Source organism: Oxyura jamaicensis, chromosome 20 (genome assembly GCF_011077185.1).
Source record: "Oxyura jamaicensis isolate SHBP4307 breed ruddy duck chromosome 20, BPBGC_Ojam_1.0, whole genome shotgun sequence".
Classification (NCBI taxonomy): Eukaryota; Metazoa; Chordata; class Aves; order Anseriformes; family Anatidae; genus Oxyura; species Oxyura jamaicensis.
In genome coordinates this window covers 5,494,560-5,772,325 of record NC_048912.1, presented here as the reverse complement: position 1 = coordinate 5,772,325, position 277,766 = coordinate 5,494,560, and the positions used below count along the sequence as shown (strand labels likewise).

The 277,766-nt window shown below is 50.7% G+C and overlaps 12 protein-coding genes across 18 annotated transcripts in view; 7 read left to right on the top strand and 5 right to left on the bottom strand.

Annotated features, from left to right (window-relative positions):
• Nucleotides 1-1,380, top strand: part of LOC118176727 (P2Y purinoceptor 1-like) — a 4,875-nt gene extending 3,495 nt beyond the window's left edge. The window contains exon 1 of the mRNA XM_035343911.1: nt 1-1,380. This exon is cut by the window's left edge and continues 3,495 nt beyond it. Coding sequence (XP_035199802.1) covers nt 1-43 — 43 coding nt within the window. The 3' untranslated portion in view covers nt 44-1,380.
• Nucleotides 1,381-8,657: 7,277 nt separating this feature from the next.
• On the top strand, nt 8,658-13,472 carry KCNK15 (potassium two pore domain channel subfamily K member 15). The gene is made up of 2 exons (XM_035343910.1): nt 8,658-9,007; nt 11,534-13,472. The coding sequence occupies exons 1-2, from the start codon at nt 8,725-8,727 to the stop codon at nt 12,448-12,450; spliced, it is 1,200 nt and encodes a 399-aa protein (XP_035199801.1). The 5' UTR covers nt 8,658-8,724; the 3' UTR covers nt 12,451-13,472.
• A 4,427-nt stretch (nt 13,473-17,899) lies between these two features.
• RIMS4 (regulating synaptic membrane exocytosis 4) lies at nt 17,900-70,466 on the bottom strand. Its single transcript, XM_035343912.1, has 6 exons — nt 70,127-70,466; nt 37,571-37,712; nt 26,231-26,343; nt 25,489-25,590; nt 25,082-25,221; nt 17,900-22,553 (listed from the first exon to the last, which is right to left on the bottom strand). The coding sequence occupies exons 1-6, from the start codon at nt 70,221-70,223 to the stop codon at nt 22,335-22,337; spliced, it is 813 nt and encodes a 270-aa protein (XP_035199803.1). The 5' UTR covers nt 70,224-70,466; the 3' UTR covers nt 17,900-22,334.
• A 28,465-nt stretch (nt 70,467-98,931) lies between these two features.
• Nucleotides 98,932-111,991, top strand: YWHAB (tyrosine 3-monooxygenase/tryptophan 5-monooxygenase activation protein beta). Its single transcript, XM_035343909.1, has 6 exons — nt 98,932-99,088; nt 105,771-106,071; nt 107,082-107,205; nt 108,120-108,283; nt 109,534-109,629; nt 110,108-111,991. Exons 2-6 carry the CDS (start codon nt 105,778-105,780, stop codon nt 110,162-110,164), a joined length of 735 nt encoding a protein of 244 aa, XP_035199800.1. The 5' UTR covers nt 98,932-99,088; nt 105,771-105,777; the 3' UTR covers nt 110,165-111,991.
• Nucleotides 111,992-114,292: 2,301 nt separating this feature from the next.
• On the top strand, nt 114,293-124,438 carry PABPC1L (poly(A) binding protein cytoplasmic 1 like). 3 transcript variants are annotated; one of them, XM_035344246.1, is made up of 16 exons: nt 114,293-114,430; nt 114,842-115,056; nt 115,783-115,976; nt 116,384-116,499; nt 117,204-117,343; nt 118,097-118,191; nt 118,467-118,604; nt 119,057-119,152; nt 119,768-120,034; nt 120,559-120,649; nt 120,929-121,054; nt 121,554-121,690; nt 121,996-122,089; nt 122,477-122,607; nt 123,403-123,492; nt 124,084-124,438. In XM_035344246.1, exons 2-15 carry the CDS (start codon nt 114,864-114,866, stop codon nt 123,484-123,486), a joined length of 1,902 nt encoding a protein of 633 aa, XP_035200137.1. In that variant the 5' UTR covers nt 114,293-114,430; nt 114,842-114,863; the 3' UTR covers nt 123,487-123,492; nt 124,084-124,438. The 3 variants fall into 3 exon arrangements, 2 of the variants coding, with proteins under 2 accessions (XP_035200137.1, XP_035200138.1); XR_004755596.1 differs by lacking the exons at nt 114,293-114,430; nt 120,559-120,649; nt 121,996-122,089; ... (1 more) ...; nt 123,403-123,492; nt 124,084-124,438 and having other exon boundaries at nt 114,864-115,056; nt 121,554-121,689; XM_035344247.1 differs by lacking the exons at nt 120,559-120,649; nt 120,929-121,054; nt 121,554-121,690; ... (2 more) ...; nt 123,403-123,492; nt 124,084-124,438 and having other exon boundaries at nt 119,826-119,982.
• A 2,586-nt stretch (nt 124,439-127,024) lies between these two features.
• Nucleotides 127,025-131,444, bottom strand: TOMM34 (translocase of outer mitochondrial membrane 34). Its single transcript, XM_035343771.1, has 7 exons — nt 131,232-131,444; nt 131,031-131,130; nt 130,338-130,490; nt 129,509-129,669; nt 129,097-129,241; nt 128,376-128,502; nt 127,025-128,067 (listed from the first exon to the last, which is right to left on the bottom strand). The coding sequence occupies exons 1-7, from the start codon at nt 131,350-131,352 to the stop codon at nt 127,969-127,971; spliced, it is 906 nt and encodes a 301-aa protein (XP_035199662.1). The 5' UTR covers nt 131,353-131,444; the 3' UTR covers nt 127,025-127,968.
• Nucleotides 131,410-177,286, top strand: STK4 (serine/threonine kinase 4). Of its 3 annotated transcripts, XM_035343768.1 has the most exons (12): nt 131,410-131,544; nt 133,343-133,423; nt 134,264-134,392; nt 136,320-136,434; nt 137,006-137,170; nt 137,574-137,741; nt 138,288-138,425; nt 139,030-139,158; nt 139,588-139,641; nt 141,504-141,690; nt 153,805-153,962; nt 173,939-177,286. In XM_035343768.1, the coding sequence occupies exons 1-12, from the start codon at nt 131,513-131,515 to the stop codon at nt 174,095-174,097; spliced, it is 1,515 nt and encodes a 504-aa protein (XP_035199659.1). In that variant the 5' UTR covers nt 131,410-131,512; the 3' UTR covers nt 174,098-177,286. The 3 variants fall into 3 exon arrangements, with proteins under 3 accessions (XP_035199659.1, XP_035199660.1, XP_035199661.1); XM_035343769.1 differs by lacking the exon at nt 139,588-139,641; XM_035343770.1 differs by lacking the exons at nt 131,410-131,544; nt 133,343-133,423 and adding an exon at nt 134,503-134,583.
• A 5,404-nt stretch (nt 177,287-182,690) lies between these two features.
• KCNS1 (potassium voltage-gated channel modifier subfamily S member 1) lies at nt 182,691-193,149 on the bottom strand. 3 transcript variants are annotated; one of them, XM_035344137.1, is made up of 3 exons: nt 192,464-193,149; nt 186,808-187,799; nt 182,691-183,424 (listed from the first exon to the last, which is right to left on the bottom strand). In XM_035344137.1, exons 2-3 carry the CDS (start codon nt 187,771-187,773, stop codon nt 182,969-182,971), a joined length of 1,422 nt encoding a protein of 473 aa, XP_035200028.1. In that variant the 5' UTR covers nt 187,774-187,799; nt 192,464-193,149; the 3' UTR covers nt 182,691-182,968. The 3 variants fall into 3 exon arrangements, with proteins under 3 accessions (XP_035200028.1, XP_035200027.1, XP_035200029.1); XM_035344136.1 differs by lacking the exon at nt 192,464-193,149 and adding an exon at nt 192,013-192,150; XM_035344138.1 differs by lacking the exon at nt 192,464-193,149 and adding an exon at nt 191,082-191,168.
• Nucleotides 193,150-201,611: 8,462 nt separating this feature from the next.
• LOC118176736 (caltrin-like protein 2) lies at nt 201,612-202,980 on the bottom strand. Its single transcript, XM_035343927.1, has 4 exons — nt 202,734-202,980; nt 202,194-202,480; nt 201,909-202,070; nt 201,612-201,764 (listed from the first exon to the last, which is right to left on the bottom strand). The coding sequence occupies exons 2-4, from the start codon at nt 202,255-202,257 to the stop codon at nt 201,760-201,762; spliced, it is 231 nt and encodes a 76-aa protein (XP_035199818.1). The 5' UTR covers nt 202,258-202,480; nt 202,734-202,980; the 3' UTR covers nt 201,612-201,759.
• Nucleotides 202,981-204,544: 1,564 nt separating this feature from the next.
• On the bottom strand, nt 204,545-220,476 carry MATN4 (matrilin 4). The gene is made up of 11 exons (XM_035343922.1): nt 220,342-220,476; nt 210,559-210,645; nt 208,987-209,556; nt 208,355-208,477; nt 207,991-208,113; nt 207,627-207,749; nt 207,424-207,546; nt 206,626-207,039; nt 206,130-206,282; nt 205,649-205,753; nt 204,545-205,326 (listed from the first exon to the last, which is right to left on the bottom strand). Exons 2-11 carry the CDS (start codon nt 210,632-210,634, stop codon nt 205,268-205,270), a joined length of 1,869 nt encoding a protein of 622 aa, XP_035199813.1. The 5' UTR covers nt 210,635-210,645; nt 220,342-220,476; the 3' UTR covers nt 204,545-205,267.
• Nucleotides 212,360-229,610, top strand: LOC118176734 (recombining binding protein suppressor of hairless-like protein). Its single transcript, XM_035343923.1, has 12 exons — nt 212,360-213,183; nt 220,319-220,385; nt 224,250-224,375; nt 225,541-225,611; nt 225,838-225,953; nt 226,732-226,906; nt 227,349-227,486; nt 227,674-227,783; nt 227,981-228,121; nt 228,430-228,585; nt 228,764-228,867; nt 229,337-229,610. Exons 1-12 carry the CDS (start codon nt 213,162-213,164, stop codon nt 229,608-229,610), a joined length of 1,500 nt encoding a protein of 499 aa, XP_035199814.1. The 5' UTR covers nt 212,360-213,161.
• A 12,778-nt stretch (nt 229,611-242,388) lies between these two features.
• Nucleotides 242,389-267,578, top strand: AHCY (adenosylhomocysteinase). The gene is made up of 10 exons (XM_035343926.1): nt 242,389-242,536; nt 244,228-244,418; nt 247,252-247,327; nt 249,953-250,105; nt 255,096-255,208; nt 256,109-256,316; nt 257,152-257,239; nt 258,110-258,227; nt 263,357-263,551; nt 266,580-267,578. Exons 1-10 carry the CDS (start codon nt 242,509-242,511, stop codon nt 266,709-266,711), a joined length of 1,302 nt encoding a protein of 433 aa, XP_035199817.1. The 5' UTR covers nt 242,389-242,508; the 3' UTR covers nt 266,712-267,578.
• The last annotated feature ends 10,188 nt before the right edge of the window (nt 267,579-277,766 follow it).

Here is a 277,766-nt window from a genome sequence, read left to right as displayed (position 1 = left end):
GAGCAACATCTCTGGTGAGCAGGAGGCTTCTGATGAGCTCTGAGGCACCCAGCACAACTCCTTGCCCAAAAGATGTGCTGCATTGGCTTGTGCTTGGCTCCTGCTTGGTATCAGCCCCTTGTCCCCACCACTGCACCTGACCAGCTCCAACCTGGTGCCAGGGATGGACAGGACCACAGGCATCAGACACCGAAGCGGGGTCAGGTTTTAGAGCAAAGCTACCAAACCCAGCCGCTTTGCCTACAACATGCCAGGAACAAAATAGGTGCTGCCTTTACCTCATTCCTGAAATATTTCTCAGCCCTGCCTCCAATGCAGCAGTCCGAGGGGTGTTCACAGCCCTTAGCTGCTCTTCGGGCTTCTCACCAAGTGAGAGATGGGGACGAGCAATGCTCACCCCGCAGCACCCTCAAGCTGCCAGACTCGTGGGGGGACGTGGGCTGGGGACGGGCTCCCTCCCTCACCCAAGGAGAGGGAGGTGGTAATTGACTACCGGCACTGCAGGGCTGCTGAGAGGGGAAGTGCTTTGGAAAAGGAAATATTCATAAAAATAACTGGGTTTAAACGTATGACTAAACCGTGCCAGCTGCTGGGCTAGCTGTTCTGGGTGATTGAGCTGCTTCAGGATCTGTTATCCTCCGCTGCCCACCTTCTTCACGGACAAAAAAAAAAAAAAAAAGTATTTCAGCATTACTCATTCTCTTCTGGAACACCATATAGGAGGCAACAACAAATTGGCATTTAAAAGTTTCCAAAGGTTGTTTTTTTTTTTTTTTTCCCTTATTGTTCTTTGCAAGGCAAATGACAGCAGCAGCCCGAACCCAGGGCTCGGCAGGCAGCTCCCCGGAGAGCGCCGAACCCCGCAGGTGGGCGGCTGCAGCTCGCTCTCCCATCCAGCCCCACGAGGATGTTTAAAATTAGCTGTGTCTGCTGCAAATTAGATGCGCAAATGCCAGCCGAAGAGAGGCTCGGAGACTTCTGAAGGTAAGGGTGGCTAGGGAGAGCAGGACATGCACCAGTGCCTGCGGGTGGCTGTGGGGATGAACTTAGGCTCCTGAGCAGTTCTCCCTTCTGCTCTCCGTGTTCCCCACCATGAACAGCTGAAATGTTCCAGTCCTTGTGAAATGGAGACTGCAGACCTTCAGTCCCGCAAGGCGTTTTGCAGCAGCAGCTTTTTGCACCCCTGCTGAAGGAAGGGGGGCTGTGAGTTAGAAGCTGGGTGCTGGGAAAGCACCAGCCCATGGGCGCTGCGCGTCGGAGCGAAGTCTTACCAGCCGGCAGCTGCTCACAGCCACACCTCGCCGCTCTGCGCAGGAAGCCGTGGCTGGCTTTCAGCAGAGTTAATACGCCTAGTGTGCAAATAAACACTTCGTGCTTTCAGTCGTGAGTTGTCTGACTTCTGTTAGAGCCTTACGGGAACACAGGAGCCAGCCATCCTGTGGGCAGGAGCAGCGGGGAGCTCCCCAGGCTCTGCAGAGGGGAGCTGCTGGGAGCACCCAGCGAGGCTGCAGGCAGCTGGCAGAGAGGCCCCCAGAGCCTACTCTGGGTCTGCCGGGGCCCAGCACAGCCCCCAAGCTTTCATCTCCTGCCTTACCCTCAGGAAAGGAAAAGGCAAAGCTCTCACGTGAGCTGATCTTTTGTCTCTGCAGTGGGTGCTTGGGGCTTTAGGACCAGGGCCGGCCTCTGCTGCTCGCACGCCCCCAGGATCTGTGTTCCTCCAGAGCTCTGACCTCTTTTACTCCTTTCCTGAAAAGGAATAAAATCCCCTCCCACCCAGCTCCCTTCTCCAGCATCCCCCATGTCACAGTTAAGGATGATTTAAAGATCTGCATCCCAAGATGCTCTCCGAGCCCCAGGGACCGATGCAGCCCCAGCACATCTCATTTTTCTCCGTCCCACATCTGTCAAACCACCAAAAGCCATTAAGGACCTGCACACTGGGATGACATCTCTGGGATTTCGTGGTACCTTGTGCTTCACAGCCCTCTCAATCCTCAGCCAGCACTGCTCTCCACACAAACTGCAAAAACCACTCTCCACAAGCACAGCCAAGCTCCTGCCCTTTATTAGCTGCATGTAATTAAGCACAACCACTAGCACATGAGCCTGGCTCTCACAGCTGGGTGACGGGGAGCAAAGCAGCCCCGCTTCCTCCAGCCCTCGCTCCCTGGCAAGGATCAGCTGCTGTCCCACAGGGGACATCTCGGTGCCTGGGCACCTCTGGGGACCTGCCGGCCCCTCCAAGCCACCCGGTGTGGTGGCACTGTCCCTTGGGTGACCAGTGAGGGGACAGAGACAACAGGGAGCTGCTGTGCTCCTCCTTCCCCTCGTCCTCCCCTTGTTCTGAGGGGGCTGGTGGCATTTTGGCGGGGCTGTGCCCCAGGGCTCATGTGGCACAGGGGGGCAGTGCCCCCAGAGCAGCCACCCCCGAGTGCCCTCCTGCCCAGCCCCAGCCCGGTGAAGCAGAGCAATGAGCCACCAGAATCAGAGCCATCAGAGATTTTTATCCATTTTCCCCAGGTCAGGCTCAACCAACAACCCAACGTGGTGGGAATTCTGCTGGCATTAATGGCATCGGGATCAGGCCCAGAAATTTGGCAGCACTTCTTATTTCATTAAATAAACCTCTCTTCGCTGAGGGTTTGTTGCAAGCACGGTTGAGATTTGTTATGTTAAAGATAATTCTGAGCCAACAGCCCAGGAAAGCCATTCAGGCAAAATTAACAGGCACGAGCACAGATGCACAGATGCACAAGCCCTTTATTTCCCTAGAATGCAAAGCTGTTTGGCTTGGCATGCAGAACCCCATACAAGAAGAACACATCACTGCCATTGACAGCTAGATGCAGAGGACTCAGCTCCGCTTAAACCTTCATTTTTACTTTGCACAGATTTTTTAGGAGTCTGAAGCCTGAAAGGAGGATTTGCCCCCGCTGGTGTTTGCAGCATGTGAGATACGGCTGAAATGTATGGGTGGGGTGGATGGGAAGAGGGATGGAGAAACCCAGAGCCCCGGCACCCGGAGATGCAGCCCCAGACTCAGCGCGAGGGGCTCAGCTCTTCAGCAGAACGGTCTCATTGCGCAGCTGCCTTTGGCTCGGGGCGCGCAGACGCGGCAGGTTAGCTCAGGTACCGAGGGCATCGATTGCACTTGGAAAGGAACAGCAGATGCAGTTACTGCAGGTGACCCGGGCAAGAAATGGTAAATATACGTGGGGTTGGGTGCTGCTGGTGAACATTTCAGTAAAGGAGAAAATCTGAGTCTGTGCTGCAGTGTTTTGGCATCTGGGAGACCAACAGCTTGTAAGAAGAGCAAAGCGTATAAATAGAACAACATTTAGCGTGCCTGTGTGAGGCCACCAGCCTAATATTACTCCTGCGGTGCCTGGGTTATAAATAGGTGCTGCGGGTAGGACCTGCGCGGGGCAGGAGCCCGGAGAGGCACCGACCTGCAGCTCGGCAGCAGCCGCAGCACACATTTGTATGGGTGTTACAGAGCAACTGCGGCTGCACCAGGCCTGGAGGGCTCGGCGAGCTCAGGCTCGGCAGGGATGTGCTGGTTTTTAGAGCATCCCTCTAAATATCCCTCCTCCGAGCCTGCCCTCAGCCCCCAGCGCAGGGGTGCTGGTGCAGGAGGGGATCTGCCGGGGTCGGCACCTCTTCCCCTCCTGGCTGGCTCCTTTTCAGAGCTCCTCGTCTCTGGGCTCGCTGTCAGTGGCTCCGGTTAGTCCCCCGGGGAGCAAAGCCGGCAGCACGGCAGCACAGCACAGGCTGGGAGATTCTCGTTTGCTTTCCCATGCCACGGGGTGAGGATGGGAGGGTCACTGGTGGGCCGAGCAGCAGGCTGTCTGTGAACATAGGGCAATGCTCCCTTGTGAAGGCACGGCACGGGAAGGAGTGCAGGGCTTGTCATGCTGCAGATCATGGCACGGGGGTGGCTCACAGACAGCAATTCCCGTGTGCTTGCCAAGCCAGAAACCCCAAATCCCCCTGCCCTGAGTCTGTCACTGCTAGGAGGTGCCGTGGGGTATCCCAGGCGAGCATCACCGCCCGAGGCTCAAAGGAGGCACCTGAAAGTTACCCAGCTGCTCCTCCTCCCAGGGGAAGCTCAGGCTGCTCCTCCTGCTCATCACAGGTGGTGTGCCCGGCTCCCCAGAAGCTGGGTGTTCGTTTGATTCCCTGTGGCTGACTCACGGGGCGCTGGTGCCTGGAGTTGCTCTTGCTGTGCCCCAGGGACCCGGCTCAGCCTCCGAGCAGTGCCGGGAAGCAAGGGCCAGGGCTGGGGCAGGCACAGGGGACCCTTTGCATTTGCAGTTCAGGGCAGATGCCTCTCATCTCCCCAATTAAGCCTCCCAGAGAGGAAGCAAACCGCATCCAAACACACCAGTGCCTGCTGCATTCCAGCCGGTCTGGGGGAGGCAGACAGCTCCGTGCCGCTCAGTCCCTGAGCTCTGGCTTCAGACAGCAGCAGAGGAAAGGGAGCGCTCATTGTGAATAATCAGCGCACTTTTCCCCAGTTGAGGTGGGGATATTTGCAATGCTCGCATATTTGTGATGCGTTCCCAGAGCCTCTGCCCCCCGGCTCGCAGCGGGGAAGGCGTTTATATATAGCACCGTGACGCTGCGCGTGGTGGGAGCGGGATCAGGCCCTGTTCTGCCTTCAGCCAAGGCTCTGACGTGGCTGTGGTCCTGTGGTGAGCCCGATGCCACGGCTGCTTGTCCCCAGAGTCACCGTGCAGGACACTGAGGTGGGCAGCCCTCACTGAGCCTCTGCCCCTCGTCCTGAGACCAGCCCCGACGCGCTGGGACACTCGCCCAAACCTGGGGCTGCTCTGCTCCAGCAGCCTCTTGAAAAGTATTTCCACTAGTTAGCAAGCAGGGATTTAATTATCGTATCTTGGTTTTATTATTGAAGCCGAGGTGCTCAAGGTAAATAAATGAACCAATTAAAGTGGCCGAGATCAAAACCCCGCTGCAGCAGCGCAGCACCTCTCCGGCTGGGTGCCGGCCAGGCATTTATGGCAGGTACTTTGTGCCTGGCCGACGCTCAGCTGACAGCTTTCCAGGCACATAAAAAACTTATTAGGCTGAAAATAGAGTTTGTGGTCACAAACTGACAAGAGCACCGTCAGCGTTTGCAGCCCAGCTCCGCTCCTTGCCCAGGCTCCAGCTGTGGCAGGGCGCAGGGGTGGGGGCACGGGGCCGTTCTGGTGCCCTAGCACCCATTTTGGGCAGGCAGGGAAATGGGGCAGGGCTCTGCCACGGGCTGTGGGGTGCCAGGGCGTCAGAAGGAGGCACGGCCGAGGTTTGGCAGGGCTGGGAGCTGGCAAGGAGGCTGAAGACAGCCACACATGGGGCTGTGCCCACCCGCACCTGCCCTGGGGTTTGCAACCTGCGAGCCCCATCCGTGGCGACCACGCGGAGGCAATCTGCGTTGGTGAGCGGTTTATGTTGTGATTCTATACCCAGCACTTCATTAATTTACTGCCTGAACTTCCAGCAAAATGCCTGCAGCCACCCAGGCTTCACAGAGTCAGGGGGAGAGGCAGCGGGGAGATCCCAGAGCCCAGGGAAAGCCAGGAGGATCCTGAGAGATGCTCGGGCACCCGGGCGTGCTGGGACTCCCACCCTCAGCTACAGCAGGGGCAAACCTCTGGAACCAAATGGGGGGAGCCTTGATTAGCCCAGAGCATGGCCTGCAGGAGAGAGGCGGGCTAGCTCTGGCTAGCAGGAGGGGGTTGTGCAGGAAGATCAATGCAGTCACGGGGCAGAAGTCTCTGTGTCTGCAGAAGAGGGCACCGCTGGCACCTGGTGTGGAGAGGGGATTGCTGCTGTGCCCAGCTCCCCGTGCCACACGCCTGGGACCGCTGGGCAGTTCCTGGAGCTCCAGGCTGCTGCAGCTGGTGTGGGCACTCGTATGTCAGTATCTAATCCTTTTTAGAAATGAACTAATCCATTGCTTTAAAAATATCCTGCGGCGTTGCGAGGCTATAATCTCAGTACTAAATGGCATTAAAGCCGGAAGAGCTGATGCATTTACTAAGGAAAAAGAAAACATCTATTTGTTCTCTTCCAACAACCAAAGAAGCGGAGCATGCCACGGTGCTCTCTGAGCCACTTGGCTACCTGGAGCACCCCGTGGCTGAGCGCGGAGAGGTGCTAGCCCCCTGCCTGCAGCCCTCCCTGACACCCAAGGGTGGCACGCAGCGCGAGGGCAGGCGGTGTGTTGGGGACCCCGAGCTGCTGGGCCCGGCCAGCACCGAGCGAGGGGCGCAGCGTGGGTGCGCACAGCAGCTGGAGCACGGCTGGAGCGGTGCGCCCACCTCTCACATACATCAGACGGCAGCGAGGAGAGATTGCTGAGATGTTTCAGAACGCAAAGATACTGCCGGGTGTCGTCTGCAGGTACCTCCAGAAAGGAACGGGGAAGCAGCTGCCTGCAGGGAGCTACGGCCCCACGCCCCTCTGCCACGGGAAGGAGCAGAAGGCAGGGACTCAGACCCCAGCTTCGGCTTTGCCTTTAGCCTTTGGCAAAGAGGAGCACGGCACGGCTGGGCACGGCGCTGTGTGCTGCCTGAACTTCTGCCCAGGTGTGGTGGGGGAAGCAGGACCTCCGGGAGCCCTCCAAACAGCCTCCACTGCTGGGCTGTATTTAGCCTCTTTCCTCTGAGCCTGCTGAGCAGCTTTGCCTGTTTCAATCCATTAAAACTAGGAAAGCTTTTTAATAAATTCCTTGCCAGCCACGAATTATTAGATGTGAGCCAATTAGGCACATTAATTAGGCCCTGTTTAAGCACAGATGAGGTCTGGCTTTGTTTGCACGCAGGGCTGTCCGGACGAGGAGCACCCATCCCGCTCACAGGCACTGACAGCGGCAGCACACCACGCAGCTGCTGCTCCATTTCCAGAGCTCTCACCTTCCCTCTGCCTCCCCGTGCAGTAAAAATGAGGCATTTGATCTCATAACGCAACTTCTCCCTGGAAATCGATGATAAAGGACATTATCCTGCCTGGTCTGACCCTGCCGATGCCACCTGAACTTCCCCAGGCACAGCAAAGGCTGTGGGAAGCCAAAGGTTGAACGGAGCGAGCTTCACAGTGGGGAAACACGAAGCAGTTCCAGACTGGGTTTGGTCCTGGGGGTTCTTGTTAGGAGGCTGACCCTGCCCTCGCTCCTTCTGAGCTGATGGAGCCTGTGCACGTGGACACAGCGAACCCCAAAGGAGAAACCGGTGATGTCCTTCAGCTGCTGCTAACGAACTACACAGGCTGCTTGTGCCCATCTTCTCCCGTGGCTGGAGAGCATCTCCCCGTGTTTTGCACGCTTGGACCTGCCCTGGCACCTTGCTCCAGCAGCTGCATGGAGCAGCTGGCTTTGGTAGCATCTTAATGCTCCAAGTACCTGGGGAGCCCAGAACTGGACCTGCGGGGCGCTGGGGCCCCAGAATCACCCCTAAGAGAGAGATGTGATCACTGTGAGATCTGCTTCCTCCTCCAGGAACCAGCAGGAGCACCGCTGTGCCCTTCCTTCAGGGCAGGATGTCATGGATGTTGTTGCTGACCAGTGGAAAAAATTACCAGCAGCACGAGGAGCGTGTCTTCCCAGATGGCCCTGACAGTGCCCGAGGTTTGGAGACTCAACAGCACCCCAGGGCCCATTGGCAGGGCTGCAGGCAAGGCCAAGGAGAACCCAGACGAGGCACGTTCCTCCAGCGGAGGCCTTGCCGTGTGATTTAGGGGCTGTGAGTGCTGCGGTGGCACACAGCGATCCTCCCACAGCTTGCGGACACCAGCGCCTGTAGTTTTTGTTTGGGAACAACTTTCACTAATGGTGCTGGCACCGAGGTGCCACGAGGAAATGGGAAGGAGCCCAGGGTGGAAAGGAGTTTGAGGCCACAGCAGGGCAGGCACCGTGTCCCCGGTGCTGGCTGTGGACCTGCAGAGGTCAGGGCTTGGGGGGCTGCAGGAGCAGCGAGGGGCGTCCTGCCCCAGGGGGCCGTCAGCTGTCCCTGCGGCACTTCTGCCTGATGTCCCCTTCCCCGCCCCAAACCCCTCCACGCCAGGACTGCCACAACCTCCCAGGTGATCTGTTCTGGCATTTCCCCACCCGCACGGTTAGGAAGGTTTCGCTGTGTCCGACTCAAGCCTCCTGTGTGCAATTACAGCCCAAATCGTCCTGTCCTCTCCGGACCGAGGGGTGGGGTGGGTGCACCGGGGTGGGGGGGGGACGGGACGTAATCCTGCGGTGGGTCTGCTCGCCTGCTTCGCCTGTTCCGATTGAGAGGAGGGGAGTTTGTTTCTTGAAGCAGACACCGTCCAACCAGCGAAGCATCCTATTTTTAAAAAGGCAGCAGAAGGCTTACATAAAGCCTCGGGAAGACAGAGACGACAAAGCGGGGCCTCCGCTTCGCGGGCTCCATCTCCTCCCGCAGCCAATTCTGCTGGAGAGCCGAGGGGGGGTCCTGAGCACCCCCAGCACCACTGCGCGCCCCCAGCACCCCCCGGCCGGGCAAGGGGGCGGGCAGGGGGCACCCCGAGGTGCCGCTGGGGGCGCGCAAGGCGGCGGCGGGCGCGCAGGGGGCGCGCAGGGGGCGCGCAGGGGGCGCGCAGGGGGCGGTGCGCGGGCGCTGCGCGGGGGCGCGGCGGCGGGGCCCGGGGACGGGGAGGGGGGGACGGGGAAAGGGGGGGACCCACGGCGGGGCCATGCGGAGCCCGGGCTGAGCCATGAAGCGGCAGAACCTGCGCACGGCCGCGCTCATCCTCTGCATCTTCTCCTACCTGCTGGTGGGCGCCGCCGTCTTCGATGCGCTGGAGTCGGAGGCGGAGAGCGGCCGCAAGCGGCTGCTGGAGCAGAAGCGCGGGGAGCTGCGGAGGAAGTACCGCTTCTCCGCCGACGATTACCGGGAGCTGGAGCGGCTGGTGCTGCAGGCCGAGCCCCACCGAGCCGGCAGGCAGTGGAAGTTCGCCGGCTCCTTCTACTTCGCCATCACGGTCATCACCACCATCGGTGAGCGCCGGAGCGCGGGGTGCCCCCCTCTCCAGCCGGCCCCGCATCCCCTCCGGGTCCTCCCCCTCCAGCCAGCCCCTGCTCCGGGTGCCCCAGGTCGGGGGCTCTGCCTGGCTGGCACAGAGGGGGGGGGTCCCAGCCGCCCCCCCCCCCCGCGGTGGGGGAGGCCCCAGCCCGAGGGCGCAGCGGGGGCAGGAGCCGTGGGGTGCGATGTGCCCCCGGTCCCGGGGCTGCAGAAGTTGGGTGGGTGCAAGGGTGGGAGCCACGCTGGGCCCCCGGAAGGGTTGCAGGCAGAGAGGTGGGCTGGGGAGCCGGGCAGGACGGTCTGGGTCCTCCAAACTCTGGCTGTGGGGCTGTGCAAGAGCTGCTCCAGGGAGCCCCAGCAGCTCCGCAGGCGTGGGCACCCACAGGGGATGGGGGTGAGTTGGGTTGGGTTGGGATGGGGGGAATGATGGAGTTGCATGGAGCTCCCAGGTAGACAAGCTTAACTAGAACCCAGATGTGGTTTGCCTGCTATCTCAGGATGAAATGACACTAAATTCAACGAGGATTGCCTTCACTCTGAGGTTAGCCACATCGGTGTTTAGCAGCATTTAATTAAGCCACTTCTATTATCCATGCACCCCGAGCATCCCCCAAGGGCAGGCAGGTGTGGGACCCCTGCTCAGGTCATTCCTCAGGCTGGGAGCTCAACCAGCAGACCCTCGGGGGCAGGAGCCCTGAGGCCAAATCCTGCCCTCGCACAGCCAGCAGCTAACAGCAGGTCCTCGTCTGCAGGCTGGGGCTCAGCCTCGCAGCGGGGCCACACACATCTGGGAGCTGAACCCGCTGTGTTTCAGGGCATGGGCAAACGAGGAGTGGTGTTATGAGGGGAGGAGAGCCGGCAGGTGCCCCAGAGCCCTGCCTGGGGGCTCTGTGTGCCTGCCCGAGGAGGGACAGGGCTTTGGGGACACGCTGGGGACACACACGGCACCCAACAGGAGTGTGCTGAGGGCACAGCGAGTGTCAGCCCCAGCAGGAGGGCAGGATGAACAGTTATAAAAACCCCACGACAGGTTGTAGCTTCGTTTGCATGATTTCTCTGTTGCCAGTGACAAACAATTGGGAAGCGTGTTACACGCCCCGTGCAATAAATAATTTCAGCCCAGGTGCCATATTTTAAAAGCCTGGTGTGTCAGCTCCCTCTCCACCGGGCTGCGCTCTGAATCTCAGCTTTAGCATCAATGTAGCTGTGTTTACTCTTTCTAATTCCTTTTGTCATTTTGAAAGCATCAGTCATACGCTCTTTCAGGAGCCTCTCAGGGCACAACAGCTGTTTTTCCACTCACCGCTCTCCTGGATCGTTGTATTTACCTCCTCATTGCTCTCATTGTGCTACCTCGTAGCCTAGGACCTGATAATTGTGGCTCAGTTATTAGGCTGGGATCTGAATACTATTTTTTTTTTTCCCTTTGCCACTGCAGTCTCATTCCTGCTCTGTATTCCGAGAGATGTGCCATGCAGGAACTAAGTCGATCATTTGTGATTGCATGGGTTTGTACACAGACCCAGCAATTAGAGACCGGTCGCTCCCTGCCGCTCTGGCATTTGTGGCTCAGAGCGTGGCCGAGGATATCTCTGTCCTCCGCCCCCAGCCCTACCGACTGCAGGAGTTTCCTGGAGTGGGAGGTGCACGGAGAGCCTGGGACGAAGCGTTTGTCATCCTCTGCTCTTCCCATCACTGCGTGCTAACGCTTTCCCTAAAAGTCCTGGAAATCCACTGGCAGCAGAGACGGGTGAAGCCAAGTCACAGCCTCGAACAAAAGTCAAAAGAGCACACTTTCTCCCCATTTCTTCCAGAAAAAATCCCTCGGGTACCTGGAAAAAAAAAAAAAAAAAAAGAAAAAAAAGAAAACCCACAAATAGCTGTTTGCCAAAGGCCAGGCAGCAGCACGGGAAGGATCCCTCTCCGCGAGCTGCTCGCTGGTGCTGCTCTGCAGGCACCTTCAGAGAGGTGCCTCCAGCCCCGGTGGTTTCTCATGGAAACCCAGCAGCAAGCTTTGGACGCCTCCTCCGATCCCCCCGGACAGCGCGGTGCTGCCGGGCTCCTCGCAGCGCGGTGCTCACTCATCCCGTTAGGTCAGGGTAGAATGAAGCGAGGCGGGCGCGGGATCAGCGGGGGTCGGGGGGATCGTGGCAAATAGCTCATGATGGCTCAGGGCGTAACTGCGCGCGTCCTCGAGTCCCAGCGCTCAAACTTGCAGCATGGTGGGGAAATTAAATCCCGGGGGGTGTTTGAGAAGGGAGGGGGAGGCTCCCCGCTCGTCCCTGGGGCTGCCATGGGGTAAAGGCTTTGGTGCTGCCCTCCTCCCAGAGGTCCTGCAGCACTCCAGGTCCTAGCACGTTCCTTGTGATGCTGGGGAGCTCTTTGTGATTCTTTTTCTGTTCCCCCCCCCTTTTCCCCCTGCTCCCTCAGCAGAGGCAGCTGGTGGTCCCAGGGGAGCCCCCACCAGGGCCTGACGCCTGCCTGTCCCCTTCCCTCCGCAGGCTACGGGCACGCTGCCCCGGGCACGGACGCCGGCAAAGTTTTCTGCATGTTCTACGCGATCCTGGGCATCCCCCTGACCCTCGTCATGTTCCAGAGCCTGGGCGAGCGCATGAACACCCTCGTGCGGCTTCTGCTCAAGAAGGTGAAGAAGTGCCTGGGCATGAGGACAACCAACGTCTCCATGGAAAACATGGTCCTGGTCGGCTTTCTGTCCTGCATGGGCACGCTGTGCATCGGGGCGGCGGCCTTCTCTTACTTCGAGGGCTGGACCTTCTTCCACGCCTACTATTACTGCTTCATAACCTTGACCACCATCGGCTTCGGAGACTTCGTGGCCCTGCAGAAGAACGAGGCGCTGCAAAAGAAGCCCCCGTACGTGGCTTTCAGCTTCATGTACATCCTGGTGGGCCTGACGGTCATCGGCGCCTTCCTCAACCTGGTGGTGCTGCGCTTCCTCACCATGAACTCGGAGGACGAGCGGCGGGACGCCGAGGAGAGGGCCTCGCTGCGCAGGGCCCGCAACAACCTCCACCCGCCGCCCGGCGAGGCCGGCCGGAGCAGCAAGGGCATTTTTCTCCCGGCGGAGGAGCGGACGAGCCAGCTGAACCTGATCCCGCTGGTCCAGGAGGACGCGGAGAGGCGGCGGCGGCGGCGCTCGGCCAACTCCTCGGCCAAGGTGCCCTCCTTCTGCACCTGCCTGTGCTACCGAGCCCCGCTGTGCGGCAGCCCCGCGCCCTCCCACCCCGAGACCCTGAGCTGCCACACCAACCCTGTCTACTACAACTCCATCTCCTACAAAATCGACGAGGTGTCCCTGAGCACGCGGGGCCAGACCGGCTCCTCCCCGGCGAGCACGTTGTCATCCGGCAGCCCCCGGTGCCGGCAGCGCCCGCGGCCACGGAGGAAATCCATCTAGGAGCGCGCTGGGGCCCTGCTGTGGCAGACGATTAACTGAGGCCTCAGCCCCCTCCTGGCGCCCTTGTCTCTCCTCTCCCCTCGCAGCTGGCAGCCTGAGGCCGGGAGATAAACGATCCTTCCTGCAGGGGAGCGGGCGGGGAATCGCACACCCTGTTTTCTTTGCTCTTCCCTCCCAAGTAGGCTCAAGCGTTTGGGTCTGGCAAGAGGCCCCGCGACGTTAAACCAGCAGGCTGTAGGTTTGCTTTCCCACCTCCCTGCTCCCAGAATGAAGTTATTGCTGTCTTCTTCCTCCTCCTCCTCCTCCCCCACCCAGCCCAGCGTCACAGGCTGCGTTAGGCTCGCTGTGAGCACGTGGATGAAGCCCGTGTGGGTGAGCCCTGCAGGGCCAGGGGTCTCCTGCAAGCTGCCCTCAGCCCCAGGCGAGGCGGTGCCACGCAGCGGGCTGGTGGCTGGGGTGGGAGCAGGGGTGGGCTGCAGCCCTCCCTCCGGCTCAGCACTTGGGGACAGATGGCTCCGTGTGGATGGAGAGCCTCAAGGTGAGCCCCACGTGCTCTCCTGCTTGCCCGCCCGCTGCCAGGGGGGCTGCTGGGGGGGGAGCAGCGTCCTGCTTGTGGGAACAGCTCGGGCAGGAGATGCTGCAGGCTGTGTGAAGGGCTCGGCCCCAGGGAGCACCTCCCCAAACACAGGCAGCCACCTGCAAAGGGTTTGGCCCTAATTAGATCATTAGCAAAACTCCCCAATGGGGAGGCTGCTTCCAGCTGGTGCTTCCGTGCCCACCCTGCCTCATCTGCAGGAGCAGGACTGGGCTCTGCAGTGGGAGCAGCTCCATTTCAATCCCCCCCTCCCCAATAAAGAGACATTTTCACTTTTACTTCCACCTAAACCCCCCTCCGATGTGGTTTTCTTCTGTTTTGCTGCTGGTGGGGAAGGTGTGCAGGGCACCAGCGTTGGGAAGGCTCCCGGGCAGGCTTTGCTCTCTCCTCCCTTTGTTCTGGGAAGTTTAATAAAAGGTGAATCCAGCTGGTGGTGGTCAAATAATTGTCAGGAGTGGGACCAGGTGTGCCTGAGCCCAGAGCCTGGTTCCCTCATTCCACCACGTTTATGTGCAGGGACATCCCTGCGGATGTTTGTGGGGGTATTTGGGCACCTGAGGGAGATGGGGGCCGTGTGGCTGTCCCAGGCTGGGGCTCCTCACCCACCGCGGGGTGGTGGCTTTGCCCCTGCACAGGGACACCCCAGGCTCCTCCACCCCCTCCCGGGTGGTGACCCTCACGTTCCCAACGTTTCCGAGTGCTCAGGCTCCCCTGCGATCGCCCCAGAGGTGCGCAGGCTGGTGACATCTGGGACGTTCTTGTTCCTGGCTCTGAACGGCTCGTGTTGGAGCTCTGCGTCAGGAGACCCAAGCAGGCAACACCAGGACGGGCAGGAGCGCCGCCTGCCCGAGCAGCTGGCAGGAGAGCAGGGCAGCGAAATGCCCGGTGACAGCCAGCCCTGCTGGAGCTGGAGGTGGGAGAGAAACACAACGCAGAGGCTGAGCCAGGCTCTCCCTCTCCCTGGGGATCAGGGCAGACCTGTGTGCTCAGCGGCTCCGTGCCCGTGAGCTGCAGACCCCACTGCAGGACGATGCAAAGGGAAAGGCCGTCGGGGCGCTGGGGGTCACGGGATGATGGTTGCACCATGGAGCTCGTCTCGTGCCGTGCACGGAGCTGGTGATGAGCTGCGAGCGCAGAAAGCAGGGCTCCTGCTCGCTTTTACCGCTGCCTTCACGCAGCCTGAGCTGCCAGGCTGTGCTGGGAAGGTCACCCGTTGCTTAGTGACTGCCTGGGCCCATCCTGCTTTTGGAAGCTGGAGATGGTCTGAGGGTGGGAGATGCCACTCAAATCCCCCTGTGCCAGGCTGGAGGATTCCTCCTCCTCCTCCTCCTCCTCCTCCTCCCTCTCCTCCTCCTTCTCCTTGTCCTCAGGGCAGGCAGGGCCCTGTGGCTGCAGCACGCGGGTGGCTGGGAGCTGCCCTGCCCCTAAGTCCTGCCCCTGCTGACCCACAGAGGGATGTGAAGGCATGAGAAAACCTTTAGGAAATTCTCAGGAAACTGGGACTCTGCAGTCCTTCACGGTTCCCATGGGAAAGGGGTTGGTGTCGGTCCCCTGGGGGGCCCTGTGTGTCCAAGCAGTGCCCGCAGGCCCTCCCATCCCACAGGCTCACAGCTCAGGCCCCCCATTTCCAGGCGGCACCTGCACTTCCCCAGGGGTCCCCAGGCTCCCCTGAGCCCACATGGCTCACAGAGCTGACGTTGGGGGTTAAAGACAACCCTGGTGGCAGCAGAGGGCAGAGACACTCCATGAAACACCTCCGACACACCGCAGGAAAAAAAAAAAGGTTTTTATTGTCACCATTATCAACGTTTTCATTAGCTTAACACTGAATTGTAAATCACTCGATCATTACATATTGTCTGGATAAAACCTACAGACAGGAAAAAAGTACAGCAGAACCCTCTCCGGCCACAGGCACAGCACGCCGCTCGGGGGCTGCGCCCAACGCTTCCACCCAAGGCAGCCCACGCACCTCGCAAGCCACCGGGCATGGGAGACGTGGGGCAAGCAGGCTGCCCGGCTCCATCGCCTGTGTTCCTCCAGCCCCATGAGATCGGATCTCAGCAGACAGCGTTAAAAAACCTCCAAAAGGTTTTGGAGTGGGTTACAGAGCCCCCAGAGAGCGATCAGCCACCCCTGGTCCTACAGAAAGGCAAAAGGAAGAGGCAGCAACCGCTCAGCGCCCTGTAAGCGATGGGTTTGTGGAGCACTTAACGAAGCACAAAGGTTGGGTGGGCCCCGTGGAAGCAGCCCCGGCCCCGAGCAGAGGCCAGCTCTGCAGCAGCACCCCGGGCTCCCCATGGGACGGCCGGCTCGGCTGCGGGCAGCCTCGTCCCCACGGGCTGGAGTAAGGCTGAGAGGGGTGGGGGGAGCCACGGGGGGCAGCGGGGGCAGCACAAATCAGAGGGCGGCTCCTGCCCGTCCCTGCTTTCTCCTGGCCACCTGCATGTCATGGCATGTGTTTGACCCCCAGCTCCAAACAAGCACGGCACGGAAGGACCCCCCCGGTCTGAAATGCCACAAAATGCAGCCGGGACATGGATCCCAGGCGGGTGGCAGGCCACGGCAGTGCTGTGGCAGGGGTCTCAGGGGGAGGTGCTGCGCCCCCAGCACGTCCTTCCCACCTGAAGCAGGGAGCAGCCCGCGGGAGGAGGCAAGCCCAGCACGGTGAGGCTGAGGGAACGCACTGTGGATTCGCTCTTCCTGGCTCCAAATAAACCCCAAAGCAGCTCGAGGTCCAGGGGATGGAATCACAAAGCAGAGACCAGAGAGCAGCGCTGGGTAAGGAACCACTGCCCCAGAAAAAAACCTGCTGCAAGATTTAAAAGACCCGGGCTGTGTTTAGGGGGCCCTGGAGCCCTCAGGGGGCAGCTACCCGAGCTTGTGGTGCCCAGGTAACTTAAAAACAAGCCACTGGAAAAGCACGTGGGCTTCTGCAGCAGGTGTGCCTCGATTCCTCCCTCTTCTGCCCACGTCCCTGCTCTGCAGAGCTCGCTGCTGCCCCTGGGCTGTGTCCTTCCTGCAAGGCAAAGCCCTCTTCTTCCCCAGCCAGGGGTCTCAAGCCCAAGCGAGGTGCCCAGCGTGCTGCATAAACACAAAGGCTGCCTTCACGCTGGCCCAGCAGCGCGGGGTTTAACAAGGCTTTGGTTGCTTGCCTCTGGAAGGTCATGAAGGGAAAAGCGTTCGGTCTCAGCCTCTGTTTGCTGGTGCTCTGTAAAGGGCTGGTGCTGGCTCCGTCTCAGTTTCAGCTGCTAAAGTGCAAAGGACCAAATGCTACACAAGGAACTGTCCCCTGATCCTCTGCCCCACCGAGGGCAGCAGGGTGCTGGCACCGCTGGAGGCGCCTGGCGGAGCCTGATGCTGCCGCGGGGTGAGCAGCGGGGGCTTGGCATGGACTCGGGGCCGCCTGGACAGCGAGAGGAGTCTGGGAGCAGGAGGTTAAGACTTGTTAGCCTCATTTAGAGAATACCGAACTGCTGGCAAATTCCCAGGGGAACTACCACACTCCCTGACTCGTGCTGGGATGCATTTGGCAGCCGGGAAGCCCCCAGAGCCAGGTGGGGCGCAGCAGTGCTGAGCACAGCTCGGGGGCTCTGCCACGCAGGGGTCACAGGCACCCCGCAGGCAGGGGCAGCCTTGGCTGCACACACGTGGGGACACCCCTAGAACACGCTTTGGGCGTGCACTGAGGTACACGTGGAAAGGATTTCAAAGATCGACCTCTTTTCTAAATGTTTGGCTCAAATTGGGGAGCTGCAATTTGGCTTTAGGTGCTTGCCCCAGGTCTCCGTGTGTCCCTTTGCATTACTAAAGGTGCTTTAAGGTCTGCTTGTTTTCCTGGGCTACTGCTGGCACTTTGCATTTACCCGGCTCTTTTTGTTCTCCAAGCACAGACAACTGCGGATTATTCCATCACTCCCCCGGGCTTCCAGCATCACTGGGGCACTGACCGCTGTCTGCAGGGCTGGCCACCCTCAGCACGAGGCGGGGATTTTTCCTACGGGAAACGCTGCGAGGAACCCACAGGCAATGGGCTGGGATGCTGGTTTGAAGCTCTTTTATTTTATGCACTTCATCAGTGATAGAGCTGCCTTAAAATCCAATATCCTGATCCTGCCACTTTGGAAAAATCTCTAGACGAGCCCAGCGTTATCTGAAGACTGGCACAGAACAGCCTGCTCCCGTCTGCGAAGGTGCAACCTTTCTCTGCCTTGGGTGGAATTTTCTAACGGAATGGACAAATACCATCCATGAAATGGACAAAACAACCCACGAAGCCTTTAAAGAAGAGCAGCTCAATCTGCTGCTCCGAAAAAAACTCCCGTTAGCTTGCCCCTGCCATCCCGAGGAAAACAGGCAGCTACGGGGCAGAGCTGTGTGGCCCCAGAGTGCAAAGGCTTTTTTTGCTTAATCAGGGCTACAGTGGCAGTGGGAACCATTCTCATTGAGTTACAAATACTAAATAGCCTAAGAAAAACAGGGTGCTTGAAACAGTCATCGAGTTCATATCGAAAGGGGTTTTTTTTAACTCTGTGGTATGAAGTCACCTACAGCTGCTTCGTTCTTCACCTAGGAGAGATTTCATGTCGATGGGCACACATACGCACAGCGAAGTCTACATGATGGGTACTTCTCACAAGGCAACAGCCCAATCTTCCTTTTTACAACCAAAGTTCACACGGATCTTTTTCAAAAGAGATGGAATTAAGATTGAAGACAATTATAAACTGTATCAACAATATGTACTACAGCCTGCAAGTCACAATCTGTGCACACCAAATGGAATAGATTATTGCTTGTTAGCCTATTAGACTTTCTTTATAAAAAGATTTTTATACAGAGTACAGGATTATGACAAAACTAGCTAAGTTGTTTTCATCTTGAAAATACAACATCAATTTCTTTTTTCAACAAAGGCTGGAATAGTAGCTGAGATTTAATGAACAGTGACAAATATTTACTAATAATTTTATGGTCACTTTGAACAGAATTTCCTATAGGACTCTTTTCTGGTGTTTATTTACATATGCCTCTTTTCTTTTGGAAAAAAAAGTTGATAAAATAGAACAAGGAACGCAGAAACCAAAAGAATGAGTAAACTCCATACCGAGAACATTAAACAGCTTTGAAAACACTAAATGATGCTATCCGTTAAAAAACATACATCATTTGGTCTTTAAAGAAAAATATTTTTCCTGCTTTAAAATATTACTAACAGCATGTAATAAACTAACTTAAAATGAGTTTCATAAAAAAGTTGTCTTGCTGTCTAAACATTGCTAAACATGCTTAGGTTGAGATTCTGTTAACTGCCTCAACACCTTAAAAACAGCTCCTCTACAGGAACTTGTGATATTCTGCCTCCAGAAGACCTGCAATTTAGAACAGTACATTGATAAAGGATCCAGTAGCTAGAAACATTAAATATATATCATCGTTCAAAGCAAAGAAATCTGCAATATTTGTTTAAATAATCCATGGCCACGTGCATGGCGGAGCAGCGACGTCCCCCGGCCCCTATCCTGCCGTGGCCGTGCGGAGGCGGACGCCTGCACGCAGTGCAAAGGAGGCACAGCAGCCTGCCCACGTGGGTCTGGCCGCAGGATGAGGACCCATGGATTTAATTGCAGAACGAGGACCTCGTGTTGTCTCTGTGGCATCCCAGCTGCGTTGGGGCAAAGGGAAAGCGACACCAGGAGAATATCGCATGTGTACCTGAACAAACCTGGGCTAACTGCGGTCACGGCTGCTTTCTGCTCAGACCACAAGGCGCAGGGGGGGACACTGGGGAGAGATCACTGCTCTCTGAAATGCTCTCAGCGTCAGGATTTCCTCATTTTCCATAGTAACAGGAACGCAGGAAACATTTACGGATCAGCTCTCATTTTTTTTTCTGCAAGCAACCTTCCTGTTACTAGTAAAATGCAGTATTTCGTGCACAAGGATCAGGGAACCAACCTGGAGCTGGGCAGATATTCATCTCTCCTCAGCCTCATCCCTCATCACCATTCACAGACCAAAAATATTCTCATGTTTAATTTTTTTTTGGTTGGTTGGTTGTTTTTTTTAAGTCTCCTGCTCTCCCTCTCTCCCCCCCTCCCTGGTTATAATTAACAGCTAGACTCAGACACAGGAGAAAAACTCAGTCAGGACTTCGAAAGGGGACCAGAGTTTAGTTTTCAGCTGCTCACCATCCTAGCAAGCTGCTACCTTTTACACAAGCACACTGATAATCACAACTGTCACATTACACCACCTTAGACAGAAACTGGCAAGTCCAATTTGAGGGGGAAAAAAGCTTCGGTTTTATGACAGGGAGTTATCCCAAGCCTGAAACTTGCCTTGGATGCTACACTGGGGGTCTTTAAACTGATGGATAACTAGAAGACCTTGGTCAGCTCAGGAATCATGGGCACAAGTGAAGCACGAATTTAGGCTGGGCAGTACTGTGCAACTTTACTGACCCCAAACTCTGCGCCCCAGGGGCACTCTGAAAAGGGCTCCCGTGAGTCTGTTGGTTTACAAAGGGCTGTTGGTTTTGTTGAGTCTGTTTGGTTTATCTCTGGACTTGCCAGTTCACATGACTGTGCTGTGCATGGTAGCCAGGGACTGTAACCTTCACTTACTGTGGAGTAACAGGACTTGGAAGTGACTCGAAACAAAAGCGAGAATCGCTGGACTACGATCAACCACGGAAAAAATGCAGGAGAAAGCAGTCCAGAGCAGACTGCTAAAACTGCCTCCGAACTCAGAACCTGAGATGTTAATCAAAACAACACGAGTGGAAGCGTAACTTTGTTTTACCCTGACAGTGAACTTTCAGCATGATTAAAAACATACGGAAGATAGTCCTCGATGTGGAGTAGTCCTATTCGAACGAAACCAATCGTCTTTGAGCTTGCAGAGCCTTCAGAGGGATGACATACAGAGACACGTAGGAACTGAGCTTTTCAACGGAGTCATTAAAGAAAGTCTTTTTTTTGGCATATATAGTCTCCTACTCCCCATGAAAGACTGCAAAAATGTTGCATTCACCTCACTGGACCCAGGAAAAACGTGGATAACTAGCTGTTACTGGTAAATAATGTCCAAACGACTGCCAATATGAAGTTTTTGGCACTCCTTAAGACAGAAGCCCTCAGTTACCAGGTTTGGAATGTACCCGGAGCTCCCCACGGTCCTTTTAAAGACATAGTTATTAAAAGATCCAGTGCTACAAACCACTAAATCTACCTAATCTATTCTAGTTCATACACATATTGTACAATATTGCCTAGTACTCACTACATACCAAGAGGAAAGGATGCTGACTTAAATTACAGTAAATGTGCTTTTTCTTTTTAAAATAAGAGAGCCACGACATAGTTTGATCAGCATGCAACAAACTTTCTTCATCTAATATATAGAAATTGTCTAATACGATTAGAAAAAATAATTAGTGAGAGGCCAGAGACATATTTGATCAAGGAAATTAAGAGATTTATCTGAAATGCTGAGGCTTTTGCCACTTAAGACTCAAAAACCTATTAATTCTATGTCCCTTCTCCTCCTTCCCTCTCCTTTATATTTGTATAATTTTTACAGACATTAAGGTAAGGCCTATTAATTTTGCATCTATCCTGTAATTTACCTCAAAATAATTTAAAATGCCATAGACAAGCTTGGACCAAAAGCAACTGCTTTTACCATCCACTCTACACTCATGCTTCTATTCTAACCAAGCCAAGGTCCGCATGCAGAAATAAATGTTCAGTATTCCTCGACGACAGGCCAAGAATCTGCTCCCTCCTGAACACGACATGGGACCTTCACTATTAAATCACAAAGTCAAACATCTCCCAAAGCTCATTTTGAGACCGCAGCCTCATTAAGACTACGAGAAAATCTAGCCAGAAAGGGCCTTTTAACAGGAAATCGTTGGAGATTCTCCGTTATTTTGGCTACTCAGTGTTTTCAAATACACGTTTTTACTTGTCTGAAGGATCTAGCATGCCTTACTCCAGCATGTGACTGCTGACGACAGCTGCCGTAACTCAGCAGCTCAGAGAATGTGCTTTACTGGGTTCACCTACGAGACTTTTACAGCTAGCGTTGCACTTAAATTAACAGAATATACATGCTGTGACCACCGGGTCTCCAGACTCCTCACCCACTGCCGCTCCATACTCTGGGGACAGCATCTCCTCTCTCAGGACACTTGGCAATGCCCGTGTATTACTGAGACTGCCTACAGCGCCTTTCTTTCCTCAAGGAAGATCGTGTGCCCCCCAGCACCTTCTCGTCAGATGACAACCTGAGGTTTCTTTCTTCTGCACCCCCAGAAATCTCCTTCTCCTCTCCCGTGGCAGAACAAAACAGTCCTGATTCAGGTCAGTCAATAGCACAACAGGAAGGGCAGCATCTCCAGCAGGTATGTACCAGCACAAAGGAGATGAAAGAAAAGCAGGAGAGAGAAGACATTGTGGCTGAAGGATGCACAGCAACAAGGGAGTCAGTATAAAACCTATCTCAAGCAGCACGTCTGACGTTCGGCTCCCACTTCTAGTGCTTTTTTACTGAGCAAAATTGCAGTTAATTAAACTGCTAAACTCGAACTCAGTTCAAACTGTCTGGTCTAAGTAGGCGCTTATTCTCCCACCAAGTATGCTTCATCAGCAGTGGTAGACAAGTAACGCGGCAAAGACACTTGCTGGTAATTTGGCACAGTTTGAAAACACAGCAACGACAGCGTTACAGTTAACGTGATTCACTGACGTGGAATTGGTACTTAAGGGCTGCAGGTTTCTTTCCTTTTCTTTCTTTGAAGAAGAAAGATCTCAGAGAAAAAAAAAACTAATGCTTCCTCTCAAACTTTCTGCTCCTGCTCTTTTTAGGTTAGAAATTGGCCTCTGAATTTTTCAGGTACTATGAGAAAGAACCTAAGAAATTTGTAAGATGCACAGTTAAGCAAAATACCTTCCTTACTCCCCCCATACTCTTCCAAATGCTGCAACTTTCCAGGGTTAATACTGATCTGAAACAAGGGTCCAAGAATGACAGCGAGAGAAGTGAAACAAGAGGTGTATGTCTAATTTGACAACTAGGACTCATGCCCCATGGCACCTCCTCCTCGGACGGAGAGGGTACAGCGCCCTCCCCCTCGTCTTCTGTCTAAGGTCACTGGTTTATCCTCCTCTTCCAGCTCCACGAGAACTGATTGAACATGCATTGCGCTTGAGGTCAGAGTTCCAGCAAACAAAACCTTGACAGCATGTTTAAAAAACAAAAGCAGTTCCCCCTTCCTTACTCACTAAGACCTGTCACAGCAGGGTCCCACTGTGCTCTCCAGGGAAAGCTGCGAGGACTGACGCAGCAGCGGGCCTGTAGTGGGATCTACCATCGAGGAGGTTGGGAAGAGCTTGTACCAGCCAATTGCTAAAGTTGACAAATCCAGTTCTTCCAGGAGGACCCTGGCGACTCCCATGAAGTGCTTGCGCTCCATGCGTCCGTAGTTCCCCCAGACTATCACCTGAGAAACAAGAGGGGGGAAGCACAATTAATCCTCAGACTTGCACACCTGCTTGGGAAGCAGCAATCTGATCAATCCCTCTGTGCATTCTGTTTATCCAACCTCCTTGGGCTTTACTAGACTCTGGGAAGAGCAGAAAGTTTTACACTACCACAGGAATACACAACCACACGCTATGCTGTTGGTGACAAGAAGCTCTGGCTGATGGTTTTCCAGCTGATGGTTTTAAGCACAGCTTTACAAATCTGAGCGTTGTTACCAGACTTTTTTTTTCCCCCGTGAAAAAGAGGTGAATGCACGTGTGGATGAAACACTCTTCTTCTAACTGCTGGACAGGGCAAGTGTGTGCACAACGTGGGAAAAGGGAAGGAAGGGCTCCTGGTCTGGAAAATAACCTGACAAGAACCAAGTGGGGCAATAGCTTGGGCCAAGAGCCAACAGTTTGAGGAAAAGTCTGTGCCTTAACATCCGCACTCAGGCCTCATGGTGCGTGGCAGATGGCCACGAGACACGGTTACTCACCTGGAGAAAGGGCAGGAGCCGAGCACTGGCAAGTGGGACTGGTGACGTAAAGGGCACACATGGGGCGGCATGCGGGGAGAGCAGAACAGACTGCCGAGAAAGGCTCGGAGACGCAGAGGAAGGTCTAATGAGAGAGCTGGCAGCCGAGCAGGGAAAGCTGAATCACACTTACGACACGATGGAGACCAGTGGGTGGCACAGATGTAGTGAGGGTCATGGGCTTAGGCATGCTGGAGGGCTGCATGTGGCCGAGTGGCCCTATGTGGCTCAAGACAAAGGTGACGAGTGACTCCAGAGCGAGTTCATGTTCTGAAGACGAGAGGATGAGGACGATGGGTTATGATGGTGGCTAGTGATCTCTGGCTAATCCTGACAGCTTCTTTCCCTAGGCTCTGAATAACCAGAACATTAGAGTTTTCTGTAAAACGAGGCAGGAGAGACATCGAATGCCAATGTTTATGCCAGCACGGGATGGAGCAAAGCACCGCAGAAAGCTGGGTTGGTGGCACAGCGACTGTCAGAGCGCCAGGCTCCTAATTTTATTCTCTTTAAGTTCCAACAAGACATTGCAAGTTGCAATGAAACATTGCAACCAGCCTTTAAGACAAACTGAAAACCACAAATGGAGCAGGGCACGGAACAGCAGAGCTGCAAAGAGGCAGGCACAACTCCAACCCTCTTTGCAGCAGGGCTGCCCTTCTGCACCAGGGCTGCTGCCAAGGCAAGGACATGGCCAGGATACTGCGTGAGAGGCTCACAGAGGACCATATACTGACATTTAGTGCCTGCTTCTGGGTTTCTGCTGTGCCTCAGCCCGCTGGAAGGCAGCAGTCTTTCTGACCAAGTGGCAAAGCAGGGCAGAGGCATTTCTCACTGTCCTATTACAAAGGTCTATTGATAAAATAAGATGAAGGCAAAGACTCATGAGAACCCTCTCTGCCATGGTTAAGTGGTGGAAGGTAAAATGGTGGCGTGGGACAGACAGCATTGGATAACCCAGGGGACCTTTTCCAGGAGCAGCTGGGCTCTGCCAGCTCATGGTACCCCGAGCTGACCACAGATGCTCCTTGGAAACCCCATCTGGAAAATGCTGTCACATCTCTGAAATGAAGACTAATGTTACACTTCACACCCAACTTCCCATCCTTGTTGAGGATAAAATCCATAGTTCTTAACACCTTCAACCCCTTTCATGAGCTAACTTTTAGGTACTTCAGGCTGCCTGCCTTGCTTCCACCTTCTGTGGCTGTGATCCACAGAACTCGGGGTGAAGGCCCACATGGCAGCAAGGCTGCAGGAAGGAAACCCAGACCAAGCCAGGCCCTACCACAATTCAGTCAAAAACATGCACTCTGCCTGAAACAGGGGAAAATGCTTCTGATCAAGGTTAATGAAGACAAGTTCACTAAGGAGAAGGATCCTGAGATCAGCTGGCAATTCATATGCCAGCAGAGGTTAGCAACAGAAACTCACAGGTTAATTACATCAGTATTTCCAGTGGATTTTAGCCAGGGTTTATTGGATGGGAATGGTTTAGGTATGAATTATCAATGGCATTCACTCTTTGCCCCGGAAACATACGTACAGGATTGAAAACATGAGTATGGCAGAGAATGTATGGCAGGAAAAGGACAGAGGTAGAAATAGGTAGGATACGTGACTGGGTGATGGCCAAAGCAGAGCTCTGAATGCAGATAAACACAGAAGAAACCTGTGCTGCAAGGTTGTTCAGCATCTATGGATACTGCCTATCTCCTAACTGGAAAACAAACCAAAAACCTTTTCCTGGTAAGCATTCATGTTACCTGGCAGGGTATCAAATAATAAACAGTTTGAGCAAGAAAAAAAGGTTCTTCTTTTTGTTAACTTCAGACAGAGTGCATGTAGTTCCATGAAAGCCTTAGCTTTTTCTCATCTATGTTATTTATCCAGATTATTTGCCAGACTTAGTATATTCCAGCACAGGTGGGAGAGAAAGAGACAGACCTGAAACCCACTCCTCTTACCTGTAATACTTTGCCCTGGGGGCTCTCAGGAAACAGTAACACCTGATTGTACAAAGGGTCTAAAGATTTGCGGGCCACTTTTGTCTTCTTTTTCGCAATGCACACGCCGTTCTCTAACAGGTAGGCTTTGATGTAAGCAGCTGAAAAAAAAACCACAAATATGGTCAAATACGAAAAAACCTTCACGCTGACTTTAGACAAGACAGAGTGCCACGTCTCTGTCTCTTTTATTCCCAAAGAAGGCATGTACCGCAGTGAAAAGATTTGCCCAGCCAGCCTTATTCTCAATACAACAAAAATACTGCTTATTGCCACAGAAGCCAAGCAGAATCAATTTTTTTCCTTTTTGCAAGCATGGCAGGAGGCTGGAGCTCAGTGAGCTGCTTTAGGAGGTCAAGGCATAGTACCTGGCAGTGTTTTGGAGCCGGGTTTCGGTGTCAGTCCTCGGGCCTGAATGATATCCACTTCTAGCTGCCCGTTTCGCTCCTGCAAGCCAATTTCCACATCCCCTAAACCAAAATGTCAGAATAGACAGAACACTTTCAAAACAATATGTTTGTGGGCTAATAAAACATGAACAATCTGTCTATCATGCCCACTGTGAGCTGTAACAAACTGTAGGCCCTAAGGGCCTGCTCTCCTCCTGCTTTACTCCGCAGAAGCTCTGCAGTGATTCAAACCCACATTTCCCAAAGCAATCTCTAATTTCAGCCCTTTAACACGGCTTTGGTGACTCAGTCTCACACTCCTCAGTGGCAGCTAGCCTCCATTCCCAGACCGGAACACCCAGAGTTGCAGGCTGCTTTGGAAAACGCAATGATGGCGTACCGTAAGAAAACCTTTATAGAGCCTGATGGGCCTTAGGGAGCGAACAGAAAGATGCACAGGGTGCATTTTCAGGATTTTAGCTGCGTTTTCCTTAGTCTGTGCCTTTCAGCTCTGTTAGAGGAAAGCATAAAGCTGGTGCTCCCCTGCTAACGCTGTACTAGCAGCGATCAGCAAAACCTCGCAGCCAAGCTTTCTTGATTTAACGCAGAAACAGAGCGGAGGAGTGGTAGAGCAGCAGCTGCTGGACGCGTTATTAGGTGGCTGTAGGAGTGGTCTGGTCGAGATTCAATTTAAGCCACGTAAGATCTTTGTGTTCCTTACCCATCGAGGTGGTGGCCAAGGTCTGACGCCCAACAAACTGTGCAGGGCCCATGCTCCCCAGGAAGTCACTAAACTGCCCAGCAGACGCCAGATGGACTCCACTGAAATTCAAGCTGCAAAATAAATGGATTTTGGCAAGTGGTTAATTTGCATTTTAAAGCAACCCGGTAACTAAAGAGCCTGATTTAATATATCCTTGAAATGAATGGCATCTGCAGAAGCCTTTTCACCCTGCGGTGATTTCAAAGGCAGTTTTGTTACATGGGATCCATTTAAAATCCTTTTCCTTGTGGAGGAAAAAAAGAAAGAGCGGTGATGGCTGCAGTCACCAGTCGGCTGATGCTTATCTCTAATGAATTGTCCACGAGGGAAAATCTCTGCCCTCCCAGACTCACGTGCAGCCTGTCACCTCTTGCAGGCAGCATTACCATCTGAGCAGCTTCCTGGCGTGGTTTATGGGATCTCTCCCGGCAGCTCTCCATTCCCAACCTTCACTGTTGGGAAGGAAGTAACACAGCTGGAGTGGTCGTCGGAGGGGAGTCAGGGGTGCTGACCTCAGTCCCCCTGGGACGGCATTCCCTGTTTCTCTCTGACACACAGAGCAATGCATCTATTTCTTGACCAGAGCCCCATTTCCCGCCACCCAACGCCAGAATCACACCCACCGCGTGGTTTTCACACCCGCTTCCACAACCAGCCCGTGACACAGCCGCTGAAACGCACGCCGGGAGGTTTGTGCCGGGGTTCCCCCCGCTGCAGCGCCGGGTTTGCGCGCTGCCCCCCGGGGAAGGTGCTGCAGAGGGAAGCCACGCAAAGTGCAGCCCCCGGCACTTCTCCAAACGCCCCTGGAGGGGGGCATTACCCACGCAGTGACACAGCTCGCTGCTTCGGGAATTAATTCCTTCGAAATGAACGTGCGAGGAGGGCCACATGTTCCCTCCAGCTTACCCTGGCAATGAAGTCGGGGAGAAGCCCTGCCTCCGGGGCGGGCCGGGCGCCACGGGCTCACAAAGATCCATTGAATCCCCCCTGCAAGCCAGTTGTGCTTAAAAGACATTTTAAAAAAACAACACCTTTTTTTAAACCCCATTCATCCAGAAGAGCGGTAATTTCAGGTTGAGATTTCAGCTCTCATTAGCTACTCGCAGCCCCGGTCTCAGCCTGCTGGGGATATTTATTTACTCCCCCGAGGAAGGCGGCACACAAAGCTCAGCACCTGCCCTCCAGCTCCTTACCACCTTGTGCAGAAAGGACGAGGGCGCCTTGGCATCGCACAGACAGCCTTGGGATGGGCTCTGAGTGGGGGCAGACTTCCCCAAAGCCTCTCTCGATTCAGCGCCTCTTCACCCTGCATGCACTGCATGCACGAACACCCCAGGTGACATTTTGAGGCACAACAGAAACAGCAGGATTTATAATTGGCACTAATTGCGGAGAATATCTAAGCCTGTTCTCAGTGTCACCAACTCCTCGGAGGCACAGGGTGCGTCCCCAGTGCCACCGCCCGTCCTGCAGGGACTCTCTCCCCATGGGTTCAGGGTCCCTGTCCCATCGCCTGGATCTCCCCATCCCCAGCGGGGCAGCCCCCAGGAGCAGCACCCCGAGCACAAGGCACAGAACAGAGCTCTTGGACCTGTCGTGCACTGGGGACAGATGTGTGCACACACACGGGGTTGATGAATCTGCAGGGACAGGGAAACACGACGGGGAAAACAGGGGCAGGGGGAGCGGGCAGCCAGGCAGGCTGTGCAAGGCCGGTTATTTGCCCATACAAGGAGGGAACGAGGGAGCTCTGCCACATGGGAGACCAGCGAGGCTCCTGGAGCAAGTTGAGCCGTCCACAGAGGGTCAAAAAAGGATGAAAAGCTGTGCTTGGAGAACCTAAAATAGCTCGAGAAACGGGAGATCTAACAGAGAAAGATATGATTCAGCAGGAGATGAACGCACTATCAGCCAGAAGGTAAATGTTTGCTTTATTCTCTTCAACTCGTGGAAGATAAATGGGCAAAACTTCGGTCTCACTCCCACCCCGGGGAGTACGTGACCTGAACGAGCGCGTAAATAACAAGCAGGCGAGACACCTCGCAGCCGCTCAGGGAAATGCTCACCGCCGTGCTCGAAGCAGATGCTTGGTCTCATTAACAAGACGCCCAGGGTTAGGATAACGGAGGAGTCCAGGAGCAAAGCCTAGAGCTGCCGGAGTCCAAAGCGAGCTCAGACTCGGGGCTCTGCGAGATCCCAGTCCCGAGGGCAGGGCTGCGAGGCGAAACCTGGCCAGGGACCGTGGTGGGAACAGCTGCGAGAAGCCCACCCACAGAAACCCAATGCTGCGTACTGCGGGAGAGCAAGGAGAGGCCTTTCTGCCCCCTGAGGACTCCAAATACGTCACCAAACGCACCCCATGGGGCCGTTTCCCATTACCTCCAGGGCAGAGATTTGCTGCTGATGCCAGTATTTGGGCAGGATGGCACAGGGTCCCGCACACCAGCACACCCCTCCTTGCCACAAAACCAGAGCACCTCTTACCGGGGCAGCAGATGCTGCAGCTCCATCAACCGTGTTCCAGCGCAGAGGAAAACAGCAGGAGCACATGAAAAGCCAGGTTAAAAAAATACAAAGCACCAGAAAGAACAAGAGCTGCTGGGCTGGGGGTGAACAACAGCAACTGGAATCATTCACAGCAAGACCAACGTCGCTGTTATCTCCGCACAGGCACAGGTCGGAGGGCTTGGGACTACCTCGAAACGATGCCCACTTTTATTGAATTAATTCCTCAATAGCTCGCACCGTGAGCTGGTGGGACTGCTGGTTACATTGCTCAGAGGCTGGGCTTTTGCAGCGCTGCTCTATCAGGCTTCAGAAACACCAGCTCTGCATCAGGCGGCCTGGCTTTTAGCGATTCTTGGACAGCTGTTTGGGTATGGCCAATAAACCTGGAATGGAAACAATTTCTGTCCGGAAAAATCATAAACCATCTCCACGAAAGCTATTGCTTCCCCCTGGGGAGGGGAGGGGAGAGGAAAACACAACTGCAGCAATTTAGCATGCACATGAAGAGCAAACAGCGGGAGCCACACGCTCAATTTAGGGTGCTCAAATCCCGCTCGGTGAGCTCCGTGCACCAGCGAGGAGCTGGAAGAACAAAGTGAGGGGGGCCGTGTACGGCGTGGTCTGGGGTCTGTGGGACAGACCCTCCCCGTCCACTCACCTGCTTTTTGTATGGCTGAAGCAGGGAGGAAGAGAGCTCCTCTACTGTGGCCCTGGAAAGCCCTTCGGCACCCACGCAGGTCCCAGCCCTGACCGCTTCCTCTGCTCACTGCTGGGGTGGACGCGGTGCTCCTCGGCATTCCCCTCTCCCTCCCTTGGATGGGGCCATCACCCCCCTTGCACGAGGAGCTGCTGGCCCCGACAGGCCTTCCACATTTCTGTTCCACCACCCAGGAGAGAGAGCACGGGGCTCTTTTGGTCCCATCACTTAAAGCACGCCCCGGCACACCTCACCCTTCCTTCCTCCGAAACGCTCCACCTTAAGGGCAGAAAATGCTACTATAACCTGGTTATCACCAATAAATGATGTCTTTTCTATTTCAGTGTGAAGAGAAGCGCCAAAAATAGCTGCAGGAATAAAGAGGGAGCATTTTGCAGCTGACTTGCAAATAGCAACTGTCATAGCAAGGCCCTGGGGAGCTGGGCTGCTGCTACAGAACCCAACAGCAGCGCGCCGAAAAAGATTAACAGGTGGCACTTGTCAGCCTGCTGTCTAAAGGGCAGAAATCCTCCACCCAGCGAGCGCAGCCCAGCCTTTTGGACAGGAAAGAAATTAATCGCCTCTTCTTTGGCCCTCTGCTTTCACTAATCGTGATTCATGGGCGCTGCTTTGCCCCAGCTGAATGAGAACGATTTTAATGAAGTTAAGGATTAGGGGGTTTGCTGTGGGATGGCTTTTAAGTAAATGCGATTCTGTTACTGGCCAGAAGGCACAGGGAAGAAAAGGACACCTCCGGGGTGCCAAGGACAAGCATGGGACATCGTGCTTGAGCACCTGCAGGAAGGTGAGGAGGCAAACCAGAGGCAGTAGCAAAACAGCTCAGGGTGCTGTTGATCCCGGGGTCTCCGAGCCCTTTCTGTGCTGAGCAGCATCAGCAGAAAATTGCAGTAACATTAATTTTGTTTGCATGGGTACCAGCTGCACCCCCAAGGCTCAGCACCAGCTGCAAAACCCATTTGGGATGCGTGGATAAAAGCCATTTGCAAAGACCAAACCACCCCTGGAACATGAGCCAGCTACTGTGGGTGCCTCCACACCACGCTGACGGCATCACAGCACCTGCAGCGTGGACACACCTCGGGACAGCAGGGGACAATCGCGGTCCTTGCAGTCATTCGGACACCCACGAGAGGGAGACAAGATCCCACAGCACCGCCTGCAAGGCTCCAGCTGCAAGGCAGAGCTGGGAGCCCAGCCCTGCCCGCTCCAGGCAGCCGCAAGCAGTGCCCGCACACAACCCCTGCCAAACGCACCTTGAATAATTCTCATTCCCGACCTCATGAAAAAGGGGACTGCATGAACAGTTCGTCTCTTCTGTGACACGTGTGTGTGTAAAGCAAAATTGTGTTCGTGGAGTATTAGGAAGCGTGTGTTCAGACTGGAGCTGAAATTGCCTAGTTGGTTTTTTCTGCCCATTTTTAACACAGCAGCGATAATTTGCCCATCATTTGGGAAACCTGCACAGCGGTCTCTGCAGACTGCGCTGCTGTGATGCACGCTGCAGGTCAGGGCACATGAAGTCTGTCCTCCTTAGTGTGACTGAGCAGTGGCTTAAGGGCTCTTTGCCAGCTGCTTGCTTCTCTTTGAAGGCAGCAGCATTCCCTGGCCTGCACTTACAGCTCACATGGAGATCATCCCGCAGCTGGGTCCGTCACAGCAAGGCTGCTCTTCTTCACATCCATTCAGATGGGAACTGGCTATCCTAAATTGCGTGTAAACGGATCAGGATTTGACTGACTAGAAGGACAGTGCTCGTTTCAATAGAAAGCAGTGCAAGGAGGGCTCAGAGTACCTGTGGTTCCTCTCCTCCCGCATCCGTGGCTGTGCTCAGCCTCCTCCTCACCCCCACCCATTGTTCGCTGCACATCAGCATGCACAGCATGCATCGGCACAGACACGTTCGGGGAAAATGTATCATTAATTTCTTCCCTTGTCCATGTGGGGTTTGTCTGACCTCTTTTCTAAACCTATTTTTAAATCGCTTCTGGGATGCTGTATGCCAGGTGCCACCATTATTCTGCTGCAAAGGTCTGCACAGCCAGCTTGTCAAGACCTTGCAGAACTCGTATGAAATAGGATAGGAAAGCACCTGCAGTGGTCACCCAGTCCACAGCCAGGCCTCAAGACCAGAGCAGCTTCATGCACATCATTCCTGAGCGCCACTTGCCTCACCTCGTCCAAAAGTCTCTCCCTGGACAATCTGTCCCTGGGCTTTGCTTTGCTTTATCCTTCCCAATCTCTTTCCAGGCAGTCCTCAACACCATTTTTTGAGCTGTCAGTCAGAAGCTGGCCTATTTCCTTCCTTTTGCCCCCGATACAACACTCTGCAATTCTCTTACGAGACCTTGGGCCTGCTCTCAGCTGCCCCAACCTGTGACGGCCGCGTGCCGGCTGCTGCGTCGGTGCCGAAGGAAGGCAGAGCGAGGAGTCCAGCTCCCCTCGCAGGACGGGTGCAAAGCCCTTCTGTCACGGAGCTCCGGCACGAACAGGGCTGTTCCGAGGTGATTTTGTGTCCCCCCCCTTGGCCCCAGCCCCCATTACCATCTCTCAGTACAGCTGCGCATCCCGACTCCTGCGGCGCTGCACCTCTGTGGGTTCAGCACCGCGGGTCCTCGTGAAGCCTGCAGCCTCACCACAGCCACCCCCGGCGCCCCCAGAGAACAGCTATTTTCAGAAGACAACATTTTGTCTTCTCCTTTTTGTGATGTATTCGTGCTGTCCACACAGCCGCCTGCTTGCCATCAGCGCGAGCCTTTAGAAGCGATACGCTCCTAAAAGGGGAGCTCCATCCACCACGTCTAGTACGTACGTGGAATTTGTTTGGGCATTGCTGGGGTTCAGAGAGCATTATTTTCTTCTCGTAAATAATTTCTAAAAGACTTTTTTTCATCCTCTGAGTGCAGAAAGGGGTAAGTAATAAGCAGGTTGTCTGAGCACAGCCATGCAGCTAAATATGCGGCAGGGGTTTGAGTGGCGTGGCCGGATTAACCCATTTGCTCTATATCCAGTGTCTCCTGCAGGAGGAAGTTGTTCTGCCTTTAAAAACTGGGGCAGCAAGATGTACTTCATCCAGAAGAAAGGGGAAAAAAAGTCTCCTCTGAGAATGATAATATATTCAATAGTTATTTTATCTGAGCAGAAAGAAAAAGACATCAGAAGTCCCATTTCAGAGAGCGGGAGCGCGCTGCCTCACAACCGCACTCATCCATATTGTATGTTAAGCTCTTTTAAATTGCATCTAACACACACAAAAGCGAAGTTGATATCTATCAGCTACGGAGGAAGGCAGAACTGGTTAATTTCACCTCATTGCCCCTACCTTTAAAATATTCACAGTGCGTATCGGGCATTATTAATGCAATATACATCTGACTGGAGTGTCGTGGGACTGGGCACACAGCGCCGTGCCTTGTCAAAGTTGATGCGAATGCTGCAGGTGCCTTCACGTTGGCAGAGAAAGGCTTTTGTGAACACCTGTCCCCGCAGTACCTAAAATCAAGCTAGCAGCACCAACTGCACATCTCCTCCCTGCCAGGCAGCGTTGCCGTCTCTGCCTCCCAACAAGCTCCGCTCTCTCTTGGCCACTCCGCTTCCTGCAGCATTTTTAGCACCGTGACGTCTCATGTGCTGTAACACACTGTACTCCCTTTGGGTATGGTTCCTTCTGCTGCATGAATTCTGCCACCTAAGCTGTGCTATAAAAAATAGGCAGGGAATTATGTACAAAGACCTCCCCCATTCCCTTCCCCACCTCGCCAGGCGAGCTCCGGTTTTACAGACCACAACTTCTCAGGCACACTGAATAAAAGCTCCCTGCCGTCAGGGAGCAATTTTGCCTGCTCCTCAAGAGGTTCCTGCAGGTGGGATTCACTGCAGCGAGTCCTGGAAGTACAGCTTCCAAGGCTGCGTCCTCTCCAAGCCACGCTGGTTAAGCTGAACAGCACAGAAAGGTCTGCTGCTGGGGAAGCGGCTGGCTAATTTCTTGGTGTGCTACAGGAACAATTCTCCTTGCCTTCCCTGGTTTCCATCGAGACCCCCGGGCCTTGATTTCTTGCAGCCTGAGCTGTGTTAACAACACGAATCTTTTTTTTTTTTTTTTTTTTCTTTTAAAAGACTCAGATAGAAGGAGAGCCCTAGAGGTGATTTTTCATAAAAGAGTCTAGAGGTCCCTTGGCTGCGGATGCCAAAGAAGAGGCACTCACTGAACAGCTATACAGGACGAGTCTTTTGGACGGTGTTTTTAGGAATGAAGGCTTGTAATTTCTGAACACTGATGGTACCACAGCAGGTCTCTGGGTGGTGAAGGAATTTTACTCCCCACCACAGCAGCACCAGGAAAAGGAGGCAGGGTACAGCTAACAGGAGGCCTCCTTGCTGGACACGCAGGCTCATCTCAGAAATTGCAGGAACACATCTCCAAGAGCTTGCTAGGCATCACCTGCTGGGCTTTTCTAAGGTAAACGTCACCTTTGCTCTCTGCTTCCATCATCTCAGCAGTAGCCAGCAAGAACAAAAACCCTGTCAAGTAGCACACACTGGGGACCGGGGCAGCCAGCAGGCTTTTGTTCCAGGTCCCTTTTTGTCTTTCTGCTCCATTTTCAATAAGAAAAGAGGTTGGCAGGAGCAAGGTACGCCTAAGTCCAGAATCTGCTGCTTGCTGAATGTCGCACGCGGTTTTGTGCAGCTGCGACAAAACTCAGCCAAAACAAAACACAGGTTGTGAGAGAGCCAGGACGGAGCTGGAGCCCTGCTGAACCCCAGGGGTTTATCTGGGAGTTACTCCTGTGTGCTGAATGTTACCGCTGGGTAATCTTGGAGTTGTCCTGGGAGTGGCTACACGGGGTAGCTGTCCTCTCACGCAGGCTGTCATGTACGTACTCAGAAGGAAATACCGCGGTAGGGATTTGTAGCCAGAACTAAGACTGGTCTGGGTGAATTACGAATGGAAACCTCTCTGCGTGGGATTTACAAAGGCTGAAGAAAAGTTAGACCCTGAGGGGAAACATCACCCCATAATATGAAGCAAGTCCTAGAAAGTGTTTAAAAAGCAGTCCAAGAACCAGTTCGTTGTGCAGAACAACCAGGAAGGCGCAGTGAGGGTTTGGCAGATGGTGTCCCTGGTGCTTCCCCCCCGCAGCACCCAACCAAGCCTGGCAGAGCACCCAGGTGCACGAGGCTTGGCACCTGCACGTGGGGGTGAGAGAGCTGGTGAGAGAAGCCTACAAGGCTGAACGGCTGAGAACAGTTTGGTATAAAACAAATACCACCTTTCTCTTCTGTACGGTCACATAGAGAGTTTTATTACATTAACTTCCTATACTGGTGCACAACTACTGCGCAGCATAAAAGCTGTGTAATAAGGTTGGGAAAAAAAAATAAATGGAGCAGTGTGTGACATTGTCAGCACTTACTGACACTTTGTGTGAGTTTAAATTCTGGGAGACTCATCCGTCAGACCAGCTAATCTTCCGTATACTTCAGCCTTTGGGTAAGACCCCAAAATGAGTATTTTCTTGAAGGAGGGCCTAGCGGATCTGAGAAGTACATCCCTGTATAATAAGCCTTCCATAAAATGATCCAGATTTCAGGCACTCTGGTACTCACACTACAAGCAGAGCTGCTCAGAATCATGCAATACATAAAAATCTTCAATCGTGGTTCTTTGCACTTGAGCTGAGCAGCTGCAGCCAGCCAAAGCCAGCTCCTTGCAGGAAACACGAAAGCAGTCCATCAGCATCACTTTTCAAGAGTACGTTTGTATGAGAGCAGGTATTTAAGGCCTTCTGCAGCAAAATGTTACTTAAATGTTCTCTGTGCCACCTTTGGGAGTTGTCCTTTTAGTCCTTAAATCAAAGAGGATTATGAAACCGTACCGAACTTTGGGAACAAGCCCCTTTGGAAGATGATGTTTTAACCCCATTTTCTTCCCGTGTTCACGTACCAAGGAGGTGAATGGGTAAGAACTAGGGCAACCTCGCGCTGCTGAAAACCAGGTTTTTGACAGACACTGCCAACAACTGTCTGACCGAGGACTACCCGCACCAGTCAGAAACCCAGCAGTAAAAAGAAAATAAACTTGCCACAGTTAATGGAGTCATATGAATCCTCACTTTGCCTCCCTGGGAACACAGCTACAGCAAACAAGAAAAACCAACAGAAATCTGATTTAGCTGAATAAATTTCTGCCCCTCGAAGCTATTCCCCAAATACTTCCTTTCTTTGCAATGGGAAAAGAAAGCAGAGAAACTCTCCTGCCACCATGTTTCAAGAGAATAGAGCCCTCTTCGCTCTTTGTACTCCCAGCCCCGTTTGCTTATCACTGGTGGTTCAGGCAGATAACTGCAACTCCCGCGGGCCCTCCAGAAGAGATCAATTATCCCACCTAGGAACAAAGAGTCCAGGAACCACTTACCGCACTCTTTAGAGAAGTGGGAGCAGAAACTGTCCCATCCCTGGCAGAAGGGCCAGTGAGGACGTTCTGGCCACGTTTGAGGCTCAAATACCAACCATTAGACTTGTTCTAATAAAGACATCTGGACTGCAAGACAGGATTCGGACTTCTTTGTTGCCCTGGTAGCTCCACGCAGCTTGCCTTCAGGGTAAAACAGCACTTGTACGGGTGCAATATTTTGTTGGCAGAAATATTCCCTCTCCGGGAAAGACCAATCAAAGCAGCCAGCATATGCAAGGACAGGACACAGAGAATTGTACCCCCTTCCCAGGAGGATAAGCTATGTAAATATAAAAAGAAAAATATGCTACTCTGCACAAAAGCAGATTCTTGCCCTGCACTGCCAAGGGACTGAACTTAATCACTAATCCTCCAAATCTCGTAGCAGAGGCAGAACTCCAAGGCACAGGACTGTGGTGGTGTAGAAGGAATATTTCCCTGGAGACAAGGGCTCACAGAAGAGATAAGGTACATCACAGCTCCAGAGTGACAAGATTGCTATCGCAGCCTGTGCCTCATTACTATTTCCAACCTTCAGCACAGATCTATGATGCCTTTCCAGGATTAGCCTACTTCCAAAGCTAAAGAAAGTCTCTCTTAATTTACAGCCCGTTACTTATTTAACACCAGAATTGCATTAATTATTCAAGGGAGCCTCTGGACTACCCTGGTATTTTAGCAGCATGGTGTACCTGGAATACCACACGGGACTAGGGAGAGCATGCAGTGAGAAGCCGAGTGTGGTGCATAAACAGGACTCATTTTAGGTATACAAGCATTTCGGTCTCGCACCTAGAAGCATGGAATTTGATTATATATATATAGTGACTGCCCCTTTTTAAATACTGTTGTGTTTTCTCGTGTTTTTATTTTTTTTAGCCTCTCCAGAGATCCCATGAATGGCCATCTTAATAAAATTACGATAATCTCCATCTACGGCTTCAAACAATGGAAATAGAGAAAGGAGGACTGAAGACAAGTCAGTCCTTGAAGTTATGGACAATGGATCCAGTGCTTTGCATTCAGTTATGGGGCCTAAATGCAATAAAAGGTGTTATAACCCCTCTTGGGGTCAAAAACCAGTTCTAAAATACATTTTTGTTCAGGACGCTAACTCAGATGAAACAGAAAATAAAGTTTGTTAATAAAACCTTCTAACTACGGTTTCTAAATATGTACTTTGATATCAGAATCCTTATTTCGCTCCTTGCATCATTTTCATCACCCTAGCGCATTTTTTTTTAATTTTTTGTTTCCCGAAGCAAAAGGCTATTCTGAAACAGGAGACAGCCGCTGTGCAACACGACTGCCGGCTTATAATTCATTGCCTGTAATGGGCCTCCGCTATCCACCCTGAATTATTCTTCTAAAAGCAAAGCTGTTAAAAGTAATGGGTATCTGCTTCAGCTCAGAATAATGAGGACACTAAAAAAGTATATAAACAGCTGAAGTATGTGCCAGCTACGCAGGAAGAGAGACCTGCTGTAACTGAACGGGCAGTACACCTGCAGCAGAGACGAGGCTGACAAACACATCATCTATCACGCCAGAGGAAAATTAATAGGTGTAAGAAGAACAGAGCATCCCCCAAGCGATTATCCAGACGCTTTCGGTGACTTACTTTCCCTCTGATCCGTAGCTGTTCATGCTGTCCTCGATGGACTCGTGGCTGGCTTGACGGACGGTCCGGCTGGGCATTTCCACAGCCAGCCCCGTTTCTGTGCTCCTTTGGATGGCTCCTTTGAGTCTCCGGCCGTCCCCATCTAGGAACAAAAGGGGAGAAGAGGCAGTCAGCTATTGTTCTCCCAGCCTTTTGCAACAGCAGAGTCAAGGAGAAGCAGGGAAGGTCTTTCAGAAGGCCGGCCCGGCAAGCTGGCAGCCAGGCAGCACTTTGCTCTCACGCTGCGTTTTGTTACTCAGCCCCGCTTCAGCAACAGCTCCCAGCCGTCTCTGGAGCCAACCCAGAGACCCAGCAAGCCAGGGCCCAGCAGATCCTCCAAACATACACACCACCCTACCTACTTCAGGCATTTGTACCAATTAATTATGCATCGAGCGCAGGTGCACACAGGCATGCAAGCTGACTCTGTGCATAACGCTACCCAATTCCTGATGGCAAACAACAATAACCACGGGCAGACCGAGGCGTACCGCTTGACCAAGCCTGGAAACGTTCCTTAAACCCCATGTCAACACCTCTGATTGCGGGGAGCAGCACCGAGCCACAGCCCGTGGTCAGCACCAAAGGACCAGCAGGGGAGGATAAGGCCAGGCAGCACCAGGAGCACGGCAAGGGCAGGGAAATAGCTGGGGACAGCCAAAATATCCCCTGATGCCGGCACCCGGAATGGCACCAGCAGTGGAAAACCCTGCAGAGAGGCCTATTCCCCTTTGCACACTCCTTGGGGCAGAGCAAAGGGAATTAAGTAGGCTCTCTTCCCTCCTGGGTGCAACCTTCAGAGGCTGAGCCCTCTGAAATTAACAGTTGCTATTTCCATCCTCCTTCCCCAGCAGTCTGTTCCTCAGAACAAGCCACGTTATGTAATGAGCATGTAATGAATACCATTACTATTAATTGCTTTAGCTGGTGCTAGGAAGCTCCAAATTTCATCCCACATACAGCACTCATCCTGAAACACATCATCTGCACGTCTTCTGAACAAAGCTGAGCATCTAAACCCTTTTAAAGGTGCCTATCTGTTAAATCCGGATTCGGGCCACAAACCTCCCGATTATTTGTATTAATTTACTTCTGGTTACACGGCAGCAGCCTCCCTGATGGCACCGAGGAGAGAGCGCAGTGCTGCCAAGTCACACGGCTCGCAGAAATCCGCCGGTCTTCGAGTTCCGCCCAGCAGAAGAAATGGGCCAGCTCTCCAAATATTAAAGAAATCGGGTCTTTCCCTCCTACTTGAGAGAAATATGCGGATAACCGTACGAACCTCGAAAGTATGCAGAACGCTTCTTTGTGTAGCGAGCCGCTTGACTTAAAAATACTTTTCTTTGGGGCTCGGTGTAACAGGCACGTTTCGAATCACCAAAACAGCAGAATCCTTCCGACTCCACTTCTCAGATTTTAATTGCAATGAAATGCAAAGACAGAAATTCTCCTATAAACTCAGCCAGAAGTCCCTTTTCCTCCGGTATCCCGAGGTTTCCGACCGGGTAACCATGTCGGCCCCTGGGCTCTGCACCAGCAGCTGTCCCACATATGGTGCAGCATGTAGACGTGCGTCCCTGTGGGCTGAGAACCGGAATACACGTGTTGGGAGCTAACGTTAACTACAGCTGGTATTGTTCGGGTGCCTGGAGCAACGTATGAAGCACATCGTATAAATCAGGAAGAGCCACAAACGTAAACCGGGTATTTTTTAAGTGCTTTCAAAATCCAAACCTTCGGGCAAGAACATTAGTAAAGGCATCAGTAAAAGCAAAGCCTCATAGGCCTTACCTATTTCCCCAACCACTGCAGCACAGTTGCCTTTGATGCACCTTCTACAAGCCTTGTACGGTTTGCCTGGAGCCTCTGATGAGGTTTCTAGGTTCCTTGCAGAGAGCACCCCCAGCCCTGCGGACAGACCTGATGGTCCGTTTCACTTCTGCCTCTCACGGACCTCCCCAGAGAGCCCTTCAGGCACCTCGTCCATCTGCTCCCAGCCCTCCGCCACGTGCGCACTCCCAGCACGCTCCTTCTGCTCACCGTGTCGGTGAGTTATTACCAGAGCCCGGGTGGGCAAGCAGAGCCAAGGCAACAAATTGACAAATACGTAGAAAACAAAGGGAAAACGTCCAGTAGCCCAGCTATACAACATCTGCTTAAAAAATAACAACAGCAGCAGCAAACTCCTCTAGATTGTTTCTCCAATCTAATTAGCCATGCCTGGAGACATGCATGCTTACAGGATTAGATGAGACATCCACATCTGGGAACAAGACAGAGGCATTGGAGCAAGGCAAGGAGCTCGCGGCTTTGCATCACCCAGAGCCGGAGGCTGGGGCACGGCCACCTGCTGCTGGCCATGGGGGACCAGGAGGGAGGGCAGGCAGATTGCCTCCTGCTTTGGGAAGTGGGACCAGGAGGGAGGGCAGGCAGACTGCCTCCTGCCTCGGGAGACAGGCGATTCCAAACGCCTCTCACTTGCTCTTCCAGGCCCTCTGCAAGTGGGTGGATTTCCAGTATTCCAGATCGCATTCACCGCTATGACATGTAGATGTTCTTACTTAAAAGGAAAAGGGGGGGGGGGAAAAGGGATTATGATAATGGGGAAACTCTGGGAAGCCAGCCAGGGGCAGGTCAGAGGCAAAGGATGAGCTGTGACCGCAGTGACAAGTCCTTCATCCCTCCCTCCTTTCCAGGAGCACACATCAATGGCTGCACCCAACAAACCATCCCCAGTTACTCCACACAAAGGTTTCTCCAGCCTTGTTCCCCTTCACCTTTTTGCCAGAAGCTTCCCTTGAGCAGAAGGGGAGGAACGTGACTTGCCAAAAAGGCAAGCTCCTGTACCACTGCCGCCCGAGACCCGCGGGAGCACCACAGATGCCAGCAGAGATGGGATAGAGGTTCCTGAGCTGCTTAAACCTCTCCTGAAACCCCACCTTTGGCAAGCACATGACAAAAGTTTATGTTCCTTTAACTCCCTCAGCTGGGAGAGAAGACCAGGATTAGAAGTAACACCTGGAAAGAGTCAGCACAAATCAGCATTGCTTGCCTGCAGACCGAAAACATTTTGCAAGCTACAGTCTGCTCTTAGCAGCCCCTGGGCAACGTGGAGCATCGTGCAGGGGCTGGACCTCCTCCCTTAGAACCCGAAGCCTTCAACTCCTTTGCAGACCAAGAACATAAATGATCAGCCCCCTGTGAGCGCTGCCTGGCAAACCCATTTGTCTCAGTTGTTAAGCGCTACCTGGAACAAGTGAGAGTGGTATTGACGTTTCCTGCAGCATCTCCGGATTTATTCCCTGCAGCTCCTCCAATCAAGCAGTAAACCACGAAGGTTAAGCAGCTGATGGAGCCCGCAGCACAACACGCCGCTGAAGAGCAGAGTCAGGCTCGGAACGACCTTGGGAAGAAACGTTTTGCCCCAATTCCCAAGCTGAGGGCACGCAGCACCTCGTGGATGCCGAGGACCAGGAGGGACCAGCAGACGCTCCGACAAGCCTTCTGCGTTGACGGCAGCTCGGACCCTGCTAGTGCACGCTCTGCTCAGCCAAACAACTTACGTTTAGCTAAAGAATATCTTCTAAAAATGTATCCGCTCCGGACTGGAAGACAGAGAGATGGGGAATCTGCCATTTGCCTGTGCAGTTTATTTCACTGCTTAACATTTAAAGAAGTGACTGAAGTTTGCCTGGCTTTGGCTTTTCGCCATCAGGTTTTTCATGTCCTTCTGCACCACGAGGGCTGCTTTGTGCTCTCGCTGAAAGGCTCTGCTGCAGCGTAGTTGTCACCTCTCAATCTCCTCTGACAAGTTAAGCACACTGAGCTCTTTGTGTTCCCCATGCTCTGGCATTTTTTATCTCTTGCCCTTGAATCATTTTAATGACCTTCCCAGGTTTTAAACACCCTGTTGAGAACAAGCGCATCGGAATTGGAGACTGCATTTTATTGCAAAGAATAAAATAAAATAAATAAAGCACAAAGGTAGAATTCAGCTTGTGCTCTCGTCTTCACTGCGTCTCCTTGCACCTCCCAAGACCCCAGTAAGCTCTTGGTAGGGCACCACGCCTCACTGATGCTGTGCAGTCCCTGCCTGTCCCGCTGGTATGGCCTGGCACAATATTGACGTGTAAGAAAAAAAACACCACAATTTAATGGAGGCATCTTAGGAAACAGTCCGGGCAGCTCTATCCAACTCTCCCACCCTCCATACTATTTACTACCCTGCTATGTGCTCGTCACCTGTGAATTTGGTAAGATTTAAATCCACATTTGCTCCACACCAAATGAAAACGCTGAATGGCAGCACACCTTCGCAACAGCCCCTCGTCTTAGAGCTTTCCTTGCCGAGTGCTTTTTGAGAAGTGAAGCAAGTTTTTAATCGATTTGTCACCATCGCGTTTTTTAGGGTCATGTTGTTCTAGGTCAAACCCTTTGCATATGCATCACATTTACCCAGATACCTGCTTCCACTAAAACAGGCACTATAAAGTCTGACAAGACCCACTTTCCCCAAATCCTTCTTGGCTGGTATTAATTATATTCGCACCATTTTGTTCTGTAGTAATTAAACCTCATTATCATGATTCCCTTAATTCTGTCTCGGAGCAGCGCCAGACCAAGAAGCAGAAGCTTCCTCCAGACAAGCCAGCAGTGGATGAAGAGGGGCAAGGCGACCGCGCTGGTACCCTGCGCAGAGCTCAGCACCCCTCGGGGCATCCTCCTCCTTAAATACTTTGTCATCCGTCAGCTGCACCGCGAGGCATCCCTTCACGAGGACGATGTGGATACTACGGCTGAACTGACTGCCCCCACGCTGCATTTGCCTTAATCTTGGGGCTGGGAAGTAAAAAAATAAAGCAAACCAGCGGCATCCTCCTGCTCTCCCCCAAGGAAACAGCCGCCGTCTCTCCTGCTCTCCCCCATCAGCCTGCCACCCGACTCGTTAAAGCTCTTTCTGCTGCTGGCAGGTCTCTGTGCTCGGAGAACAGCGAGTCTTGAAAATCTACGCGAGTTCTGCGACAGCTCGTTACGAGGTCGCGGTTATGCAATTAGCGCTATCGCGCAGGATTGCACCGCGATGGGAGGCTGCGGAGCTGATGTTGGCGGCACAGCGCGCCCCTCGCGCTGCTATCCTCACGTCACCCTCCAGCACCTCCTGCTGCTCCATCCCACCACCACCCAAGTGCTCGGTATCTTCCTTCTCTTTCCCAGTTTGTTTTTAATTTTCTCCGTTCGCTCGGCTTGCCGAATGCTACCGCCACAAAAAGCATGATGGATGCGGTACAGGCCCTCCCACGCTTCAGAATTAATTGGTATTGATTTAACCCTTAGATCACGAATTGACTGAATTTCAACTCGATCAGCCTTGCTCCTAAATTAACCGGCTGCTTCCAAGCCCAGAACATGCTGGCACCCAAAGCACATGGCCAGCAGCACCAGTGAGGCCACCCAGTACACCCGAAGCGTCCAGCAGAGCAGCCCGGGCAGCTTTTTTCCTTCCCAAACTTGGAGTACGAGGGGGAAAATCAGGAAGGGAAATCACTTGGATGCTTATTTTCCAGTTGGATTTGCTCCTGCTGCAAAGCTCAGGACAAAACAAGCCTGTTTCTTTTCAGGAAAGACCAGTCCAAGCCCGAGCAAAGAGGTGGCATTTGTATTGTGTTCTCACAGCAGGCAGGCAGCGCGCATTGACGTGCGTCCGTGCATGCTGTGGGATATTGACCTGGCCATGCTCAGCTCTCTGGCTGCACACCTGGGTTCCTCCACAAGTGAATTATCTGCCTGGCTCCAAACTGAGGCCCAGGTACAAAGCAGCACTTGTACAGCGTGGAGAATTGACAGCCCCAGCAGGGAAACGGAGAAAAACCCACCCGGCTGAGCCGACGCACTCTTTGGAGCACGTTGTAAAGTGAGTAGAAGCAGAGACGAGCAGCAGAGATCTGCAGGGATGAGGGAGGAGAACAAGACAGCTCCGTGTGCCTGCTGTCAGCATCCGTCCAGGGGTACCAGGGCGGGACAGGACCCGGCAGCCTGCAGAGATGTTCCCCGAGCTGCACAGCAGATGATGCTGAACCTGCCTGCACAACCACGGTCTTGCAAGTCCTTTCATTTTCCACTGCCTCTGACTTCACTCCCGAGGTCAAAGCCAAAGAGCTGATTCTGGCTTTCTTCTCCATGAAGGTCTGCCTCAGAGAAGCGATCGGGCAAGTCCCTCTGGGGCTGAAAATGAACAAGGAAAGCACCGATCGCCCACCCGGAGGACATCACCTGCTGAGATGAGGAAGAAGGATCCCCGAGTCCAACAGCCGGGCTCTGGCACTCCTTTGGGCATAACGAAAAAGACGCGGGGGCATCTCCCGGTGGGCATCCTGGGAGGTTCTGCTGAAGCACTGACCACTGCACCCACTTTTTATTTTCCAATACTCGATTGAGAAAGAGCCGACACGCTCACATTTCCCCTTCAAACTCGGTCACTGCATTGTTGTCCCTAATGGGTTTAAAAATACGAGATTTCTTCCTGTTTGGTCAGATGCTGAATCCCTAAAGACATGTGCGAAGATTTGCATGCTGTGAATCAATTCTGTGACTAATAAAAGAACGGCATTGTACAGAATCAGAAAGAAAAAAGCAGAGTCTTCCCACAGCCGTGCTCGAGCATCCAGCACCTGCGGCAGCCTGGCACACGCCGAGCCGAGGGCTGCGTTGGGCATCGGCGGCCCTTTTACATCGGTAGCTGTGTTTGGAGAGCGCCACGCTGTTCTCCTAAGGGGATGCTATTGCTGAGGAAAAAATATATAAGTACATTGCAGAATGCAGTTTAACAAGATGAACTCAATCTCATCATGCCTGGCGAGCTCCAACATCCTGCCAAGTATTCCCAAAGTCGACGTCGTAATGGAGTGTGAATTATGAGCACCTAAAGAGAGGCAGCTTGTGCCGTGCTCCGGAACATGCCAGGCTATCATCACAGCCTGAATAATCCACCAGAAACGACAGAAAATGGCTGGGGATAAACAGGGGCACTAATCAGGCTGTTTGCTTCATTCCCCTCGTCCTAGTTCCAGCCACTGATAAAATTACACCCTTTCTTTCCAAATTAAACAGAAAATCTTCCGTGGGATGGGAAAAATATTTTAACACGTTGATTCTTCATCTGTGCAGATTAAGTGCATCCACATGGCTGTAGCGGGACAGTCATCCTTCCTTATCTCGTCCTGGTGGCTAGCCCGGCCTTTCCTCGCCCACATGGACAGGCAGCGATTGCACCCGTGCCCCGAGAGGTACAAATCAAACCAACCCTCCCCAAACCCCTTGTTTTTTCCTCTTCCTCCTCAGCACTGAGGCGACCGGGATCACTCAGAGGGTCATTTTTATTAGGTAGCTGGTAGGAGGCACCCCGCAGCAGCCCCAGAGGCTTCCTTTCCTTACCCACTGGGATGCCAGGAGGGAGCTTCCCCCGGCTCACGGAGGAGTATCACGGAGCTGAGCGGGGTACGGGAGCTCTGCAAGTCCGCGTACAGCAACAGTCCTATTTTTGAAGCCCAACCGAGCTTAATTTAGGTAGGCCGAAGCTAACTTTCTTCCTCTTCCTTCCTATAAAAGCTAAAATTAGCGCAGATCCAACGCTCCCCTGCGCAGCCCGTCCTTCCCTCCACCCACCCCAGCCCCGGGAGAGGAGCGCTTTGCCTTCATCCCCCTCCCAGTGTGAGCAGGGGAAGCTCCAAAACCCACACGTCTGTTTCCAGGCTTGCCTGCAGCTCCCAGCCACCCCGCAGCCCGGCCCAGACCCCAGCTCCTCAGCCACCGCTAGAGCAGCACGCGTTCTCTCCTCCAGGCTGCCCCAGCTGCGGTTTGCTGTCGCCCCGCCGGTACCCGCACGTCTCCACCGCCGCGCTGGGGGGAGCCCCGGTAAATCACTGCTTTGCTGCCCATCTTCCCGAGACCCGCTTTTGAATCTTAAACCAGGAAAATGTCGTATTTTTTCTGCTCCTTCTGAGGTTAAACGCAAACAGTTTCCACGATACTACGTGTGATTATTTGACCTTTTTGATAACTCAGCTGTATAACAGAATCGAATGCCCAACAGCCTCCGTTAAAAATGTCTGAGTTCTGCAATTTTCAACAAATCACACGTCAGCACAGGAAAAAAAATCGCAAATCTTCCTACCTACGAAAGAGACAAAGCTAAGAAACCCAAAGGTGAGCCTATATACTGCACTGCCAACGACTTCTAAAGAGATTTTTGGCTATGATACAAAAGGGCATAAGCTTTTCCCCACTGAAAAAAAAGTTACAGCACCACAGCACTATAAAAAATTGATCGTTTCTCTCAGAGCATTTCATGGGAACTGCTTTGCTGCGAGACTTCTCAGAATTCTTTCCATGTGCCTCTTTTTTTTCCCTGTTTGCAGGAGCAGAATCCGAACAGCTTCGTCTGATGGCTGGTTCTGCATTTTTATTTTTGTAAGAAACTGGAAGGCGCTGCCCCCTGCTCTTCCCCCCATCTGCCACGCTTTGCAGGAAGGAGCGGTGAACCGCAACGGCTGCACGCACACACAGCGTTCACTGCTGCGAGGATTCCTCAACAGCCTCCCAGCAAGCCCAAATCCCTCCCCGGCGGCCGGCCCAGCTCTCTAGGGACAGGCAGGCGCGGGACTGCTGACGCTGCAGCGACCGTCCTGGGCAGAGCCGCGTCTCGCAGGCACGGCCCGGGCGTTTCTCCATCTTCTTTTCTGTCTGAGCGAGGATGGATTCGCTCAAACAAAAATAAAGCCTTGCTATGGTATCTGTAATGCAATAAACGACGTATATACACACTGCAGAGCAACGGGGGGAGGCAATCTTGGCACTTCTTGGATTTTGGGGGCCCGAGGGTCCCTCGGAGTTTAACCACCCCTCCTTGGCACCTGCCTGTCCTGGCTGGAAAGCCCCGGGGGGCTGGTACCCAAGTACACCCCCAGCCCAGGAAGGTTGGGCTGGCAGGCTCTCGGAACAGGTACATTGGGCACAGCCACGGGCTATTAGTAACAACAAGTAACACAAACTATCTTAACACTGCATGGCAATATTTACTCCCCATTAAGCCGGGGGAAATGTCAGGCACAGCTTTAACGATGACGAGTGTTTCAAAGCACAACCTTCTCGCTTCAAAACCCCAAACTTTGCAAGGTACGAAGATCTGGGCATTGGGAAAACATGAAAAGCCAAAAGGTGAGCGGCAAGTTCATTTGCCAGGGCCATCCCTGAGCCTTCCTGTTGTTATTCCACAGGAAAGACCAGAGGTGGAGCCTCTGCGTGTCCTTGGGAGTCCTCCAGCAGACCAACATCAGTTAGAGAGGCCAGGTCAGGATTTCTGGTTAATTACAAGGGAGTTGAACCAGAGCACCCTGTCCTAATTCTGCCATCCATCTTAAACTATTAATAACTCTGAGGACATTGTTTAAGTCCAGGATCTGAAATATGAATGAGCCTGAGCTGCAGAGAACCTCTCAGTTTAGAAGAGGATCACAAAAATGAGGTGACTTCTCAAAAATAAAGCAGCTAGAAGGCGACACTGTAAGAAAACGACGGCAGAAGATGAAGGAGCTGCCCTGCCTGTGCTTCCCTAAAGCAGGCAGCTTTGCAAGAAGCTCTTCTGCCCTTCCTGAGCCCCCTGAGCCTGCCTGCTCACTAGTCACACCTCTAGGAAGAGCCCACCGACCTGCTCCTCACTGCAAAAAGGCAAGGTGAAACACCTCACAGCCTGCTCGTGAGCTGTGCTCTCCTGTTGTGGATGAGGACTCTGAGGTCATGAGCACCCCGGAGCACCCCAAACTTCTCAGAGAAGCTAACACACGTTTCGATGTGGGGGATTCATAATGCTCACCTCCAGCGTCTTGTTTTCACTCAGACCTTCCCTTCTGGGGCACTAATTCAGGTCTTTCTCCCCACCCGTAGCTCTCTTTTCAGAGCATTCGTAGGGTCTGCGTATCTCCTAGCTGCCCAAACTCAGCTGAAATGGAAAGCCTGTGCCGCAGTTAAAGGAGTGACCAAGAGAGAGGAGACGGTGAGGACAGGGCTCTGGCTTCAGCACTGAAGAAATAATTGCCTCTCAAATTCACAGCTAGGGCAGGTAAAGTTTAGTTTTCGTTCAGACAAAATTCAGGGGGAAAAGCTGAGAAGCTCTTACATGAAATCTTATTCACGAGATTTTTCCCTTCTCTCCTGTCCCAGTGAAGCTCTTTTAAGAGCAAGCTGCCTTGTCAAAACCACGTGTGAGAGCACAAAGAGCGAGCATTGGTCTTGGCACAATAAATGAGTCATGCAGTCTTTTGTTCATTTGTTACAAACAATTAAAAACGCAGCCACGTTTCTTTAACAGGCACGAAGCCACAGAGCCCCAGAGTCATTCATAAACTAGACTCATGGTGCAGAATCGCACTTAGAATAGCATTTGATTTGTGTTTAGCTTGGGTTGTAATTACTTCATCATATTTTCCTTAAGGAAATGAATGATCAAATTCACAAGGAGCTGACTTTAATTATACACACTGCTTAATAACTTGCGTCCATTTGGAAGCAATTATTTGATCCACTGTAGACGCAGAGAGAGGGAGAAGATGGCCTGGCTTCCAGAAGAGCCGAACAATCCAGGCATTCGGCTCCTCATTTCAGTTCCACCGGATGACACAACCATCTGGGTCAGACTTCAGCAGAGGTGCTTTCATGGAATACCTGCGGCAAACCTGCTCTTGCAGACGGAGCCACTCTGCTCACTCGGGTTGTCTCACTCGGTCGTGTTTCAGGAGCAAGGATTACTCTAACACAGCTCGAGCGCCCAGTGGGGGCAGGTAGAGCTCCCTGCCCTTCGTGTCCGTGATTTCTGGCTGCTGGAAGGGAGGGTCAGGCCTCCTGTGCCTGGAGGTGGGACAGGACCGGCCATCACATTTTAAGCTACTGCTGCAACGTAAGTGATTCGTGGTTGATTACAGGTCAAAGTGGTCAAAACACCGGGTCACATCACATGGGAAACAGCCCTGTCAATCACACCTCGATGGGTGTCTTCATCTGGTGACATGGGAACACGTCAAGCACTGAAAAACACCATCCAGGACCGAAAGCTGGGACACGGAAATGTCACTAGCAAGCTCCTAACCAAAAAATAACAGAGAAACAGTCAAGCTAAATGTTTCACAGCCCAGCCCCTACAGAGGTGCAGAAGGACCCCCATCCAGGCGATGCGCTCTCCCACAGACATGGCAGGCGCGTAACCGCCTCCTACATCTGTCTCCTGCGTGCACAACAGAGCACTCAGTATAAAAAAATAACAACTCGTAGGGTTTGAGTTACCCAAGGACACGTACATGGCAGCAAGTTCACCAAAAGCCCACGATTTGTGCCAAATATTTCTAAAGGCATTTTGTAGAAGGAGCAGGGATGAACGAAACCTTTTCGAGCACCTTGCTGGTTTCTCTCCCTTGACCTGGGGAGCAGAAATGAGAAGAGATGACCAAGTCCACAGCGTCAGCTCTGCACACAACACTGCCCACCCGAGAAGATCAGGCGTTGCACAGCAATATGCATCTCTGTTTGGTGGGAGGGAACGTTTTAATGTAAAGAAAAAGCCTTTGGTGGGAACTTCTTCAGCAGGCGGCTCCCGGCCACGCACAGCGAGGACACGGAGGTCAGCAGAGGACACTGCGCACTACCCTTGCTAGCAAAGCACCTGTGTCACAGCCTGCTGACTTCTGAGACCTGCATTTCACTCACACGCTTATTTCAACTACTGTGAAACCGAACCTCAAGCACATCAGAAAATGGGCTTCGGAGAGAGACCCCAGGTCCCAGCCCGTGCAGTCCCTGACCACGAGTGAGAATTTCGGAGCGAGCTCGGAGCGGAGCAGCATCGTCCTCTCCTCTCTCTCCTCTCCTCCCTCTCCTGCCACCGGTTCAGCGCTCGGTTTCCCTGGCAACAAAAAAGAGCATCACCACAGCCTTCTCCCTCGCAAACGGCATACGAAAATGTGTCATTTTTTTTTTTCTGCTGGTGTCTTTTATCACTAGGGAATACGCCTGAACTCAGAACTCACCACTCAGCAAAGATGGAAATAGATCTCCATTATTTCTATTTAAAATTTAAGTATCTTCGGAGCCTTTAAGCTTGTCCAGAGATAGGTAGCGAGTAAGGGATTTTAATTCATTAAGTTAAAAAAAAAACACCTTGCTGAAGTTCACCTTTAAAGATAAATTATACAATCTGACGAGTTTGGGGAAAAAACGCAGCTCATAAATTTAAAATCTGTATTGTAGATTCTGTTAATATTCTCTTTTGAAAAGCATTAGAAATGAAGATTACAAATTTAATAATGTAACACAGGGGAGGAATTATCCTCCTCCCCACTTAAAAAGGCAATTTGTTCTTGCCTATAAATTGACTTTCTATTACTGTCATTAAAGCAGCGTAATGGGCTAAAATTGAAGGCTGCCCCACCGCAGCCCTGTGGCAGCCCACGGCCCAGAACCTCTCATCCCAATGATTTAGGGCATCGGGACGAGTGAGGGGCAGCAGACTCTGCTCGCTGCCGAGCGCCGTCTCCTCGCCACGGGACATCGCAGCACTGCTGGGTATTAACAAGGGACCGAAGAGCAACTGGACTAAACTAATAGGGGGAATAAAAATCAGGAGCAGAGGAAGATGTGGGCTGTGGGTGGAGGCTGGGCCTGTGCCCTGAATCACAGAATCATTAAGGTTGGAAGAGACCTCCAAGATCATCTGGCCCAACCACCCCCTACCACCACCATCCCCCACTAAGCCACGTCCCCAAGCACCACGTCCAGCCTTCCTGGAGCACCCCCCGGAACAGTGACTCCACCACCTCCCTGGGCAACCTGTCCCAATGCCTGACTGCTCTTCCTGAGAAGAAATGTCTCCTCATTTCCAACCTGAACCTCCCCTGGCACAACTTGAGGCCGTTCCCTCTGGTCCTATCACTGGTTACCAGTCCCCATCCGTGCCCAGCCCACCGGGACCCTTTTCCCCTGCGGAGCACCCGCTCCTCACCCCTCAGCATGCTGAGCCTGCCTGGACCATCAGGGATGCTGCAATGCCTGCACGAGGGCTTACCGAGCAGCACCAGGATTACAACCTGTGTTCAGTGGTTTCCTCAAACAGGCAGCTCCGTGCAAACAGCTTCATTGAAAGGATGTTAAAAACACACTGTCGTGTCTTTGCTGTCCTGTGTCCCACGGCCCTTCTCTGTCTGTAAGATACTGATGGGTTATGACACATCTCAATAATAAAAGAAACCTCTTTGCCACTTCTTAGCATCAGCACCACCCCTCCCTTCAGCCTCGTACTGGTACTGTACCTACCCAGCTGCACATTCTTTCTGTCACTTGATCTAACAAAATGAAAAACAAAAACCTGTTTCACCCATACTTCACCCAGCAGGCAGCTGGAAAGCTTGCTCACATCTTCGTTAATTCTAGAAGAAATCTGAGCAAGTAGCACTGGGGGATGAGCTTACAGCAGCTGCTGACGGTTCCTGTCATTTCTGTTCATGAATTGCAAGGAGTCTTAACAGGAAAGAAGCTGGGGCTTGGTCAAGACTGCCGCAGAGTAACGATGGCCAGCACGCCCAGAAGGGGCTGTCAGCAGGCAGGCTGGCGTGCCAGGCCAGCACAGGGCCTGCTAAGGGATGGCCCTGACCAGATGCGCCCTCTGCTCTGTGGCAGGTCGGGTCTCAGCCTGCTGGATGGCTCTCGCTGCGTGCAGTCAGCAGGATTTGCTTAAAACCTCCCCATTTACCCAAATGCTAATTCGAAGAAGCCCAGCTGTTGGAATAACAGCAGAAGACGAACACGAAGGGGACCTGTGACAACCAAGAACCCATCTGCGAGCCTGACACACGCACAGCAGCACCGTGCAGTGTCCCCCAAACCCTGGTTTCCGTCCCCCTGCTGCAGCAGTTACTGGTCGTACGCGTGCTGCCGGTTGGAGGTCCGTGCCTTGTCCTTGGCCTACTTTGGAGAAAGGCATTGTATTTCACATCTGCTCCAGCTACCCACTTCAGAGTAAGCTATAAGGCAGTTGGGTTTGAAGCAAATCAAAATTTCAGCTCTCTGGATCCGTAAGTGACTGTGGTGCATCCTCCTGGCACCCTGCGAGTCACATTCCTTCTCAGTGTCCTGTTGTAAAACCCTTCTCAGAAATTCCATTTTGCACAGCACGACTTGGCCCTTTGAAAGTTATGCAAAATTTGACTTTTTCACATACTTTCTACTAGAGATATGTGACTTTCTCCACTGCATTTTACTGCTATATAAAACAGCTTTCCGTTCCATCGGTCCCAATCCTTTGCACAGCTGCCTAATGAATTCAGAGTGTGACATTTTGTTTTTCACACCGAGGTACACGAGAAGCTGTAAACCATCGCTGCGAGATAGATGAACTGGAAAGCACAGGAGGCAGCGAGCCCTTCCCACCAGCCAGCCCCAGCGCCCTCAGCAGCACCCCCCGTACAAGTCGCGGCGTGTACCCAACCACCCAACAAACTTCACTGAGCAAACCAACGTCAGCTTCGTGGAGCTTATACAAGCTTCTACAAATAATAGTGTTTCACAAACCCCAAAGAAATTCTTAGTTCTGATACTCCGTTTCCTACCCCTACCTGGCTCCTTGGACGCTTTGGTGGCGAAGCAGTTCCAGGATGGCAGTGGACGTGAATCCTAGAAAGACTTTCCAGAGCACTGCAAAAACTCCTCTGATGTCACCCACATGGGAGGCTACAAACTGGCACCGGGATTTGTCAGCGCTTTGTTTTGATCTTTTGGCAAACAAATCCACCCTCTGAAATGTTTGCAGGAAGCAAAGATAAAAAGCAGTACTGAATAAAGTGCAAAGAAGTTTGAAGGGCTTATTTTTACTAAGTAATCAATACCTCCTGGCAGCCTTTCTCCAGCTCTAATACCAGCGAGGACAGTAACCCTTGGCAGTTTTTGTTCACCGCTCTACAAACATTATCTAATTAAGCATCACAATCTACTCCTGGGAAGGAAAAAGAGAAAAGGAAAGCACGAGCTGAAGTTCTTCTACAACAGGAGAAGGTAAAAAGAGGATGAGTGTTGGAAGAGATAGACAGCGAGTGCCAAAACGAGGCTAGAGCTGAGGAGCTCCAGTGTTTGCATGCCCATTCTACTAACCACATCGTCCCTCCGGGACCAACTACAGGGAAAGGAGATACTGTTCACACAAAACGTGCTCACATTTGCAATCTGTGCTCAGCACAACCCTTGGTTTTACTTTGCTGCGATACAGCATTAGGACGGCTGCCCAAGCCAACGCATTAATAAATCAAAGTGACAATAAGGCAGTTGGAGGGAGATAAATTATTGAGCTCAAAGCAATTTAATGCTTAAAGACTAAACTGCAGAAGATGGGAGCTGCTGAACATGGAGTCTGATTTTCCTCGGGACAGCTCTACTGATATGCTTAGGCTGCAAGTCCGGTGAAAATCTGGAAGAGGAAACACTGCATGTTACCTCGTCATTAAAACATGGCAAGTGATGACACAGTTTCATCTAAGCAGCAGTATCTCTGCAATCAGAGTCCTTCCATACGGCTGTATCCCACCTCCACTCCGCCGAAGCCAAGAGGCGGCTGATGGGGAGCTGACAGTAACCTATTTACAGATCTCTTCTCCATCTGAACCCCATTTATATGACTAGCACTGTGTAAGAGCCTTCTGAGATCTCTTCCATGCAGGATGGTCCCTGGGATCTTGTCTTCTCCTTTCACAGGTGGCTGCTCCCAGTAACTCCTACTGCATCCAGGAGAGAAGTGAACTCTTCTAAATCCTACCTGCCCTAACCAAACACATCCTGCACGGCCTGTTAGACTACAATGGAAAGATGTTCCTATTGAAAGCACTATAAATAAAACAGCAGTTGCATTAAACTAAATTAATTCACACACACACACCCCTTTGTGTTTAACAAACGCAGAACCACATTCAAGGATCCCAATTAGAAAGCAAATGGGTAACATAAATCCGTTTCTCATGCAGCCCCTCGTCCCACAGGGACAGAATGCTTCATATTGACGCATTTTATACAGATGGTTTTGTCTTCGAAGAGCAACAGATTCTTAATATACACCTTTAATGCCAACTTTACCAACAAGATGAAAGTCACTGCAGACATTTTGTCGAGAGCTGATTATTTACAGCCGTTACAGCCTATTTACACCTCACAGCCCAGGCCTCTGACTTGGGGGAAGGTGTCTACAGCCACCAGATTTGTGGGATTCCTCGCTAGGGTCAACGAGAAGGGCTCACAGCCATCTCCCTAAAATCTCCTCCCCTTCAGGAAGCTTTGTGCCGGCTGCCTGCATGCAAAAAGCCGTAAGAAACTTGTAACAATTGTATTTCACCAGTTATGGCCAACGCTGTTGTCATAAAAAAGCAGAAAGAGGAAAAATGTTACACTTGACAGTAATGAGATTTTGCTTAAAAAAAAGAAGAAAACCATAGAAACGGTTTCCGCCAATGCTGTGCATCTTCCCGGTGAGGAACAGGGAGCAGATGCCCTACATAGCTTCCTGCCTTCCAAGAAGCACCTGCACCAAAACCCAACGGTTAAAGACTATGATCAGCAATTTTTCTTCACGATAGCCAAAACCGTGTGCTCAGCCCTCTCCGTTGCTTTCAAAGCTTCCCTACCTTGCAGCTCTACTTTAATGTTCTTAATGGAAAAATTAGGTCAGCTACAAATCTCTGGTCAGCATCTCGATATTACGGGTTGGCACTCCGAACTGCTGTTGGCTGTTAGAGGTTCGATACAAATCTTGACCTTTAAAACCTAACGATACAGCTTCGGGCCTCCAGCCGTTCTCAGATCTGTTCTTCTGTGTCTTAAAGAAAACAGTTTGAAGGGAAAGACGTCAGCAAGGACCCTAAAACAGTAGAGAGGTGAGAGAGACAGGTGCTACAGCAAAAAAAGAACATCCATATTTTGCTCAACAGTGTATTTGCTAAATATACTCAGGAGTTCGGTGCCTCCTTGAAAATCAGGATTAAGAAATAATGACAAAAAAGAGAGAGAAAATCCAGCCCCAGACAGGAGGTACGTTCAGACGTGACAAAGGCAGCATGAGGACAGAGTTAGAGCGAGGTACTCCAAGTTCCCTCCAGTCACCCCAAGAAACTCCTAGGTGCTCATCTAACCACCGTGGAAGCTGCACCTCCTCCAGGCTCTGTCTGCACACACAGAGCAGTTTTTTAGCACGCACAAACAGTTCTGGTAGAGGCGGACTTCCTTTAATCCCACAGAAAGCCACCAGCTGTCTCCGTGACTCCCCGCAGTTTCGGTATGACCACCTGTACCAAGGCTCACAACAGGAGCAAACCCTCGCGGCGTTTCAGTGGGTGCCTGACGCTTTGGTGGTGATCTGCAATATTAGAGGTGGAAGATGGATTGCAGGTCATCGACTCAGCCAGGAAAGGGCCCCGGGGTGCTTACCTCAACCTAAGGCAACGTCTAAGACCTAAGCCGTGTCTAAGCCCAGAGTCAGCGTGTGTCGATACAAATCCACTTCTGGAGTCTTCAGAACAAAATATTTCCTATTACTTTGGGGCAGCCATTACAGAGTCACAATATTTAGTCAACCTTTTACTTCTACAGTCATTAATCATGCACCATTTAACTACTGGTTTGTCATTTACTCTCCTAATCCTTTTCAAATCCTTCTGCTTATTTCCACATCTTTTTCCCATCTCGTTCTGTGCGCCTTGCTAATTACACTCCTTCGCTGTCACAGGCTGCTTCAGCACAGACACGGTGAGCCCGAGGTGGTTCGATCGCTTGCTGGGTTGTGCGTCCAATGGAGATTTGCCACTGCGACGTTTAGAACAAAACGTCACGGGAACATCACCAAATATGCTCAGCTCTCTGGACAGCTACTCAGCACTCTGTGGGAGGAAGCGTGAGGGGCCATTTGGTGTTGTGCTCGAAGACGATGTTTCTAACCCTGCGAGGGACAATGAGAAAATTGCCTATGGTTTCCACCTTTTTTTAATACATAACTTTGTTCCCCTGCTTTTCAAAGAGCTGTGGGTTTGCCGTTTCGTTGTGTCCCGAGGCAGCCACCCCTGCTGGTCTCGGGCGACTCGCAGCCTCTAAAGGAGGGCAGAGGAGGCCAGCCTACAAGTCGGAGGCCAGCAAAAGCCAGGACGCATCCAAGTGACAGGTGTCAAATATGGGTGGTAGACCAATGAGACAGGCATCGCCTTCAAATTTAAACCCAACTGAATTATTCGTAGTGAGAAGGAAGAGAAGAGGCAAGGCGATGTATATAATAGACAGAAGGAACCGAGGGAAGTGGATGACTGACTGCCGTGAGGAGCAGCGGACTGGTTTTCAGAGGTACCCCGAGTTTAAAAGGACTACCCAAAATGTATGGCTCCACAGATTTACTCCCAGCACCACATAGGGAGGGGAGGCTGCAGGTCCCAGCAAGAGGCTGACCCTGTAACTCGACATCCACATGCCCTCTGGACTCTCAGTTTTCATTTCACTTCTAGAGCGAGTCTTGACCTTCCCTGCCAGTGATGCAAACGTTAAGACAGCGCATACGGAACGTGGAAAGGCTGCAGAGTAACGGCTTCATTCAGCCCGGGACAGCTAACGAAGGCTGGTGAGGATCGGTTACACGCCACCATCGCTGGCTAACTCAGCATCTCCAAAAAAAGATGGGAGGAAGCGCTCAGCACTCCCACCTCCCCCGGAAAATCTCGGAGGTGGCTAGCAGCCCACACCGCGGAAAACGCGTGGAGCTCAAAGGGGAGCTGAACTCAAACAGCTTCGCTCAGCTTGCAGAGCATCGTTGAGACACAGCTTTCAGAACAACACTTCCAGCTGAAACCCAAGTGTTTAACTACAACCCATGACGGCTTACTGACTGCCGCCCAAAACAACGGCCTGCCCGTTCAGGGGGTTGTTGGATAGCTTCCACTTGCCAAGAAAAACGCTGTGGCCACAACCGCCAAGCATACTCGCGTGTAACCCTGCTAGATCAGCAGCTTGGAATTAATTTAGGAGCGTGGATCAGTCCTCCAAGATTTTTTTGCCATCAGTAAGACCTACTGAAGGTGCTAAAGAGGAATTATTATGCATAACACCTGCAAGAACTTGCTGTAAACACATTTGGCAGTACCGGGAGGTTCCTTTATGGCATAATCCATTTTTATATACACCTAATATTTTCAGGTTTTCAAACGATTGTCAGTGTGTTTGTAGAGGCTGTTAATGAAACGCATTGCTAAATGCAGTTACGATTCTGTGGCTATTAATATAACGTGACATCAGTTATGTCAGCTTCCGAGTGAATCACAGTCGCAAACTTGTAGGTGTTCGATAGCTGGTTGTCAAGTTGAAATAGAACATTGTTAAATATAATCCAAGTCTGTCCTAGTTTTTCAGCTCTTTTCCTCTTTGTGCGCTGCAGCCTTAGTGGACTGAACACCTGCAGTTCTGAAGAGATAAGCACAGGAAAATTAAGGGAAAAAAACACATCGACTATTAGACCACTTAGATCAGCAAGTTTTAAAACGCTTGCTTTTGACTGCAATTTCATCTCAAATCTGAGAACTGTAAGAGCTTACGAGAACACGCCAACGAATCTTTTACAATGCCTAAACCTTGCAAGATGCACTCATATCAAGATGTTCAGCTTTCTTTTTTTTTTTCCTTACAAACTGAAATAAAAGGCTGAGAGTCTTTGCTATCATAGATATTTAGCGTTAGAGCAGACAAAATCCAGCTTTCAAACCCTTTACTGAGGCAAAATACTGCTCGAATCGACGTTACTGACACCTGCAGAACACTTTTGTATCGCTCAGCCCGTTCATAAGAACTTTCGTAACGGAACAGACAGAAGCCTGGGAAATTATTCGGGAGCATTTTGATCAATTAAACGTTTTCAGCCCTCCGTGATGTCACCCCTCCAGGATTCACTTCCCCCTGCACCGCCTGCCTCCCAGACACTTCTTGTGCGGTTCATATCCCTGTACAGCTGATCTCTGGAAGCCCAGCCTTTGGACGCCAAGGGCAGGTGCTGAGGGAAATGAACAGTTTTAGAGATTTCAGGAAATTAAGCACAATTGTGGCCCCAAAGAAGACTTCCTGATTTTCCAGTTGGTCTGTCCGACGAGCTCGCTGCCTCTCTGCAGCAGATGGTTGCAGCGAACAGACTGTGAGAACGGTGTCAAGTACCCAACGAAAAGGACCGTGGATAATTTGCCTGGTATTATTCCTACAGCAGCAAGGCAAACTTTATCTCAACCAACCATACAACGTTTTACGGGTCTCTCTAGTATGTAAACTGGGCGGCGCTGAGTCAAAAATAGAAAACAGTGGAATTGGACCAACACGATGCCATGTTAGGGGCACCTGGCTTGGGCTGGGTCTTGGGAAAACTGAGTTCAGGATTTAAAATTTAAAAAAAAAGGCTGTTGTCCCAGAGCAGTGAGGGTGTTTCTCCAGACACAGAGCAGACAGGTCACAAGAACAGATTTACTTGTGATGCCAACCAGAAGTTAGAAATTCAGTGGAAACAGGTGAAAAACAAGTTTATAGAAAGACAGCTCCAGTCTCTGGCATTGCTCAAGCAGAGGAAGCCCTGTGCCAAACAGGAGAGCTGAGAATTGCTATTGTGGAACAGTCCAGAAGAGGGTCCTGGGGAACAGACATGATCAAAAGCCAAGCTCTTCCCTTATTTTCAGCCGGTGCTTTCTCCAGTCTTCCATTCATCCTCGCATTCCCTTCAATGAAGTCCTTCAGACCAGCTGGTGAAGCCACAAGCCTGAGTTTTATCACACACGACCCCTTTACGCTACAGCGCCACGTGAGAGATGGGCTTGCCGTTTGATCATCCACACCCTACGCCCTTCAGGAAGACAAACCCGCAGTTAAGTGACCCTCTTTACCCATGCCATTTTCAGAAGCAGCACATGCACGATAATAAAACCAAGGCCACCGCACTGCTCTTCCAGGGAATCGAGCTGGAGTGGAAAATATCAGTGGTGGAATGGCCGTGGGCTGCCATACAGGAACTATCTTCAGCTTGCTCCTTGCCAAGTCTCCAGCTTATCAATAAAACACTGAGAACAGCTTTCTCCATGGCAAGGGAAAGGAGCCAACAAACATGTGTTGTCTGCACAGCGCAGAAATCCACGATGCTAATTTTGGAAAACATCACCTGGTGGAAACGTGTAAATACAGAAAGAAAAGGGGAAAAAACAGATGGGGAATGCTGAGAACCCTAGCGGGACGCTGTTACTGCAGAAGCAGCGGCAGGAACTGAAGCATTTATAGGCAGGCCCAGGCCGTGGGGACTCTACCCAAAGACCTGAGGCTGCTGTCCAAAGGCAGCCCATGGCCAGCAGCGCCTGGAGCAGCCGGTGGATCTCACGCAGGATCGGAGGGCAGGAGGCTGCCGAAGGGATCGGGCCCACACGTGTGGCCAGGTTTTTCTCCCCACTGAGCAATCTCGGAGCCCCCAACAAGGAGCCGAAGGTAGGATCAGCTGCCTGGGGTGCCGGGAGCGAGGCAGATCTTGCAGCGAGCTGCCGACGGCACGGAGAGCGCTGCTTCTCCGGTGCTGCGGAAAGCAAGGGCAGATGCCTTCAAGGTGAATTAGGTGGGAATCGCCACGTGGAAAGCAGGAATCCCTGCCTCATTCACCACACCCAGAAGGGCAGGGAGGGCATCTCTTCCACCCGCAGCCCCACCCCTCCAGCAGCCGCTCGCAGATCCCGTAGCTCAGTGCCGCGGCGCTCCCGACGGCCCCAGATGGAGGAGGAAGGCACAGCGATGCCAGCACGCACCGACACCGCCGTACAGGAGCGGGTGTCATGGGATGCTAACGTTACCATGGAAATGTCCTCGTACCGCGTAACATTTTGACACTGTCTGTTTTCCAAGAGGCAGCGAGGATGTGGCAGCCTGCAAAGCCCGCACGAAGGGGCTGTCAGAGCTTTGCCACGGGTGTCCCTGCAGCCGGCAGCCCCTTCGGAGTGCCCGGGCATTGGATTTTGACCAACCTGGCAGCTCCGCTTTCAAAGCACGAGGAAGCTTGTAACAGAAGCGGCTCCATAAATCACTCTGGTTTAATGCGCACCGTCTGCCAGGCTGGGTGCTGGCCTCCACGCCCGCTTTGGGCATTTCTTGCCCTGGTTTCCAGGCCAGTGTTTTCAGTGCCCCTCCATCAGCTTGTTCCGACCCCAACGAGTGTGCTCCTCCGCTCGCTGGCTCAGACTCGAGGCGGCAGAGCTTCAGCCTCACGCTTGCAGGACTGCTGCTGATCTTCACAACGGCTGGAGGCAGACACGGCCCTAAACCCCATTCCTTTTCAATAAAAACCAGAGACCAAAACTCGCAGGCATTTCTGCCCAACTTTCCATATTGAACATTTAAAACAAGCGCACACTCTGGTTGTCAAAACCATGATCCTTGGCAGAAAGCTCGTTTTTACCTTGAGCTACAAGAAGTAATACGACCTAGCCTGTTCCATCTAATTACATCGAAACAAAAATCCCAAATCCAGAGGGGATGCATCTGTGGGCTGTGATTCACAACGGCAGATGTACAGGGATCAGCCAGACCAGGTTCACAAGCGCGTGCTTCCTGACAGCCCGGGACCAAAACCACCACTGAGCAAAGGGGAAACGTAGCAGGGGGCTACGACAGCCGTTCGTCCTGGTCGTGGGGCTTCTGTCTTGGTGAGGAGGGGAGCAGAGGACAACTGTCAAACCTCAGAAGTTAGAGCGAATCGCTACCTACCTTCACCATCGGGTTAATTTTAAAAACCCTGTGAAGGTGAAAGGGCCCTGCAGAACTGCTGCAGGGCCACTGCCCCGATGCCACGGGCCAGCAGTGAGACCTCGTGTGGGCTACCAGGGCTTCGGGCAGCGGGACGGCGGCACGTGCTGGACATCAGAGAGCTGCTGGGTCGTACTTGCCATGATGTGGCTCTCCAGGAACGAACCAGCTACAACAGCTGGAAGTCTGACAAGCACAAAAAAAGAGGAAAACCCTTCCCCCCTTCCCATTTATTTTCCTGACAACGTGATTAAAAACAAAATGCGGATATAAAGCAGCAATATTTAAATTTGGAATCAATTTTCCTTTTTACTAGTGCTGGGATGCCATGCATCAAATACGAGAAAGGAAAGGTAAATAGTAGAAATAAAAGTAAAAAAAACAGCCACCCACACAATCCTTCCAAGATGCTGAGAAGTGCTAAATGAGGAGCTGGATTTCCAACAAAAAAAAAAAAAGAAAAACGTTAATCTTCTTAGACATCTTGGCTGCAACACAATTAACATGTTTCCCATCCCCGTGGCAGGACACATTTCCTGCTCGCTGTAAATACACGCGGCATCGGTGGGCAGCTGCCGGGAGTCCCGCACCCCTGGAGGCGGGTCTGACCCCACAGACACCGAGCTCTTACACCTACGAGGACGGTGAGATCCAGAGAGGGACAAAATCACACGAGCCATGGGGAGGGGGACTGCAGCCTCTGAAATCCGACCTGCCGCTGAGCGACACCTCACAGCCCCAAGAGGTTTGCAGGGATGGTGCAGTTCACCTGTGGATCCTCACTTACAGGTCTCTGCTTCTCAGGCTGCCAAAACCATCCGAAAAATGGCACGGTGCGCCCAGAGCCGGGGGGACAAAGCTCCCTGTTACAGCCACGCACCCACCCCCAAATCCCACAACATCCCCGCAGCACGGCTCTGGCTGAACGACGGATACGGAATTTGGGCTGGTACCGGTGGGATAAAACAGGTCACCCCACAAACCAGTAAGAGGAGACCCAAAGGCAGAAAGAAATGAAATGCACAAAGGCCAAAGAGGGAAGAAGCAGCCAGGCAGCAGTCCTGCAAAGAACAACCTGGAAAGTGGCACGGATCACATCCGAAACGTGAGTCAGGAGGAGGGGCGCTCCTGCAAATGCTGTGTGTTTTTAGGAACGTCGCACCCAAAGCGTGGGAGATGGCTGTTCCTCTCTGCTAGCAGCCGGCCAGAGCTCAGCCAGAGCACTGTCCACGATGCTCCTCGAGCAAGAGCCTGCACACAGCAACGGGGGCAGCGCGGTGCTGGGCAACTGCTCTGCGCAAAGAATTAAATCAGGCTTGTTCAGTGCAAAACGCAAAAGGCTGAAAAAGGAGGGAGAGGGATGAGAGCGAGCGACTGTGGCGATGACGGTCACCTCCTGACGTCGGGCTATCAGCGCGGGGAAGAGGAGTGAAGTGTTCCTCTAAAGCCAGAAGCCATCGACTGCTTCCCACGTCACTGGGAGCAAGGTAACAGTAAGGTGCTTAATTTCCATGCAGATTTAGGTTGAATTTTTAGGGAAAACTGTCCTTCTAATTAGAAATCTCAGCAGGAAGATGACAGTGAGCTGGGGTGCTGACAAGTGACTTCTCAAGGACACCTCCCACCCCTACGTTTCTCGGAGTAAGGACACGCAGACATTAGCAAGAACTCCTCTTAGTCATAAACCAGTTGTAACAGAAATGTGAGATTCACCTCTGTACACGCTGTACTCTCCAAATCGTTGAGCACTTGAACATTTTAAGTGGCTTCTGCAAGATTGTGCGAGTTCTTTGTGTGTTGGAAGAAGGTGACACAACGCTAATGGCATGAAGCTGGAACCCATTAACTGCCACGGGGATTTAACTGGGGCTAGATTTGCTTAAAAAGCGGGGCTGCGGAGCTCTGCTGTATTCCTATGCGAAGTTCAGCTGGCTCAGGGCTTCCCAGTCCTTTTATGCATGCTGCTTTGCAAAAGCAAAGCTAAAGATACAGCTTAAAAGCTGATCCAAGGCAACCATAGTTCGGTAGCAAGAGCAGAGCGTGCCTCGTTTGTGCGTGCCGTCAGCAGGTGATTAAAGCACCGGCACCTGCTGAGGCCTCGCTTGCGTTGCACCGTCCCTGTCCTGACACATCCCCACACAGTGCCGCTTTCACAGCCTCTTCCAGAAACCAAAACCAAACCTCAGAGGAGCATTCCTGGGGTACGTGGATATTCAGATCGCGCCGAGCAGCTCTGCAGAGGAGCAGAAATCCTTGCTCCAACACGCCGGCCGTGCTTCGAGGCAGGTGGCTGCGGGAACGAGCAGGAGCAGGGAAGACGGGAGGCCTGAGAAGCCCGCGTAAGGCAGGTCTCGCTGCCCCACTAACCGCGTCAGCAACTTACAGACCATTCCCTAAATTAGAACACTCATGGTTCTAATCTAACCGAGGCACTCAAATACGAGCAGATAGGGCTTCAAAAACTAATGGCACAGATAAATTATTTCTCAAAACAGCTACTCCAATCAAACGTAATTATTCCCCCACACGAAGCAGGTTCCTACATTCTGTCAAACAGAAACGCTGAAGCGAAGCACTTACAGCACTTCCCAGCTTGTTCTGATGTAGGAACCCGATGGAGTAAAGACTATTTTCTTTAGCCTGGAGAACGGAGTGCTTTTGAATTAATAAATGTTGCATTAGAATTAATTTCACATGAAATAGAAGCAGGAAGGAAACAGTTTCTCCCAGACAGAAAGCTTTCCAGGGACACACTTCTCTATTTGCAGAAAATTGACAGCAAAACAAGGGTAAGAGATATGCTTCCCCTGTGGCTGGCGGAGATCACACAGAAGCAGCCCTCCACAACTCCTGCACACGCGGCTGGCGAGCACCAACATCCTCGCAGCGTCCGAAAGGAGATGTACGTCCAGCCAGGCGCAGTCACCTTCGAGGGAAGCAGCGCTCTGCCTTCCGCGACTGCAAGTGCTACGGGGACAGCTCGGTGACGCCACCAGGAGCCCCGTGATCTCACCCACATCCCCTCTCACCTGTAAATCCACAACGGGATGGCCAATAAGGAAATGTGCATGGAGCACAAGGCACAGTGCCGGAGATCCTGTGTAAGGCTTTGCTGGCTGCAGAGCCCGAGGGCAGCAGCACCAGCCGGCCTCATGTCCCTGCTGCACGCACAAGGGCCGTGCTCCTGGGGGCTGAGCAGCACGGGGCCAAAGGGAGAGAGCTGCTTGTCCAGGCACAGATGTGTCCTCGGGCACCCAATGCACTCTGCGGGAAGCCTGCGGGAGTTCTGTGGGTAGAGGGAAAATGAGGAAAAGGTTTCAAGTCCCTCGTCCTCGAGCTGACTCTTTCACAGGGCTCTCACACCCTTCTGGTCTCAAAGACAAACAATGCCTGTGTACCTGCAGCCCTCCACGTGCACACCGGTCACACAGCGGGCAGCAGATCCACAGGACCAAGAGTTCAGTGAACAGTGTCTTTAGTGCACAGGAGGTGCAGGAACAGCACAACCCGGCAAGCTCCGAGGTCTGCGGTGCAGGTCAGTCACCACATGTATGATCCGGATTAAGTCCCAGCAGGGTGCGAGACCACCAAGCTCTGCAGGCATTAGCCACGGCACCTCTGCTGTTGGTTCACTCCATACACCTTCCTCTGATGGGAGACTGATTTGCCAGCAGCTCCTCTAAAATCATTCTGATTTTTTAGTTTTAATCCCTTTGTAAAACAAAGGTCTGCTTACCTGGAGCCAGAACGTGCCCAGCTGGGAGAAGGGCGCTCCTCACAACCAACAGGACAACCTGCGGCCAAGGTACAGCCCAAGGAGAGGGAAACGCCATGGCTTTCACTGCCTCCTGCACAGGAGAGCCAGCGAGGTTCGTAGCAGGGACCAGGCCACAAGCAAATTCCCTCCACGCCCAGTTATTCCAAGGCTGATTCGAATTTGTCCTACAGCATCCCCTGGGTGACGCACTGCCAGATGAGCCCCAGATTTTAGGTTTCTGCACGGTTTTGGGGATGAAATATCATCTCATTTGTAAAACGTTAATAGGAAAAATACTTAACATCCCTGCTGTGCAAATCATTTTCCTTACCCTCTGTACGTTCTCTGTGTGAATGTGGTTACCTACCTAACAAACATCAGAAGTGTTTTTGGGGTACCCTGTAAACCTCTTAACTTCTTTTGGATGAAGCAAAAGCAGACCACGAGGACTTAACAATTTCAATACATCATATTTTTAAAAAAGAGTAATGCTTGAATCATCATTTTCTTTAAACATCACGAGCACCCCAGTCCAGTACAGTGCTGCCATTGAGAAATATCCATGGCAACTCGAAAACCTACATAGGGGATCTCGCTATTTAATAACTTTGTGGCTCTTTAATGTTTAAAATTATAGAGAAGCTAAATGTTTAAAATCAGAGAATTCCAACAGATACAACCCAGACAAAAGGGTTTTCTAAACTAACCTACAAGCCCACAACTAGCCCGTTGTTCCAGCCCAATACTAAATGTTTATCTACCCACTGAATTAATATTTCACATAGCTGCTCTTCAAAGCAATTGATCGCAGCGCAGCGCATCTGCCAGTACTCGATAGCATGTGAAAGCAGCAGCCGAGGCTGAATTTTAGCTCGAGCTCAACTCTCTTCTGAACAAGCAGCTGACATGAGAAGGCTTACTGTCAGTATCTAGGAGACATTTTGACTTTGGAAACCATTTTCTCTCTGCCAGACTTGGCTCCAGGCACGATCTCATTCTTCCGTCTCGCGGCCGTGGTCCACCAAGCTGGGCGGGCACCGTGCTGGGGCGCTGACCTGCTGGACTCCGACGTGTCCTTCGCAGCTGCACCACGGCTTCTGCTGGTTCCTCATCAAAGCCTCTCGCTCTCTGTGCTTTCATGGGTATATGATCCCTGTGCAGATGCTCAGGGACGTCTGGACTTCAGGGCAGCTGTATCTGCAACACGACCCGTGGTCATAAGCTCCCAAACATCCAAACCTGTCTCTCTGTTGGGGAACGCCTTAGATGCCTGCTACCAGGGCGAGCAGGTTTCCTTCCCAAGGAAGGCAGGACTCAGGATGGAAGAGAAGGGAGCTGGTGCATGCCTGCCTCTCACTGTCAGTCCCAGCACAGCTGGAGCAGTGGAACACTCAGGCAGGAGCAGTGCTCCTGGATCCAGAGATTCACACACAGTATCTTAAGGAACCCCAAGGTCCAGCTCTGAGAGCACTCGGGATGACAATGCCACTCCTCACAGAGACAGCATGGAATGTGCCAGCTCCACAGACTTCAGAGCAAGCTACTCTTCACTTTTTAGCCCTTCCCTACCTGTGTCTCTTGAGGCGCAGTCCGTGTCCTTTGCAGTGCACAGGATCCTGTCTGGAAGCTCCCCCCTCCCCAGAGCCAAGGACTGCTCCTGGATTCCCACCAGGCCCCCCTTACACCGACTGCCCCCACCACACCACCACCTCCCCTCTCCTGCCCAAAGCCCGCAGGGTTTTGCACGTACAGCTCCAAGTCACTGCTGTTCCTCTCTACCAAATCCTCACTTTCTGCTTTGCTTCAGCAATTTTCCCCAAACTCCACAGCCCACAGGTGGAACACGCAGGCTCTCCGCAGTGCCGGCACGCAGCGGGTTCAGCAGAACATCCCCACTGACCTTAAGGATCCTCCTCGGTCCCGGACTGTGCCAAGACCTCTCGTGGTGGATTTCCAGCACCTCACCACACTATTCAGGGTTTCGACTGCAACCTGCCCCCAGAGCTCGCGAGCTGTCTACCAGGCAGGTTCCCACAGCCATGGTAAATTCTAACAGCCTATTTTTAACCCACGTGCAGTTGCCACTTGGCACTTCAGGCCCTTCTGACGTGTTGCCACCAGCACAGTGAATTGCTGATTCCAGCCAGGAGCAAGAAAAAGAGTGAGGCGCATCCTTCATACAACCAAGATTTGTGCTCAAACAATTAGACATGTGCATGGGTTTAAGGCTTGCATTTCTAGAACAGCGTGCAGAGTGCAATCACAGTCACGTTTAACATGTCGGTGATGGATGGCAGGCAGAGCACGTCAGGAGAGGGGAGAGGGCCCCAGGATGGCAGGCAGTCCCTCAAAGCCCAGCAGGGCAGAGGAATAATCCCCAGGACAAGCGCAACCAAGGCAAACAAACCTGCTTTGTACAGACAGGCCTGTAAATGTTTGGACATTTACGCTTATTTTAAAAAAAAAAAAAACAAAAAAAAACCTTCTTTTTAGTCTTCTACTCCATAAAGGAAAAAGTAGCAGAGTTCAGGACAGGCATTTGCATACGTTAAACCAACACCTAAGCAGATAATAACCGCAGTTTCAGAATCCTTAACTTCCGCTGGCATTGACGGGGACCTTCGTGGAGCAAAGACAGCAGCACTCGGCCAGCAGGAAGTACAGCAACATTACCATGCCGAGATCAAAAGAGTTATTAACCTGGAGTCCTTACGCTGTTGAGTGCGGACAGTAATTTCTGTTATTTCAAAGCCCCACTGCAGCTTACCAGTGAACAGAGCTCCGTGTTTGCTCAGAGTATCCTCTTTGTGTAAGCAGCTGAGGAATGAACAGGGTATTACAACATAGGAGAGCAAATTTCAGTGCCACTCCACATCCATCTCTTTGGAGAGACAGCCACGTGATTTCATTTGCCATGGCACACATCTGAGGCTCCATCACCCCCTCCCTATGGGATGATTAGCTCTGGACACATTCAAAAAATCCACTTTCTCACTCCAGGTCCTTCACCGCCATCATTGTCCTGCGTATACTCACTCGCCTCCTGCCTCTGTGCACTGTGATATAAGCAGCAGCACCTGCATCCACTTCCCTGCTGAGAAATCAGTTTTCTCACATCATCACTGGTTTTGTGGCAAGCAGAAGAGAAGATGAGAACAGCCGTCTCATCTACTGCCTGAAAGATGGACAGTACTGAACAAAAGGGCCAATACGGAAAAGGAAATGTTACAAGTAAATGCATTTTTCAAAAGCAGATCCATTTTTTTTTTTTCCAAAAGAAAAAGTGGAACATCCTAGAAACCACAGATGTTACCAGCATTGGCCCAACCTGGCTAGCTGTTTCCATGTCACCGTACCTCTCAGCACGGGCTCTCCTGAAAAATTTCCTTCTAATCCCTTTAATCTGACCCACCTGAAATAACTCAAATGAAACAACTCAAAAATTGTCCTTCTTTGTAGATTTGAGTTCTCATTAGTTCTCAAGCACCTCTTTTCAGAAGGGGTGGTGTGGCCATCCATCAACTCCTCGTCTTTTTCCGTAGGATGAGTGTTCTCCTAAAGACGTGCCTCTCAGCTTCAGACAAAATGGATGATGTGTCTGTTTGAAATAAGATTGTTTACTTCGCCAATGCTCGTGGGATCAATTCATTTATTTTTTTTGCTGCCATCTCCTGTGGAGAACATCTTGCCAAATGCAACATTCACCTCCCTGAATAAGCCATCAAGATTTTTTTTTTTTTTTGACAGAAATCGCATTGCAACCCAAACCGGTCAGAATCTCACTCTATGCACGGGTACGAAAATTACAGAATCTTGTCCGGCACAATTTCATCATTTCTTTCATCCTTTCCCTTTCATGACATTTACTTCCTTGAAAAAAAAAAAAGACAGGCTTCTGGTTTTAACACACACCAAAATACAAAGCAGCACACATTCATTCGTGCTGGTTGCTCATACGTGTCTGAATACACATTCAGAGGCACAAAATACAGGAACAGCGCTGCAACATCCCCAGCGTGCTGCACGTCACCCCAAACAGCTTTACTGATGAGGCTACCTCAGGCAGGCAAGATCCTCTAATAAGCTGCTGGAGAACGAGGTCTTAATTGTAGATTTATTTAATTCAGGGGCGAGCACTTGTGCTGTGTAAAGAGAGCCTATTAACATTCATGCATGAGCATTCAGTCAGTGTGAGTAGATAAATACAATTGTGTGCAAAACCATTTTTCTAAGCGCTGGAACAGGAAGTATTCGCTTAAAGCGTCACCCAGCACAGAGCAAAGGGGGCTGGACAGCACGGAACGAAACGCTGCTCAGGGCTTCGCGTCGGGTGCTTGTACTCCAGCATGTCTCACCATCAGTCATTTCTGAAGCAACAGCGCCAGGACTTCCCAAAGCTCCCGTTACCTTCATGCATGCTCCCCAGCATTCAAACCAAATATGAAGTGAAAATAAATCAAGAGCAAAATGTAGAGGATAACATTAAAATAAACATATATCCACTGGAGGATACAATCTTCTGCCTGCTGCCTGGCATCCTTGCATGATGCTGATGACAATCACAAGTTAATCACACAGATGATGAATTTATTCTTACGTCAATTCCTTTAGAAACAACAATGTTAAAGGTGCAGCAGTGCTGATTTGCCCGTGTATTCCTGCTGGCATCTGCACATCCTGGGATGAGCTACCAGACAAAGGAGCACGCCGGCATTTTGAGGGATGCAACCATGACAGCCCATGTTAAAACACGCCTTAGTTACCAACTTTCATTATTTGCTGCTCAGATTCATGTATGGGTTTGGTCTCTGGCACAGCATGTACTGTGAAAAACATCATTCATTTATGAGTGAGCTGCTGGGGATGGATAAAGTGCTCATATCCACTGCATCCACTGCCTTGTGTCCTCTCTACTCACGCAAGCTGCTATGCTGCCCTCCACTCCCAGCACCTTCTCCAGCACCCAGTGCCCTTCCTTTCCCATTCAATCCAATTTCTTTCCTGCTTTTCCTTACCCAACAGCCCTCTTTTGGAAGCTCGGTCTCATTTTCTGGACACTGCCAACTCCGTGAGGTCAGAAACATCTTTACAAGGCAGGCAAAAATCACTGCACCCGCTCTGAAAGGCTTTTGTACTTATTTTGTGATCTACTTCACTCTCGTTTAAATGGATTTATTCCCCCACTCCCCAGCCCTGAAAGCAGCACGGCGCGTTGTGCTGAGGACCCCTCAGAACAACCAGCCTGCGAGCCAGCTGCGCGCAGCCCCGCGGCACAGCGGTGCGATGTCCGGCAGCAAACCCACCTCCTCCTGCGTGCCATCCCCACCGCTCCGCGCAGGAGGCAGCCAGCACCGGGCGGCCGACGCTGAAGCCGCTCTTTGGCGATTTTACCCTGATTTCGATACCGCTCAGAAGAGAGAGCACGTTTCATCGCCACGAAACACCTTCCCTCCTAACCTCTGCGGGCACACGCTCCCCAGCGCGTACCGGTGGGCATCCCAACGCCAGGCACGCCATGGGCGCTGGACCACCTCCGGGCAGCCGTTCCTTGTGATGATGTGGACCACAAAAGGGGAACACAGACGGGGACCACTGGCACCCCGAGCCCTCAGCTCGGGCCACGGCGAGCACCAGTACCCCACAGTCCCCAGCTCTCCTGCCAGCCCCCACCACAGCCCCCGGCAGCACTGCCACCCCTCGCTACCTGCTTCCAGCACACCGGTGGCCGGGCAGACACCATCCCCTCGCCCACCACACCGTCCCCTCGCCCACCTCAGCCCCCTCCCCAGCCCCTTCAGGGTCTTTCCCCCGCACCCCATCCTCCCACAGCGGCTCCCCCCATCCTCACTGCACCCCCATCTACCCACCCGGCCCCAACCCCACATCACTCCCTCTCCCCCTACCCGCGTCCTCCTCGTCGAAGCTGTTCATGCAGGGGAAATAAATGGCCAGGGCCTCGAAGGAGGCGGAGAGGCTGAGGCGGCTCTGCGACCGCTCCATGAAGAGCCCGGAGCCGGGGGCGCCGCCGGGGGCTTCCCCCGCCGCCGCCGCCGCCGCCGGTGGCTTGGCCAGCTTGGCCGCGCCATTCTTCACTCGGAGCACGGCCCGCGGCGTTTTGGCTGCGGCAGGGGCCTCGGCGAGGCGGTGCGGAGCGGTGCGGAGCCGAGCGGTGCGGAGCGAAGCCGAGCGGTGCGGAGCCACCTGCTGCCGCCCGGCGCTGTCGGCGCCGCCCCGCTCCGGGGCCGCGGCCCCGCCTCACGCCCGGCACCGGCGCCGCCAATGGCGGCCCTGAGGGGAGGGAAGGGAGGGAAGGAAAGGGAATGGCGGGGCCGAGCCGGGCCCGCCGCCCTCCGGCCGGGCTCGTGCCGCAGCCCCCGGCCCCTCTGGTTCGTGAGGGGAGCCCTGGGACCAGCCTCGCCCCAGCGCCGTAAAGGGGGTGCCTCCATTATGGTCTGGTGCCGGCACCCCCAGAGGGAAAAATGAACACAGAAGTTAAGACTTTGAGGGGATTTTTCTCAAAAAGGTGGTCCCAAAGGTGGTCGTCACGCTGAGCCCTCCGGCCTCTGGCTGCACTGTAGATGTTTCTGGTTGTATTGAACGACATTTGTTGGCAGGTTGTGTGAGGCACCGTGTGGGGATGGAGGGGCTGAACGACACCAGGATCTGCCCCATTCCCAGCTCCATGTCATAAACGGCTCGGGGAGCCATTTCACTGTGCTTTGCAGAGGTTGAGAACATGGAGCAGGCAGATTGCTCCCAGGAGCTCTGTGCTGGGGAGCTAACAGCCATGAGAAGACCTGGGGACGATGGCAGGTCCCACAACAGAGGTGGATACACCTCGCTCTTAGCGTGTTCCGCATTAAGGCAGAATGACATTGGTGGCTCCTGCAGACTAAAGACCCAGCAGCAACAGGAAAATCCATACCTTTTTCTTCTGAAACATTTATTTTTAGAAATAATTGTTTCAGAATAAACCTTCTAAGAAGAGGTTTCACTCATTACCTATCTGAGAAGGCCTTCTGTGGCTGTGGAAGTCTGTACCCAGCCCGGCCGTGGTGGCATTTAATGCCATGCATTGAACTTCCTCGCCTTTCTTCCTCCCTCATCCCAGGGGCATTGTCATTGCCATTCATCAGCAAAAGTCTTCTTTCCCCCAGATACTTCTCTTCAGACACCAGTAAATAAATAATCAAGGCAAAAAAAAAAGCACAATTTGGAAGTACCCGAGTTACCAGGCAGACCTTGCTTAGCATTTACACTGTTTCTGCGACACACCATTTGATAGATGCTGCTGGGAATTTGGGGCACCACAGCAACAGAGTGAATTTCAGATCATTCCCAAAGGCTGGCTGCTCGGATTCCTCTGCTGGCAAGCCTCGTGAGGAATTACCGGTGCCGGTTCAGATGTGCCAGCTGAACACCGCTTGCTCTCAAGTACCACAGACATCGCGGCATCGCCTGTGCCCCTTCTGGGGAAGGGAACCTGCCATATCGTGGCTTATTCACTGCAGCAAGGCCTCAGATGGAGAAATGGAATATGTTTGCTGACTGTGGCGCGGTGTCCCCAGCGAGGATGCTGTCATCTGGTGGCACAAAGGAAGATGTTCTCACACGCTTGCTCGGTCCACCCATCACCATAACAAGAGGCCGTCCCACAGCAAACAGCGTGGCAGGCCTGGTCTTACAAGAGGCACACCGGAGCCCTACATCTCCATGCAGGAAAAAGCAGGGAGAATGCTGCTCTAAGTTGAGTGCTGTAGAACAAAAGCCTGCATTCAAAAAAATACTTCTAAGCGCCAGAACCCAGCTGCAGAAAACCAGCAGATGACCGGGAAGGACACCCTGGGATCAGTTATGCCTAGCGTTTGGTTCAGCCCCACTTAAGCTCTAAGGCTGTAATAGAGCTAAAGACCTCATACTTGCAAATATTGCTTTTCTTTTTTATTTCCATGCACAGTAAGAAACATAAGAATTATAGCCCATAATAACACCTGTACTTTTCTCTCAAGCAGCTAATAAATAAGCCCATGAACAGTCTTGCATCTACTGAAAACCCTCCCAGAGCTGCAAAGTGTTTGTGGCTGCCAGAGCAGGGCTGCTGCCTGGGGAAGGGAGCCAGGAGCCCCCAGCCCAGGGCAGGAACAACCTCACCGACCAGGCTCAGTCCCCACACCATGGGTAGCAGGGTGGCAATGGCATTGGGTTCTAACAATACATCAGCTCCAAAGTCAACCAAAGAAAGCCAACCACCAGCTCAAGAAAAGATCTGGGGAAAGCTCACCTCCAACATAGAGGAACCCCAGGTTAAATGGAGTGCCTGGTGGGGGTACCAAGTAAGGCTCATCAGGGTAATTAAAGGTAAATATGGGTAATAAGAGTAAATAAGGGTAATTAAGGCACTCTCTGGCTTTGACATCCTCAGTTTTTTTTTTTACTGGTGATCCATTCAGAATAGCAAAGGTCTTGTGAGTATCAGAAGCCAAACTGAGTTTGCAAGGTTTACTGAGAGAAAATATATTTCTTAATCCAAAAACTAATCAAAGTTTGTTCTGAAGTAACATTTATTCCTTCATCAGACCTTGGCTGGGCAGGCAGTAAAGCGGCAGGAACAGAATGAACTTACTGCAGACAACGATGACTCCAGGTCTGAGTTCTGAAAGGCAGAAACATCAGTGAGGAATGTATTACCATATGGTTAGGAGAGATTTCAATAGCACCAATCAAGGCATTACCACCGCTATCGGGACAAATCCAAGTGCATTAAAGCTGTTAGACAGCTCCTGTCTACCAGTCCTGGCAGCGCATTCGATCCGAGGAGCAAGGGACATCTGTGAATCAAAATCTGCTTCCAGGTTCCCAGGCGCAGGAGCTACCTAGAAGTGCTGAGAGCTGCTTTCTATTTGTTCAAAGCAAGGGAGGAAAATTTTATAGAAGGAATAGCAATTTAGTCTTGACTTTATGCTGTGGTCACCTCAATGCCTCGTTTCACTGCATTTTGAAAGCACAGTGATGGCAGAGGTACCAGTGCCTAATGGACGGAGCATAGGCCAGTGGTTTGGATGACTGATCTCTGTTCTCACGGCTGCCAAGTGCTTTCCAATGCTTTTTTCTGTCCTTTTCTTTCTTCAACTGCACACTGGGACTGACGTGCTTTGAGATCTACGTATCAGGCACTGAGGTGGAACATCTCCATCATCCAGATCACAGTTGTGCACCTTTCTCTGCTCTCCATCCCCCTGCCAGCCTCGTCTCCCTCTCCAGGCACAGTCTGAACCCCTTGTGCCTGTGCAGCTTCTCAGCGCCACTTCCTCCAAACCCCTGTGCGAGCTCTGCCCTTTACCTTAGTTAGGTCTCCTCAATACTCCTTTTGTGTGCTTTTTCCAGGCTCACACCTCTCTCTTTTACCATACCTGTGGTACCAGCTGTGCTCCAGTCCTTTCCTGCAACCTTCCACTACAGAGGGTTTTGAGCCGCGTGCCCTCAGCATCCTCCCTTACCTTTGGCGTCATCTACCTCACATTTCCCTGCTACAACATTTTGCCTCTCATGGCAGGGGCCTGCCTAATTTGTGTACTGCAGGGCACCTTGATTTCTGGCTGGGCCAAAGCTTCCTAAACCAAAAACCTCTGCCTTAAAGTAAGATGAAATGTGTTGACAGCTGGAATTCAGATGGACAGTTAGAGCTGCAACGCCCCCCAGATGCCTGGAGGAAACAGTTTGCTTTGGCTGCTTTTTTAAGGGAAATAAGCAGTCAAACTGGAAAGCGTTAGTCTGTAAGTGTTCTTCATTGGTCGGTGTGGACAGAATGATCCTTGGGAGAAACAGAGAAGCGAGGAAAAGCCAGGAGGAAGACTCCTGCGATGCTGTAAATAAGCTGAGAGTCAACTGAGAACAAATAAACTCAAAGATTTACTACCTCCAGAGTAGCCCGTCTGTGTCTGCACTAGTGGAAGTGGTTAATTGATTGTTTTCCCAGTGGAGCAGGCTCTGACTGATTGAACCATGGAAAGCTCTGATAGATTTTTCCTGCTTTCTCTTTCTCTTCCAACTAGTCACATAGCTTATATTTTTGTCTTAGGTGTCTGGGTCAGCCTGGGAGATTATTTTTCATGTGCTGGGGTGAGAGGAAATGCTGCCTTGTCCCCCTTGTGCTCCGTTACTGTTCTGCATATGCCTGTTTGGAAACAAAAGCAAGCTCCCTGCTTTGTTTATGGGGCTTCCTCTGCCACGTGTGCTCACTGCTTGCTCCAAAGGGTTCCTGTTCTGGGAGCTCAAATGCGGTGGAGAGACAAACCCACTAGTGAGAACACGTCACGTGCATAAATCTACTCAGGACAAACAGCCCTAAGAGTAAGGAGGGCAGGGGTCCTCCCTGCCTCGTCCTGCCCTTTCCTTTCCCAGGGCAAAGCCATTGCTGGTTCTTGGGCAGTGTGTAGTTGGTGGTATGCAAAGGGCTCTGGCTCCCAAAAGCAGATGCAAAATGGATCACCCTGCTCTCTGGGGCTCTGACTGCTTCCCTCACCTGGTGTGAGCTCCTCCTGGTTTTCCTGAGCAGCCTGGAGGGCAGGAGAGGAGATGGTGCGGAGTGTGGATACACAGAAACGGTGAATAAACCCAGCAGAACGGCCTGGTATTGCCACCTCCTGTCTGGTGGCATTGCATCAACGGGGGATGACGCTGAGAGATACTGACTCACGGCCAATTACACCGAGTACCAACCACAGTTTCGCTGGATTTGGTTATTGTACGTTTGTATAACAATTCTCATTTTAACTTATTTGCTATTCCTTATTATTTGTGCTGAGAGAATACTGAAGACTGATGCCCTGAAGAGCCAGGCACAGTATAAATACACGGTGAAAGACTTTTTCTTCCCCAGGTGCTCGCTGTCTACATAGTCTAGACAAAAAACAGAAGGCAGTATATTTTTTCTTATATGGTGCAGGGTATAAAGCACAGGAGTTTTACTTGGTTTGCCCAAGACCACAAGGAAAAGCTCTGCTGGAGCAGGGAATTGAATGCAGATTTCCTGCTTTGATCTCAAGCCTACCTTCATCTTTTCACTAATATAAATGTTCTGATTTTCTGGCCTCAGCAAAATTACGTTGTCCATGGGAAATTCTGCACATTGCCAAAGCAGCCAGACAGGCTTTTATAGCATCCTTTGCTGGCTGGGATCCAGGCGAGCCGAGAGTGCTCTGGTTTCATGATAGCCCATCGACATCCCTGCCTTGCTGTGGCATAGCAAACGCAGCCGGGAGGAACTAGCCAGCGCAGCACGCTGTATGCACGGAGCAGTTCAAAATGCTCCAGGGGTTGAGCCCTTCTCTCAACCCCCAGCCCCATCTAGAAGCAGATTTGTTTACAGTCTTGCTGTTCTTCCACCCTTCTCCCCTAATATCCTGCCTTAGTCATCTCTCTCTCTTTAGCTATCAAAACGAAGCCCACAGAGGTGCTAAACCACTGGTGAGACAGAGCTGGGAGGCTGAGTAATGCGACGCTGAGCCATCAGCCTTAGGTCCCACGTTCCCTCTCCTTGCTATCCCTGTCTCTTCTCACATTTGTCGAGCCAGCCTTCTCCCAGGGGTTAAGAAAGCTCGAGGCTTCACACCGGATTCTGCACTGTTTTTACTGCTGGCACCTGCTAAATCCAGACGGCTTCAGCATGTCCAGTGGCTTCCACCCCTTCGGAGCAGGAGTGTGTGACCAGGGTGGCTACTGCCGTGGGATATCATTGAGCTGACCATCTTCTGCTTCACCGTGCCTTGCCAAATGTTGTTTGGTGGCTTTGTTTGGTTGTTGTTTTGTCTGTCTGTTTGTTTTGTTTTGTTTAGGCAGCAAGGACGGGGAAAGAGACGTTAAATCAGGCTGCTCTGAACAGCTCACTGTGGGCCCAGGCTGATGAAGTGCACGTAGTCGTCATCTGCAGGCACACGCTGTCTGTTGCAACATTCAGCAACAAGCAAAAGGAAAGAAGAAATATCTGCATGGAGAAAATACTGCTAGGAGCAGGCACTTGCTTATCCGCTGCCCAGATTTATCACAAACACAAGGGGCTGTGCTATTCCCCAGCTCTCCAGGCTCAGAAATGCTAGGCACAGTGAGGAGAAGCTTGACAGAGCTGGGAAAAAGAGAATAGGAGATCAAAAGCAAGAAGACCAAAAATGCTGAGCTGCAAGAGGCACAAAGGGAGAAGGAAAGGACTGGAGAGTTTAACTAGTCAAAAGAAGTTTTGCAGCCATGGCAAAGTTCAAGACAGCTGGAGAGAAGTGGGCTTGGGGCACATCCTATGGCAAGGAGCAAACCTGGAACACCAAGTAGGAGCGGACATACTTGAACAGCCCATCTAGCTCCTTTCAAAAGCTTCGTAAGAGGAAAACCAAGCTGGACACCAGATCAAGAATCCTAAGTGCCCGTGTATTAAAATAGCAGTTGACTGGCCACAAATAAGAGACCTGCTCAGGCAGGTGGCTGTCTGTCCTGCATGCGTGTCAAAACAAAGAGGCTGCTTCTGAAAACCTGAGCCCCGGTGTCCGCGCTGCACAAAGCACCCTACAGAGCAGACATTTTGTGGAAAATATCGTGAGAGTTTGGGAGAGGGGGGGTAGCAGATTGTGGCTGAATGAAAGCAAGGAATTGTGCAGACAAGCTGCTTCCTTCCCTCCCTTCATTCATACCCGCTCCTGGCTTTGGCATTGTCACAAGTGGAGGCGATGCTGGGAATGACAGGTGGAATTTAGTGCATTTGAATTTTAATCAGCAATTATTGTAAAACACAATAATGCTTCAACTGGTGGGTAATTTAGCTCCAATTCCAAAAATATAGACTCATCCACTCTGGCTGTAAATTTCCAACCTCTTTCCTCCAAGCAAACTAGCATATAGAAATGTATGAGTGATAACCAAGCAAAGGAATGATGGCTGGAGAATTAAGATGGCTCAGAGCTATGAAGACAAATTGCATAGCAGTAGTATGGCACCCATCCCAAGTCATGCTTAGAAAGATTCAGGTTTCAGTTCTCTCACTGGCTTTAAAGGACTGCGACTGCACCGCTCTCCCCTGTGCACACACGTAGGCAGATGTTTCTGTGTGTGGCAGGTGAATACATGTTCAAATCCAGCTGATATAGCAAAATGCAGTGCCAAGACTGCGAAGCTCTTCTACATCTGCAACTAGTGTGCTGGTCTGAAGGAAAACAGAAAGCTTCTCAGCTTTCCACTATTAGCTCCTGATTCTGAAGGTGTGAACCTGAGTTTTTGGCTTAGGTTTGGTAGCTCTCAGCACAGAACTCCTCCAGCCACCACAGCAAGCGTCCCATAGCGGGGCCAGCCCATGCCCTGGGCATCCCGAAGCACCGAGCCAGCTTGAAGTGGCTTGGCTAGCAGCAGCCCCCTGGCCAGGAGGCCAGCAAACCCAGCCGATGAGGCCACAGGAGCTCTGTGCAGCGGCACACGGACAGCTTCTCCACGCTCCCCGGGGGCTAGCTGGGAGCTGATTTGCTTGGGTAGCTCTGCGGTCTGCAGCATAAACACACTTAAAGTAGGTTCCTTTAAGGAGCTCAGAGGATGGTAATTTAATTTAGATTTAATGAGCTGGGTCCTTTGGTTGCTGGAACATAGAACCACGCGGACGAAATGCTCCTCGCTGCATCATGCCGCAGCTCGGCATTTCTGCTCCCTCCGCGGGGGCTGCACGCTGGGCATCGCTGGCACGGCTGAAGTCGTCGGCTGTGGGGCTGCCACGCACCCGTTCCCAGCCTGGTTTGGGTAATAGAGTTTTCAAATGAGACTGCTGAGTCTGTAATAAGAAGAGGACAGAAATAATCCTGCGTGTGACTTCCCACAGATGGGCTTTAGTACTTGGAAAAGTTGTAGCAAATGGATTTGCTCCGGGCTTTGGATAGACAGTGACAGATTTATAGAATGAGAGGTGGTGCAGCATAGCAGTCCCTGCAAAGCTGCATTTGGAAGGCGAAGTCGCTGCAAACACTTGAGGACAGCTCACTGCAAATGTCACCATCTTGCTCCGGCACCTGTGCTGAGGCTGGACTCGGCGAGCAGCCAAGGAGGGCTCTGTGTCCTGCAGCGCGTGGCAGCTGGGCGAGACCCTGGAAGCCAACGAGGAAAGGCAAAAATGCTTTTTCTTCACCTCGAAAGCCAGCAACAGTTTGGCAAAATGGGGTTGCGCTTTCATGGTGCTGCCTTAAAGGCTGCTTTCGCCCTTTTTCTTCTTTTGCTTTGCCTTTTCCCTTCCTCCTTCCTTCAGGCTGTGATAACTGCTCCAAAATGATGAAAAGGACTCACTTGTCTGTAGGTACCGACGGGGCTAAATTTGTTACACATTATGCACATTTTTCACGACGCAGCATTTTTTGCTGAAGTTGATAGGAACGATGTTGCATAAGAACCCCTTAGCAGACTGTTTATAGCAGACTGTACAAGACAAATATCTCAGAGCTGTGACTCAAACTATGTAACTACAACCCCAAGGTCAGACTAACCAACTGATAGCACAAGTGTCATCGTAATGCCCTAAAACATTGCATCACCTTGAAAATAAGCAGAGATCTCAATACCGGGCGGGAGCCTTCACTGGCAAGCTCACATTTAGCTTCACAACTCTCTTTTCTCTTCTGACATAACCTGTCCTAAAACCAAAAACCATGTGCCGTACCTTTCGAAGCGCCTCGTCTCTGTGTGCCATCAGCAGACTGCTTCTCCAGGTGCTCCAACTCCTTCCTTAGGTCTCTAACCACAGGAAACTACAGGAGGGGATTCGAGGGGCTGGGAAGAGCGTGTACCTTCCGAAGGTTTAAATTTAAAGGAGCATAATATAGAGCACACTGCAAGCGTGTCTTGGGGATTTATTTTTGTGTTGATTGCTTTAGTGGTTTCAGAGCTATTGTATGTCTTACCATCTGTCTGTGAAGATACGTTGGTTCCGGGTACTACCAGTAAAAACACAGATAATGTTTCCATGTTTTTACCGAGCCCATATTTTGCACAAAGTACTTGAATGTATCACTCCACTTCTGATCTCGCCAATCTCATTTTTATTCCCCTCTTCACATTTAATTTCAATATTTTTTTTACATTTGCACGCTCATCACATCATTCCCCCTTTGTCAATCTTCTTGAGTGCAGCTCTGTCAACGTTACTAATGCAATTCCTGCTGGGTTGCACACTTCTTGCTAGGCAGAAATCTTCAAGTTCATCCAAATTGCTCCCAGTCTTCAAAAGATGAGGCCCACTCCTTCGAATACTCGGTGGAAGTACCGTGAAAACGGTTTACCGGATTTGTTAATTTTGCTGCCAAAAGGACTCCCTCACTCCCAAGCTCAATTATTAAGGACTTGATCGTTATTGTCTGAAAACCTGTCTCGGTGGTTGTTTTTCTTTTCATCCCATTGTCACAGGCCGGCACCGTGTTCAATTTCCTTGTCTCTGGTGGAAAACATCTTCAGTTTGCTTTTGACAAAATGGAGTTGCAGCAGTGATTCAGAATTGCTGAAAAACTGTTTTAATAAAATAGCACGCTTGTCATCTGAGAGAAAATACGGCTTCAATGTATCTTAGAGGTCGGTAAATCTGCTGCTGGCTGGCTGTGGAGATAACTACCTTGTCTTACAAGGCCCAGGAATCGCTTGCAGTTTATTTCAATAGCACTGTGGAGGATGGAGAAATATGGAAAGGAGGTAACGCCACTGACTGTGTAGCAGCACATAAGGCACCACTGGGAACTGGACGGACCCTAAGCACCCATTAGGGACGTTCAGATTTAGGTTTTTCCTCAGTGCTACAAACACCTCACTTGTTTCTTTCCCTCCTGCCTATCTAAAATGCACTTCAAAGGAGGCAGTCATTTTGTTTGTCCAGCGGCATCTGCCCAAGCCCTGCTCTGCGCGGGTAACAGGCTCCCCAGCATTTGCTCCAGCTCCGTGGGAGCTCCAGTGGCTCCAGCCCGCTGCCATTTTTCCCGGACAAATCACCCGATCAAACTCGTGTGTGTCATGAGCATAAATGTCCGCTCCGATGGCCATTGGAGCAGTTGCTTATTTTTGCCTTTCGTGGCTAAATGCACTTGGTGCTGGGTCCCTGGATGCTCCGGGGGCGATGCTGCCCCACGCGCCCCTCTCTCAGACCCGGCTGATGGCCCTGCAGGCACCAGCCCAGCTTCGCCGTGCTCCTGCTGCCAGCGTACATCCAGGAGTGAAATGCTGACGCTCCAAGAGAGGAGACGTTCGGGTAACTGGAGGCCAGGTTTAAGCACCGATCCCCTAAAAGTCTCCTGTTGCAGCAGAACTGGCACACCCCGCACGCGTGGGGAGCCGAAGGGGGTGCTCGGAGCAGCACAGCAAAATCTGGAAGCTGGACCCATCTCCAAAAGACTTTGATTTCTTAATTTACTTTCTGCTTGATTTATCTATTTTCTGAAACAATTTCAGCAGTGGAAAGCCTTTTCAGAATAGCATAGGAAGGTTTTCTTTCTCCCAAAAACGCTGAAACACGATGTTTCGATGCTGCCAGACCTTTTTGTTTGGTTGGTTCCTTTCAAAACAAAATTCCAGAGAAATGCAGTCAGTTTTGTGAAAGTGCTGTGATTAGGATGGCTCCGTGTGTCCTGGCTTAAATATTTTTTCTGCCTCTCTCTAATTTTGGAAGAGCGGGGGGAAGGCAGAGCAGATGTCACCCAGTGTGTTGGAGGACCGGAGATCTGGCTCCCAGCGAGCAAACAGCCTTCAGAAGGGTGGGAACATGGAGCGGGGGCTTCGGTGGCTCGGGGAAGGGCACGGTAATGAAGACAAAGAGTCACGGAGGCTGTTCTCCTGCCGAGCTCTGGTACCGGCCCCTGTTTCTGCCTCTCCCAGTGACCTCAGGCAGATGTTCGTGGCCCAGTGATGTACCTGCAAGAGAGGGAACAATGGAGTGCCCCCTCTGATCTCATCTGCTCAGACTTTGAGCTTTTTAGGGCCGTGGCAGCCTTATGCACTGTTATTTTGGACAGCATCTTGGCCAATGCAGCCCTCTTCCAGGCTGTGGGCTCTCTGCTCTGTGCAAAGCGAGGACAGTAATTGGACCCGTGTGTTTGTGCTAAGGCAGGCGGCAGCAGGAGAATTGCAATGCAGATTCCAGCATCCTGCAGACACAAGAAGAAATCCAGGCTTTGCAAAGTCAAATAGAAGCAGTTTCATCCTCCTGGGAGCTGCAAAATAGGTTAGGATGCCAAAAATAACCTGCTACTAGTTATAGATGCTCCAGCTCCTTCACCGAGACACGAAAACTTAAGCAGGGTTTGCTACAAGACACTTGTTCCTTCTCCAGTGTCACCGTGACCTTCTGCAGTTTCCCCCCCCAGATCTACCCGAATTACAGACCAGCCCGTCCTGTCGCCCACTGCTTTATTCTGCCTCCTGTGCTGCGCAGGGCTCGTGCTGCAGAGCTTTCTGAGGGAGCCTCTCCCCGTTTTGGAGATGGCTGGGTTTCTTCGGCTGCCTGCCCATGCCTGCTCTCCCCCCCGAGCGAGCAGAAGCGTTCATCCAAGCAGTGAGTTGGGAACAGACCGGGTGAATGCTTCCCCCCGCGCCCCCCCCCAGCAAACTCATTTGCATGGAAACCTTGTTCCGAGCAGCGTGCTCGTTTTGTCAGGAAATGGAGATGGATGCAGGCTTCCAGATTTCAGAAACGCCTCAGTGAAGGAGGAGCTTCCCGCGGGGGTCTCGCTGCTCCTGTCCATTTGTACCGGCACGCGCAGACCCAGCTGACCCGGGGTGTTTCAGCTTTCACACCGCACCCCCGGAGCAGCAAACCAAGCCCAGCTTGGGCTTGGCACCCCAAGGAGAGTCGCGGCCTGAGGATTTTTCTGAGGGAGATTGTCTAAACCACAAATAAAGCTGATAAATTCCTAGTCTTCTGCTGGAGAAAGGGAAAACAGAGAGGCAATCTGAGTGGCCTCACCCTGCGGGTCATCCAAGTGCCCGCGTGTCTTGGTGCTGCGGGTGCTGGGGTGAAGCTGGGGCCACCCACGGGTGCTTCTTCCAAGCCCAGCTCCTCTCACCCTGTGCCCAGCCCTGGCAGCAGCAGCCTCTTGGGCTGAAAGCCCTGACACGTGTCCCTCTGTCCCTGGACGTGTCCCTGTCCCTGTGCAGGAGCCCCTGCCCCATGAGCACGCGCCCGACGTGCAGGGCTGGCGATGACGCCCCCGTCCTGCACTGCTGGGCAGGGGTGGGAGGGGAGGCAGCAAAGAGGGTCACTGGAACAAAGGGAGATAAACAAAGGATAATCTGTCAGGCAACAATTCATCATTTAAAGCCAAAGCAAAGAAACAATTTCCCAGCGAGCCCAGCACTGAGCAGATGGGCTGAACCACTCCGTCAGCAAGCAGGTGTCCCGGGGCTCAGAAAACCCATCCATCCGTGGCCGCGGGGCGATTATCCTGCATGGCTCCGGTATTTCCAAGCGTGGACGGCCAAATCCCTCGCTGCTGCCGCCGCCTTTATTGATTTATTCATTTCGTGTAACATTTGCAGACAGGACCAGCGACATCTCGGGAGGACGCCTGCAGTGGTACAGCCGCTGCCTGAGGAACAGATGCTTTCCCGGCAAATCATTTCCATTTGGGAGACCTCACGTCAAAAGAGCAAACCTGGGTCATTCACGAGTTGTCTGAATGGGGAAGAAGCCAGAGAAGGGACTAGAGGGAGGTCGGGACTGCGGGAGAAGGAGCTGGCCCCGGGCAGACGGCTCTGTGCCGGGATGTCACAGAGGTTCAGCAGCTGCATGGCCACGCGCTGCCAGCATGAAGGCATCTTTCCCTCCCTCCTCCACAGAGGGGTTTCAGGCAGGTCGGTGCCGGAGGGCAGCCTTCAGGGCCCAGAAACCTTGGTGATGAGGAGAGCTCGGGCTGCCCAGAGGCTGCTGCCGTCACCCCAGCCCTCGCTCTGCCGTCAGATGCCTCCGACAAACTTTGCTGTCAGTCAGGAGCCTTTCAGCAAACAGAAGCGCTGACAGCTTGCAAGGCACACAGCGCTCCTCGCCCAGCGTGCTTCTCTTCGTTCCTTTTTTAAGCACGCAGATTGAAATTTTAAATTGCTGCTCCACTAATGGCCTCTGGAGCGAACGAACCTTCCCGCGGCCTCCAGCAGGCACAGATCAGCAGCAGGGAGGGCAGGGGCACAGCGCAGGCGGTGCTGCTGCTGAGGCTGGCTGTGAGCAGGGCTGATACCCTCTTCTTCTCCATCCTGAGCTGTGCTGGATCCCAGGACGTGTAATATTTGCTTGAACATGTCAGCAAATCCCCCCTGTGCTACAGGAGGTCACCTTCCCTAATCTTCGATGTCCAGTTGCATAACTGAGATAGTGAACAAATAGCTTAAATTTAATCTTTCGTCCCTTCCATCTCAAGCATGGAGAATCAATTCCTGGGCAAGCACAGCTTCAGCATGGGGCTGGGAACACACACTGGTCACATCAACTTCCAAAAAAGCCCCCGAAAACACCAAGAGAAATAAACATCAGGGGTTTTACTGCCCGTTCCTGCACCCCACCCTGTCCAACACCCCTCTAAGCCAGGGCTTTCGATGCCTTCAGCAGGGGATGTGCAGCAGAGGCTGGCCCCGCAGCTTCCTGGAGCTCTGGCAGCTTCCTTCAGATCAAGCAGGACAAGTAACAGTCTTTTCCATCTCACCGGGGTAAATCAAAAGCCAAACACACCAGCCAGCTCTTGTCTCAGGATGGAGTCAGCTCCTTTCTCCCTGCCACAGCTTCTCCCCGTCCCTGCAGGGATGCGGATGTGCTCTCAGTGCCTGTCCTCAGCCAAACCCTGCGGCAGGTGGGAAATGCTCGGCCTCTGGCACCCGCGGGGTCCTGCCTGTTTGCCTCCCTCCGCTTCCAGCAGCTGTCTCACGGGGGTGGGGAGGGATGAGCAGCACCCAGCACCTTGTGGTTTGTAGCGGGCCCTTCCATGGAGCTTCCCCCCGAGCCCCTTGGTGTCTCTGGGTGCCGCTCAGCCCTTTGCAAGCAGACACAAGCAGACCCATGCTGCTTGCAGCTCATTTTAGGCACCAAAATCAATGGCTAGGATTCATCCAGGTTGGCCCCTTGCCTGCTGCTTAAAAACGTAGATTTTAATGTCTGCAAAGTGCTTAGACTGCCTCAAAAAGCAGAAATGCCCCGGAAATGTTGAGCCTGGCTTCTGCCAGCCGAGGGGAGGCTCCATCAGGAGCCCGCTCCTCGTGTGGCTGGGTGAGGAGCTGAGCTCAGCCAGAGCAAGGTCTGGGTGCAAGTGGCAGGAAAATTGCTCCATGACCTCAAATCAGCGGTGCCTGGAGGCAAGAAGAGCAGGAGGGGAGGGCAACAGCAGCTGGGCGGGGAGGAGCAGCCCTCTGCCCCTGGAGGCAGCCGGGGAGCAGGGGCTGCTCCCACCCCTGGAGCATCTTCTGCACATGAATTAAAAGCGTTAACCTCAAATCTCCTAATTTACCCCGACTTTTTCTCTTTAAGAGTATTCATGGTGGGAGCCATCTGGACCGGAGCGTTTATTAGCTTAGAATAATTCAGCCGCTCTGCTAATCCCATCCCATTGCCCAGGGTCCCCCCCAGGTGCCTCGCGGGGCAGCCCGGGGCAGGGCAGCGCTGCCCTCACGCTCCGGCCCCGTCCCCGGCCGAGGCTGCCCCGCGCCTGCAGCCCCCCGGGGCCAGCTGGGGCTCTGCAGCTCTGCTCCTGCTGGAGGAGTGGGAAATTCCTAACGTGGAGCTGTGCACGTGATGTGTTTTTGAAGCCGTGCACCTTTACACATCCACACGCACACATGACGGGTTAGGACCGTGTTCAGATCTCTTTAGCATCCCCAGCTGTCTTAGCACAAAGCCCGAGGGTGCCAAATCCCATGGGAACCCCACTGGCAAGAGAGGATTGTGGCGGGTCCCTGCCACCTCCCAGCAGCCAGCACAGCCGTGACAGCGCTAAGGGGACACAAAGCTCCCCGTCCCCTGGCAGGGGCAGAGCTTGGCAGTTCCCAAAGGCTCGGCCACCCCACATCAGGAGCCCTCCCCGGCCCCCAGGAGCCGAGCAAGCAGGGCTGCCCCTCAGCCCCAGCCGTGGCTCGCTGCCCCAGCACCGGCCCTGCCGCAAAGCCAAAACCGAGCCCTCATTCGCCTCCCTGATTAAATTGCCCTCTATCGAGGGAAACCAATTTGCCGGCAAATTTCCTTCTGCTCAGCGAGTAGCACCGCGTGCTCCGCAGCCTGGTGCCTGCAGGGACAGCCGGGACGGGACCCCCAGCCCCGGGGGGCCGCACGCTGCTCCCCGCAGCCCTGGTCCTGCTCCCACCGCCCGCGCGGGCATGGCGAGTGCCTCACCCCCTCCTCTCCTCCACCAGAGAAAGTGCAGGGACCACATGAATGAGATCATCCGCTCTGCAATTACTCACGCTGAATTAATCACCCAGCACCGCAGCGGGAGCGAGCCGGGGTCGCTGGGGGCTGAGCGGGGAGCGGTGGGAGGGGAGCCCGGCCACCGGGGATGGGAGGGAAGGGGCTCGCTGCTCCCCCCCTGCTGCAGAGCTGTAGGGCCTGGTGGTCTGTTCAGGAGTTGTGTGCAGAGCCCGGGGGCACAGCGGTGCTCAGGGCAGGTTTTCCATCCCGTGGGGGTTCAGGGAGGTGGCCCGATGCTGCGTCCCTGCAGCGTTGGTGCTGCAGTTAGGGGAAGCAGCGTGGTACTGAGCTGCTCTGCTCGGGGAGAAGCCCTGTCCAGGCTGCTCAGCCAGCTCTCCGCACAGCTGTGATTAAGTTACGGCTCATAGAGGAGCGCGGATGCCAGAAAACATCAAATTGCTTCCTCCTGTCACCATCAATTAGAAGTCCTCGTCCTGCTTTCTCCAAGCAGAAGCCAGCCCTGCTCTCACTGCTCTGCTGCTGGCCGCGTCTCCGTGCCAGCGGGTCCCAGGGGCACCGTGTGTGCTGGGGTGCAGGCACCTCCTGCTGCCCCCCCGGGGCACAGAGCAGGACAGGGGTGGCACCAGAGCTGCAGCTGAACGCGGGGAGAGGGGACCCGGGGTGGCCTCCCCACCTGGAGGGCGAGTCCTGGGCCTTGGCCCACGGGGTGCTGGTGGCAGCTGCCAACAGCGAGCGGCAGGTGAGCGTCTGAGGGAGGATTTCTGACAAAGCTGCAGCTGCTGGCTAGTGCTGACCTCGCGCTGTACGTCCTCAACACATTTTGGGGGGCTTTGTGCTAGCTGTAAATCCGTGTGGTCCCAGGATGGACAGGGCTGGCTTGGTACAAGCCCACGTTATGCGTTCAGCATCACTCGTGCTTTTTGGAGCTGCGCTGGGTACCAGGACGAGCGGCCCCCACCTGGCACCTTCCCTCCTGCTGTAGGGCCGGGATCCAACCCGGCTGCTCCAGGACACATTCTGCTGGCCTGACAGAAAGAGGCCTCAGCCCAAACCAGCCTGCGGTGGCAGGGGACAGCCACGGGTGACAAGGAGGCACCTGCCCAGCAGGATGTTACCCCGCGCTGCTGCAAAGCCATCGTCCACGTCCCGCTGCTGCTGCAGCCATCCGGCGCCAGGCAGAGCGGGAGGGGATGGGGTTTGGTCCCTTGGGGTCTGACAGAGCAGCGAGTTTGGTCCCCAGAGTGAACGTTTCTGTGGTGGGTCATTGCTGAGGTCAGTTCCAAACAGAGGTGCTTGGATGCTCGGCCCCGTGCATCCCAGCGTGAGCGCATGCAGAAAGGGGGGTTCCCAGTGAGGGGTGCGTGTACATGCTCGGGGCTCCCTTTGGCTTCTAGGAATACGGGGGAAATCAGGTATTTTTCTCTCCTTTTGATGCTTTTCAGAAAATTGCTTGCCTTAATGCAATGCTTGTATGTGAGCTTTAAGTAGTCAGCAGCTCAGAGAGGATCCAAATCCATTTTTTTGCTCATGTTTTGCCTGTTCCAGAGAAGCCGCAACATTTTTCTGGATTTTTGCCCATCATAAAACCAAGATCCTGTCCCAGACCAGCCATAATAAGGTATGGCTGAAAATATAGAGACTTAATAAAAACTTATGCAGTAATTTGGCTCTTAATCCCAAGCACAATCTCTCCCCTCAAATAATTGCAGTCCCCGCGAGATTAAATTCTCTCTACATATTGTTTGTGAGTCTGATACCTTCTATCAAGCTCAGAAGGGTTTTATCTTCTTAAGTCATGGCTCTGTAATTGTACATCTGATTCCGTCTGTGATGCAAGGAGCTCCCAAGGAAGCTTTTGCAAAGATTCCTCCACGTCTGACAGCCTTGTGTGACACGGGTGTGCAGTTTGAGCGCCGTGCAGTGCACGCGGTGCACGAGGCCGATCATTTCTGAAGTGTTCTTTGAGCTGTGCTCTTGTTCTCATTTTACCACTTAGCAGCAGGTCCCAGAAAAACCAGGACATCTGCAAACTGTTCTCTAAATGAAAAGAAGGGGGATCTGTTCCTCAGGCCTAAAAGCTTAGGGTAAAGCAGAAACAGCCGTCCTCCCTCCGCCCCTGTTGCCCCAGGGCTTCACTTTCTTCCAGTAATTAGCAAAATCCCAATTCACCATGGAGAGCTGAAAGAGAGCTGGTGCAGTGCCAGGGGATGTGCAGCAATCCCCTGCTCCCTGTGTCCCCCCAGGAAGGGACGAGTCCTCGTCCCTCTCCACCAGCCTGGACCGCAGCCCCTCGGGGCATCGCGTCCCTCCGGACCGGTGCTGCGGTGCTCTGTGCCTGCAGGAAATGCCCCCCGCAGCCAGCACGGCATGGAAATGGCTGTCGGAGAAGCCCTGCAGGTGAAGCTCCGTCCTAATTCCTTGTCTAGAGCAGGAGATTTTGTCCAGGTCAGGAAGAGATGCTCTAACGTGGGCTCTTCTCAAAGCCGCTGCTGGAGAGCAGCGAGTGCTGAGCAATAGCGCAGAGTAAAGCCCCCAGCTTTACTGCACTTCGCTTGGAGGAGGAGGAGCGGTCACCGCAAAGCACCAGCTAGCTTGTGTTGGCCCAGCCGAAGCTCTCCAAAATGCCACTGCCCCCTGGCTTGCTGGAAAAACGCCCTGAAAACTGTGCGGCTGCAACAGGCAGGTTGTGCCTGCGCCCTGCTCACTCAGCACAACGTCACCGCCGGGTTATATTTAAGTCCTCGGCTTGAATATCATTGTCGTAACCTCCCCTGCAATCTGCCTGGGCAGTGTCATAATTAATAGTGCCCTTGCTCGGGCTACGGGAGGAACATGTGAGAGCTCAGCGAGCTATAAATCACGACAGAGTTTCCATCTGGCCCAGCGTCTATTTATACCTCAGCAGCCCCAATTAACTTTCAAAGTTGGGGCTGGTGGTTAAGTAAAAAAATGGTTCTTGGAGAGCGATGGGACACACGGCGATAGGAGAGGGCCCGGCGGGACAGGGAGGCTCTGGGCTGAGGTCGGTGCCTGGGTCCCAACACGTCCCCGATGCCAGCAGAGCTCCCGTGTCTCAGCCAGACACATCAGCTCCACTGGGACAAGGGGGTTTTCGACAGGTTCAGGAGCACCGAGCAGAAAGAGCTCCTGGAAAGCACCTCGGGGTGGCACGGCCAGGCCCTGCGGGGTGAAGGTGTCTGCTGAGAGGAAGCCTGGTCCACTGCGCGGCTCTCACTTTGCTGTTGGTCACAGCGGGGCAGGCCCAGGAGGGTGATGCTTGGGGTGCTTCTAGGTCTGAGCCCCCTTCACATACCTGCTGCTTTATCCAACATCAAGCTGCCGTCAGGAGAGACTGGGGCACTGAAGCCCTGCACAAGCCAGCAAAGGCAGCCCGGCACAAGCCCCAGAGTGGCATATCCTCCTCCTGTGCACAGGAGGAGCACAAGTCCTCGTCAGGAGGGCTTGGGGCAGTGTGACACAGCCCTCAGCAAGGACTCCAGCACCACCTCCCTCAGAAAGAAGACATTCCTCTAAGTTTAGAGACCAGCAGCGCCACTTTCCTGACGCACACAGCAGCCCAACATCCAGCCGACAGCTGCCAGCCATCGAGTTAGAGGGCACAGCCTGACTCCGCGGCTGGCAGCCCTGGAGAAGCCAAATTCAGCAGGTTTCAGGGCAGAGGAGAAAAGCTACAGGCAGCGTAACTCGCCCTGCATTGCAAGAGTGTCCTGTGAAGCTCACCTGGCCCTTGGGCAGGAAGGAGTCAGTTTTGTCACCAGGCTTGAGGTCACCTCCCAGCCTCTTTAGGAGCCCTGGGGCTCCGTGCTTTCTGCTTGGTAGTGCGCACAAATGCAATATGGTAGGAGCCTCACCAGCTGAACTTGATCCCAGTTTGCAGAAGGTCAGGCAAGGGCCAATCCTGCACCTGCCAGCTCCTCCTGTCCGGCTTCTGCTGCCTGCAGCACGGCCCCAGAGGTGCTGGAGTTGCCCCAGCGCTACCAGGCTGCAGCTGACTACTGTAACACACCAGAGCACACGAGCTGCATCTTAAAGCCTCGCTTTTCTTGCGTGGAAGGAGCCCTCAAAGTCAGCATTCCGTAAGAATCATTCCTTCTTGCAGGCTCTGAATTTGAGCTGGGTGGGAAACCAGTGCCCGGTAGCTTGGGGATGGTGAAAGAAGCCTGGCAGAGGCGCGCAGCACTGACAGCCCGACGCAGCCTCTCCCAGCCTCCAGCCCCAGCCTCCCAGGCGATGGCAGAATTGTGCTCCAAGAGCAAGACCCGCCTGGGGCTGCTATTTCCTCACCCAGATCCCAAGGGGCTTCCTCCTCCCAGTGTTCGCAGACTGTGCTGGCTGCCAGCATTGATGCGCCCGGGGCTGCGTGGGGATGCTGTCCTGTCCCGGGCCCGGCCACCTCCACCTTTTGCATGGCCCTGCAGCAGGGAGGGAGCAATGTGCGTTTATTTCTGGCCGTGCTGCAAATTAAGGACAGGCTGGGTCCTGCGGGTGTTCCCCGGGGGGTGCCTGGGCCTGGGGGATGCTCCGGGTGCCGTGCTTGCAGCGACGCTGTGCTCAGGACCCCGTGTGGGGCCTCTGGTCACCGACCTCCCCCCCCCATCGAGCTCTGCTTTGCCGAGCAGCCCCGCAGCAGGGTGGCAGATGGTGTGCGTGCCATGGCGAGGCAGCGCCGCGTCACCGGCTCCCCGAGACGCTTTGCCAGGCTTCCCGGCAGCAGCATCCCACTGCTGGGAGCTCAGCCTGCTGGCAGAAGCCGCCCTCTGTCTCTGACGAGTGCTCCTCTGTCGCTGGCACCGAGCGCTGTGCCTTTGCCTCCTTGCTGTGCGGTGGGGACGAGCCACGCAGCTGAACCAGGAGAGCTTGTCCCTGCCCGTCTGGGCCACCTCCATCTGCTGCATCATGCCTAGCTGGCACCGCGCGCTCTCTGCGCCAAGGAGTATTTTATTTTCGTGGTTCTGGAAGAAAAGCGGCACAAGCGATCCGTAACTGGGGGCAGACCTGACCAATGGTGATGATCATGGTGGCATCACAGCTTCCGATTTCTCTCATCATACAGATACACGTGCAGAGGAGACCGCGGAGGTACGGCCATATAAAAGAGAAGCGGGCATCAAAGGAAGACATTACGAAGGATGATGAGAACCGTCCTTTGAAGACCAGGGCCACCCGGCAGCCTGGGCTCTCTGAGCTCACCTGCTCAAACAGACCGCCCTGCCCCGTGTCCCACTGCCATCTGCTCACACCATCGGGGCAGCTGCAGCGTGAATTTGGCACTGCCAGGCTTCGGGGCTGTGCTTGCCAACACACTGCCCCCATCTGTCACCGTTATTGCCCATGCCCAGGCCATGCCACCCACTGCTGCGCTCTCCGTGCCCGTCCTGCTGTGCCAAGGCGGAGGCTTGGCTGCTGTCCTGCCCGCCACGGGGCTCCCCTGGGGCCAAGGTGTGACACAGCATCTCCATGGGGTCGACGTGCTTTGTTAGTGCTGCAAAAATTCCTGTCTGGTGGCTCCTGCAGAAAAACTGCAGAGCCCCCCGCTCCCCTCCCCGCTGCTTGTAGAGGTATCAGGGCACCCCTCCGAAGCCTGTGCCTGCCCTGCTGGGTGCTGAGCGCTCTGTCACCAGCTGAAAGGTTCCAGCACTGCCTGGGAAAAAGGCTTTGGTCCTCCACTGGTAGCTCTGGCTGCAGAAATGAGCTCTGAGCACTCTTTCATGGGACTACATAAGAGTCACATTTAAGACCTGGGCCTATCTGCAGCACAGGCTCGGAGTTGTCAGAGATGCAAATGATGGGATCTGATCAAATCCATTTCCCGGGGGGACAGGATACAGTGCCCTGACAGTGGTGTGGATCGGCCTCTATTCCTACTTAGAGGACATTGCATTAAGATTTCATGAGACCCCACACTGTTAAAAATGGTGCTGAGCTCATTTCCCTCACTGGGCAGTGATTGATCTCACGGGCTTCATGAAACGACGAAGCTAAAAATGTCACCCAGTGCCACCGGGGTGTAAGGAAGGTGCTAGGAACAGGAGAAGGGTGTGATGGATTTTCCTAACAAGGAAGGCATTATGAAGCAGCTTCCTCCTGATGTTCTCATTAGCCCTCTCTCATTCATCCTCAGGGCCTGCCAAGCACAAATGGCAGCACCCAGCTTGCACCAGAACAGGAGCAGGTGCCCCCATGCAGCCCTTCTGCCTCCAAACCCCGTTTCTATCTCACCCTGCTTAGTGCCTGACATATTCCAGAGGAGGGAAGCAAGAGTTCAGAGCACTGCAAGAACCCTGTGCTACCACATCCAGCCTTATCTCCCGAAACTCTTCTTATCTTCTGACTGGAATGGTGGGAGGAGGCAAGTGGTGGCACCGCAGTGGCTAAGACACAAGCCTGTCTCCCTGCTCATCCAGCAGTGCAGTGCGTGGCTTACACAAATAATGTCCCAGATTAATTTGCCTTCTTTTCTGTCTGTGAGGAGGTTGCAGGCTCCTCTACTTCGTTCTTTCTTTGAATCTAATCAAGATGTCTTTTTTTCTGGAGTCCTTACTCCCAGGAACGAATGCCAACAATTTTGCTTTGTTGCTTAGTTGTGACTGATGGTGAATCACACGAAATTGCTCCTGTTCCCTTACGGGATATGTTGGCTGGTGCCCGGTACGTGTTCTTGTGTTATGGCTCAGGCAGAGAAGAAATAGCAGCCGAATGGCAAGTGAGCCCAGGAGAGCGAACAGAGGAGGTGTCACCAGGTCAGTCACTGGACTGCAGCCTTCCAAGTGTGGAGGCTGAGGGAGGCCTGTGGCTGTCGGGATGATGGAAGGTGCATATTTCTAAAATCTCTGGTGGGAAGGACCAGGAAAGCTTGAAACATGTTATGTTTCTTTCCTGTTCTTAACTTCCTCCTGTGTCACATCCACAAAACCTTCTGAACATGACAAAGCAATGAAGGCAGAAGCAGCGTGCACAAAGCAGCGGATATATCTCCATTTCTGGCGCTACAGCCACAGACAGCTCCGTTCCTTGATACACTCAGATTTGCAAAATGCTTATGAATGCATTTATGGTGGCTTTGTTATCCATTCACATCTCAGACTCACCCAGCTTGGGGAGCCATCCCCTGCTATTTTCGTTTCAGCACTTCTTTGCCACTGTTGCTTCTTTATTAAGGGCTTTTTTGCCTTCCAAGGCGGCTGGCATTAACATGGGTAATTAGATAATGTTCTGGCAATCCAAAGGTAAATGCATTAACACTTTCCCATATACAGTCCTGGCCTTTGGCTGATCTGTGAGTATTCAATAAATGAATCAGGTCTGAAATAAAGTTGTTTTGCAGAGACAGGCAGATCTTTAATATGAATAGGGAAGTCTCAGCAGGGTTTTTCAAGACAGCCTCAGGATGTTATGGGCTCCATGCCTTATTCCTGCAGGATTCACCTTGGACAAAAATGTAAAAGAGTCAAAAACAAATTAATGTTCCTAATGTACTTTGCCCAGAGAGGTTGTGCAGTCTCCTTCTCTGGAGATACTCAAACCCCACCTGGATGCCATCTTGCGCAACGTGCTCTAGGTGGTACTGCTTGGCAGGGGGGTCAGACTGGGTGATCTGCAGAGGTCCCTTCTAACCTCAGCCATTCTGTGGTTCTGTGATTCTGTGATAATGTGATTCTGTGATTCTGTGTTTTTTTGAACCTGGAAAGTCTCAGACCAGCTATAACACCTGTCCAGAGATCTGGTGATGGTTGGTGGCTTTCTGGGAATCTGAGCAGAAAACCAGCGATGTCTTCTCTTCACCTGTCAATGCAACAAAAAAAGAGTGGCCATTCCTTTTCATCCCTCAAGATTCTTTATTAACTTTGGGAAAGAGTATATCGCAACCAAGGGGAATGCCAGGCTTCCAGGAGAAATCATACAGCTCCGAAAGGGGAGGTCTTTCCACATTTTATGTTTGTGTTTGCATTGCTCAGAAAAAAGTTACCTGGGGAATAGCTGAAAGCACAGCCCGTGTCCCAACCACCTCCACGCAGCAGCCTCTGGGCAGCCTGGTGGGTGTCTCCCACAGCGCATCCAGGACTGCAGACACAGACTAACAGCACAATAAACTCCTGGCTCTCTTGTGTTGTCTCTCTCTGCTGGGTTTTAATTTTCTGTCTGTACAAACATGAGAAAGACAGTCGGTTTTCTATGATTTTTACCTGGGAATGTGTCAGCATGATCCTGCTGAAGAAACTCTGTTGGACAATCATCAGCCCTGCTCTCCTCCTGCCTATGATGTTAAGCTTCATTAGAAAGTGGGTGTCAAAGATGATTTATTTGGAGACTTTCTCATGAAGTCAAAGGGCAATTTGTTTCTTAAAAAGCACAAGTGAATCTGCAAAACTCTGTCCGGCACAGAAGACAAACCCCAGGCTACCTCAGTTGTCCCACTGTTCCTCTCACCAAGAAGCTGCATGAAGAAACTTTTGGTCACAGCATCCTTCCATCTGTGCCTGGGATAAAAATAGGGTCTGTGTTTGGAAATCGTACCCTGGTTTCCAAATGCTTGTCACTAGATACAACTCAATGCTAAAGGGAATCTTGGTTTTGGATTCTCTTTCTTGCTTTGCCAGATCTGACTGCCTTCCAGTTCAGCAGAGAGATTACATTTTGCTTTGTGAATACCCAGACACAAGCTCAGATTTCCCTGCAAGGCTCTACCTGCTTTGCAAAGAAGTAGATCAGTGCTAGTAATGTACTGAATTTGGTTCCTGAAATTTCATGCAGATCGGTGTGATGCAATGTCCTTAGCGTGCCCTTGGGAGTGATGCTACCTTCATGATAACAAAACAGTTCTTTAATATGGAAATAGCAGGTGGCAGGAGGAAAAACAGACTTTAATTTTCAGAGAAACCGACGGAACAATTCCAAGAAAAGTGGAGTCGTGGAGCTAGGCTGGAATAGTTTGCAGTTTTAATCTGCAAAAATATTCTACTTTTGCCATGATGGATGTGAGAGTGGGTGTCACCCCACGCCCTCTGCCTGTATCAGTTTAATCAGCACACCTCATATACAAGAGCTTCCTTCCTGATAGCACTGGAGTATAAACACGAATTGGAAAGAAATCTTGTCTAGGTTGTTGGGGAAAGCTCTAGAAAGCCCATCCTAGAGCTGCCTGCTGAACTTCTGGGATGGGAAAGCAATCATGAGCAATGAATGTATGAAATAATCCTCAGTGCCAGTCTCAGACAAACCTGCCCTTGCAGCTCTCAGTGCTGTGACTTATTAATCCTTTTATCAGCCCTGTGCCATCCTCAGAGCTATTTCCCAGCTCTGACCGTTAGTAGCCATTTCCTTGGAAGCTCCTGTGGATTGTTAAACTGGTAATGGTCTAGTGGCAGGTGTTTATTAAGGAAAAGACACCTTGAACCGCAAGCCAGAATAAAGATCAAAAATCCAGTTGGAGACATGCTGCTTCAGAGCTCTCACCATGACTTCACTGAGAATAATTAAGTTTCTGAGAGTCATTTGCATGGGGAGGTGGAGGAACAGTCACCTCTTCTTCTACAGTTGATACATCAAACAACAGAACCAAAGATTTTGGGCAGCAATGGGAGGAGGGAAATCACTGTCCTATTTAGAAGGGGATGAAGTTCCACCCTATGCTGTAAATTCTTTTTTGAAAGTCAGGGTTAGCACAGGATGAAAGCTAAACAATCCATGCACTTATTAACATTATAAAGAACCTCTTCAGAGCTCTAGGCAGCTAATGTTGTTCTTTAAGCTTCAGGTTTTTAGGTCTCCAGACAGTCCGTGTTTAAAAAGAGCACAACAAACATCAAAAGCCCAGGGTGGGCTTTGACGTATGGCCCGAGCCAGACACACGGAGCCACAAGAAGAGCTGCCATCCCACAGAGACGTCAAGCTGCCATCCTGCAGCGATGTCCAGCTCCCCTGTGCTCCACCAAAGGAGCTCCACCATGCCATGAGCTAGGGGGAAGTTTCTTTCATGTGGGCCATGGGGAGCCCTGGCTTGTCCGAGTTGGTCCCATCAGACCCCAAAGGTTGGTCCCATCAGACCCCACAGGTTGGTCTCATCAGACTCCAAAGGTTGGTCCCATCAGGCCCCAAAGGTTGGTCTCATCATGCCTTAGAAGTTGGTCTCATCAGGCCCAAAGGGGCCTTCTCCTGCCAAGGGGAGACTTCTCCTTGGGGTGAAACACCATCCAAACTCGAGCAGACCTGGCCCTGACCACAACATGGAGTTATGGTCTCTCCTAGCTGCTTTTCTAACAGAACCCACACCTCAGAGGCAGCTGGAGGAGGACTGATGGTGAGCAGGCCGGAGCCCTGGGCAGACAGGCCTGGGGCCTGACGTTGGCCTGGGAGGTGCACACCGCATATGGGTGGAAACACTGAGAGAGGAAAAACATGAGAAATCAAGAACTGGAACAGTATTTGTACTTCTTAAAGATCAGAGTTTCCTATCAAATGAACACTTGCCTTTCAGTCTCAAAACATCAAGACATCTGCCTCTTTTTAGGGCTTGTCAGAAGCAGCTAATAAATACAGACCAGGGCTGGGACATTACTTCTCCGGCCCTCTCCTATCCTGCTTGGAAGCTGGGTTTCTTTGAGCTGGCAGCTTTGAAGAGTTTGCTATTTGTTCCTTGGCTTGATATATTTTTAGCCATTACCTGGCATCAGATGTGCACAGCAACTCTACAGGTCTCAACAGCTACAAAATTTACAGCGATATATTCTGTTCCATTTATGTTTGTTTTCTGCACTGCCACTACTCAAGAGCAGAACATAAATTACCTGAGTTTAATTCATGACCTAGAGTTCAGAGCACTTCCCCAGAAATAGCATTCTCTGTTTGGGACACTACTGCCAAGATTGCATTCCTGGAGCTGAATTCCTATCCCGTCCAAGACATTTATTCTACCCATATTTCCCATCATACTATTTTCTACTATTTAGGTCATTTATATTTTCTTGCTCTCACAGTCACTTGCTGTATGTTGCTCTGTCCCTTTGCAATTATGCTCTTACCTATGTTCTGTAAAGTCACCTTCAGACCTTCAAACAACTTCAAATTAAAATGGCCATTTTGACCTCAGTCCAAATTGTATTTAATAGAAATCTGTACTAAACCACTTGCATTCCTTGGACAGAAGGAAGAACTGAAAGATGCCCAAAGAAAGTATTATTTAGTCTAATATTTAACTAGCAGGGACCATGAGAAAAACCTTCTGCTCTTTGCTTTAAATGTCACTTTAATTAAAGTTAATGACAATGCTAATATTAATTCTATCCTATGCAAGATGTTTATCCCTGATCCCAGTTTAGGTTCAGTCCACTCAGAGGTACCAGTATCTTCTGTAAATTTAATTCCAACTAATCTAATTCCAGTTTTAACTTTGTCACAGCTGGTCGCAATGTCACAAGCAGTTTATTTACAGAGAGAAAATGTAAGACAGACATGAAATGTAGAAATTCTTCCACTGGGCCTTTTTTCTTTCCTATTGCAGAAGTATTCATCTGAAAAGACACTGGTTGTCATCCCTTTCTGTCTTCAGTGTTGCTTCCTTACTAGGTTCCTTTCTTATCTCCACCATATACAGCTCCAAGCATCCCTACAACCAGAGCTGACAAATGATGAAATTCTTAATGTACCACCTGGGCTTCTGCTGGGCATCCTTTCACCAGCTTGAAGAGCGAAGCCATGGCAGATGCCATAAACCAGTATGCTGATACCACTCGGGATTCATCCCTTAGTACATTATTTAGTGATCTGTGAGATCCAGCTGTGGAACAACAGAAACGTGCAGACTGTAGATAGAGAACATAAAGAGACAGAGAAGACAGAGCAGAAGACAGAGAAAAAAAAGAGTAACAGAAGAATCAAGAAATAAACTATATTTAATAGATCGCAATTATATTTTGAGTATTTTGAGAATTTTTTATTCCGTGACAGACTGATGGGCAGCCACGGATTCCTACGCTGCAGGGACTACGATCATGCAGTGCCATCACCTGTTTGCTTCTGGTAGCTACATCAGCTGAGATCTACTGCTTCCAAAATGACAGAAAAAAAAATACAAAAACGGAGTAATTTATCAAGATTTTATTTCTGAACGAAAGCTCTCAGTTCACGCCATGACCCCCTCCTCTACTGCAGTGGGTCCCGGTCGGCTGTCTCTTTTTCTATAGCAGGATCCTGGAGCACATCCACAGGATGAGCTGCCAGGGCCATGTACGATGGTCGTGTTCCCCTGAGACATGCTTCTTCTGGGGACATGTTGAGCACGTTCATGGACCAAGCGTGTCCCGCAGATAACGGCCGTCATTTCACCAAGTTTTGGAGCTCTTCTCCCAGCTCTCCCAGCACCTCCACAGCTCAGCAAGAGCGCTGGGAGCAGCCCAGAGTGCAAACCAAGGAGATGGGGGCCTGTTGAGAAGAGCGGGGGAGGAGAAACAAGAGAAAGATGGTAATAACTGCTCCAGCTGAATCAGTGCTCGTGGCTGAAGATAAAGCATGGGCGCCGGCTGATTTTCCTCCCGACTCTCCAAAGTCACTGACCTTTGGACTGAGGCAAAGCAGGAAACTGCAGAAGTCCTCCCATTGCCAACAAGTCTGGCAGCAGCTTTGACAGGAATGGGATTTTGTCTGAAGGAGAAAATTGGATGCCAAGATCCTGTAATTGAAGGGATTTTTGCTTTTCAGCCCTGGTAACAAAGCTTTGACAGGCAGTGCTGCTAGAAACTTGTGACTCAGGGGGGTCACGTCATTTCGTGTCCCACGGGATTACAGCATTGTAAAAGTGAGCGATTTTCCTCAGACTCTTCATGGAGACCAAGCCAGGCTTTCCCTCAGGCCCCCCAAAACGCTCCCTCTCCACCCCCCAGTAAATGCCACTCATTACACAAAACACCCTAATTGCACAACACTCAGCCAGCAGATAAGGATCTTGTTTATTTGGGGGGGGTTTGGTGGGCTCTTGGTTTTGCTGGTGACTGAAGCCGTGCAGTTTGAACCGGCGGGACGCCAGCACCAAGGAGGCGGCCCGCCGCCCCCCCCGCCCCCCCCCCCCCCCCCCCCCCATTTCCCGCCCCGCTCCCTCAGCGCGGGCGCCCCGCCCCCACCCCCCTCTGCGCGCCGCCGCCACCCCGCGGGCACGCGCCCGAGCACGCGCCCCCCTCCTCCGTTCCCCTCCCCGCGCGCGGGCGCGCGCCAACAGCCCCTCCCCTCCCCACCACCACCCCTGTTGCTATAGCAACCGAGAGCCGGCTCGCGCCCGGCGGCGGCTGCCCAATGGGGAGGCGGCTCTCCCCGCAACTCCCGCCCCCCGGCGCCGGAAGGGGCGTGGCCTCGGGGCCGGAAGCGGGCCCGCAGCGCCGCAGGGTGTGTGTGTGTGTGCGTGCGTGCGCTCCCGCCGCTCCGCCCGCCGGGATCCAGGCCGCGGTGCCGCCGCCCCCGCCAGGTGAGGCTCCACGGGCGCCCCCCGCGCCCTCCGCAGCCCCCCTCCGGGCGAGCAGCGCCTCCGTGGGCCCGCGGGAGGCCGGGGCCGGGCGGGGGAGGCCGCTGCAGGCCGCGGCGGGAGGGCCCCGCGGGGTGCGGGGCGGCTCCGGGCCGCTTTTCGCGCCCCCCTCCCCCCCATCGGGCCGGGCCCCGCAGCGGTGGCGGGGGGGGCGGTGTAACGGTGTGCCCCTGCCGCTGCGGGGCCCGGGAGGGGCCGCCGCCGCCGCCTCCTCCTCTCCAGCCGCCGGCACGGCCCGGCCCCGCCCGCCTGAGCCGCCCGTGAGGCGAGGCCGGCCGCTCACACCTGTGCGGGGCCCAGGCCCGCCCTGCGCCATCTCCCGCCGGGCGATGGAGTGCTCGGCTCGGCTCTGCCCGGCCGTGGTGAGGGGAGAGAGCCGGCCTCCTCCGAGGAGCGATTCTGAGCCCTCCTCCTTCTCCTCCCGACGGCTCCTGCCTTACTGAACCCTGCCCAGGCTCTGCCACGGGGCCCTTCTCGCGGCTTTCCCAAAATCGGGAGCGACCCACACCCATCGGGCCCATTCCGCCCCTGGGGTGGTGCTGTTTCTATGGCAGGTCGTGTGAGCTCGCTCATGTAGGAGCAGAGGTGATTTCAGAATGTTTTAGAAAGAAACAAAATAATGGTATTTTCCAATTTTAACTCTTCGTGTCCATTTGGAAATAGAGATGAGTTTAGGGAGGACTGCAAAGGGAAAGAAGGCTGCTTCAAGCCAGTCCCAATGTATAAGAAGGCTGGGTAGTAACCCAGAGCAAACAACCCTAGTCTTTGTTTAAGGTATGTATAATTGGATATTAATTGGGCTGATCACATTTTGAGGGCATACAGTCACTCTGTTAATACATGGGACCAAAAATGTGTCTACTGCAACCATTGCAGTATAAATCGATTGCTTAAATTCCTTGTTAACAGTTAAAACAACTTCTATGGTAGTAGAAAAACAAAGTGCGTGTTGTGCAGCATTGTAAAATAATAAAATCCCTACATAAAAAATGAATTTGAGAACCTTTTGGGAGGTTTTGTAGCATCAGTGGTTGGAATGCTTGTTTTCGCACATGCGCCACCACAGGCCCTTAGTCAGAAGTTTGCTTTTGTTTTAAAATAATAGGGAGATGTAAACTGCTCTAGAAGAGAAAAAAGAAACAATTTAATACCTCTTTCATTGGCTCTGTTTCTGCAGTCCTTCAATATCAACGCAATACTTTGTTTATCGAATCAGTACCAGTGAAGTGGTAGACTCGTTGCACAGATGGGCCTAGTGCAGTTTTCTCAACCTCATTATGTCAGTACCGCATGTTCTGATCTCTGCTATTTTGATGTTGAGTCTTTTTTTTTGTAAGCAGGCCTCTGCCAGTATGCAGCTTTTTGTGCTGTATGCGAATAAACTCGGATGAGGAGGAGTTAAGAAAATAATTATTTGAATAACGAGGTAAAAAGCTAGTACTCCGATCCTCCTGGTGCCCTGATGCATCCCAGCGAGGCCAGGCCTTCCAGTAGCGTGTCCTTTCTATGGCCACACGTTTTGCCCCACCCTGCAATATAAATATTCTCAGTTTATTGCTAACAAAAGTGCTTTACCTGTGATACGTATGCATTAGTTTGGCATGAATTTTGTGCCTGGAGGAAGATTTTTTGGGGGTAACTCACTATTTCCACCTGGACTCTAGTCAAAAACAATTACTCTGGTTGGAACAAAGGAACAAAAAGGTGTTAGCGTGTGAGGATATTGTACTATGGAACCGCGTGCCTGTCTCCACCTGCAGCTTTCCTGTACCAAGTGCCAGTGCAGTGCTTGTCAGCCTGAAGTTCCTCATTTAGAAGGCATTAAGAAGAGCAAGAATACTGTCACTAAATTTAACTTGTCCATACAATATCAGTGCCCCTACGTGCTCTTGTTACCTCTGATGGAAAATCTGCAGTTCTCTACAGAGATTGGAAGCCTTGCGTGTAATTTTTCCAAAGTGGTATTGGTCAGTTTTAGGAAACAACAATTAATGATGGTTACATACTTTATTGACTGTTAATTTTATCTTAATGTTTGTGTAAAGATTTGCCCTGAAGGCCAGGGCATATGTTGAATCAGATGCAGAGGAGGCTGAAGTTATGTGCTACACAAGGTCAGTGAGTGTCAGAACTGCGAAGTCACTTTTTTTGCCCTGGTCAAGGTAGCGGTATATTGTACTGAGCTCGTTATACCCAAGCTTGTGATAGTTGCAAAGCACTTCAGTGGTCGGACAGAGCAGACATGTCCATTTTGTGATCAGTGACTTAACAATGCGAGGTTACCTTTGGAGGAACCGGAGTAGAGAGACAAAGCTGATGAAGTGAAATGCCTGATGCTAAGCTAAAGAAAGGAAGGTTCCTTGCAGTCCATTAAGGAGCCAGCTCCTTTCTTGTAAGGAATATTTATTGGGAGTGATGCCTACTGGACAGCGAGTATCAGCAATGTCACACAGTTCTGCCAGCGTTGTAGCTCCAGCGTCAGCATGTGTGTACCTGAAGCATGGAGAAGGTTTTGCCATTTGTTTCAGAAATACTGTCCCCAAAGCATTTAGTCTAGGTAATTATTGAAGTGTAAATTGAGACACCACTTTCCTCACGTGAATACTTAATTTTGGAATGAATTGCCCATCCAGAAATCTCTGAGGAATGTTCACATGTTGTGGGGATTGAATTCCAAGTTTTGTACCAAACTTCTGCTTCTCATGGTAGAATTTGAACGGACCTACAAAGATGGTGACTGAGAATTGGTTGTGTCACGCTTCACCAAATCTGGTTTTACGTCCTTCTTTCGTAGCAAGGCAGCCTGTTAACCTGCGTCTCTACGTGGCTCATTAGCGGCTGATATGTCAAGCTAGTAATTGCACTGCTTTCTCACCGGGTTTTAATGAAGTGGAAGCGTTTGTTTGACAGCTTCTAATGCTTGCTATAAAGAGAAGAAAATATGCAGAAATCAATAACTTAATTAGCATCAGAAGAATAGGTCATGGAGAGCAGCAGACTTCAGGCCACCGTAGGCTTATTAGTATTGTCCTGTCAGTTCGATATGTTATATAAGCCAGATTTTTTTCACTGTCAGTTTTCATCTGGTTTCTACAGACTTTAAACACGGTTACTTCTGATCTGTTGTGGCTTTGTCCTAAACAGTTCATTGAGCCTGGAAACAATAAAGGCTGTGGAGCAGATGTGTAACTGCTGGGTAGCAAGATGAGCACCTGAGCACTTGCGGCCTCCTGAAGAACACTACCTACGTGTTTTGCTCCTCAGCTGTTGCTGAGCTGTAAACCTCCAGTTCTGTGCATCCATCCTCTCTTGAGATCTCTGTGGGCATACAGCCTCTGGGTGCCGTTTCCAGGTCGGTCACACCTTCGTTCTGCAGCTGCTTCTGAAAGTAGCCAGGCAGTCAAACTGATGTCTGACAGGCTCTGACCTCCACCTTTGGTGCTTTATGATTGTATCAGATCTCACCTACGCAGCCTTTTATTTTTGGAGGTGAGAAGTAAGCAGTTGTAACCTTCTTGTATCTGCACACGTACGATTGATTATGCATTTGTAATAGGGATTGGAAGACGTTAGGCTGTACTGGGGAGAGAGTTACTGTTTTTATCTCCTATTTAGAGCGTGGGGAACTGCAGTGCTCCAGATTTGTGGCTGCTGGTACTGTGGGCTGCAGGCTAGTGGTTGGCATTCCTTATTGTAAATAGTGTCCAGCCACTGCTTTGTGGAAGGCCACTGAGTTGTGGTTTGACAGATTCTGAAGAGGGCAGCCTTATGAATTTTACATGTATTAACGCATCTGAGAATCTTCTGCTTAGAACGGGCAACTTCGGGGACTCCTCCGTGGCTGTGATCTGCACGTCCTCGCTCCTTCTCCATCTCCCCTCTTTCCCCCTTGCCAACATGGCATGGCTTCAGTAGTGCTAGACTAGATCGTTCCTGTCGGCCTTCTGTTTGTCACCTTTGTGTGTTTTGCTCCTAGCTGCAGGTAGCCTTTGTTAGATGGCTTCTGTTTGTGGCCTAGGACTATTTTTAGCTCTAGGCTTTGCTTGTTTCAGACTGTGGCACACTCATCCATTGTTAGAGCGTGGCTTTCATCTCCTTTATGGGAGGAACCAGTTATAACTGATAGTTGCTTCTTTGCCTTTTCAAACATCACTCCTTTCCTTGTATCTTTTTTTCCTTCTGGCAAACACTTCCCTCTTTTGGAGCTCAAGCCAGCATAGCTCTGCAAAGCTCTTCTCCAGGCTTCTAACAAGGTAAGCGATGGAGAATAAAATGAAGGTTTTAACAGAGTTCCTTTATGCAGCACTTTGTGAGTGAAATAAAGGTAGGCTTACTGCCGGATTGCAGACGTCTTGGCGTGGGCGATGTTTTCCTTGTTGTATTTAAGTTCTGTCAAATCCATTTTTTGGAATAGTACCTTCTAGTTTCATGGCAAAACTACTAACAAACAGTACAGATATTAAGATAAGCAGTGCAAGCCCCTGCATAGTGAATTCTTAATTTGTCAGACATAAACCAGTGAAGTTCTGAGGAGCTCCATCTTCAGTAATCAGTATAAGTTACATTTAAGATGTGCATAAATTTCTTGTTTGAAAAACAACATTCTAATGCTTTGTGCTGATGTTTTGGCTGTACAGCTGATGATACGTTAAGCTGGTTTTTGGAGCTCTTTTATCCACTAGCTCTTTGTCCTTGTAGTTCTGTCTGGTTTCCTTAACATGTCCTTATACGAACCCATTGACTGCCATGAACTGACTTGCATCCATGGATAAATATGTCAGCGAGCTTGATAAAACAAACTACGCCATTTCAAAACTAAACTGTAGGCTGTTTGTAAACAGAATTCTGCATGGATAACTTGAGAATGCATTAGAACAGTATTGGCAAAACGCAGATCAAAGATGATACTGACCTTTCATTGGCAAAATGTAAACTGTTGGAGTTACTTGTCTCTGGGCTTCAACAAACAGGCTGCTTCTACAAAATAATCACTTTCCCTGGGAGGAAGAGAAGACTGCAGTTGAACTGCTTCTACTAAGCCGTGCAGACAGTGAGGAAATTAGAACTGCTTTGGAACTGTTTTGTTTAGGTGACCTGTTACTTAAAGTTGGCTCTTGTGGCATGAAAAGCGTTCTTCAGGTGTACTGTGTTGGTGGGTAAGTAAATGCCATTACTTCCCATAGAAGTAATTCTGTCTTCAGACAATCTAAATTTAGTGCTGAATCTAGGGAGTGGTTGACAACTGGATGCAGCAGTTACAAATGTAGTGGGTTCTCTCGCTGGTAAATGTTAGTCTTTTACATACGTATATATGTACCAGTGTAGTGTTGTTTCAAATAGAGCTGTAGTCTCTTGCCTAATTAACACAAGCGTATGAAAGCTAAATGTAAACTTAGTGTTCTCATTTAGCTTTTCTTGTCCTTTTAGACTTGTTTTTAGGCTGTTTAGGTCTCAGGCTGAGAGCTTCTGATCTAGACAGTGAGTCCTGATTGGACTTCAGGGAGTAAGAGAGGAACATTATTGCTCGGTACTAACACGAATGACGATTCTGGGTCTGTCTGAAAATGCAGATCTGCCTACCTGGAGAAATTTTACTGATGAATCTGGGACACCTGAGAGTTTGAGGTATTGAGGTATCCACTTCTTTTTTTGATGAAAGCAAGGAGACTTGTTTAAGTTTTCCCATGAACCTGGGCCTAGGTGATGGCCACTGAACTAACAACATTATATTCCAAGTTGATTAATGTTGGCATTGTCCTGTAGAAGCAAGCAACACTCAGTCTGCCTCCCAGACACATTCTTTACCAACTTCATTTTTCATTGCTCAAGTTCTTCAGTGGCATAGCGGCCATGTGATGTGTTTTTCTTGGCTTCATATAATAACTGTGTTATCAGAGACGATAAACAAGTTATTTCCATACAAGCAATTGGTTTTGCACTAGTGACTCGTGTGGGCCACATCCCATTGAGTCTTTGTGAATGTCAGTGTTATTTAAAAGCTCTTGGAAACCGAAGACTGCAGCCACTCTAGGTGTGTAGAATTGTCTATTAAATATACATTGAAGAATATATTTAAAAAAATCTAGCAGGACAGTATAAATCTGTTTTCCAGGGCTGCCCGTAGGTGCCCCTGTACTGGGTATGGCTTACTTAACCCCACAGAAATAGCTCCTGCAGTGTGCAGACAAGCGTTGTTGTGGGGAGGATCTGCCCAGTCGTTCAATACTCTTAATCAGTTGCTGTTGAAGACTAATGCAGTAAAAAAAAAAAGAGCCCTGCTGGTTTCTGCATTAGAACATGAATTGTCTTCCTGGCTGAGCTATGGCCTGTATGGGAACAGGGAGAGGTTTACACGGGTAGCATATTGCTGTACTTGAACTAATGATGACGTTGATTTTTCTGCACTATGAAGGATAATGCTTATGAGCCTTCAGGGTTGAGATTATGTATCGTTTCTAAAATGTGCAAATTACTGTCAAAAGAGTATTTTTTAAAAAACCTTCATATTTATTCCAGTTGGTAAACTTCCTACCTGTTACCACCTGTGAGTTGTGCTTCACCCCTCAACGTTAACTTTCACTGTGTAGACAATCAAATATCTGTTTTTATTCCCCACTAATTACAGGACAGTCATGGATAAAAGTGAGTTGGTACAGAAAGCCAAACTGGCCGAACAGGCCGAGCGTTACGATGACATGGCTGCTGCTATGAAGGCTGTCACCGAGCAGGGGCACGAACTGTCCAACGAAGAAAGGAATCTACTCTCAGTTGCCTACAAGAATGTGGTTGGTGCCCGTCGCTCGTCCTGGCGTGTGATTTCCAGCATCGAACAGAAAACAGAGAGGAATGAGAAGAAACAGCAGATGGGAAGAGAATATCGTGAGAAAATTGAGGCTGAATTGCAGGATATCTGCAATGATGTTCTGGTAATAATCAAACAGCAAAAATAACAGTAACTAGTACTGCAGCGTTCTTCAGGGAGGCTTAAAGAATCTTACTCAGGTTGTAGATACTGCAGCACTGTAGCAGGGAAATATTTTTGCATAACTACACATTTAAGTCCAGTTCTATGTCCTAGATTGTCTAGTTTAAGGAATTCATTAGTTTATTGTTACAAATGAACACTTTTTAAAAAAATAGAAGGATGTCGACAAGGCAATGCTGAAGACCTCTAACTGCTGACTAGTGATCACCATGAAAACAAATTCAGACCTGCTGGGGAACTAGCATAAGTCCTGCTAAAAAGCCGACTGTTTCTGTAAATTCTTTTATCAATGAATGCTGACATCATGAAGCTTGTGTACTGCCTTTCTGGGGGAAGTATAAGGTCTGTATTTTTTCCCCCAAGTTAGTTTTGCTGTTTTCCCCACTTAGATAAGAGGGATGCGTTTTATTGGTGCTCACCTTGTTAAAGATCTGTTCTTGGGAACAGTTGCTGTCAGTACTCTCAGCCTTTGCATCCCTTTCTGAAGGTACATGTGCTGACTGTGCCACTCTTCAGCTTTTTAGCTGGAGCTGCAGATAGAATCAGTTTGTTACGGATAGTTTCACTGCTCTGTATAGAATTCAAGTTCATGGCAGGAAAAGTGCCTAGATTTGTGCTGATGTTGAGCTGCTGCCCTTTGTTAGCTTGCCTGTGGATGTAGGTTTGCCTCAGTATATTTCAAGGGAGTATTTGCAGTCCTAAGCTCTGATGGCCATTAGATTCTGCAGGAGTCAATTGTCAACAGCCCCACTGTAGCAAGTTTTCTGCTTTTCAGGGACTAGGATAGGAGTCATCTTTTTTTTTCCTGAGTTTAGGGAACATCAATATGACTAATGCATGAGTGTGCATAAGTCACTGTTAATGTTTTAACTGTTCATGTTTACCATTGTAATGAGGGCTGTTTCAGACGCTATTTGTATGACATGGGAAAAAAAGTGTTTCCTTTCTCAGGAACTCCTGGATAAATACCTTATTGTCAACGCCACGCAGCCAGAAAGCAAGGTCTTCTATTTGAAAATGAAAGGCGATTACTACAGATACCTCTCAGAGGTGGCGTCTGGGGACAATAAGCAAAGTAGGTGGAGGTGAAATTTCTCATTCTGCTGGGGGCTGGGCAGAATAAAGTAAGAAAAATACTTGGGTCCTTTTCTCCTAACCTGAAATATTTCTTTCTTCAATAGTACTCAGTAGTGTTGAAGATGAGTGCAGTGCGAGTCACTTAGAGAAACAGACTTCACTGAAATTTATAGAAGTGATTGACAGATGTTCATCAAGTCAGATTCTGTTTGCAGCCACAACCTCAGTGGCAGATTTCTAAGCACATTTCACAATGTAAAATCCTTTTCCTGGAGTATGGAGGAAGAGAACGTTGTTTCTTATGGAAAAAGCTTTGTTGCTATCATCTTGTTTAAACTATGAATTTAGCTCACAAGTCTTCATTATTTGCAAGCTTTCTGCATGCAGATATGGGATATTGGTTTACTGAGTGATAAACCAATTAATCCTGAAGTGTTAAAGCAACATCCTGAATTTTTGGTGTTTGATCTGGTTGGTAACTTGCAACCTTAATAAGCTCCAGAATGATGTCAAACTGGTCATTTTTCCACTGGTCATTAGCCAGGGAAGGGACTGTTGTCTTTGTTTTAAAACCTCAAACTGAAATACAGAATTCATGGCCTACCTGCTAAAAGTTTCTTTCTCCACGAGTGTTTAAATTGGAAGTTTAGATACCTCTTTTTCCCCACATGATGGTGTCTGGATTTATTAGAACTTAACTTCTGTAGCTCAAACCTTTATCTGAACAAATATTTCTGCCTTAATAGTTCAGCAAGTGGTAGGCTTTTACCTCTTAAATCGTTGAAAAGCTTCCATGTTTGTAATTATATGTCTATCTAGTGGTGTGATAGTCTAGACAAAGAATATAATAGCTTCCCCCATGAAATACGGTGAGGTACTGTACATGAATACGATTGCAATTGCTTCTTGCAGCAACGGTAGCAAACTCTCAGCAAGCTTACCAGGAGGCATTTGAAATTAGCAAGAAAGAGATGCAACCAACGCACCCCATTCGACTTGGTCTGGCTCTCAATTTCTCTGTCTTCTATTATGAGATACTCAATTCTCCTGAAAAAGCCTGTAATCTGGCAAAGACGGTAAGCAGACTCCTCACGTTACCAGTTCTTATGGGGGCTAAGGAGGTAATGACATGGTTACAGCAGTATTTTGCAAATTGTTACACTTTCTCATATGAAATTCTTTAAAAACGCTGTCATCTTTAAACTGTAGTCATTTTAGTGTATTGTCAGGTAAGTTAGGTAAGGCTAAGCTATAAGCTAGTCCAATTAAGGCAATTTGCTAAGGTGGTTGATCTAGGGAAAAGGGAGACCAAGTACCTCTTCCAATGTCCATATAATTATCTTAGATTGCTCGTGTCAAGTTTGAAAACACTTTTAAAGTGAAATATTTGTTTTTTACATTTGAACACTTTGCAAATACGTGTTGTCTTTTTGAGTTAGGCTATAGCATAGCTCACTGCAACTGTGTGTGCCTCTCCAGAGACCAAATGGAACTTGTATGATGCCAGATAGCTAGTCATTTGGTTTTAGCCTTCTCCCTAAATCTGGATTGGAACCTTCTGAATGGAGGTTTTTTACATTTTAAAAATTTTCTGGTAGTAACTTTAATATGGCATTAGCTGCATTTGTGTTACTTATATGCACATTAACAATATTTTGTAACAAGTAGTGATGTTTTCCTTAGCAAAATACTGCTGCTATTCCTGTTTTTAGCTTATATGCTTACATCTGTTTGAAACCTGAATGAGACAGGACGCTTACTCATGGCTCTCAGCTCTGACCTGCATCATGTGCTTTCATGTGTAACGGATGGGCAGTGTGGCGTTATTAATCTCTATTAAAATGTACCTGATTCCCTGTGCTCTTTTGAAAAGAAATACAAAACAACGAAACCAAAGAATTCTACTCCACTCTCAAAAAAAAAAAACCCACCAACTTGTTTGTGGTTTGTGTGTATAACGTACATCAACTTAATGGTGGTACCTTTCTCTTTTACTGGCACTTTAAACCACTGAGGCCTTCTTTAATGAAGGTATTGCTGTTAAGTGTTCCTCTTAGACCTGACTGTGAGCTGTGTGAATTACTCTTCAGTATGGCAGTGTGTGCGCTTGCCTCTTCAGTACTTGCTATTGGCGTGGCGGTAGAGTGGCCTTAATCCGGCCCCTTTGCTTTTCCCACGGGTCATCTAGTGATCCTGTGTTTACTTTGGTTTACTTTTCTTCCCTTGGTGAAAAAAGAAAAATAACTGGAAGCTTTTGTCACAAAGCTTTTATGGCAAATTTATAAGATCTGTGTAAACAGAGTAAAAGTTTCTTGTGTGTTTCTAGGCATTTGATGAGGCGATAGCAGAGCTGGACACGCTGAATGAAGAGTCTTACAAAGACAGTACTCTCATCATGCAGCTGCTTAGGGACAACCTCACTGTAAGTATTACAGGGCAAACTGCTGCATTCTGTGCTGGTACTTCTTCAGGCTGCTGGACTCCACTAAGGAGGACTCAGCACCTGAAGCTTTATGTAGATCTGTGCCATTAAAATTGCCATTTCTGAAGCATTAACTGCATGTCTTAACTGCACTGCTTCTTGTAACCAGACCAGTTAGACTTGCTGGTTTAGATCAGATCACTTGTTAACTGCTGTAACAAACTCAGGCTTTTTGTAACACAAAGCGCAGTATGTGTGTTCTCAACAGTCAGGTTGTGTTCAGCTTGCAGACTGTTTGCTTTTTACTTGTAATCCTTTACCTGTTTTCTAGTTCATTCTTTTTACTGTTAAGTTCAATTCCCTGTTACTCTTAGCTGAGAAAATTGCATAGCTACTGCTAATTACACTGTCTTCCCTTTCCTGACAGTTGTAATTAACCGTGTGCTTTCAGCATAAACGTGTTTCTATTTTCTTACAGCTATGGACGTCGGAAAACCAGGGAGATGAAGGGGATGCTGGGGAGGGAGAGAACTAATGGCTGTCATGCTTCACTATATGTTCAATGTCACCCTGTATCCTACACATATATCCCTTTGTGCGACAAGCAAAAAGAATAGTACATCGACTTTCACAACCTCAACGTAGCAAAAACTGTCTGTGGGGTAAAAACGGTTGGTTGGTGTTTTGTGTACTTAAAATGGAGGTCGGTTATTATAATGGCATTCCGAATTTTCCTATTATGAACATTTACAGTTATGATTACCGTGTTTATATTTTTAACTGAACACTGTGATTATGGGTTTTGTGATTGCAATTGACTTTACAAAACTCTTATTGGTAGAAGAGTAGACATCAATTATGTAACAATGGCAAGCATAATCTGGCACCAAAATAGTCGAAGTACAATTCTGTTGTAAAGTTGTACAGAAAGTTATAGAGATTCTATTGTGACACTGGGGCATGGAAGGAAAACAATCCAATGTATGGCATTCCAGTTAGTAACACACTGCTATGAGTTAGTTTAACAGGCACACTTTGTAGACATTTTTAACCAAGTCTGAGGCACCGCTTTCAGTCAAAAGCTCACTTTGTCAATCCTGTCTTTCTGGGGATTGGGTTTGTTTTGGGGAAGAGGGTAACGGGGGAGTTAGCAGCTTGATTTCCAAACTCTTTACACTGGCAGATAACTGGGATTTGACTTCTAAAAGTGGTTTCATGCCCATACAACATGCATGACTAAGCCCCTTCCCACAGCAATAACGTACCTAATTATACCTTAGATATTCTTCAGTAGTGAGAATTCTTGGTTCGCTACCATGGACTTGCAATAGGAGAAGATTCAATTTTTTGAATGGCCTTATTAGTTTGGATGATACCATGAAGCGATCTGCCACTTTAGCATTACTTTACTCTTGGGTGAATTGAAAACTCCATGGTATTCCCATTTCGATTTTATCTTGAAAGCCTTTTAAGTAGTCCACTGAGCCGTCTTTAAGTTTGCTTTATAGAAATTTTCTCCCATCGGACTCTATTCATCCTCGACCCTTTCACCCGCTTAAATTCCATTAAAACAATTTGGGTTCCCACATGTACATCATCCTTTCGTTGGGGGTGATGTCAGGATGGTAGGCGAGACCTGAGTCTGCTAGAGGACAGGTTTCTGTCTTGAATGTTTGAGAGCTGCCAGTGCTCTTGCGGTCTTCAGCTCATCTGCCATTTTTTTTGGTAATACCAAGATCTGGCTCAAATATTCAGGTTTTCCCACTTACTGTACTGGAATGCAGACCTTACACACTTGCAATGCTTGTAATATTTGAGCTCCCAATGTCCTCACCTAGTTATGTTTCAGACATGTCCCATTGAATAAAACCTAATAAGAGTTGCGTGAATAATGCAGTGGAAAAGATTAGGAATCACCTATCAGTCTCGCGGTATCATCCCCCTGCCTTCACATTCCACTTAGGTATAGGATCCATCTGTTTGTCTGTCCATCCGTCTGCTGGAGAGAGAATTTCATGCACTGATTTTAAAACTCCCCTCTACTAGCTGAACAAATTGTGCAGTTAATACTTGGCGCTTGATAATTGCAGTAGTGAATGTGGAACCGAGCCTGTCTGTATATCTGGTAGCTCTTTTCGCTTTGTTTTTACTGACCAGTATTCTGCCTAAAGTTTGCTTCTGTGACGGTTATATTGCCTAGCACACACGTGGTTGTGAGAATAGTATAGCAAAAAGAAAAACCTGGTTATTGATGTACTAGATTTGTGTATGTCTTTTAAACAGTTCTAGTTTCACCTTACACAAAATAATCAGGAAAGTGTAAAAGAATTCAAAAGTGAATAATAAAAAAATTTTATCAGTTGTTTGTGTCTGTTGTCTTTCCATCCTTGTGGCAAAAATACTTGGTACCAGAATCACCACTTCACAGAATCATTAAGGTTGGAAAAGGTCTTCCAGATCACCCAGTCTAACCGTCCCCCTGCTACAACTGTCACCCACGAAACCATGTCCCAAAGTGCCATGTCCAACCTTTCCTTGAAAACCCCCAGGGATGGTGATGCCACCACTTCCTTCAATTAAACCTTCAATTAAACAATCTTGAATTGTGTGAGTTGATTCATGGTTTCCAAAGGGTACTAATACGTAATTGCTCGTTCCTTTGCAGAGAGTGTTCCCCCTCACGCTCCCACATTTGTAGTAGAGAACGCCACTTCTCTTCATTTTTGTTGAGGTCACATTTGTATTGTCACTGCAGGACTTAAAAGAAATGCAGCTATAAATATCTATCTAATTTGCCATGAGTCACTGCATATTGTATGGGTGAGCACACTGTACATGAGAAAAGTCTGCTACGGCACTTGCTGCTGCAGTTGGCCAATTCTGTTTAAAGCTTTTTCCCTTAGGGAAACTTTTAAATGCATACTTCTGAACGCAGGGTTAGCTTTCCAGCTGGGCCTCCAACAATCATCTGCTTGTGTACCGGGCTGCACTGGTGAATAACCTGCATATGCTCTAGTTAACTCGCTGTTCTCAGCTGGTGGTGTACGAAAGCAGCAGTACTGCGAGTGCAAATGCACACTGGAGCTGTCTTCCTGGAAGCGGTGCTTGAAGAACTGACAAGCAATAGTCGGGCTGGTTGATACCAGTCACCCTAAGGGTGCTGAGGAGGTTGGTTGCGGACCAAGCAAATGTCCTGACTGCTTCAAAACCCCATTTCACTTGAGTGGGGAGATGGTACAGCAGTGTGCTCTGTGAATAATGCCGCTCAGATTCTTTTGTTTGATCACTGCAAACGCATTAGGCCAAAACAAAATGAGCTGCTGATCAAGCACTAATCTGTCCTATGCCCTGCTTTTAAATGATTCACTCTCTGTTTTTATCTGTACTTACTACTGCTTTGCCACTTTCTTCAGTTTTTGTAGTCATATCTGCTCTTGCAGAATTTTGTGGTGTTTGCAAACTCTCAATCTGACTCACGCTAATGCCATTGTCAGCTCCTAAAAGGAAAAATCCTGGGGCTTGCTAGCTGCTGGAAGGGCGCTGGTCTTGCACTGGTTCTTTCAGATAACATCTCCTACTCTTACTTTCTTGTTTAGGGGTAATAATCTCAGGCAGACTGGTCTCCAGTGATGATGAGTTAGAGGGTATTTTTCAAATAATTATATATTTTGGGAAAGGTTGGCCCAGGCACTGTAGGAGTCTGGGCGTACTCTGCACGTTTGCACTGATGCAGTTGGTGCTGCTGTTCCCTCGTTCCTGGCACTGCTGATCTGACCCTGGGTGAGGCGGTTCAGTGTGGGACACCACCAGAAGACGTTTCAGTGAAGTTCTGTCCCGACTTGTGCCGTGGCTGCCCCTTCTGGGTGCTAAAGGAAAGCAGGGCATGGGATGGAGCCAGGCAAGTGTGGTCAGATCAGTTTGGGACCGCAGGGCTGTGCGATGTGTGCTGGCTGGGGGCTGGCTGAGAGGAAGGCTGCTGAGCCGTGCTGGAGCATTCTGCAGCAGCAGAAGAATTGCCATTTGTCCTGAAATCCACCAGAGCTGTTCAGCTGGAGTCAGCATGAGACGCTTGCCCTGCTGCACTAATTGCCCTCCTCGAAATGCGGCGGCAGAGGCAGTGTGGCCGCAAGGCCCGAGCCCGGCAGAAGCGTGGATGGAGATGAGATGCTTGTGCGTGTTGGGCAGGCTGCTGGCCGAGCTGCCTTGGCTCTACCCTGGGCTCATTCATCTGCTTCTTCACCCCTCCTTCCAGCTGTGCTGGGGGTCGTTTGGTGACGGCCTTCGCCTCAGGAGCAGTCCCGAGCCGTGACAGGGCCCCGAGCCGTGACAGCCCCGTGCCATGGCGCAGCTGGGCTCTGACCTCTGGGGGCGAGGGGGCGCGGGGTGCTGAGGGGCGCTGAGGGGTGTCTGAGGGCGAGGGACTCCTGCCGAGCCGGGCCCGTGTCTCCTGGGCGTCTCGTCCCCGTATTTCGTACCCCTCGGCTGTGGGATGAGTTTGGGACTGCCCCTTCAGGGAACTACCCGCGGGGGCCTGGCACGGACCCGCGGCCCGATGGCAGCGGGCGGCTGGAGCCGCACCGCCCGGCTGCCCCCGGGGGCGGTGCCGCGGGCCGGGCCGAGCCGAACCGAACCGAGCCGGGCAGGGCCGGGCCGGGCCGGGCGGAGCCGGCGGAGGGCGGGGAAGGCCCCGGGGAGGGCCCCGGCCCCGGCCCGCCCCCGGCGCCGCCGCGGGAAGAGGCGGGGGCTGGCAGCAGCCGCAGCGGGAGCGGCGCTGCGAGCGGAGCCGCCGGAGCTGCTCGGTGTGAGTGAGGGGATGGGGGGGGCCCACAGCCCCGCACGGCCCCTCCGTGCACGCGGGGATCGTCCCTCGCCTCCCCGGGCTTCTCCCCCAGCTCCCTTCGCGGCCCCGGCCCCTCTCAGCCCGCCGTGCATTCCCCCCCCCCCCCCCTGCCCCTCCCCCCCCCCCCCCCGGGGCGTTTTAATAAGGCCCGGGGGGTTTGGGGCTTTCAGGTAGGAGCCTCGGAGGCGTGTTTCCAGCTGGAAGCTGTGCTTTTCGGGGGGATCCTGAGTGCTGGCTGCTGTCTCCTCACACAGCTCGGTACCCCGCTGTGTTCTGCTCTGGGGGCTTCTCATCTCGTGGAGGTCCCTCCTGGGGAAGGACTGCTCTGACCCAGACCCACGCTCTGTGTCTCAAATCCGTCTCCCTTCACAGCTGAGCTTTGCAGTTGAACACCATGAACGCCAGCGGCCCCGGCTACCCGTTAGCCTCTCTGTACGTGGGGGACCTCCACCCAGACGTGACCGAAGCCATGCTCTACGAGAAGTTCTCGCCCGCCGGGCCCATCATGTCCATCCGAGTCTGCCGGGACGTTGCCACGCGCCGATCGCTGGGCTATGCCTACATAAACTTCCAGCAGCCGGCGGATGGTGAGCCCCGTGCGGGGTGGTCCCGAGGGGCTGCCTTACGCCTTTGGGGTGGTGCGAGAGGAGCGGGGCCAGCGGTTGTCTGAGGGGATGTGTCAGCTGCTAGGGCTGCTGATACCCTGCTGAGGATGGGTTCTGGTTGCAGTTAACCCCGGTCTGTGCTCTCTTTTCCTGTGGCTGGGTGGCGGCCCATCTCGGGGACTGGGGGGTGATGCAGCAGCAGGGCTTGAGGTTTGTACACGGGGAGAGGAAGGGGACTTGCAAGAGCCTCCTCCCTCTGAGCTCATGGGGAAGGGCGCTGAAACCCCCTTCTGCCCTGCCAGCTCATGCCAAGGAGAAGCCATGTCCCCTTTGTGATGTCCCTGCTGGCAGGCAGGGCCTTCTCACCCCGCTGACTGCAGCAATACAGCACTGAGTGGCAGAATTACCCACAAGGAGACTTATTTTGGAGGGAGGCAGCAGCGATGGGAAGGTGTTGGGTTAGTTGCCCTGGAGACCAGAGTCATTACCCAGTAAATGACTTGGGCATCTGCCAAACTCGAGCTTGCTGCGAGATTAATGTGCTGCTGCCAGGTGCTTCTGGAATGTGCTGAGGCCTCCTGCCTCGTTTGGCTTAACGAGGTGCCCAGCAGTGTCCCCAATTCCTGTGCCCGTCCTGTGTGCTGTAGGACGGGGAAGGAGGTCCATCTCTGTGACCGTTCTCTCCCTCTGTGCTCACCTCTTTGCCAGCTGAGCGAGCCCTGGACACCATGAATTTCGAGGTGATCAAAGGCCGGCCCATCCGAATCATGTGGTCCCAGCGAGACCCCGGGCTCAGGAAGTCAGGGGTCGGAAATGTATTTATCAAGAACCTGGATGACTCCATTGATAACAAAGCCCTGTACGACACGTTCTCGGCCTTTGGGAACATCCTGTCCTGCAAGGTGTGTGTCTGCGGCTGTGCTGCGGCGGAGGGGGCTTGCCCAAGTTCTTGGCAGTGCATTCCCATCAGCTGAAACTCACTTCCCTGCTTCTCTTCCAAAATTTCTTTTGAATTCCTACCCTTTGCCTTCATGGAAGCCACAAGCCACCGCGTTTCCCCTGGGGACAGGGTGCTTTTCCTCCCTGCACCCACCCCTCTCTTTTCCTCGTGGTCCCTGACCTGCAACCTGTGAGCACCTGAACACCGCGCTGCTGCGGGAGTGGGGTGGCAGGGGAGCGAGGGTAACGCCCCTGAGAAGGGAGGGTGGGTTTCCCTGAGACTTAACTCATGTGCAAGTTGGGAGAAAACTACCATCTGTGGTTTTTACTTTTCTCTTTAAATTTATTTCTCCTTGCCCTGCTGTTGTAGGTGGTCTGTGATGAAAACGGATCCCGTGGCTATGGCTTTGTTCACTTTGAGACTCAGGAGGCAGCAACTCGGGCCATCGAGACCATGAACGGGATGCTGCTCAACGACCGCAAGGTGTAAGCGCAGGAGGAGGAGCGTCCCTGGGCCTGCCGTGGCACTCTTCCCTCAGCTTGGTGCATGCTTCTGAGCAAACACGTGCCCTGCTCAGGCTGCTGCCTCCTGCCCTGGGTGTCTCCTCCCTTCCCTTCCCAGCTGAGCGTTACAGCTCTGCTTTCCGGAGCTGTGAGTCATCTGTGGCCCGTGCTGATGGAAGCGTGATCGTGGTTTTGAGTCGTTCCTGGTGGTGGGGAAGGAACCTGACCCAGGGCTGTGTTTTCCTGCCGAGGCAGTGCAATGAATGCCCACAAAGCAGGGCTGGTCCTTGATCGCCGCTATCAGGGTCAGATAATCTGGGGCAGGAAGAGGTTTGGTTGTTCTCCAGCCCTCTGACATTGCATCACCTCAGATCTTGTGAGCTGCTTCCGTACATCCCTTTCTTGTGGAGGCAAGCAGCTTCCTGAAGGGCTTGGTGATAACTTCAGAGAAAGAGCTGAAATGTGGTCATCCTCTTTTTTTTTTGGGGGGGGGGGGGGGACGGGACACCCCTGGCTGTGCCCAGGACGGGGCTGCAGCCTGTAGCAGTGCTCCCTCTGCTTCAGTGGGTGACCCAAGCAGCGCCTGAAGCGCAAGGGTCTCTCCTGGCCCCTACCAAGACAGGTGCCTCTGTTTTCCCCCTGCAGAGCATGTGGGGAGTTCATGGGCCTCTGCTTGCTTCCTGCAGGTTTGTTGGCCACTTCAAATCCCGCAAAGAGCGCGACGCAGAGTTTGGGGCTAGGGCGACGGAGTTCACCAACGTCTACATCAAGAACTTCGGGGATGACATGGATGATGACAGACTGCGGGAAATATTCTCCAAGTTTGGTGAGTGTGGTTGTTGAAGCCAAATGTCCGAATGTCTGGTAAAATGGAGTTGGGGCAACTGTAAAGAAAATGGGGAGAATGCTTGGCTGGAATACAGAGCCCTTCTCTTGTTGTGATCACACCATGTGGCCACAGGACTGCAGTGACGTAAGCTGTCGGGATGCCACGTGCGTTTTCCTGTAATGGCAGAGGATACCGTTAGGTGTTCTCTTCTTTTGGGGCCACTTCCTTCCTTCCAAATTAAAGTTTTGTGGATTTGCAGGTTTTGAATTTTGTTTATTTTTGAAGTTGTATTGAAAGCAGCATGCTGACTGGGTATAGGAGCCCCAGAAATAGGAGATGTTAAGGCTGGATTTAAAGCACAAGTGGCTTTCCCAGTTCCTCCTGTTACTGGAGGACGCCTCTTGCACCAGGGCTGAGTACAGTCCACGAGTTAGCACAGCAGTGTCTGTGCTCAGCTAATCTCAGTGCCCTTCAGGTGAACCCAATGTGTGCATCCATTTATGAAGGGAGATGAGAACTTCTGGCCACAGAACCCAAAAAGCCAGTGGCAATGTGAGCAGCATCCTGGGTGGGAGGGGTTGTGCTGGCCGCCCCGCAGCCTCCATTTCCCATGTGGCAGCAGGGATCCAGCAGCTCCTCCTGCCACTTGACTGATCTCCTCACTGCACTGGTGCCTCGTGGTGGCTTTGCTTGCTCCTGTGCCCTGGGTGGGCACCCTTTTTCAGAACAATTTCTCCTTCCCTCTTGCAGGAAAGACTCTGAGCGTCAAAGTCATGATGGACAGCTCCGGCCGCTCGAAGGGCTTTGGGTTTGTGAACTTTGAGAAGCACGAAGAAGCCCAGAAGGCAAGCAGCAAATCACTGGGGCGAGGCAGTGGGCAGCTCGACTGCCTGTCGACTGTCCCAGCCGGTCACCTCCCCTGTCCTTGAGTGGGAACCTGCTGTCCCTGCAGGCCTGGGTACCAGCGTGGGTACCTGGAAGGGCAGCACCCGCGAGGGCCAGCCCTTGCTGGGGGCTCTGAGAGCAACGCCCCTGCCCTGCGCTTGCCTGGGGAGGTCTCTGCTCGTGGTGGGGCTGGGCGGGGGTCTGCGGTGCTCAGAGCCGTGCTCTCTGCTGGCAGGCCGTGGCCGACATGAACGGCAAGGAGATCAACGGGCGGGTGGTGTACGTGGGCCGGGCACAGAAGCGGCTGGAGCGGCAGAGCGAGCTGAAACGGAAATTTGAGCAGATCAAGCAGGAGCGAGTGAGCAGGTACCAGGTAAGGGGCAGGAGGACCCACACCATGGATGTGTCCTTCTGTGATACAAGTACCCACGCGGGGCTCTGGTCACCATCCTTAATGTCCAGGGAAGCAGTATCAGCAAAGAGGAGAGAGAGTTAAACCCAGGGTAGTGTTGGCAGGGGAACAAACTGGCCTGCTTTTTTCCAGAAATAAAATACTAGTCTGGGAATTAGGAGGTTTCCTGAGCTCTTGGAGCAACTTCATAGCAGTGACCTGAGCCCCGCTTTGCTGGGGGCATCTCCCCTGTGAGCACAGCACACGCACAGCCCTGGCTCCTCTTCATGTCACTGATCTCACTGGAGTATTTTTGGTTGTCCCACCTCCTGGCTAAGCTGCTGACGAAACGTCAGCTTTAAAAGCTGCTCTAAGTCTGGGGAGCCCGCTGTACCTTCTGGAGGAGGCCAAGCCGCTTTTCTGCCCGTTTGCAGGGGGTCAACCTGTACGTGAAGAACCTGGACGATGGGATAGACGACGAGCGGCTGAGGAAGGAGTTCTCTCCCTACGGCACCATCACCAGTGCAAAGGTGAGGGGCCAGGGCTGGGCTGGCCGGCGCGTTCAGCCCTTGGAAAGGGGTCAGGACAGTCGTCCTGTTGAGCTAGAGCTCCCTGCTGATGGCTTGTATCTCAAGCCAAGCGTGAAGGATGTGGCACTTGTGTCCAACACTTACTGATTCAGCAAGTACTTTGTAGCCTTGCTGAGTTTTCCCAGCCCAGCTAAGTGCAGGATGTGGCACTTGAAAAGAGGATCCTTCTCAATGCCGCACGGTTGCTCACGTGGTTCTGCACTAACGTGACAACATGCAACCCTCACTTGCTCATGAGCAAGCAGCAGATGCAAGAGCATCTCTGGGTCCTGCAGGGCTTGGCGCAGACCCCAGGGAAGGTCACAGGTCGCAGATCTCGGGCTGGCCCAGACTGACCTTGGTGCTCAGCAAACCTTTGGGTTTCATCCCATTGTGTCCTCCCCTCCCCTGGGGTAATTCACCCTTGTGAGTGCAGCCCAGCCGCGGGAGCACCCCGTGCTGACTTGTCCCACCTGGGGTGTGGGTGCTGGGGGGGGGGGGGGGCGACCGTGCTGTGCCTTGCGGGTGGCCGTGCTGATGTGTGGACTTAGCTGTGTTGTTCTAATCCAATTTTAGGTGATGACAGAGGGTGGCCACAGCAAAGGGTTTGGCTTTGTATGTTTTTCCTCTCCAGAAGAGGCTACCAAGGCCGTGACCGAAATGAACGGGCGGATCGTCAGCACTAAGCCTCTCTACGTTGCCCTCGCACAAAGGAAAGAGGAGCGGAAAGCAATTCTCACCAACCAGTACATGCAGCGATTAGCTACCATGAGGGCCCTGCCCGGCCCTCTCCTTGGCTCCTTCCAGCCCCCCCCGGGGTACTTCCTACCCCCCATCCCTCAGGTGAGTCCCTGCTCCCGTCCTGCAGTGACAGCCTTGCCTGGGGACCCGAATTTGCCGTGTGCTGGGGGAGGCGGGTGGTCAGGTCCAGGAGCACGTCTCCGTTTTGTGCCGAGCTGTGTGTGTGCCGGCTGCTGGTGGTGCCCAGCTGCCGAGTCTGCAGCAGGGCGTGTGGAAAAGCTGGCTTGAGGCGCTCCAGCTATGGGCTGGAAATTTGGTGGATCACCAAGGAGAAGTTTGGTGTGAAGGTTCAAGTGTGGAGAAAGAGCCCAGTAATGAAATGAGGGGAGGGAGAAGGGTTAGAGGCGTGCAAAAGCCTGTGGGGAGGAGATAAGTGGATGTGCTGGAGGAAACGTAGTTGTCAGGACTGGAAGCAGATCTTTAAGATCTTTAAAAATGCTTTGGCGTGCCACAGAGCGTGGTTCTGGCTCAGCTGTCTGTGGTGGCTGCTGAGATGCTGCTCTGGGCTGATCTGATGTGGCTCAGCTCCCGGGTCACCTTGGATATAACGTGTTCTCCCTCCGTAGCCACAAACCAGAGCTACTTTCTACAGCCCCAGCCCAGTTGTCCCCGTCCGCCCCGCCACTCGCTGGAGTGCGCAGCCCTCCCGGCCTCCCCGTGAGTGCGTCCGTCTGTCCCCACGGGTGCTCGGGGCCAGCTGGGCCGCACTGGGGACCGAGGGCTCTCTAAAAACACAACAAAATGTAAAAACATGCAGCCACGGGGAGTCAGTGCTTGGGAAAGCAGGCAGTGCCTTGGTGCGGGGCTCACTGGTGACAGGCACTGGGGCTCAGGTTGCCCATGGAGGCTTTTCCCAGCCACGGCCCCTTCCCAGCATCTCTTCCACGTTTATTTCTACCCGGCGGCCTCGCTAATCGTGCTCCATCTCTCCAGCAGCGTATCCTTCAGCCACCCCCATCCTGAGAGCTGCCGTGCAGCCCCGGCGCCTGCTGTCCAACATCAGCACCATGAGACAGGCGTCCACCCAAGTGCCTCGCGTGTCCCCCCAGGCCCAGAGAGTGGGTGAGTGCGGGGGGACCCGGCTCAGGCCCCGCCGTGCTGGGTGTGCAGGGATAGTGCGACTGCTCATGGGGGAGTTTAGGTGGTGATGGGGCTGGGGCGGTGTCCCCAGTAAATTCTGGGGAACGTTGTGGTGTTTGGGTGAAGGGATAGGTCTGTGATACCAGACTGGTTGTGTTGGGCACTGCTCCTTGCATCTGTTCTTTAAAGGTGGTGATACAGCTGTGGCTCAGTGCTCAGAGGTTCTCACCTGCTGCTGAGGCTGACTCTAGACAAACCCGCTCGTGTCCAGGCTGCTTGGAGCTGTGGCGTGGCAGGGGGGTCTCTAGGGGGATGAGGTGTGGGTGCCTTGGCCAGCTCCTGCCCTCTGCCCAGCCCAGTGGGTGGGAGGGCAGCACCCATCCTGGGGACGCTGCCTTTGTCCTGGGGGCTGTTTGAGCCTGTGGCGGGGTTCAGCTGGGTTTGGGTGTGTTTTTAACCATCTCTTCCCTCCCTCTTGCAGCCAACATAGGGACGCAGACGGTCAGTGCCCGGGTGCCCTCCTCGCCCACCCTGCCGCGGGGCGCCCCGCAGTACAAGTACTCGCCGGCCGTGAGGAACATCCAGCCGCTGGGCAGCGTGCCTCCCGGGGCCCCGCAGGTAGCGCCCGCCTGCACCGTGGGCGTGCTCCTTGTGGGATCCCCGCGGCTCTGGTTGTAACTGGTGTGATGGGTTCCTTTCCTGGGGCTGCGGATCTGGGTTCTGCAGCAATGTGGAGGCGATGCCTGGCTCTGGTTTTCCTAAAAGCTGGCGTTGGGGTACAAGTAGGCAGTGCCAGAGCTTGCAGCAGCAGCTCTGAAGGGTGAAACGCCCTGCCGTGCCCAGGGACCAGCACCGTACTGCACACCGGTGAACTTGTGCATTGCTTCCAGCCTGATTGCTGCTCTCTGCGTTGCTTTATCCAGGTGGGAGAACCCGCTGTGCACGTCCAGGGGCAGGAGCCGCTGACAGCATCCATGCTTGCAGCAGCCCCTCCTCAGGAGCAGAAGCAGATGATAGGTGGGTGATCCTGCTGCCTGACCGTGGGGCTCTGAGCGCGGGCAGGCAGGCTTAAATGCACCAGAGAACACCTAGCTGCAAGGGGAGTGCCTTTGTTGGATTGCTCTGATAATATGCTGCCTTAAAAAAAAAAAAAAAGGAGGAAGGATATGGCAGAGCTCCATGGTGCCTGTGCTGCCCACCTCCTGCAGCTGGTGCCCACTTCACCTGGCAGCTCCCCTCCATGTGCCAAAACCCTCCCTGCTGAAGGGAGGGGTGGGAGCAGAGTAATTTGGGTAGGGGAGAGGGGAGCACAGGGCTGGGAGGGCGAGGGGGCTTGCACTGGGTTTGAAACGACCAGAGTTCTTGCATAGTGCTCACTGATGTCCTCCCCGGTGCTTGGAGCAGGTGAGCGCCTCTACCCGCTGATCCACGCGATGCACGCCTCGCTGGCTGGCAAGATCACGGGGATGCTGCTGGAGATCGACAACTCGGAGCTGCTGCTCCTCCTGGAGTCCCCCGACTCCCTGCACTCCAAGGTAGGAGGCACTCGGTGCCCAAACACACCGTGTCCCAAGGGCAGAGTATGTGCTGCTGCAAACACTAAACGAGGGAAGGTGGCTGCGGCCCAGAACATGGGCCAAGGACTTAATATCTGTAGAAAGATAAAGTAGTTGCCTCTGTTCAGTGAGAGACAGACAGACGGGGCCCCAGGCTGATTGCGTCTGCCTGCCTTCAGCAAGAAGAGCTCAGAGCAACTCTCTGGAAGCATGGCCAAGCCCTTGAGGTGGTTTGGGGGTGGATAGGAAGCAAGAAGGGGAGAAGGCAGGGTGAGCATTGCTCTCCAGAATGAAATAGGGAAATGGTATTTACTTAGTTTTGTTTTTAATCCCAGTGAATGTTTAGCTTTTGGTTCCCATAAAAACAGTCACAAGGAATCAACTGCATTGCCTTGTTGTTGCCTGGGGGCAGGATTCACTTTCCCTGCTCTTCTGGCACTCTTTTGGAGGAGCCTGGGCTCTGCTGGGTGCTGCTGGGCAGCCTTGCCTGTGGAGAAGCTCAAGTTCACTCTGGCCTCTTGTGACTCCTACAGAAAAGGAGAAATGCCCCAGCACTTCCTTAGGGAGGAGGCAGCAGTGGTCTGTGGGCTGATCCACGTTCTAGCAGAAGCAGCAGGCTTAGGTTTATTATTACTGTTTTTATTAATCCCCTCACCCTCTAGAAGTGGGGCTTGTGTGGGAGATGCACTGAGACCTGGAGCACTGCAGTTCCTGCGCAGTGCACTCCCGTGTCAAAGCAACTCCTCCCTTCCCCAACTTGTGCTCCCTGCACAGATCGAGGAAGCTGTGGCTGTTCTCCAGGCGCACCAGGCCACTGAGACATCGCACAAGGGCGGCGCGGCGGCGTTCCTGCAGTGAGCCCAGGTACGCGCTGGGGTGGCTGCAGGAGCTGGCATGTGCTCAAGGTCTGTGGCTTATGACTGAAGCTGGGGGTTGTGTTTCTTCTGCAGACCAAGTGAGGCTGTATATACCGTGATGCTCCACTTCAAATCATGTGATTTATCCTCCATTTTCCAGACTTAAATGTACTGCAACAACGTAGTTGTGTGGTCCTTTCCTTGCCCCCTTCCCCTTGTGTTCATGAGGGCAACACCTGTGCTGCCAGGAAGGAGCAGAGGGAAGGACCTTGCTTTTCTGCCCTCCCGGGGGGACTGGCACAACCTCTCCTAGGACTTCTGCGCTGGTGCTGCAGAACCTTGTCAGCAGATAAGATTTAAAAATGTTGGTGCTCCTACATGGGATAGATCAGGAGAGCCAGCCCTGCTGCTGAGTGTGGGACAGACTCATCAGCAAGCAATTCCCCCTTTGCATATGATGATTTTTTTTGACTTGTCATCACAAGGAAATGCCGAGTTAATCCAAGTTCAGAGATGACCTGTGAATTCTTGTCTGGATCAAATTGTTCTTCTAGCGGCTGAAAAATGCATGTGTGTGTTCTTTGTTTTTTCTAACTAGGATTGGGAGCGAGTCCTGAGAACATTGCCTTGGCAGAACAACAGCAGCCACCTCGCCGTGCTTCTGGAATTATGGCCATAGAGTGACACTGGTCTGTCTTCAATGCCCCATCCCGTTTTCTTGTGTGTATTGTAAACCTTGCTGCTTCCTCCCTGCACCTGTATAAAAGTTCCAAAGTTAATTCTCTTCTCTTCTGAAAGTGTCTTGTGAAATGTAGTGTGGAACCCAGCCCGGTTCAGTTGCCCAGGAAATGCCAAGTGCAGATGAATCATCCTTTTAGAGAACTCACTGGGTTCTGTAGTTTTATTTGTTACTGTAGCTGACACTAATAAAGAACTGATGCTTCCACCCCCCACAGCATGGGTTAGTTTCCTTTGCAGAAAGGCAGCAAATAATGTGTCTGTTTCATGCAGGTGGAGGGACAGACTCAAGCCAAGCTGTTGTCATTAGTGCCTGAAGCTTGTGGTGTTGGCAGGGTGGTAGTCCTGAGAGCTGGCTCAGGGATAGGAATTGCTGTGTAGGATCAAACGAACAAATTGCTGACCAACAGCTCTCCTGATCCTTCTGCTCTCAAAGGGTGACTAAGTAAATTTCACACCATCCACTTAAATTCTTATCCTTTCTAGCTAGCCCTTTTCTTTTAAAAGGCTTCATCCTCTTGCAGTTCTCTTTCAGAGCTTATATGCCTGCAGAGTCCTGGGACTGAGTACCTTCTGCTGGTCACCACGCCCCACGTGGGGCTCTGGAGCACAAGACCCAGCTTGAGATACTGTGACCAAAATCTGTAAATCACAAGCTGTGTCTCCCATGGGTTTTCCTGACCAGTCTCAAAGAGTCGCTTATGGGCCTGAAAACACTGATAATTGCACCGTGCCCCGGGGGATGCTCTGCTCGTGGGCATCGAGGCCTGTTATTGCTGTTTGCTGCCCTCTCAGCCTCTCCTGGAGCATGCCGCAGTTGCTGCAGTCATCCTGGCCTTAATGCTTCGCTCGTCCTATTTAGGAATGGAATTCCATTCCCTGAAAGCTCCTTGATGCTGTCAATGTATTGACCTTATTTGACTGCTTTCCGTAGTCTATAGGAGCACACCTCCATCAGCACAAGCTACCTGCTTTCTATCCAATGTGTGTGCTTGGGCTTGCTTCTGTGCTGTATCATACCCCGACTTCAGCTCGTTCCTGATTCATCCCTCCTACCTCTTGTTTTCCTTCCAGCATTTTAATAGCACTTACATATTTGCTCTTCCACGGTGTATGTTCTGCTCAGCTGGGATTCTTTCCTGGGGCTTTTCTTCATTCCTGCTCTGATCTCCTTAAGTATTTCTCTTTGTTACAGAGGATGCCCCCCAGCCTGAACCGTGCACTACTTAAACATCTCACTGATAAGTCTACAAAGGACTAAATCTATTTAATGCGCAGGAGGAAAAAAAAATGCAAATTGCATATCAGTTATGCATATAAGGAGCTGGGACAGAATTGTACAAGGTAAAATTAATTCTGTTGCCTAATTTGAGTCTGAAATAGTTGTTCAGGTGCAACGGATCAGTTGAGATGTGCCTGTGCCACCACTGACAGTGCTGGATGCCTTGGCTCAGGAACACTGCTGTAAAGCTAGGGGGAATTCAGAGTGGGGGGCGCAGGAAGAGGCAGAGTACGGGACAGCCTAAAAGGATATGATCAAAAAACAGGGTTTTTAAAACCTTTAAGTGAAAAGGTAAACTTGCCACTTGGATCCCTGTGTAGTGAGACAAGGACAATACTGAAAAGTTTTCAGAGTGGTTCTCTGAGCTCCTCTGGGGAGTCTGAGGCGTTAACAAGTTGATGCAGGAGCAACAATGCCCATGCGAGTCCAGCTTGGGATAGTTGCTGTTGCCTTTTGAAAAGGGCGGATGGAGGCGTGCCTCTGACGGGCACTCCCCAGCTGCCGGTGTGGATAGCAGTGCCTTCGTGTGCCTGGGGAGCAGCGTGTGCAGATAGCAGCACCCTTCCTGGAACAGAAGGGGACACGGGCAGAAGTGACCCTGGGCTTGAAGCGTGGTGTCTTGTTGCTGTGCTTGATCTGTGTCCGTCTGGTGGCGTTGCACTTCAGTGGGGAAAGCCTTAGATAAGGTGGGGGGAAAAAAGTATTCCTGTGCTTAGAGGGGGAAGAGAGAGTGAGTGCTGCTGCTTGGACCTACTGTAATGAAGTGTAGTTGAACAGGGCAGGCATCTGCCAGTCCTGATAACAGCACGGCTGTTAAAAGGAGAGCTCTTTAGTTAAGAGCAGACAGTTCCTCCTGTATTCTGAGACCTTCCTCTGCTTATCAGTGCACTGCTGGCCTGTGCTGCCCCACCCTGAAATCCATCACGCTTAGCTTGCTAATAGCCTGGGGAAATGGTGGTTGCAGGATCGATGAGCTGCGGTGTTTAGGAGTGGAGCAAACGAAGCAAGTCGTGCCCCTGGGGGAGGTGTTGTTTTATACCCTGGTGCATTACAGCTGATGGTGTACAGGCCCGGGACCTACAAAGAGCTACTTAGCATTAAGCTAAGATACGTCTTTGTCTTATGTGAGGGTAACAGGGTAAGTGATGCCTGCCTTCTAAATTCAGTTCAGTGGAGCACCTGCCTGCAGCACTAATGGCTGGGAGAGATAAGGTGGGGGAAAAAAAAGGTACTCAAACCCAGACTTAAAGGCTAGCTTCTGTCTTTCAGTCTCTATTGTAAGCAGCTGGTTCAGATCAATTGTTCACCATCATGACTGCTGGTAAAAACACTACACCCCTGAACAAGGTGTAAGACTGAGCAATGGCTGGAGGGAGCCTGCTGGCTGGCAGCTGACTTCCAAAGCAAGGCAGTTAGGGCAGTGCTTGGATTCCTCTGACAAGTGGAGGCAGAATGAAGCAAGGCAGTAAGGAAGTGTTCCAGATTCCCTACACCTTCCATCCCATAAAAAACACACATCTAGAGTGAAAATAAACATGGCTTTAATGTGAACAGTCATTGTAACAGTTCATAGAATAACTCCAACCCTCTCTATCTACCGTTTTAAGTCAGTGCCATCAATACCATAAGAAAAAAAGTATAAACATGCATTGAAATAGTAAGCCAGGCCTCAGCTCTGATATGACTGCATACCCTAGTCCCTGTAACACCCTGTAGCAACTGCTCCAGAAGGCACAGACAAGCTAAAGTTTAAAACAAACCAACCAAAAAACAAAACAAGGCTGTAAAATGCCTGAGCACCTGTAGTCTCACAGAAGTAGTGCACTGTGTAACAAGGCAGGTTTAACTTAACTGGTGGTTTTCTTCTCTGTGCAGAATAATTAAATACAAAAGAAAGCTGCTGCTGTAAACACCTGCCTGGTCACACTAAGTAGCAAAAACTCAGCTGAGGGTCAGCAGGCATCACTAGGAGAGGGAACATGCTCAACCCTGTGCAAGTAACCGTGACTTGGGTCTAAGAGGGGTATGCAGTGCTCAGGCAATTGCAGCAGTCTGTCAGCAACCCTAGTTAAGTAATAGCAGCACAAATGCAGCAAAACTGTCACCTGAATAAGGACTAACAAAAACACCTCAGTTTATAGCTCTTCAGCAAGAGCAGCCGCTTCACATGCAGAGTCCCTGAGGCCAGTAGTTCCAGGCACCTTGACTTCAGCCAGGGAAGCTGACCTATAAGCCTCTCCCATAGTGGCATTAAATCTTCTAATGATCTTTGAGCCATATAATCAAGCTTGATACAGATTGTGTATCTTAACATTCATTATGCTGGCACAGAACCTATTACATCTCAGCAGCAGTTGAAGGTAGATTTCAATACCCATCCTGCATTAAGGTTGGTCCCTGCAACAACCTCAGAAGGAAAAAAGCTTTATTCTGCAGTAGAAAAAGCTTTCCTTGTTGGTTATCCTAGGCTCTCTTCAGTTCTTGCAGTAATTTCAGTGCAGCTGTGTTCTTTGGTTCAATTTTCAACAAGCTGTTGATGTCAGCAATACTTGATTTGTAATCCTAGAAGAAGAATTTTTAAGTGTTAGTGCACTGAAATACATTTTCAATGCCTAAGGCCCCTGTAGGAAAACTATCGCTTGGTACTAGTGGAACAATACAACTCAGCATAACATCTATCTGCTTCCAGCATTTCAAGAAACAGGACCCAATGCTGAGAAACTCACAAGATCCAAACAGTAAATACTAAGGTAAAGGACAATGCCTTTCAACTCCACACAAGTCTCCACTATCTGATGGCAGACATCCAGCGCTGAATGCTCTATAGGGCATTAACATAATGTAAAGCTGGTCAAAAACTCCTGACTTACCTTCAGTTCTTTAAGTGCTTGAGCACGTCTGTAGAATGCCTTGATGTTTTTAGGATCTAATCTCAGAGCTGCTGTGCAGTCCTGTACTGCTTCCTTATGTTGCTTCAGGGTCAGGTAACAGAGAGCTCTGCCATACAAATACTGGGTTAGAGACCTTTATCTAAAAGCAGCATCTGCTGCTGCAACGCACATAGATCTTAGTTAACCCCAGCACAGCACAATCTCTATCCTGACACATTACTTTTGCAGCTCAACACTTGTTTCAGTTAAAAGGGCAAAAAGTAGTTTTCCAGTCTGCAAAGAAGAGGATTTTTACAGCAATAAATAGAGCAGCCTGCGCTTCAAGGGTGGAGGTTTGTAGCTACACCAGTCTAGAACATGCCATGCTTGTCTTGGAAGTACTCTGAGTATAGCAGCGTTTGTGATTCACGGGGCAGTAGACACTACTCAGAATAACACAGTCCTGGCAGACAAGCATTAAAGGGAGAACCCCCCTGGCAGCCCTAAGCTGAGTGTCTCCAGGCTTTTTGCAGCATCTGATCAAAGAACATTATACCATCTATTTGGAAGACTGCACTAGGGGGAACATGTGTGGGTGTTCTGTTGGTGTGGTTTTTATTCAGTTGTCTGGGAGCAAACATCAGGCAGCTTTGTCAGATGAAGTACCATGGTGGCTTCTATAAAGGGCCAAAAAGTACTTGGGCAAAGAGCCGAGGAGTACCTGTTGGTGTAAGCTGCGCATTCCTGGTTGAGCTTTAAGCTCTCAGTGTACTTCTCAATTGCCTTTTTATGGTTTCCTTTCTTTACGAGTTCATTTCCTTCTTCCTTCAGAGTTCGAGCTCTCTCTACACCAGCAGCAATCTGGTCTGGAAACGGTGTGAAAGAATACAGAATGCTATTAAACTGATAAGATCAGAGCAGCCGCTCAGAAAGCACATAGCCCCTCTACACATAGAGGCAAGACAGACAGATCAAAGGATCCAGCATCAACCAAGCAGGCTGTGGCAGAACCAGCAACCAAGGCCAGGTTTCTGCAGACCTCAGCCTGGAGACGCACCAAGCAGGGGTGGCAGCCACCTTGCCATCACCCTGCTGAGCTGAAGGGCTGTGCACGGCCAGGGACGTGCTCTCACCTGGGTGTCCCTGCGGTGTGCTCCCAGGGGGTGCATCTGCGGCGGGGGCTGCTGCAGAAGGAGCGCTCCATCTCTTCTGGGCAGAGATAGGAACCGTGGGAATTGGTGGGAGCTTCTCACGCCAGTTCAAACCATCCTTCTCCTGCAGGGCTTTAGTCATTCTGGAAGAGATGGCTGGCAGTTGCTCTGTCTGTTGGCTGAATGGGCCACTCTCACGAGCCAGCAGGGTCACTTTTATAACCTGGCTCGTACCAAGGACAGCATCTCTCCGCTAACTCTGTGACATGCATCTAAACTAAGCTCCTTCTACAGACGGGGAATTAACGAAAGGAACATCTTGATAGTAGGGCCGAAAATACCATAGGATGAGGGCTGTGGCTGTCAGTGTTCGGCTGGGCAAGAGATGCATGGGTTATTCCTCAGCCTGGCAAATAACAAAGTGAATCAGAATTTTCTCCAGGAAGAGAAAATGCCCACGGCAGCCTGTAATCCCTGTCAGCATAGGGAGGCTTATAGGACAGGATGCTGCAACTTGTAAGATTATTATTTCTTTAAAATGGGTACTAGACTAAGCAGAAAATTCCAGGGGAAACATTCCCAGCCCTCAACAATGTACCAGCAGCTTGGAAGGAGCTACGGGCGTTAGCACACAGGAAGCATGACGAAGCCTGCCCTTCGCACAAAGCATCAGGGCCTCGGTTGTTTCATTAAAGCGCTCAGGACGCAGCTTGCTCCTGGCATCGCTGCAGACCCGGAGCAGGGCTGCCAGCAGCCGCTGACCGAGCTGCTCTGCTCCCGAGCCTTCCCTCCAGGGAGTGCTCGGCATTACCTGTTGACACCATCGTGTGCTGACTGTATGGAGCAGTCGATCTGCAGCACGGTCTTGTAGTCGACGTAGGCCAGCTGGTAGCTCTCCAGAGCCTCGTAAGCTGCCGCCCGTCTCAGGAGGGGTTTGATGCCAAACGGGACCAGCTTGAGCGCGCTGTGAGGGGTCAGAAGGTGACAGCCTGTGAGCCCCCCGGCACCCAGCAGAAGTCCCTGGATAGCTTCCTACGAGGCATTTAATAGGCCTGGTCTAGGAAATACTGGGCGGCGGGATCAAAGTCTTTGTGTGCACTTCAAGCGATACGGTACCGTGGGAAGAGACCCTGCGGCAGCGAGCTTTTCTGTCTCGTTTCCTACCCTAATGAACTGGCTGGCGCAAGGGAAAAGAAGGGAATTCCCTCCTCCAGGCTGGCAACCAGAAACATAGACCTGCTTTGGGGGCTACTCCTAAAACTTAACACCTGTAAATCAAAGGCGAGCGGTACTTTTTCTGCTCCGGAGTGGTGCAGAAGCGCTCTAAGGTCACCAAGATTTACCGGAGAGGTGTGGTTTCAGTGGGCACTGCTCTGCTGCAGCGCCCGGGGGGTCCAGCGCCCCGAGTGAAAAACCCCTGGGGTGAACCCCCCCCGAGTGAAACCCTCCTAGGGTGAAGCCCCCCTGAGCGAACCCCCCCGGGGTGCGGTTCCCCCCGGCTCACCCGCAGCAGTCGGCGATGCAGAGGCGGCAGGCGCCCTCCTTCAGGTGGCAGGCGGCGCGGTTGGCGAGCAGCACGCTCCTCTCCTCGGCGGCGGCCTCCCCTGCGCGGCACACCGGAGGGGCTCAGGCGCCGTCCCGACCCCCGCCCGGTCCCCCCGTCTTCCCCCCCGGTCCCCCTTCCCCAGCCCGGTCCGCTCCTCACCCGCGTCCTCCAGCAGCGCCAGCGCCCGGCCGTACAGCTCGGCGGCCGGCCCGTACTGCCCGCGGCGGAACTCCTCGTTACCGGCGCGGCGCAGGGCGCTGGCGCTGTCCCCCGCCGCCATCCCGGGGGCGAAACCGGGACCGGCACCGGGAGAAGGGCTCGGGGAAGCGGGGTCGGGGCCGGGCTCTCCCCGGAGCCTTCCGGCGGCGGAGCGGAAGGGGCGGCGGGCTGCTATGGAGGCGTGAGGGAGGCGGTGAGGGAGCGGCCGGCCCCGCGGCGCCATGGACGGGGTGCAGCTGCGGAACCCGCGCCGGTAAGGGCTGGCACGGGGGAACGGGGCTTCGGCGGGAGGCTCCTCGGCCCCACCGGGCACGGGGGACGGGGGGAGCGAGGGGAGCACCGGGGGTGCCGCGCCTCAGGCGCTGCCAGCCCCGGGACGCCGCGGGGTGGGCTCGCTCCTGAGGTCCGGCAGGAGCGGGGCGGTTTGCCGTCAGCGTGGTGATTGGGCTTTTTAATTAGGCATCGAAACCTTTCCTTTTCCTCCCCCCGAAATAATTTAGGCCTTGTTTCAACCTCAGCGAGAGGAACCCGCCGTTTGTACCGCTGCTCCTCGGGCGCCTTGTGCCTGGCGCCTGGGGTGGTCACTCACATTTTTTCCCTCGTTGCCCCTTCCCGCACCCTCCTCCCTCCCGTTCCCCAAGGACAACGTTCCCTTGGTAAGCGCTTATCTCAGCGGGGAAGCCGCTGGCTGCTCTCGGCATTTCGCCACTTCCTGGCTCTGCTTCTGCTCGTTTCCCCCGCCTCAGGAAGCCATTCTTCGTGTGCGGGGCTCCGCGCCTCGGCCCCGGCTTCGTACGGAAACGGAGCAACCAGGGCCCAAGCAGCAGCTTTTCGTCCTGGTTATGAAGAAACTGGGGGGAAAAAATACATATTTAGCGTCAAAATTAGTACGACTATGCCTGGAGTGGCGGTCCTTAACAGCAGCAGTAAGAGCTTTCTGCAGCTGCAGGCAACCAGACGTATTTCATGGTAAATGTTGGTTGCTGCAAGGCTTGTGAGTTCTGAACACACTGACATGAACAAGGTTCTGGGCTTTGGAGAGTTGTGAGAGCTGGTTTGGGCTAGGTTTCTTTGGCAGGTGTCAGTTTTTCTGGTAGTTTGTGTGAAAACCTTGCGTGTGGGCTATTGGGTACTGTTTATATGTCAGTAAAAGAGTTTGTTTTCAGAACTTTTCATGTATTTTTAGTGTGTATACGTATTACATTTATAATATCTCTTAGAAATACAAACATAGTGTTTAGCTGCTTTAGGAAGTTTCTTGCTGAACAGCTCTGCGGTGTGGTAGATGTGCGCTGGAACAAGCGTGGTCGGTTTTCTCATTGCTTTCCCTAGGGAATCTCCCTGGGAGTCGTACCGGGGTGGGGGTTGGCAAGTGAAGGATCCCAGCACCTAGCAGTAAAATTACCTCAATACCTACAAGGTATTTCAGCAGACCCTTAGCAATGCATTTGAGAGGAACAGACCGAGCAGCATTAAGATCCTCAAAGTCAGATAAGTTTCCTTCCCCTCCCCAGTTTTTTTGCCTTTCTCCCCAGTAGCATTTTCCGAATATATGTCCAGGCTCAAAGCCAGTATCTGAACTAATGTCCTTAAAAATGGACAAGTGAGGTCAGTATTGCCTGCATCTTCCCAGTAGATGTATTCCATACGTACTGTAAGACCGCAAAGAAGACTGTTCCCTTTTGCACAGCCTTAGTACTTACCTTCCATGCAAGATTTTGACCATTAGCAGCATGTTCAATAGCTACAAGAGACTGCAGTGCTGTGTTGGGGTTGACCACCAGCATGTAGATCCTGAGATGCATTCCACAAAGAGCAACTGTAGATCTGTGTGCCTGAACAAATTCTGGTCTCTGTAATTCCCAGTCCTCTTTTGCGATTAGATAATGATAATATTTGTTCTTCTAATTGTGTGACATAAACTTATTTGATAATCAACTTTATGCTAGCCTTCCAGACACCTAAATGGCATTATTTATTCTTTTGTTTCAGCATAGCCCCCATTTGCAATAAAATTAAATGTAGTAATTTCTCTATTCTTACATACACAGGCAGCTGAAGAAGTTAGATGAAGACAGTTTAACCAAGCAACCTGAAGAAGTATTTGATGTGTTGGAGAAGCTTGGAGAAGGGTACGTGCTCTATTACAGTGGGCCCAAAGTACATTTCTCAAAGGACAGATGTGTGTAACGGATACGTGTTCGGTGGTCTTTGATTTTTCACTTTGCCATGATCCTGTTACTGCAAAAGTATGCAGTAGTGTAACGACTGCATTTGGTTAGTAACAGCATAAATAATCTGTTTGCCAGGATTAAGATGTCTTAATTAAACCAAGCAGTAGCTTATGATTCAGCACTAGGCAGTCCAGGTGTTGCTGAAAAATGGCAAACTGGAGTTGATAGGGCTTTGCGGGAACTCGGGAGGTGTTGTAGTAGTTCATCCCTGGTACTTCGTGTGGAAGATCTGGGTGGTGGGAAGGAAACTGTTTCATTGTGCCACTTGCTCAGGCAGAGCAGTTTGAGAACACTCAGTAAGTGATGTGTTTGCCACCTTAAGGAGTTCTTTTGAAAAACTGAGTCGGAATTCTGCCTGGCTGCTGTAAGCAAAGAAGCTGGAAATAAGACAAATTATATCTGATGAGAGTGAGCAGAGCTCTCTGACCAGAGCTGTCGTTCTCATTGTTTCTCAGCAAGTACCGTATGCTGGAGAAAGACCTGATGTTTTTGTTGGATTTGTGTAGAAGGCCCTTCCAAAGCTCTGGGCGCACAGTGATGGTTGGCTCCTTTCTGACCGTCTCAGCACGCTGTTATACGTATAGTGTTTACAAGCTTGTAGACTGATTATTTAAATTAATGTAAAAATATTTGTAGCAGGAGGTATAATTTTTCCCCCAAAGTGCACTCTTACAAAAAGCATAACATTTGCATTTTTTGAATGTTGTTGTATTCATTGTTTACTATTTTGTCTCACAGCTCCTATGGCAGTGTGTTCAAAGCTATTCATAAAGAAACGGGTCAAGTAGTTGCAATTAAACAAGTTCCTGTGGAATCTGACCTGCAAGAGATTATAAAGGAAATATCCATAATGCAGCAATGTGACAGGTAAATGTATTCTGTGAAACCTATCATCAGTGTGCAAAGAAAAGTATTGCCTGTGATCTGGCATTTAATCACATAAAAGCGATGATGTTGCCTTAAATGTTTTTTAAAAGGCTGGACTTGTACGGTCAAGTTACCTCGTATCAGCTGAGTCATGTTAACCCACCATTTGGGTAGTGTTAATTCAAGCAAAGGTAAGACAACGAAAATGAAGCTTGCAGTGCGAGAGCATTAAGCTAACTAAGTTAAATAACCTTGCGCTTGCTGCCAGCAACGAGCGAGGCGCGTGAGCAGTCACTGCAGTTGTCCCGATGCGCTGTAACTCGTTGAACAGTGGTAACTTGATTGTGGGTTAGAGCAGCGGTTCCCGTGTCCGAGGGGTAATGAGTTGCACACAAGTTTTGGTGTGGACATAGAAACTGTTAGGAGAGTTTGGGTTTGCTTTTTTCTTTTAATGTTCTTTTTTTTTAAGAGGCATGTGGATGAGAGCCACTAATGCATGACTGCTCTTGCATGTGCATCGTCTACATGCTGTCATCTGCTTAAGTGGCAGAATTGTCCTTCACGGGGCCACTTTCTGCCCGTGCGGGTTATAGTGCGTTACAAGCTGTCTGCTCACGTTAGCATGCTCAGAATACCTGATGGGCTGGCGTTTGGCTCTCTGGGTTGTTTTTGCATGTTTCTTGTGGGAATGATGTTATATGAGCTTAGCCAGACAAGACCAGGAGGTGCAGAAGACCCCCTCCCCTGTCAAAGTGTATCCAAGTCTGAGAGTTTAAAATATACAGATTTTAGAAATGCTATTTTGATAGACTTCAGGCTTAGAAAACCATTTAAAAAACTGGCATTAGCAACATAAAGTTATGGTCCCAGGCACTCTACTGCATTTCACTCTCACTGTCTTCAAATGAAGATGACTGGTGGCAGCTAACAAAATGAAACTTTTAAATAATTTGTTCTTGAAAAGTCTTACTGTGTAACCTGGAAAGCATTAATCCCCTTAAGTCTCCTTAAAAAGAAATTAAATATTAACATTGTAAGTCCTAAAATGAGATTTTACAGTTATGAACAGCAGAGGGAGCGAATCAATGGAACATCAGATTTTTGTGCAATCATTAAGGGACACTGACCTCTTGATTTTGGTAGTCTTGCATTTCCTCATTAGAAAATATTTGGCAGGGAATAGATTAAGTGCAATTTTATTCTTTATTTTTTATCCCACAAAATCAGAAAGGTTCTTTCTGTGAGTTTTTAGCCTCGCCTTTCCCAAAGGGCAGGTGGTCATCTGACTGTAGTGTACTTCATTAGGTTGTTTGCTTTTTGGGCAGTCTGATAACGGACTGTATGAGGGAGTTTTAAGTTGTACAGGATTCCTAAAATACATCACGTTCCTGAACTAAATTGTAGAGATGAGAAGGTGTATGTGGTAATGGGGGAATATGCCTCTTAAGGAGCCCCATAGCTATTTTCTAGCAAACGTCTGACCTTGTTTAATGCTTCCATTTGATTGCAAATGCTCTGCAGCAGCTTTACCAGGGACTGCCTTGGTCCATTTCTCATTCCCTTGGTGCCCTGCCTTCTTGCCCACCATGGTACTGACCTTGTATTAATCCAGTTCTGGGAGCTAAACAATGCTAGTCCTTCCTTATTTCTGTAGGACTCATTTTCAGACATTTTAACTCCCTGAATCAACTTTTTGGCAGGTTGGTTGAGCACCACTGCTGGGAAGAGGCCTGGCAGGGCTGCAGTAGCCCTGTGAAAGTTCAGACTGTTTTAGAACGCTTTTGGTCAGGGTTTCAGTGGCACTTTGACTCTGAATTTTTAAAGCCTGCTTAGGGAGTCAGCAGTGTGTTTTGTTTTTGCTTAATCGCTTGTGCTGATCATCAGTATTTGACCCTTTGGTTTCTTCTCCCTTTTTCACATTTTGTAGTCCTCATGTGGTGAAGTATTACGGCAGCTATTTTAAGAACACAGACCTGTGGATAGTCATGGAATACTGCGGTGCCGGATCCGTGTCTGATATTATTCGATTACGAAACAAAACTGTACGTACTTTCTCCTTTGAATGCTATGAACGGGAAACATGGGTGTCCCGCAGCTCGAGGAAGCTAAGTAGTGCGTGCATTGCCTTTTGGGCATAACTCTCATGAGGTGTTCAGTGCCTGACACAGCCAGGGCTGCCGCCTGAGATGCAGGCCCATTGTTCCCCTGAAAATGAGGAAGCTGGTTATATTAATCAAGTTTTGGTTATTTGGATAAAGTAATCAGTTATCAGAGCTTTTGTTAAGATGTTACCTTGACTTTCCTGAAAACCCAGACTGATTCTGAGTAGCACACTCTACTTTGCCTTACTTTTGGCTATTGCGGGGTAAGAATTCCTAGTTGTGAGAGGGTTGTGGTATGTATGTATATGTGTGCTGGTTGTAAACTAACTCAACTACGTAATGCTGAAGGCTGCTAACTGAAAACGTATGGACTTTTCCATTAGTCAGTATGGCAGCCTTTAATGAAGGCAATTAAATGCCAATTAGTAAACCTCAGGGAAATAAAGACTGAAACAGCAATGTGTTCTATCTCAGCAGCTGATAGGTTGATAGTAACTCTTCTTTTCTTTAGCTCACAGAGGAGGAAATTGCTACAATAGTGCAGTCAACACTGAAAGGACTGGAGTACCTGCATTTTATGAGGAAAATACACAGGGACATCAAAGCTGGAAATATATTGCTAAATACAGAGGGGCATGCTAAACTTGCAGATTTTGGAGTGGCAGGACAGCTTACAGTAAGTAAAACTGAGATGACTGAGTACGCTTCACTTTATCTTTTTAAACTACATATAAGTATTATGTGCTTGTGGGGACTTAAAGATGTTCTAAACTGCTTTCTAGAACTTTGCATCAACATAATGGGACACTAGAACAGCAGGAGATGACAGCAGGGCTTCTGCTGGAAGCTGCTGTACCTAAGTAATGGTTTGTGATAACGTTTGCTGTTTGCCTCAGTTCATGTCTAACTCCTGTAAGCATGCTTCAATTTCCCTTTGCGCTCCTCCATATCCCAGTCTTGCTTAATCTAGTAATACATGTGCGTGCAAGTGACATTAATTAGCATGATAATTCATTAGTGAATGCTTGTGGCTGATACAATTGCCGTTGTCTGGATCTTTATCTTACTCTTCTTCTCAGGATACCATGGCAAAACGGAACACAGTTATAGGGACCCCGTTTTGGATGGCTCCAGAAGTGATCCAAGAAATTGGGTATAATTGTGTTGCAGACATCTGGTCTCTAGGAATCACTGCGATAGAAATGGCTGAAGGCAAACCACCATATGCAGACATTCATCCTATGAGGGTGAGGCCTTTGAAAATGTGCTGCTCTTTGGAAATGATTTGCTATTACAGCTGGCTGAACAAAATGCCAGCATGCCATCTTGCTTTTAATTTACAGAAAATGATTTATTTTCTGTTAGTTGTTTGTGCTGTAGATTAAATGAAAAACAGTTCTTTGAGAGGGAGAACCTGCGTGGAAAGGAAAATCTTGATCCTATTCGGTCAAGACATAGCTGCAACTCCCTACGTTGAGTGTGAAGAAAAATATTTTCAGCTATATATTCTCCAGCGTGATTTTTTTTGCATGCAAGCACAATTTTTGAAGACTTAAAAATGGCAGATTCATGCCTCTTGAGGCATATAATGGCTCAGACAGAAGTGTAAGCACCTAGCAAGAAAAGTTTGACTTGTTGCTTCGTGTCCCCTCTGAGCAAATTTATGTATAATATTGGTATAAACTCTGCAGAAGCAGCAAACTTGAAGCATCAGTCATTCTTTCGCACCTGTGTATATTTATGTGTATTTATGCTAGGAGGGTTTAAACTTTGGAATATTCTTGGGTTTACAGGCAATTTTCATGATTCCTACCAATCCGCCTCCAACATTCCGGAAACCAGAGATCTGGTCAGACAATTTCACGGACTTTGTGAAACAGTGTCTTGTCAAGAGCCCTGAGCAGCGTGCCACTGCAACACAGCTTCTGCAGGTCTGTCTGCCTTTCCTTGCAAGAACATAAATCCTAGAGAAGGCTGCTCGTGTAGGCAGCGCTGTGCCTGTTGAGATACTGGTCTCGTTTCTTGGGTGATCCTGTGCACTACAGATTTCATTAATGTCTGATTAACTTTACAGCCAACTTCAACTTTTCAGTTCTTCCCCAAGAACCGGTCTGATTTCAGCTTCCTATCTTTCTGGAGGGTTTGTTTTGCCTTCAAATCCTCATCAGCACTTCCAAGTGACCGTCTCTTAAAACACTAAAAAGGAGAGGCCCAAAAAAATGTTATTGCTCAGAATGGTATAGGCATGGCCATCTATGAAAGGGGCTGTATACAGCTAAGCTGTTAAGGAATCAGTAGGGTTTGTGGGAGGGGAATGAGCCCAACGTTTCCCAGCAGTAAGTGCCTTTAGAGAAAGATCTCGTTTGGGTGGGAGGCCTCCCTCTTGTGTTACACAGGAATATCTGTTTTTTTTTAATTTCATTTATTAAGGTATTGAGTTAAACCTTAATTTTGATTGGAAGTGGGCAGTTGTAGCAGTATCTGTTATATGTTGGTTCAGGTGCAGTGCTTACTAACTTTTAATATGTCTTGCAGCACCCGTTTGTTAAAAGTGCCAAAGGAGTGTCAATTCTGCGAGATTTGATTAATGAAGCAATGGATATCAAGCTAAAACGTCAAGAGGCGCAACAGCGTGAACTAGATCAAGAAGATGAAGAAAATTCAGTGAGTATTTAGTAGCAACAGTACTCAAACTCTCAGTCCTTGCATAATGCGTAACTGCTTTTTTTTTCAGTATTTTGTTCAATTGCCCATGGATTTGATTTAGTTCTTGAATTTTCTACTTTACGACTACTTAACCTGATGCTTGAACCCTGCTCAATCTTTGCATTCGAGTGGGACAGTCAGCATGTCCCACCAAATATTTACCTTAATTAGCTCAAAGCGTAGCTAAAGACTTGCGATTGACTATGATTACAAAGTAGCACATGCAAGACTTTAATACAGGTTCCTAATTGGATAATATTCTTTATGAAGTAATGAGAATTTTTCATTGTGGATTGAGGTCTTAGACTGCTCTCCTTGTATAAAATAGTATCTGTGATGCACTATGCTCTGAGTATGTTATGTTGTTTTACTATTGTTGTGCTTTAGAACCCCCCTTATAGAAACTGTCTACTACACAAGAACAACCGACAGAAATATGAGGTGAGGGCATGACAAGTGTTGAGGGAATTGCTGTGAATTTACGTCCTGGGTGCCTTGGTTCAATGGTTACAGCATGTGAATATGGAAAGCATGTTGAAAGCTTTTTTTTTTTTTTTTTTTTTTTTGAGCCTCTGCTTGCTTCAATCTGGATAAATGAAATGGGCAACAGAAGGCATTGTATGGCACAGTCCTTTTCAGATGTTGGACACGAATAGCATGTTGCACAGTAAAACACAGATCTAATACGTTGTTCATCTGGTTTTCCAGTTTAGGGCTGCATATTTCTTCAGTGTGGAAGTAATTTTACTGGTTGCCTTGCCATGATGTTGGCTATAAGAGTGTTGTCCCTACCCTCTCCCCTTTGTTTCTGACTGATCTGGGGTCTCGTTGCTGAGAGATGGTGTCTCTATAGTGGAGCTGAGTGGTCTCTGTCAGGGTGTGTGTGTTTTCCTGAAGCTTCTGTATTCTGTGTCTGCTAGCAGAGAAGTGTTCTCAAGCACTTCCCAAGTGCTATGGAAATTTCTGCTGTTGTTCTGTTAAATGATGTGTAGCAAAGGAATTTAATGCTTCCTCTCACCCACTCATCTCCACATAAAATATACTTTTCCTCCATTAAGATCTTGTGTAGTTTTTTCCTCCTCTAGCTATTCGTTTTGAGATTGGGAAGTTAATTATATAGGCATGCTCGACAGAGCAAAGAAAAGGCGTACAACACCGGAGTGTGGAAGGGTGTACTTCTTTCTGATAATGACATTGAGAAGGAATATTACGGCTTCTTGGGCTAGACCTGAGTATTTCCTCTAACACTAATTCAGACCAGTAAGGCCATGGTCACATAGATTAAAGAACCACGTACTTTGTACTTACAACAAAGCATTTGCTTTTTAATATTTTGCTCCAAGGTGAGCTGCCTAGAAACATCTTACGAGATCTAAGAAGTAGCACTGCTCTAAACCTAGAAGGCGACTTCTGTTGCTGTTGTGGGATACCAGGTGCACATTTCCAGGAAACTAAATAGATTGTAGTAATTCTGACCTCACTCTTCATGAAATTCTAGTCATAATTGATACCGAGGGACACAGCCTAGTGAAACTACTTGCTCTCGCCAATGTAGGTATCTTCAAAGAAACTGTTCTACCAGAATTTATTTCTGAAGTTTGTGTTTTCTTAAAGGTTCTGCCTCCTGAGCTTTGACAGCATTAGTTCAAATTTCTACGATATCAATTATCTGTTAAATAGAAGAACAAGAAACAACTTTTATCTGAAAAAAAAAAAAGACTGGACTTGGATAATTTATTTCATTTAAAGATTTGCAAATTTGTTTCAGTTTTCTTCAGTGTTTCTGAATTTTATAGGAATAAAACTACGCAAATGTTGGAGACAGAGTTCTGAAATATAGGGTAATAACTTTTCTTTGGTGAGTCACGTGCGGTACAGACTTAGATCTCTTGCAGTCAAATAACTCCTAATTTGGTGAACTATATCACTTGAGATAGGGGTTTTAGGTCAACTGATATAACTGGCAGCATGAATAGAAACATAAATGACTGAGTATTGTAGTTTGCTTAGGGACAGGTCACCAGGTCAGGAATGAGAAGATACTAGTTGTATTGAGAGGTTTCTGCTGATAGTTTACGTGCTCTCTTATTTATCCGGCTGGCAGAAGAGTATGAAGAATTTTCATTAGCTGTTCGGAGAAAACAGGCAGAGCTCTACGTGTGTAAACCAAAATGTCACTGTTTTCTGTGTATATTTGTCAAAATCTCTGAGTTAGTGAGATTTGCCAGTATCCTTGAATACAGCCACTCTTCACAGGATGTGACCACCATCAATAAAGATGTATTTATGACATCTTTGTACAGGAGGAAGATGAAACTGATTCAGGTACTATGGTGAGGGCGAGCGGAGATGAAACCAGTACCATAAGAGCTGTCGGCACGCTGGGTGATGGAGCCAATACGATGATAGAACATGATGGCACCTTGGAATCCCAGCTGGGCACAATGGTCGTAAATGCAGAAGAGGAAGAAGAGGAGGGCACCATGAAAAGTAAGAACACATCTTTAACTTCTACAAAATTACTGGGTAAAGGGCTTCACTTAGGAAATGACAGATATCTTACACATTTCAAACACAGCAAGGCATGCAGTGGGAAGAGCCACCATCTCTAGACTTTGTGCTTTTTTAGTGTTGCTAAGCACAGGTTCGGTAAGGACAACCAAATAAGCTGTGTGGCTGTTCTGAGACACTCAGGTTGAAATACATTTCACCCTAAAATAGCAAAGTTTACTGAAACTACAAGCCCTATTGTAGGAAGTAATATTTAACGTGATGTGCCTTTGATTGCTGATAGTCTGTGCAAGACCTAAGAGCATGACTTGGTAAAAGGTTGAAAATATTTCTTGGATTAATGAGATGATGATGAGAATCTCCTTGGAAAAGCATGAGTAGAAGAAAAAAATCTTGTCTCAATTATGAATTCTCACAGAGATCTGTTCCTGCAGAATTGGTAATCTCAACAGTATCAAGGCAGAGGTAGTCATAGATGACTCAGCTGGCCAGCATGGATGTTTGTTCAAGGACTTGGGAAACTGCTGAAACTTGCCTATTGTCATAGGCAAGGCATATTGCTTTGGCTCTTGAGCTATTTCCAAAGGCTTCTTTAGCTATCTGATTTTTAAGCTTTAGCTATTGTGGAAGAAGAAAAAATTCTCAGCAAGAGTGTGGGAAAAGTCTTTTTATTATGAAATCTTGCATTGAAACCGTTTTCCATGCGGGGGCCCTCTAGAGCTTGTGGAAGGATCCTGCTTTCCACTAGCAGTCAGTGAAATTTTAGTGGAACCTGTTTAAAGAATTGTGCGAACTTGCGCAAACACTGATTCAGCCCTGTAGAAATGTCTTAGAAATGGAGGTGTCAGCCCATGTAGCAACTTGTGGCAACAAAGACAACGGAGTAATGCCATCAGGTTTTGTGGAATAACTCTAGCAGGAGGCAGGTGGATACTTAGAGTAACTTAATAGGTCACCCAAAGAGAGTGGGATGTGTTACCAGCCTTCAATCAAATGAAGTTGCTGTTTCTTTACACACAGAAACAGTTTGTGCTGTTCCATGTCCTGATTCGTAACGACAGAGGTATTATCGTCAGTGGTGCCCCTGTACCGGCTGTCAAAGCCGGGTAAGCGAGGCACCACGTGGATTTATCTCCCTCTGTTTAATGGGTGTTTGTCTACTCCCTGTCTTCGTGCGATTGTAGTGCTTGTAGCTCAAAAGCTCTGCTTCTCTCTACAGCATTTTGAGGAGACGCCTCTGATAGTCTTTTTTACAAGGAGATACTCTCATTTTGAGCAGAACCAGTTACGAAGACGTTGCAGTTATGTAGTGCAGCAATGATGATGCTTACGTAGTGTAGCATCTAGCCTCAGGAGGGAGCTCCAGAACAAGCTCTAAGAAATCCAGGGCTGGGACTACAAAGTTGAGTTTTTCTTTTAACCCCCTTAGACTTTAAACTTCAGCCTTCTTTAAAACGCTGTAATTCAACTACTCCTGTGTGCCAGTGTTCAAAGCCAGGCGTGCCGTGGTGGTGCTTGAGCAGCTCCGCCTTCTGGAGGAGGCTTTTTGAGATCCCAGGAGCAAGTGATGCCTGACATTGGTGCCACGTTCCTGGTGAGAGGTTCTGCACCGCAGTGTGCAGTGAAACCCAGCTGCGCTCAGCACTGAGCTGTGCTTTTATAACTTGTAACTCGATTACAAAAAATGAGGCGTTAATGAAAGTGATTGTACCAAATTAAAACGTAACTTTTTTTGTAACACCTTATTCTGCTTCTTCCGCAGCAGCATAACGCTAAAATACTTGCTCCCACACAGAGAGGTTCTGTGATTGTTTCTTGGACAGTGTCTTTGAGCAGCTTACAAATGCCCTCTGTGTGAATTGCCTTTAGCTCCATCTGTCAGACAGTTCCACGTTCGTTCTTGCTTAACAAGCAGTTAAATTGATTTAACTGCAAAGCTCATCCGCCTTCTGCAGAGCTCTCTGGAGCAAGTTTTTGTAATCCTCAACATAAAAGTTATGGTGGTGTTCGGAAGCTGCTGACTTTGAAGAAGCTTCATTGTTTCATATTTTTAAAGAAGTCTGTGTTTCACTTGGCAGCTTGTGTTATGACTCACAATAAAACCTGTTTTAAGTCAATAAAGAAGTACAGATTTTTCTTGTGTGGTATTAGTAGGAGAATTTAGCTTTCTGAGGTGTCTAGGGCTGTTTAATGGCAAGCTTCTGAGCTGGTGATTTAGCTCTTCCACCTAATTTAAGTAAGTAAATCCATGTGTTCAACAGTTTGCTTTCACTTTATTTTTGTAATGTAAAAAATACTTATGAGGCATTGAAATGTGTTGCTTTAGATAGGATTGTCTTAGAAATCTCAAAGTTTTCATAGCCCTGAAAGTGATTCTTGCTTAAATCAGCTCATGCCTTTTCAGGCCCAGAGGAAACCCTCGTATTTCACATTGTAGGGGGAAGTTTTGTTAGCTTTGTAGTCAGAGCCGTAATTCTGTTTGCTTAAATTCTTCCATTTACTTGGCTTTTCTCTGGACACTCAATATAAATATTCAGGCTGCATTAAAAATGTCACTATGACATTGTGCTGTGCGTTTTGAAAGCACTCCAGTGATCGCCTGAAACTGCAGATAGTAAATTGTGCCGTGACACGTTTTACTTACAGATTGGTAGCTAACAGATTACTTACAGATTGCGGTTCAGCTCTTCCCTGAAAACTTTGGAAGTAGCTGAAGGACTGTAGATGAACAAACACTTGTGGCAGCAGACATTTCCATTGTGGTCAGGAGCTGGAATTACTTTTGAGCTGTGAATATGTCTGCAATCATCTTTTTTAATTATTCTGTGTGAGAATATATAGTGTTTATAGTGCTAGTAAATACTGCTGCATATATGTATTAATACATACATATTTTACTCTTCTTGCTCTTCCAGCTTTATTTGCTGTAGGTCTTTAGACAGTGGAAACTTGGCATGAGTTTGTCTTCTCAATTTAAAGAGTGGAACATAATTTTATGATAAAGCCGATAAGCACATTGCCTTCCTTGGACTGTAACACGATCAGATCCAATTGAAATAGGATCTAGCTTGTCTAGTACTCGAATCTGCCCTATTTTCTACGTTAAAGTTTCTCTTCCTTTTTCAAGCCTGAAATAACACTGCAGAATGTAGAACTGTCAGCAGCGATGGGAGCCGGGCTGTCTGTTTCCTGGGTTGAGATGAATGAGGGATTAGGAGAGGGTGGAAGATTTGTGGGTGTGGGGTTTTGTATTAATGTGGCACACGTTCTGTCGAGCATCTGGTGCGGAGAGAGACCAGAAGCTCTGGTGGCACTGTCGCCTTGATAATGCAATGTGCAGGTGAAAATTCTTAATTGAATTTTCTATGTTGGACATTCACAAACTAAATTCTTAGAATAAAGTTAGGGGTGGTCTTGGTTTTGGTATGCTTTTACCATCTTCACGCTGGTAAGCTTGGTTGTTGGCTCATTTTTAAAAGATATTTTTCTTTTCAAGAGGAGATTGGATTTCATTGAAAGTCAAATGAGCTGAGATGCAGACTTGGCCATTTCCTATTAGAAGATTCAGAATAAGCTTGTTAGTCTTGGAGTGTTTGTGAGGCACACAGCGGAGGATAATTGAACTTAAACTAGAGCAGTGTCACTGACAAGGTTCTAGAAACTTTTTTTCCCCCTAGTATTAAGCTGTAGTTTTTCATGTAAAGCAGTAACTTGAACAGGAGAACAAATATGGATGGCAGAAGGTTTGTGATTGCATCAATATTATAATTGAATAAAATATGGCTGGTATGTAGCTGAGGTAGCTATAGGTGGTTTAATGTCAGAGATCGTGTTACCCAAATTGATAATGCGGGTATTGGAGAGAACAGCTCCACATTTTATCAAAGGCATCGGATGTGTTTTGCCTCCATTTTTCCCTTGTCGAAATAGCAGCTTCTTATCCTTAGCATTATTAATGTCCAGTGGTACAGTTTTGTACTTAAAATAAATGGGTCCATTTAGGTGTAATTGAACCATAAAACATTCTTCGTGTTATGCATTTAAATAACGCACTGTTTATAGAAACACCTACATTGACTGAATTCTCCTCTGACTGTAAGAAGCATTATACTGCCACTCTTGAGTTGTGGAGAATATGAATCTCAGAGATAACTCTCCCATCTGTGCTATTCTTTTTTTTAAAATTTTTTTTTTTTACTTTTATCTTAAAAGGAGGCTTGCTGGCAAGCTTTACATAAACAGCAGCTACCCTGGTTTGTTCAGGAATATCGAGTTTTGTGGACATAAGGACAGTATTTTTGATCAATGGGAGGAATTGTATGTACTGTCGTCGTTGTTGTTGTTGTTGCCTTTTTTTTCCCCCTTCACTTGAGTAGTGGTAGCCTACTGGACTTCTGTGTGGTGTCTTCTTAGCATTTAGAACAGCGGTTACGTGCAAACCAAAGCACAAAGGAGGGTTAACTCTGGGATCTAAGCTGGATGCTTGTCCACCTTCAGTTGCCATGAGTATTTGCCAGAGCTCTAAGATGAAGCTAATGGTCTGTTCATATTTATATTTTCAGAGACACTGAAATGGGAGAAAGAGATGTATGTGGTATGTGTTTAACAGAGCTATTTTTGCTGTTCCTTACAGCTTATTATAAGGCACTCCTGTGTTGTGGGGGGGGGGGGGGGTTAGGAAGCAGAGAGGATTTTTTCTTGAGCAAGATGACAAGTATGACTAACGGAGGGAGTGCTGAATAGCATCCAGGAGGCAATATGTTTCAGGAGACTCAACCAGGAGATGGGGTAGCAGTGTGGCTGTCCCATGTGCACAGATATTTGCGCATACGGGCAGACTGTGGCCTACCTGTCTCTTCTGAGAATCAAGTGGCTTCCTACTGGATCAAAATAAAGCACAGAGAAAGCTGATCAGGAAATAATCCTGATCCGGAAATAATCCCTCTATAAATTGTTAAATTTCTTAATTGCAGAAGTTTAAAACCAAATTCATTTCACCAGCAGTCCTTCGAGCTTCAGGGGAAAAAAAATCATTGCCATGTTGCTTTCTGTTCTCTCTAGACAGGCAAATGAGTTTGCAGGTCATGAATAGAGGGGGTGTGAGCAAATGCTTACTTGGTTATATGCCCTTTGGGGAGGAGCCTGAGCTGGTGCCCACAGCATGCAGGACCTGACGAGTGCAGCCCCATCACTGAGGTTGGTTCTCATTGCAATTCACCAGAACCTGAGCCAGATGATGCAGGATATGAAACGTTCGCTTCTTGCTTTGTGCACCTTCACGTCTCGCAGCCTGTGTCGCGTAATGTAGTTAGTTGCTGGACTAAATTAGCAGCTCAAGCAAATGAGGTGAAAGACAGGTGTCCTGAAAGTCTGTGATGGAGGAAGATACCTGCTATAAAGTCATAATCTTTTTTGAATTTTTATGGAGGAGAAACATTAGATCTCCAGAACGAGGCAATCTGGTCTTTAACGGCTTTCACTACTGTGAGGATTTCCTCCTCTTTCAGAACAGGTCCTCAATTATACAGACCACAGCTTTGGATGAGTGCTGGTGCTCTTCCTTCGATGTCTCTGATGCCTTGTGCTCATTAAAAGAGGATTAGTTAGGATACCCAGCATTGATTTTGGTGGTCGTTTAGGAGCTCCCTCTTAATAGCAGGACCCATCAGGCATGTTCTGCTTTGATTTAATTTGAGATAGGCTGTAATTATGGGAAGACTCGTCCTCATAATCTTCAATATGTACCAAGTGTTATGTGGTCTGCTTTTAATGTGAGGAAATCTCAGCTTCTGTTGCCATGAGTTGAATTCATTAATGATGGGAGCGCTTTTTGCTCTGGTTGAATAAATTGGCATCTCTCTGCTCTGCTGTATCAAATGACTCAGTCCTGTTCATACTGTACAAATTATGCTGTCCAGCTGTTAAAGTTCATCTGTGATCTCAGAGAAGTAGCCTGAAGCAAATAAAACCACGGTTCCATTTGAAATTTTAATATTGATGAAGTGTTGCACATAATAACCAGGCACTGCTTTGTGCATCCTAAATACGTGAGCAATTGGAGTCTTAAAGTTACGTAATTCAAATTAAAGCAAAAGAGGGGAACTTAACAAACATTATGGGGGACTAAGCCTGTTACATGACAAGTCAGTGGAAGATCTCTGCTTATTTAAACCCCCAAAATGAAGGATGAAAATAGATACAAATCTATTAAAAAAAAGGCAAGGAGGGGTGCGTGAGTAGAGACTAATGTTTTGAACACCTGAGAGCTGAGCGCTCTCAAGAACGAGTGCATGTACACAAGCTACCAATAAACTTTAGACCGAAGGTGAGAGGGTTTATGGCTCTAATGGAACAGCAAGCCTCTCGACAGCAAGGACAAAACAAAAGGGTTGCTTTACGATAGCTCGTGATCCCTCAGTGAAAGGGACTCTATAATTTTGTATATGACAGCAGAAACTGCTTCTCCCAGGGGACTTTCTCTGGTCTTACGTCTGACAAAAGGCAGCGATGGTTGTGCTTGCTGTAGAGCTAATGTGAGTGCTCACCGTGTCTCTGCAGAGCTTGGTTTGGAGCTCCCGCTCACAGGGTGCATCTCCCTGAGCTTTGCTCAGGGCATTCATAATTCTTTCCTAGCACAAGTGAGTCGATTTTTAAAAATGTGATCTTGTTGCTCCTGACATCCTCTTAAAATGCAGGTATCTTCCAAAGCCGAGGACAGTTGTCTTTCTAAAGATTGCAGCTTCCTGGAATCGACAAATGTGTATTCTTGTATCAAGTATCTGATCTTTTAATTTGATATTGCTAGTGTAGTAATTCATCACTTCATGGTTGTTGATTTAAATTACCTTCTTCATAGATGAATGTTCCCCTTACCCAATCTGGTACGGCTGCTGGTTCTTAAAATCTCCTGCTAGATGCAGCCGTAGTTCAAAACACGTTTGTAGTGGGATCTGACTGCTCCCAGTCACCGGCGTAGCTCCAATTCCTGTGAGAGAAGGGAGGAAATCTCTCACCGTGGCTTCAAGAAGAGGTATTTTAAATAACACTGTATTAAATTAAGTGACTCGAGTAAGGAGCACACACAACGTGCTCCTGAGGTTATGTTTCTTTCTTGTGACGGGCTCTGTGATGCTAGAGCTCACCCTGGCTCGATGATAGCAATCTCTTTGAAGAGGAAAAATAACAAAACAAGGATTCTTCTGCTGTCAAGTTGAGTAGAGAAGAATAATCTTAGAAAAGCAGAAATTATAGTTTCATTACTCAGCAAGCTCCTTCAGTTAGACAGAGAGGCTGTGCAAGTTCCACTTCCCTTTTGAAGGTTTCCTTTGAAGTTCATGAGCTTCTGAAAATTTTCAGTCGTGAGATCTAATTTGACAAAATCAACCAAATGAGTGCTTTGATTTCTGGGACTAGATGATACCGAATGATTTGGTTTCAGTGACATTCTTTACTGGTGGAAGAGAAAGCTAAATCTTGTGCTGGTGTAACTGGCTGTGCTGTTTATCATCCCCCTTTCTCTGCAGCATCATAGGGAAGTATAAATGCCTTGAAGGCTCTCCACGCCTCCTTTGTCCTCTCTTGCTCAGTGTAAGGAGGTCTCTGTGCTGCAGTCAGCCTCTAAGACTGGTCTCAGCCATTCCCTTGAGCATTCAGGTGACTTTTTTGGGAGGGAGGACATTTGTTGTAGTTTTTTCACACTCCTTAAAACTTGTCCTAGCTGTAGCCTGGCAAAGGAGAGGATCAGGTATGCCGAGGCCACGGGCTGTTTGCTGATGCTGCCTTGCTGGCTTCTTGCAGTGCCCAGCATGATCTTTTGGCTTGTCTGGGCTCTTCGTTGGTTAAGGACTGTCCCAGTGTGTGTGGTGCATGTGGCTGGACGTGCCTCTGCAGTACTGAAAGGGCAGTTACTGAAATCAGTAGTAAACTGAGCATGGCGCTCCTTTAAAATTGTGTCACAATACAAGGAGATATTTGTGGTTCACCATTTATTTGGGCCCACCAGTTTTGTGTCTTTGCCATTTTACCCATAACGATGTTGCCATTTTTCTTAGAGTTTTCTGAACATGACTTCACACCAGGCATCGCTTGGGCGCTCTCTGCAGAGGGTTTGTTCTTTACGGGAAGGCCAAAGTACGAGTGGCCCTGCGAGCGCCTGCCGCTGTGTGCGGCTAGCCCAGACCTGCAGTTCTGCAGTCAGCTGGACCAGCTCCAGCAGAGCCGTGGTGTTCCATTTGTGTAATTAATATAGCTGCTAAAAGATGACTGCACATCTCCGTGGTAGGCCATTAACAGCTTCAGAGAGCTCTCGTGGCTCAACCCTATAAGCAAGTCTGAGGGTTCTCCACGCGTTCGTTTTGGAACCTTTTCTTGTCACTGCAGGGTGACCTTCTAATGAAAGGCTTATCTCTGCCACAGCTGTGATCTCACTTTCTGTCAGATATTTGTATTTTAGTCTAACCCGATAAACCTGGGAACTTAAACGCTTTTTGGCACAGAGCTGCTTAGTGCAGTGTCATCTCAGCAGCACCTGATTCTGCAAATAGCACTGATCGATTTTTGTCTTCGGCTGCCTGTTATCCAAATCTTAAAGATATAGCGGTGTGATTCTTGTGTTGAATTAATAGCAGATCATCTTCGGAAAGATGACGCTGCTTTAAGTGCCAAGACTGACAAAAAGAAACCCAGTCGTGCTGGGATGATAATTGATTTCGGGTAATGCGTTTCCGTCTCTGGGAGCGTTTCTGTCAGTCTCGCTGTATATGCACTCCAGCTGAGATCAGAACAGCAGCTAAAATTTCAGATATTTTGATCTGTATTCGAGATCTTTTCCATTGTGTATTCTCTTTTTCCGTTGTTTGTCAGTAACTTTTTTTTTTTTTTTTAATGTACCTTTAGATGTGGATGTCTATGAACTTGCTAAAATCAGTGGCCAAAATTGAATGTAGATTACAGCATGTGCTCGAAAGGCCAACGGTGACTGGATATGGCTTTTGGTAATTTGGTCACGCTGCAATAGGTTGTTCAATAGATGACATTTACAAGTATTGCAGCTGTTGGTAAAATACAAAATGTGGGGAAAACGAGCATGATTAAGTGAGACAATTACTCTCTGGTACAAGTGAACAGTCTTAAAGAAAATGAGTTAGCCACTGTCATCTGTGTGAAGCATTTGCTTTCAGATTCTCCTGTGCAAACAATTGTTTTCAAAACATACAGCGCAAGCTTAATTTAAGTGGCTTTTTATCTAGGAAGCCAGGATTCAATTTGAGACCTAAGCTAGCTCTCAGCGAGCTGTGTATAGATTAGACTAGGTAGGTAGGAATTCATTTATTTTTACAAAGTTTGTCAGTGTTAAACATTGCCATGATTGGCCATAACATGAACAACTTATCCCCATCTTCAAACAGGCTGGACTGCAACAGAATGCAAGTGGTGCATTTACTTCATTCTAAATAAATGTTTTATCACTTAGCTGTAATTGGATTGCTATTGTATTTCAGTAATTATTCCCAATAGCAAATCTGTTTTCCCCTTCACAGATATTTCTGCGTGACTGACCGACTGACCTTCACGCAGTCTGTCTGAAGATGTCTTTCTTGAACTAATTCTGTATTAGCTCATGTTTTGGTATGGTTTTTTTTTTTTTTTTTTTTTTTTTAAGGAACTACTGCCAGGGGTAGAATAATTTGTCTTTGCTCCTGCTTTTTATGGTGCAAAAGATTAAGCATCTTGGCTTATGCTGGACCTCTCTGCCAAGAGTTGTCGCAGTTAGCAGAAATTTGTCCCCTTTAACATGTAGAAAAATAACTTCCTCAGTTATCTAATAGCTGACTGAGGAATTTGTGCACTTGTCTGAGGATCAGACATAGTCTGCCTGTGAAGTTCTGCATCACTGGATGGCGATTTTATGTTCAAGAATAATATTCTGTGATTAAATCTTAATGGGCTTCCAGAGTAGCTATTTTATTTTATTTTTTCAAGGGGAAGGCACTGCTGAGTGTCTTAGAATCCAAGAATCCTCTTTGTGATCACCTTTTGTGCACACCCTGGGGGGAGAGTCTGTGCGTCAGGCAGACCTAGCGAACCACTCAGGACCGCTCTGTTTTCCCTGTGTATGTCCACAGCTCTAAACTTGCGGTTGTCTGCCTGGCGGACAGGTCATTTTTATTTCAACTGTATGGCATTCAACCGGGAACTTATTTCACAGCCCAGAGTGAGGTGCATGTTTGGTGATGTGGATGCCACGTTTGGTTAACACTAGTCCTAGAGTAACTGTTGGGTGAAAAGTGTTGTGTGGGTGCTAGTTCCCTATCCTATTTCTGAAAACAGTGGTTTCTGCATTGGCCAAATACATGTTTTAAGTGTGGTGGACCTACTCCACTGTCTAGAGAACCATATTTTATGGGAACAAAACCATTTCACTAGGTATTGTCACAGTGTTCGCTTCGATTACGCTGACAGGTTTTTGCGAGGCATTTTATTACAAAGAGCAGCACAGTGGCATTAACTTATAAGTAGTCTTTAACTGCATTTGCAGCTGTTGTGGTCTTGTGGTGCACCACTGTTAAAACATATTTTCTGTGCAAGCCTGCCTTTTCGTTCAGATTGAGACCACGAGATGCTCACTGCAGCTCGCAGCCTGGTTTTAGGTGAGCGTAGTCTGGGCAGTGTTTGATGCTGTGCCAGCTGAGCTAGTAAAGAAATCCCCCTGTGGAAATGCTAAAGGTCCTTCAGTCTCGATTCTCTGTGATCTTAAATGCTGTCTTCTCTTCCCGGACTGGCTTTTATCCTGTCCCTGCCAGGAAATCAGCATCATCCCCCCTCACCTCGTGCTGCTTTGTGCCCTACGGCCGAGGCCGGCGCCCGCTCCTGGCACCCCCCGGGCCCACACAACAGGGAGGCGCCGCCATCTCTGAACATAGGGCCGGGCCTTTCTGCCTGCAGCCGTGGAAGCCCATTCACGTGATTCGTGTGGTGTAGCGGCACTTAAATGACACGAGCAGGGATTCGGGTGGCGTGAAGGCTGAAGGAAGATGGGAAGAGTTAGTGCTGGTATCCATAATCCCACCAACTGCGCAACGTACCCGCTCACCCTGCAGGACTCGTAGTTTTACTGCTCGTTGCTCTTGGTGGGCTGGCAGTGTTCTTCCCTTTGTTGCACTCCTGCTTGTTCTAGAGAAAAAATTAGAGTTGTGTAAATCTAGTTGTGCTGAAGCTTTGTGGCTGTATCCTTACTTCTGCTGTCTGTCTGAGTGAACTCTGTCACTGAGAATGGTGCTCAGGAGGCCTCCTCCTGAAAATGAAGGCATTTGTATTGAGGTTACTGAGACTCCCCTATCTCCCTTTGTATCTTTATTCATTTCTTATTGTGCCAAGTTTCTTAAACATGGTCTGAAATTGAATGGTTACTCTATATTTGTGGCTTTTTCAAGTAGCGCAGTAAGAAAGTGTGTTCAGAGGAATTAACTTACAAAATGAAAACCAGGACAGTCAACTTGATATCTTACTGTTTATAAAAAGAAAACAGCTTAGCAAACTAATTAATCCTTCCTGCCCGAGAAGTGTAGACTTTAACTACTCCTACCCAAGACAAATTATGAAATTTGTTTGGCAAACGTGGCCTTTGAAAGCCTTTTTTTTTTTTTTTTTTTTTTTTGTACCATTCCATTCATAAATATAAAGATGAGTTTCTGCTTGTAAGGCGATACTGTTTGGTTTTGGAACTTGGCGTATTTTGCGATGCCTGCAGCCCGGCTGGGATGAAAGAACAGCTGCAGCTGGGAGCAGTTCACCTGTAGCATGCAGCTCACGAAGCCTGGCTACCTGGTAGTTTGCTGCGAAGGACGGATTGCAGCTTAGTGCTTCCAGCACTGCCTTCGCTTCTCTGGTGGGCTTTGGGCTTCCCTGCTCCGCTTCTGGACCCTCAGGAATAGCTTTATGTTTGAAAAGCTGCTGAAAAATAGTATGTTAGCAGTGTTACATGATTTAGGATGTGCTAAAAAGATGAACTCACTTCTGGGCATGATGCAAGGCAGTATAACTGAAAGTATATTTTAAAAAATAACTTTTTTCTTTTTTCTTTTGTATTTCCAGGGAGGGATGAAACGATACAGCCAGCCAAACCATCATTCCTTGAATATTTTGAGCAGAAAGAGAAGGAGAATCAAATCAATAGCTTTGGGAAGAATGTGTCTGGCCAGACAAAAAATTCATCTGATTGGAAAGTGCCACAGGATGGAGACTACGAATTTGTAAGTCTATACTCTGAAATTCAATCAATGTGACAATCTTTAAGAGTTTCAGTCAGAGTTGCTATACGATTATTTCTTGTTTTGACAGACTAATGGAAACTTGAGGAGATTCTAATTGCTAATGCATTCAGATGGGGCATTCTGAGAAAGTCATTTTCTTCAAGTATTTCTGGGTTATCATAACCAGACATTGTCTGTATGCTGTTCTTGCTTAGAAACAAACAAATGACAACAACAACAAAAAGTCTGAGGACCTTAAGGTAGAAGCTTTGTTGCCTTACACATTTAAAATTAATAAAAAAAAAAAATCCAGATGGCAGTTGAAAAATGCTAATCCTGAATGTGGGGTGCTTGACCAAAACAAAACAAACAAACAAAAAACCCCACAGTATTACAACCTTTGAATTTCATTGTTTTTCTCAAGCTTCTACACTAGATTTTGTGTTTCTATGTAAATATCAAGCATGTCTGTATTTTTTTCAATCTTTTCTGAGCACATGAACATTAGATTTTCAGGAAATTTTCAGAAGTCAGAAGAAAGACCTGAGATTTCTGTGTTCCATTATTTATGGAATGTTCTGATTTAATTTTTTGGAAGAGGGGAGAATTTCTGATTTGAGTTAAAATGCCAGAAGACGCATGCTCTGCTGAGCACCGTGCCGTGCACTGCGTTTTCCTTCAATGATACTTCAGTGCAAGCACTTCCAGCTTTAAGTGCGTTGTACACCCTCCTGATGTTCACGTTACCCGTGATTCACGTCACGCTGCACTCAGTCATTCGTGAGATTCACTCTACCTTCACAAAGCTGTGCAGAAGGCGAGATCCCTCTGCTAGTCACGACGCGAGGCAGCAGAGATGCTTTTCTTCGAGGCTGTAATAGCAGGAGCTGTTTGTTCTGGCTGTATGGATTGTAAAGACTGTTGTTGTTGTCTGTGTTTTGCAGTCTTTGCTGCTGCTTCTATGATTTTGCTGCTTAGACTGAAAAGAATGGCTAGCTGAGGGGACCTGCTGCACTTTTTGTGTAGTCCTTGGCACTACGTTACGCTTAGCCTGAAGGCTCAAACTCACTGCATAAGCGTGTTCTGCAAAAATAACCTGCAAGCTGACTTTTCAGCCTGTGTATCACAGGGTCTGGGCCAAGCGCACATTTCTGGTCGAGTCAGCTGCCTAGTTTATCTCATTAACCTTACATGCTGTAGCTTAATTGAAAGACAAACAATTATTTTTCGATGTGTGGTATTTCCCAGGGAAGACAGGCTGCTTTGGAGTATCTTAAAAATCTTTTGTGGTCTGCAGAAGATGGCCCAAGGGGAAATTTGCTGTAATTATTCTTCTTTCTAATTTGGTTGCTATTGAGTGTAGCACTTACCCTCACTTCCAGCGAGAAGGATGCACTCTGCCCAGCACGCAGCGAGCTCTGGGTGCCGACTGCACCCAGGGAGCAGCGCAGAAGGATCTGCGCAGGGAAGGATCTGTGCCGATCCGGTGAACGGGACCTGCGTGTATTTTTAGAACGTGCAAAGCAACTGCTTGACACGCGTGTGACCTTGCTTACTGATTTCCATTAGTACTGAAGTATTGCCATGTGCGTAGATTACCATTGCACTGGAAGCAATAAAAGCAAGCCATAAAAAAGAGCAATAAATTGGGCTTTGGGTCACCTTCGGGTAGTAATTTGCATACAGCTGCGTGTATTTCTCTATTTCTCGTAAGAATTTACCAGCCTGTCCTGCATGCAAATTTTTAATATAGCTGCCTTCTCACCTGGTCACTTCCCTTTTTTGTAGGAGAAGAAAAATGCTTGAAAATAGAAAAATGCTTGAAAATAACCCTAATAATACACACGGGTGTTTGTACAGCCCTTATCTGAGGGCTAGTAGCAGTAACCTTATGTTGTGCAACATAGACGAAAACTTAAAACTGGATATTTTTTCCGGTTCAACCAAAAAGGGATCAATTTGATGGCTAGCTATTGGGTAAATGTCTTGTTTATTAATCCTTAGTAATTGAAAGCATCAATGCAATAAGCATTGTGGAATAACAACAAATACAGAATGTGTTGGATGTATCAAGTACATCTGTCCTAGGCTCGTGCAGCTGTAACTTCTTTCTGCACTGCCAAAGCAAATAGGTTTGAGCAGGCTTTGTCTATAGAGTTTGCAGGATTCTGAGGAGAGATGAGATCAGTGAGATGCTGGGTGAATACTAGTTCCTCCTGAGCCTTAAGAAGTGATTGAATTATTATTGCTTTGTGCTACTACAGACTAGATAAATATGCCTTGAATTCTGTTCTGTATTCCTCTCCTTCCTATGTGGCTAGCACCTGGAGTCTCCTGTCTTATATATATAAAAAAAAAAGGCAATATTAAATTACAAAAGATTTTCGTTCTTTTCCCCTGTGGTAAAACCATTTGACCTTTTCTTGACTAAAGTTGGTCCTCTGAAGCAGGCAAATAAGAAGCTATTTATATCACGATGGCAATGTCATGTTAGATGAGGCTTGGTTCAAGTCAGCGCTGTCCACTGCAAAGCTGAAAACCCAAAGATCCCATTCTAAAAGGTGATGAACTTCATTCCCCCCAAACGTGATGCTCTAGCCTTGCCCTGGTTGTTGTTTGAGATGGCATAAGCCTGCTCTGTATCCAGCCTTGGGTTTCTGAGACAGAAATCATTACTGGCTGATGAGCCAATGCCTGATGTTGTTCAAGTTTATCCCCACTCAGGTTTCAACAACGATCTCTAAAGATTTTAGCCCTGCTTGACTGCAGAAATGTTTTCAAAAACATTATGATTTATTTAACGTGGAAATAAAATACTAATTATGGGCAAAAATTCTTGCTATAAGGAGGAAAATAATAAACTCCGGTATGAAAATGCTGCAGGGGTAGGCAGTTAATGGGCAGGCTGCATTGTAAGTAGAATTCCTAATTGCCATAATCAGATCTCAGAACTTTTGTAGTTGAATTTAATGTTGCCAGCGAATGTTAGTCACATGCTACTGCACAAACTTCAATTAATAATGCTAGAGCATTTGTTTAGACAATGTCATACGTTTTTTCTCTTTAATCTTTCTGTAGTACCGCACCGTACAGCAGAATTAACATGCGGTGTTTCCTCTCTTAAGACACTACAAAAGGCTCATTTCATATTTTTAAAGCCTGCTCTGAGCAGGCAAACATTCCAGTATTGCTTGTGGCTAAAGTGGGATCACTTTATTATTATTACTTTTACTCTGTCCCTGCTTGAAATCAATCTTGCCAAGCCTATTGCAGCAGGTATTTGTGGATCATCCAGGCATGAATGTTGTGCATTATATCACTGATCGCTTTACTGAAAGTCTATTTCATTAGGAAATTAGCAGGTTCCAGCCATTCATGGCTTGTGATACCCGTGACGATACTGCAACCTTTTCAGTTCTACCCCATGAATGCAGTTTCACTGAGGCAAGTAAGTGGCACTCAGTGCCCCTGGCAGTCTTGAATTTTGCCATCAGGACTTTGCTGGGGTTTGTTAATGCCCGTAGTGTTGAACTTGGCTTTTGCTGTAAGTGTAGTTCAGTTGTCTTTTTTTTTTCTTTTTTTTCACTGAGTATTTGCTAATCGAGTTACCCTATCCTTGTCTTGGGTGTGAAGTCAAACAGGACCAGAACACTCGCTAGAGCCAGAGTGCTGCACGACGTCAAGTCTTTCTGCCGGCTTCACACAAGGTGTTGATTGAAGCTGTTTGCTCCAAAGCTTCTTCGGTTCCAGCACTTGTGTATCTGACCTGTGTAAGGCAGCCTGTCGGGACCTTACTTGGTACAGGTGCCTCTGTGCTGACGGTAGCTGCTGCTGGTACCTGTGCTTCCCTGGAAGAACTCCAGGAGCCGGGCACAAAGCGCTGCCCTTCACCTGCGGGACCTCAGTGCAGAGCCGCAGCCATCAGCGGTCGCTCTGTGCACCGGCCGGCTCGTCCCGCTGCTGTGGCTCTGGGAAGGAAGCTTACATCGAGAAACAGGGTTTTTGCATCCCTTTTAAGAAATATCCTGCTTGCTTTGATGAGACCTTGATTTGCTTGCGTCTCAGTCTTGCTGATTCAGACCTCTCCTCTTCCTGCAGTTAGCAGTAGCCAGTTTTTTTCCTTCGCTCCTTGACTCAGTGAGGAAGGTGTGCCTTCAAAGGATTTCTCACTGAAGCAGCAAAACTTCAGAGTAAAACTTTTTTTCCTTGCAAAAACAACATGAATGTATATCCTTGGGGGTGTCAAGGTTAGCAGGAGTAGGAGTCGTGGCGGCTCTCAGCTGTTTGTGGAAGCTGGCTGTTGCAGTGACCTGTGTTCGCGGGTTCACCGCTTCAGTCTACCAAGAGAGAACCTGTGGCGTTTCCGTGCTGTGAGTGCTGTTTGCTGCACTAGCTCATCCTCAGGTCCCTTCCAGAAGCATCTCGCTGTGGGTATCTAGAGACCTGCCCTGGGCAGCATTCCTCTTTCTGACACGGGGTCCTGCCGGGGGCTGCAGCGAGAGGGAGGTAAGCGGGGCAGCGCTACAGCAGAGCGAGCAACAGGAATGCATTTCACACTGCAGCTTGTAATTTGCTCAGGCTAACCTACAGGCTGGCAGACTGTCAAAGGAAAATGTCAAGGAATTATTTTATTTTTTTTAAGTTTAATAAAGTGCATTTTCTAGAAGTGTGTTCACATCTCAGAGTTTTTGAATTATCTGCACTGCAGGAATTTGTATTCTACATCCGTCCCTAAATAGCTTTGAAGTCTTCAGATTTAGAAGGCATTATGTCCATTTATATTTACCCAATAGGAAACTAATTATTTTGTGCCCGTCTTTAATCTGGCTCTAGCCAGAGCTTTTAACAGTATCTGCTTGTACCTTTTATTTATATAACACAATGAAAACAAGCCTTCCTCTTAGCTGAGTAAAGGTATAATTCTTTTTGCTGAAGTAGTAAAGAAAACTATAATTTTCTATTTACCGAGTGAAAGGTTTCATTGTACTGCTGTCACCTGGGATATACTGGTTTTTATTAACATCCTCATTTCTGTGCATTTTGTTAGTAGCTTGGAACATTGCATGGGAAAGAAAGATTAAAAAGTGAAATACAAAACCACCAAACATTTCTGGTATCTTTACCAGCTGAAAAGAAAAGCATGTTAGTTTCAGTGTCTTCACCTTGCTCAGTTGGACCAATGGCTGCTGGTTGTGATGAAATCAAAATGTGAATCCTTCCGAAGTCCTGTGAGGAGCGGCTGATGGAGCTGGGGGTGTTTGGTCTGGAGAAGAGGAGGCTCAGGGCAGACCTCATTGCTCTCTGCAACTGCCTGAAAGGAAGCTGTGGGGAGCTGGGGGTCGGCCTCTGCTCACAGGTCACCAGTGATAGAACTAGAGGGAATGGCCTCAAGTTGTGCCAGGGGAGGTTCAGGTTGGAAATGAGGAGACATTTCTTCTCAGAAAGAGCAGTCAGGCGTTGGGACAGGTTGCCCAGGGAGGTGGTGGAGTCACCATCCCTGGGGGTGCTCCAGGGAAGGCTGGACGTGGTGCCTGGGGGGTTAGTGGGTGACATTGGTGGTAGGGGGACGGTGGGACCAGATGATCCTGGAGGTCTTTTCCAACCCTAATGATCTTGTAATTCTGTGATTCTCCTTGCAGTTTAGACAAATTAGTTAACGCTGAGATACCAAGAGCAGGAGATTCTTACTGAAAAGTTTACAGGAAGTCTCATTATTTCAAAGCACGTTAAATGACTTTAGGATCACGCTGTGTTTTTGAGTCTGGTGATACCAACCTGCCAATGCCTGCGGATCAGAACCTACGTCTGCACATCAGGTACGGGACGCTAACCACAGCGGATCACTGCAGGCTGGTGTCTGAGCCAGAGGGGTGCAGCGACCGACACGGACCGGAGCTCCGTGCTCTGCTCAGCCCTGGTGTGACTGCAAGCACTGCAGCTGGTACCTCCCAGTACGTAAGGCTCCGTGCATCGCCCTGCTGCAGCTTTGGCATGACCACAGGTTGACAGGACCGCTCGGTGCCGTGTCTTCCCTCTCCCAGCTGAGGACTGCGGTGACGAGCGGCTGTGTGCTGGAACCATCCGTTTCTTTCAGTGGAAGTGATTTATAGGGAGGAACTGTTAGAGGGCAGGTGATTTATTGCTTATCAATAACAGTAAACATGTTCTGCTTTACAATGACCCGAGCCTCTAGTTTATTGTATTCTGTCTGTGGAGGTGTCATCTGTCTTGTGAACAGCTTGTTGTCTACCAGTACCTGGAACACTCAGTGTCTTTGGTTTCTCTGAGCATTCATTTGGATAGCATTTATTAGCAATCCGGTATCGATGCTTTATAGCTTTACTGCCTTTTGTCTGTCCTTCGTCAATCGATTAAAAACTTGAGAGAATTTTCTGGGCGGTTGCAGGCTTTGAAAACGCCGGCAGACTAAATAATTGGTTCTTGTTTTGGTGGAACTGGTCTTTGGGCCTCCTCTAGCAATAGGCAAAAGGCGTGCTGAGGATATGTGTGTACGGCAGGTGCTGGAAGGAAAGTACCTGCATTTTATGGGTACGCTGCTGTTGTGTAACCTTTTGTGGTTTATCTTTTTATAATTCCTGCTTCTAACGTGGTCCTCTGCTTTATCTCCTTTTTACTTATCTCTGTCCTTTCAGTAGCTTGGTAAAGGTGTCTCTGCACTAATCTTTATGTTCTTTTCCCTCATCCAAGTTACTCAAGTGAATAATCCGAGCTGGTTACTAAGGCTCTAGAAAGTCTCTCTACTTAGGAGAAAAAATATTTTAGAATGTGCACCTTTGAAAAACAATTTATATACATATATATATATATATTATTTTCCAAGATTTGACCAAACACTTCCAGTGAATCCTCAGGGTGTTTCTGTTCAAAAGTTTTTCCCCTTCATCTACTATGATCTCCTCTTTTTCCCAGTGGTGGCTGGAATAAAAATTACTTCTCGGGCACTGATTTATTCACATAGTTTTACTCTGATCATAAAGTGAACTTATTTGCTAGAGTATTCATCAATTCTAGAGATAAAGGCGGACCTGGGATGACTGATAGATATTCCTGTCTATGTTCTCCACAACTTTGGCAGATTTCTAGCTAGGAAACAAGCAAACTTAAGGTATTTGTGCTGTGCTGAATTTAAAATAAGCTTGCTTTCATTGGGAGAGCATTAAGACCATGTATTTATTTTATTGAGAGGACTAGACTTGAATTAAATATATATACATATATTTTCTGACAACAGAAGGCAATCTGGAATAAGCAATTACTAACTTCCAAAACAGAAATCATACCCCAATCACATCTCCTACTAATTGAGTAAGATCGTGAAGTAAAGTGTGTTACCTAGATGTAATCTCTGCTGTGAAGTATGATTTATACAAAGAGACAGCTTTTTATATGTTTTATTCAACGGTTTTAAATGTCACCTGCCTTGATTTATAACATTGATGTCCCTTAAATGGATTTCCTTTTTTCCTTTCAGCCATCTGCCAAGAATTTTTAAAGCCCTGCTAATTGTTTGTGCTTCTTTCAAGTGTTACCTTTTCAGCATATTCAGTACGCTCTTCCCAGCAAATACTTTTAACTAGTGACATCTTTATTAAGGAAGGATGGTTTATTTTGTTACCTTGTAATCAAACATGCAGTCGTTTTGAAAAGCAGCCCTGGAACAGCTTGCTTATCTTCTCCTTTATTGTTTGTTAAGTGGTCTTGAATTGAACATTTGCATGAGGGAAGCACTCTCCAACCACACTGCAAACCTCATCGAATTCGTGACTGCTTCAAACCACCGGTGTGATTTGCAGCACGCTCCGTGGGGGCAGGTCGTACAAACCTCCATAAATCCCTTTGAGACAAAAGGGACAGCAAAAAGTCAGAAGATGCATCTGGGTTTAGAATTCGTTGGCAGTGTTTGAAAAAGGTAGCTCGCTGGCTTGAATCTCGTATCTGAAGAGATACGAGAAGAGAATAGCTTTCTTCTCCCTTCCATTTTATAACGGGGTCAATTGTTCACCACCTGCTTTCACTTTGCTGCGTGCTGACATTGATTGCAAAGCACTTACTGCTACAACTTGCTGCCGAAGTTTCATTTTTGCTATTTTTTTGGTATGTAGCAGGCTTTCTGTGACATAAAGCTTTCAAATGAAACTTGCGGGGAGTGGGAAGCAAACTGAGTTGCTGTCGTTTGTGTTGAATTGTTTAGGTCGCAGCCCTTAATGGAGACAGAATTAACGTCACCTGAAATCAACCTCATATGAAAGACTTGTAAATACGCCATCCCGGCCTATCCTTTCCTAATGGGGTGTTTTAATCAGCTGAGGCTTTGACTGAAAGTTTTGTGGACAAACCAAGTAACTAACGGTGTTTCACCAGGGTCTTTGATCACTGGATTTGTTTCACTGCTGCTGCGTGCTTAAAAGGTCAGGCTGCAACGTGCATCCCTGCTCTGGGAGCAAGGGAGGAGGAATTAATAATTGAAGGTGTGACGTTGGAAGCTTCTCGGAGCACACTGAATTCTTCAGAAAACCTGTTCGAGCCTTGTTATGCCCCCAGATCTGTCTTGGAGGCTGGGTGTGTTGTTGGCACAGTGTCTCCCCTACAGAAAGAACATTGCTGCTCTGATGTGATCTATTTGAAATGCTTCTCAAATCTTCTTGAGACTCATCTGTCAGCAAGAATGTTTGTAAAGGGTAATGCAGCTTGAAAAGACAAGTTTGCCCAGGTTTCTCTCATCTCCAGCAGAAGGGACTCCTGCTGGGGATTCCATGCATCGGGAGCCTGGAGTTGCTTGGGACTGTCTCTTGGACATCTGAGTCTCAGGACCAGAAGGGGGGACTCTCAGGATGAAGTCTCTATCTAGCCTCCACAAGTACTTTGTAGCCAGGGCCTCATCCAGACAGGTGCCTGAAATTATGTTCTGTGGAGGAGCGATGCCAGCTCTGACTTCTGGAGCCGGTACTTTTGCCTTTGTGCACCGTTATTGTGTATGTCACTCTAAAACCTACAGAGAAGTCTACATGCTGCAAATTTCCAGTGGCGGTCGGTGCGTGTAGCTACTGGTGTCTCCCTTCTTACCTCAGCAGGGGACTGCAGTGCGATTTCCATCACATTTGAGCCGTCTCTCAAACAGAGAAAGAAATGGAGTTTGCAGTCAGCCGTGGCTGCCTACAGCAGCCAGCGTGTACCGGGAGGTTTGCCTTGGCTCGTATACCCAGTGACAAGATGGCTTCAAAACCCAAGCTTTGCCCTTCGAGGAAGGGGGAGAAAGAGTAGCTTAGCGCACGGAGCCTGAAAGGAATATAACTGGAAAAAAAAAAAAAAAAAGAAAAAAGCTTAGTTCCTTCTTGTTTTGCACCTTGCCATTACGCAGGGTCATTATTAATGGATGCCCAAGAAATAGGGAGCGCTTGGGGAAACCTTGCATGGCAAAGCATGCAGGTTCATGTGTCATGGCTTTTATGGAGGTGGTTCATTCACTAGGGGACTGCTCTAAAAGAGTATTTGTCCCTGAGATATCAAACATATGCCTCTGGTTTTAAAGCTGACAGCCTCTCCCATGGCCATGCAGCTATTCATTTTCAAAACGTCCTTGAAATCTCTACAGCTCAGTCTTTCTGCACAAAGCATTTAATTCTCTTGCTGTCTTCCTTGCATTCAAATTGCCAGATATTGTTTCCTCTCCTGTAGCGCAGGAGAAGCAGGGCGCTGTCAGCCTGGTGTTCTGTGACTTGCTTGCTGTTGGGTACACGAGGTCAGGCAGCAGTGTGGTCTTGCTGGAAACAAACCTTGCTCAGCAACTCTCCTGGAACAGGAAATAAATTAGGGGACTAAGACTCGAATTAAAACCATTTGTTGAATAACGGTTAATATTTGCCATGGATGAGTTAGTCTTAAATCCCTGAAGATGAATCTGCCTGTCTTAAGCCTTTATTTTCCTATCAGACTTCAGCATGTGACGTCTACAGATAAGTCAATGATTCTAATATAGCATCTTAATACGCTCTTCTTTTTCTTTTTACTAAGCCCATTCCAATCCTTGTGGAAAAGTGGAGAATTTCAAGTTGGGGATACGTGGAAGTATTTCACCTGTTCTCCCCAGAAAGCTTTTCTGAATTTCTTTCCGATGTCTTTGTCTTCCAGTAGCAAAATTCTCGCTCTACGTTCTCAGTGAAGATGGCGTTCACCTTCTGGCCTCGTGTTAATCCTAACGGGTGGCCGCTTCGGGTCCAGTCACGTCTCCTGGTGATAGTATGCTCTGGGAACTGAGCGGTACGGGTTGAAGGAATCACCCTTACTTCAGGTGTTGTTACTGCTGCTTCGTCAGGTGTTCTGCTTCCCTTGGGATCAGTGATCCCAAATAAATAAATTAATTGTTAATACCTGAGTGAGTGGGGCCCGTGGGGTAAGGGAGAGAGAAGGGAAGGGTACGTCTGAGCAAGAAGGAAATTCTATTACAGACCCACCTCCCCTTCCAACCAGAACTTTGTTCTCTGTTTCTGGAAATTTTGATTTGTTTTAAAGGAATCAGCACTTTCTGACAGATTGCTTTTCTTAAAACTGGGCGGGGGGGGAAGGCAACTTGGCCAGCTGCGTACTTTACATTTGATTTGTACTGCTAGCAGGATCTTCAAAGCCTAGTGAAATGATTTATTTTAGCATGTCCAGAGGTATTTTGGTACTCTTACTTAAGAAAATTAAAGCATGACCACTTAGAGAAGAAGAAAGGGGGGAAAAAAAAAAGAAAAAGAAAAAAAAGCTTTAAGAAAAAAGCCATGCTGTGCTTTTCTTTAATCCAGTCTCTGGCAAGCAAGTGTCTTTTATAAGCAAGTGATGCTCTTTTTTTGCTCTTTTTTTTTTTCCCCTTGTCCAGACAGGCTGACCTTTTAGCTTGATTTCTAATTCACTTACTGGGGGAAAAAAAAAAAAAACACTAAACGCAGTGAGATAACTTGTCTTGGTGGTCATAGGATTAGTCAGCCACTTTGTAAGTCTCTAAAGGTTCTTAAGGTTTGGACCTCCTGAAGTTCAGTGCTGCAGAACAACACCGACACAATTTGTCATTCCCCTTGTTTAGATTGTGTCTGCAGTACGTGGGATGTTTGTGGAAGTGAATAGTGAATAAAGCTATTCATAGAATTCATACTAAAGTTAAAGAAAAAAAAAAACAGGAAATTTAATCTTGAAGCTCAGAAGATTAAAATGCATTGCTCTTAAAAAAAGGGAGCAGAACAAACTTTTTATGACTAGTCACATAAATGAGTAAAGCTTTGGATATATATTTTTTTCCTTAATATAATTTCTGTACATTACCAAGGGTAATAACGCTATGCAGGAGCTATATGGTTGTGCTGGCAGTAACCCAAACTTTTTTGAGCCTTTTAGGCATTACAGAAAGGAATGACGAAGTGCAGCTCCTGGCTCAGGGCGGCGCAGGGATGCCAGCGATGCGGGGTGCGGCGTTCTCGCAGCGGGGCCAACTGCTCTGCGTCCTCACCGCGTGCGTACGTCTCAGCAGCCTGAGCAGCCAGGGAGATCTGTGTGTCCTCTACGCTCCTCTGAAAATTGGTTTCTGCTCTGGGAATTTTCTGACACCTCGCCAACAGCAGAGCTCTCCCCAGCTCTACAGGCTTCAAGGAAATGGGGGAAAAAAACTCCAAATGGGAGCAGGAGAGACAGCAAAGGAAAGGTGCCTCCTAGCTGGTGTAGGAGCAGCTGTGTGTCTAGAGCGTGTCCGTTTCTTTCTTCAGTAGCAGTGACTGGAGTTAGCTACTGCAAACAAGCTCGAGGAAGATCCGTGCTGAACCAGCAGGGTCAAACCTTGCTGCTGAAGGCAGCTGCTGGTGAATGAGAGCTCCCTGGCAAAGTGTCCCCAGTGGTACCAGCAGCTGCGCCTTGCATGGTCAGGGTGTTCAAGGAAAGGTTGGACATGGTGCTCAGGGACAAGGCTTATGGGTGATATTGGTGGTGGGGGGACGGTTGGACCAGATGAGCTTGGAGGTCTTCTCCAACCTTGATGAATCTATGAGTCTGTGACAGCTTTCCAGACAGCCCGTTGGGCGGTGGTCCTCTGGCTACAAGAGGTAAGCTGGCACGGTGCTGAGCTGCAGACAGGTCTCACAGGAGTCCCTCCTGCAGAGGCAGGAGTTTCCAGTTCAGAAACTTCACAGTGCCAGTGGCCAGGAGCACAGCAGGAAGGACAGCGGCACGCCTGGCCTTCCAGAAACTCGGTAGGAGTAGTGCGGATGTGCTGGGATCGTGCACCTTTATTTTAATCGGATGAGTGAAGCTGCTAGGATCCTTACTGGCATTGTACCAGTAAGATGTTTCACTTCCAGTAGCCATAAAAGTCCACGTTTGCAAAAGTAAGATAAAGCTAGTCCCTACACATCATCTGAGAAGGGTCTTCTCTGATAGAGCTCTTTTAAAACACCTTTTTCCAGTTCAGCAAGGGGTTGAATCCTGTGGGTCTGTCTTTCTTCCACAGAAAGTCACACTGTGATTTTACTCATTTACCTGTTGTAGCTGGTTGACGTGCACTGACTTAACCTGACTTGGCCTCTAAAGCATTTGCCGATCTGCTTGGAAGTTGAGGGTTGTTTTTCTTGTGTTGTCCAGGTACGATGGCCTGAAACAACTGTCCCCAGATGTGCACTGGTCGCAGCTCGCCACAGTCCCTTTCTTTTGGAGATTGTAGCCGCAGTGCTGGTTTGACTTGTGTTGGATGCTTGCAGCCCATGATGTGTTTTGCTAGCACATTGCCTAAATAATTAAGATGCATTAAAAGCAGAAGCTTGTGCGGCTGAGACTTATTTTTCAAGTCCTTTGAAAGATTAATATCTGTATTTTTAATCTTGCATGAAATCCCGCAGTGACTGCATTTCATCCGTTGCTTTCATAACAGTGTGAAACTTCACTGACATTCTCATGCTAAAAGGGAGGGAAATTGAGATAATTAATGTTTGTCTTGGTACTGGGGGTTATTCTGATTTACCATAGCCTCTGTGCAGCATGGCTTCTTGACGGATTTGTGAAATTGTAGGGACCTGACAATCACGATGAAAAGTGGGCGGTAAGTGCCTGCAGGTTCTTAGATTCTGATGTCCTTTGCATTGGATACGGTGTTGCAGTGAATAAATAGTTAATGCCTGCTCATGCATTACATTAAGCCTCCTTATGCTAGAAACATAAATGAGAACAAGGCACTTAATTTTTAGATCAGTGATTGAAAGTATGCCAAATGGTATTGAGCCAGCATTTCAGGAAAAATGCTAAGAAAAAATGGCATGCTATTCCAACACCAATTTGTATCACCATTTTCAAGACCTAAACTCTGGAGCACTGCTTAGCATGAGAAATCACCCTCTTCATTTAATTTTGGCCAGAGAAATTGAATGCTTCTTTTGCTGGTTTAAAAAAAAAAAGTGCATAGTGCTATTCAGTAATCCGTTTCCTCAGGGTATGTATGGTATGAGCGTTTAATTGATACCATGTTTAAACAGTCTTTCAAGTTACAGAAGGCTAATTCCAGAATAATCTAAGTTCTTACACTTGTCAGAGCTCATATTCATGAATTTTTGAGGCCTGACACCACTCCCTAGCTCATGGGCTTCGCTGGCACGCGTGCACTCTCACATTCTGCAAACTGACTTACGCTCCGAGGTGGTTGCTACAAATAGTCACAGCGAGAAGCACCCAGTGTCTGTGGCCCAAAATAAAACTCTGGGCGAGGAGGTGATAGAAGAAGAGTTCAAAAGTTGATGTGAATATGCATCAAGCTCATTTGCAGGATCCTGAAACGAAATGTAAGCGTTGCCCTACGCTTTATCGGAAGGGGAGCATCTTGCTAGCATTGCTGACAGCTCTCTGGGATTCCAGGTCAAGCAAAGCAAGAGTTTGAGTGTCTTCCACGAAGAGCCTCCCTTCCCAAGGGACATCTGGACACTTCCTACATTATTTGTAGGAATTCGCTTGTCTCTAGTAGCCACTCCTGGTGTTGTGTGATCAGTAACCTCACGCGAGGGGCTCACGTGCTCCCAGACACCCGTAGTCCCAGGTGGTTGGTTGGTTTTGTTTGTTTCCCCCAAACGGCCCGTTACTGAAGGTCTGAAGCTTGGTATAAAATGTAAGTAACGTATAGGAAGTGTTGTCTCAGTGAGTGGATTTGCAGGTCCATCCGCAGCATGGCAGGCTTGCCCTGCCTCACGAGAGGTGGCGTGGGAGCGAGCCTGGCTGAGTGCCGCAGGACCCAGTTGGAGCTGTGGTTTCAAGGACTCGTGCAAGGTATCAAGGACCCGTGTAACTCCAGGTTGCAATTCAGAGCAATCCGCTGGGTATTTCCCTTCCCTTCCAGCTCAGCTCAGAAGCGTGCTCTGGCTCTTGTGTCCCGTGCAGTCACGTTGTGTGTCTCCTGTTGCCTTGCTGGCTTGATGCTGGCAGGGTGACCACTGTTCTTGTTTGAATCCAGTCTATTTTTTGTGTGTCCAGCTTTTGATTACTTCACGTCCCAACTTCCATGTTCCTCTGAAAGTCAAAGCGCGAACGGTAAGTAACTACTGTGGCACCCAAGAGCTGCCAAACAATCGTTAGGTGCTCTGTGGCCTCACCAGATGAGCTCATTCCGTTTGTGTGCTTGTGCATACACCACTTGTACACGTTCTGCTTTAATAGTCTGTTCGGAAGTTTGTATTCTGAGGCCTGTTATTGCAGCGGCAATGGTTTTCATTATCTCCAGCAGCAAATTCCTTTTTGGCACTTAATGCTTAGCATAGCTTGAATAACTTGATTTCGCTGAAAACCCTTCTCAAGCCACGTTTAAATTCTCCTTGTCTAAATACGTGCAGGCAAATGAGTCGTGCTCCCTGCTAATGTGATTTGAGATGTTTTGAGTTTCCCTGGGGTCTTTGATCTCTGGGTGTACAGTCAAGAGTTGTTGAATTGCAGTGTAAAACTAGGCAAAAAAGGAAAATATAACAACAAAAGCTGTGCAAAACAGGCAATTTGTTGTTTTTGTGTGTTGGGTTTTTTAGTTCCCATCTAGCTCATATCTCTTCCACTAAGAATTCATTTCCCTGCGTAGTGTGGGAAGCTGCAGTTTTATTATTTTTGTATTTTAGTCTTCAAACTCCCACTGCCCCTTATGAAGTGATAATTGCTAAAGACAGTTTTTCTAAGGGCTATTTAAAACTTTAAAGTTTGACATCGAGTTATGTGGAGCAGTGGATGCCACCTGGAATATTTGGGTTAAAAGGCAGACTGATAGCTGCACCTGGGTGCTCCCTGTTTTTAAATAAAGCAAAAAAACCAGGCTCTTGGTGGTAAAGGTGGGAGGATATCCAGAAAGTACACTGTGAGAGTGTGTTGCAAACATGTTTTTATCTTGCAGAAATTATGGTGGAGGGGTATGACTAGAGGGTTAAGGAAAGAGGGAACTTCCTGATTTCATACGGAGGATTTCCTGTAGCAATGAGGATTGGAAGTATCTTCGTTCTGCAAAACTGTTGAAATATTTTCACCGTGAGGAAAATGAGCCCATCTCACCCATGTCATGTACGTTCCCATTTCGTTCCAGAAGACAGCATCCGTCTGCAGGTTTGAAAGATGACAATGAAAGAACTGCATCCCCTCCCTGGTGATGGATGGGTTCACGTCTGGCACGAGCTTCAGGAATTTTAAGAGAGCATTTGAAAACAAAGCCCCGATAGTGTGCAGTGTGGCAAAGAAAAGGCTTGGTGTTAAATTTAGGGATCAGAATCAGCGTCAGAAGATGATTTTAACGTGCCCTGCCCCAGTCTTTGTGATTCCAGGGACCCCAGTGGGGCAGGCGCCGTCAGCTTGTGCTCAGCCAAAATGCTTTGTTGGGGGAGAAACGTGTGAAAGTTGCTGGGAAACAGCTCCTTGCTGTCTGATGCTTGGAATTCACGCAGCAACGGGGTTTTCTTGGCGGTGTTTTGTGGAAGAGGAGCACTAGGAATGATAGCTGAGGTGGGACTGCTGGGCACCATTGTATTTATGGCGCTAGTTCGGGCTGGTCCCAGTCAGGGGTGACCTTGTGCTGCTGCTGAACTGCATGAATACACTGGGTCCCAAAGTGGTCAAGCTGCAGACCCTGCTGTAGGAAAGTCAGGCACAGATGCCCAGCAGCGTAAGGCCTGTGGATACAGAGAGAACCCTGACAAATTGTTGGCTTCCCATCCAAGCAATTTGCACCATTTGGGTTTTTATGGTTGGTTTTCCTGGGGTTTGGGAAGGGGCTGAGCTGATTCTCCTGGCTTTGGGTTTGGCAGCAGATGTTGCGTGAGATATAAATCTGGCACAATCTGCTTAAAAATACTGGGGCAGGTTTTTAGGTGGCCTCTTGCTCAGGACAGAAATTTCCAGGTATGCGTTTCAGATCATGGTGGCCTTGAGCACTGAACCTCTGGCTCTGGCTAACACGCGCAGAAAGCCTTTGTTTCTTCCCGTTTTGCTTAGGTTCATTTACATTCAGTACAATATTGGGTTGCGTTGACACTTTACCTGACTGCAACAAATGCAAGTGGCTTTTCTTTTTATGATTTTTAAAGTGATTCAAAAGGATGGGAACTCGGAGAAGGAGTTGTCTGCAGCCTGAGGAGCAACCGGCAGCGTGCACAGCCACGGCTGAGAGGCTGCCGGGGAAGTGCCTGCACCTCTGATCAGCTTGTCTTCAGCTGGGCGTTATCACAGAGCTGTGGTCTTCCTCAGAACCCTGAGTAAAAGGAAAACTGTTAACCACATTGTTAAAATTAGCTTGCTGCATATATAACCTTGTTGGAACGCTTCTGCTGCTCTGCTACCTCTCCCTCTTGCTGGATACTTTCCACCAACCTGAGAACAAGTATTTTATATCAGTCTTTACATTTGAAATGCAATTCCTTCCTTTAAAAGGTTGTCGTAGCTGTTTGATTACCGTGGATGAAAATAGATAGCTTTTACAAAGACACTTAGACTTCTTGCAAGAGAAGAATTGCTGAGAAGTGAGGAAGGGAATAGGACTGAGCCCTGTGGCTAAAACCAGCTCTAATTACAGCTGTTCCTCGCTGAGACTCTACCCCGAAACCGTCTGTCATGAGATGCTCTGTCCTTGTCCTTCTTATTTTGCTTCTGGCATTTCTCTAAGAGAGTAATGTCACTGTCCCAGGAGCCTAACGCTGCAGCGCCAGATACGCCAGAGTTTAAAAACTTCATTCCTAGGAGGAAGTCTGTCTGTGGTGCTGACTTACGATGAATTGCCACGCAGCAAAGTGAAATGGAGGTCACGGTGTTATAAGCAGCTCTGTTATTTCTTCTAAAGACTCGTGTGTGAGTGAGAAGATGAGGTGAGTAGTGGCACGGCCTGTGTCCCAGGGCTCGTGTTCTCCGGCCGGGAGCACAGTGGGAGCAGAGGACCAGACCTCCCTGCTCTCCCTCTCTGCAGCTGCATGGGCACTGGTTCTTGTTCATGAGTAATTGGGCTCGCAGCAGTTTCGTCACCTCATTTGTGGTGAACAGTCACGTTCTGGGCCTTTTGCTGGTGTTGCCCTCTGGCTTCTCTGCCTCTGTGAGGAATAGCGGAGCAGTCACAGGCACGCTGACGTTATTCCAGGTGAAAACTGCAATGAGTTCATCCTCACCACCACGCAGCGTTACGCACAGGACGTGTTTCTGTTTAGATTTCTGCAGTTCGCTTTCCTCACTTCCTTCTCCCAACATCTCCGGGTTTAACCCACAGTCAGTCTCTTTGAGCAGCTCCTTTGCTCTGCATCACACGTCTGCGCAGGTAACCCACTTCCAGATTTGTTATTAATATAGATCTGTAGGCTTTTGCCCACTCCAGGCTTAGCTGTACTCAAGCATCTTCTGTACTTTTAGCCATCTGTCCTGACAAACACAGGAATTGTCAAAACCATTGCATCCATTGGCAGCAGTTGCTTACACTTAGCAGAAAGTCTTCCTGTGTGTCGGTGTCGCCTAGTGTGTCCCAGGATGTCATGTGTAAGAGCACCTGTAGGGCAGATTTTTCTTCTTCCTGCTTCACTGTGGGAGATTACAGCCCCGAGATGATTTCTGACCTCTGATGGTTGGCTTAAGCCAGGTGCGAGGTGCGTCAGATCGATTCCCAACCTCTGCGTCGGTATTCCAGCAGTGGTTGTTCTGTGCGAGCTGACGGCCATCTCAAGATTTGATCCCATATGGATGTTTAATGTATGTGCTCAATGCTTTAATTCAAGCTTTCCTCTTTTTTACTTCCTTTTTTGAAACATTTTTATTTGACTGTTCAGTTCCCTGGATGCCGAGGAAGGGGAATGCTGAATGCTCCTCGGTGGATCAGGGTGAAAGGCAGCTGGTGCCGCGCATCGGCTGAGGCTGCTGCCTGGTGAAGCCGTGCTTCTGTGTACGGATAACGTGTGTCGTCCTGGAGGAAGTGCTGTGCCTTTCTCATGAGGGGTTTGCTGGCTGGAAAGGCAGAACGACCACACAGCGCTGCTAGAAAGGGGTTGTTTCTCTTGTGCCTGGACTAGCAGAGGAGGTTGTGATCGTATGGCTGCATGCTGAAGGTAGGCTGGAGAATTTCAGAAGACCTTATGAGAAATCAATGAACAGCTGACTGTGGTTTCGGGGCTGATCTCTCTTCCACCTCAGGAAGAAAGACCAGGGTTTGTACGGTCTGACAGATCAAACTGTACGACTGCCCTTCCGCCGGCAGTAGTTCGGTTGTTGCCATATAGCAGGCAGCAGGTGTTTGGCTGGGGTTTGGTTCAGACGTGGCTTGAAAAACAGCTGCAACAGCTGACTGGTCAACAATTAAACCAGGACAGCGGTGTCACTCCTGTCACTTGCGTTTAATTGAAGTAAAGATAAATCACTCATTTATGACATTCAGTGAAGGTCTTAAAATTGACACTTTTTTTTTCCACCACAAAAAAAAAGTTATTTTGCCTGTTCTTAAGTTTCCACAGCAGGTGGGCCCTGAAGGCAGGCGGTACGAAGCCGCCCTCGTTCTGCTGCAGTGTCTGTCACACAGCATCTCCTGGGCGTTTCTGGGAGGCTCTTGGTCTTGGAGGGGAGAAGGACTTGGCTGAAACACTCCGGGCATCCATATTTTTTAGCATTATCCTAAAATCTTCTCTGTTCCACAGGTTACAATATTATGTAGAGGGCACAGCAACGGACAATTCAGACTGTCCTGAGCCACATTTGGCATTTTTAATCACAGAATAAAACTTTTCTGTGCCAGTTCTCGGTGAGTTGGCACTCGCAAGAGAAACAATTAAACACAGGGCAGCAGGTAGTAAATTGAGTAAGGGAAGTTTGTCCAGACGAGCCTGACATCTTCATGTGGACAGTGAAATACAAATTGTACTTGCATCTTGTATCAGTATGAGGCTGACCCAAGGTGACCTGCTATGTGCGTTCTGGGATTTCTGACTTAGCAGAGGAGTCTGAGTCCCTCACCGGGATTGATGTTCAGCCTGATTGTACATAAATGTGGTGTGGGTTTTTTTTTTTAATGCATTTCTGTCAATGATTTTTTCTTTTCCCTTCTGCTCCTTTTTCTTCACTTAGCAGAAGGAAGTTTGGTTGCAAGAAAAGGGGAGGGAGAGAGAATTTTGCTCGTACTCCATTTCAGTACAGTATTTCTGCTCTAAGCCTGCCACGTGAAGCATTAGAAAAACAAGCCACTCAGTGGGGGAAACATCGGCCTGCTTGTTGTATACACTCATGCTCCCACTAAGCAGAATCCCTAATGTATGTGTAAAATAAGCAGAAGCAGCCCAATATCCTCAAGTTTATGATGGTCCCATTGAGGGAGGAGCCCAGCAGGAGCAGAGCTGATCCACCTTTCCCTGCTGGAAGCTGCGCTGTGACCATCAGCTTCCCCGGCTCTCACAGGCAGCAAATCCCCTGCGGATGTGCGGATGGTTTCTGTACTGACGCTGGTGTCTGCTCTCCTTTCCTCTCCCTGCTAGCTAAAGACCTGGAGTGTGGACGAACTGCAGAGGAGGCTCTCAGCACTGGACCCCATGATGGAGCAGGAGATTGAGGAAATCCGCCAGAAGTACCAGTCAAAGCGGCAGCCGATCCTCGATGCCATTGAAGCCAAGAAGCGGCGGCAGCAGAACTTCTGAGCCACCGGTAGAAATTTCCTCCATCCTCAAACAATCAGCTCCTTGCTTTTATGACTACTGAACAGATTGATTTCTACTGAAATATGCTAGCACAATAGAGGGCAATACTTCTGCTCATTCATTTTTCCATAGCACCTTTGTGAACTCAGGAATGCCATTAAGTGGGAAGTCCTGATGGTTTGTTTTAGTGTTAGCCGTGTATTTAAAACGTTACCCCACGGAGTTCTGTTACTGGTTTTAGGCAGCCTGTTTTTAAATCAGGGGGATGGGTAGAAATAGACTAACGAAAGTTGGCTCACTCTCTTTTCAACTGAACTTTCAGTAGTCTGTTTTCTTTAAGTGAATACGAATTGTGGTATTTAATGGCTGCAATTTTTGTGGTTTTTGTTGTTTATGTTTTTCTTTGTGGATGCACAGACTCGATTTCGAGCTGTTAACTGTATCGTTCTGCTGTTAAGGTACTGATAAGTTTTAGGTCACTGAACAGAACAAACTGTTCCAGACTTGGAAAGAAACTTAAATCTCAGTTTTTATAAAGCCTGTAATAAGCCCCATGCCTTACACTTTGTGCTTTAAGCAAGTGTGATTTCTTCAACACCTCAGTTTTGTCCTTTGTTTATGTACTTTAGGAATTAATCTTAGTAGATAAAGCGTGTTGTGCCTCCATCAGAAATTACTTTCTGTAATATAAAATCCACGTTGACTTAAAACCAAAAGCCAGTCAGTGATCTGACCGAAAACAGAGCAGATTCCACTTCATCTGTCTCTTTGGAAATGTCCTTCAGGGAGACCCTGCTGACAGTGAAGTGCTGGGGAAAGGAACCAGTATTTGAAAGGGGGGAAGTTGCGTGAACCTCTCCCAAATTAGGTACTTCTGCTGTGTCAGAGAGGACTGAGAAGTCTCCACAGTTTGTGAAATATTTTATAGGCTTCATCATTTCAAATTTACATCTTTAGGTGCTGGAATAAAAACTTAATTTCACAATCCTTCACGTTTCTGCCAGGCTTAGCACATGAAAAAAACGGAAACGAAAATTAACATTTGTTGATGCACAAAGATGTGCGTTGTGGGGTGGGGTGGAGGCAGGGCTGATCCCGAGGAGAAGACAACGACCAACATCCTACTGGAAGAGATTCAGTCTCTTCCCGTGCCTCTGGATGCTCCTCGTGTTCTTTCTCTTTAAATTACCCTGCTGTTCCTGCCTGCCGTAGCTCAGTGAAAACACCCAGCGTGTACAATCGCTGTGAGGATGGTGCAATTATCTCACGCTGGTGGAGGGGAGGGTAAAACAGAGCAGTGATGCAGTGAGCCTGGCTGCAGGGCAGAGACCGGTGACGCCTCTGCCCGCTGGGCTGTGGCAGCAGAGTTACCTAGTTTTAGATGTCTGGTGTGTGATGAAATACTCGGACAGATCAATTTATTTTTATTGTGCTCTATGGAGAGAAGAGTTTCCATGTCATTCTTCTGCAACAGGCCTTGGTACGCCACCCGGCTAATTAAACTAAATAGCAGTGTCTCCTGAATCCCGTGCTGCTGGAGAGAAGTGCTCGCTTCATGCCTCGAGAGGCTCTTTTTCCCTGCTCGGAGCAGACTTTTGCCTGCTGTTAACAGGTATACTCCATTGCTGTGAAAGGAACCAAGCCATTTGTACCCCCTCTGCAGATCTGGTCGCATCGGTTTGTCCCGGTTCGATAGGCAGTGCTAACACAGCTGCTGCGGACATCAGCGGCCCGGCTGGCCCTAAGGCAGAAAGAGCTGTACGTCCGGGGATAGTCAGCTACCTGGTGGCCTCAAGTGTCAGGACAATTTGGAAAAGGCTTGCTTCCACAGCACAAGCCCGGTAATTAAAACCTTTGTTGTTAATGGATTAAAATGCCTTACCAGTGAGAGTCCGGACTCTGAAGTCTGGTGACATGCTGCGTGAACACCGGGGCTCGCACAGCGCGCGTCCAGGAACTGCAGTATGCTTTGCCCTGAGTATTTGTTATGAGCAATATTTATGAGAGCCCTTTGCATCAATAAACTCCCACAAGGGAGGAGAGGGTGCTCTGTTGAATTACTGCGTCTTGAATTAGTCACTTGGATGGATCCGTCCCCCCTGGGCTCGCCCAGGCTGGCTGTGCGCTGGGCTGCAGCTCTCCCAGCCCCATGGAGAGACCGGAGGCGGCTGGCAGGAGGCTGGGCAGCTCCTGCAGGCCCTGCTGAAGCTCAGCTTTAGGTCACACCTGGTTTGTACCTCTGGTGTGATGGGCGTGGGACGTGGCAAACTGCACTGCTTGCGTGTAACGTGGATCGAGCAGATTCTGCTGGGAGGAGTTTTACCTCTGCACTGTGTAGGTAACTTTCTAGTGGTTGGAGGGCATTAGAAAACCCAAGTTTTTAGGTGAAGCACCCTATTGTGGTGCCTGTTTTTGGAATATGCAACCTGTGTCTGCTGTAACTGAATGTAAGCACTGTTGAAATGCTCTGCTTTGCTGATGTGATTGTCTTAAAATACAGCAAATGAACCAAAAGAAGTAAAACTGGTCCAATGGCTTAACTGTCTTTGAACCTTTCTTAAATGCTTGCAGTAGCTGAGACGTGATGTTTCTTGCCCATGGAGCTCTAGTGCAGAGGAATTATTTTCTCCTTCACTGATTTGCAGGCTGTTAGAGAAAATAATTCCCTGTTTGGTCCCTTGGTAGAGTGTCTGGGAGTATAGTGCCTGCTCGCTTCTCAGTGCCCCAAACCCAGACCAAGGCTTGTGCCCTAAGGGAAGGCTGTTCCAACAGAGGTGTTAAGCAAAATGCTTCCTTAAAAATGCTTCCTTAATTGCGAAGCTGCATTCACGTGCTCCTTGGGTCCATCTGCATTGCTGGAAGTGTTCTGGACAAACCATTATCTTCGCTTCTGAAACCCAGACGTACCGATGATGTCAGTCATGCGAGACATAATAATGTGAAGTTTGTAGCTTTAACTTTTTTTTTGTAACAAAGAAATCAGCAACACTGGCATAAAGTGCTGACTTGAAATGCTCTTTTGTAAGACCTGGCTGTTTGTATATAATAGTTGGTCGTTAGTCTGTATATGTATGGAATAGTAACTTTTATTGCGTTTTCCGAGTTTGATACAGGATATTTTTGTTTGATCTTTCTCAAATCTTGCCTTATTTGTTCAAAGGGGCAAATAAACTGTCCTTACTGAAAGCATCAGTGTCGTGAGTAATATTTATGCGTTAAAACATCTGGCATATCAGGACAAGCTTTGACACGAGGTGCCTCTAGCCGAGCATACAAGCATAAGTAAACACGTCAAGTGTGTTTTTGAACAGGCAGTCCTTTAGCCATAAACCACTGCTAACACTGTACCTCCAGGAGAGCTGGGGGGGTTATTTGCTTCAATTCAGGGCCAGGCCCACGTGCTGCTGGCTCAGCGGCGGCTCGGGACGATGCAGCTGGATGCTCAGGCCACTTCCCCACGAGGCTGCACGTCGGAGGTGCGGGAGGGAGCTCTGGCAGGGGGGTCAGCGAGCTTTGCTGCAGTGCTTGCCATCGCTGCTTCGTGCTGTGGCACCTTGCCCGAGCCTGCCGTCAGCTCTGGGGCTAGGTACGTATCCGTTCGCTCTCCTTCCTACACAACAGGTGAGGCTCGAGTCACCCTCCTAATTCTGGCTGACTTGCTGCACTTCCAGCTTTCTGGCTCGGGGAAGGAGGCAGTTGACAGTGAGTGGGTGCTGCCTTCCCATGGTGAACTGGTGGCTTTTACGTGGTTTCCCTGAGCAGTTACTAAATCTGTTCTGAGGGGATGACTAACTGAACCAGAGACAGAATTCATTCAGGAGTCAGCCTTGGTTAGCAATCCCGGAAGAAACAAAATAGATGTGAGCTTTTAAATGTTAGGAAGGAGTGTGGAATCCAAAGGGAGGGAGACTGCGGGCATTGCTAGGGACTGGGAAAGCCTGCAGCACTTGCACGTTCTCAGCAACATCACCAGGAAGCTGCAGAGCACCTGCATGAAGGGAAAATGGTGCTCCCAGCACAGCGGCAGCCCCGCAGCCGTACCGCAGGAGTGCTCACATGCGCTCGTTTCACGCTAGGAGCGGTGCAAATGCTGCGGGAATACCAACTGCGTGTAGCTAACAAAGACAACAGCTGACAAGTAGCCCTGGGCTGGGGCTGCTGAGCCAATTTTTTCCCTGCCATGGGGAAAATAATAATAATAATAATAAAATCATCCTGCCAAGAAGCCATAGCCCCAGATTTTTTCCTCCTCCCATGGAGGTCAGTACTAAGGTGTAGGTGGCATTGTCTTTAACACCCAGCTGCTGCTTCCTACACCCTTATTTTGTCCCATTTCCTTCTGTCCACAGGCCAGAAGAGCTGAACAGACCCTCAGATAAATGCTCTTGGTGTTGGCTGACAGCCCTGACTTGAGAGCTGACAGTTTTTCATTGCAATAATCACTCCAGCAAAAATTTAAGAGTCAAAGCAGGAAACACCCATCAGCTATTTCCAGACTGAAAGTGACTTAATTGCCCTTTAATTTAAGAGTCCAGGAAGGCAGCCAGCTTGTTTTAAAACTTTAGAACTATTCAATTCCATCCATTAAGCACAGCCTGCTCTGCTCCCCTCCAGGCTGTCGCAGCTGAGATCAATGCAGCGGAGGGAGCCCGCTGCCCCTGCATCCCGCCAGCATCACTGCAGGACGTCCCTGGTACAGACCTTCCTCCGTGTCACAGCGGGTGCTGAGCTGCACGGCCTGCTCTCCTCACCCCGAGAGGCTCACAGGGTCTGGGCCGTCACCCACTGACCGTGGCGAGGATGGTCTTGAAGGCACAGGCCAGTTTTTCCCCTCTGCTGCTCCCCCAGGGCTGGCTGTGGACGCATCCTGGGCTCTCCTGCGCTCCTGACCCGTGTTTTTCATGGGCAGCAAACGGCATTTCCTGAAATTGTGTGACCTGCCCAGGTGCATTTGGTTAGCTTAATTCCACCGAGACTATTCGTTTAGCTAGCTCAGGTGGTTAGAAGGAAAACTCTGATTTAAGTACGACCGAGTTAATTGCTGTTGTTTGGGTAACAGCTGAAACCTTGAGCATGTGTAGGCCTGGGGGCTTTCCTGACACCAGGAGAGAGCGTTTTGCCACAATTTAAAAAAGAAAAAAATAATAATAATTAAGCACAATTGCTCTTCATTGGTCACCGCTCCCAGTGCAGCAAAAGGAGGAGTTAACAGGCAGCACGGACGTGATCGGCTCTTCGGGCAGTCTGCTCTGATTTCGGACTCCCCGCACTCCCCCCCTGGGATCAGGGCTGCAGAGCCAGGCGGGACGGACCCCAGGAGCGCTGCCAGCGAGGAGCTGGCTTCCTACGGATCACCTCCTTCCCAGCCTCCTGGATTTCCCACAACCTGCCGGGTGCACAGAGCACCCTCAGGGGGTCTGAACCCTGGCCAAGGAAGAAAAGGTTTTACAAGTGCTGAAGTTTACTTTGTCTCTAGGAGTTGTCCAATTGTCAGCTGCGTGAAATAGCTGAATAAGGTCACCCCTTAATCGCCGTTCCCTGGAGGTAAAAAAGTCTCCTTCATCCATCATTTGTTGAGTGTGGAGTGCCGCTTTTGCAGAAATAACCTGATAAAGTGTTTAATTGATTTACCCGCTGTACCAGAGGGGAACAGTCACTCAGGGAAACTGATTCGGGAGTAGCAAGAGAGCACGAATTTCCTACCAGCCTCGGGAATAGCGAACCAGACCCTTCCTAAAGCCCACCCCGCACAGCAGTGCCTCGACAGCGGGCGGCGATCGCCCCTGCTGGCGCTGGGCACCTTCCTGCGCCGGCTGCTCCCGGCGCTGCAGAGCTCCGGCACCGCCAGCTCTATCTGCAGAGCAGTGGGAGGACTTTCCCGGTTGCTCATCGCCGTACAAATCCGAACCTCTTCGCAGCAAGCAGGAGGCTAAAAAAAGAAGAAAAGTCCTTTGCGGTTTTCCCCAGAGCAGCCCCTCGGGGCAGCCATCATCCTCTGCAGTGGCAGAGGGTCCCTCAGGAGGCACGGCTTGCTTCTCACCCCTGGGTTAGGGAAGCATTTGCCTCAGAAAGATTTGCAGAATGGGGATTTTTTTTTATTATTATTATTCCAAATGAAAAAAACTCTTGAAGAAATAAAGATTAAACTCCAGGTTTAATCCTCCCCTCCCACCTCGCTGCGGGATGCAGGTGCCGTGCTGGGAGCAGCGCTGAGCCGTCCCCTCCCTTGTTTCGGAGGGGACCTCAGCCTTCTGCACTGCCTCCAGGGGAGAGGATGAAGCCCAAGCAGCACCAGAGCCCGGCCATCACCCCTACGACACAGAGGGAGGGCTGGCCCCCAGAGAGCCAGCAGCGTGCTGGGGGGCACCTTTCGTAGGAGCCTCTCCTCTGCAGAGAAATGGGTGCTGGGGCCGTGCTGCTCCGCGAGCCAGCATCGCCTCGGCCAGGAGAGCTCCTCGGGCAGTGGGCACACGTGTCCACAGGCCTTGGGCCCCCCGGGCTGGCGGCTGGGCTGCTTCTGACCCTTCCTCCTCTGCCCCCAGCCCCTCGCAGCCCCGACGTCTGCCCAGTGACTTTCTGGAGGTGAGCGCTGATGCTGGGGGGGCTCCGCACTGCCAACCCCTCCCTGGGGGCACGACAGACCCTGACGGACCTCTTGGAGCTGGATCTTCCTTTAAAATGCTGCCCTTCCTACCCCCAGACTGAAACACGGCCCATGAGGGGCTAAGGTTAGTTTCCTAAAACCAGAGTGGTTTTTAGGGGAAATGCTGGCCGGCGGCTGCCCCTCAGCTCCCAGCACTGCCAGGTTTGCTCTTGGTGCTGCTGATCCCATCTCTGCACGTTCCTGCTTCCCAGATTTAGTGGGTCTGTAATGGATAGGATCGAGGAGCTGTGGACGGGGCAAGCTCTTTGGGCAATCATCATTTCAAACGTTAATTGCCATCCCTTCCTCTCCCACAGCCCCCCTGCCTGCCGCCCGCCCGTGCTGCTCCCCCGGGAGCCCCGCAGCCCCGGGCTGCTCGCCCATGCCCCTGATGCTGCCTCGGCAGCCGTGGTGGGTGATGGCAGAGGGGCACCACGGCCTGCGGCAGGAGTCGCTCTGCAAATGGGCTGGCAGCTCCCGGGGGCTGTTCCCACCTCCCGTCTGCCCCTGCCCCAAACCCATGGGGTGATGGGGCATGAAACAGAGCCAGCCTCCAAGGTGGGTCACTCAGATCTTTAATAAAATATACCGTATGCATCCCATGCATAGATAGAAAATTAATTTACATGCTCTTTTAATTATCTGCATAATGCTCTTAGTTAATACATGTAATTTAGTCTTCACATTTTTTTTTTTGTACATTTTGCTACTGGGATATTTATGGAGAGAAGGGGAAACTCCTTCCTTTGTTCAAGTAACGGTGCAGCGGGAGCTGGTCCGGGGCGGGCGGTGAGCGCGGGGCCGACCACGGCACGGCCGTACTGGAAGACTCGATGGCGCCGGGAGCGTGGGCACCTCCCCGCCCTGCTGCTCCCCGGGGATCCCCTGGTCCCACCTGAGTTCGGGGCGGCTGCACCCGCACGGTTTTGTATCCCCGTGGTCAGCAGGTGGCTGTGGCAGAGCTGTCGCCAGCCGCGGTGTCCCCCACGCAGTGCCCTGAACGCCAGCCAGGCCGGCCGGTGACGAGCACTGCGATGCGGGTGGCCGGGGCCGTCCTGTGGCCATCGGAGTAGTTTGGGGCTTGCTGGGCACATTCCTGTGTGCACAGAAGTGCTGCACGATTTGCAGACAGAGAACTGGGGGGGACAAGGAAAAGCTCCGCAGGGAATTAGTGCTGTGCCAGGAACAACCCCAGACACGTGCAGCTGAATCAGGGTTTGGATATGATGGGGGTGCCCTCCGTGCCCAGCTGAGAGGGGCTCGGGCAGGGAGGTGACAAGGAGCAGCACGAGGTCCCCTCTGTCCTGCCGGGGCTGCCTCCTCTGCAAAGGGGAGCCCCGGGGGTCTTGGCTCCCTGCGGGGATGGGGCCGATGCCCCCCAGCTCCTGGCACCTCTGCTGCCCGTGTCCAGCCCCAGGGCAGGGGGACGAGGCAGCGGGGTGAGGCTGGGGAGCAGGGCATGTGTCAAATCCCTCGGGCTTTGTTCATCACCCCAGCGCGGCAGCTCCTCCGGCACTGGAAACCAGGAGCACGTGGCAGGGGCCGAGGCAGCTTCTCGGTGCCCAGGAGCATCCCTCGTGTCTGCTCCCCGGCAGCCCTTTGCAGGTGCTTTGCCTCCTCTCTGCTGCGTGGGCCGGGTGCCAGCAGCAGCAGCAGCTCTGGATAAACGCCCCATGGTGCAGGAGCCCCACGGGCAGGGATGGAGCAGGGATGGAGCGGTGAAAGCCCACCTCCTGCAGCCGGTCCTGCCGCGGGGGCTGGGGGTGGTGGGGCTCACCCCAGCCGGGCACCGCAGCTCCTCCGAGGCTCACTTTGCTCCATCCTCATCCCCGCAGCCTGCTGGGCTGTCTGAAGCCTCTCCCAGCTGAGGACACACGGGCAGGGAGAGGCTGGGACCAGCGCTGGCACCGACCTGCTGGGGGTACATCTCACCCCAAGCTTTTTCACCATGCCCTAGATGACACACAACTTTGGGACGGAGGACAACCACCCTTCATGCACCCAGGGCAGCGCCCGTTTGGGGTCACCCACATTTCTTTTCTCCCCTCTCCCTTCCTGTCCCCTGGCTGGGGTATGGCCAGCTGAGACACATCCAAACCACCCCAGCTGCTGCCTCCCACCGCCCTGGAGCTGGCAGCAGCCGGTGGGCACCGTCCCCAGCCCCTCCTGTCCCCTGTGTGGGGCTGGGAAACGGGGAAGCCCGGCCCCTCCGCCACATCCCGGGGGGCTCAGGGGGCGGGCAGGGTGCCGGGGGTCAGACCCCGGCGGTCGGGGCTGCCTCTGCCCAGGGAGGTTTCGCTCAGCGCCTCCGAGTCCCGGTCGTGGCTGGAGCAGCTCTCCGTGTCCTCGGGGTCTTTCTTCTCGCTGTTCCTCACGGCGGCCTCCAGCGCCTTCTGCTTGCGGTAGAAGTGGGAGAACTTGTTGAAGATGATGGTGATGGGCAGAGCCACCACCAGGATGCCCCCCAGGATGCAGCCCGAGGCGGCCAGCTTGCCCGCCACGGTGACAGGCACCACGTCGCCGTAGCCCACCGTGGTCATGCTGACCGTGCCCCACCACCAGCACGCCGGGATGGTGTCGAAGCCGACGTCCTCCTCCTTCTCCGCGGTGTAGGCCACGCCGGAGAAGACGGAGACCCCCACGGCCAGGTAGAGCAGCAGGATGCCCACCTCCCGGTAGCTGTGCTGGAAGGCAAAGCGGGGTGGCGATGAGCGAGGACCATCGTGGTCAGGGTGCTGGGACACCACAGCACCAACACGGCCCCCGTGCAGCCCCCCTGCACACCTCCACGGGCATCTCGCGGGCATCACGGCGCAGTGGCAGCACGTGGAAGGCAAACACAGTGTGGGGAACACGGGGTGGGGAGCGGGGGCTGCCCCAGGTGGGCTCAGGGTCAGGGTGTGTGGGTGACCCAAGCCTGGGGAGAGCAGGGTGGCCGGGCAGCCAGCCCCTGGCACCCCATGGGGCAGCCAGGAGGGGAGCGGGGCCCTGCGCTTCCCACCGAGGGTTCCCGCTGCAGACGCTGTGCCCCGGCTCCATCACTCGCTCCAGCCTGATCTGGGCTAGCAGCATCCAGACACATTTTCCTTTATCTTGGCAGGTCCCCAGGAAGCACCGGGCCGGCAGGCTCTGAGCGAGGTGATTTGTATTTTCCTGAGATGAGAGCGCAGAGGACGGGCGCCTCTGCTGCAGCCTCCGCTCTGCCTCCAGCTCCTGTCAAGCCCTGGGTGGCCCCACCGCCTGCCCCCCCTGCACCCCTCACCGCCTGCAGAGCTCAGCAGGCTTTTGCTCATATTCTGCCCAATTCTGTCCCCTGAAGTCTCACCACTGGGGAAATTTCAACCCTGGGGTTCTCGGTGACTTTAACCCGTGTCTGACCCAGCTACAGGACACCAGAGAAGCTACAGGAGCACGCAGCCGCTGGCTGTTGTGCTGGGGGAGTTGTTTTTTTTTTTTTTTAATAGAAACTGCTCTTGTGGAAATAATTCCATCTCCCTTTTGCTGCCGCCCCATGGGAGACTCGAAGCGAAACCTCAGCAGCAGAGTGAATCGACACATCCCCGCTCATGGGATCAGCCTGGGATCCACCCAGCACCAGCCCGGGCCGGCCCCAGCACCCATCCCCATGGCACCGCGCCCCTGGCTCGCGGGGGACACCCAGGCTGGGGACAGGGGGTGGTGGCAGCGGGACAGACGGACGGACGGCGGAGGTGCGCAAAGGGGTAAGAGCCAACGGCAGCTCACGGGGCTGAGCCCATGCTGCAGTTCTGTCCCTGTCTGGCCACCACAAGCAAATTTCTTGGATGTTTTTGCCCACTGATCAGCCAGCTTGCTCCTCATCTTTTGGGGAAAGGAATTCAGAGCTCTGATGGTGTTGTTTGTTTGTTTTTTTTTTCAGTCTCCCAACAGCCAAAGAATGCTTTACTGGAGACCACATAATGACTAAACGAAACATTTGAGCAAAGCAAACAGCAGAAGACATGGGAAAAGAGCTTCTGCGGTCAAGGCAAGACATAAAGGAGGTGGATCCATGGCAGGGAGCACGAAGACTTTGCTTATACTGCTGGCAGAAGCTGCTCAGCTAATGCCAGTAACACCAAGGGGAAATAACATCCTGCTCCTCTGCCATTGCCCGTGGCTGCAAATGCCCCAGAGAAACTCCAAAGAGCTCCTGGGGAAGGACAAAGAGCTCCGAGCCTCACAGACGGATCAGTTGGCCACAAAAGACTTGCTCCTGGCTGGAGTTTATCAGCTGCTGGGGGGAGGCCAGCACCGAGCCCCCCCGGGAAGCACACCCACTGTCACGGATGCCGGTGCAAGCCAGGAGGAGCAGGGATGTGTGGGCAGGCTCCCACCAAACCAAATGCCCCCTGGATCATCTGCAGAGCACCGAGTTTACGCCGCACAAGGGCAGAAATCCCTCTGCTAGCACTTCTGTGGCAGGGCAGCACTTAACTCGCCGTGCCAGAGCCATCGCCCCGCTGCCGGGCTGTTAGCAGTGTTTGCTCCGCTGCTGCTTTATGCTCTTGCAGGAGGCAGTAAATTCTGATGAACAAGGCGCTGTAATTTATGTGCCCGGTAAATCCCAGCGCCAGGCTGCTGCGTCAGCCTTGTGCCGCTCACCGCCTGCAGCTGCCGGGGGGTCCCCGAGCACGGCGCTCGGTCGCGTCCCCCCTCTGCTGCCCGGCGGTGTGCGGGGAGCCCGGCAGCCCCTGCCCGGCCGCAGCGCCTCGGTCCTGCCCCCGTGGAGCACGGGAAGGGTTCGGGGAGCCCTTCCCACCTGTAGGGTTTGATTTAAATTGTGTGTGCTGCTTGCTCATCGCTCTTCCAAGGTGGGTTTTCAGGAACAAGCGTGCTGCGGGTAGGGCTGCAGGTGCCTTCACTTCAAACAACGCCCCCTGGACCCCGTCCTCCTCCCCGGCCACGCTCAAGGGTTGATTTATTTTTGTGCTCGTTGCCCTGGCCACCGAGCCCTGCTGACGCCAGGACATCCCGTGCCAGCACCGTGCTGTCCCCAGCCTGAGAACCAGCGTGGTTCTTTGGAAGTGGGGCCAGAGGCAGCCCCAGGAGGAGCGAAGGTGTCTGTGCTCGTGGTGTCCTCCCCGTGCACAGCTCGAGCATCTGCTGCCACAGCTGGTGGGCCCGGGGACTGGCCTGGGGGTTTCTCTTGAGGTGGTCACCAAGAAGCAGAGAAAATCAAAGGCTGGGCTTGGCTGGCCCCTGCATCACCTGGATTTTGAGGTGAGGGGATGGCCTCACCCTCCCCAGCACACCGGCTGGGCCACACGTCACCCTCAGCACAAGGAGGCCGGAGGGACTGTGGGGACAGCAGAGATTGGCGTGGGGTGGCCGAGCTGCAGCGGTGGAGGCTGGGGACATGAGACCGGGCTGGTGAGGGTCTCACAACAGCTTCGTGCCTCAAAGCTTGTCACGGCTGCTCTCCCCAGTCCCTCCCCGAGTGCTGGAGGGGGTCTCTGGTGAGATGCAGCCTTGGGACACGACGTGGAACCTGGGGACCTGTCCCCAAACATGTGTGGGTGCCACCTCCCAGGGTGCCTGGGCCCTGGTCCTTCACAGGGGCCTGGGGCACTCTCAGCATCCCCTCATCCAGCTCGTCCTCCTGAGGGCCTGGTCCTGAGGCCAGCTTCCCCCAGCCCTGCATGCTCTGCGGTGCCACAGGACGGCTCCTGGTGGTCCCAGACCCTGTGGCTAACGCACAGCTAACCCAGCGAGGTGTCCTGGTGGGACGTCACCACCACCCATGGCTCATTCTGCTCTGACACTGGGTATGGTGCTGGCCCACCACGATGGGGCTGAACCCCTGGAGGCACCAGGTCTCCAAGCAACAGGGTCAACTCCTGTTTGCTCCGGGTGTGTGCACAAGGAGGGCTCGTGCAGCACCCCTCACGCTGCCTTGCTTCAGCACACCCCACAGCCCAGCCCACCGCCCCGAACGAGCTCTCACACACCTCCCAGAGCTGGAAACCCACCAGGAACGGGCACCTCCGCATCCCCCGGCCAGCCCACAGCTGATAAGGGTAGGTACGGAGATAGGGAGCCCGTTTACCTTCAAGGTGGCCCCCAGGGACCTCAGCCCCGTGGAGTGCCGAGCCAGCTTCAGCACCCGGAATATCCTCATGAGCCGAAAGACCTGCACCACCTTGCCCAGGTTGCCCAGCTCCGAGTCGCTGCCCATGGTCAGGTCCACCAAGAGGGTGAAGTAGAAGGGCAGCACCGAGACGATGTCGATCAGGTTCAGGGGGTGCTTGAAGAACTTCTTGGGGTTGGGGGAGAGCAGGAGGCGGGAGGACACCTCGAAGGTGAACCAGGAGATGCAGAAATACTCCAGTTTGTGCAGGACGGCTTCGTCGAGCACGTTGCCGGCCTCGTCCGCGTCCTGGTACTCGGGCATGCTGTGGATGCACATGGTGGCGATGGAGACCAGCACCACGCTGATGGACACGAAGCTGAAGAGCTTGCTGGGGATGGAGTAGCCGGGGTTCTCCATGGTGAGCCAGAGGCGCTTGCGCACGTTGCCGCAGCGCAGCGTGCTGTAGCGCAGCAGCTCGTGGTTGATGTCGGAGATCTCGTCCGGGGACGTGTCCACGCTGCTCACCTCGCTCTCCTCGTCCCAGTTGTGGTGCCGGCCCTCCAGCTTGCGCTCGTGGTAGCGGTAGCTGCAGCAGGAGTCCAGGAAGAACTCGTTGATGCCCCAGTACTCGATCTCCTGGCAGAAGGAGAAGACGCAGAGCTCCTCCATGACGTGCAGCTTCCCCGTCTGGTAGAAGTGGAGCACGTAGAGGAAGAAGCCGGGGTTTCTGTCGAAGTAGAACTCCCTGGCGCTCACGTCGTAGTCATCGCAGAGCTGCAGGATGGACTCCTCCGAGTCACAGGAGAGCAGGCGCCCCAGGCGGGTGTCGGGGAACTTGGAGAGGGCGCTGGAGCTGAGCCGCCGCCTCAGCCCCCCCACGTTGATGTTGATAACGTCCTCCTCGAAGCCGGGACCCCAGTAGGTTAAGGTCTTGTTGACCATGATCAGCAGAGCGGGGGCTGGTCCACCTGCGGGCGAGACACAGCGCGGCTCGAGGGTGCTCGGGGGGGACATGGGGGGCCCCAGGGGGTGAGAGGGTGCTCGAGTGTGGGACAGCGAGGGACTTGGGATGGAGGGGAGGGAGCAGCTTTGGGCATTTGTTCTTAGCTGGGAAAGGAGGAGGGGATGAAAAAAACAACCATTTTTCCAGATGAGACTTTCCTTCCCTTTTTACCTCTTAAAATCTCTCCCTTTGCAGATCGCTGGTGGCCTAACGAAGGCAATTTGCTGCATCTCCAGCACCTTGCCTGTGGGGCTTTCCTCCTTCAAACAGGTAATTAGTCACCGGAGAGAGGATTTATCCCCCAGGGAAAAAATAGATCTTGTGCTGCCCTGCACTCCTCAGATTGTGCCAAAGAGATTTGTAGCCCGACCACCTACATCGCTAATTGGACCTGGCCAAAAAGTCCTTGGATGGCACCATCTACCCAGGAGCCATGGTAGTTTTGCCAAAATCAAAGCGTTTTCACAGGTGTCAGTCTTGGGGAGAATTTCAGAGGAAGAAGTGTCAAAACAATTCGTCTGCCTGCTTTGTTTCCTCTTGGGTGCTCCGTCACGTAAAATAATAGGATTTATTTTTATAGTGTTGAAACATAACAAAAACATGATTCAGAATCATTGATGACTGAATGAAAAGCCTCTGTATTAATAGGGAAATAAAAGGGGAAGTTTTGCTTTCTGCCATGTTTCAGGGTTTTACGGGTTTCAGGGCCCTGAGCTTTGCCACGCAGCAGCAGTTCTGTTTGCTCATGAGCAAGAGCTGCAACATCTAACAAAGAGCAGTGTTTGCACACCCTAAAATGCATTTACCCACCTTGACCAGAGGTCTGGAATAAGAAGGCCAGCGCTCGGTTTGTGCCCCAAGCCACCTTGGAACCAGACTTCTGCACCCACCTCCTTTGCCCATTGTCCTTCCTGGAGGAGCTCGCAGGGAGAGGTGCCGAGGCCTCGGTGTCCTCAGGAGGGCACCGTGTCTGCTCTCCAAGTCCCCAAAATTGCATTTCCCCCCCCCCCCCCCCAAATCAGGTGCTTTGGGAAAAGCCCTGTGTTGGCTGTGCCTTGCTCCTGAGCTCTGCCGCACTCGCTGTCACTGCTGATCTGACCTGTGCAATGCCGGAGCTTTCTTTTAGTGGTTGCAGAGGAATTTGTGACCCCCTGACCGGCCTGTCTCCGTTCTCAAAGCTTTCCCTCCACGGCTTTCATCAGCCCCTTATTAGCAAAGTCCCTCACCCTCTCCGCCTGGTGTCACCCACACAAGTTTTCAAACTTTCAGGTGACACAAGGACAGGGGCTGGGGACGGGCAGCAGGAGCCGGGGTAAAAGGCACTGCAGGGATGCTGGGGGGCCCCCAGCCCGCTGGGGCAGCCCCCGAGGGCCGAGGCATCGAGGTGGGTTCCCCCAGCCCACGCTGCTCACCCTCCTCACCCTGCTCACCATCCCGCCGAAGCAGGGAAAGGGGGCTAAGCGCTTTCTGGTGCCTGCGCGGAGACATCTAAAAGGTTGGAGGGAGCTGGGGGGGATTTTGCATCTGAACCTGGAGATCAGAGCTGGAGAGGGAGAGGTGACGGGGCCAGGGCTGGAAATAGCCCCCAGAGGTGGGTTTTTAGGCTGAGCGGGTCTGTGGGTGTGAAATAGCCCGGCAGAGGCATCTGCTACCTCGGCTGCATCTCGGCGCCGGGGCTGATAAAGACGCAGGCTGTGCACCACAAGGCAAGCGCTTCCCCCCGTCTGGAGGAGGCAACTCTTTTGTGCAAAGCCTCCGAGCTTAACGGACACATCTTTCCTTTCTAAAAGGGGCAAAAAAAAATAAAAGGATCATTTTTTTTTTATTTTTTTTTTAATGCTTCAGACATGGAAGGGAGAAGAAGGGGCGCAGGCGCTCCTGTTCAGGGACAAACTGGGATTTCAGTGACAGATCGGCTTTTCCAGGGAAGACATCACACAGCCCGTCTGTGGGGTGGGGATGACTAATCCAGGTTCCTTCCAGAAGGATGCTCATGCAGCCAGGCTGCGCGCACACGCAGGGGCCGTGGGGGTGGGCCCGGGGGCTGCAGCCCGTCCTGCACCCCCTGAGCCTCTCCGTGCCCTGTTCTGCAGCCACGAGGCCAGGCCAGGCCAAACGCCACCCGGGTCAGCAGGGACGTGGCTTTGGGGCTGGGATGGGGCAAGCCTGGGGGTTGTGGATGGGGCAGGCAGTGAGGGGTGAGCCCAGAGCAATGCTCGGGCTCGGCAGGAGCAGCTCACACCTGGTGACTGCAGGTGATGCCTTGCCCCGATGGCAGGAGGAAAATCTGGGGATGGGCGAGCTTTGGGCCCTGATGGCAAGAGAAAAATGAGTGTCGGGGATGGGCGAGCTTTGGATCCTGGGGAAATTCCTCCCTGCTGCACAGGGAGTGGGGCGAGGAGGGTGGCGGACCCAGATTCTCCCTCCCGACGCTCGCTTCTGAACAGAGCGAATTATTTCTGCCCACACGGCTTTCATCTGGGAATGCGGAGCAGCAATTAATAGTTCGGCGACTCTTTGCCTGCTCGCCTCATGGCTAGCTCAGCTCAGCTTTGGAGCACCAACGAGGCTTGAGCCAGGACCCGCCTGGCAGGGTCTGTCCCATCGGCAGGGTTAGCGGCTGGGGGACAGGAGCTGGCTTTGGGGAGGTTGGGCTGGCTGTGTTGGCTTTTTTTCCTTCTTTTTTTTTCTTTTCTTTTCTTTTTTTTTTTTTTTAAATCTCAATGGGCAGAGAATACAAATGTGCCCGTCTGGAGTAACATGAATTTGCAAAATTGTCTTTTAGCCGCCCCAAAATCTCCATAAATGATTGGAAAAATGGAGCAGATCAAGCCAGGCTCTTTGTGATCGATTTTGAAGTGTTCTGTGAGCTGTTCTAGGGAAACTGCCACACACCCAGCAGGAACCATGCACTGGGCATTCAAATGAATACGTATCTCGTGGAGGAAAAAAAATCTCTGATATATGCATTTATGACAGTAAAAAAATATTAAAACAGATCAAGCATGTCTGTAAGAAACGCTGGAAGATTTTCCCTTGACAACGCGTTTTTTTCTGAAAGCCTTTCAAAGGGAAGTTCTGTGTATTTATTCCAGCTGGCGGAGGGGACCCAGGGGAGTGGGCAGGGAGATGCTAATAGATATTCGAGTGAGGATGCGGTGAGAGCAGGGAGTATTGCACACAGGGGTTTTCCAAGCAGGTACGATGGATTTAGATGAACAGCCCAAATAAAAAACACCGTACTTACTGCTCTGTGAGGCTTCCCGGTGGGGAGTCGTGGGGCTGGTCTCAGAGGAGCCATTAGAAACGTGAAGAGGAGGAAAGCCTTCATCCCTTGCCTGCAGCCCAGCCTGAAGCACCCTGTCACCATGGCCCTGCACCTCCCAGGGGTGCCAGGGTGCTGGCAGCAGGCTGCTGGGGCAAGCCCCAGGTGGGATGCTCGTGGGATTGGGGCAGGGCTGGGGGGATCTAGGGGAGCAGCAGGGCTGGCTGACGTCCCAGGGGGTGTCCCCATCCATCGGCTATGTGCTGGGGGCACCTGGGGCAGGACTGGGGAGGTGGCACTCTCGCTGTGATGCCCATGCGCCCTGTCCCTGCCGCTGAGCATCCCTGTGCCCGTCGAGCTGAGGATGCTCAGCACCCTCGGGCAGCAGGGTGCGGGGAGCACGGAGGGGTTTCCCACTGCTGGCAGCTCTCTGCAGCCAGAGCGTGAGCTGCTGCCGTGTGCTCGGAGGCCACCGAAGTGCCCGGGGCTAGGGGCAGGCGGCTGGGGGACTCCCGGCTCTTTTTTAGGGTACAGGAGGGGGGCGGTTACCCAAAGCTCCGGGGCCGGCTGTGAGCAGGAGCCTGCCGAGGATGCTGCCGTGCGCGGTGCCTCTGCTCCCAGGTACTAGGTGCACAGCTTCGTGGGGGAAAAGGGGGGTGGGGGGGGGGCCGCACCCGGCCCTGGGGTTCCTGGGGGGGTGCAGAAGACCCGGGGGCAAAGGGGCTCCCCTACACCCACCTCCGGAGTGCGCGGCAGGGGTACCCCGTGCGCCAGCTCCCCGCAGCATCCCGGGCTGCCGGCTCCTCTCCTCCCCGGCTCCTGCTCAGCCCGGTGTGCCGACGTTCCTCTCTCCCCCCCCACCCCGCAGCATGCAGCCCCCCGAATTGCCCAGCTCCGGCTCCCCCCCGCTCACCTGCAGCCGCGCCGCCCCCGCCGCAGCGTGCGCGGAGCCGCGGAGCCCTGCGGGGCCGGCGGCAGCTCCGCGGGGCCGGGCGGGGAGGGGAAGGGGCTGGGAAGGAAGGGGAAGGGTTGGGGGGGGGGGTCCCCGCCCCGTCACCCCCCCCCCATCCTCCCCTGGGTGCCGCCCTCCGGCTCCGCCGGGGGGGTGGGGGGGGGGGGGGGGGGGGGGGGGAGGGAGGAATGGGGGGGCTGGGGAGTCCCCCCCACAGCTCCCCTGGGAGAGCTGGGGATGGGTGCGAGGTGCTGCTGCCAGCCAGGGGGACACACACACACACACACAATTTTTGGCAGAACCATCTCATGATTGGCTTTGTGATTTCCCCCGTGAAGGCTAAATCAGCTCTGCGATGGCTGGCAGCGGGGTGGGCAGGGGAACCCGTGTCCCCCCGCCCCAAAAGCCTTACCTGCTCGAAGCGCCCCGAAGCCGGAGGGCTGGGGGGCGAACGGCGGGGCCCCGAGCTCAGCGTGCCGCCCCACAGCATGCTGGCGATGCGCCTTGGCCCTCACAAGTCCCCATCACGCCATCATGCTCCATCTTCCTCCTGGGGCTGGGGGTGCTGAGGGGTCCTGGGCAGCCCTGCCCTGCTCGCCGAGCTCCCCGCTGTCCCCGTGCAGGAGGTGGGCGAAGGCAGCGGGTCGGGCGCATGGCCGGGGTCAGCTCAGCAGGACGCCGCCACCCGCTGCCATCCCCGCATGGCGTGGCGAGAGCTCCAACTGCCCCAAAAGTCGGCTGCCAGGGCAGAGGGACAGCAAAGGGAGGCTTTGAGACCTCCCCCGGGTGACGGCCGCGTGCCCGTGTGGCGATGGCTCATTGCTCCGGCACCGAGCAGCAGTGTCAGACCCCCAGCTCACACGGCGCAGGGCTTTGTGCCACTCTGCAGGGCAAATCCATCTGCTTTAGGGTTCGGGCACGGAGCCTGCAGGCCCTCTCCCTTCTCCAGGCACGCAGGCAGCCGGCTGGGAGCTCGTGCCGGCGGGGAGCATCCTTCCCCCCGCTGCGTGCCCGCCTCTCGTGGCTGCGTGCCGTGCCAGCCCCGTCCCTGCGCCAGGCAGCGCGCTGCCGCGGGGCCGGGGCCGTGTCCCCACGTGCGCCGTGTGTCGGCGTGAGCCCCGCGCCCGCCTGCATGGCAGGGAGGCAGCACGGGAGGGGGGAGGGAAGGCTTGGAGGGAGGCCTCGGGGAAAAAAGAAAATTGAAAAAAAAAAAAAAAAAGGAAAACCAACGGAGGGAAATTCCTCTGTTCTGTGATACGAGGCATAAAGCGATCATTTTTATGGCGATTAGGGGTGGCTGCGCAGCCCTGGGAGCTGTGAGATAAGCACAGCCAGCTTTGGCTGCTGGCAGCACGGCTCTCGGCCTGGCTGGGGGGGGCGAGGAGGCTGTGCTGCTCCCCCCCGGGGTTTGCTCTGCCTGTCACTGATGTGCTGTCACGGGGAGAATTTCCTTTTCAATTCTCAGCTGGTTTTCTGGGAGGGAGCCTGGCCTTGGGGGAACCCCTGGGCTCTCCGAGGGCATCCGCTGCAACTCACACCCGCTCTCTGCACCGGTCAGCTCTTTGTAAATCCCCCCCAGCCCCATTTATGTGCTGATTCTGGGCAGACCCCAGCTTGTCACCCCCCGTACAGCCCTGCCAGCTCCAGCGGTGCGAGGCAGAGAGCTGCTGGGGCTCCCTGGCTGCAGGATTGCTCCCCGTGACCCTGCCCATCAGCCCAGCAGGCTGCAGGGTATCACCCCAGGATCGAGGCAGGGTGTCCCTGCGTGTCCCCACACCCCTGTGCCTCCAGCAGCAGCCCCAAAGCCCTGGGGGTGGCTGCAGAGCCCAGGTCACCTTCTGGCCTCGCCCAGGCTCGTGCTGGTGTCACCGCGTCCTTCCAGGGGTGGCTTTGCTGCAGCATAAATGGTACCCGAGTGAATTCTCCCCTTGCTGCACAAAGGACTGTAAAAGGGCTGGTTCCCTCCTTAGCCAGCTTTGGCACTTGATAGGCAGGGCAGAAAACTGGGGTCCGGCCCCGAGGCTCTCCCCCAGTGCAGGGGGTGCTCTCGGGGCACCCAGCAGCGCACCCACGGCTCCGGGCGAACGGCCGCCACTCCTGAGCTAACTCGCAGCGATGTGGCGAGGGAAGCAGGCAGAAAAATCAGGTCAGCTGGAAACGCCTCGCCATCTCCTCCTCCCAACGTCTTCCCCCTGCCGCCCCTCTGGGAGGGAGCCCTCCTCCCACCGAGGCCCGCGGGGGATGCCGCCGATCACTGCGTGGCGAAGCCTCCATCCACGCGGTGACGAGGGACGAAGGCTCTCAGCCCCTGGCCTCGCTGCCTGCCGCGGGCTGGAGGCAGAGGCAGGGTGAATCGGAAGCCAGCAGCCATCTCGGTGCTGCAGTGAGTCATCCCGAAAGGCGCCCGGCTTGTGTCAGCTCTGCGCCTTTCTGCTTTTTGCTTCTTCTCCTTTTTTTTTTTTTTTTTTTTTTTTGGGTTGTTAATAGCTGATGTAGCAATAAATTAAAATATAAAGGGAAATATAAATTAGTGGAGCTTGCCTGCAGAGCTCCTTTAATTAAAAAGGAAATCTTCGGGCCCTCGTAAGGCCCCTGGATGTGTGCTGAGAGGGATGGAGCCGCTGGTACCTGCCCCGTGGGAGGGCGGGAGGGTGGCCGCAAGCACAGGGAGGTCGCTGCGAGTGGCACCTGATGGATGCTGGGGACACCAGCACTGAGGGAATTTAAAAAATCTTCATTTCCAGAGAAGAAGAGCTAAATTAGGGCAGAAGAAAAAGCCTGCTCTTTGGTGGTAATGACGTTTGGGTTTCTCTTCATGCTCCCTGTTCCTGGAGCTTTCTGTGCTGCTGCCGCCTTGGTCTCCCTGGGGAAAGAGGGGCTGGGCCAGCAGGTCTGGGGCTTCCCTTGCCCTTGCCCTTGCCCTTCTCCTTGCCCTTGCCCTTCCCCTTGCCCTTGCCCTGCCACCTCCTGTCTCCCAGCAGCTTTCCTCTCCCCGGAGCATCCCCAAGCACTGCACGGGGAGGGGAGCCCCGAGCACACCTTTGTTCCAGAGTCCCACTCCACATCCCCCTTTCTCCCCCCAAAAAGCCACAGGGTGCCTGTGGCAGGGGCATTTCAGCCCGCTCAGTGCAGGGAAATTCAAGCAGCCCCTCCGGACCCCAGCCTGCCCCGGAGCCCACAGATGTGCCACCAGCATCCACCCGTCCCCCCGCAGCGCAGGCACCGTGGCAGGCTCCGACAGCCTAAAATGCTTTGGGCTTGGAGTTTCACGAAGCCCACTGGGTTCCTAAGCCAGGCAAGATTAATGAAAATTCACTGAACTCACCGGAGACCTTGGCTTGTGGATCAACTTAAAAGCTATAATCAGAAGCATGAGAGAATTTGGAGAGCCCTAACGCAGCGGTGGCTATTTTTTACATAGACAGGGAACCTCCGGAGGGGGAGCGGGGAGGTGCTGCAGTGCTGAGGGATGGAAGCAGCAATGATTTACTGTCTGGAGATCTTCTACATGCCCGGAGGATATACATCACCTCCAGCCATGTCTTACAGCATCTTTTACTCTCCAATGTGCTGATTCCCTCCCGCCGCGCTGTCTCTGCCCCCGGTTGATCCGGCCAGGACGCATCCCCAAAAACACAGCGCAGAGGGAGGTGAACAGCGAGGGCTGATCCTGCTGCGGTGTTGGTGCCAGAGTCAAACAAGGCACGATAAATTCAGGAGTACGGCCACAGGCACGATAAATTTGTGAGTATGGCCACAGGCACCTTACCGGGATCACACGCAGTGGCCCCAGGTTCCACCTGTACAGAAAATCCTGGCAACCCAGCGACCTCCAGAAATAGCACAGCCTCACACATCAGCGTTTAGCCCTGATATAAGGAGACAAGCTGCAAACCAGCTTCTCCGTACAAGAATAACGGGGTTAGGATAAAGGGAGATGCCATTTCCCTGAGCCAGTCTGTCCTGCTCAGACAGCACGCCGGGCTGCCCAAGGGCAGCACACCGGCCCCGGGGACAGCGAGCTGCCCCCTGGGACTTTGGGACCCGTCAGCCACTGCCAGGCTGGGATGGCAAGATAGAAAATTTCAGCCAGACCCATGTATATTGATAAATTGCCGCTGATCTTGGTGTTTCAGAAGTGGAAGTGCCTCAGTGGTGGGATGAGCACCCCTCTGCTGATGGCGAGGCTGGTGTCCTGCATGGGCGCTGCCTTGGGGCACCCCAGGGGAGGTTCCCATGGGGTGGGCTTGGTGATGGGGTGGGCACAGGGGCTTCTACCAGCCCACAGCAGTGGCTCCCGGGGCTGTGCTCCCTTTCGTCCTGCTCACCCCTGTCCCAGCCCAGCCGGGCTGCGGGGCTCGATGGTGCTGCCTGCTTCCTCCATGACATGGGGGTCACTGCTTTCAGTTCAGAGCCCAGGTTTTACAATGCCAGCTATGGATCTCCCCCTTCTGTACAGCTGGCCTGGCTGCTTGCCACTGCGTTTTTGTGGGTTTGTTTGTTTGTTTATTTATTAACCAGGAGTGGTGGCAAAAGAACAGTCTGGGATGCAGGGACAGGGCTCGGGGGATGAGCCTGGAGCAGACATTCGCTCCTGCAAAATGCACGCAGCGTCCTGCTGCACCACGTTGTCCTCCATCGACATTGGCATGCCGAGGGCTACCCTATCTTGTTGCTTGACTGTCAGGGCCCAGGGCTTGTGTTTTAGGCTGATCCAGGTTCAGAGATGACACATCTCCCTGGCTTCCAGAGCCCTGGAGCAATGGAAGGAGCATTTGTGTCCCAAGCAGATCCCGATTGCGGGGGCACAGCGCGGCATCGGTGCAGAAACCCAGCTTGACCAGGAACCTCCCCGTGACATTTCAGAAAACAAACAAACAACTTTTTCTATTTTTAGTGGACATACAGTGCTGAGCTGGGACATCACTGTGTGAGTCCCACGTGCTGGCCCAGTGCAGTGCCCGGACCAGGGCTAATGCAGAAAGCAGCCGAGCATCTCCGAGGCTGCTCAGAGCCGCGGTGCCGGCTGCCCTGCGCTCATTAATGTGATCGAGTCGCAGCAGCTCCTGAAGCAGAAAGGTACTTGGGCATCGGCCCATTGCCTGCATTTGGTCTCTGCTCATACGGGCTCTGATTGTTTGGGGACCGTGGCTGTTTCTCTGATTTGCGCCATCCCTCTGATTTTAGCCCCAGAGGTCCAAATCTCATCTTCCCGTTCGCCTGCCTGTGCACAGCGGTCTGCAACGCTGCTCCGCTTTCTCCCATCTCTCCCTGATTAATGTGAAGCCCAGCTTCATGAATCATGCATGGAGCTTTATTTAGGATAATGATTTCTGACATCCAGCGCCTGGGCGCAGCATTTCGGGACGGACCGTTTGTGGCCCGAGAACTCCAGAAATAATGAGCCGACGTTTCTCCCATCCGAACCAGGAGCACAGAGCGGGGGAGGGAGATGGGCGACGCAGCCCTGCCTCCTTTGGAGGCAATCACAGGTTGCTCCCTAATTAGCCAAATGTGTAAAAGCTAAATATTGACATAGCTTTGCGGTTGCCTGTGCCTTGCAATCGCATCGCATGCTATTAACCTACATAACCATCGGGGAAGGAGCATCTGCGTGCGCCTTGGCACAGGCAGGGCTGCAGAGGCAGGAATCCCCCGGTGCTGGTGCTGCTGCCGGTGCCCTGCTCTGCAGGATGCTACCGAAGGAGCTTGGAAACAGCTTCCCCTCTGCAGCTGGAGCCCATCCGCGCTGCCTGGCTGCGTGAACAGCCCCCTGCCCGCCGGGGGGGAGCTTTGGGGACGGCCGGGGGGGGGGGGGGGTCCTGGTGAGCTGTGCGCCCGGGAGGGGATGGGGGCCCCTGGTGCTCAGTGGGCTGCAGGGGATGCTTTCCTGGCTGTGCACTGTTCCATGTGGGAGCCTTCAGGGGCTCCAAAGCCGTTAGCTGCAGAAAGGTGGGGGTGCCTGGCCGAGGGGCTGCGGGTCTGGCTCCGGAGCTGCAGGAGGCTGGGGGCACGATGGGGCTGCAGGAGGCTGCAGGAGGCTGGGGGGGCTCCTGCCCTCGTGACTGCCCAGCCTCCACGTGCCGAGCTCTCGCTACAGCCTCCATGCAACGTGGCTGGCTGCAGGGGAAAGAGGTTTCGGTCCCCGCTGCAGGGGAACAAGGGGCTGCTGGCATGTAGGGGTCTCCCCCAGCTACAGGGGGCTGCCACAGCTTTATTCCGTTGCTTTTTAATTAATGTATTGATTTTCTGAGGGTGGGCTTGTAGCCTCAAAAAATAGCACTGTGTGTGTTGGAGAGACTCTATGTACCCCCAAAATATTCTGAGCCCCCTGGCTGAGCAGCTCTGGCCACATGCAGCAGGCAGGTCCCCACGATGGCCATGTCCCTGACGATCAGTCCCCAGGTCCCTGGCATGAGGGCCAAAGAGAAATGCCACCTGCACGCCTGCTTCTGTACCAAGGTCATCCCTTACCAGCCTCAGAGGGTCCGTGCCGAGGCTCAGAGCGATGGCAGAGGCGCAGGGAACCAAGTGCCTCCGCTTTCATCTGACGGTTTCCTGGGCGTGCAGCCCCAGCAGGCAGCAGCCTGGTGAGGATTTCCAGGGGGATTCGGTGGGGACACGGAGCCAAGCGGCTCAGCTGGGCAAGGCACAGCCCTGCTGCCCCTCGGCACATGCACGGCCACCCCAGAGCTGGTTCTGCACCAGGATGAAGCTGCTCCTGGCAGCACTTAAGGGAGGAGAGAACGAGGGAGGGTCCCGAAGGCTTCCCACTGCTTTGCACCCCCAGTGCCAGTGAGGGTGGTCGTGGCCAGGGGAGCAGGCTGGAGCAGGATGAAGGCATCCCCGTGCCATCAGACGGACCATGCTGTGGAGCCCCAGCTGCAAGAGAGCTCTGGTCTGGCCATGGGCACCTCGACTGCAGCCTGCGGGACTGGCCACGGGGGAGCTGAGCTCCAAGAAACAAAGAAAAGACCCCACGTGTTGAGGCACAGGGTGAATTCATAACTACGCTGCCCTTCAGTGGGGACGGCCTGCTATTCTGCAGAGGTGTATTTATTCCTCGTATGCGGGGACCAGAAGGGTGTTGACTCATTTTCCCTCCCAAAACATCACTGCCTCTGCGCAGAGCAGGCGGGGGCTGCGCTCAGCGCCCGGCCAGGGGCAGAGCATGGATCTGCTCAGCCCAGAGGCTTTCCTCGGACGGGTTTGATGCAATTGCTGCATCCTACTGGGACTACAGCATCCCACTGCTGGCCCAGGCTAGTTAAATAACCCTCCTTTGCAAAGATTTTCAAAGCTGTAGTAATTCTTATTAGGCCGGTCTGAATCATCTCCTGAAAAGGTCTCGCATCGCTCCGGAGCGCCAAGCTGCTCTGTATTCAGACCCTGATCACCCACTGTGCTGAGCCAGAGCATGAAATACACAGGGAGGACACTCCAAGAAAATATTAAAAAGATGTTCAAGTGTGCAAGGGGTATGCTGGGGGTGAGACCTTCCCTCTCCGTCCTCTGCCTTGTCTCCATTTTGGGGTGGACCAAGGTGTCCCGTGCAGAGCCCGGCTCCTGGCACGGTGCTGGCAGTTCCCTGGGGAGCCCCCGGGGTCCTGTCCCTGCGGATGGCAGCGAGTGTTGGGTGCTCCCTTTGGGATCCCGCCCGGTATCACCCAGCAGTGACAGGGCCACCACCTTGTGTCCCGAGGGCAGGTGGACAAAGGCAGGTCTCCAGCAAGCAAAAGGAGCCTAAAGGCTCTGCGCCCTTCATGGGGACACGATGGGTGTCCTACCCCAAACCTGGGTCCTTGGGTGAAGCCTTCATCCCTGGTGGCCTCCTTCCAGGAGAGGGTCCCACAGCTGCGAGCCCCTGGCTGTGGTCAGGCCCCAGGCAGAGGACCAAGGGCTCTGTCCCCGTGCTGCTCTAGCCCCAGGGGAGCAGATGATGGGGGCAGAGCCAGCAGGGAAGCGTCTCCTGGCTGGCACACGACGCGCTGTTCCCCTGCTGTCTGCTGGCGGATGCATGGCGGAATTCCCTCCTTCTCCCGAGACCCAGATCTGAAGGATTTCCAGGCAAAACCCGCTGCCAGCTGCTTCCCGCAGTCAGGGTCATGCCTCCCCTGTGAGCATTTGGGTGCGTCGCCCTGCTCCTGCCGGGCAGTGCTGGCTGTCCCCGGGGTGCAGGTGAGCCTCACCCCCAGTGTGGGGGCTTCCAGGGGGGGAGAGGGGGGCTTGTGCCGCAGCTCCAGGTGGGTGTTTGAGGCTGCTGTGTTATCTCATTCCTAACCTGCAGCACCCCAGAGAAGAAAGAACCCCTGAGGGACCCTCAGGCATCCTCCTCTGGCCGCCTTCTCCGTGTCCCCCTGCCCAGCTGGGTGGCAGTGGTGACAGGGACAGGAGGAAAGACATTTGCAGCCTTCACATGGAGGTCTGCACGTGCCGTGCAGCAGCCTACAGGTTAACGAACCCTCCTGTGCTGTCTCCTGTCCCCTGCCCCCACGAAGGAGCAGCTGTCCTGGGCACCGAGGGCTGGGCTGGCCCGGGGCACCAGCACTGCTGGAGGCACCCAGTGCCTGCAGCTCGGCGCTTAATCAGACCAATTAGCAATTTAATCTTGTTAACAAAGCAGGATAATTGCGGCATTATCAAATTAGCCAGCTGTATGGAAATGCCTGCTTAATAGCTGATAATGGCTGGCGCTGCCGGAGGAGGGATGCTGCGGTCTGTGACTGATGGACGTGCCACCACACGTGCCATCACGCCTGCACGGCCACGGGGACAGCCTGGGGACAGCGCCGGGGCTCTGCCCTCCCTCTTTGTCATAAGGATGGCAAAGTCCCCACGGGAGGACACTGTGCTGGTCCTAAGTGCTGTCCGATTTCCCACCTGGGTTCGGTTGCTCCCAGCCCCTGGCCCTCCTTCTGCCTGCCCCTGCTGGCTCACCCGGAGTTTTTATCCCCCACGGGCACCGTGCAAGCTGTTGGCACATCCCTGTCATTCGTGGGGTGCCTGCAGCAGACAGCAGCAGCCTGCACGCTGCCGACTTGTCTCAGCACCCCCTGAATGCCTGGCCCCGATCAGCTGTGCAGGAGTCACAGAACTTGGGCTGTGTCTCTGCCGTGTCTTGAGGCTCTCCCAGGCACTTCTCTTCAGCTGAATTTCCCCTGCCAGCTCGGGTCCAGTGAGGGGCTCAGCATCCCTGGGTTATGGGGCTGTGTAAGCCCTCCCTAGGTGCTGGGTACCCGCAGGGGGTCCTGTTCCCTGTCCCACCGCCCTGCCCAGCTCGGGTGCCCCAGGGGACACGCTGCCCACCCGCATCCCTTCAGCCTGCTGGGAGGTCCCTGACGTGTCCCATCGGGTCTCGCTGCAGCCCCTCCAACCCTCCTCTCGGGGTGTGTGTGCCTCGGGAGGGGTTTGCTGCCCCCAGGCAGCCCCTAAGCACGTGCTGGGTCCAGAAGGTTTCCTCCTCTTCCCCTGGCACAAATCCTGGGGAGGAAGCAGCAGTGGGAACGTGCACCACGGTGGGCCTGAAGAGGGGCAGGAGCGGGAGACGCACACCACGAGCACTCCTGGGACAAGCTCCTTTATTTGTAACAGCAGCGGGGAAGGGAAGGGAGAGGGCGAGCAGACAGCAGGTAGCATCGTGTGGCAGCCGGTCCTGCAGCCGGGGAGGTCCGGAGAAGCCGGAGAAGCCCCTCGGTCTGTGCTGGGACCTCACGCTGGGGAAAGGGAGAGAGAGAGAGGGGGGCTGAGAGAGAGCACCTGGGCCACCCCCAGCCCTGAAAGCCACAGCCACCTCCCTGCCCAGAGCCACGGCCACCGCGGCCCCCAGCGCTGAGCAGGTGGCTCCGAGGGGACGGTACCGTGGGACGCGGGGACATTGGGCGGGCGTGAGAGGCATCTCCTCCCGCAGGGGCCCTGGCAGCACTTCTGGTGGCGGGGGCACTGCCAGTTGCTGTCGCACGCGTTCGGAGGGTTGGGCCTGGCGCAGGTGATGCGGATGCGCGGGCAGGACCAGGCGGTGCCTGCAAGGCGAGGGGGCTGCAGCCCAGGAGGGTCCCCAGAGAGCTTTGTGCCCTCCTGATGCGCAGGCCGGGTGCCACCCTGTCCCCTTGGACACCTCTCCTCCCTGCTAGGATGCCCCATACCTGCTGGCAGCTCCATCCAGGCGATGAGCATCCCCAGGAGGAGGAGGGCTGCCACGGACCTCATGCTGCCGCGTCCCCTGGGAGATGTGTGTGGTCCCTGGGGGATGCTGGCACTTAAATTCCTGGGGGAGGATGGGGGTGGAAAGCAGGCTGGGGGGGTGCCAATGTTTGTGCCTTTTCCCCCTGTGTTTTCCGGAAGCCTTTTGCACAAGACGCGGATGGGATGGTGCTGTTGCTCAAAAAGCTGGTCCTGCCTTGCACAACCGCCCTGTGCGGCTGCACCTGGGGCCGGGGGGCAAAACGAGAGGAACTGATCCTGGGGGGGGGGGCTGCCCGCTCCTGCACAGGTACACTGCTCCAGGAGAAGCCTTCACGGGGGCCCTGCAATGATCTCTTCTGGGGGTTTGCTGGGGAGAGGCAAAGATCCCCCCCCTGCACAAGGCGTGTGCACCCCTGCCCCAGGCACAGCTGTTTCCTGCGGGTGCTCTTGGGCAATGGGCAGTTGCCCCACATCCCACCAGCGGGCTAACGTCCCCTCACCTTGTGCAACGCTTCCCAAAGGGATCCTTGCTGCAGGCAGAGCCCAGGGCTGTGCTGGAAGCAGGTGCGGGGGATGTCCTGGGGGGGAAGGCACCCCCCAGCCATGTGCACAGCCCCTGGTCATCCCGTGGTCCTGCAAACACAGCCCGGGGCTGCCCCTGGTTTTGTACCCAGGCAGGGCAAGGACCAGGAAAAGCACAAGCATCACCCCTCTGTGCCCCGTGTGGTCCCTGCCATTGCCCTGTCCCTGGAGCCCCTCTGCGGGCATCTCGCCATGCCCGTCCCCGCTCTGACGGCCCTTATCGTGTCTCCACGTGCCCTGGTAACCGGCCTTTAACTCACGGATAGCTGTTAATTATTGCCCAGCTCTCTAACGATCCTGTGGCTACATGTAGCTCTTTGTAAAGTCATTTGTTAAACAACTGGGGAAGGATTTGGCCAACCCAAATAGACCTTCTGGGCTGTGCACCAACAGCTGAACACTGTCGACGGGAAATAGAAGCACTGGAGCAGTTTTAGAGCAATCTTTAGGAGTTCAGCTGCGGCTGGGGGGGGGGGGGAGAGGACAGTGTGGGGCCGGACAGGGTCTGGCCAAGGCAGTGCTTGGAGCTGCACCTCCGGGAGGAGAAAACACCAAGGAGCAGAGGGGGATCCGGCGACTGAAAAGTGGGGTGGAAAAAAAAAAAATCCCTCTGGGGGAGCTGATAGAGCTGTGTCCATAGGGGAAACGTCTGAAACCTGCTACTATTGCAGCCCCTATGGAGCAGTCCCCAGCACACCCCCTGACTGCCCCACGTGGAAAGGGCCTGGGCAGTGCTCAGGGGGCTGCAGGATGGTGCTGCCATTTCCCCCCTCCCTGGTTTGTTTTTCCCAGGGATGGCCAGCGGCACCCTTTCACCTCGGCTCAGGGTTTGAGCGGGGCCAAGCTCCCTCTTTATCAGGGTGCACAAAGCACGCCAGGGACAGCTTGTGCCTTGTAGACCAGCCCTTGTCCCTGTTACGCAGCAGCTCGGGGCGATGCAGTGCTTTTTCCCTGCCTCTCCATCCATCCTTCCCCAGCTGGTCCCAGGGGCCACCCCGCTCACCTTGGGGTCCCCCAGCACACCCTCCTCAGCGCTGGTGTCTGGTGCCACCTAGTGAGAAGCCACCACGGGTGCTCCGCAGGACCTGGCCCTAAAGGGGCTTTGCTCTGCCCTGGGATGCTCTCCCAAAAAAATCCCAGCTGGTGCCCAGCTCCTGCTGCTCCCCCCCGTCCTGTTGTGCCCCTCGCTGCCCCCACGGCCTCCTTGTGCTGCCCAGTTCCCATCCCTTGTCCCTGGGGCAGGACCCCCAGCGCTCGCACAGCCCCAGGGTCTCGCCGTGAACCCTGCTGCAGCCTGCCTTACACACCGCCAACGTGCCAGCAGCCCAGCCAGGGCTTAATACAAACTCTCAGTGTGTGCCATTATCTGCTCTAATCAAGCCTGTTATTAAATCCTAGACTAAGTGTTTTTTTCCTTTTTCTTTTTTCTTTTCCCTTTTAATTTTCACTGTGTGCTTTTCAGGGAGCTGCACGCCAAGCAGGGAGGTCCCATCACCATCAGCAGGGCTGCAGCCCCCTGGTGGGATTAGGCTCACGCCTCTGCCTTGGTTTTTGAGCCCCATTCTTGTCCCCACCGGGGACCCACTTGGGGTGCTCAAGAAGCAAGGATTTTCCCAAAGGATTTTCAGAGCCTGAGGGCACAGGGATCTGGCAAGAGCCAGAGGGCCCCTGCTCGGACACAGATGCTTCCACGGCCCCACAGCCCAGCAAAAAGGAGCGAGCCATGTCCTACAAATCTCCAGGGTGTTTATTGTCAAGATAGAAATTTCCATATATAAAATAAGTGTTTAAAATAGCACTACCCTGTTCTTGACATGAAATATATATATACACACACATAGATATTTATAGAAAGAATTATTACCATTTTGCTATGTGATAAAAAACAAACAAAACAAAACAAACGAAAACACAAGATAATGACCAATTCCCAAACCACCCTGCCAAAACAGGGACGAGGGGATCCTGATGCCCGCTCACCCGTGGGTGCATGCCAGGGCTGTGTCCCCACGGCCAAGGGGCTTACACCCCGTCCAGCCCCACGCTGCTGGCAGCTCGGGCTTGCCCTGCCGGCAGCAGCTCTCCGGGTGCCCTCACGGCTGGGTTTTTCTCTCACAAAGCACCTCGGTGAGCACTGGGGCTGGAGCCAGGAGCTGTAGGAGCTGTGCCACATCTCCTCTTCCAGCGCCCAGCCTGCCCAGCTCACCCCAGCTTGGAGGAACAAGGCAACTGCAAGGGCTGAACCCATTCGCTTCGCCGCAGGGCTTCTGCTCAAGTTCTTTTTTTTTTTCCCCCTTTTTTTTTTTTTTTTTTAAATACACTCCACGTCCCCTTGGGATTTTGTGATACAAGAACAAACAACGATGCTTTACACATAAGCTAGCAATAACAGCTCCACGTAGCTACTGGAGATCCCCGTGCCCTGCCTGAGCACTGCGGCTCTCCGCGAGGATCACTTCTTGCGGGCGATCTGCTTCTCCAAGGCTTCCAGTCTGGCCGTCATCTGAGCAAGTGAGCAGGCTAAGGAAACTGTGAGCTGGGCAAAGAGCGAGAAACGTGCCCCAAGCGAGCATGGACTGAGCCTTACCTGCGCCTGCTGGCACCCAGGGACCCTCCCGTGGCTGGGACCCATGCTGTGAGATGTCACAGCGCTGCTTTTTTTCTGTTGAAAGATCCCACAGTGTTCACTGGCCAGCACAGGCTGCCCCGGCCGTCCCCACCTCCCATCCCCGCTGCCAGCCCCGTGCCTCCCCCGGCTGCAGTTCGGATGCAGCCCCCTAGAGTTGCGGGCTGCTCTGCGCCCCGGCGAGCCCACGCAGCACCCAAAGGATATTCCTCTCGGTCAGGCTCTGCAGGATGGCCACGGTGTTCGTCTGGAACTGCACCAGTGCCTCACACTCGCATGGGCTCCGGATCTCCGTCTCCCCTCTGCCCTCCTCTGTGTCCGTGGGATTTGGGAGCGCTCAGGGCACAGTGCCACGGCCGGCTCCGCTCACATCCCCCCCGGATGCAGCACCACCCCCTCGTTTTCCAGCCCTTTTGCATTAAACCCCCCACCCCCAGCTTCTCCTCTTCCAAATAATCCCTCCCTGAGAGCCACCCCTCTATCAACAACAGCAAGAGGAGATCAGGAGAGGGGTACCCTAGGGGTACAGCAGCCCTGGGGCTTAGGTTAGGGGCTCTGCCTGCCCCTGCCAGGCTGCCACAAGCCTCATGGATGATGATGGTGGCGATGGGTGAGCCGCGGGGTGGCAGGGGCACGAGTCACCCTGCGGGCTCCTTGGGGAGAGGAGGGCTCATGGCTGGGCACCCACCTGGGCAGATGTTCAGCTTGAAGTTTTCCACCAGGTGGGTCATGGTGGTGAAGTCTGCCGAGTAGGAGAAATGCTGCTCCACCGGCTCGGAGGCGATGGCCCGCAGCTCCTCTTCCACTGCCTTGCCAACACCCACGGCGAACATGACGATGCCTGCAGGGCGAAGCTGGACCCTGAGCACCCCACGGCAGGCGATTCCCAAACCCAGAGCGAGTAAGGCTGAGTGCTTCTGCACCCTGAGGCTTCCCCCATGTGCGGCATGGATTTGGGAAGGACAGGCAGGAAGGGGCAGGGGCACAGCAGCACCAGCACGGTGCATGCTGCGGCATTAGCGGTGCTGTTCAGAGCATCCTGACACCACAGTGCAGGCATGGCTGGGATGCAGACAATGCAGCTCCACAAGCCTGGGTGCTGTGAGCAGGCTAAACCATGTCCCAAGAGCCAACCATCCCAAGGAACCATCCTGGGATGGTTCCCAGCCCCCCGCCCCTCTCACCTGACTCTTTTGCTCTCTTGGCCCACTCAGAGATGTCGTCCTGGGAGCGCCCGTCCGTGAAGACGAGCCCAATTCTGGGTACGTTGTGGGAGAGGGGCCTGGCCCCTTCCAGCTCCGAGAAGCTGTGCTCTACCATGTGCTTGAGGGCAAGGCCGGTCATGGTGCCTTTCTCCATGTACTCCACCTTCATCACGGCTGCCTTGATCTCGTCTGCGCTGTGGTACTTGTTGAGGGGGAACTCGGTGCGGACGCGGCTGGAATACTGCACCAGCCCCACCCGCGTGCCCTGCGGGGACACCTCCAGCAGGTCCACTATGCGGTTCACAAACTGCTTCACCAGCTCGAAGTTCTGGGGCCGGACGCTCTTGGAGCCGTCGATCACCATCACCAGGTCGACGTGCCCGGCCCCGCACCCTGCGGGCACATGGCACGGTGAGAAGGGACCGGCGGGACACTGCTTGGGCCCCTGGGAGGGGGTGAGGCTGCGAAGTGGGGCAAGAACGCCTGGGGACCTCCCTCTAACCTGCTCCACAGCCACCCCAGGGTCCCCTGGACATCCCTCCTAGGTCTTCCTTTTCCTGAACATTCCCCCAAATCTCCTGCTGCACCCTCTGGGCTCTGTCTCTGCGGACACAAGCCCTCATCCATCCACACAGAGCCCCTTGCAGCTGCCCATGTGGGTGAAGCCCTCGCTGGGAGCTGGGTGCCCGGAAGCCCCACACTGCCGGCCAGAGGGTGAGCAGCACCTCGGCACTCACTGCTGCACCCCAAAACTCACTGCGTCACCCCGGTACTCACGGCTGCACCCCTTTCCGTCAGCCTGGAGCCGCTGCCCCTCGGGGCACACGCAGCGGTACGAGCCCTCGCTGGTCACGCACTTGAACTCGCAGCCGTGATCCACTCCGTTGCAGAGGTCGGTGGCTGGGGGACAAGGCCAGGGCACGGGGTTATCCCCGTGTGAGCAGGGGACCCAAAGCCCCTGTGCATCCCACGGGACTCACCCCTGCAGGAGCTGCCGTCGGGCTGCAGCGTGAAGCCATGGCGGCAGCGGCAGCGGTGCCCGCTGGGGATGCTCACGCACTCGTGCTGGCAGCTGTGGTTTCCGAAGCTGCAATAATCGATCACTGGGGAGAGAAGGAAGCAGGGGGAGGCTGGCAGGGGGCTCTGCGGGTCCCGCTGTGGCGTGGGGCAGGACCAGGGCCCAGCTTGTGGCAGCCGAGTAAAGCTGGGGAGATGCTGAGCCCGTGTTTCCAGCATGAGCAAGGGCAGGGGAAAGGGAAGAGGAGACATACTGAGGGACAAGGGGAGGATGAGAAGAATCAAATGAAGGAAAGGAAGAAGCCGTGGGGGGAGACAGACACGTACTGGTGCAGGTCCTCTTGTCCTGGTTGAGGTAGTAACCTGGGCGGCAGCGGCACGAGTAAGACCCACGAGCGCTGACGCACTGGTGCTCGCAGCCGTGCCTCCCGTCAGCACACGCATCGATGGCTGCGGGGGAAGCAGACACCCGTCACCTTCCTGCCTCGGTGTTCCTGGGGCACCACGAGGCGAGAAGGAAAGGTGGTGGCCAGAAGCAGTCAATACTGCTCTGCCCTCCTGGCACCCAAAGGTGCACAGTGCACCCGCCTGCTGCTGGCCTCGCGGGGCCCTCTGCTGCATTTCAGCTCCCCTCCAAAACACCTGCACCCGCCAGTCCCTTGTGAGAGTTAGAAGAGAAAAAGGTTTTTACGGAAGCAGGTCTTTCCATCTGCGTTGAGCCTGTAGCCGGGGTTGCATTCACAGTAGAAGGAGCCGGGGGTGCTCACGCAGCTGTGCTGGCAGCCGTGGTCACGCTCCACGCACATGTCCACCCCTGGAAGACAGAGAGGGGTCAGAGCGGCCCATGGGCTCCCGTACAGCTCTCCTGCACAGTCCCTGTCCCCATGGGGTGACCCACAGGGCTGATTTCCAGTGCACAGGCACAGGAACCCCTTGTGCTGTGCAGGTTTCTGAACGACTTTGGCGTTTGGGTCTGCCCGAGCACTAAATGGATGCTCAATATTACTTGATATTGCTGAGACCCTGAGCTCAGCTGTTCTTCATGAAGGAGCCCAGGTAGCTATGTCTGCACATCCACGTGAACAGACCCGGCTGGGAAATGGGCACTGGGACATGGAGGCAGCAGGCAAAGGCATTGCCAGAAGGGCAGCCTGCCCCAGAGCACATCTCAGCCCCTGTGTGAGGCACAGCTCCTGCGGGCCAAGGCTGCGTGAGACCACCTAAACACCCCCTGAGGGCCATTCTCTCTCCTGCTCTTGGTACAGGGTGAGGAGCAGGCACCGGGACCCCCGTCACCACCCCGCCGCCGCGGCTCTCACCCACCGCACAGCTTGTCCTGGAACTGCTTCCCGAACTGCCGGATGAGCTCAAAGGACTCCACGAGGAAGACGTGCTCCTCCAGCGGCGGCGAGGCCATGGCCCGCAGCGAGCTCATGTCTGCCCGCTGGATGCCCACAGCGTATATCTCGATGCCAGCGTCCCGGGCCTGCGTGGCCACCTCAGTGACCCGGTCCTGGGGCCGCCCATCGGTCACCACGATGGCGATGCGGGGGATCTTCTTGTGTGGTGGGCGCGCGCCCTCCTGCACCGTGAAGGCCACGTTCATGGTGTACTGGATGGCCAGCCCCGTCATGGTGCCCTGGGCCAGCGGCACGATGCCGTTGATGGCCTTCTCCATGTCCTCCCGCGTGAAGAAGGTCTTGAGGGAGAAGATGTTCTGCACCTGGCTGGAGTACTGGATCACCCCCACGCGCGTGGCGTTGGGGCCCACGTCCAGGTTGCCGATGATGTCGATCATGAAGCGCCGCATGGTCTCGAACTCGAAGGGGCGCACGCTGCGGGAGCTGTCGATCACAAAGACGATGTCCAGGGGGCCCGTCCTGCACTTGAGGGCTGGAAGAGGGCAAGGAGGTGGTTTAGCCTGCGAGGAGCAGAGGTGTCCCGTTCAGGTGGCTTTAGGGGTGCTCATAGGGGAAGGAGAGGGCAGGTCGGGGCTCACCGGCACCTTTGCACTGCCAAATGAACCTATGGAGGGTGCCTGGTAGGGAGGGAGTGGGAACAAGAAGCAGGGAACACATGTCCTGGCCACGGGGCTATAGGGAATGGCAGTGTCCCCATGTCCCCAAATCCTCTTGCTGCCCTGCCCCTGCACAAACACCTCTGTCCGGATTGGCCCTGGCAAGGCTCAGGCAGTTTTAGGCAGTGGCGTGTTCATCTCCGCAGCAATTCCTCTGTTCCTCCTGCAGCTGCAGCCTCCTGTTTTTTACTGCATTTTTCCAGTTCCTGTCTAAAACCAGAGCTTTCTATTCTTTCTATTCTTTTTTTTTTTTTTTTAAAGGGTAAAGAAAAAAATAAAAAAGACAATGAAAAGCCTTGCTACAGACATGCACATCGAGAGGGTCGAGCCAAACAGCCTCTCTTGGATACAGGGGTGCAACTTCCAGTGCAAACTGGGCGGGTGTTTAGCAAGTGAAAAGCCAATGAACATATTTTCCTTGGCTTGTGTGCACCAGAGCCTGGGAGAATTTGGCCGTAATGGTAAGCAAACACTCCGAGCCCCCTTGGGACGATGCCCAGACTGGGGCTGTCATCCCAGCTGCTCCCAAGTGCCCAGAGGTTTCTGAGACATACTCAGCTCCTTTCTCCATATGGTGCTTTCATGGTTTTTGAAACTGGAACCGATCTGGCCACCTCTGCCGAGGGAGGTGCCCCTGAATTTGCTTTGTCCCCCCACCAGGAGACCCACATGCGTGGAGGGGTGCAGGTGAGGACCCCACATCCTCCTGGGGATGCCCCAAAGCATCAGGCCCCTGCCAAGCCTTCCTCCGAGAGCTTCGCTGCCCTCACACACTCACTTCTCTCCCCTCTAGGCAATTCACAGCAGCTGGGGCTCACCTGCAGGCTTTGGTCTGGCTTCCAGCGTCGTTAGGACAAGCAGGAGGAGAGGAGCGACCGGCAGGAGCTTCATCATTGCTGCGGGCCCTGCGGGGAGGAGATGTGCTGTCAGTGCTGACCCCGACGGCTCACAGCTCCTGCAGGCAAACCCCACGGGCAGGGGGTGCCCCTGGCACTGCCAAAACCCCCAGACAGCAGCAGAAATTGTGCCAGATCTGTCCCCAAACCTCCCTGAAACCCAGGCGGGGACTGTTCCAAGAGAGGACGGGCAGCCTCAGCGCCGCTACGTTTCATTACAATAGCGACGATTTGCCAAGTGAAAAACCCGGCCTGATTTTCTGCTCTGGGTGGAGCTGGCCACCGGACAAGCCTTATTTTCACTCACAAACCATGCGGCTGGGATGTTCAGCCAAGCACTCCCTGCCTGGCGCTACGGCCGCTCGCCGCAGCCAGAGGACGAGGGGAGCTCCGCGCCCGGGGACGCGCGGCCACGGCTCCACCAGTCCCAGCATCACGGGGCCACCTGCTCCGTGCTGGGAAGAGACACCCCAAAATTAAATGCCAGCCCAGGCAAAACCTGCTCAGAAGTCTCACTGAGTCACTGGCAAAGACTGCTTTTCCAAGAAGCTCTGTGAATTTATTCTCTGCCTTTTTCCAGGCTGCCCTGGGAGAGCAGAAAGCAAAGACGTCTGCATACACAGGTGATGGTGCCTGTGCAGATGGGCTTGTGGGACCTGGGTGAAGGATCTGGGCATTTGAGGTGGGATAGCCGAGGGAAGAGATGTTTAGATCAGCTATCCAAAACCTCAGCTTGCTGCTTGTCTCCCTCCCTGCCCATCTCTGTTTTCCTTCCTTGGCTTTGGCTGCCCTCGTCTGGCTCCTGTATTTCCGTGGAATTATTTGGGGGGGGCTATAAGGCAGGGACTGAGCAGGTGCCAGCCCTCCTGCCACATCTGAGCCTAGTGAAAGAAATGGCAACCCTGGGGGCTGCAACAGCACAGCCTTGGTGCAACGAGAGCAAAATCCGGAGGTGCCCGGGCACCGCTGGATAACGGGGATCACCAGGAGGGAGCCCAAAGCCCCAGCATCCAGAGCAGCCCTGGCACAGGTTGGGAACCCAAGGGGCGGCAGGGAAATACTGCAGGCAGTGTGGCTTCCCCAGGGAGATGGGGAGCAGGCGCTGGAACAGTGCTTGTTGAAAAAGCACACTGGAAATTCACTTTATCGGTGGTTATCGGCCGATATTTGCTTAGCCCCGTGAGGTCTCAGTTGTAATTCATCACCGGGGTTTCCACTTAATTGCTGAGAGATTGTGTGCAGCCCTGAACCCAATGTATTTGATGCTGATAACAGGTTGCACAGCTGCGTCTTAAAATTGCCTCCAGTGTTCACACCTGAAAAACAACACTGGAGAAGTCAGAAGGACAGAAAAGGGCTGCAAGAGGAAAGTGGAGTCCCGAATACCAGCCTCACAGTGAGAGACTTGCTGTTCACCTTTGACTTGGCCAGACTTCGATTTGTGCCCACTCACGGAGCCAGCTCCACGAGGAAGGTTTCTAGGAGCAGAATCCAGCAGGAGAGCCCCGGCAGCACCCAGGGGCTGGAAGCTGAAGGCAGACAGGGGCAGAGGACGGACGAGGCACAGCCCCTCACCGGGGAGCACCACCAGCCCCAGCTGCTGCCCTGGGGCTGCAGCCTCACAGAGCCCCTCCTGCGATGCTTTTTATTTTTTATTATTTATTTTTATAGCAGAAAGTGCTCACTAACTGCCAAATATTCCGCGGGCAGCCGTGCCACCTATTTCACTTCTGCAGGTCTCTGCTCTCCAAGCCTCCCTGCAGCGGCAGGCTGGCACCGAGCCCGCGTCTCGCAGCATCCAGAGAGCTTCAGAGCCAGCCCAGAGGGAGGAATGAGCTCGCAGGCCAGGAACCAAGGAGGAGAAAACCAGTTCACAACTGATCTATTTTTAACAGCATCCAAGTGTTGGATGAAGCCTTCACGCTCCCCGTGGCTGGAGGGGCTGGACCAGGCAGGGCACAGCAGCTCAGCCGCGCATCCAGCTCCAAGAAGGTTGTTTTGGCTGTCCCCAGTTTAATCAAACACCCAGCAGCAAGGCTGATAGGGATGGGGAAGCTGAGAAACCCCTCGAGTATCCCTCCCACTAACCCACACTGGGCAATTCCCAGAGCTACCTGCTTTTCTCACTCCCCATGGGGGGGTTCCCCCACCCTGAGGGGCGCTGCACGCCCGAGCCCCCCGCCACCAGGAGCAGGAGGGAGATGGGTGGGAAGCGGGCGGCTGGCAGGCAGGTGCTGCGAGGCAAGGCAAACAGCACCAGGGACCTTGAGATAACGCCGAGCTATAAAGGAGAAAAGGGCTGGGGGGGAGAGTGCCGTGCAGGGCTGGCTCTGCCCTGCGGGAAGCCTCGCACTAGCTCCCCACTTTTCAAGGGGGAAAGCCAGCCCGTTGATTTTCCTCACTGAAGGAGATGGTCAACACGTGGGGCAGCAAAGGGACGAACCACACGTAGGGGCAGAAGGGCCAGCAATGAGCCCAGGCTCTTCTCAGCTCCCCTCGTGCCCTGGGACAAGGAGGACGCCGGGATGAACCCCCAGAGGCAGCCAGGTAAGGCAGCCCCCCGGGGTGCTCGCCTCCCTCCCGTCCTGGTCCTGCTCCCTGCCAAGTGCTGAGCCTCGGGGAAAGAAACGAGCCGCTTCGGGTTTCAGCCTGGCCTCCTTGGCAGCGCTCTGCTGGCTGCAGGTTGACAGAAATGCTCCGAATATTCCCCTTCTGATTCAGCCGCGCAGGTTGGACCTGGGCGCATCCTCCCCTGGGCAAGCTGAAACGGCAGGGCTGGGGCGATGCAGCCAGCACGTCTCCTTGTGTAAAAACAGGGACTGGGCTTTATCTGCTGGTGTGTAGGAGGAATGGAGAATATGGAGAAATAGGGGGGTGAGAGGCTCAGGAGAGGGCTGTGCATTCACAGACAGGACAAGCGCTGCCCGTGGTGTCATGGGGAGAAGAGCAGACCCTTGTTCTTAGCTGGTCAGAGCCAGGTCTTAGACACAACCACGTTTAAAATGGGTGATGTGGAAGGGGTGCACAGTGCTAATGCTGTGTGTGCTGTCAGCTAATAGCACCTACTTCTGTGCTGGAGATCTTGGACAACATTAGAGCAGCTCTAGACACGGTGTCCCCACGACCCCTGTGCCTCTCCACGTACCCAGCTTGGTTCTGCACCTGACCACAGGGCTTTTCTTTGCAGAGATCCCACCAGGCAGTTTTGCAGGTCATAATTCACCTCCTGCCTGAGTATTATTCAATAAAGTGTCAAAGAATATCCAAAATGCACTCAGAAGCCTGGACACAGAGTCCTTGTGCTCAGGACAGCACCACAGAGCTGGCCTCAGGCTAGAAGATGGGGACACTAACGTGTGCCTGCGCTTGGCAGGACAGCGAGCCATCCTTTGGGCCCATGCCCAAAAGAAATTCTTCCCAAAAAGTGCAGGTGGGGCCAGGAGAGGACAACAGAAACACATGCTGCCCCAGGCATGAATGACAAGGAAGCAATGATGGGTGCCTGGAAAGATGCAGGCAATCTGCATCAACCCAGAGACCCCTCCCGATGTTGGGTCTTGCTGTGCAGACCCTACACACATTGTCTGGATATTTGCAAGACTCTCGAGTGAAAGGCTGAGGCACAGGCTGGCCCTGGAGCTGGAGCCACAATCCTCTGGAGGGCTGCCCAAAGGTCGGTTTCTCTCTGTTGCTGGACTGAAGCCCAGTTTCAAAGTGGAGCTGTTTCCCAGTTCCCCTTTTTGTGACACCTGTGCTTCTCTAGAGCTTGTAACCTGCACAGCAGCACGCACTCCGGAGCAGCAGAGCAGGGCCCATTTGGATGGATGGGGCTGATGTGAAAGAGGTGAAGCCCAGCCCTGCGCAGCACTTAGCAAAGGGGTGCTCAGAAATACCTAACCTGGGTGCCCACCCTGTGCGGAAGGCTTGTACATCCCTTTCCAGCAGCAGGGCTCCTTCAGGGGCCAAAGAAAGGCTGCCTGCACCCCAGCAAGGCTAAACTCCCTGGGCTGAAATGGAGGAAAGAAAAAGCAAACCAAAACCAAACTAAAGCACAACCAGAGCCTGCCCCAGGTCTCATGCACTCAGCTGCTCGTTAGCAGCCCAGCAGAGGGGTGCTGATGCATCCCCCAGCACAGCAGCTCCCTTCCCGTGTTTCTGCACCCTGAGCACGAAGCTCCAGACTCCTCGGACACCCTGGGTGCCTGCTTGTCCCCAGCTGTGTGCCCTTGGGAAGGTCAGGGCTCAGTCTCTAACACAAAGCTCGTCCTGAGCAGCATGAGAGGCTGCAACTCAGGCTAACTGCCCCGGGGTGCTCCTGCTGCCCTGAGCCCCAGATCCGCCCTGGGGGCCGTTTTGCAGAGCCCCATCAGTGAGTACCATCGCGTAAAGACCAGAGAAACAGAATGGATTTCCAGTCCAAAAGCAACAGAGAATGAAATTTCCCCCCCTTTATAAGGACTGGCACGCCCTTGGTCCCTCCCCGACGCACGTGTGGGTTAAGGAGAGCAGCCTCTTCCCAGGACATCGCAGTGCTCTCCGGTTACAGCGCTCAGCAGCTCGTCTGGGCCAAGTGCCACCTGGAAGGACACGGTGTTTAAGAGACAAGGCTGTGCTTCTCAAACACACATCGTGCCTTCAGACCCGACGGGAGGGCTGCAACAGGAAAGCCTTGCTGGATGCTGAGGGGACTCCTCTGAAAAAGCCAGTTCCCCACTTATGGGGCCCATTCCCATGCTCTCTGGGGTTAGCATCTTCCCCTAAAGCTCAGGCTGCCTCTGGGGGAGAGATGTTTCTTGTCTGGGTCCATTTGCAGGGTGAGTGGTAGATGTCTGTCTCACAGCTTATCCTCACGGATTTAACATCCCACAAGTGCCAACAAGCTTGTGCTATTAGGTGGCATTTGCCACAGCCAGCATTTCCCTTCTGAGGGGAACCCAATGGGCAGAGCATCCCCTTTGGGGTGTTCCCCATGACAGCAGGTGGGGTCTTTTTCTGACCTAGTCCTAAAATACCTGCCGTGCTCAGCAGCTGAGCTAGGAGGAACTCCTCTTGTCCAGCCAGCTCCGCTCCAAAACACGCAGTACCTGGGCTCTGAGGCAGCTGGCAAGAAAATAAAAAAGCCATATACACTTTTACATTAAATGTGGCCTTTGAAAGCATGTGCTAAAGGTGTAGCCAAGAGGAAAACATCAGCTGGTCAGACAGTTCCGACTGCTCAATCAGTCATGTCAAGGGATGTCTCCTGTTGCAGGTTCTCTGTTCTTTGTTATCCTTACCCTGCACGTGTCCCCTGAGCTGCACGCAGCCTGCTCCTGCCGGGCATTTTCAGCCAAATGAATGGGCCTTGGAATAATTCTAGGTTTTGACAAAGAATAATCACCAGGGGAAACGCTCACCTTCCAGACTCTTTCAAAAGCAAATGCTCATCTGCAAACAAGCCCCTGGGGGACAGCTGACCTGAGCCAGGAGACTTCAGTCCTGGAGGAAGAGAGGCGTGGGCCATCCAGAAGCTGAGGCAGCAATCCACGGCCCAAGTCCTTGTTCTGGGAGGAAGGTGTTAGAGTGCATTTTTTTCCCCAGAAATATGCATGTTCAACCACAAAGGAAAGAAATGGCCCAGAGCAGTTCCTGGGCTGGTGCAGAGTTCATCAGCTGAGCTTCTGATGCAGCCGGTGTCTCTAAACACTGACAGCTCCTAGCAGGACCTCTGCCTCCCGGATCTGCTGGGACCAGTATCCCCAGCTGACCTCCAGCAAGCTCACGGGGCACAGACAACCGCAGCGAGCGCCTGCTATTTCAGCCCCACAATCACAGATTTGCTGCCTGACCTCCTTCTCTAATCTTTATATCATATTTCTCACCCTGGAGATGTGACTCAATGTGTTGGCACACGGAAAGACGCCAGGGGAATATTCTCGTGCCTCTCCCCTTTATTCTGCCCGTCCTGCCGTGGGTTTAATTGAAATAGCAGAAAGCAAGGAGCCTTTGGCTGCCACAGGAAAGCATGCGGAGACTTCTCAGCCCTCCTCAAGACAGAAAAGGTTGAAATATTTGTCTAGATACTTTTCGTGTTGAGAATCCCAAAGGCAGCACGGGAAGCCTCAGAGCAGCATCAGATGCCCCAGCTGATTTCAGCCTTACCCCAGCGTGAGCTTTGTCCCTTTTTGGTCAACCCATGAGCAAGTAACTGAAGTTACCTGGATCTGTTGTGCTTGTTGAGTCCTTACTGAAGGCACCAGGAACAGCCCAAAGTCACTTTGGGCTGAGGTCTGGAGGCCTCCAGAGGCTCTCCAAGCCAAGCCCTACAGTTTGGCATGTGGAACCCGAGGCCAGGAGACTCCAAGCCACTTGCTCAAGACCAGAGCAGACCTGTGGCAGTGCTGGGACCTGGGCTGGCTCTGCTACTGGGACAGTGACACAGGGCCGCCTCAGAGAGCAAGGGGAACACACGGCCACGTGCTGGGGCTGCAGCTGCTCCCAGCCCACCCTCAGCCAGCCTCACCATGAGAGGCTCAGCAGACGACAGGGAGAGTGGCTGTGAGATTTGTCTGGCATTTGAGTGCAGACAGCAATGTTTTGTGTCACTCTGCTCCTGGCTGGTGCTGTTAAAACCAAAGCAAGATGCTGTGAGAAAAGAAGAGCAAGGGGGGTGTTTAATGTGACACTTGGAGGAAGCCGTCCAAGTCCAGCTGCAAGCGTGGGAGCTGTGAGTTTCCAAAGGCAGGGTTTTCCTGTCTTTTCCAGCTCATGGCCCCCTGGTAATTTTCCAGCCAGGGCAGACTCTTGCACAGCGGGCTAACTGAGCTGACAACAGATCTGCTCTTACCAATTCCTGCTGCGGACCACCTGCAGACTGCAGATCAGGATCCTGCCCTCGTGCAACCACGACACGGCCCAGGGACGGGAAGGCTCAGCCTTTGGAGAGGAACCGAGTCACCGTCACCTCTCTCCAAGGGACCCCAGCTGACCCCTATGGGATGCCCTGATGTGCATCATGGGAGACCAGGGTAGTGATGGATTCACAAGTGCACTCAAGGGCTTGCAAAGTGGGAAATCAGAAGTTTTTGGGGAAAAGACACAAGCAAAGGCAGAAATGTGCTGGCGAAGAAGGATCCCACATCCAGTGGGAAATGCTGGGATGGAGAAGTAGCCTGAGAGCCAGGAAAGCTTCAGGTGCAGGATCAGGCCAGGGGCACCCTGCAGGGAAGCACTGCCATGGCTGGGCACTGACATCTCTCCCGAGCACACGCACTCAGCAGGGCTGGCTTTGAACCCTTCCCATTTATCCCAGACAGGAGAGCAAACAGAACCCTCCTAACCACCAAATAACCACCGAGGGGCCATGCCCACAGCAGGTAACAGAGCACCAAGGCCAGGTCCCTGCATCTGGATGCTCAAAGCCCTTGTGCCAGCTGGACCCAGGGCTGCACACACTCCCTTGCGGCCAGCAGAGCCCCACTCATTGACTTGCTACGGTTTGGCCCCAAAGCGGAGAAGACAATTCCACAAGGTAATGATGAGGCGCAGGAGCCGCTCAGCCTCATGGCACAGCTGGAAGAAACGTGTGGGACATCTGGCACAAAAGGGACTCTTTCTGGGGGAGCAGCTGATTTTTATAAGTCCTTTTATGAGCACCACTCAGTATTCATTGCTGTCTTTTTCTTGGGTTTCTTTTGTTCAGTCAGGGAGGGTTTGTCCATAATTTGCATGTGCACATAGGTACAAATGCTGCTTATCTCTGCCTCTCTCCATGTTCCAGCCCTATTCATCCAGGGTTTGGAAGTGGCATTTTACGAGCGCTGAGTTTTTAACAAGGCAGGCACACGGCTCAGAAAGCGAACAAAGGGGCCCCTATTGGAAACTTGAAAAATGTTTAAACAAATGCTTCTCTTGAAAACCTTTAACCCCTAGTGCCAACCTCAAGGGAAATACTACGTTATGAGCGAGTGGAGCACAAACGTCTTCTGTGACCACTGACTGCCTACAACAGGCTGCCATGTTGGCCACATCTTTTCTGTTCACTACCGTCGCCAACAGGAGTAACTCCCAAGCCCATCTTGTACTAATCCCATAAGATTTATTTAATTCTTCAAGGGGAGAAAAAAAAAAAAAAAAAAAAACACACACAAAAAAAACAGAGTTAGAACTTCTAAAAATGAACAGCAGCTTTTTCCAGTTGGATGCAGCAGTCCCCTGCCTGCTTTGATGGAAAGTGCCATTTTACTACAAACACGAAGATCTCTTGCACGCCCTCCAGATGGGAATTTGTATTTCAGACGAGGCCGGATTTAGCCCAGGAGCTAACTCTGCTCTTCGTATTGCCAAGTCCTGGTGGCAAATATCAGGGCTGAGATCCGAAGGCAGATTACACACACAATTTTTGCCTGTACCAGATGCCAATCTAGTGATATTCCCCAAACAGATTGCAAGAACCTGCTTGTGAAATACATTTTCTACTTGCTGCCGAGAGCCTACAGGCTGACTGCCTGTGACTGATTGCTCCTGTTCTCAGGAAAAATAAGGGATAAGGAAAAGCTTTGTTACTGCTACCAAGAGATGCTACAGGGTCCCATAGGGAAGACTTTGCAGTAACTGTATGCAGTCTGGCCTCAGTGGAGGCAGAAATCCCGTGGGCTTAAGTAGAAGAGGCAGAACCATGTGAACAGGGTCCTATCCTGGAGCCCTCTCCCCCCACCTCAGTCCCACAAGCAGCAGAGCCCCATTTCCTTGCTCCTCACCGACACCAGGTGGGTGCTCCCAGGACCAGGACAGAGTGGGCAGCTCCCGGCTCTGCAGCGACAGCCATCCTCACACCTTCTGGCCAAACAGGGGGGAAAAATCCCCAAGAGGGCACACACCACCGCACAGCATTACCTGCAGAGCCTCATGTGGCTGCGTGCTGGCACAGATCTGATGAGCGCAGAGCAGTCTGATTTTCCAGACAAGTTTTCCCACGTAATTGCTTGCAGCAAATATGCCCAAGGCTATTTTTTTTTCCTGTGCAATGCTCGGAGTTATAAGCCAAAGGTGGGTGATTGCTTATACAAACATGTTTATGGGTATGCACAAACAGAGCTATGAGCATGCACGGCCCCAATTTTCCAGTCATGCAGAAGCGGTGCATGAACAAACTTTGGGCACACTTTTCAGCTTATCTTTTGGCAAGATCTAGCTCTCCTATTGCTTGGTGCGCTTCGCCCAGGTGTACAAGACCTTATTATTCTCTGCTAAAAGAGATCCTCGCTTGTATAAGCAAGAACCAGTCCCAGAGCTAGGCAAAAGGTGAACAGAGCACGCAGACTTCAAACTGTGCCATCCGTGTGGTAGGGAATGCCTCCATCCTCCCTGCAGGTACTGAGAGCAGAGCAGGGGTCCCTCTCCCCAGAAGGGTGCTGTGACCCCAGTACCCACACCCTGCACCCCAAAAAAACAGCTGGGACAGCAAATGCTGGTACCACAGAAAGGGAAAAGCATACAGGTGGTGGAGCTCAGAAAGGGCACTTTTAGGCTGAAACCCCAAAATCGGTGATAATCAGGGGATCAGTGACACCCTCCCGAGGGCGCACAGCACTCCCTAAGGCCCCAACTCAGGAGGAGCCCCACAATCTACCCCCCCTCCCCCCCCGCGCGGGGTCGGAGCTGCCCCTTACTCCATCCCCATCCCCTGTTCCCCTCCCCGCAGGTGCCGTGGAGCCCCTCACTCACCCGTACCGGCCTCGGAGCCGCTCCCCGCCTCGGTACTGGCTCAGGTACGGCGGGGGCTGCGCGGGGGCTGCGCGGGGGCTGCGCGGGGGCTGCGCGGGGGCTGCGCGGGGGCTGCGCGGGGGCTGCGGTGCTGCGCGGCGGCGCCGGGAGCGGCATTTAACGGGGCGGGGGGAGGCGGGGCGGGCCCGGCCCGGCCCGGGATAGCGCGGGTGGGGCCCCAGCCCCCGGCCACCCCCCCAAAAAAAAATAAAAATCCCGGGGCTGGCGGCCGGGGACGAGCGGGAGCCGCGCAGGTGGGAGCGGCGGCGCCGGGGGCAGTGCGCGGGGCAAAACGGCGGGGTTTGGGCACAGCCCCTGCCTGCACGGCACCGCAACGGCCAGCGAGAGGCTTCCTCCGTTTGGGTTGGGGGGGTGTGTGTTTATTTTTTATTTTGGTGTGGTCTTATTTTTGTTTGTTTGTATTTTGGATTGGGTTATTGTTATTCTTTTGCTCCTCTGCTGGCGGAGTGCATGAACCATAAAGTCCAAAGGCCCCGGAAAACAGCCCCCGAACTCCTTGTGTCCTGCCCTCTGAACCCCCGGAGACCCAGGAGCTCGGGGAGCTGGGCTGGAAGCAGGGAGCTGAACCTGGTCCAACTGCCGGCAAGGACAAGTGATGTGCGGGGCTGTAGCCCCGGTTAGCATCGTCATTAGCCACCCTGGAACAGAGCTTCCCAGCCCTCCACCTCCTCACAGCACTCACATCGGCTCCTTGGTGGCAGGAGCCACCTTTAGCCACCATAGCACCGAGCTTTAGTGCTTTAGCAGCACTTTCCTCCCTCCCTGTGCTAACACAAACAACAGCAGGCGGATCAGAGAAAGGAGACCCCAGAAAATCACCCACGTTATCTGAGCTTTCTCGCAGTCGAGGCGATGCTGCGGTACCAAACGTGGGTGTTCGGGTGCTGCCGGGGCGGTGGCGGGGCAGGAGCACGCCGTGGGTGACCACCCTGCCTGGCCCCCGGTCCCCCGCAGCCGTCCTGCCTCCCGGCCCCGGCCGGTGTTTGCCGTTGGTGTGGTCGAGAAATCCCCCAAGCCCAGAAAAGGCTGAATTTCGCTTGTGTGTGCAGCGACGAAAATATAGGATTTATAAATACCCATGCGTATACGAGGGCTTGTGGGTTGGGTTGGTCTGGATTAAAGGAGGTATTGAAAAACGAGGGAAGCCAGAAACTGCAGGCTTCTCATTTCTGTGATTTCTAATGGCTTTTCCTTTTGCATAAACATCACGCTGACTCCATACCCAGGAGCACTGCAGGCTTTTTCTCCCCTGCTCTCTACGAAATATAACCCAGACCTCTAAAATGGATATTCTTTATTAGGACGTTTGGTTTTCTCCAGGCACGGGAAAGAACAATTGCACTCTGTGGCACCAAGTCGCCAGCAAGCTGCAGGGCAAAGGGCAGCTCCTTTTGGGGGTGAAAGGCAGAAAATTAAACCTGTGCACCTGAATCAGCATGCACTCCAGGATAGCATCAATGCGAGTTAAGGTTCTTGTCTACACAGTGGCTTGAAGACCCCAACCAAGAGCTGATGGGTGGTATTTTGGTCTCCCGAGTCAGGCATTTTGTTCTCAGCAGCACCCCTAAAACTGGCACCCATCTTCTGCAGGCTGAGCTGATGAATGTCACCGAAGAGCACGCACCGCACTGCAGCCAGGGCTGGGGAGCAGTGGCACGGGGGGGGATTTGGTTCTCCCAGTGCCCTCATGTGGGTTCTCCTTTCCTGCTTCCTGGCCCAAGCACAGCAATGCAGCCAAGGCTTGCTAGCACACACAGAGTCTGGGTGCTGTCACACCCCTCACTTTGGGCAGAGACACCCCAGAGACACCCCTACAACGTCCCCAGGTGTAAGGAACCCGCGGGGATCATCCCATCCAAGCACACCTCAGAGCACACCCGCTCCTCCAGCACACCCAAACCCGCCAGGCGTAAAGCGAGAGAAAAGCCCCAGCACAGCTCAGCGCCAGGCTGAGCACGGAGAGGGGAAGGCTTGCAAAAAATCAGCCAAGGAAAGGGGTCGTGGCCCGCAGAGCCGAGGAGGCAGGGCCTCGCTCTGCCTCTGCATAATGCCCAACTTTGTGCAAGAGTGCTTGACTCCCAGCTGGGAATTGCGGCTCTGAAAAGGAGGCTGTTAGCGCGGGCTGCGAGAGCCCGGCCCGCGCGGTGCCGCTAACATGACACTGAACTAACACTGCACCACAATCAAAGCATTTTAATAATTTAATATAATAAATGTCAGAGGGAGTGAATAATTCCCTGTAACCCTGCAGAGGCTGGAGGTGCCAGAAGGAGCCAAGTGGGTACCGAGCAGCATACCGAGCCGCTTTAGCAATAGCCTTTTGACTTTCTGAAGGCAAATCTAAACCAGATGATGGATGCTGGGTGGTCGGCTCCTGGTCAGAATGGTGAGCACTGTTCAGAGGGGCGTCACTCAAACAATTTATCCCCCCAAATCTGGATGGCAATGGCTGCAGAGAAAGGAGAAATTAAACCCCCCAAGTTTCTGGGTAGCCCTTCCCCAGCTAGACATCAAATCTGGAGAACCACAGTCTGCTTACCTGCCTTTGGCATGCGCATTCCCGCACTAAGCAGCAAGTAGCATGTGGATAATTATTCCAGAAGTCTCCAACGAGATCCGCGCAGCAGCCCCCGTGCCTCTGGCGTTACGCAGGGATGTGATGGTATGGAGGTATGGAGCAATGATACCTGCACAAGCCCGGCCCTGCCCCGAGCTGTTGCTGCAGGAAGCTCTGCAAAGCAGGCGTTGCTGCTGGCCACGCTGTCAGCACACGTCTTAATCCACATTTTTTGGCAATTTGCTGCCAAACACTCCCTGCCGATGGGTGAAGCCGAGGGGCTGCCTCCAGCACCAGCCCAGCTGCTCCCAGGCAGCCCCGAGCTCTGTGGTGGGCACCCAGCGGGGTGGGGGGCATCCAGCAGGGGGCACGGAGCTGACACCCAGCCGGACCCAAAGCTGTGCTCCTCATTTGGCACTGAACACTGAGCCATGGGACCCGCAGGGAAAAAAATAATCAGGCACAGAGCCTGGTTCGTTCTTTTGTTTGCCTGAGCGAGGATACAAACCACTCAGTGGAGGGAAGGGCTGGAGAGGAGGCTTCAGCAAGGTGAAAACCTATCCTGGAGAGGTTGCTGGTGGCAAACCAGGGGTAAAGCTTGACTTGGGGCACTGGGGCACTGAGGCAGGGGGCAGCAAATTCAGCCTGGATGGCTGAATTCAGCAAATGCAGAGTGGCAGCTGATGCTGTGGGTGGCACCGGCTGTAAATCTGCTTTTGGCAGAGCCCTGTTGATTTCTGCTTGCTGACGATCTATTAACGCATGGAGAATCGAGGTTATATTGCCCATCTCATAACCGAACAGGGCAGTGGTGGGAATATCTGCGGACAGCAAAGCGCCGGGTCCCTGCGGGACTATCTGCCAACAGAGGAGACACTGGGGAAATACTTGTTTGTACGGGAGGCGTGCTCATCTTCACATGCAGACAGCAAAGCATCGGCTTCATTCACAGCGTGGGAAAGCTGGAAGTGAAGGGTTGGAGGTGTCAGGCTAATTGTAACGTGGTCCCTCAGGTCCCACGGCAGGGCAGGGCACCTCGGGCTCGGACCCAGCCATCCTGTCCCTGCCCGACTGCCTGAGCCAGCAGAGGTAAAGGCCGGGTGCACGGGAACTGCTCCCAGTTACCAGAGCAGAAAGCCTTGATGTGGCCCTAAAAACCCTCCTGGTGCCTCTCGGTGCCCAGCCGCATGGTGCGGGGAGCTGAGGGCTGGGTTTGGGGCTGGGGCCATTTGCTAGCGAGGCGAGGAGCCCGGTCCGGGTGTTGCAGTGTTGTGGGACCTCTGTCTTGTAGATCCAACCCCTACCAAGCCAACCTGCTCCGAGACGGCGTGCGGAGGTACCTGCAGCTGCCGGCAGACCAGACAGTGCTCATACTGCACGCAAAGGTCGCCCAAAAGTCATACGGCAATGAAAAAAGGTAAGAGTCTTCATGGGCTGAGCAGCACGAGAGGGCACCTTCACCCCGACCCACACCAGTGCCGGGTTCCTCCCAGGGAGGTCAGATGGATGGGGGAAAAAAAAGAAAGAAGCTTTTCAGGTCTCACCCTCTCAGCACGAAATTGCACAGAATAAGAAGAGAGGTCAGTCTTTAAGTGCTCTGGAAATCGTCTTAACATCTGAACGGCCAAACTGGGACATTACCATCAATGCCCACCGTCTCCCCATAGTGGCTATTTTGGACAATCCTCCCCACATCGCAAGAACACCTTGAGGTTCTGGCTCGAATCCCCAAAATTGCTACTCCCGGGCAGCGACGTCAGCATGTGGCACCGGAGTATAATTAATCCTCCATTAACCCTTGTGATATAAATAATCCTCCCTTATTACCGAGCAGCTTGGAGGTGACGGGCTCTACCTCGGAGGCTGAGCTGCACCCAGATGAATGGGGCTGGGGCTGTTTTTTCCTTCGTGTTGGGAATCAGGGTCCAGAGCCCGGGGGATTTGTATAAAAAAATCCATAGCCCAGAACTTTAGGGCCCCAAAATATCACCCCCTCCTGCACTGCTCGTGTTTTACCCAGTATGAATAGAGGATGAATTTGTGCCATTCACCCAAGTGCAAAGACAGTGGAAACCCAAATAAAACACAGGAAAATAGGTTTCCAAAACCCCGCGCATAGATTTATTTGCGTTGGGCTCCGAATCTGGCTGTGAATGCAAACTCTGTTCCTGAGCTGCCGAAACTCTGCGTTCCAGGCGGGCAGAGAGCAGGGGCCTGACCCCAAGGGCTCAGCTGGGGGGGCTGCAGCACCCAGCACCCTGCACCCAGCACCCAGCACCCAGCACCCAGCACCCAGCACCTTGCACCCAGCACCCTGCACCCTGCACCCAGCACCCAGCACCCAGCACCCAGCACCCTGCACCCAGCACACCCAGCACCCAGCACCCAGCACCCAGTGCACCTAACACCCAGCACCCTGCACCCAGCACCCTGCACCCAGCTCCCCGTGCCCTCCAGCAGCACCCAGAGGTGCGGTAGCGGCACCGTGCTGGCTCCCCGGGGCTGCCGGCAGCCACACCTCGAGCCAAGCAGCGTCTCTGGGTGTTTGAGTGCAGTGATGAGGGGTCCACTTGTCTCCACAGGTTTTTCTGCCCTCCACCTTGCGTTTACCTGAGTGGGCCAGGCTGGAAACTAAAGCAGGAACAGCTAACAGGTAGGTGCGGGGTGGCAGCCCCAGACCTCTCCTGGTGAGCCATCCTCCACCTCTGCAAAGGGAAATGCATCCTGATTATTTTTTCTGTGCCCCCCAGGCTCCTCTTTCACTGGGGCTGGCTCCTCTGCAGTCCAGACCTGAGCAGGCAGCAGCCTGGGCCACCCCAGGAGGAGCCCCAGCGGGTGCCAGCACGGTGCTGGAGGGTTTTTATCCCGATCTCTTCCAGCCAGGGACCTGGGAGAGGCAGGTTTCCGCGTGTGGGGGTACATGGGGCTGGACAGCATGGGCAGCAGCCTGATGGAGACGCAGAAGCTGAGCTTCGAGGAGCAGCCGGACTCGAAGGTAAATTGAGGGCTCGCAGCCGGCTCCACTGGGGATGCTCTGTGTGGGGTTAGCCCTGCAGTGCCCGCTCCCCCGTGGGCAGGATCCGTCCTTCTCACCGCCCTCCCAGGCCTGTGCAGCCCTGGGGCAGGCAGGTTGCCAAACATCGCACAGCTTCCCCGGCCCGCCATGCGCTCCTGCTGCGCGGCAGCGCTGCTTATCGCGAACTGAAAGCCTGCCCTGTCATTTGTGGGTAAACAGCAAAGGAAAACACCACACGATCCCAAAGTTTGAGAGCTTGAGAGGAGACCCGGCATCTTTTGATAGGGGAAAGAGGGGGGATAAAGCGTTATCTGGTGTCCCTGAAGAGTGTGGGGTCTGCGTTGGGCCAAAAACATCACAGAAAGAGCTTTGTCTGCAGTGCTCAAGGTGCTGCTAGAGCACGGCGTATCAGCCCTGCCAGAGCCAGCATGGTGGGGAAACCGAAAACCCAGGGCGATCCCTCATGTTACGCAGGATAAATCACACGTGAACATTAATTTCCATGAGGAATTCTCTGCCCCCTGTGTAAATAAAGCCTCTGCTGATCCCCGGCTCTTCACCGCACCTGTAATAACATCTCCGGCCCTTTCCCCCTGTAAATGAACCCGGGGCTCTTTGAAAGGGCACTATTGTCCTGGGGGGACGCCGTGCCCGGGCTGGCGGTGAGGAAGGTGAGGAGGGCGAGGAAGGCTGGAGGGGCTGGGGCCGTGCATGCCACCCCCAGCCCACGCTTGGCTGCCCCTTGTGCCCCCCGCAGGGCTTTGGCTGCGCCAAGGCGCTGTACATCTCGGACGCGGACAAGCGCAAACATTTCCGCCTGGTCCTGAAGCTCTTCTTCAGCAACGGGCAGGAGATCGGCACCTTCCACAGCAAGCTGATCAAGGTCATCTCCAAGCCCTCGCAGAAGAAGCAGTCGCTGAAGAACACAGACTGTGCGTCCGGGGACGGCTCTGCTGGGGGGTGGGATGGGGTGGCATGGGATGGGATGGCATGGCATGGGATGGCATGGGATGGCATGGGATGGCATGGGATGGCATGGGATGGCATGGGATGCGTGCTCACATCTTACCTCCAAAGCAGTCAGGGCTGATCCAAAGCCCATGGGCACCCTCAAAAAAGAATGCATGTGGCCATATTGATGTCATATTGATGTCCAATGTGCTCCCCACCCCGTGGGCTTCACCTGCACCTCTGGGAAGTGTGGCTGGGCTGGTGCTCACACAAAGGGAAGGGCAGATGGAAGTGCTGCTTGCTGCAGTGCTGCTCACCCCAGTAACCAGGATTCGTCCTCCCTGGGGCCACCAGAAGCAGCAGGGCTGTAGCTTGAGCCCCGAGCAAGCTGGCCAGCGCTAACCCAGCCACCTCCTCCTGCAGTGTGCATCTCCTCGGGCTCCAAGGTGTCCCTCTTCAACCGCCTGCGCTCCCAGACCGTCAGCACCCGCTACCTCTCCGTGGAGGGGGGAGCCTTCATCGCCAGCGCCAGGCAGTGGGCGGCCTTCACCCTCCACCTGGGTAAGGAGCCTTGCGGGGCTGCCTCCGGCCGTGTCCCTGTGCGGAACCACATCCCAGCCCTGCTGGGTGCCGGCCTGCCAGCCAGGTCTCTCTGAGCAGCGAGCACCTGCAGGGCAGATAAAGCCATAAAAAAGCAGTCAGTGCTGCTGCTCGCGGCACTGACTCTGCCTCTCTCCTTCCCCCGAAGCCGATGAGCGCTACACCCGGAGCGAGTTCCCCCTGCGGGAAGGGTACATCCGCTACGGCTCCGTGGTGCAGCTCATCTGTACGGCCACCGGCGTCACCCTGCCTCCCCTGGTAAGGCTCTGTCCACACGGGGCTCGGGTGGTACGGACCTGAGCAATGGGTCCATGCTGCTCTGCTGCTCCCTCGAGCCCAGGGGCTCACACAGGGCAACGTGTGCTTCATCCCTTTGCTTCCTCCTCATGGAGACACAGCCTCCCTTGGGGCAGGGGACTCGCCAGCCCCATGCTGAGCGGGTGCCCCCCCCCCAGATCATCCGGAAGGTGAGCAAGCAGTACGCCATGCTGGACGTGGACGAGCCCATCTCCCAGCTCCACAAGTGCGCCTTCCAGTTCCAGGGCAGCGACCACATGTACCTGTGCCTGTCCACGGAGAAAGTCATCCAGTTCCAGGTACGAGGACCCCCAGGTGCTCCACATCCAAGCTGTTCCACTTGGCTGCTCGCTGGGAGAGGGTCATGGGGAGGGGGAGGTCTGCCACCAACGGGGAGTTGCCTCCAAATTAAGAATCACTGCAGAGCCACCGGCCTCCAGCCTTGGTGGGAGCCTCATCACCGAGGCATTAGCAAAGCATCTCAGTCCCCATTTCAGAGCGGAGGCACTGGGTCACTCACTGGCACCAGGCAGAAGCCAGGCATCCTTGGCCCTGGTCCCCTGCTGTCCCCACCGTGACACGTTCAGAGCTGTGACCCTCTCCACAGGCGTCTCCGTGCCCAAAGGAAGCCAACCGGGAGCTGCTGAATGATGGCTCCTGCTGGACCATCATCGGCACCGAGATGGTGGAGTACACCTTCAGCGAGAGCCTGGCCTGCGCCCGCGAGCCCGTCAGCCCCGTGCCGCTCATCGCTGCCCTGCAGGTAGGCAGGGCTCTGGCTGCGGGATGCCTTTTGGGGCATCTCCATCCCCAAAGGGCTCCTCTGCTCGGTTTCTCCTGGTGTGGGGATGCGGCAAGGCCGCTGCCCCGTTCCTCGGGGCTCTGCGTGGGGCAGGGGCGCGGGGCAGAGCAGCCGGTGCCGTAACACGCTGCCACCGCAGCTGACCGGCGGCGGGGACGTGGCCATGCTGGAGGTGCAGGGCGAGCATTTCCACGCACACCTCAAGGTCTGGTTCGGAGACGTGGAGGCGGAGACGATGTACAGGTAAGGGTGGAAAAAAGGTGTGGGGGGGAGCCAGTGGGGGCAGCTTTGGGTCGGGCACAGCAGTGCCCGTGGGCCGTGCCGGGCATGCTGTGAGGGACGTGGCTGCCAGCATGGGCGAAGGGGACACTCACACCACCTGTGCTGGACCAGGCTGGAGTTCTGCACTGAACACTGGGGAGGGCTGGGGGAGTTGGGGAGGGGGGGCACAGGGGGTTGGGGTTGCTTCCCACCTTGCTGCTGCTCAGCTAGGTGTGTGGGTGCTGCTCCTGGTGTGGGAGGGCTCTGCTGTAGGGGTGGCTGGAGGCCATGGGGACCTCAGGGGCTGAAGACAAGCAAGGAGCTTTGACATAGGAATAAAACAGGCAAGAGGACAGGGGAGAGTGGCCGGAGGCTTTCTGCTGAGCTCCTGGTTGGAGGTGACGTGCCTCCCAGGTTGTTAAAGCACACTATCCCCATGCACTGCTCCCAGGAGCCCCAAATCCCTGGTGTGCGTCGTCCCCGATGTCTCCGCCTTCGGCAGTGACTGGAGGTGGCTGCGATACCCCATCACGGTCCCGCTCCTGCTGATCAGGGATGACGGCCTCATCTACTCCAGCTCGTTCACCTTCACCTACACCCCGGAGCAGAGCCTCCTGCCGGGACAGCCGGTCCCCTCGGACGTCCCGCAGGACTCGGACACACTGCTCGACAGCATCCACCAGGAGTTCACCAGGACCAACTTCCACCTCTTCATGCAGAGCTAGCGAGCGGCCCTGGGGACAGGAGTGTCCCTGAGCCACATCCACAGCCTGGGGTGGCCCTGCCCGAGGGTCCTCCCCATACATCCACTGCCCACCCGTTATCTGACCTGCTTGCCCTCTTTTCATGGCAGGGTCTCGCCCCGGTGAGATCTCACCTGAGAGCACCAATAAATCATGCTTCGAGGACTCTTTACTGATTCGATTGCTTCTTTGCTGGCCTCCAGGATTTACTTCCCGTGCTGGCACAGAACATCACGGCTCCCTCGATGTCCTCGGTCCATATATTCAAAGGCCAGGAGGGACAGGGATGATGAACGCAAGTGACCTTCAATGTCATTGATCGATACCAGCAGTCCCTGCACCGCTTCTGTGCTTTTCAGTGACGAGGAGCTGATTTCCAGCAGCTGAATACCCAGCACCAGATTTTTTTTTCCATTAGAGGCCCAAATGGGGTAATTTCAAAAGGAAAAGGGAAAAAAAAAAAAAAAAAAGAGGGAGAGAGAGAGAGAGAGAGAAACAGTTCAGTGTGAAACCCAGCCCTTTCCTAGCTGTCATGGCTCTCTGAGCTCCGTTGTTTCACGCGCACATGCGGTGCCAGGCTGGAGCCAGCAGGAAGCTGCTGATCTGAAGAGGCCATAAAAAGGAACCCGGTTTCTTGGAGCTGGACCCAAGCGCTATGCAGAGCAGGGCTTACAGCTCTGTGTAGCCTTCAGATCTCTGTGGCATCAAAGGAGCTACAGTGTACCTAGAAATTGTGCTGCCCTGGCAGTGCTGAGCTGGGGCTAGAAACAAGCCGGGTGCCAAAACCGCGGAGGTTTTGAACCTGCGCTGAACTCGGCAGCACCAAGGGGAGCAGGGACAGCCCCGGAGTAGTGTGGGGCACCCGGTGCCTCTAGCTCGGTGCCTGGGCACCCCCTGCATGTTTGGGGTGGCAGGACCTCCATACGGCCCCCAGCAGTCTGGAGAAGGGGCTCCTTCTTTCCCCAGACCCACGCAGGGTCAGAAGCTGCGGCAGACACCCCTGTGTGTCTGTGCGCGTACATTACCAGGGCTGCTGCTGGCAGAGGAAAGAGGCAGGAGAATGTTATAACCACCCACACATTTCTACAGCCACCCACCAGCCCTTGCTCCCCTGAAAATCTCCCTTGGCTAATGGATCTGAGGCTGCACCCCAAGAAAAACCCTTTAATCAACACAATCCGAGATAAAATGCCCAAGCTGAGGATTCCTCCCAGCTCCCCAAAGCATTTTGTCCCCCATCTCTGCAGGGAGCTCGGGAGAAGGATGGGGCCAAGTGTTTCACTCCGTGCCTGAATCCTGCCCGCAATTCCCGTTTTATGAATGGAAAGTGCCCTCCGCTATGTTTAGCAGCAGCCCGGCCCTGGAGGCAGGAGGACTTGTTGACTTCAGGGGCTCTGAACAAGCCTGCGTTGTTGTGTTTACAGCACGAGGCTTTGCTGGAGAGGCCAAGGAAGCACCGAGCGGCTCGTTCCTGAAGCCTGCTGGATTCAGCAAACATCTGCAGTAATTTAAGGCACATGGGGAAAGGGAGGGCTGGGGGAGCCTTGGGGGAACCGTGGTGGATCTCACCTCTGTCCCCAGAAGCCAGCCACGGGCTGCATCTATCCTGGGCTCTGCATTTCCCAGCAGGTCCTGCAAAGGAAAGGGGCAGCTTTGCAGCTCCCGGACGAATCGCTTCCCCAAGCGTATGCTCCACGTCTGGGCGGAGGAGCTGGTAGCTTCGTCAGAGCTGTTTATCTGCATAATCCCCAATTAACACAAACTGTCTCGGGCAGGTGCCAGCCACCCAGTTGTGAAGTCTCGCTCACGAGCAAGTCAGCAGCGCCCGCCTCTGCTGGATGGCTCAGGGACCCCGCACACACCAGGGACATGCACAGATCGTCCCCACAGGCCATGGTGGAGCTGCTCCAGCATCTCCTGTGCCCCTGAGCCACGTTATGGATTATCTGAATTATGCGTACAGGCTTTTCCCCATCCCCAAGGTGGCCAGAAAGGTGGGTTTAAAAGGAAGAATGAAAAAACTTTCATATCACCCCAGGAGCTGGGAAATTAGGAAAAGCATCAAATGCTTTTTGGGACACTTGGAATAACTTACACCGTGGGTGGCCGTGGTGTTGTGTGAGCATCCTCGGGTGATGGCAATGCCCAAAGGCAATGGAAAATCACATCAGCTGCCCGCTGCTCCTGCTTCAGTATGGTGATGGGCGCTTTATATATATACATTTATATATATATAGATATATATAAACAGCTCCTGGAGGTGATAGCACCTTCAAAACCATCAAGGGAAAAACAAAATCTTGTCTTTCTCTCCCGGAAACAACTTTCTAAAGAACATCGAGAGTGGCTGCTGCCACCTAGTGAGCCAGCACTCGGCTGCAGCCCGGCTCCGCGGGATTGCTGTTTTTTTTAAACACGGACCCGTTGCATTTTGCCCCAAACCACGCAGCAGGTTCGGGGAGTGTTTTGTTGTTTTTGTTTTTGTTTTTGTTTTTGTTTTTTTTCCAAATAATGCCCCGAGCGGGCAGGAAGGGAGCAGAGCACAGAGCCCGGCTAATGGCAAGCAAGGGCCGGCTGCGGCACTGAGCACCCCACGCCCTGCGGCCCCGCATTGCTGCAGGATCCGGCCCTGCACCCCACAAGGACAGCCTTGCCCTGCCCCACCTCGCACCCACTGCTCGGGGAGCGAGGGGTGGCTGTGGTTTCCCGGGAGCATTCATCTCCTGCTCACCCAGCTCGCACCCAGCCCACCGACACTGCTCCCTGCGCCGAGGTGGCCAGAGGGCTGGCTTGCACGGAGGGCAGTAGGTGATTTTCCAGCCTGTAAAAAGGCTGTAAAAATGGATTTAAAGAGGATTTTGCATCTCTCAGAGCTCAAGGGGTGGGCAGAGAGGGGAGGCTGGCCAGGGGAGGCTGTAGGAGGGCGGCTGGGCACCCCTGGTCCCAGGCAGTGGAGCTGCGTGTACGGGGCCGTAGGTTTGTGCAGTGCCCAGACAACCTGTGCTGACTTTATCCTTTTTCTGGCAGAACTGTAATTAACCCAGCTGAGCATCAGGATGCAGAACGATGCCAGAGCCAAAATAAGCTGAGGTGGGCTGCTGAGGAATTGCAATTACCTGCTCGAGAGACTCTGAGTGCATCGGGAACGGCCCAGGCATGTGGCACCACTGGCTAGGCTCAAAAAGCCCTAAAGCTGTATTAAGGACAGAGAGGGCTGGAGACATCCATGGGTGCCTGCATCCCCCTCAATGCCAGGTGGGGGTGTTGTTAACCCCATCCCTAAATGGGCCGTTCAGAGACCACCACGCTCCTGTGCCCACACTCCAGGCACTCAGCCTTGTCCATGCAGCCAAAAGCCTTGTGGAAAATCAGGGTTTGGGTTGTTTCTTTTTCCCTAAAACGAGAAAAAACAGGTTTTAAACAAGCTCCCTCCTGGCGAGATCTATACTCCCTGCAGTGCAGGGAAGGACTGAGACCGGGAGCTGGCAGCATCCCGATGGGGATGGGACAGGACAGGACAGGGCCTGGTGGCTGTGTGGGGGGCTCGGGGCAATCTGCTTTAATCCCTGTCTCGGAAGAACCACCCTGGTGGTTTTCTCAGGGTTCACTGGGAAGGGAAAGTGGAGTTTTGAACAGTTCATATAAACAGCTGGGCTTGAAAAACGCAGAGCTAATTTCCATGCACTGTTGCTGTAATTATGCATGCAAACCAGCAGACAATAACAGATTGGGTAGGACCAGCGCTGAGAAAGAAATCACGGGGTGCAGCTCCCGCACCAGGAGCCCACAAGGACTTGGGGAGGGAGCTGCGGGGTGCCTGGCTGGGGCCCTGCCTGTCTGCAGGCACGTGCCCCAAACAGACCTGCAGCAGAGAGCACAGGGTGCGGGACTGGGGACTGAAATCTGAAAATGGACTTGTCTCTGGCCCTGCTTTGTGCTGGGGAGCTGCAGGGGGCACAGCCCCAGGCAGACATCGGTGCCCCTCGCCTCTGCGTCGGGGCCGGCCATGAGAGCCCACCCCCCCTTGGTTTCTGCAAAGGGGCTGGGGGTCTGGATGGGTGCTGGGCTCTGCAGGATGGTGCTGGAGGAGAAGCAGTGGCAGCAGCTGCAGGGCATCGACCCACAGGGCTGCGTCCTTGCTCCCTGCAACCAGGACAGGTGCTGGCACGGCAAGGACAGCTGGGCAGCGCTGGGATTTTGGGGTGTGGGCTGAGTGGGAGACACAGACCAAAAAAAAAAAAAAAAAAAAAAAAAAAGACAGAGAATTAATGAGAATTAAATAGAGAATTAAAGACCGAGCCATCCACCTAGTCACCATCCCCTCGCACCCTGCTGAGACCTGGCACACGTGTGTGCGTGCGTGCACGCAGCCCCCCAGGGCTGTCCCGGAGGGAGCGGGCAGGGCTGAAGGGCTCTTTGTTCCCCAGTGTAATTATACCTGAGCGGGGAAGCAAAATGTGCTGAAAACTCCTCGCCGGGCGTTTCTGCAGGGAGCCACGGCACTCAGCCCAACACTGGCCCCATTGTTCCCTCGGTGTGCTCCGGGCCCACCTCCGCTCCCCACTTCCCTGCCTTTCCTCGAAATAATCAGTCAGTGATTAAAAACCAGGTCTTTTCCCTCGGCAATGTCAACATTGGGCAAACGCCCTGAAACTCCCTCCTGCTGCGGCTCCCTGCACTGGGAGGGTGGCAATATAGGGACAAGGGCACACCCCTGGGCAAGATTTTTGGCACTGGGAGCACCCCAGCTCCCCCTGGGCAGTTTGAGCTCGCTGAGGTGGGAAGCAATCCCAGCACCCTCATACCTCGTGCCAGCCTGGCTCTGGGGACATCTGGACTCGTGTCCATCCCTGTCCGTGCCAAATCCCACCGAGCTCTGGGGATGCCCATGTCCTGCCCTCGGGATGCAGAGCAGGATGGAGCTGTGGCTGTGACATGCTGCTTTCCAGCCCCAAACTGGTCTTTGGTGGTGCAGCTCTGTCCTGTCCCTTTCGAGCTACCTCCTCCCGAAGGCAGATGGCAAAGCTCTTGTGTGCTGCTTGTCCCAAAGCAATGCCTGAGTGCATCCTACCTGGGTGTTTGGGAGCTCATCGCACCCCCAGCTCAGCAGCTCTTCCTGCTCAGGGCTCAAAGGCTTCATCTAGGGTCAAGATTCTTGCAAAGCACTGAAGAAAAAGAATAAATAAAATAATAATAGTAGTAAAAATCAAAATAATAAGAATAAAACCCTCTTGCCAGCTGCCCGGATTGCAGAGCAGCATCAGCACGACCACAGTTAGCTGCCCTGCGCTGGGGGCTGCTGCTGCCGAGGCATTCCCCAGGCCCTGCCAGGGGTGCAATGAGCACAGAGCCCCCAGACGTGCCCGTGCCCGGCTCCGGGGTGCCAGGAGGTGACAGCAGACACACGGCGAGCGGCGGGGAGAAAGGACAGAGCGCTTCCTCCTGTAGCGGCGGGGTGTAACGGGTCGGTTTCCATGCTCTGAAATCAGAGAAAAGACTCAATTTTTAAAGAGTAGAAGATCCTCACCAATGTTTTAACAAAATTACTTACAAGTGCAAGGTTTGGAGGTTTCTAACAACTGCTAGGGCTCTGAAAATCTTCCCCAGGTTACACACACACACCAATAAGAAAGGTCCCATGGCTAGAATCAAGTTAGCATTTCTGTGTACGAGGCCTAGGCTAGAAAACAGCGCCGTTTTCCCCCAGCTGAATTGTACCCATGTTTCAATGGCCACCTGCAGCTGTGTTTGATGAGGGAATATACGCACATAACTTCAAGCACAGGCATCAGTTCCAGCCCAGAACAATATATGCTGCCCAGTCAGGGCCTGTGAGTACTGAAAAGTCAGAAGAGCACGTGGCTTTGTCAAAAAAAGTGCGTGTCCCTGGGAAGCCAGTTTGAAGCCACGATTACAGCCCAGTATAAGAAGCAACCAACTGAAGAGCTGAAGTTAATTTCAGAGGTTTTTCTCCCTATAAAATTTTTCCATCAACCTTTAAGTTTTTACATTCCTTTATAGATACTTGACCTAGATACTTGACTGTAGAAACACATTTTACAGTTTAATATTTGCAATGTTCCATTCAAGTTAATAAAAAATGAATTTTGCATAAATCTCTCTCTCATGCATCCTCTGCATAAGCAGCCACCTCTCATCCATTGCCATGGTACAGAATGCTGTCCTGGCGGGACGCTAAAGCTCAGGTTGACTTTAGCTGGAGTTCCACATCTGCAAGGCTGCGTTTCCTTTGCGGTGCATTCTTCTATCTCACAACTTGCTTATAACACTGGGTTTGTTTTTGCAGAGTGCTTGTGGCATGGTTCCCTAGATGTACTATGACTTTTTACCCCAGCCATCTGAATTGATTTTGACTTTAGCATAAGATTAGTGTTTGCAGGAAGGAGCTGAATGCTACCCCAAGTACAGTTCTGTGCTCAACATATATGTATCTGTCCCTTGGGCAGCATGGCCATTTGCAGTCTCTGTTTTTGTCTTACCTTTACTAAGGTAAAGGTTGCTAAAGCCAATGTTGATTAATAACATTCAGTATCACATGTCAAGGACACCATATAAATTGTCCTCTGTGTTACCATTTTGTTTTCCTCCTTTTGCAGCTGACATTTGGGAAAAATGTTATTGTTCAACCTCAGCAACCCCAGCCTTTTTATTTTTTCTGCTCCAGATGCCTTAATTCAAGATCCACTAGTGGTAGGTGCTCTGTAAAATTCATGAGAAGAATGCATTTCAGGTGCCCAGACTACTGATTAGTTTATGCTTGCCAGTTCAAGATGAATGTAGTGCAATTTTCACATTAGAATTCCAAAAGACAATATTTTCCCTGTTAAAAATCATGGTCTACAAGTGAATGGGAACACCAAATAATAAATTAACATCAAAACAACATGCCAAGCACAGATAATGTAATTGAGTGGCAGAAGTGATTTGTATCCAAAATTTTACCTTTCTTCTGGTCCTTGTGGTTTCTGCTGCTTTGTTTACTTATTTGGGAAAAAGAGGAGACTACTGATTACCTCATTTTTTCCTACACTCCCTATACTCAGGCAGGATGGACTTTTCTTGCAATTATTTGTCATAACTTCATCTGGACTGGTATAAACTGTAACTGATTAGGAAAGTTTGCAACATCTGTGCAGAATGATGTTGTGCAAAGGGTTTTAGGAAAACTGTGTTTACAGTATGGCTTTTCAGATTTCCTATGTTTGATATGGTCAAGCAGCGCTTCTGGGAGTTAACGTCTGAGAGATAATATTTGATAATATTGGTAATATTTTTTCACATACTTTCTCAGTCTGAGACAGATTTCAAAGTCAACAAGTCAGAGATTTTTTCTTGTGGCAAAATATGCATAGTATTTATTTACTGCCAGGCTTCTAGTTTTTAGTAACATTATTCAAATCACTGACACAATTTAACTGAGTTCTTTCAGTCAGAACTAGCACTTTGAGTTAGTGCCAGTGATGCCTGGAGTTGACTGGGAAGCCACCAAAGTTAAGGGTCTGCATGGCAGAGCTGTGTAAATCACTTCCATGTTTGAATCTTTCCTGTTGTGTTAATAAATGAGAAATATCATAGAATCATAGAATGTTTTTTGTTGGAAGGGACCTTAAAGATCAATTAACTACACCCCTCCCTGCCAAAATCCTACAATATCATTAAAATATTCCAGTTCCACTAGGCTTTTGAACAGGAGCCTATAAATGGATATTGCTCTCTGAAAGCTCAAAGCCCTAGGCTCCCTCAGCTTGGGGGCCGGGACTGGCCCATGTAACAGAAGCACTGGACACCCAAGTTGTTCTGCTATCCTGAGAGTACGAGAGCCCCTTTCCTGAAACATACCCTGCATTCATTCATTCCCATGTTCCATTCTTAACCAGCAGGTCCCCCTTGGCCTCACAGATGACAAACTTACATTTTTCCAAGATTATCTAACTTACTGAAGGTGGCACAGCAAGTCACTGTCAGACACAGAAACTGAACTGGGTTTCTCAGTTCCTTGACAAATGTCTGATGATTTAGGATTTGTGATTTTGTGGATTTTTGTATGAAAATGCTAGCCAAGCACACAAAAATCCAGATAATCACATAAATACAAAGGATTTAGGTGGGCCTCTAGGTCTATCTCCTGCTCAAACCAGGACTAACTAAGGTTCCACAGAGGGCCTGGTCGAGTTAAAATCGTTTTCAAGGTTGGAGATCCCACAGCCTCTTCACACCCCTGGCTGAGCATTTGACACCCTACATAGTGATTTTTTTAAATTATTATTTATTTATTTATTTATTCCTTATATGTAACCAGAATTCCACTTCCTGGAACTCTTGCCTCTTGCCCTTCATACTGTCCCTGTGTACCTCCGCAAAAGAGTATGGCTGCACCTAGTTCACTTATTCTCTTCTAGCTCTTTGCTTCAGTTCATGCCTGCAGTGGCTGTACAAGCAGGATGTTCTCAAGTAATTAATTTCTATCCCTCTTGAAACAAAAACATAGCCTCCTTTTAACCCTTGGACTACCAATACTCCTCCCAAATGGAACGAGTTTGGTCATACAAATCTCTTGTTTAAGTGCTGGTAGTGCTTATCCGCAGGGAAGCCGAAATGAAGGCTCTTTCTGCCCTCTGTTGGGCAGTTAATGATGGAAAGTGGTAGCATAAACACAGTCAAAACCTGGTAAAGTGCAGCAAGTCTTTACTAAGGAGAGGGGAGGAGAAAGTTAACTGTGGTGAATGTGGAATCTGTTGAATTTAACATCGCTGGGACAAGCGTTATTGTTGTTAAAATGCTAATGCTAGTTATATAAATGTAGCTGTGGACTGAGATAGTACAACTCAAAGCTGGAGTGGATCCCCAGTGCTGTTATTCTGTACTGCTGCACAAGGTGGTGGTGTGAAACCTCATGGCAAAGGGCTTTGTGCAAACACACGAGGCAATACATGAGTTTATGCTTGAGGCAGGTAGGCAGAGTTCACTTGCAGCATGATACCCATAACAACGCCACATTAAAAGCCAACTTTAGGCATGAACAACAAGAGCTCTAGACCACATGCGCCCCCCACTAAGGCAAATTACCAGTGTGAGTCACAGCATGCATATAAAAGAGCTGCCGCAACCTTCAGCTGCTGGCTGGGTCCTTCACAGCTCTCCTGTGGGCTCTGGCTGAGAACATTAAGTCTACAGAGCAAAGTGTTTTACTTAGATGATGGCAGTGATAGCAGCACTGTTATAACCTTCTTCAGGCACCTTGTGATATTTACCATGATACTACCTAAATGGATGATCACTCTCCCTGCCTCACTGAACAGAATGCCTTGTGCTAGCTGAAACAGTAGTTATCCAACACCTCCTTCATCTGCAGCGTTCTGGGTAGGGATCCTTCTTCTGTCCTTCTTACCCCCATGCAGGGTAAAACATTAGTTTCCTAACTCAAGGAGCTCCTGAATGCTGCCACCACAATATTGTTACACTTCACAGAGAGAAATTAATTTATTTTTACAGTGTTTGTGTGAGTTTGTGGGAAAGTAAAATCATTGTCTGCAGTTTTTTTTTTTTTTAATTTATTTTTATTTATTTATTTATTTTCCCTGAGTTTCATGCCTTTTCAGTGACTTGGAGACCCAGAACTTCACTACAGTAAATGATACAGTAGCAGGATGTATAACATGAATAACTTCCCGTTATTGTCAATGTACTCTACTACTGCAGTGTTTATCGAACTCTTCTGTTCTTTTCCCTGTTCTCTGCTCCGTTCCACCCTATTCCCTATGATTTAGCACCTATCCTGTGCCATCTGGTATCCCAAACCCACCAGTGACAGCAACACTGAAAGGACCAGAGTGTACACGAGTAGTCAAGGCACTGACTACTAAATTGATATAGTATAACACAGTGCCATGAGGTCTCAGTCTCCTAAATCAGAGGGCTGGGGCAAACTAAGCCGTTTGCTTGACTTGTCTTTAAGTGCTCTTTATGCAGTTACAAACAGTTGATGCTATTTTCCCAGGCACTGGAGCACCTTCACACCAGGTGGAGCTGACCTGCCCACATTCAACCCCACTAGCTCCCGTCACCCTCTGTAGGCTCAGGTGTAATCAGGTGCTGGGCCCAGCATTCACAGGGAGGTATGTTTTGAGCTGAAATTAGTGGGAGTTATATGAAATAATGTCTATGTTTTGGCCTTGCTGATTAATTTTGGAAGGGCGTTTTGTGCATAGGAGTTTCTGTGTGTCAGTGCAGGTTACAGTGTTCATTATAACTCACAGACAATCAGGTTTGCTGAGGAGCTGGCACCCAAGGCTTACATGAGGTGTTTTGTTGCCATTAGGCCACGTTGTATAATGTAGGGCTGTTGGCAAGACCCTCGCCTGTACGTCAGCAGAGGCAGGCATGCAGGAACACAGAGAAACTGTGGTCAGCCAGCAATGCAATGCTTGGATGCAGTGTCAGGGGAGCAGATGGAAACTGCTGAGTGTGAACTGCTGTCCTGCTGATGTGAGCTGGTGTGTTTGAGCTGTGATGAAAAGGCTGTAGTGATGTAAACCCACAACAGCACGACCAAGTTAGATGAACCTGTCCTAGAGCTATGGATACATTAGTCTTTTGGGCACCTTTTAACTTACAGAACTGCTTGGAGTGCTGTCAGATGTGCTGGTGCAACCTGCACCACTCCAAATATCAAAAACAGATATTAATGCTTACATGTGTAGTGGCTGTAGGACTACAGATTTTCTACTAGGACTGCTCTATTTCTATGTGGACTTTTCTCTGTAGGACTGAAGATCAACCGCTGCTCAGATAACAAATACTGAACCTCATTTACAGGGAGTACTTTGAGTGCAGTGGAGGTGAACTCTGCACTGATCTGCTTGGTCAGTACTTCCACACTTTGCAAAATAATTCAACAAGAATTTGTGGGTAAGTGTGAGGAAATCCTCACTTTTAAATATTTCATAAATAAGAGATATATAACAAGCTGGTTGCATAGTTTGCCCCAGTTCATGACTGAGGCTTATGAAAAACCTTTCATGTTACAACAGGAGTAAGAACAGAGCATGTGCTTGACCTGCAGGCAAGGCTGAGGCAGGGCTCTGCCTCCTGCCCGTGCAGCAGGCATTGGCTGTGGCCAGGGGCAGGAGCCGGCAGGCCCCCTTGCCCTGGGCCCCCCCCCCCCCCCCCCGGCACTTGGCACTGTTTGAAGGCTGGAAAAAGGATCAGGCCACAGCCAAGTCCAAGGGTCAGGCAGATAGCGCGGTTCACGGGCTGTGCTATGCACCACTTGACCAGCACAGCGCCCTGCAGGATAACAAAAAATGTTTTTTAAATATATTAATGGCAAGAGGAGGGCCAAAGAGAATCTCCATCCTTTACTGGACGCAGTGGGGAACATGAACACTGACAATAAGGAAAAGGCTGAGGTTCTTAACACCTTCTTCGCATCTGTCTTTACCAGCCAGACCACTTATCCTCGGGGTACTCATCCTCCTGACCCGCAAGTCTGGGACGGGGAGCAGAACCACCCCACAGGTCAGGTGGAAACAGTTGAGACCTGGTGCTCCACCTGGACTGTCACAAGTCCATGGAGCCAGATGGGATCCACCCGAGGGTGCCGAGGGAGTTGGCAGATGTGATTGCTGGGCCGCTCTCCATCATCTACCAGCGGTCATGGTGGAGGCTTGCTAACGTGAAGGGTCATAAGGAGGACCCAGGGAACTGCAGGCCTGTCAGCCTGACCTCGGTGCCAGGAAAGGTGCCAGGAACAGGTCATCTTAAATGCAATCACACTATGTATGCGGGACCACCGGGGGATGAGGCCCAGTTAGCATGGGATCATGAAAGGCAAGTCCTGCCTGACCAACCTCATCTCCCTCTATGACCGGCTGAGCCGCCTGGTGGATGAGGAAAAGGCTGTTGACAAAGCCTGCCTAGACTTCTGCAAGGCTTTTGACATGGTCTCCCACAGTATTCTCCTAGAGAAGCTGGCAGCCCATGGCTTGGACAGATACACTCTGTGCTGGGTTAAAAACTGGCTGGGTGGCTGGGCCCAGAGAGTGGTGGTGAAGGGAGTGACATCCAGCTGGCAACTGGTCACCAGTGGCGCTCCCCGTGGTTGGTGCTGGGGCCCATCCTCTTTAGTATCTTTATTGATGACTTGGATGAGGGAATTGAATGCACTCTCAGTAAGTTTGCAGATGACACCAAGCTGGAGGGAATCGCTGATCAGCCAGAGGGTAGGAAAGCCCTGCAGAGGGACCTGGACAGGATGGGCAGAGGCCAACAGGATGAGGTTCAACATGGCTCAGTGCCAGGTCCTGCACTTGGGGCACGACGACCCCATGCAGTGCTACAGGCTGGGGGCAGAGTGGCTGGAAAGCTGTGCAGAGGATCTGGGGGTGCTGACTGATGCTCGCCTCAACACGAGCCAGCAGTGTGCCCAAGAGGCCAAGAAGGCCAACGGCACCCTGGCTTGTGTCAGGAATAGTGCAGCCAGTGGGACCAGGGAGGTGATCGCGTGGCGAACGCCCCGGGCCAGCAGGCCGGGGAGCACAGCCCGCTCCGCGCCCACGGCGGCTCCGCGGCCAGCTCTGCATTGGGGCCTGGGGCCTGCTCCGGGCCTGGGGCGCTCCAAGGCCGGGCCGGGCCTGGCGCTGGCTGGTGGCCGGGCCGGGCCGCTCCAGCTCCGGCGGGCATCGTGTCTGGGGCTGCCCGCTGCCCCGGGTGCAGGCAGAGCCCTCCGGGGCCGCTCCCCCGGCGCCCGCGAGCCGCTGCGGCCCCGCCCCGCGCACACACACGGCGGCGCCGCCTCTACTTAAAGCGGGCCCGCGGCCGGCGCCACCTCCTCTTCCGGCGGCCCGCGGTGCCCGGCAGCATGTCGGACAAGCTGCCCTACAAAGTGGGTGAGTGCGCCCCGCGGGATCGGCGCCGCCGCGCTCCGGGAGGCGGCCGCGCCGGGGCTCCGCCGGCCCCGGGGCCGCGGCTGGATGCGGTCCGCCGGGGGAAGCTGGCGGCTGCCCGGGGATCGGGGGGCGAGGGCGAGGAGCGCTCGGCGGAATCGGAGCCTGGGCAGCCCCTGGCAGCGGGGAGGAGCGGGGGAGCCCTTGGGCGGGCTGAGCGGGCCTCCCGAACCGCCGGGGCTCGGTGCGGGGAAGCACGAGTGCGGCTTCCGCGGGTGCTCGTTGCTGCTCGCCTGCTGCGGGCCCCCCCGCAGCCCTGCGCCGGCTTTGCCGCCCCTCCAGGAGCCCTTCACCGGGCACTGCAAACGGGAAAGTGCCCTTAAATCTGTGTCTATCTTATTCCCCCCTAACGATTTTAGTGGGTAGGTTTGTAATCTTGGACCTTCGTGTAAATGGCAACAACGATAACCAACGCAAACAACAACAGAAAAAACCAACTCATTTTTCTAAAGAGCTTTGCAGTCTTTGAAGATTAAATTAAAACCAGAAACGTTAGCCCATAAGGTTCTAGTTCATAAAAACAACTTGCCTTGGAGGAAAGAATGTGAGAGCTACAAACCTAAAATGCTCCAGGAGATTCCTTAAGCACCCCCTGGTAAGACTGCTGAGCTTTTAAGATGGGTGAGATTAAAGAAAGTCCCTGCGCCCCCGTCATCATCATTTCTATGCCCTTCCGTTTCCTAGGCTTTTTCAGACCTGGTTGCTGTAATGGCCAGGCCCTGGAGCTTCAATGGCTCCTGGGCTTCATTCTGGAATAAAATGCAATTAGCCTGTCAGTATGAACCTGGGCACGCTGGCTTGGTGTTCCTGAGTGCTGTCCAGGGCCTGTGTTCACTAGGTAGCTGAATGAAATATAGCTGACCATGAAACAGTAAGCTCCTGAAATCTATGGTAGAGATTAAAAAAAAAAAAAAAAAAAGGGCTTTTTGGCACTGAATGATGCTGTGGGTAGAGCACCTAGGTGTTAGTTGTTTGGCCCTTGCTCTCGTAGGTGAGGCTGGAGTCACACCTGTACTGCAGGTGTGGTGTTTTCAACCCCAAGCTAGACTGTTGGAAACCTTTTGTACAGACCTACGACTAATGATGCTTCAATAATTATCTCTGTGGAGCCAAGGTGGGAGCACTGCAGCTTAGTCCTTAATGGGGGGAGCTGGATGGGACTCAGCCCCTGGAGTCCTTGGCAGGGCGCACAGTACTCTGTGTCTGTTCTTACGTGCAGAAGCTGTTACTGTACAGGCAGCCCCTACACGTGTCCAAGTCTTAATACTCTGAAAGTAAATCTCTGGAAAGTGGCAGACCCTTGGACAGTATCTGCAGGAATGGGTGCTTAAAGAGGGAGTGTGATGAATGAATGGGCCCCAGGACTCCTGAGCAATAGGTCACAGTTGGTTACCGTGCCTGTACAGGCGCTTTGCTATTTTAGGACTGTTTGACCTAAACTTGTTTGAAAGCCTGTGTATCATAGTGCAAAAGCAGGGAGTAACTGGGATAGGGCCTGTTTTTCCCTCAGCTCTGTCTCCAAGCTCTTCCTTTGTGTTCAGTTCAGCTGTTGCAGCTGTTTCCTATCCACAAGTGTGTGAAGGGATAGCAAGGCCTCAGCTATTTCAGCTCTGACACCTGTCCTTCTCTTGCAGCTGACATCAGCCTTGCAGACTGGGGTCGCAAGGCCATTGAGATTGCAGAAAATGAGATGCCAGGGCTGATGAAGATGCGGGAGATGTATGCTGCATCAAAGCCGCTGAAAGGTGCACGTATCGCCGGTTGTCTTCATATGACTGTACAGACAGCAGTTCTCATAGAGACCCTTATAAAGCTGGGAGCTGAGGTAAAGTGTCTGAGCTTATCCTTCAGTATGCTCTTAGGTAATGCTCTGCCTGGGGCGCTGCTTCAATTTATATACCAACTGTAGGGGATCCTCGCAAATTACTGTCATTTTTGGGAAGAGACTGTGCTGCAGTCTAAGAAGGGTGGATTATCTCTTCTTTCCTTAAGCAAAAACCTGTAATGCGCACGCCCCTGGGATGCGATGTGTACCTTCCCTCTGGACAGGCGGCATCTTTACAAGTGTCTGTTTTGGTCTGGGTCACTGGCTTCAGCAGCTCCCTCAGCGGTTTGCACAGCACCCCGAGGAGTGGTGCCAAAAGCTGCTCCCGTGTGGTTGTGTTGTGTTCAGGCATGCAGTGCTGTTGCTGGTATGCTGGTACTGCTGAATCTCTAGTGACTGCCTCCAGTGCAGATTAGCCTGTGTTACGAGCTACCCTGTGCCCTCAAAGTCAGCAAAAACTAATGAAGCTGTCTGAGAGCTCCTGACAGTCCTTGAGCTGTGCGGAAAACACCAGAGAGGCAGTGTGGTTCAGTGATGGAGGGTGGAGACTCCACTGACTTCAAATTCACTGGGTGACTGTGAACCAGTTACCCTGGTCTGTATTAAAGACTCCGATACCTATAAGCCCTTGGCTGCATTGTGCCCTGTGCCTGTCTTGCAGAATGGAGTGTGAGATTGGCACAATCCAGATAGCTTTTGAGCTGATCAGGGAACTGGCTGGAGCTTTGTGATTAATTATGTAAAGCATAGGATGTGATCTGAAATTCCTTCTTCCTGAATTTTAGCTGCCTGCACCCTGGCTGCCCAGAGATGGCCTGTATGGGATGCCTTCCTGGGAGTACATGCCTGGAAATGGTTAGAGGAAACGAGCGTTGTCATGCTGACCAAAAAGCACTGATAGAAGGGGAAGTTCTCTATAACAGCTAAAGCATTTCCTCAAAAAGTCGGGGGGATAGATCTAGATAGAGTGCCAGGACTGCACATGCTGTTGTGTGTGGAGGTTGTCTTCTGCCTGGTCAGAGTTGTTGCAAATAGCGCAGCCCTGAAGGAGAGCTTTGAGTTACAGTCCTGGCTTTATTTCAACTTATATGAAACTTTTGTCCCTTTTCAGGATTTAAAAGCAAGTGGTAGGAACTGAACTTTATGAAACTCCTTGCTGCTCCTGTTTGTTGCTGTATTCCAGTATGGCTGGCCTAGGCAGCAGCTGTGTGCGTGCTTAGATATTGCTAAACTGCTTTAGTCCGAGTGCAGCCCAAAATCAGTGTCATGGCATTCATCCAAGTCATTTAGAGAGGTACCCTAAGTGTAAATTAGGGTTGTGCCTCTAAGATGTGTGCTGTTATATTAGCTTGGTGCTTGATTGTGTTGATTGTGAACTCCTTTCTTGTCTTGATGCCTGCATGTAAGCTTAGACTTTGCCTTGAATTTGGTTTCAGCCCTGGTTTGTCTGTTCTACTGAAATTTCAGTGTTTGGGAGGGAAGAGAGAAACTACAATGAAACTATACCCTACACAGCGAGAATGTAGCAGCAGTGTAGTGATCTTGGTATCCCTTTTTGTGGTTAGGCTTACAAAGAGTAAGTACCTGGTGCCTTCAGTGTACATAAGTTCTAATAAAATAGCTCTTCATAACCAGTGCGATGTAAATATTAGGCTCTGAGCCCATAAAGTACTCCAGTAATTCTTGGGTCTATGCCATTACCACAAAGTGGTATTACAGATCTGAGGATGCAGAGTTGAAAAGTCGCTTGTATCAAGTGCTTCAGGTGTAAATGGTGTATAGGTATTGAGTATACTTTGAATTTCATGACACCTTCTGATGTCACCTATGCTGATACGGAGGGAGATCAGAAAAACACAGGTGAGGAGGTATAGTGCATAACTTTGAATTTGGCTTTTCTGTGCTCTTCCTGGATTAATTTTCCCTGGAGTGATAGTATTGTTACCAACACTTAAGCGTTGGTTTTATAGGCTCAGATGGAAGAAAACAGGGTATGCTACTGCAACCCTTAGTTTGAAGAGTCGATTCTTGACGCAATGGGATGAATATCTGGAATCAGGTTGAAGGGTTGTACCTGATTTTCCTCTCTCCTTAAAGCCTGCTGTAAATAAGCATGCAGATACCTACCTGCTGGTCAGCCCAGTAGGGAGCAGAGCAAGAGCTCCCATGTGTGTCTGTCAGGTCACACTGGGGACCTGGGAGCCACCACTGGGGAGCTGCAGTAGGTGTGCAGGTTCTTTTCAATGCAACTCAGCGACATGCTGTTGCTCTTCTAGGTGCCTGAGCCTAGTTAAGAAATCTGGAAAATGCTTAGCTCATTGGGAAAGCTTCCATGACTGCGGCACAGAGTGGGAGTTGGGTGAGCATAATCTCAGAGAATGCCTGCTGATGGACTGTAGTGTTTCAGCTGTGTTTCTGACTTTCCTGAGTGCCAGCAGGTGTGCTGTTGCGTGGCTATCCCTTGCTGGACATTTGCTATGAGGCTGTTCTGAAAATTTGAACTTATTGACCCAGACTTTCTAAACCCACCATACTGTGCACTTCCTGAAGATCTATAACTGAATGCGTGCTTTGGCTGTCTGGCACAAGTGCTCCTAAGTAAGTAGATGTCTGAATATGTGGCACAGCTAAAGCTCCGTTATGTTATCCCCCCAAATGTCATTATTCTCCCTGTCCTAGTCAAATACTTAGTTTTCATCTTAACTTCTGCAGAGCTACTTAGGCAGGGATTTGTACTAATATGCTTTTCTGCTTTCGTTCTCTTCTGTCTGGTTATAGAGTTCCTGATATCTCAGAACTTTGTTCAGCAAATAAAACTTGAGTTGTTTTCCAGGTACAATGGTCAAGCTGCAACATTTTTTCTACTCAGGATCATGCTGCAGCTGCTATTGCAAAAGCTGGTATCCCTGGTAAGTTTTCTGTGTCCTAATTTGGTTCTGATGAATTGGGGTGTACAGTCTGTTCTAGCTAAATCGAACTGTGTTCAAATCAAGCTCTTCTGAATAAGCTTCAGGATAGAAACAGCCTATCAAAGCCAGTGATTGTTACAAAATGGGACATTTGATTCTAGCTGAATTGCATCAGACAGTCTAGCACTCCTGACAATGGCTGATCTGGTGGTAGACTGTGAAAGAGCTGGGCTGTATGTTAACCAGCTTTAAGGCTGGTCAGTAAGATGATTAAATGGGCTGGGCAATTAGACACTGGTGTGTAGGTGTGATAGGTGTTTGGTTTCCAGCAAGCTTGGTTCTAACAGGGGTTGGGGAAGGGATATTTACTGCCATGTGCCCTATTACAGTAGCAGGGTCAATATTCAAGATATTTTAAGGCTAAACGCAGTCCAGTTTTACTGCAGCCTAATATCCCTGCAGTATTCTATCAAAATGCTGTTTTATTATTGTCCTTTTCCAGTAGTTAGCAATTTCTTGCAGATCAGCATAAATAGATTAAGCTGTTTGCCATGTTACTCAGCTGAAGGACATACAATCCTCATGGCTCTGTCTGCTGGGAGTACATGGTCTGAGCCTGGGTGTTGGCAGAGGCTAAATCTGTTTTCTGGCAGTCTGGTTCTCTGCTCTGGGAGGTGTCCTTCATTACTGTTATAATTAGCTGTTGCCACAAGTCTTTCCTCAGTTGTGGTCTGTTTTAAGGCAACAGAAGAAAGCAATTCTTTCATCAGCTTGTGGCATTACTAGCTGCAGGCATCAGTGCCTGCCTGTTGCTAGTGTGTGATGTCAAAGGATGAGTGAAGACTTCCCAGATATGATGTTAAGATACTGCCTCCCTCACTGCTTCCAACACTCAAAGCTTCAGCTGAAGAGCAGTTTATAGGTGGAGTGTTTTAAGCTTTTGACCTATGCCCTTGGTATTCTTGCTTGGTGGAACTTGCTCTTTTTTGTTAATATTACACTTCACATACTGAATTTGAGACGTTGGAGGAATGTCGAACCTTTGTATACCATGAGAGATACTAATGCACATTTCTGCAGAAGGGTCAGTTGTAGGATTGGCTCCTTGTGGCTCAGAGCTGAAGTTTTCAGTATAAACAGTGGAAAACATGGCAATTTAGCAGGTGTCCAATGTTGGGGTATATAAATCATATGCTTAATAAGTTTGAGTAGCTTGTTATCACTGGGGCTTGAGTGTAACATGAAGCAGGTACAAATGCCTGGAAAGGCAAAGGTACTGCTAGATATAACATGTTAGTTGTTGAAACATGGTGGTAGATATACTGATCTAGAAATACGCCTTTACAAGAACGAGGGAATCACAGCAGCTTGGATTTTAGCACTGTGCTACAGACTAGAATTTAAACTCAGTTTTGCTGGGGAGTTTGTGGTCTTTGTTCTGGTGCTTTGTTCATGCTAAAGTCTGGTGCCTCTTTTCTGCTGTGTTACAGAATGCTGTAGTTGTGTTTTTATTTGTATCATAGAATCATTAAGGTTGGAAAAGACCTTCAAGGTCATCTGGTCCCACTGTCCCCCTACCACCAATGTCACCCACTAACCCCCTAGGCACCATGTCCAGCCTTCCCTGGAGCACCCCCAGGGACGGTGACTCCACCACCTCCCTGGGCAACCCATCCCAATGCCTGACTGCTCTTTCTGAGAAGAAATGTCTCCTCATTTCCAACCTGAACCTCCCCTGGCACAGCTTGAGGCCATTCCCTCTGGTCCTGTCACTGGTTACCTGTGAGCAGAGGCCGACCCCCAGCTCCCCACAGCTTCCGTTCAGGCAGTTGCAGAGAGCAATGAGGTCTGCCCTGAGCCTCCTCTTCTCCAGACCAAACACCCCCCAGCTCCCTCAGCTGCTCCTCACAGGACTTGTGTCCCAGGCCCTTCACCAGCTTTGTAGCCCTGCTCTGGACACACTCCAGGACCTCAATGTCCTTCTTGTAGTGAGGGGCCCACAACTGAACCCAGCACTCGAGGTGTGGCCTCACCAGAGCAGAGCACGGGGGGACGATCACCTCCCTGGTCCTGCTGGCTGCACTATTCCTGATAAAATCCAGGGTGTCGTTGGCCTTCTTGGCCACCTGGGCACACTGCCAGCTCATGTTGAGGCAAGCATCAGTCAGCACTCCCAAATCCTTTTCCTCTGAACGACTTTCCAGCCACTCTGCCCCAAGCCTGTAGCACGGTTTTGTTGTGCCCCAAGTGCAGGACCTGGCATCAATATATCCACTGGCTATTTTGAATTCCTGGTAACAGTGAATTAAGGAGAAAGTGGGGGCATTGTGGGTATGAGTCTGCTTTAGTTTGCTTTGTTTTTTCCCTCTTAATACAGAAGAATGAGGAGAACAGTGCAGTCTCAGTTTTGATAAAGTTTGTGCCCTGGAACAGAAGACAAATCAATTTTACTTCTCAATTCTGAGATTTTTTTTTTCCAATGCAAATGTCTTGTCTGGCCTGTAGGCATGGATAATAATCTGTCTGTTGGCTCTGCTACTGAGTGCTCCTGATGAAATCTTTATTTACCTGCTTTATTACACACAGAGTAAGAAACTGTCTAATTGTGTGTTTGTTCCTTTGTAGTTTTTGCTTGGAAAGGGGAGACCGACGAGGAGTATTTGTGGTGCATTGAACAGACTCTGTACTTCAAGGATGGGCAGCCCCTCAACATGATTTTGGATGACGGTGGAGATCTTACCAACCTCGTTCATACCAAATACCCACAGCTCTTGAAAGGTAACTTGCAGTTTTTGTCATGCACTGTTCCATTTGGGAGGCCATTTAGGCGTTTTTTTCTGTGGGAATTCCCTGCCTGTGTAAAAGGGGTGGAGGGATGATGCAAATGCATGTGCCAGCAGGCTATGGATGCGTCCGTGAAAATTGCATACAGTCAAAAACCAGAATCTTACCTGCAGGAACTGTTGTTTCCATCTCTGCTTTTTAGTATTTATACTACATTAACCTATCCTTCTGGCCATCATTCACTGTATCCATTACCTGAGTGACAAGTGGTGCTGCTGACTGGCCAAAAGCTTCCTGGAAATGGGCTGTGTTTTAGAATTGCTTAATGTCGGCTAGCAATAAATACATATTTTTTGTCATTAGTGTTCTTTTGTTCCCTATCCTCTTAGTGCATCTCTAGATGAACTCGTAACAACCTGTAGTTTTTCCTGGAAAGGGAGCAGTTTTCTAGAGTGGATAAACTACAAGGCATAACTCATCCAATTTATGTCAGCGATGATGTTGACAGTCAGGTTTGGGACTCTTTTGTTGATTTATTACCTTTGGTATAAGATAGTAAAACTGAAAACATCAGTGTAGTGTGGCTAGCATGTGTTATTGTAAAATGACTTACCTGAAGGGATTTTGACATGAGTTGAAGTAGCAGGCTCATCTGTGCTGGGCAAGTATGACAGCTTCTTTGCTCTGCCAGTGATCATCATATGTGCTGCTGCAAACTACAGAGGCCCATTATTATTGCCAAAGGATGTGTTGGACCTAGGATGTGTGGAGGTAATTGGATGGGCATATGGAGCAGAAAGTAAACTGATACCTTTGGGTATGCTGCTGTTCATTCTTGGTCCTTGGAGGTGGGGTTGCTGTAAAGTTTGTTGGATCAACTTTATTGAGCCTTGTGCTGCCTAAACAGGGAAAAATCAGAAGTCAGGACACAGGGCTGTGGGAAGGAAGGAGGCTGGGTCTACTTGCCATCTGTGCCCTTCTGTAGGTAGGGGTACCAGGAAGAGAGGAAACTGCATCTGTGAGACAGGCCTTGCTTTCTCCTTGACCCTGAACCTCATGTTAGTAATTCTTCAGCAGTGAACGTCTTGGTGTTTTTTGAACTAATGCAAGTTTTTCACTGGTGTTTGCTCAGCCATCCTGGGATCCCCTCTCTTCCATCAAAGGTCTCTTTTGCTTTCTAGGTTGCCTCTGCCTGAAATTCATGACAATTTGCTTTTCTGCTGTTAAATGCCAAAGAATACCACAACTAGTCATGTTTCTGGCATTGTGACAAGCCCAAAATGCATTTTTGTACTCTGATTCTGTTTAGCAGAGTTGTTCCCCTGTTACGTACCTTCAACACCTCAATTTGTGTCTCTCTTCCTAAGGGTGTTTGTACCGAGCTCCTTTCACACCACCAGCCTTTCTGATATCTTCCCCTTTGTGCCCTCACTTGCCTTGTGTTCCTGTTGTGCAAGGGACTGGTATGATATGCTGCAGCAGGGCAGCGGCTGTCTCCTCTCTTGGCAACCATCTATGGTCTGCCATTCATAAAACATCCTACTGCCTGGGGTTGCTTCCCAGTTCCAGAGTGGCTCTTCAGCTGGGTTTTTAAAGGGTCTAGACAGAGTGTCATACCTGTCAGTGTTTTCCTCGCTAAAATGCATGTACTGTCTGCACTGATTGTAGCTGAGAAGCCTCCTTGTGGCAGTTCAGTAAGTTGAAGGCAACAGAACATGGTGTGTTTTACCACCCAGTCCAACGCTTCTCAGAAGCCGCAAACCTTTGGGAATGAGACCCACTGAGTAGAGAGCCTTGGTTGCATTTAAGATCTGTGCTTTATTGCAAAGATTGCTTAAAAAAAGCTGTGCAGCATGTATGTTTTTCATGCCTTGAGGATAACGGAGGCTAATAAATGCTAAAGGCTTGTGGTGATTTTTGAAGGTCGTTGAAAATGGATTGATGTCACATTTCAACAGCCTCATTGGGGATGGAGGTAGAATGACAGTCTCATTAGAGCATGGGCTGGATTATGAGCACAGAAGATGTTGAAGCACGCTGTTGTTCTCCCCTGGAGACATGGGGAAAGCTGAGAATTGAGCAGAACAGCTTGTGGATCTGAGCTGTGTGCACAGCAATGATGAGCTGAGTGCATCATTTGCTATTTGAAGGCTGGACAAGTTTCCTGACCTAATTTTAGAGGGAACTGTCTGTCTTCCATGCTTCAGCCATGTCTAATTTATACCGAAATTAGCTTAGTCCTGGTGTGCAATGAGCAGTTGAAAATAGGGCTCTGTAATTCATTCAAGCCTCCTTCAGCTAGCAGCTGTGTTGAACAGCTGCGTGGGAAAGCTTGCAGAGCATTTCCTTGCCCCTATTCACAGCTGCCATTAGAGGGCAGAATGACCTTTGTACTATTTTCTCGTTCCACTAAGCTAAATGCTCTTAAAACCAAGATAGGTAAAGGTAGGAGAGGGTAAAACTTCAGAACCAAAGAAGAAGGTCATCTGAAACTGTGCAAAGGTCATCTTTGGCATCTCTGCAAAAGGCTGCTGTTCAGAAGAGATTGAGAAGGTGGGATGACTTTGTGATCTGTTAGAGCTCATAGATCTGGTAGGAAATACAGGAGAACGAAGCAGGCCTGGATGTTCAGCAAGGCTTCTTTATTTTACTTCAACTTTTTCCTTGCTGTAGGCCCTTCTCTGTTCTGAAGTCACTCAGGCATTAAAGCTAAGTGTTTCATTTGGCAGAGGTCTGAGGTCTGTGGTGGTAGACCAGTGGGGACAACTGACCCAACGGAGCTGTAGTTCCTTCTAGAGGTGCTGGTCTCCCATGTCCTCTTTGTGACAGCACCACTGTTAATAACTGGTGGCTGGGAAGTGACAGGGAGGCCTGGAGGCTGTCTTTTAGACTCTATCAAGACATCTGTTGCCCTGTAAAAATCCCAGTTTGAAAAAGCTTTGAATCATACACAGACCTGAACCAAAGCTGCTGGGGTTCTTGGTTTGCATGGCTCATCTTGGTTAGATCAGGTCACAGCAGGTTTTGAGGATTTTGAACAGAAATCAGCATCTATGTGCTCTATCTAAGGGAGTAAAGATGTTGGAAGATCAATAAACGTTTTCCACTAATGATTGGCCACAGGAGTGACAATGGGGGACAGCATCCCCAGGGCCCCACTCAGTGGGGGGGCTCTAGGGGGTGGCGTTGGTCTGCGGAGGGTGGTCAGGGCTGGTGGGGCCCAGCCTCGCTGGGGGCTGCGTGAGGTGGCAATGGCCTGGGCTGGGGCACGCAGCGAGCCATGCTTTGCGACGGGAGTGCTGTGAAACTTTGGAGATGACTTCAAGAGATTTTGTGTTTCTCACTTAACTCTGGTACTAATTTGGGGTTCTCCCTTCTTTCCTTGCAGCCCCATTGGCACAGGTGGTCTTGGGCTGATGGCCAGGGGGTTCACCAGCCTCCCCGGGGGCTCTCATTTCACCTAGGCAGATGAAACCAGAGGGTTGTTGCCCAGCGCCTACATCCTGCTCCACAGGAGCCCGTTCACATAGACTGTGGTGGAGCTGTGCCTTGGGCATGCAGTGCCCTGAAACATGTGCTTGAGCTGGAGCCAAAGGCAGTGATTCCTGCCCTCGGCACTGGGTGGTTCCCCCTGCAGAGCACATACGGCTGCAAAAATGACCACAGCCTTGAGAAACGTCCCTGGAGCCTGCAGGCCCCTCGGGTGTGCTGCTGTGCTTGGCCAGGCCTGGATGCTTTGATCCCCAAAGTTAATAGACTGCATAAATGCTTCTGGATTTTGCTTGGGATTGTTGGTGGTTTGCACTCACCCTTCCAAGTGTCCACCTGGATCTCTTTCAAGGGATATTGCTCATGTTGGTGGTTACAGCCTGATTTGACGGAGTTCCTGTATTTTCTCCTAATTTCATACAGTTATGGAATAATTGAGTTATAGTATGCTTCCAGACCTTAAAGAACATAGCTACCATATTCTCTACTACTGATATTCTGCAAGGCTGCATGGGTTTGTTTCAGATTTGTTCTGATGGTCACAAATTGAATAGCTTTTTGTGTGGATAGGCTTTGAAAGTAATCGGGGTCTTGCCCGATGTAGCATACAGAGAATTTACATGCAATGAGATATTACTGATACAGTAGGGAGGAGAAATATCTGGAATTAGTACCATATGTGGTTATGCCAGTTCAGGACAAAACTCAAGGCTGACAAAAGGTCTGAAGAGTCAGGGCCCTTAAAGCAGGGAACACACTTACAGCTCTGGCTTTTGGGTGTAATTTGGAGCAAAGTGACTGAATGACAGCTCCTATCATATCAAGATCAGAACAAGATCTTGTTGTATGATGTTTGTGTTTCTAGATGGTCCTTTGTCTCTGGCCTCCACCTCCTGGACTATTTTCAAACAAGGATATATTTGAAACAGTGCTTTTTTGACTGTGGTAGTAATGCTTATGAAACTGAATTTTCATGTAGCTAGTGTCTAGATCTGGGGTGTTTAATCAGAGCTGGAGTTGATAACCAACAGGAGGACTGGGAATGGTGAACTGAGAAATTGAATTTTTCTTGTTCCAAGTGCTTTAGATTTAAATGCTGTTATCTACGTATCACCTCCTTTCAAGCCATCTTGGAAGACTGGACTAGGCTTTAGAAACATCACTGAGGTGAACATCTTGCTCTTTGCAGAAGAGTTCTTTGCTCAGATAGTGAGAAAATAGAACTGTCTCTTTCCTGACTCTCCGATCTAGAATTGATCCCTTCTATTTTTCAAAAAATATTTTGTCTTGCTGTTTTAACAGCACTGTAGGGAAGAAACTGGTTTGAAGCTTCATACTGCTATTAGAGGATCCAAATGAGGGTTCTGATCTCTTCCCTGCTTCCTGCAAAGGGTTTTATAACCTAGGTCTGTGGAAATTGCTTCTGTCACTTGAATGTGTTGGTTTGCAGTGGCATTCACTCCAATTAAGATGAATCATTTTACTCTTCCCATAGGAATTAGAGGTATTTCAGAAGAGACAACCACTGGAGTTCACAACTTGTACAAGATGAAGGCCAATGGGACCCTGAAGGTTCCAGCTATCAATGTTAACGACTCTGTCACCAAGGTAATGCAGTTAGAACACTTCTATTATGTTGTGATGCCTGGTTTGGTGATGGGATGTTGTAATTCCCCTACAAGTATTCTTTCTCTTGCTGCCTTACACTTGATGTGGTACGGAGCAGATTTTCACCATATTACCTTTTCTAGCATATAGAGCTTGTGTTGCCTCTAATCACAGAATGATTTTGATTGGAAGGAACCTCAAAGACCGTCTAATTCCACCCTCCCCTCCCCAACCCTGGTCATAAGCAGGGACACTTTCTGCCAGACCAGGTTGCTCAAAGCCCCATCCAGCCTGTACCCCACCCACAGCTTCTCTGGGCAACCTGTACCAGTGCCTCACCACCCTCAAATGTGACATTCCATTGTAAATAACCCATTTTTAGAACATCCAGGGCTTGTTTGTTTGCAAGGACGTGCATTCTTTCTTTTACATTTCAATAATATGAAAATGACCCTGAAATTTATGGCTATGTTGGGCTACAGTTAGATTCTGTGTCAAGGAACTTGTCAACACCAACTTAAAGTCCACTCATAGGTGGCAGGTAACAGCTGGAAAAGAAAGTGAATGACCTAGATGAGCTTGTGACTGGTGAAGGTTGGTTTGTCTGATGTATTCCTGCAAGCAACAGTTCCTAAGGATAGAGCAGGAGGTATTTGTCCCTTGCTTATCTGTATTTCTGCTTTCCAAGATAAATGCTGGTATGTTGAGGATTATGCAGGAATGATTTTTCGAGGGTGCTGATGCTTTTGGACGCACATGAATTATAGTGGGATTTTCAGGTGTGCATGAGGCTTGTGTCCAGCTGTTTTAAAATCTAGTCAATAAATCTCTTGAGTTAGCATGCTCTGTTCAGTTCCAGACAGTTCTTCTGTTCTGAAACTACTCCTATTTCTTCCTCAGAGCAAGTTTGATAACCTTTATGGTTGCCGAGAGTCCCTCATTGACGGTATCAAACGTGCTACAGATGTTATGATTGCTGGAAAAGTAGCAGTGGTGGCAGGTTATGGTGATGTGGGCAAAGGCTGCGCTCAGGCCTTGCGGAGCTTTGGAGCAAGAGTCATCATCACTGAGATTGATCCCATCAACGCACTGCAGGCAGCCATGGAAGGTGAGAACTGAAGATGTAGAAACTACTACTGATGTAGAAATTACTCCTGGTTCTGTCTGTGTTAATGTAGAGCACTAAATGTTACCTGATAAAGGGAGTTTCATTAGATTTCAGCCCTGTCTATATTGTAGAGATAGATGTGACTCCCTCTTTAACTTAAGGACATGAGGAACTTCTCCTTTGTAACTTGCGAAGGAGTTCATTAGTATAGGCCTTGAAGATGTATCTGTAGTCAAAGATAAGACCGTTGTGGGGTAAGCCCTCAATTTCATAATGCTCTATCTGGTCTTGAATAACTTGATTATCTTCAACTTGGGCAACTACCTCCAGTGTGGGTTAAGACTTTGCTAGAATATTTTCACAGTAAAACACCAGATCTTGCATTTGTTAGATGTTTTTTGTAGACCAGTGCCATGCTCTCTGCCTTTCCAACATGAAGCTGTGCTCTAGCTCTTCTGTGGGTGCTTCATGTAGCTGTTCTTAGTACCAGCTTATCCCGTTTCCATTCATAACGGATTAGAACCAGCAGGTATGTGGGTGCATTTCCTTGGCAAACGTGAGCCCCTGAATCCAGTCTGAGAGCTGTGGCAGACACTGCACCGATGGACACAGGATGCTGAAAGCGTGGATCTACACATGTAAATACTGAGAGAGAGATTTTTGTGCTACCTTGGTATTTTAGTAAGAGAAGTACACCCACTATCATGCACCCTCCATAGGCCAGACACAGACTTTTATTCATAGTTCTTTATACTTTTGTGCTCATAATAGTGTAGCCCAGTTTTGAACAACATCTGGAAGTTGGGCAGGGGGATAATCTTTCTTCTTTTTTCAGGTTATGAAGTTACTACTATGGAGGAGGCCTGCAAAGAAGGAAATATCTTCGTTACCACCACTGGATGCACTGACATTGTTCAGGGCAGGTATGATCTAGTCACTTGCTTTAGTGAAAACATCCTGGTGCAGTTGGACTTTTATGCAGTTATAACTTGCCAGCAATATGGTGTTAGCATTAATTTAATGAGAAGTTGGGACTTCAGTCTTTCAGTTCTGTTGCATGTTAACAAGTTGCATTTGTTGTCTTACAGCACCTAATGCTGGAGAAACGAAAGGCATAGACAGAAAGATAAACTTTTGGAAAATGAAAGGGCAGGTCTGAGTTTTCTGTTAAATAAATGTGAACAAAAGGGGAGGTAGGTAAAAATTGAAAGTGATTCCATCTGTGAGTGTGCACAACAGACTTGAAACTAATCTGTTCTCAATAAAATACCCTGCTGTTTTTTTATCACTTCTCAGATCTCAATTTACAGTCCCTTCAGTCTTCACAAACCCATTCCTGTCTTTGCCATTAGGTTTCTGTATGTTGTAGTGCAAGGTCAGATTAAATGGGAGGAGATAAAGCCATTAGTCTCCAGAGATGTAAAATTGCTGGTTACTTTAAAATCATGGAGAAAGATTTATCCTGTGTAGGAGAGAACAGGATAACTACAGATATTTTAGTATTGGCCAATTAAAAAAAAAAGTTACTTTATGCTGGGACAATACTTTCTTTCCAATAACCTCTTATATCCTAGGGAAGGCTCCTTTCTTAGGTGCTTGAAGTTTTTTGTTCAGCAGATTTCACGTCTAAAAGGTTACCAGACCCTTTGTTGTATCTCATGTTTGTGAGAATCAAGTACAGTGATCCAGGGACTCTTCACTTCTTGAGTAAAGCTATGGACCAGAGCATTTTCTGATTTTGGAGAAAGATTTATTTATTTTTTTTAACTTTTAATGGAACACTTTTTTTGCAGGCACTTCGAGCAGATGAAGGATGATGCCATTGTGTGTAATATTGGTCATTTTGATGTGGAAGTTGATGCGAAGTGGCTGAATGAAAATGCAGTAGAGGTGGTGAATGTTAAACCTCAGGTGAGACAGACCTTGCAGAAGATACCCCATTGCAAGTCAGCGTCTGCTTACAGAATGGGGGACATTTCCTTTCATTTGCTTCTCTTCACATTTCTAGCTTTTATTTTTGGAACCAGTGTTGTTCTGGGCTGATCAGAATGCAAATTCAAATCCTGCCTGTATAACTTGGGACAAGTTGACATAATATTTTTTGCATTGGTATTAAAGCAACTGGTTCTAGCCAGTGACTTGGAGTACAGCATGGTCTCTGGCAAGAGGTGCCTGGTATAGATGCTTCTTTGTTCACGTGTTCCTACTACCTGGAGAAACAGGAGCCTATGCCTTAATGTTGGCCATGTAGACAATTGCATCAAGTTTGTTCCTTACTGGAGGTCAGCCTTGACGTGTGGGGTATTGAGGGAGGTATAGAAATGTGCTTTTCTGATAGCCACCAGCTGAAAACAAAGCCATAACTCAGTTTTTAAAAACAAGCTAGGTGATGAATACAGAACAGACCATTAAGAGACTGTATAGAATTTATTCTTATAGCTCTCCAGAGCTTAGGAATTGCTTAGTGGCTGATCTGAATTTCCTCAAAGGAAGCTGTTTACTGATGTAGCTGCCCTGCACCAGAACAGTCTAAGCCCTGACGCAGGCTGATATTAGAATAAATCTCAAGGGAATGTCTTCTGGGATTTTGTCAAGGCTGAAAAAAATCACACCTCTTGCTTTTCAAAGCATTTTTTTGTTTGGAAATTGAAGCCTCAGGAAAGCCTGTGTGGAGTTCTGCCAAATTCAGACTTCTCTTCCAGACTCAGTGGCTTCATTTTAGAAACCTGTGGAGACCAGAAGTCTGAGCGTGGGTGGAAAAGGCAGGATATTTTATCCTTGATCAGCTTTCATTCACACTATGTATTTACTTCAAATCATGGCAGTAGACACACAGGGAAGTAGGCATCTAAAAAAATGCAGCTCTTCAGCTGTGTCCTGGAATAGAGAAACAAAACTAAATTTTATCAAAATCATTTATAACAACAATATTGAGGGAGAACATCACAAGGCAAACCAGGTTCCGTCCAGTTTGGCATACCTTTTGAAGAGGAAATTGTTGCTGATAGCAGGATTCTGGGACAGGTTTTTAGCTTTTTTAACCACATCGAAGTGTATGTCTTAGATCTCAATCTGCTCTGCCAATTTTCGTAACTTCCCTGTGGCTTATTGGCCACCCACATCAAGCTCTTAATAAGCAGCTGCAAGTCTTTTCAGTATCGTATTTGCTGTTGGGATACTAAACATAGGCTGAACTAGGTATGAAGTTATACTCTCAAGTTCTCACAATATTCAGGTCTGTTCTTGCCCATGGCCTGAGTGTAGAGCTGACTTCACTCTAGGTTTTGTCCTAAAGGAGCTTGTAGCAGGCTGCTTGCTTTCAGGTAGCTCAAGTTTTAAAAGGTTTTAAAACTGGAGCTGTTTGTAAGCATTGTGAAAGGCTGAAATGGATGTTAATGTGATAACGTACAAACTACCTGCACAGGCCCGTTCAGTGTGGCTCTTAGAATTCACATAAAAACTGAGTGTCAATGTTGGAGAAAGCAGTAGTGCATTTCCTTTATATATTCCATGTAGAAGGAGCCAGTCCTGTTACAAATGTATTGGGTGCACTGAGCAATGAGATGCAGTGCAGTTCAAGGAATGAAAAACATTAAAACCATCTGGTTAAAGACAAATGTTTTATTTTTAAAAGGCTGGAGTTATGGTCAAGGTAGCCTATATGGTTTAATGCTGAAGATTTATGTCCTACCCTGAATCTCTCTGTTCTGTAAACCATTGTTGTTGCAAGCAGGAGTTTCAGAATGACCCAAAGGAGGCACATGCTCACACAGAAGCTACTGTCTGGGATGCTGTAGGGATATGAACATCTACATTTAAAAGTAGTTAAAGTAATTAGCTGCAGTTAGTTGTAGTCTTCCTTACCCATCTACTGCTTACTGCTGGAGACAGGCTGTACTTCTGGGTTTAGAAACAAACTCTCAGGAAGGTGGCAACGTCATTCTCTCACCACCTGTGTGGCTCAGTTTTGTTCAAATTCATTAAAGGGGCACTTTGGTCATCTTGTCCCTAGTCGTCTTCAGGGCTTCAAGGAGACATCAGTCCTATGTTAAAGGTGTGATATCTTGTGCTTATCCTTAGAATCACACTTCTTCCGAATCAGGTGAAGGGACCCATGTGTTTTTATAACACTAAGTACCAACTCTCTGCATACATGATTTTTTACTAAGACCTAGCAACTTTTTTTCTATATCCTGTAGCAAGGAGGGGAATATAGTACAAGACCAAAAATCTCTATCCATGATCAAAACCTTCCTATGAAGACATCTGTCTCTTGGTCTTGAGAATTAATACCAGAGCTGAATGCATGGCTGATAGACATCAGCTGGAGGTAAAGGGTGATTATGGAAGCATCCACCCTTGTAGTTTTCAGTACCGTGTGGTCCCCATTTACAAGTTGTGAGCTGCCATAAGAAATCTTTAACACTTGGGATAGCAAAATGTCTTAATGTGTCATTTTAAGGCTCATCTGTTGTCTTCAAAGTACAACTAAGGAGAAAATAGGCTTATTCCTGAAAAGCTGGCAGGTTGTTCTGAATATGTGCTTGCACTGGGTGCAGTACCCCTGTTGTGGCTTAACCCAGCCAGCAGCTCAGCACCACGTAGCCATTTGCTCACTCTCCCCCCTCCCTCTCTGGGATGAGGGAAGAGAATCAGGAAAATGAAGCCTGTGGGTTGAGGTAGAGACAGCTTATTAGGACAGAAAAAAAAATGGTAATAGTACTACTAATAATAATGTGTACGAAACAAGTGATGCACAATGCAATTGCTCACCACCCGCTGACCAATGCAGTTAAGTATGGAGGTGAACTTAGCACTTGGATAACTTGAGTTGTACTTCTCTAGCAGCTTCTTGACCTTACAAGTGAGCTGGTGTATCTGCCCATGGGTGAGACTTGTTTTCACAGTACTGACTTAGGCCTCTGCTGGTATTACTGCTATTCTGCATTTTTTTCATACAAAAGCTTTAATTTGCTTTTTTCTGCATTGCCCTGTGCATTGAATCAGTCATGTCAGCAGATTGCCAAAGGTATGTGATACCACGCACAAGCCAGCAGCTGTACAGGCGTATGTTGGGTCAATATCTGGATGCAACATCTTGACACGCAAACCACCAGATTTAAACCTCAAAACTTAATTGTAGCCATTTAATCTGTAAACAGCGTTTACTGTCAGCAATGCTGTGGTTCTGGTGTTGTGTTTTTTTTTTTTTTGGCATGCTGCTTTTTTTTGTTTCATTATCCCTTACCACAGTCTTCTGATGGTACATGTTGTGTTTTTTGGGGGTGGACTAAGTGCAGTCTAGTGGTCCACACTGGAGAATCAACATCCATAAGAAATACAACTGCTCAGTCAAAAAAAAAAAAAATAACTACCTTGCTGTATTGCTCTTGGGCAGGAGAAATTAAGAATTTTATGTAGGTCTTCTGCTTGTGATAGTTACTGTCTATGTACATCCTAAAATCAGTAATCTGTATTATATAAACCCCAGAAATAGAGTATTGGGATTGAAACATAGCTGGGGAAGACAAGTAGAGTCACAGACCTCCTGTAAATGTGAGGTACTTGTTCTAATAAAAGAACATAAAAAATAAAAATTAAAATCTAATAAATATTTCTTCTCTACGAATAACTTGAACAGAGATGTTTTTCAAAATATAGTGCTGTTACAAAAAAAGAAAAATTTAATCCATCTTAGCTTGATTCTTAAAGCTTTGGCCTGTAAGTGAAATGATATGGTGTATTTTGCTTCATATCTGCTTTTGATTTTCTTTTGATTATTAAAGTATAAATACAGCTGCAGGGAAGGACCCTTTTAAGTCTTTCACAGTGGCTGTGCTTTGAAGCAGAACTTGTCAGAGGTTAACAATATTTTAGACCAAGTTCATTGTTATCCTTTCAGTCTTTCCAAAGGTCTGCTGTACTCCCAAGTGCTTGACATGACAGATGAACAATAAACCTGTTAATATATAATTAATAATACTGAACATTCTCATAACTTATAGCCCATTTTGTTACTTCATTCTATGCTTTATAATTATAACCTCCTACAAGGGAAAGAAGAGCTAGCAACTGGCAGAAAGGAGAAGCAAAGCTAGCTTAGGCACTGCAGGATCCTGGTTTGGTCCAGACAGTTGAGGTGCATATCAGTTGACAGTCTCCTGATCACTAGGATTCTGTTGTATAACTGAATGCTGTCTCCTTAGCCCTGGGACTTCTGTGTGCCAGAGTCCCGTTGTCCCCAGCACAGCCTCGAAATCAGCCTGAATGAAGGGCTCTGAGAGCAAAGTGGGGAGGTTGTACTAGAAGTCTAGGATAGCCGTTGATTATACCAGCTCTCCACATCTACAGGTTCGGTGTGACCTGCTCTCTTGATAAGTGGGGAGATCCTCTTGCATTGTGTCTTTTGTCTTGCTCTCAGATGGGCCTGGCCTCCTCACAGGAGATGAGCTGTCAAACCACATGAGACTTCAAGGAGCAGCCTCTCCTAGAATCTGGTGCCAAAGAGTTTGTAGATACCCATAGCAGCCTGTACCTAGGAGACAAACTGTGCATGTCTTGATTGTCAATCGATTGCCTAGTGGGAAGCTTTACTGGGGAGTAATTTCAGCAGGTTGAGCAAACTGGCACTTACCCCAGGGTTAGATGCAAATCCTCTGGACTGTTGGATGCAGAGGTGTACCCTCTCCTGGCTCTCCATACTGTTGTATAATTGTGTACGTGAATTATGTTAGTGCTGGCAGCCTGTTCCCTACCACAGATGCCTGAGATGATATGCTTGTGAAAGAATCAGAAAAAATGGGATAACTGGTTAGGCATGAAATGGATGCCAAGATTCATGTTGTGTGAAGTCCTGGGTAGTTACAGGCTTTGTCGAATGCTGGCTGGGAATTGTGAGGGGTGTCTCAATTTTACTAAAGGTCCACATTCTATGCCCATTGCTAAATTGTGGATGTGGGAAAGTAGCCCACCAAGGTTTGCATGAGTTAAAATGATGTCTGTGCCTTTGCCTCTAACAACTGCTTTTTTTTCCCACCCAGGTGGATCGCTATACGTTGAGGAATGGCCGTCACATTATACTGCTAGCAGAAGGCAGACTGGTCAACTTGGGCTGTGCCATGGGTCACCCTAGCTTTGTTATGAGCAACTCCTTCACCAACCAAGTGCTGGCACAGATTGAGCTGTGGACGAATAGTGACAAATACTCTGTTGGAGTCCATTTCCTGCCAAAGAAGGTGAGTTAGAATAGCAGGAAGATGTAAGCTCATAAGGAAGCCAACTTCAGATATGAGAGATTTTTGTTTGTGCTTGAGTTCATTTTCCTACTGAATGTTGTTACAAAGAGCTTGTCTCTTAATAAGTGCTTGACTTTAGTCACACTGAGCCTGTCGAGTCTGAAGTGGGCTTTTTTTGTGGCTAGGAGGTTGTGAAGAACTGAGATGAAGCCTTGTGCTGCCTCAGGATAGTCAGGAAGCTCTTCCTAGCTAACGTCTTCCTCCTGCTGAGTGTCAGTGTTCACAGCAAGCTGTCACATGTCTATCCAACAGCAAAGTCTGGTGAGGCAGGGTTGAAGCTGGAGCGAAACTGGAAGTCTCTTTTGCTGTGGTTGAGAGCAAGCCTGGGTCCCATTTGCACCTGAGCAGAGCTTATCACAATCTGATCCTAATAGTTTCACAAAATATTCATGACACAAATTCCCTTGTGTTTCCCTTTAAACTTATCTGTGGGTTCTTTGTTCTTGGAGAAATCTGGGTCATGTCATAACTTGCAAATTCCTTTGTAAGACTAATCTGGTTTTAATTTTCCAAAACAAGCCTGAGAATTTGAGATGGTCATTGAAAAAGATACTAGAGTTAAATCCCACTGCCTTTGAAATGCAGCCGGGTGTGAGAATAAATGTGAAAACACTTTTCATCTGGGAAGTATAAAGTGTGTGTTTGGGCTTATTTATGAAGTGTTTGCTGAGGGTCTAAAGCTTCCAAAACTGTCCGTTAATGATCAAACAAAGTGCATCAGAAATACGATGTATGAGTTGGTCAGCAAGCTCTCTCACACATAATCATCTTCAGAGGAAAAGTTTTCTTGACAGTTCCCTCGAAAAGGGATAGTCCAATGTTGCTAATAAAATGTGCCTTTGTATTCTTCCTGAATAACAATTTTTAGTAATGGTATTTGAACTGAAAAGGAGAAGTAACACCCAGATCAGTTGCTTACAAATAGAGTTGCGTGTTTGTGCAGCATATGGCAATGACGTGTTTAGGTTCATGTACTATGACAAAATGATCATCTTTGTCAACTGTGCTCCGTAGGTAGTTTGAATGAGTAAGGCTGTCGTCTTGTCAGAACCAAAATAAATGGGTAGAAGACTTTTTTGGCTAGTACCTTTCCTTGTTCTGTGTAGTAACTTTGAGATCCAAATGTAAATCTAAGAACTACCAAATAACGTTGCATTTTCTTTGACTGCAAACTATTGTTTCGATGATTAGCTATTAGGAATGTGCATGTATTTCTGCAATGTATTTTCCTGGAAATCTAGGCAAGCTGTTGCATCCATACTCTTGGTGCCAAACCTGCCCTTTTTCATGCTCAGCTTCCTGATTTTAGGTGTGCAGTAGGTAAGAATATCAGCCTATCGTTCTCTAAATCTTGAAGTCCACAAGCTGAAGCAGCTGTGAAACAGCTTCTCTCTGCTGCTGTCTGAGAACCTGATCTGGGAAATGTCAGTAACTCAGCAACAGCTCCTTTTTCAAGTAGGTGTAATCTGTTGTAACAGTGCTGGCAGTGCACCTATCAGATCTTGTTAAGTCGCTCCAGTTCAACCAGATATTTGATTTTTAACCCTCCTGTGTTTTTTTTACTGGCGGGGTCTGCAAAGCTTAAATTCTTGTTTCCCATTCTCAATACAGTCCTTCCAGTTAGGAGTATCAAGAAAGAAATAAAACCTGACTCTTATGTAGCATTCTGTAACTTCCATGGTTTACTTTCACATTCTTTAAATATTTCATTTATTGTTTTTATTTGTTTGTCTTGTACATATTTGGCTACGCTGGTTCTCAGTAGGTTTTAACAGCTCCATGTTACTACAAACAAGTTGAGCTGCACTGAATTACTCTGTTCAAATGTAGCATTTTGTCATATTACCTGATTATTGCAGTGGGATTACTTTACAGTAGTGGTTTGTTAGCACACTATTGCTTAGGATGTGCTTGTTCACACAAGCTAAAGATCTGTCCCTTGATTGTTGATTTTATTGACAAAATGTACTGCGACCTTTCACATCCATTTGATTAGCATGGAGGTAGTATCAGTCTTTTCTCTGCTGCTGGAATTTAGATTTATCTTGTTTGTGTTTCTTTAGCAATGATTACTTGTACATTGCAGGAATTTCGAATGATGTTAAAAAACCTGTCCTATCATATGTAAATCAGCAGCACTGATTCCTTCTTAATGTTGTTCTGTCTCTTTGAATATCTTTTATGGATCTGCCTTCCCATTTAACATAGTAGCAAGCTTGCTGTGTTACTGTTTGTATTCTGACTCTTCTGTTCTTCCCTTGTGGTACTTAACTGTCTTCCAACTTTCTGCTCATGCTTTTCAGTCGCATGTCTGGACACCTCTGGCATAAAGAAAAGCTCAAAGTTGGGTGTAAAATATGATCTACCTGCCCCCTTTGGCTTTATTGTTCATGAAGACCATGACAATAGATAATAGTATTATTGCTGAATTAATGATTCTTGAATGAATATTCTTAACACACATACCCCAAAGATCATATATCTAGAAAGGAAATGCATTCTTTTTTGTCAATATTAGAATGTTTCTGAAATATTAAGATGACAGTCTAGAATGTACAGGTGTCTTTATAGTGGAAACATGACTGGGGCTTTTCCATTCTACCAAACTGGACATTCTTATCTTTGAATAGTTTTACCTCATTTCTTTACATGTTGGCGGATATGAATGTGTAAGTGGGATTGAAATGGGCTTTAATATATAGTTGTCTGCCTCACTTAGGCTTTTGAGGGAGTCAAATAGAACTTGAAGCTCTTACATCTGAAAATGGTTCTGTGCTCAAAATTAGATGCCTCTGCACTCAAGCAGTTGAATGTTGGCAGGAAAAGAGCTAAATGACTGTTCATCTATGTCAGTCTGTTAAATCTTCCTTGGGACTGCTATTGGTTTCAGGCATTCATTTCTCATTGTTGGCCATGACTTCCTGAACTGAAGCTACTAATGTTCTTTTCTCAATGCTTTGTTTTCCAGTTGGATGAAGCTGTGGCTGCTGCTCATCTGGATAAACTGTGCGTGAAGCTGACAAAGCTGAGTGAGAAGCAGGCCAAATACCTAGGCTTGTCAAAGGATGGGCCATTCAAGCCAGACCACTACAGATACTGAGCAGGTGGCAGTATCCAAAGACCAAAGTGCAGGGATACAACCTTCCAAAGCTCTAGTGTGTGCTGGGATTCTGAGAAAAAGCCCTTCACCATCCTCCTCTCAGTGCTGCAGAACTCATCCCCCTACCAAGGGAGCTTCAGGGCTTGTTTTCTTAGTGAAAGAGGATCACTATGGCTCTTGGAATTAGAATTGGTTACTTTGCTAATGTCACAGTGAAAAGGATCCTATGCTTCTTTTATTGGCTTCTAATGTCCCAATAAGAGGAGTAGGACAAAAGTGAATGCTAAATGAAAATGCCTACTCTTTTCAAACATGTGGCCAGCTGCCTGTTTGAATAGACTAATCAATAAGACAGGGAACAGTTTCTACAGAGATGCTTTCTGCCATGCCATGTTCAAATCAGCTAAATCCTGTTATGAGGCTAGCTGTGTCAGACTTCTCTCCACAAAGGTGCCATAGCTGAAATGTACATCCTTAAAACTGGGGGAGGTAGGGAGGACTATTTCTGTAGGTTGCTTGGTCTCCATCCTATAGTATCAACATAATTATCTACTCAAATTAGAACAGGAGTTGTTTTCTGGCTTAATGTATTCCATTGATTTTGGTCAGATGTAAGACCCTTCTATCCCGCTTCCAGAGCAACTCTGGAAGGGATGAAGCAAGGGTGACTCTACTTTAGCAGCCTTCTAGTGTGTTGTGAACGGCTGAGAAACCACTGAGGGGAGGGTTAGGTTTAGGGAACTTGTTTGATCCTATGAAAACACCAGCAGCACACTTCTACCCCAAACTTGATTTTCTGATTTATGTCTGCTGTATCTTTTGTCACTGACTCAAAGTGCTTTTATTAAAAATGTGACTGTGGCCTGACTTGTTTTGTCAAGATGCTTTGGGTTTTTCCATGGATCTGTTTAGTTCTGTGTGTTTGTTAAGCCAATGAAAACATTTTATGTATCCATTTGTGATTTCACAGGGCAATAGCCAGTGTTGTGGCTAACCTGCATCATATACTTGAGATAAGAGACATTCCTGAATTTATTTAAATGTATTTGAAGAGCTGAATGGCGGGGGGCGGATGGGTTGGAATGAGGGGATATGGCATCACACGACACCTCTACTCACACATTCTTCTCCATATGTCATGAAAGTTCTCTCTTGCCACTGTCTGCATCAATGTTATACAGCAGACCACCTGTTTCTGGATATAGAACAATGAAAGCTTTGGTAGGATATTTCATTGTTTTATATCCAGAAACAGGTTTAAAGATTTAAAAAGGATATTAAAAAAAAAAAAAAACACATACAAAAAAACAGCTGAAGTGCTCTGGGTTTCATGTATAAGCATCAGGTATGATGTCAGTGATTAAAAAAATGGTAGGTATGAACTATTGCAAGAGGTAAACAAAGGGGATGAATAACGAAGCTGTTGGCCTGGTATACATCTGTTCTTACTGCTTTTCCATCTGTTAACCTCTAAAGAGCACCATTTTTAACTGAGTGTGGATCTCACAAAGAAGTGATAAATGAAACCATAATCAGGATCAGTAATCCTTTAAATTCACATATATAGAGTTCTACCCCAACACACACAGCTGCATACGCATCCAAGTGTAGATGACAGGAGATGGTCATCTTATGTCATACACATCTGTATGTGACAGAACAAAATACATAAATTTATAGACAAATTAAGTGGGGAAACAAGGACTAGGTATTGTCTTTGTTTCCCTTCAAATTCCTCATTACTCTTCTCTAGCTGGGCTTTGTCTTTTTGAAAGCTGTTGCAGCTGAAAATCTGCTTTCCTGAAATCCAGGGTTGTAATTCTGCTATTGGACTCGATCACTTCTCTCTGGATTATGAATTCATTGAATAGTTTAAGTAGGAAGGGCCATCTGGTGGTCCATCCTCAAACCAGGACTGGTGATAACAAGTTGTGGATCAGCTTGCACAGGTGAGTTTGTCTCTAGGGATAGAGATCACACAACCTCCTTAAGCTTGTCAACCAATATTTGACTGTCTTCTAGGTGAACGTTTTTTTTCTGTACATCTAACTAGAATTTCCTGTGTTGCAGCTTATATTCATTGCTTCTTGTTTTATCCCTGTGCACATCTGAGAATGGTCTATATCCATCTTCACTACATGTTCCCATTAGGCAGTCATAGCAATAAATTCCCCTTCATCTTTTCCAGGTTGAACAAACTCAGGTCTTTTGTCTCCTCATGCATCCTATTCTTCAGCTTCCTGATCATCTCAATTGCTCTCAGGTATGTCAATGTTGTCTTCACAATGGGGAGCAAGGCTGGGTGCAGATGCCTTTGAAATCGTCAAAACAGAAGATAATTCCGTTGCCTTGACCTGCTGGCTCTACTTTTTCTGATATAGCTTAGGGTAAAGGTTTCCACGGTCTCTTACAGGCAAGGCTACTTTCACATATGTGACCGTTTTTTCTTTGAGTAACACATCCAGCAGAATGCTTCATCTAGATGGCTTGCTGACTGCCTGTGTCCAAAATTGTCCTTGCTGCTCTAAGCTTCCTGGATTGCTTGTGCCCAACCATACTGCCTTTCCCGCAGATACTGTGGTGGCTGAAATGAAGCCTCTGCAGGGTGGTGGAGTTTGCTATCAAGAGGCTTCTTCCAGCTATCTGAAGAAGCTTTCAGCTGCTTCCTATTCTCGTTGGGTGGTCTTCATCAGATACACACCACCGTGTAACCTGTGTTGGTCTGTCCTCTTACACTTGATTCATAAACTCCTGACTCAATTCTCAAAGAATTAAAGCCCCACGGAAGTTAAAGATAACAGGGCTAGCTGATACCCTAAGTTTGTGAAGTGTATACTGCACTAGGTGATCAAAGCACAGCACTCTTGATAGTGCTGTTTTTTTGTTGTTGTTTTTTTTTTTTGGAAATCTTCTTTCAGGAAGATTTGTCAGATGGTTGAGTGGGGACTAGCAACCAGTTCTGTGCTAATGATGCTTCGTTGTCATTTAATGACAGGTAGGAAGTCAGGACTTACTTCACATAGCTGTTTGTTAGTGACAGATTGTCTGCAGAAATCGTGCTCAATATATAGAGGAATTTATTTGTGTGTGCGCGTATACGTGTGTGTTTGGTTTTCCACAGAAAGACCTTGAGGTCTTCTGTTTCCTGGTTGTTGGAGCTCTAGGGAAGCCTAGTAAATACTACTAGGGGCTGCAGCTCCTGAGTTTCAGAAAACATCTCTAGGAAGAGTTTCTGTGTGCAGAACCATTTCTGGGGAGCCTAATGCAAACTCCTGTTGTTCAGCTTCTGTTTAGACTCCAGAAGCTTTTTCAGCATGTGAAATTGTGATTCTCTAAGTGAGTTGGGGTGTCTATGCACCAGCAGCTTGACCAGCTTTGAAACATCTTGTCAGCTTTGCAGAGCCAGGTGCCAGTGTGCTGAAGGGGAAGAGAACAGGCTGGTGGCTTCCTAGTGCAGCATTTTCATTGACAGATCCCTTTTTTTACTGCTGAAAATACAATAATTCGAGCAAGTTAACAATGTGTGAATTTGACTTGAAATGTGTTTTGAGTTGATAAAATATAAAATTATATTTGGAATATGTTCTGTTAGATCTTCTGTTTTATTGATCCAAGAAGACTAGATCAAACACATCTAATAAAACCACTGGTGAAATTTCTCTACCTCCCATTCCCTGTGGTGTAATTGTGTTTTAATGCTGCCTGTAGAAGAAAAGCTATGCCCAGTACCTGTCAACAGTATGTGTGAATCAGCAACATTAATGCAAGGTACTATTTCATGGTTTTGTTCAGCTGTCATTGTGCACTGTATAGCTGTTTGTCAGGTACAGTTTAGCAGCTTCTATTCCTAAAGACAGGTACAAGTGTCATTTGTACTTTGGCCAAACTTAGGTGTTGCTCTGGTTTGAACTCTTCTTCGGGGACAGTTTTGAATAATCTTTGCAGTAAGATTTCAATTCTGCTTCAGAAGCTTTCTAGAAGGAATGGAAGACTTTGAAACTTGATCTTTAGTGTAGTAGCTGATTTTCTTATAAAGAAAAGAAACATATTGTTAGCTTGCTGTGATTCCCTAGTACTTTCTCAATTGGTGTCTGATCCATAATGAAGGAAAGCACGCAGCTTTATTGCTTGCGTGCTTTTTATTGGCACATCTGCTGTAACTAAATCTTTTATCAGCTTTTTTTTTTATCAGTTTTCTCACTTTTGCCTAAATACAGATCACCAATCCTACTGCAGTTCCCTGGCAGTGCTTTTATCTGGACGTAATGAATGATGAACAATAGCACTGAGGAGAGCACAGCATCTGTAGGTACTGTGGTTTGCAAGTCCCCTCCCTCCCCATTGCTGAACCCCCATGCATCGGTTTGCATGGCATCCCCCATCTGGCCTGCTGCGTCATTTGACAGTAATGCGACTACAACTTTCCTCATGTTGGTAACTGCGCAGCAGATGTTACATAAGCAGGGTGAAATGCGAGCCACAGGCTCGCTGGGTTTGACACACGGAATCCCCAAAAGAAGTAGGGACAGATCATTGCACTGTTGCAATTAGAGAGACCTTCGCATGTGCGGGGGTGGAAGTACAAAGTGAGGAACAAAGGCAAGTTTCCTACTCAGTGTGTGAAACTCAACAGATCGGGTGGATGGGCAAGCAGGGTGATGCATTTAACTGCACGTCTTCCTGAAAGGTGCAGCGATGAGGCCGTTAGGGAGCAGCGAGGAGCTCAGCTGCGGTCTTCGTTGGGCTAGTGTCCTCAAGCAGGCTGGCCAGGCATAGGAAGTGAATCCTGCCTTCCAGTGCATCAGCTGCCTCCCTCAGTCTTGTTTGCAGGCTCATTTTGAAAGGCAAAAATAAAAGGAGACCTGAGATATCAAACAGTGCGTAAAGGAAGTCTGGTTTGGAAAAGCAGGCAAGTGTGTATATGATATGTCAGCAATGTGGAGAGCACAAGGAATAGATTTCTGAAGGAGAGAAGCCTCTGGGGTGACCTTATTGCAGCTCTTCAAAACTTAAAGGGGGCTTATAAAAAAAAAAAGAAAAAGGGAAAAAAGGGGAGGGACTAACTTTATGCTCAGTCAGGTAACGAGAGAAAAAGATAATGATCAAAAACAAAACAGAACAACAACAGCAAAAAAAAAAAGTGTTAAAATAAACCCAGTTACTACACTTGGAAAAGTTCTGGATTATATTCTGTATGCAACCTCAGTTTGCTTTGTAGTGCCTTTAGCAGTTTCCACCTACAATGCCTTTTGTGTGGTTGGGCTGTCCTGGGACAGCAAGGAGCTGCGTGGGCAGCCTGCCCCGCAGAATGACTGAACCTGGTGGTAAAATGAAACTGATGATGATGGATTGTACTCCTAGCTTTTAGACAGGTCTGTGACTTGGCCAGGAAGAACAAGAACATGTTTCCTTAAACGCATGTCAGATTCATTTTCTGTTAATACTTTTCCTATTGCTAGCTGTGAAAATACTATTCTCTTAAATATTACAGTGCTTGCCTCTATTTCTCCCTCCAACATTGAGTCAGAAGCAATGTGAGAGAGCAGGCTGAATGTCTTCCTCTGTTTGTCTCAACCCGATACACAAGTTTCCACGATTAGGGAAAAAAGGCAGCTGACTTTCAGTACAGTCTAGCAAGGTCCTGCCCTTTGTTTTTTGTGTGGCTTAGATGTTTTGTGAAGGGGAGGTTGATGGAGCTGTACAGAGATAGCAGTGATCCTTATTTCCTAAGGCTAATGCTACGGATTGCTGAGAACAAGGAATGGGCAAATGAAAGTTACGCTGACTGCGTGATTCTTGTCTGAGCCTGTTTTCGTAACAGTGGTTCTTGAAGACAATCTGAAGTTTCTCAGAGGCCAACTGTGTTTTTTTAGCCTTTAGGCATTTTTTGTTAGGATAAATCAGATGTAGTAAATACTCATTGTGAAGCCCCAGTAGTTCTTGCAGTAGCACTGTTTGCCACTGAACAACTTTGCACAACTGTAGAAGTGTCAATTACAGTTAAGTATTTTTCCCTTTCTTTAAGTCACTAACCATTTGTGACTGCTTGTGGTTTGTAGGCCAAGTAAGGAAAAAAACCCCGCCCACCTGTTTAAAAAAAATTAATAAAAGGAAAAATACTTCCAGAAGGAAGAATACTTCCAAGGTAAAACCAAAAAGCATTTACAGCTCTGCAGCATCCTTTTGAACTGAATGGGGGCTGACATCCCTTCTGCTCGTCTGATTCCCTGAAATTCTGTAGAAAGTCAATTCAACTCTTGTGGATATTTAGGAAGTCTGTAGCAAAGCTTTCAAAGTTCTGTTACATTCTGCAGAGTGTAGAGACACTTCCCAGCAAACCTGTTACATTTTCTGCAGTGCTCTGGCTGTGGTTTCATCAATTTGGAAATCTTTTCTATAGCAGAGTGCTAAATGGGCTTTATGTTCAAAGCCATGTATTCTCTTTCCCTGATAGAAAGGCAGTATTTTTGAAGTAAATGGAACAGCATTTTAGTTGCACTATTTATGTGTGCATGTTGGAAGTACCTTGAAATCCTTAGTAATGAGGCTGGCACATAGAATTTTGTTTTGAGAGTGTGCTTATTGTAGGTATCTGCTTTGCATCTAGTGTGATTCCTACTCAGAACAGACAGGTGCTGGTCCTGGTTTTCCAAACCAGTTGGTCCTCCAAAATTGCTTCCTATATGTATTTGTTTTTTAACAGATAAATTCAAGCTTTTTGATCCTTTTGGCAATTAAGTCCTTTGTCTGAGATGCTGTCTAACCTGCTATTGTGATGTCATTTTGTAGATGAAGTGACATCTGGCCAAATGCTTGCCCTGGGAAGAAAGCACTAATAATGGAGGGACATTGAACAAGTTGAAAAGAATAAAGGGAAGTAAACATCTGATACACTCATTTAGTGCTGCAAATATTTACTTCCTAAATGGAGAAGTTACGAAACATCAGTGTGTGAAAGACCTACTAAAGTCCTTTAATGAATTTAATTTTTTTTTTTAAGGTCACACTTGTTTAAGGTCACACTTGTTATGGAACGCAAGGAGGAGACTGTATTTTCATGGTTGATTTGTGTAATGCTGTTGTTTACTTGTTTGAGGCAGCTGCACAGAGTGAAGATCTCCACTGATGCAAAGGGGCCTGAACCAGACCACTGGGGTAGCTATATGTAGCCAGTGGGAGGTATCGCAGCCTGTGGTGTAGGAATTGATTGGAGCTAGATAGTCTTTACAGTCCCTTCCAACCCCAACCATTCTGTGACATTTTTGTATTTTCCTGCCTTTATCTGTATTAAATGAATGCCATGTGTGAATTGTGTTACGACACTATTACAGCCACTTTAGGGCTCCTGTATTTCAGGCCAGGATTTCATCATCTCAGAGGATTTCCTGGATAGAAATACATGTGTGTATGTCATGCAGCAATTGTATATACTTTTTAAAATTTCGTTGAGAATTCTTGCAGAAATGTTGAAAACCTACCTTTTCTTCTGGGAGATGTGAGAGAGGGACTTATTCAGATGGCCAACATCTGGCTATCATCTGAGAAGTCTGCCAATAAAATCTGTGTATTACCTCAGAGAGTGATCTGTAGGCACGACAAATTTAAGAAGGGTACTTTGAGAGTGATTAATTGCTCTCTTGGACAGCTTAGTGTTTCCCTCTGGCCTTGTGCTGCTGTTCCAGTTGGGGACCGTCTCCTATGGGTCCCATGTCATGTCTGCCAGCCTTAAGCATGTTTCTGGTACCCTAATGTGTCTAAGATGGCATGGGGCACTTAGACTGCTGAACAGCTTTTGGGGGAAGTCTGTTACTGGGGGGTGGGAGGAGAAGGGGGAGGGGGCAAATGTTCACACCCCTACTCTTAGCTCCTTCAAACTGCAAGGACCTGTAATGGTGGTGGCAGTTGCTGCAGGTGAGAAGCTGGTGAGATGGGTCAGGGGTCCCTGGCCCTCTGGGCAGGGCCATTGGCATGAGAAGGGTGGGTATAACATCACTGTCAGCAGGGACTGCAGCCCCCACGGCCTCTCCAACCCATCCCAGCTCAAATGCAGATGACAACCTCTAAGTAAAGGCAAGAAGTAGGGAAGGAAACAGGCAAGCCCATCAATGGTTGCCTCCAAGACTGGTGTCTCCCCCAGAACTTCTATAATCATGGAAGAATATTCAAGATGAGGTCTTTGGGGGGCCTGGTGGGATTCACCCCAGCCTACTGAAGGCATTAGTGGATGTTATAGCTGGACCCCTTCCAACAATTTACTTGTGGGAGTCAGGGGAGGCCCCTGCTCACTGGAAGTTGGCCAATGTTATACCCATCTGAAAAGGGGGTATGAGAGAAGAACTGAGAAACTACAGACCTACTAGTCTAACCTCAGTCCTTGGAAAAGTAATGGAGAAGGTTGTCCTGGGGGATATTGAAAAGCAGCTAAAGAACAGATATTATCAAGCATAGTCAATGGGTTCAGGGAAAGTCCTTAGTGATTTGACCTTCTATGATAAGGTCACAGAATGGCTGGGGTGGGAAGGGATCTCTGAAGATCATCCTGTCCAACCCCACTGCCAGGCAGGATTATCTAGAGCACGTTGTGCAGGAAGGCATCCAGGCGCGGTGTGAATATCTCTAGAGAAGGAGACCACAACCTCTCTGGACAGCCTGTCCCAGTGCTCTGTCACCCTCCCAGTAAAGAAGTGCCCCCTCGTATTGAGTTTGAACCTCACAGATCAAAGGGTCCTAGTGAATGGGGCTGCATCTGGCTGGTGGTCGATCACCAGCAGTGTTTCCCAGACTCATTTCTAGGGTCAGGCATGTTCAACATCTTTATCAGTGAACTGCAGGCAGGAGTGGGATGCATCCTCAGCAAGCTTGCTGATGGCACTGAACTGGGAGGCGCTGCTGACTCCCTGCAGAGGCCTCACAGAGGGAGCTGGGTAGATGGGAGCGTTGGGCAGTCAACAAAGGGAAATGCCGGGTGCTGCCCCTGGGATGGAGCAGTGCCGGACACGGGCACAGCCTGGGAGATGCATGGCTGGAGAGCAGCTTGGCAGGATGGGGCCTGGTTGTGCTGGGGACAGCAGCTCAGCACGAGCCAGCAGCAAGCTCTGGCAGCCGAGGGGGGAAAAAAAAATGCATTTTGGGGTGCATTAAGCACAGCCAGCCGGTCAAAAGAGGTGATTGTCCCTCAGTTTTCTGTTGGTGGGGCCTCACCTCGAATACTGTGTAGTTCTGGGCTCCACAATTTCTCCTTTTGTGATAAGATCCTAAAGATTGACATGTTGTTTTTTCCTCCTGTGGTTTCCCACGCACTTTCATAGTTTCCCAAGTGAATTATTGGAGCTGATGTTGTCGTTAAGATGTTAATTCTACCATGTTTTTATCCACTGGGGTAAAGTTGGATTTTCTCAACTTTGAGTGTGACTATAAGCAACCAATATGGGACTTTGGAAGGGAAAATAGAGTTTTAAATTTCCACAAGACAGGCAATATTTGGAAAAGCCAATAGTGATTTATTTGTACTTAATGCTACTAAGCTGTAATCAAGAAAAAATTTCCAGTAGTCTTTAGAGATGTCTCTGCCTTGCAGCATTATGGGGTATGTCTCTAACCTTGAATTCCAGTAAGTTTTCAAGCTTATTTTGGCATGTGACAACTAAAAATTAAGCACTTCATCTTTGTCATGCATATGTTTTATCATATGCGTGCTGATGACATTTCCATTACGGCACTCTTGTACTTACAAACAACTCCTTAGTATAAATACCTGTTCAAACTAAATACAGGAAGCATATAGCAGTTGTACACATTTTACTGATTTTTGTACCCTATCAATACCTCATGCAATGTGATCTTTAGCCAGAAAAGTCACTAAGACTAACAACAATTTCAGAATGCTTGATTACATATATTATCTGGTGTGATAGATGAATGGCAGAGAAAGCATGGTCTCTTTCTAATCAATTCCGGTTACAAAAAAAAGAAAGGCATAATACTAAATGGAATTGGTCAAAATGCACTACATATAAAAGCTATATTAAAAAGTATGTACCTATGTATTTAAAAACAAATGACCTTATTCTCATATGAAAAAATATTTTTTTTCATTGCAGATACACACAGCCTTGGACTTTGCTTGTTCAGCTTCAATGTCTTTAGCTCCTCACTGGGTCTCAGCACTTTCTGTTTCCTTAGCTGACAGCCGAGCATGAATGGAAGCTGCTGTCAAGATGATAGCACCAGCTGTTTGATTTCTGGGTCTCCTTCCTCCCATTTTTCTGCACTGCTCCCCTCCTCCCTGCTAAAGTATGATTCTTATGACCAGCTGGATGTTCTGATAAGACAAGGATATTTTTCCCATGGTCGAAGTTGTGTGATCACTGATATCATTTTAGTATCAACTTAGGATGCTTCCTTAAGAAAATTCTGAAATAACTTGTTGGGATTTACAGCTTCCCTAGTAAAAGATGGGGCCAAATTCTGTTTCATAAGCCCATCATAATGTATTTCTTCTTATCCTCTTCTTAACCACAGCTTATGGATTCCTGAGCCAAGATACCTGATTAAAAGAAATAATTATGTGCATTTAAAAGAATTCAAGCTTGCACCATATATGACAGCTGATATATTTTATAAAAGATGAGGAACACAATGACATCCTGTCATCATTTAGGCTTTCTTTATCTCTCTGTAAACTGTATCTCTAAGAAGGTGAATAGACATTTCTGTCAATACTTGGCCTATGTTTAAATCTCTGGGCTTGGGAGTGATGTTAGAAGAAATAAGTATGTATGGCTTGAGCCACTTTAGAGAGTATTTGTCACCTACATTTTCTTTTCCTTCCTGGAAGATTTGGTACCCTTATCTATACTTAGAAATAAATCAGTAGAGAATTTTCCTCCAAATTAGACCTGCACAGAGCTTTAGAAAACTCAAATTTGGGGTTAGGAATTCATCTTTAGAAAATATCTGCCTGTGAAAGCAAAAGGGTGTTGGCAGGAACATTCTTGCAGGCAAGCAGTGAACACAAAAGATTCGAGTTTAGCCCTGGGGGTGTATGTGGCTTCT

Bases quoted from the DNA above. Each gene is read 5' to 3' on its own strand.
- KCNK15 (XM_035343910.1), top strand. From the start codon at position 8,725: ATGAAGCGGCAGAACCTGCGCACGGCCGCGCTCATCCTCTGCATCTTC. The intron at 9,008-11,533 runs GTGAGCGCCGGA...TTCCCTCCGCAG, and splicing joins CACGGTCATCACCACCATCG to GCTACGGGCACGCTGCCCCG.
- RIMS4 (XM_035343912.1), bottom strand. From the start codon at position 70,223: ATGGAGCGGTCGCAGAGCCGCCTCAGCCTCTCCGCCTCCTTCGAGGCC. The intron at 37,713-70,126 runs GTAGGGGGAGAG...TTTTGTTCCTAG, and splicing joins CTTCGACGAGGAGGACGCGG to ATGGGGACGGCCGGAGACTC. The intron at 22,554-25,081 runs GTAAGAGGAGTG...CTTGTTTCTCAG, and splicing joins CCCAGGGCAAAGTATTACAG to GTGATAGTCTGGGGGAACTA.
- YWHAB (XM_035343909.1), top strand. From the start codon at position 105,778: ATGGATAAAAGTGAGTTGGTACAGAAAGCCAAACTGGCCGAACAGGCC. The intron at 106,072-107,081 runs GTAATAATCAAA...TTCCTTTCTCAG, and splicing joins ATATCTGCAATGATGTTCTG to GAACTCCTGGATAAATACCT. The intron at 109,630-110,107 runs GTAAGTATTACA...ATTTTCTTACAG, and splicing joins TGCTTAGGGACAACCTCACT to CTATGGACGTCGGAAAACCA.
- PABPC1L (XM_035344246.1), top strand. From the start codon at position 114,864: ATGAACGCCAGCGGCCCCGGCTACCCGTTAGCCTCTCTGTACGTGGGG. The intron at 118,192-118,466 runs GCAAGCAGCAAA...CTCTGCTGGCAG, and splicing joins AGCACGAAGAAGCCCAGAAG to GCCGTGGCCGACATGAACGG. The intron at 121,055-121,553 runs GTGAGTGCGGGG...TCCCTCTTGCAG, and splicing joins CCCCCAGGCCCAGAGAGTGG to CCAACATAGGGACGCAGACG.
- TOMM34 (XM_035343771.1), bottom strand. From the start codon at position 131,352: ATGGCGGCGGGGGACAGCGCCAGCGCCCTGCGCCGCGCCGGTAACGAG. The intron at 130,491-131,030 runs GTGAGCCGGGGG...GACCCCTCACAG, and splicing joins TGCATCGCCGACTGCTGCGG to CGCGCTCAAGCTGGTCCCGT. The intron at 129,670-130,337 runs GTAATGCCGAGC...CATCTCTTCCAG, and splicing joins GCACACGATGGTGTCAACAG to AATGACTAAAGCCCTGCAGG.
- STK4 (XM_035343768.1), top strand. From the start codon at position 131,513: ATGGACGGGGTGCAGCTGCGGAACCCGCGCCG. The intron at 133,424-134,263 runs GTACGTGCTCTA...TTTGTCTCACAG, and splicing joins TTGGAGAAGCTTGGAGAAGG to CTCCTATGGCAGTGTGTTCA. The intron at 134,393-136,319 runs GTAAATGTATTC...CACATTTTGTAG, and splicing joins ATAATGCAGCAATGTGACAG to TCCTCATGTGGTGAAGTATT.
- KCNS1 (XM_035344137.1), bottom strand. From the start codon at position 187,773: ATGGTCAACAAGACCTTAACCTACTGGGGTCCCGGCTTCGAGGAGGAC. The intron at 183,425-186,807 runs GTAAACGGGCTC...TTTGCCTTCCAG, and splicing joins CCCTGGGGGCCACCTTGAAG to CACAGCTACCGGGAGGTGGG.
- LOC118176736 (XM_035343927.1), bottom strand. From the start codon at position 202,257: ATGAGGTCCGTGGCAGCCCTCCTCCTCCTGGGGATGCTCATCGCCTGG. The intron at 202,071-202,193 runs GTATGGGGCATC...CTCGCCTTGCAG, and splicing joins CTGGATGGAGCTGCCAGCAG to GCACCGCCTGGTCCTGCCCG.
- MATN4 (XM_035343922.1), bottom strand. From the start codon at position 210,634: ATGATGAAGCTCCTGCCGGTCGCTCCTCTCCTCCTGCTTGTCCTAACG. The intron at 209,557-210,558 runs GTGAGCCCCAGC...GCCCTCTTCCAG, and splicing joins AGCCAGACCAAAGCCTGCAG to CCCTCAAGTGCAGGACGGGC. The intron at 207,547-207,626 runs GTGAGTCCCGTG...CTTGTCCCCCAG, and splicing joins CGACGGCAGCTCCTGCAGGG to CCACCGACCTCTGCAACGGA.
- LOC118176734 (XM_035343923.1), top strand. From the start codon at position 213,162: ATGAACCCCCAGAGGCAGCCAG. The intron at 220,386-224,249 runs GTACGGCGGGGG...TCTGTCTTGTAG, and splicing joins CCGCCTCGGTACTGGCTCAG to ATCCAACCCCTACCAAGCCA. The intron at 228,586-228,763 runs GTAGGCAGGGCT...CTGCCACCGCAG, and splicing joins CGCTCATCGCTGCCCTGCAG to CTGACCGGCGGCGGGGACGT.
- AHCY (XM_035343926.1), top strand. From the start codon at position 242,509: ATGTCGGACAAGCTGCCCTACAAAGTGG. The intron at 247,328-249,952 runs GTAAGTTTTCTG...GTTCCTTTGTAG, and splicing joins TGCAAAAGCTGGTATCCCTG to TTTTTGCTTGGAAAGGGGAG. The intron at 258,228-263,356 runs GTGAGACAGACC...TTTCCCACCCAG, and splicing joins TGGTGAATGTTAAACCTCAG to GTGGATCGCTATACGTTGAG.